Here is a 288358-nt window from a genome sequence, read left to right as displayed (position 1 = left end):
TTCCTGTGAGAAAGTAAGCTCTGTACATTCGGTCGTAAACCGCAGTGCAGACCGCAGAATTACGTAGTGTAGTATATAGCTTGTTGATCAGCCCTGCGAGTCCGACCAGCTTGTCAACGTTAGACCAGTGTGCCTACTGCTGAACTGCTGCTGCATCTGCCGTCTGTATTCCCCCTAACTTCCGCACCCCACCCCCTTGTGTATGCGGGCTAGAGACGGCAAAGGATGGTGCCAGAACAACACACGTTGATGGAAAAAGACGGCCTGGGACTGTCAAACCCTCTGCAGATTGTTAAAGAAGAAGAAGAGGACGAAAGTAAGGACAAGCGAGGCAGAAAGAGACCGTATGCAAAGAGAAGTCAGTCGCTGCCTAACCAGATGATGTCGTCAGACCAGGAGCAGTCCCCAGCCGGCCTGGCTCTGTCCGAGGGGTCGGGGGAAGAGTTAGAGATGCACTCCCCAACAGACCCGGGGGGACCGGCGAGAAAAATCCGGCGGAAATCCCCTCAAACTTACGAAGACATTCAGAACCAAAGAGTGTTAGCGAACGTCCGCGAAAGGCAACGGACTCAATCATTAAACGAAGCCTTTACGCAACTTCGCAAAATCATCCCGACCCTTCCCTCGGATAAACTAAGCAAAATCCAGACATTAAAGCTGGCCTCTCGTTACATTGACTTTCTCTATCAGGTGCTAAGGAGCGACGAGTCTGATAACAAGATGGCATCTTCGTGCAGTTATGTGGCCCACGAGCGACTTAGTTACGCCTTCTCCGTGTGGCGCATGGAAGGTGCCTGGTCAATGTCAGGCCACTAAGTCATTCTCGTGAATATATCCACCCTTCAACATATTAAATCATGGTAAGTTTATACTTTCATTTCACTTTCAGTTTGCCAACAAATGATTAGCTTCTCAAAGCACAATAATTACGTTGACAAAATATTTTGCCAGGTGTTACGAGTGCGTACTACACTAACAGTACGGATAACACACATCGAAGCGGAGGTGAATCCATAGGCGATTGAACGTGTATAGATTGATTACTGTAGTTAAAACTAATTTTTCATGGTGTATTTTAAGTTTTTCATTAAGATTTCTGCTTGAAAAAAAGCAATATGATTTAAAATGATACGCCGATTAACTGGAAATTTTGATCTATTTCCGATTCTCTTCAGAATATGTATAGCTACTGTTTTTTTTCCAAATTAAATAACATTCACCACAGTCATTGTTTGGCTCACAAGCAGGTCAGATAAACTATCGTGGATGTTCAAAGATAGTTGTGTTGGTAGAAGACTGAGAGAAAGAAGAACAGAAAAATTATGTTTACTGCGATATCAATATTTTAAACAGAAAGCTGATTCGGACCCCATCGACTACTATATTTTATTGTACACAGAGGTTAGTTCTCCCTCAGTGGGACCCAGAAACATCCTGTAAACCTCTTTGGTATCCTGCGTTATTTCATAAATAATGATTAATATGTCGAATTTGACGTTGTTGACCTTGATAGGGTAGATTGAGATGCTTTCAAAAAAAACCCCTGCTAAAATGGCGTCTGGGTTCCAGAAGGCATTTTAACAGATGTTTGTTACATTGCCATTAAGTGTGATGAGTTTCCCAAAGGCAAAGAAAAATATGAAAACTGTAAACGCAAGATATGGTTCTTTTTTCAATCCTGTGTTTAACAATTAACCGGAAAAATATGGATGCATGGCAACTAACTGATGGCGTAAGTTTAGGAGAAACTTTATTTTTGCCGTGCGAAATTTAGATAATATTTTTCATTAACGGAGAGAAGGCTAAGTGTACATAACAGTTCAGTTTTTCATACTTTCGCCCGCACATAAACCTGAATTTGTTCTCTTCAACAGACTTAAAGTGTTAACTTTGGTTAATTATTCATACAAGTACACCGATAAGCACGTAATGAAAGGATCACTAGCTTAATCAGCATATTTGAATCACTATACAACTGCATGCGATGGAGGGTGTGGTTCTTATATTCCAAATATATTAAGCCACAAAAAAATTTTTATATTGAAGTTGTGTTAAACTGCGTTATGAGTCAGTAAATATGCAATGCAGTTAAAACGTCTGAAAACTATGTGCTGACACCTTCTGAACATTGATGTTTAAAACATTAAATCGGTTCGAAGCTCCGCCTATCAAATATGCATATACTGACGAATTTTTTGACACAAATACACACAGAGACTAAGTGAGATGTCTTGTCAAAAGACTGGATTCTTTTGACAATCAACAATCTCCAACTTTTTTTTTGTTCGATGTGATAAACATTATGTTGTAATAATAATAGTAATAATAATAATGTAAAAATACAAACAAAATGCCGAATTTCCTTTTTGTAATGGTGAAGTGTGTATTTTGTGAAGTGTACATGTGATATATCTGGCCAATACATAGAGATGTCAATTATTTGGGCTATTCTGGGCAATAAACTCATATGATGAAAGACATAGCGAACTGACATGCCGTCATCTGACACATAACGTGTACACGCTTGGGTTCTGTCTTCTCTAAGGAACCACAACAAATATTGTCCTCTACCCAGACTGGATTCATGCAGAATTTCTGGGCTACACCATTGTCCAAACTGTCCCCTTTACCAAAGCCTAACTACTGTACAGCCATGTTTGTTACGTATATGGGATTTGTGGTTGTAGGGAGGAAAGGATCAGCCCATCTAAGTATTTATTTCAGTAATTTACTGAAAGGCTGTCGACAAATTTGGGAACTTATGAATCTGTGTTTTACATTTGTACATCGGACATTTAAACACAGGACAGGATAACAGTCCGGAGACATATAATGATCGTACTTGTGTAAATGGAAGCCACATTTCATGATAGTAAATATTAAAAAGTTTAAATCGCTTTTGGGTTTTATCTAAATTGTACTGAATTTGAACTCTGAGCCAAGACATATTAACCAATAGGTTTCCAAATATTTATTTTCTCACAATGGCGAAAATAGACTAGTGAATAATAATATATCCACCAACATGATGGTTTTTCTTGTATATATATATATATATATTAAACTGGGTAAATATTCTACCCAAACATAATGGAAATTGGCCGTTTTGTGTCCAGCAGCACTATGTTGTGTGTGAGGGGAAGTGTTACAGGAAGGGTATCCCGCGGGTTTGAGGTGGACACATAATATCTGTACCACAGGAGGGTGTTAACGACATCGCATTAAGCCCCATTACGTCGTAAAACAGATCTATGTATTTTGATTCGTGATGTAAGGAGTACACTTTTAGAGAGACAATGACAGCCATTAGGAGTTCACCTAATCCCGCCCCTCGGCATGAATGGGCTGTTGGGTGTGTTGTGCGAGGCACCCCGGAGATTTCTATGTTTACCAAAGAAGATCCCCAACGATGCAGATCCAAAGCACGTGCCTGTTGTGTCCGAACCACAACTTAAATCTGTGTTAATTAGTGGATCGCATGTTTTCGTTGTCTTCTTATATGTCATACATGTATATGGAAAAAAAATGAACGGATTTACCTCTTCAATGGAACTAGCTAAGGTATTTTTAGTTGGAATACAACAACAATCGTACGAACAATCCAGAATTTCATCCTGTGTATAGACCACGCTTTGTCTGCTTGGGGTAGATCTCAGGAAGTAGTTCACTTTGGTGAAATTCATTATTATGCCGGGAATACAAAGTCATTCCATTTGCTTTAACATAGGCTGTGCTAAAGGCGTAGCAACACCCATCAGATTAACTCTGTAAAACAAGCATCAAACTAAGGTACATATATAAACTTGACTCGGAGCATTTGACTCAGTTTTATACTAATTAATCGATGAAATGACCCAGTCTGTACATGTAATAACGTGTGACTAATCTCACGGTGCCGGTAAAATGAGAAGCTTAGAGAAAGATCGTGAACCGTCTAGTGTTATGAAACCCTATTTTCTGATTAGTAATTAAACTACTGGATTTCAATGAGCAATATGTTAAAAGGCACATTTGCAGTTTTCTTATGGGACATTTGAGATACTTCTTGCGCCATATGTCTCCTAAGAATTTCTACCTTTAGGCCGTGTGTATTATTGACAAGAATTAGATATTACACAGCCCCTGAATCCCCCTCATATACACTAGCGTTATTACAGTGGTGAAATAAATAAAATGAAAATGAAATCAGATAAAATTAGAATTACTGTTATAACTGTTAATGTACACTTAAACTGTTTGTCTCTATAAGGACTGTGGGAACGACCTATAATTACAACTGTATATTTTCACACATCTAGGGCGGACGTATTTCGACTATAGCAACCATCATAGTTATACTTGCGGTAGTACATCGGGGGTCGCCTTCCGATAGGGCTTCAGACTGAAGGGTTAGGGTTTCCGATTTTCACATAAATACCTCGACCGTATTGCAAAGTCGTCGGTAGTCAAGTAAGTGAAATATGTAATCACTTCCTAATAGTGAACTAAGTTCTCGCGTACTCAGTAAGTGGGCTGTACAAACTGGTGTTTTGTGAGTGGTTTCTAATAAGGGTCGAAGGCAGTCTACAGTATACCCAGTCCAAGCTGAGATACTCATCATTTTACGCCATAAACATTGGACAGTTCCCTCCTGTTCACTGTGTCTTTGGCTGTGTATGCGTGTAAAGACGACACAGAAAGGGTTAAACCTGGCAAATTTTCTCATTTAAGGCCCTAACCTTCAGGACAGGCTTGTAACAGACAGGGTTATACATTCAGCAACATAGCTTAAGTTGTTTAGCACTATATATCAAGATAGTGAGAACATGATATATGTTTATGTCGTATAAGTGAAGTATTCTTGAGTATGGCGTAAAACACAAATCAAATTAATAAATTACATATGTATGTATATATGAGTCATCAATCAACAATATTTTGCTTTACACTGAGGTTGAAACGAAAGAAATCTGAAGTTAATTAATTAATTTATTTATTTGATTTCTGTTTACGCCGAAAGAATATTTCACTTATACGACCGCGGCCAGCATTATGGTGGGAGGAAACCGGGCAGAGCCCGGGGTGAACTCACGACCATGCGCAGGTAGCTGTCATACCTTCCCACGTACGGCCGGAGAGGAAGCCAGCATGAGGTGGACTTGAAGTCACAGCGACCGCAAATGTGAAGTTAAGAACACTGTCTTCATAATTAAGCCTGATAGACTGAAATAAATAAAAGTGAATGAAATATATTTAACAGAAACCGTAATGAAATTAAATGAGAGAAAACACAAATTGGAGAAAATAAAACAATTCGACAATAAAATTCACACAATTCATGAATAAATATTAATTAGGGGGATTTTTGGATAGGGGCATTTAAGAGATGTCAGCGTGTTTATAACTCCATCGTTTATACATGGGGAAAGTGATAGTCTTTCAGTATAAAAATGCTTTTGTTGATTAGCAGCTGTTGCATCGCATAAACAAGCACCTAAATAGACAGGTGTAGCATGGGAACACGTCTTGGCAAAGTTGGTAAAACTCAAAAGTATATTAGGGTAAAATCCTGTAGTTGTGTTGACGAAAGTTACGCGGCTTGTCGATGTTGTAATCGTATCTGGGTAAATTGCTGTTATGCCATTTGTCTTCTCCAAAAGCAGGTGTTGAGAGCTTAGCAATCTGTATTTCTTTAGCAAGAACTTAGTCGTGGATTAAGACCTAAGCTTCTTCCTTACTAGCTCTGTCCTTCAAAAGCTCCAAACGCCCGATCCCTTAGCCCCAACCACGTGTTTCGGATTTTCTGTGATTGCACCGGCACGTGGCAAGGTGAAATAAACCAGACGTCAATCAAATGAACCATTCCTACCTCCTTTCACTGAAAAGCTCTTAACTTTGTATATAATGTTCCCTGCTTGTCTGCATGTAAATACTGTCACCGATAAAAATTCGTTCTGTTTTTTGATTACGTGATAAGAACGTTGATGTTAGAAACATACGAACGGCTTTTCATGATATAAGCAGAAATCCCATGGTGTAGTTCTTCTTTACTCTTGATGTATGCAAGATCGCGGCCACCGAAATGTGAATTTTTCTAGCATGTCATTTTTATCTAGTAACAATTCTGTTTATTCCATGCATTTTTCCATTTAAATAAATTTAAACTATTGGATAGGAGAAAACTGCACATCCGCCGGGTGAAACATAACGCCATTGGTGTGATGTCCGTTTTGGCAATTAGCGATAGACGTACGCTGGACACATAAATTTGGCGTCTGGTATTCCATTTAAGCCTTTGTAAGATTGATGGAAATGGAGGCTACATCTAACTTCATGTCTTCTGAAATAAATTCCCCTTACTTCCGCCAGCCGCACAGCGAATGAGAAAGCCAGATCAGTGAATTAGTTGACCAAACCCTGATGGCGTTACTGGGCCACAGCAAGCTTCTAGGACCGTTGAAGGCACGAGGCGATATGTTGCCTGTAGGACTAATTTTTCAATTGAAGTAATCTTTAAAACCAACAGTGTATACGAATATGGCCCATTCACAATGATTTGTGTATCCGTGAATGTTTTACACAAACGACATACACAAACGATGCTGGTACACAAATTTGTATGTTTTTGAAACGACACTGTGTATAACTCATACACAAGTATTACAAATATTAATCTGTTCACCCTTCTTTTGAAATTTAACTAACCCATGCATTTAATGAAATTTTTAAAACGGGCTACGATTTGCCTGATGCGAAGAATTGATTTGAATACAATTTCTGTATGTCATACGAGTTCTGTCTTTGCATTAAAATCGATTGTCAGTTCACACGATTTGATTTTTATTGAATTCTGCCAGTCGATACGACAAATCAGATAATGTTTTAGCTTTAATCACTGGGCCGCGGCAATTCTATTTTGTCACCAACGAATAATGCTTTTGTCTCACACACTTGTACTAACTAGATCCCTTCTTTTCTGCTTCTTTCTCTACCGAAGAAGTTACATCAAGTGAGAGATAAACATTCAGTCCATGAAGTATTTTCAGATGCCCAAGTGTATTATTTGACCATTAACAGAAAATCTACAAAAGTCGTCTACTCTTAATGGCCACGCTTGACCTTGGAGCCGTCGTAAAATTTCAGGTTTCGAGTTTTAGCGCCACAGCACCAAGAGACAAGTCGTTTCATATTCCCCCTCCCCCAGTTTAATTGAATCTCTCCCCTGTTTGAGTGATGGAGGCTTGTGATCACATCCGCAGCTGTCGTCCTGGTAACACGAGATTTCACCTTCCCTGCTGCTTTTCTGGAATCGCCAGAGCTTGGGATTATATAAAATATATAGGACATGAGATCAGAGGCGAAAACATGTTCTGCTTTTCTAGGGCCTGATATGTACCATGAAATAATCAGCTAATGGGATACAGTTTTGTTTACTATTCCATATATACTGTATATATGCCACGATTCTTGTTGATAGATACAATTACCGGTGAAGTGCATACGTATAAGGTTGGGTTTCAGTTCTTTCATTTCAAATTTCCTAATCAAATGCTATGTAGGTTCTAACTAAAACGTTTAAATTCTTGGCAAATATTCATATTTGATTTTCATGTTTACTATCTTTTATATTTGTCGACGTCAAGTACTATAATAACTTATATGGACTGAAGTCACAAGTAAGCCATTGCTAGTCTAATACGCCCATGAGGATTTTCTTGATCGAATTATGTACACAGGTGTCATGTTATTTCGAATTAAAGCCTGTATGTACTAGCCAATTCATGCTTCTCCATACTACCAAAAAAATTTGTTCAAACTGAAAAAGAGCGGCCATTTATTGGATAACAGCATTATTTGTTTATTTGTTTTATTTATTTTCTTTTGCCGCTTTTTTGCCTAACCCTGTTTGAAGGAGTTAGGGTGGAACAGCTCCAGCGGAAGGCTATTTATTACCAAGCAGGTAAAGAAACAAACGCGGCAAACCTTGGAACAAAGCCAGATGAATCACTCTATTAGATAGTAGTGAGTTTGTAGTTTTCTTTCCCTTAGAATAACACGCCGTTTAACTAACTATCTGCTATTTAACGCGAGCAGAGGCTCCGCTAACGGTTTTGCCAGTGCGCTGATCTTCCTGAACGAAGCATTCCGCCATGTCAGGTTGGAGAAGTACGAGTTCTCTGTTAGCAAAAGTCATCTCTTGACGATGCGGAGCGGAATAGCTCGAAACAAACACGATATTAAATCTTTGTACTTCATGAGCAATTATCATTCAGTGTACTCAGCTAGATTCGTCATGGTAGATTGAAAGCTGAAAACTCAAATCCGAACTTTGGTGCTGCCAACAGTTTCGTTCAGGATTGTCTAAAAAATTTACTGTACATTTTACGCTATATTATGTCATAAACATTTTCATGAACACAAAGATATGAGTCAAACTTAAAAAGTGATCTTACGGCTAGATCTGACCAAATTATACTTAACGTTTCAACTTCACAACAGTTGCTTTCTGGAATTAAATATTTTATATTATAAAACGAGTTATTTATTTACGATGACAAATAAAATGTTGGCTTTGTTGGTCGAAGCGAAAGTCTTGGAAATTCAGCGATTTGAGTCAACTAATATTTAATCATTTTGTTTTGCTTCAGCGTGTCACATCACACTTTGCTTCTATCTGAATCACAAAGTACATGCCCAAACACTTAACTGGGATGACTTTTACAGAAACTGTATTTTTCCTTTTTTTATCCTTTTTTAGGCTCATAGTTTCGTTAACAAACGAAGTTTTACTCTCTCCAAATTGATATCCTTCTGGCGTCATTAAACTACCCACGGTGTCTTAGCCAGCCTGTGCTTCACTTTCGTCTTTGTGGGACACGTCGAGCAAGGATAATAGTCGGAAGTTAGACTTAAGAGTGACTTCTTGTTAAACCCTCAGCCCAGCTGTCTAAGCCTGTCATCGACTGTTACGGTAGCTCCTGTAGCCACACATCAAACGGCGCAGGGTGTAGCACCCAACTATAGCTCATCAACATCCACAGCCCTGTTCCCCAGCATCGCTCTCCGCAAACCAAGTCGCTCCGTCTCCCAGGGTCCTGCCGCGTCCGTCCCGTGCAATGAACTCGGTCGGCATCACAAGGCCGGATGCTGGGGCGCCGCCGTAAGCACTAGACTTTCTCAGGCGTAATGGCTTGTAAAAGAAAATTCCAAGAGGTTATAATTTAATAAGTCATTCCGATAAAGCCGGGGTTCTTTCTTCTCTTCCCAAGTGCCTTTAGTCACGGCACCAAGTCCTCTTGACCCGCCTAACGGTCCAGGAGAACTTGTGTAACGCACCGGGCGTAAGAGCTTTTCTAGCCGTGTCACGTGATGGCTTTGTAAACAACGGAACTCTTGTATACATCACATTTGATTGCTTTTGATCATCTTGCTTTTCTTAATTTCCTCTTCCGATATCTCGAATTTCTCGATCGTCTTTGCACCTAGCTTACCCCTCTCACCTTACCACCTTCTGCAAAGTCATGACCGCGCGTGCATTTCTGTAAGAAGCAAGCGTATCTTGATGAAGCACCCCCACCTGTTTGGTCACGTGGAATGAGAAAAGAGGATATTTCACGTGGTCCCCTTAGTCATTTTTGTCTGATGGAAAGGAACGATTTAACTGATTCGTCCGTACTACCCCTTTTAAGCAAAAACTGGACACATTTGCCATTTATCTCACAAAAGTTGTAGCATTTACCTCGGGCTAAACTGTATTGTTATTTATCCTTATACCAACGGAATCTTTGTACTGACTGCAAATTTTTCTACAAAGGCATGCCTCGTTTCATCAAAGAGTAATGGGGAAATACCACAGGAGATCTGTTCTCCTTTAGGTACAGGATAAATGGACAATATACAGTTCCATTGTTGTTTATTTATTTGATTGAATTTTGACGGCATATCCAAGAATATTCACCTTATACCACGGTACCCAGTATTATGCTGAAAGGAAACCGGGCAAAAGCCGGGGGAAAACCAACGACTATGCGCATTTTGCTGGCAGACATTCCCATGTATGACCGAAGAGGAAGTAACTTGCCAAGGCGCTATTTGGGGTGGGGGGAAGGGGGCTCCTTGGTCATTGCGGTAACAACTAGGCCCCAATTTCATTGTATAGTAGGCCTACCACTCCAACGGACATGCTTGAATTATGAATCACTGTTTTCAAATTATTTAGGGGCATTGAAAGAAGTCTAGCATCATACAACGAACGTTACATAGGCATTAACATATTTTACTGAATTTTTTAATGAGCCTGACAAAACCATTAACATTTATTTCTGCTGTGTTTTACAGAATATCCTCGATGGTAGTGCAAGGCCAATGGATGGAGAACTGCTTTGGTGTTTACAGTCCCAGTGCACTGATTAGCTTGGAGGACTCCGAACACGTCCCGGAAATCGAGGGTATAACTTTTGATACCGGAACTGAGCTTATCCTCTTAGTGAACTGCACGCTACAGGGGTCCAGCGTCGACGGCCCCAGACATCAACTGTCAGTAGAAGCGAAGTGCAGCAGGTCTCCTGTTCCGGGCCCGATCTGCAGCCTGCACAGGATGGGGTCACTTTTCTATCGCAACGTTAACGTTTGGATCATGTGACTGTGCGCTGAGATTCGAAAACTTTCCTGTTACAAATTCCTTCCGAATATATCAAGCTGTGTCACCTAGATCGTGTGTGTGGTGTGTGTGCACTGTTAACATTTGCCGGCATGTTACTGTCATTGAGTATATGACAGAAAAAGTGGGCGTGACTTAGATCAACTATACGTCAGAAGCACCACCCATGTGCCACGTGACATCCCAGGTGCGAACCACTGTTGCAATATTTTATATGTGTACAAAACTATCACTTCCTCTTTCGCGGTTTGTGAATCTTACGAAAAACGTTATATTTATTGTTTTATAAATGCAATCTATCAGTTTTCATTTTACATTTTGCAGTAGATGTGTCAGAGGTGATTTACACGGCGGGATATCAACGATTTTTTTTATCGTGATTTGTTATGACTTGTTATGAAGGTGACTTTACAACACAACCCAATGAGGGGTGATGCTTTCTATAGCAAACAGTCCGTGGAAAAGTTTCCTATTTCCATTGTAATTCAAACGTCCATAACTGGATATGTTCATACATCATTGTGATCTCTGTTGTATATGCAAGATAGTTTATGTAAGCCATTTTATCTGTGTCTTCACAGTTTATGCACTTAATGAATGAGTAATAGGGCCTGATGATTCATCGTCACGAAAATACTTACCCAACATTTTTGTAGTTAATCAGTGTATGTAAGGTCATTTGCTGTTTTCGATCGTATCTTGTATCATGTATAGCACTTATTATAGTCTAAATAAGTAAGTGTTAAATAATCTAAAATCATATCTCATGTATAATGACGATGAATGCATTCATTGCTTGCCTTAATTCCCCTTCTACAACTTACTCTGTATGATACCAACAGCTTTGTTTTATTTAAAGATTTTGTTCAAGTCAAACTATCATTTGACGAAGGTAGTTTGTCAGTTTGTAAATATCTGCATGATGAAATGAGTGAGCGATTTTTATGTAAATAATTTTAATGTTGTATGTGTCACCTGCATTTAGTGTTAAAACACGCCCGTCAGTTCTTAGTATATACATGAAACAACCAAGTATGGTTTATTGTTAAAACTTTCCCGGAATGGATTTTACCCTTCCGGTAAGTTAAACGTTAAAACCTCTCAAGTAAACGTTAGGTCGTCATGAAGGCCTTTTAATAAAGGCTGTCTACAGGCGTATGAAGGATGGGTGGTGGCTGATCCCTTTCAACAAGGTAAACAACATGACCGTCATGGATAAGTTGACACATGTGTCTTTATTGTACTGTGTCTTAAGATTCCCAATTCGTGTGAACCTTTGCTAATGTTTTTTATATGGGCCCAAACTTTTGGATACATCGATACATTTATTTTGTGTGCACGACTGACATGCATTCAAACCTCCTGAAGTCTATATTGAAGAAAATAAATTTTATATGAAATACACAATTACTCAAGCGGGTTTTGTTCTTCCGTCGTTTCTTTGAAGACCACTTTGGCCTTAAGTTTCTGTATTCGCGTATTGTATCTACTTAGGGCGTATACAAACGGGACATCTTATAAGGTTGAGTAGGGTGTAAAGGGTTTTGCTGGTAGACTAAGCATCATGGGTGCCTGGTCCCTCTACGCCGTGTTAAAGCGTATGTTGATTGTGATGATAAGACAGCATTTTGAGTAATTCTAGATCAGCGACGTCTAATGTATTGCAATTAATATCAATGCGTACTTTTCATGACTTAATTCTGCTTTAGCTATGGCGCTTTGATACGTGTAATATTTTATTGTTTAAGCATTTAAATAAACAGTTAGAATAAAAGCCAAAGTGAGGTAAATTAACAAGAGACCCTGTACCACTTGTTGCCTGTGACCATTTGCGAATTATCACTCTGTCATCGCTGCTCTGGTTTTACTCTCTGTGCTGTCGTCTTTTTACATTTTTATCAGAAACAACACAAAAATGTGAACACCAATCTAAACGTTGGTTGCAAACTGTTGTCTCGTTTATAACATAAGCAACATACAGATAAGTGTAATGATCTCTTACTCAGCATCCCCCACCCTAAATCTCCCAAACCGACCCCATCCCACCCCACAGCACTCCACTCCCACGCCACAAGTCCCATTTCCTCCATGTTTGTTTACTTATTTTGGATTGGTGTGTGACATTCGTCACAAATGACGAAAAACTTGTCCCGCACAATGGCACTTCGGGACCAAGCTGGATTGAACATTATCTCGTTGCAATGCACCAATAATGCGTTACCAGTTTCCCTAGTGCCCACTAAACGTCAATGCAATGGCAGGAACAAAGAATATGTTCAAAAGGGCTCGACCTGTCTTATGGTGGTAAGTATGGAGGTATACTTTTTCACTTTTAAAAGAAAAGCCAACACAAGTCCAAATGTGTTCATATGCATCGATAAAGTATTGCACTAGAGGTGTAAAAAAGCACAGTTTTTTTTTTAATTTGGTGATGTTGCATAACCAAGATATCGAATATCATTTCAAAGTAAACAAAATCGCGCACATTGAGACACCCGAAAGCTTCACCATGTTATTAGATTTGGCCAATCAGACACGAGTTATTTCTATAACCCGAGGACGCCGCTGCTTCCGCTTACGTCACCCAAACCTTGGTTTTGCCCTTTAACCGTATGTAAAGACACCTATCGGATTTGATCTCTGTTCGCCAGAAAACACTCATCGATTGCATCGATAACTGTTCATTTATGTAACATCTTTGCATACTATGGCTTCACAGTATAGGGCGTAAAAAAGTTAACATTTGTTACAGATATCGTAGTTCTGTATATTCACGAACATACATTCATTTGCCTTTTTCTGTAATAAACAGAATCCAGCCAATACAAGAACTGCTGCGGTATTCTTCTACACAGCACACAGGATATGATGCAGCATTCAGTTGCACGTGTAACAATGCCATACAAACTTGTATAGACATGATCGTTCTGGCTAACTCCGAAATCGTGGGCTGAGACATCAAACCCAAACATCCAACAGACGACAGCTGAGACAGAAGTCGTGAGAGATGAATATAGGCTACAGAACAGGCAACACCCTGTTTCGTTCGATGACAAACAAGTTTCATTCCGAACGTTACTTTATTTCATACTTATGCGTTTAATAGTATATCTATGCATATATCATATAACAAGACGTTCCAAATTGCAGTCGGAATACAAAGACATTCACTTTATTACTCTGTCATCCCTACCCTATTTTATGCCTATATATATATATATATATATATATATATATATATATATATATATATATATATATATATATATATATACTTCTACCCGAGAAGTATAGTGCTGTGATCAAATGCATGTTCTCAGCATTCATCAGTTTATTTTTCAATGAAATATTGTACAATGTAGGCTACAGATGTATGTGATACACAGAATAAATAAGGTAACCAAATATCACCAGGATAACCGCTTACACAAAATAAATATACGTGCATAGGGTGATTATACCTAGGTAACCAAATTCCAACAGGGTAACCACAAAACATACAAATATTATACCCACGGCTTTCGTGACGCATGCAGTTGTGTTTTCCGCCTATGTGATCATCTGTCAGTTGCTTTGGCCTGTCGATTTTCTTGTGGGGTTGTGTACATCGACTGCTGAAATTTGTGACACTGAACATCTAAAAGAAGTGAAATAGCCTGACCGAACCACCCACAGATTCGTAGGCTGAGCTAAAATAATGCTCCCTTTGTTTTAATGTGTTTTTATATTAAATGTGATGACAGCAAAGCTTTCTGATCGATTCATGGCCTGTAACGTCGAATGCATAACGTTTTATTGTCATTAACGTCAATGTATATTTATTTTACCTAATTCCACTTAAGCCGCTTGGTGCATGCTCAGTTAGGACAAACCCTAACTGAGGTAAATTGACAAGAGGCTGCGTTTACCAACTGTCACACTCTCGTCGCTGCTTTGGTTTCACTCTCTGTGCTGTAGTCTTTCAAAATACAATGCACCTGTCCTGATTGGAGATACCAAAAGTCAACACGAACTGCTGTCTTTGCTTCACGGGATTATAAATATGTGCTACATATGTAATTTCTTGGCTCCACAATTACTAAATAACACGGACAGGAGAGCTATCTGCGTATTGCACGTGTTCTGTACCAATGCCGATAGCCGCTGGATGCAGACAGCTGAACCGGTCCTGTGGTCTGTCGGTATTTTACACGGAAGGGAAACTCATCGAAATCAAATAGCTGGAGTTGTACATTCAGCAAGAGCTGGGTGCTTTAATTATGTTGATGCCTAAACGCCTGTTTTCCCTTGCATCTGCCCCGCCATAATTTGTTGATGACTTGGATGCGTTTTTCGCTCTAGCCTCTTCCGGCCTCTCGGCAGCTGTCTTTTCCCCTCTAAAGTGTTGGTAAAGTGGCTAGCCCGGGGGTGCGTTCCCCATGAGAAGTCGCCGCGGACTGATGCTCCCAAAGAATCACGCAAAACAGTGACTGATAGACCTGAGGGGTCAACATAACACACAACCCACTTGGGCATTTTCCCTATTTTATGACAAATTCATTAATTCATTTATTTCATATTGAACAATTAGTAACTTATATGATGACAATCAGTAGAAGACGGGAGTCAAGAAATCGGAGTGTCCGGGCAAATTACTGGGAAACTGTCCCATGTTTGGTGTAGAGGTATGCTCAGCTGGAAGATAAGGAGAGCCCTTGACCGTCTATTCTGACTAATTAGACACCGCGAACAGAGAGTGTGGTAAAATTCTCAAATTCTCTAATTCACACGACCCCCTCCCCACCGCATCCCCACCCCTTCACAAAAAACATCATTGATTTATCTTGCGCGACAGTATTTTTGTTTTTGGCGATACAAAAAAAAGATGAAGAATTATGAAAGAACCACTAAAACTTGACTTGTACCTGCCAAATTATAAACCAGATTATGCCGCAGTATATCGAAGAACGTGAACAATACTCACGATGTGGCTGGTAAATTTCGTGATGTATAAAGCGATAATACCTTGAAGAAACCACCAAACTCACAGAATAGCTGGCAAATTCCTTGAGCTATGAAGCCGTAGTACCCGGGGGAAGCCACCAACACGAACGTTATACCTGGCACATTTCATGAGGTATGAAACTGTTGTGCTCAGAAGAGTGAGTGAGTGAGTGAGTAAGAGAGTGCTTGGGTTTAACGTCGTAAAAATTTTTCATTTGACGACCGAGTCCTTAACGTGCATGTACGTTTAATGTGTCTCCATATTGCAGGTCGGATTTCTACCGCTCTTTAATCTTGTGCTGCTTCACTGAGACAACTTGCGGAAGGCAAGTAAGCTGCCTAACCCGAGCCATTATACTAATACTAGCCGTTGCACTATCCCCTTAATGCTAAACGCCAAGCGAGGAAGCTACAAGTGACCAGACCCAGAACTGACCCTGGATTTACCGTTCCCGAAGAGGATACTCTACCAACTGAGCCATCGGGGCCGGTCTGAACCCAGAAGAACCCCCCCCAAAACTAGCAACGTACCTTGTAATGATCATGAGGTATGCAGCCTCAGCGCCCACTGGAAACTTGAAACCGCTCAAAGTAGCTGTTTAAATTCCTTGAAATAAAGCGAGAGCACAGTCGGCAGATGTTGGATTTGAACCTCCAAGAATGAATAAGGGTCCAAAGTGTAAGTTATTTAGTTCACATTTTCTGCTCAGTATGGAAAATCGTATTTTCCGGCTGATTTTAAGGCAGTTATTAAAACAGCCCAACTCTACTTGGGTTGTTTCTACGTTTTAGAGTGAGAACTTTGATAAGTGGATGCTTTAAAATATTTGGCTTCATCATTCTCCTGCCATTTCCTCAACGCAGATCCGGGCAAACTGTCTAACTTGATTGCACCACAAAACCCATTTAAGTCTGTCTGTCTGTGTTTGTTTGTTTGTTTCTTTGTATGTAGATCGATCAAATTTTTGACATCCTCTAGTTTAGCATGGACCACTGACATAACGATGACCGCCAGACGACATCGACCTTTTGTGGCATTCACTTAGAAGTGTACCTTCATATATCCTAACCGTATAAGTTAATCCTAGTCGTATAAGTTAAACATTCTTAAATACGGCGTAATACGGCATCAGTGAAATAAATAAATCAAATTACCATCGTTCGTCGACTCAAACTTTACAGATACACATTATCCATTGCATCCATCGACCGCACTGTTGTCCCGGTGGCTCAGATGAGTAAACAGCTAGCTCAATGCAGCCATCAAGCCCTTGACCAAATTCATGACACTGCCAGCTGGAATCCAGCTCTCCTCGCTGCGGCTGTGGCTTTTAGTCAAAATGTCTGTAAGTTTTCTGGCGGGTTCTCCGGTTTTCTCCACTGTCCATAAACTTGACTGCCGTTGTATACGTGAAAATTCCAGAATGTGGAGTTGAATTTATTTATTTATTTATTATTGGTGTTTTACGCCATGTTCAAGAATATCTCGACAGCACTGCGGTGCGAGGAAATCAGGGGAAATTCACAACTATTCGCAGGTTGCTGGAAGACTTTCCCACGTACTCGACAGAAGAGGAAAACAACATGAATTGGAAATAAACTCACAGTGTCTGCATTGGTGAAAGGCTTCTGAGTCAATGTGCTGCGCTAGCACCCTACACATTTTGCCAAGGCTTCAGTAAGGCGTTAACCAGCAATCAAATAACCGCGATCAAATTATATAGATAGCATTTATGATAAGAAAACGTTTTAACTGTACTTCTTTCTGTTTTGATTTTGATGTATTGGCAGCTTTGTATCGAGGGCTCATTGCATAAAAAATGTTGTCTATATAATCAACAAGAAAAATTTCTTAATCTCGGAAGTTATATTTCGGAATTCTTAACTGGTATACACTTTATGTTCCCATTAGTATTCTTGTGTAAAGTATAAGTTTCATTAGTTTCACTGCGAAAAAGCCTGTCAAGCTTGGGAAGCAGAAATGTTGTAATTAGCCGCTGAAGACCCACAAGAGTCGGGTCCCTGTAGGAAATACGGAAGGTACAGTTAATTGCTTTTGCGATTCATAGAGGCATGTTTTCTTGTCGCTGTTCTAATGACAAGAGAGGACGCCACCCACAGCCATCCATCACCTCCCCCTACCCTCATTCTCCCGGACCTACAGACTCCCTCTTTAAGTTATACCCGGGGTAATGTGTACCCATGGTACTCTTAATAGACCTACACATCTTCCACCTCACGAGATCGACTAGCCCCCCCCCCCCCCCTACCCCCCATCAAAAGTCAGTATTACCTCCACACCACTATAAAACCACTCGAACTCAAGTTCTTTGAACAAAACTTGGCCACGAAACCCCATCGGCTCTTCATTGAAGGAGACTAGCTTCAAACAAGCAAGCTAATAAAGTCGGAGCACAAGTGCCTGTGGCATAACTCATATATATGAAGCTCAAGTACATATTTCGCAAAGGGATCGTTGTCGGTTGGCATTGTTCAACACAGAACCTGTACGTGAAAGACGTCGAAATGCCGTCCAGACATATGTACAGTATATACATCCTGTATATACATGTTTACCGTGTATACAAATACCACAGCATACAGAGTAAACCACAGCATGGACGACAGTGTGGTAGTTATACGGCCTTACTCGAAATACGGACTCTTTTTAACTGATTTTAGTTATGATCTTATTGTAACTGTTCATATTAATGCTTAAATGACAGTAAATTACACGCCTCCTTGTTAACGCCATAGCTTCAGCAAAGTTGGGTAAAAAGAAAGAATGTCGTGATATTGTTTGCAATATATTAAACGTCACTGGTCTAGAATTACTCAAAATACTGTATTGTCATCACACTGAATATACAAACAAATTTAAACAAAACACGGGTTTCCACCCCATTCATAAGTGAAGGCCATAAAGCTATCTGTCGACTTTAATATTGCTTATTTTTTAATTCAGTTAAAGTTTTAATTACCATAAAATTATTTTAATCAAGACAAGTAGTAAGTCCATCCCAAACAATTGAAATTTTGATTCTTCTTGTTGGTATTTTTTCTTAAGTTACCAAACCCACTACTACATTCTCAGTTTCGATCATTAAGTTAGTTCCAAACTCTGACTGTGGAATGACATTGAGTTGTTCTATTGTTAACACAGGGTGACCACTACATTTTCCGTACAAAGATGTATAATGTACATGCGCCTCTGGGTGGTCATCAACAATCTTACATATGCGTGGTTGAAATTCCGGAAGTGATTATTCAACCAACTGTCTGATCGTGTAGTAGGGGCTAACTGATCCTACTGCCGTCTAACCGTCAACCTTTCTAAACCCCCTTTGAATTTTCCGTGCAGTGGTCTGTGAACTCTCCTTGCAGGGGTCTTCTACTCATTACGAAATCGGCCTTTTCCTGCAACTCCCCAACAACTATCTGACACTTTTCGTCTGCGCCTTGAAAAGCCTCTTTTGTTTTCTGGACATCATCAAGCTGCGTCTGTGTTCTCTGAGAGAATTAGCATTTTCGACAACCAGGCACATTTTAGACTAAAACCATCCCAGCCTATCCAGGAAGCGATGTAATCTGTAAACGCCATGTTATCCCTCAAGGAATTATCTATTTGCTAACCTCACGTTCTGGATGCAAGAAACATCACCATCCTGTGTACATGCTTGTGTACTTCACATGTTTTTGTGTACTTCCTCAACTGCATTCCATGTGTGTGAGTTAACTTCCTATAACGAAGCAGTTTAATTAGTGAAGACAGGAATGTGTGTAAATTGTCAGTTAAAATTTACAGCACAAACTTGCCAAACTGTAGCGTGGCGTGGACAGGTTAGGGTGATATCACGTGTATACCACGTGACCTTATCCCATTGTAATGTATAGCATGTACATTCACACCGTTTTCCCAAGGCCTCGCGGATAACCATTATCTATAGCTCGGATTGGGGCATACATTTTCGCGGGCAATGAGGATTCGTGTTTAAGCTTAATTGACATTTTTTCTCTTGTTCAAAAGGAGGAGTAATACGTCATCAATCTACTCGTAAAACGTCATCGCAAATGCAGGGCAGAACCATAGATCATATCGATTAGGCCCAAGTGACTTTCAAAAACTGGAAAGATTACCATTTGAGGGGGAATGGTTGCTGTAATTTACTATCTTTTGACTGTTATCTACGCTGATGCTTTCCGAAATGCGATGTTCGGAGCAAAACTATCAAAACTGTCGCTGTTCCCTTTCATCCACCCATAACACTGCACAATCTCTTGGGTATAAACGGCTGGCAAGTGGTGAAACATACCAGATAAATTCCCACACTTCGCCTGCGCCTGATTGACCATTAATAACCCGATGGTGTCTCTTGGGAATCTTTGTAGTGAGCTTCGGCTTTTACTGAAAACCTGAGACTTATCACTGAGGATGTCGTCTGGTATTTACCAAATTTATTCACACTAATTTCTCTGTATTTCTTCCCGCGTTGATTATAAGTGACATGGTAACTACTTCATTCGGCTTTCCCAAGTGACGCCGGGGACTTAACGCAGCGTGGACAGCGCACGGAATTGGCATGCCTTTTAAACTAAACCGACAAGCCTTTTTTTTTCTCAATGACGAAGACGACCATTGGACGGATTGTCACGTGTCACCCGCGAAAAGTAGGTCACGACCGAGGAATCGGGTCACGCCGTCACCTGTCACGTCGATTGTAATTTCCTCCCACCCCTGCGGCTACTGATCTTGATAAGCAAACTAAGTATACAGCTACAAGGCACTTGAGAGTTGACCGAGGAAGAGGGAAATTAACAACGAAAAGAAACTCACACACGTCAAAGTAAAATGCAAGCTGATTTACTACTATTAGTGAAGGGTCACGTGATTTTTTAGCATATTTTTTAGAAAAATAAAGTGAAACCCAACAAAGTGTACTTATGCGCTTTAACTTGGCCGTCTTTTGAGACGACAATACTTCACGGAACACCGTTAATGTCTGCAGAAATGATGACAGAAATACGCCAGTTCCATCGAGTTCGCGGGTGCAGTCGTAAGTTTTAAGATTACAGCTTTTCCTTCTCTGTATTCGATCCAAACATCATTGGTGTCACAGAATGTAAAATACATTTGAAATGCATGGTCGGTAGAACATCGACATTTTGCTTTTTACCTGGGTCGCGGGTTAATCCTGGCCTTGGGCGGGGATGTTGTAGCAATCCCGCTCCCATTGTATGACAGTCTTGATGACATTAAGCGGTGGTCTAAACGTACACCGCGAGTACTTGGTTTCCGACAACACGGCGTGCATGACTAACTTGCCTCAACCCACTCGTGAGGTAAGCTCTCCACTCACCCATGGGCACTGAAAATCACTGTGGCTGATCTCAGGTTTTACTCACTGTGTGAGTTCAGATTATATCCTATGGGTGAGGACATTTCATCGTTAAACTGAGATTAAGTTGAGATTCTACCCCGTTGGTGTGTTAAGATTTTACCTGTTGGTTGAGTTGAGATTTTATCTTAATGGTGAACTCAGAGTATATCCCAAAGGAGAGTTGAGGTTTTAGCCCATGGATGAGTTAAGATTTTACCCTATGGTTGAGTTGAGATTATTCCCCGTAAGTGAGTTGAACTTTACACCATGGGTGAGTTGAGACTCTACACCATGGGTGAGTTCAAACTTTACACCATGGGTGAGTTAACATTTTGCGCCATGGGTAATTGAGACTTTACACCATCGGTAAGTTCAGATTTTACTCTGAGGTGAATTGAGATATTATACGCTATAATCTCATTCAGACCGTTTCCGTAGATAAAATTTCCGTTGTTTCTTCGCGATTCACATTTTTGCATTCAGTGTATATAGCTTTTTACCAAAGCATCCTGTCCACCTGTGCCAAATGGACAGGGTCATGCGCTCAGGCAGGAGCTGCTTGAGTATTTTCCTGACATCGTATTATAAATTTAAGGTAACGCAGGACAAAATAAAACAAACTTGAAATGAAACAAAGTCCTATGAAATTCTGGTTAAATTTTTACCATTGACAATGAATATTCTGCTCACTATGTCCTCATTTATTAATGATTAAGGTCTCGTGCAGGAGTGGTAGATATTGGCACTTAGATGTAAGAATGATGAAATGGACAGAGGTCGTCATCGGCAGATAGTAGGCAGGTTGCTGATGGTGTCCGCGATAAAACAACACGTGTTGTCTCTGAGGTTAAAGTGGAAAAATGCCTCAGTACTATCTTATTCGTCTTCTAAACTGGTCAACAGGCTGCTCGAGTTACCCCTTAAATACGGGCCCCAGGGATTATAAAACTCCATAAATCAACTATCTAGCGGTTTAGTAGGATGTCTGGTGTCGGAAGTGGTCATGCGCAAGTGTGAGTCTCGTCACAGAAATGACGGTATTCGGTGACGGAGACACGAAATTAAATAGTTTTTATGCATCCACATAGTATGATAACATGTGAATGACAAAACAAGAAAGGAAACATGCGATGAATACCTAAATAAATATTTAAAAACGAAACATTTTCATACTAGATGGTTTATTTTATTGCTTTTTCTGAACTTACGCCTTGGCAAAGAGACTTGGATTCGGTGGGCCAAATTTGCCATCATTACCGTCAAAACCTGAAGAGTGTTTTTTTTTTTTTGCGGGTTGTCCAAGTCAGAGAGTGGGTGAAATCCCTAAAGAAACTAGCGGACCAAACTAGCGGATTGTTCGAAAACATAAACAATAATGGATTGATTCATTTATTGATTGACTGATTGCGAGATCTGGTGATTGTTTGACCGGCTCATCATATAATCTAACATAGATATAGTTATTAATTCAATCGTTTACTAATTTCCCTAAATCATTGATTATCTCAAACATTACAAGCAAAACCGAATAGCCTACTTCTACTTTATTACATCAAAATTATTTCATGACACAACTAAGGGCCTTCGCTGACTCATTCATCATTCATCCAGCTCCAGCCTCTGGACGAGCCATCTGTCGTTATGATTTGGCTGCGACTTTACGTCAGCAGGCCTCTCAGGTACGGCGAAAGGCGGTGGATCGTTCCGTGCTCTCTGGTTTCTTCAACCCATAAACCTGATCGCTGTTGTATGAGTTAAGCAACAATTCGGAATAAGGCGTAAAATGTATGCACTAATATAGAGTACATCCAACGGATTAGTTAGTTGCAGGTCTTTACTGTTTGTAGAAACGCAGGTTAGCACCCGATCACCAAAATGATTCTGACCGATATAAAACCTACATATCGTATACAACCAGAATTTTTGCTTACACTATGCAATGAGTCTCAACGTACCACACTATATTGACTCTTGGTCGGCTCGAGCTACTGTTCTGTTCTAAGAAGGTTCCGCTTCACGTGGAGACCTCTGTAAACAACGTTAATCAACATCCGGTCATTCGACACAAAAACTCTCTGATTGGCGGATATTAAACGGGCTGATTTTAGATTAAGTCATTTCTGGCTTATATACCAGTTACATATTTGTCTTTCAAATTCTGACATTTCATTTATGATGACTATCACAAGCTTCCGGCATTTAATTCCACTAAAGAGTTTTCTTTTATTTTTTTATCACCGCAATGTATGATAGAATTAGCAGAAACTTATGAGCAGCTGTCTATGCTGGTAGCTCTGGAGAACTGTACACTAACAGCAGCAGTTCGTGTTAGAGCTAACTCTGACACATCAACCTTAAAATGTCACATGCTGTTTTAGGAATCTAATAAAATGAAAAAAGAAACTTGGAGTGAAAGAGTACGACTGCGTATCTCTATCTCGACTTAACAGAAATCCCCGAACGTGTAGCAGAGATTCCGGAGAATACGTCAGGACGATGGTTGGACCATCATCGTACTGTTGCGCTAGATTCTGTCGAACCTCGTTCTTACTAACCTCATCTTGTTATCATTGTAATGTATTTATTATGGCTTTTCTCTGATGGACACCCCCATCCACCTCACCCCTAGTCTTTTCTTGCCTGTCATACACATGGTCGTGATTGAAAGGTATAGTAGTGATCGAACTGCAACGTTATTGAAAGAATCACCCTAATAAATTCTGTAATCAGACTTTATGCAATATATGCGACGCAGCAGAAAGGAGTATAGCCCAACGATTAAAACGAGACCAGCGAAGACAGTGTGGTAGTTGGTACAAGTCCGCTTTTCTTTTTTTTTTTTTAGAAGGCCCGACACAAGTACGTGGCAGCGAACTTTCAAAACCAGTTACAACCTGGAATGACCACAGAAGGCGCAAGCCCAAGGGCTGGGGTGGATGGGGTGGGTGGGGTAAAGGAGGGGGAGGGTGGCTGATAAGGGAAGTAAGCTGGTTGTCCGGGGGTGGAGGTGGGGGGGGGGTGGAGACAAACACCCCGCCTCCCTATGATTTATCGCCAGTAATCAGACCTGATGAGGAATCTCATTTATTGTCCATACTTCTCGACAAGTTACGTCTCCTGGAGTCCAGTCCAGATAAGCTCGCGCATGTCAGTTCTCGGATATACATCCAACTTCCTAGCATATCTCCAAGTGTATGATCATTAACAACACACCAAGTCGTGAATTCGAGTCCCACTCAAGCCAGTATTGTCATATTGGTCATGGTCCGAAATGCAATATATTTATTTATTTATTTGATGTTTTACGCCGTGCTCAAGAATATTTCACTAATTCGACGGCTACTAGAGAAATGCAATATAAACCGATGTATGATTAATGTGCCAACAAGAGCTATACTACATGTATTAAATTGTAATTTCGATTCACAATGGAGACACAGAGATATTCTTGCAGCCTGCAGTGCAATGTTGGATCCACGTCCCGCCTCAAAAAACACTTTTTTATTCCAGCTACCGCCTTTGGTATATGGTAAGGGTCATTAATCTGGCCTTTTTCGGGACAAACGAATATTCCTCAGTTTGAAGTTAAGCGCTAAGTTTACAGATTGTAATGAAAGTCCAAGACAACTCTCAGTCATAAGACGAAACTTTTGAGGGTAAGTCAAAGTTTTTGTGCCGTAAACCATATTGAAGTTAAGACTGCGTCTTACTTAATTCTAAGACAGATTCTTGATCCTGTGGCGGTCTGGACTTAGGACTCTCTCGTGTATAAAAAGTTACCCCTCTCCAATTCTCAGTTTGTTGAAAATTTGACTGATATGTGTAATGTAAGAGAATATTTCCTTAATTAATACTTAACTGACAAACGTTTATGCCAATAGAGAAGCGCGTCAGCCTGTTTATTTATTTTACTGGTATTTTAGGCCGTACACAAGAATATACACTTATACGACGACTGCCAGCATTATGGTGAGAGGAAACTGGACAGAACCCAAGGGAATCACACGACTATCCGCAGCTTGCTGCAAAACCTTCTGGACAGGAAGCCAATATGAGATGGACTTGAACTCACAACGGCCGCAATGGTCATTGCACCCAGCTGGCTGGCTAAGCGCCTCAGCCAAGGAGGCCTCGCTTGGATCTTGAGTATTTGCCACCGTTATATTTTCGCTGTTGAAAGTACAAATAATACTGTTAACGAGTTATTTGTGAAGGCCATGGCGGAGTTCCAATATGTGTCTAGTCCCAACAATTTGTCACAGAGTTGAGTCTCTCTCATTTTTGCACATGTACAGATTTTGTCTGGTCAGTGAGCTATTAAAATAACAGATAGAAATTAAACAACTGCGTATAAACATAAGAAAACAAGATGTTTTAAATTGACTTTAAATCGGTTGTTGACATAACATTTATTTTCTAGTTTCCAAATGAATTATTTGCAAAACCCTTGAGCGTATATGTAGTCTACTCGTCACCCCGGGATCACGTGGCAATCTTAGACTTGAGTCAAATTTCAAATCGCTTTAAAATTGCTATCTCTGATATAATAGGGTCAAAACATTGCTTGACAACGTAAATCATGGGTAAGTCTTGGTAGAACAAACTTCATCTAAAATAAGGGAAAGAAACATACCCAATTCTAAAATTTTTACTAAAGCCCTAGAGCGCTTCGTGATCCCGCGGCATCATTCTTAAGTTTCCTGGCCATGCTGAAATTGAGTCGTCTACTCTTGACCCTCCTTAACTTCAGGCTCCCCTGGGCTAATAGTACCATTCCCGTAGCTGTAAGCTCGATGATTGACCGGTAGTTAAACTTACTCACAGGATGTGTTCTGAACGTAAAGGACCTGAGTTCGTGGACAATTTTACGATCGTTGCCTGGCGGTTTGTCGTTTGAAGCCCTCGACACATAGAACTGTAGCCAGCACTAGTAAACCTCAGCTAATTTCTAACGACGGCGATAAACCTGGCAAAAGCTGCATGATAACAGCTCTACTGACAACGGGACCAGGTGGTGCGAATCGTGTATTTTAAAGGGCCCAGTTTCACAAAGTCAGTTTTCCTACGGTGTCACCTTTGAAAAACTCAGTTTTAGCTCGATAGTTTTTGGATCGTAGCAGCCTATAGTGTGAACAACTTAGAATTTATTTATTAAATTGATTTAACAAAACTGCTATCTGTACTGTCACTGGATATTTGAGGGCCGTTGATCTATGTCATAAAAATAATCATTTTTATGGTTAGCATACCAGCACGGCGACCAATTGTTCTAGATCATATGTTATAAAATATTGTGCTTTTCGAGATTTAATTAAAGTTGTTCTTTTAACTGGTTTTAAACGTCAGTCTATTTTTATTCTGTTTTGCATGTTTTCATGATAATATCAAAAACAAGTTCTCTGCACGATATGGCTGAAATATAATTGCCCATGCGGCGCGAAGCCATTCCTTTGATCGGAGCTTTACGCCGTACTCAAAAATATTTTTCTTATATGACGGCGGCCACCATTATGTTGGGAGGATGAACGAGTTAGAAATGCTACTTCTAGCTCTGGCACAACTTTTTAATTTAAAATAATGACACAGGAACTGTTATGTTTCTAGGAACTGAGGGGCCTCCGTGGCTCAGTCGGTCAGCGCGCTAGCGCAGCGCAATGACCCTGGAGTCTCCCACCAATGCGGTCGCTGTGAGTTCAAGTCCAGCTCATGCTGGCTTCCTCTCCGGCCGTACGTTGGAAGGTCTGTCAGCAACCTGCGGATGGTCGTGGGTTTCCCCCGGGCTGTGCCCGGTTTCCTCCCACCATAATGCTGGCCGCCGTCGTATAAGTGACATATTCTTGAGTACAGCGTAAAACACCAATCAAATAAATAAATAAATAAATTCTAGGAACTGATCTCCGTAAAGGCAATTCAATGCTGTATCGTCTGATGCTGCATGTTAAAATATGTCTGTGTATTTGTATTTAACATAATATCGCGCTAAAAAAGCAATAGAAGGTGTAAAAGTGTCCCATGTTCTCAATGTATCGTCATGTGTAAGTTTGTATATGCTGGCACTTATCTATAGGGTTAAAATGATATGAACCGGACGAGCCCCTTTTGGTACGCTCTTTGTTTCGCCTTTCGGTTACCAAAGCAACAATAGGCAATAATAACAAGTTTATTGTATTTAACTACCATGGTAACGTTTTATCCAAAACGTGTAGCTTGGCACTCAGTATTGAGATATTAGAGTAAGCAAACAGGATTGGTTGACTCGGTGTCAGCATACTGCCACTGGATGGGGTGTCATGTCTGATGTCTTGGGCATGTGGCAACTTCAGTGGCAACAGCACTTTGAACTCGCCGTGCAAAAACATTTATTTATTTATTTGATTGGTGTTTTGCGCCATTCTCTAGAATATTTCACTTTATTCCAGCACTATGGTGGGAGGAAACCGAACAGAGCCTGGGGGAAACCCACGACCATCCGCAGGTTTCCTGCCAAAGGAAGGCACAGAATATATACACACATTTAACGACTCCTCGTCTTCATATGACTAAAAACTTGCTAAGTCCGACGTAAAACCCAAAGTATACATACATACATACATACATACATACATACGTAGACGCAAGAAGCCCACAACCATTCGCACGCTGCTGGAAAGCCTTTCCACATACGTCAGGAAAGGAAGCCAGCATGAACACACAGCGACCGCATTGGAGAGAGGCTCTTGGGTCATAGCGCTGTGCTGGTATGCTAACCACCTCGACCACGAGGGCCCCGAGAGTCTATTGTACATAATGCACAGGTAAGCTTAAGTACTTGCAATCAGGCTTGTAAATCCTTTCATACGGCGTGACATGTCTGTAGCGCTACATAACATTCATCAAAGCTTGTACTGGCAACATGCCCATCATGCCCCGTACTCTGTGCCTTGATCTTTCCGTGTATTACAGTAAGCTTTTATAACCGCCCGCACTGAATTGAGAATAATAATGCAGTACTTATGATTTATTTATTTTTTTATTTGATTGGTATGTTACGCCATACTAAAAATACTTCACTTATATGCTTGCGGCCAGCATTATGGTGGGGGGAACCCGGGCAGAACCCGGGGGAAAGCCACGGCCATCCGCAGGTTGCTGACAGACCTTCCAACTATGTTTAGAGAGGACAGCAGGAGCTGGACTTGAACTCACAGCGACCGCACTGGTGAGAGGCTCTTGGGTCATTGCGCCGCACTGGCACGCTAAACCCCTCGGCCACAAACATGGCAGTGGTCGAATGTGAGCAAGTGAAATGACTGACGAATTTCTGTGCATGTATACAATCCCCCTCTCGCCACTACCACATCCCCACATCCTTCAAACTCACATTCAGCAAGCCAATTGTATAAGGGTGTTTCTGTATATCGCGATGTCTCCAGCCCTTGAAGTCCGTCATTCTGTATGTAGGATCAAACGCTACGTTCCTTGATCGGGAGAATGTCCTCGGGCCTTTGCAAAACTTTGGTTTATTTCTTTACCAAACAGGTCGGTCCCAGCTCTGACATTTTGCCTGGGGGCTCGGTGTGGGTATCAGCACAGTGATTTACACTACAAGCCTGTGTATGTGGGGGGTACGCATGGTCCTAACTAGGTAGAACCTAGAGAACAGAGTAGGATTGTTGAGTTTGGTCTGCTTTTTCCGACAAACGCTACCAAACCCCCTGTGATTGAGGAAAAGCGGCACTTGAAGCTTTCGATGAATATGGCAAGCTAGCACGGGCGGCAGCTGCCACTTTAAGTGGTCAGTTTGGCTGCGCTCACAGGGCTCCCAGAGCACGAAGACCACTAACTGTCAGCTTTAAGTGGTCATTTTGGGTGCGCTCCCAGAGCACGAAGATCTACACCGAGCAGTTGTTACACGAACTATTTTTTTTTTCGTTAGGGCTGCAAGATTTGTCAGAGTGCAGTCGTTGGGGGTGGGGGGTGTGGGGGGGGGGGGTGGCGGGGGAGAGATTCCTGCATTTTTAAGCAATTCCGTCCACGCAGTTGTAACTACGGCGGAAATTTGAACTCAAGAAAAAATGAAGCGGAAGTGCAAGCGTTGAAGCCATGTAAGCGTGATGAATGACTTTACTTGTAATGAATTCTTCTCTTTCTACACGTGTGAAGAAAGGTGCAAAGTTCATAATATTCAGCAATGAGCGATATACATGCATAAAAGCGTACATGTATATGCGCATCCAACTGAGAACCAGAAAAAGCCGGAAACTCAACGAGAAGAAGGAATATTAAAAAAAAATGGTTGAGTTATTTTAAAAGAATTGTGTATTATACCCAGTAACTGTAAAATATTTCACATACGTCGATGTTCTCTGAATTGATTTATAAAAAGTGTCTAAACCAGCATGCACGCATGTGTGTATTTGGTGAAGTTAAAATTTTGCCACAGACAAGTAATGGCAGCACTATACATATGCGTTTCGTGCTTTTCATTTTTTGATTTTGAAGAAAAAATTTAACGTCACAATTTTCAAATTATTCCCTTTAAAAACGCCATGTAAAAGATGTAGAAATGGTGCATTTAATTGATCTTTTTGAACTCCTTCAGACACAGTGTCTTTTCTCATGATTTAATATTTGGAATGCAACACGCTTTCGGCTTGACGTTATGTTTACGCTTTTGGTTAAACATTTTCTTGCAATTCTCCAATCGCCATGATTTGGCCGAAATACTGACGACATATAGTTATGCATCAAATATCCAAGAGTTAAAAATGAAATGACCCAGACCAACTTTACATGGTCAGAAAGTTGACTCTTTTCACGGTATGTTACCGGGTTAAACGATTATATATATATATATATATATATATATATATATATATATATATATATGTGTGTGTGTGTTCATTGTGTAGGATGAATATTCAGTGCTTGTCGCATAACTTCAGAGCTCAGAATCTTGACGTTAAACAAAAAGCCTGTATGAAAAATGTCAGTAATATTATTTCAGACCGGAAGAACAATGGATATGGTTAGACAGCAGACATGAGAGCTTACAACATGGTGACGAAAAGTCGGGGAAAATTGCCGAGTCAGGAAACAGAAATTTCCGCAACACCCATGGGACTTATGAATCACCTAGGACAACAACAACGGCGCTTATTCAGTGGGGCTACTCGGAAGTGAATGCGTGGGGGTGTACAGAGCTATAGCCATAGGGCGTCACTCTCAAAACTATCAACTCCATTTACTGTTTCAAAGAACAATTCGTGTATCTATGGTAACGGGGTGCTTGTGAGTCACATTCATTTTGTTTGCGGCGCTTTGTTTTAGGACAGAGTTGAGGAAATTTACAAGTGTCCGTGCTTCTGGTAACAACTTCCAAGATTTGTCCAAATGCATGCCGTGAGTTGGGTAGTACACTAGTAATTCACACTCGAATATATTTTTGCCAATTTTGCTTATATATTTTAGAGGGATGCTCCCTGTAATGTAGATTAATGTGAATTGTACCCACGCCCCTTTGGACAAATACTCTGGCAAAAACATATTATTTGAATTGTTGTACACCTGAATGTGTAAGCAAACCCTTTAAAAGACTGGGAAACAGTATTAATTTGTTTATATGATTCATTATTTAAATCCGTAGTTCACTAAATAAACATAACAACCCTCACCACCCACCCCACCCCGTCGATCACACCCCATCGCATCCTTGCTTTATGTGCTTGACAGAATTCCACAGGCACGAAAAAGCAAGTACCTAACTTCTTGGTAAAAATACTTAATGCTAAAGACCACAGCATGAGGCTGAGTAAAACCAGAGGAGCGATACCACTGTGATCTAGTTGAAAAACGATCAGGTGTATTTCAATCAGGAAAAAGTAAGTACCACAGACAGACTTTCCGAAATGAGACAAGGAAGAAGCTGGTAAATTTCCATACAGGAAAAAAGATATATCTGACATAACTCTCCAACATGGAAATAAATATTTGGCAACACAACAATGGCAATGGTAATTTCCAGTAAAGAAAAGCACGTGACATGGACAAAGTTTACCTGTGAGTCTGATACTGACTTCCAGTAAGAACAAAGACTGAATGTGACAGAAATTCCGACACACAAAAAAGAAAGAATCAGACAGGCTTTCTCATATGAAAAAATAAAATTACCTTAACAAGCTTGTAGACATGTTAAAGGAAGCACTGACTGGAAACATTTTCGGCATGCGGAGAAAGTACTTGACATCAACAAGCTGATAAATATTCATTGTGAATGTGTCTATAGGAAGTGTCCCCAAAATAAGGACAAATATCTTTTCCCTCTTAAGCATGTTGTGTGGCCAAATTCACGTTTGTGCGTATTCAGTTTATGTATAGACTACATGATTGCTTAGACTTCAAACGTTAAGCAGATTTGTTGCTATATTAATCCTGTACTTTCATCAACGACCTTCCACGACATTTTGCTACTCAGCACTTTCTTGGTTACAACAAGCGTTCAGCGACACTTGTCTTGGCTGTTTGAGCAATCCAACGTTCTTTGAAGAATCTGTACGTCACTTGCACGTTGGAAAATTAGCCATGTAGTATCTTGCCAAAGGTCGGTGGTTTCCTCGTAGAATCTCGATTCATCCACCCACGAAACTGACCGCCAAACATTCTTGAGTATGGCATTACATAGCAATCAAATAAATAAAATAAATACGTTGACAGATCTATGATTCTACTGGGCAGGTCGTTACATGTTACCTACATTATCACTCAGCATGTATATCCGCAGGTAGAGTCGGTTTCCTCCCACCATAACGCTCACCGCCGTCGTATTCGTGAAATATTCTTGAGTATGGCGTGAAACACCATTCAAATACATAAAATAAATTTACCTGAAGAGCAGAGTTTCTGTTCTCGTCATGCTGAGACACATTGCACATAGGTCTAACCACATGCTGCTGATCTGCTATGTAGGCTCTCACTTTTTGGCCGCACACTGCTTGTCACTTGAACTCATCTCCAGGAATTATCAGCAAGTTTTCGTGGAAAACCTTCATTTGTGTACGAAGTCAAAAGATTTAGGGAACAAAGACAAGCAAAAATCCTCCTGCATAAATAAATCCTATAATGTGAATAAATAATCAAATGAATAATGGAATAAAAATGCTCCAAAAGTTAAGCTATGCTCTTGTACAGCTATCTGTTTCCATCCTGTCTCTTTGATTGACATGCCAAGGCGCTGTTTTCAGCTTTTGCAATTTTTTGATCGTGGAGTCAGTGGTAATTCCTACCCTTCCATGCTAATGCTAATTAGGAAGATGATGTGTGCTGGTGAATGGACCATATGTTAAAATGTTTAGCCTTATCTTAAGCGATTGTGTCAGGAATCTTACATAATTCAGCTGGCTATGTATTTTAATCTGTCAGACCATGAACCACGGTCATTAATGTATCTAGTACAGTATATTTGTAAACATCAACACTTTTAAAGCTATTATTTTATCACTGTTACCCAAACACCCCTGGAAGGCATTTTTTTCTTCTTTTTTTTTCGGTGGCTGTTTCTTATCATTTGGTGTAAAGTAACAGCCAAACCTGTGTCAGAGTCGGAGAAGACAGCTATACACATTCTGTGGAACTAATAACCCAGCGCCATGACAGAAGCGGACAGAGGATCAGATGTTATCGGCGAGCACACAAGTTATAAACGACCTGCAGAATTCATACGCGGACAGGTCAACACAGCGAATGACTCTGACCTTTCAACCCTACGTATAAATTTAGGATATATATACGCGCGTAGAAAAGAGTTCGCTTGACAGTCACTCTTTAAAATTTAGTTTATGTCTGCCACGTTAATTGAAGCTTAGCTAGAGTTAGCATATATTCCGCTTTCTTGTCAAAACGTTAAATTCTAAAACTGTGTAATACGTATAATAATTTACCGAAAATAAATGCGTTCGTTTTAGCGTAGATAATGTAAGATAAATTAATTCAACATAAAGATTGTCAGACAACAGTTTTTCTCTTAAAATCAACATGTTATCTTTTGAGTGTATGGTGTAAAACACCAGTCCCTTAACTAAAAAGATATGTAAATAAACAAATAAACATATAAATATATGAATAAATAAAATGAATACATCACATCGTGAATAATGGATCTCCCCAAACCAGACACATATCAGCATGCAAGTAGGCCAAAATCAAAATTTTCCTATTTCCTATATAATATGACAAATCCTGCGCAGCTTACACGGGAAAGATACATCATAAAATGACACATGAAGTCATGACCCTGGAAACTGAGCATTCTAAAACCCAGCTTCAAAATCAAAAGTTCCTAGTTTTTCGGTTTCTGAAGACGGACATGTAGGCCCGCGTGTCAAGCATGCATACATAAATAAGTTTACCTGGCTTTCCATTCCACGCGCGTGAAAAACTGAGTACAAATACATGCAGATGACTATAAGTAAAATCAGTTCTTAGATGATGGAGACGGCGTCACCGTCAAAACCGGACCTACGGGAGCCCACTAATCGCCTTTTATCCTCAATCACCAGATAAAAAGTAAAGCTATTTGCTCGAGTAAGAGCCGCGGGTTAGTTAATGTAATCTGCTTTAGGCTTTACCACAGATGAGTACTGTCGGTACTTCAAAGCACAAATAGATAAATTTGGAGTGCATGTACACTCTAATCAATAATCTGTTAAATGGACAACAATATGCCAGTACTATGTTTTGTGAGTGATGTTAGAATAGACCATGTTATTCAAACAAATTGTTTTCTTATATATTTCCTCCAAAAACAAAACTTGTAGGAAGCACATTATGGTGTCACCATGGTGATGAGCAGATAAACACCCATGCTCTCGTGACGTGCTTGGTGTCAGTTCTGTTGCTTATTTTATGGTTTTTAAGAACATTCTATTAAATTAATTACGCGACTTTGAACCATGGCAGATTTGTAAGATGAAATCGCATGGGCCTACATGCTTTTCTATTTGGCTACCATACTTTTTTCTCACATACTTTCTTTGTTTCTCAAACAGAATACGTTTGTTGGTGTAACAGCTAAATGTTGTCCAGAACATAATATTATGACACAGTAACATAATCTAGTTTGAGATCAATTAGAAAACATAATATTAAGTTAAAATAAACACATTATTTTTATAGTGTAATGCCTACACCATCTTTCATTTCTGATGCCGTTCTCGTATTTGACACGAACATACGTCGGTTGCTGCCTTGTCAGATATCTCATTTTCTTTCATGCCCCAAGTTCTTTTTACAGCATGAATCATCTCCCTTTTTTCATTTTGTCGTTTTTGTAGCAGGCTATCCGTACCATGCCGGATGTGAGGCATAAGTGAGGCATACCGTATATCAAATGCATACATTTTTTTTCTGTTTGAGCGATAATGACATCAGCCGGAACAATGAAAAGCTCGTCTCAAAAATAAGCTCCATCACGATGGGGTTTATATAGCATTCTGAATTAGAAAAGGTATTCTAACCGTACTTTGTTTGCACCAATACAGACGTCCAACATATCAATGTGTAGAGCTCGAAGTGTTCCGTGTCAGTGATGAAGAACATTTTAGTACCGAGTATGACTGATTTTACAGACAGTTGAATATATTTATTTATTTATTTGATTGGTGTTATACGCCGTACTCAAGAATATTTCACTTATATGACGGCGACCAGCATTATGGTGGGAGGAAACTGAGCAGAGCCCGGTGGAAACCACGACCATCCGCAGGTTGTTGAAAGACCTTACCACGTACGGCAGTTGAATATAAGCGACGGGTTTAAAGAAGTAGGAGCTTTGCCAGCTATTTTAACCATTGTCCAGGCTCCTGGCTAAATTCAGTGCAGACTAACGTTGATGCCCGGTTTCACAGCTAATAGATTCTGAACAACTGGACCTGCATGTGCAGTAGCTGTGTGTGTGTGTGTGTTTTTTTTTATTTACATTTAAAGGAAAATATCAGCTGAAAATGTGTTATCCCTGAACAAATATATGTATGAAAATGCAGTTTTGGGTTAGAACTGGAATAAAAGCATTTATACATACATATATACCTTTGTCCGAACTGTGTTCAAAGCACAAGATTCTCTACCCACTTTATATATACTTTCTTATTTTTTTTATTTATTATTTGTTTACTTCATTGATGTTTACGTCGTACTCAAGGATACTTCACTATTACGGTGGTGGGAGGAAACTGGACAGAGACTGGGTGAAAGGTATCAAATATTGTCAGTAGTACTATTATTAATTGCTTCTTGCCAGAGGTTCTTGGTGTAATCTGTCTGCCTGCCTGTCTGCGTGTACAAGATACTGGACCTACCTCCGTGTACGTATAGCTTGGGGGCTGTGATTGACAATTGTATTTCGGGTGAGACGAAGACTGAAACAATTAGCAGGTGTATGTATATACAGTGGCCATTAGACTAGGTCATTGATGCCGGTAAGTGCCGAGGCGGGCCGAATGTTTACAGCGACATCTGGTGGCCAAATGAGAACCATGTGACATAACCTGCGAAATAGTGCAGCTGTGTTTGTTTGAGTTAGAGCTTATTGACTGACACCGTTTTCTTGTTTATTTCTTGACTTTCCACGTGCTGTAGCACGGGAGCTGTGATCCGATCGAGGAACCGAAGCCTTTATAAAAACCACCTTTCTGTATGAATTAAATCTGTCCTCCGTGCCGATATATAGTGAGAGGACCCAAGTTTCCGCGTGAGGGAAGACCTCGGCACCGCGTGATTTCACTTATCACAAAATTGATTCAACGTGGCGGAGAAACTGAACCCAGCAAAACTTCATAGAGCAAAAGCGGAACAGGGAATGCAGATTTATTGTTCCTTTGTCGGCAACATTTGTTTTAGATTTTCAACGGTATATCGGGTTATTTAGATGTGGCGGGGTCAGCGATGCCATTTCACACCTTATAGCGCTTGGTAAAATAGGGGGAAATGGTTCGAATCTTATGGACATAAACTTCGCTATATGCATAACACTGTATGTCTCACAATTCTCTCAGATATGGTCAGAATCTGGACAGAAATATCTCCACCTTAGTCGCCAACAGAAGATTACTTATTACTGTGCATAACTGTTACAGGCGACTACACTCTAAAAAAAGTAATCAAGTAAACTGACAGAATATTTGGTTTTCTGAGTGATGGCAGAATAGATTATGTTATTGCTAGAAAATTTTGGTCCTGTATATGACAGATTTGTTCGGCTATACTAACCGAATATTTTTGTTAGTGTAATGGGATGTTTTATTGTCGATAAAAAAGGCGATTTAAAAATATGAAACGCATTTTTACGAAAGTACCCGCTCTACACATTTAACTTGTAGGGGTGGTTTTAGGTTGACATAAATATATTCATAAGAACCAACTTTTTAAAAGTGTGGATTCAAATATGTTCTTGAATTTTGTTCTGTCTCATTATATACAACGCTCGGGACAGAATCACTTCAAATATAAATGTTTATTTACACGTGTAGCGAAAAAACCCACGACAGCGTTTGTCATTTATAATATACATTTATGACGTATGCTATTCCTCAGGGAGCTATACACAGACGAACACGTATTTACAATCTCGTATCTTCAGTTACGCGTAGATATATCTGTATTAGCGATCGTCTGCGTTTTCCAATTCATAGGGTTCGAGGGGGCGCTGCGAGCGAACTACCAAAGTTGATATGTCAGTGTGTATTTACATGCTGACTGATGAGCCGATAAAATGGTTTACATACAAAATACGGAGCCAGCCGATTTTGTTTTCCTTCGTGACAATCAAATCTTCGACCGGTGCTCCCTTGCCCTATGATCTTTGCAACTGGGAGACACTGACATTTCATCCAGCAAGCACAGAGGAATCTTTTGCATTTTGGCATCTTCGCAATCGTTGGTCTCTTTATATCTTTGCTGCAGAATCACGACCGCCAATTATTGCCACTTCCACCTCTTTTTTCAACAGTTTGGTCTTTTGGCATTTTGAGGTCTGAGAATACAAAATGATGCTGGGTTCTCCACACATCCATATATAAGCCCCTCTATGTAATCAACTGGGAAAAGTTCTGGAAGAATACGACACTTTGATGTCTCATTTGCACATTTTTTCCCAAGGAGGACACACTGTAACAAATCCATCTTTAATGTCAGTAAATATTTAATGGTGAATTAATTAATTATTAGAATCACTTATTTCCAATGTTTTCTTCAATTTTCGGCAAGATAGTTAAAGGGAACATCATACATTTCAATACAATTTGATTGTGAATAAAAAATGCTTTACCTATTGATGCATGGGCGGAATATCCATCGAATATATTACTTTAAGTTGGCAAAATCTCATAATAGAGGAAAAAGAAAATTTTGATGCTCACTAAAATATTTACACGGAATAATTGGTATTTAAATCGTTCAAAATATAGGTTCTACACTGCGATATGAATTTTCATTACATTTTGGAAAAACGCATATAGGTAAATTTCGAAATAACCATCGCGTTAACCACGACATTCCAAGCCGAAATTGAAATCTTTACATAAATATTGTATAGTGCAGTCAAATTTGCCAACCTTTCCTGTTACAGGTTACTAGTATATATTCACGCCGGATCGTTCATTACTACGGTTTATTCTAATTTTGTCGATCAAATGATATTTACCCGTTCTTTTTCATACCAACACTGACAGTAGCGTTTGACATTAATAGGACAGATTTGTAGTATATTCCAAGAACAACATTCATGTCAAACGATTTTGATTGTTTGGCTGTACCAAGTTTATTTCAAGTCACTATACATTGACATTCTCGTAAAATCTCACGGGAAAACGAGATCGTTTGATGTGGCAAAATGGAATCATGAAAGAGCTGGCTTTGTGCTGTCATAATGAAGCCCACATGTTAGACCTAAAAGTTTGTAAAGCTATTGTTTATTCAAGCCTTACCTTTCGCGGTCATTCGCCACACACGGAAATAGTTGCCGTCCTCCAGTATAAAGCTCACTGGATTCACGACAGGGAGGAAAATATTAGCCCAAAAGCTTTATACTTTCCAGATTCTAGCTTACATGCAGAGATTGAAATCTTCGACCAGTTCTGTCGTTTTGACCTGTATACTGATTTGAGAGATTATCAGTCTTGAAATCAGGACACAGATGATCAGTGAAGGCTATGAATACCTTCACTTAACTTGGTCAGAATGAGATAAAACCTGTAAGTCTAGTACATGATTGGCGCTGAGATAAAACCTGTAAGTCTAGTACATGATTGGCGATGAGCGAAAATGCGCAACATTATTGTGCGAAGTTTGGTGAAAGTAACCTAAGAGTTTGTTTTATTCGGGCTTTCCTTCTGTGAATTCTTTTTTTGTATTCACATGAAATTCAGCATGGAAAATAGACCGAGTATCATGACCGGTAACAGCAGCACATTTCATTCATACATAACAATCTTACACTGATTACATACAGTACGTAAATAGACCAAGATTACATTTCACAATTCCGCAATGTACATAATACAGTTTTAAACACTGAAGTACTTGGATGTGAGTCACATGCCGTCAATACCCCAGTGCCTCAAAACGTTAGAATACCAACGGCTTTTTACAGTGACGTTGGACTTATTAACCTCAGTAACTGTATTGGTATTAAGACCCTGTGGAGAACAGTGAAATAACTATACGCTCTAACGCGGATACTGTTTATGGGAATATTAATTCGGCTCGCCATAGGGAAAAGAAAGTGTTCTGTCTTGTACTTTGTACAGGAACATAGTATGAGGCAACCCTTGTTAGATAAGTGCAATTAAAAAAGCTATTGCCAATTTTTGTTAAGATAAATTAAGGGTCTTTTGGTAATTGCTTTTTGATTTTGAAGATATATGCACTGTAAACACACACGCACACACACACACATATATATATGCGCACTCCTCCTTAAGAATTACAAAAAGAGTTCTAAAACTTGTAATTGAATTATTTCTGTCAATCCATTTTGTCTTATTTTTTAATTCACCGACTTAAACATTTTTTTCTACAGGATGAAAGTTACATTATAACTTGTCGGACCCGTCCTGAAACACTTAAATATGAGCAAACCGTTGTTTTCCAAACTATAAAACAGTACGCTATCATACTGGTAAATTAAATTGATATTCTGTTTATCTTTTATTTCTGTTTTGAACCGTGCTTAACTTTATCAGTATTATCAAAGTGCACAGTGATGTTAATGGTACCCTTCACTACATACAGCATATGGTCATGTTATAGCTATTCTGGATCCCCAGCTCTCGGCATACGCCACAAGGAGAGCTCGGTTCTAGTCATAGGTGATCAGGGGTTGAGTGTACCCAGGCCTCACTACCTAACAATGCCTCCTGGATGTTTTGTTTTCTATATTTGTCCTCGAGTTTGATTCCACAGGAAGTAGTGCGCTGCGGTGAGTTTCCCACATGTGCTCCCCATGTGCATCTTAATTGACCGCTAAAATAACACAGGGAATTAATTCCAAATTGTATGGAAGCGCGGTCAAACATCTTGCCGATACTGTTAACTTTGCCAAATGTATTTATCATGGTCATACGTTTGGGATGTTGACCTAGAAGGCTACACGGTCCATGTCTACACCGACAGGACTCTTCTTAACCTCGATAACTGGCGAACAGCAGTTGGTATCATAACACACATGGCAGTCATACAAAAGGCCACCATCGGATTGACAGGAGTCCTATCCAGGGCATGTTGCCGTATATATCTCCCTGACGAAGCCATCCACGTGCAGCTTGTCCAGTGATACCATCGACAAGTGTTCACCATGCACGCAATCGCGAATATGAAAGTTAAAGAACATTACAGCTTTGTATCCGAAAATTGAACTCTATTATATCAACAGGAATTCGTTTTTGATCATTTTTGTTTACGGTGCGACAACAACCTAATGACTTCATCAGAATCAGTTTATGGTAACAATGATGAAAGAAACTTCAGTTACGTACAAGGAAGAAACCTTTATTGTGTACAAAATAGAAATTCTGTTATGTACAAAGAAGAAACTGATATTCTGTACTAGGAAGAAACCTCTATTATGCACAAAGAAGAAACCTCTATTATGCACAAAGAAGAAGCTTCTGTTTTGCACAAAGAATAAACTTCTACTATGCTCAAAGAATATACTTCTGTTATGTACAAAGAAGAATATTCTATCATATACAAAAAAGAAACCTCTATAATATACAAAGAAAAAACCTCTATTATTCAGGGGGCCTCCGTGACTCAGTTGGTTAGCGTGCTATCGCAGGGTAATGACCCAGGAGCCTCTTACCAATGCGGTCGCTCTCAGTTCAAGTCCAGCTCATGCTGGCTTCCTCTCCGGCGGTGGGAAGGTCTCCCAGCAACCTGCGGATTGTCGTGGGTTTCCCCGGGCACTGGCCGGTTTTCTCCCACCATGGCCGCAGTCGTATAAGTGAAATATTCTTGAGTATGGCGTAAAACACGAATCAAAGAAATAAATAAATGAATAAATCTATTATTCACAAAGAATGCACTTCTATTATGCACAAAGAATGCACTTCTATTATGCACAAACAAGAAACTTGTATGATTCACAAACAATACACTTCTATTATGCACAAACTTTAATAGAATAAACTTCTATTATGCACAAAGAATAAACTTCTGTTATGCACAAAGAAGAAACTTCTATTATTTACAAGGAAAAAACCTCTATTACACACAGAGAATAAACGTGTATTATGTACAGTGCAAGGACTGGTTGACCTGTATCAGTATAATGGCTCGGGCTGTGCGGCTTACTTGCCTTCGGTAAGGCGTCTCAGTGAAGCAGCACTAGATAAAAGAGCGGTGGAAATCCATCCTGCAACAAGGAGACACATTACATGCACTCTAAGGATTCTTTCGTCGTCATATGACTGGAAAATTGTTAAGTACGACGTTAAACCCGAAGCACTCACTATTATGTACAAAGAAGAAACCTCTGTTATTTAAAACGAATAAACTTCTATTATGCACAAGGAATAAACTTCTATTATGCACAAGAAATAAACTTCTATGAAGTACAAAGAATAAAGCTCAACTAAGGAAAAAGAAGAACCTCCTATTACGTAAAAGGAAGAAACTTCTAGTATGCACAAGGAATAAACTTCTATTATGCACAAAGAATAGAGAAGAATTTATTTGGTGAAATTCAACACGATACCATGATCTCCTGGTTCATATAACCATATAGCCACTGTTTTTGTTACAATAATAACGTGTTACATATGTTCAATTTAATTAGAAAATGTGAACACTCGTACATCCGAAAATGATCTGGATGATAAAAAGTTTCCAACTGAGAGAAAGGAAACAATTTACCTGTATACATTGCATTATATTGATTATACATATGCAATATATTTCTGATTTTGTGGAGTTCACCAAAATTCCGCCCACAGAATTCTAGGGAACAAAGGGGGAAATGTTCCCAATATAAATGTATTTACTGTTTCCGTACTGAAGCTATAACGGGCTTCGGTGTACACGTAAGCTGTTTATAACGTTAGAAATACGTGTATAAAATACAATAAAGCCAGAATAGCTGTCCTTGGAGGCTCGTTAACTGTCACTGTCCATAATATATTCATATATTTTGTGGCTTTCAGTTTGGATCCTGACTTTAACATTAACATCGATATTATACATGAGAAATGTCCATTCTATATACACACAACTGATTATCTTAAAATAACTGCATTATCGTTTCTCAATGGCATCATTTGTTTTTGTTATATTTTGTTATGTAGTGCATGTAGTACATATCAGTCTGCATGAATCTGAGTGGATCTTTGTTATAGATATCGTGTGAAATGAAAACATCAGGCGTGTAACACCATGTCACACAACAACCAGTAAGGTCCGTCCAGTCTTGGATCTTCACTCACCATAGGCCTCGGAAGTGCTCTTTTGTAGTTTTCAGGTTTTATTTGCCACGTATGGGATATTTCTGTTTCAGTGCACCCCTCTTTACGAACTACCAATAGGAAAAACGAAATGTCAGTTTCGTTTTTTTCTTCTTTGGCGAACATTTTTGGTCTTCTTTATTTGAATATTTCTACATCCTCTCTCTAACAGTATAGCTGCCGGCACTTCATAATTTATTCGAATTTCTATTCTAATTTATTGTGGCTAATATGTTTTATTATTTAATATACTTTAATTTAATCGACCTAAACGTAACTTACTTCCTGGATTTAAGTTACAGCTGTTCTATAAGGCACGACAATCGTTGTATACGATTAATACATTATTAACTGTTTTCTATATCAGGAAAGGTCGCGATGTTTCTTCAGCTATAAGTATCCTTCTTTTGTGGATAGATGGCGAGTTACCAAAAACATGCAGTATTGTTTGATGATATGATCAGAGATAAATTTGAATTTTCAAAACATCTTTTGAAGCACTGTAATTTCATTTATGGATTATATAAAAATGCTATATGTTGAAGCCGTAATATGATATATCCGCTGTAACACTATTTTTGGAGAGATAAAAAAAAATTATTGCACATATCTCTGCCATGAAGAAATTTCTAAAGACTCAAATAGTATAAATTTTACTGCATGTGTATTTAACATGTATATCAGTCGTGACACTTAGTGGCTGGGACGAGACACCGCCTTAGGGGATTATAGCCAAGTAAAGCTCGACATGTCTCCAGAATAATTCAGTCAGATGCTAGAGGACGACGCGCAGTCGATGTTTTCATCCCCGCCAGACGTCTATAAGTGATTTGAACAGCGCCGTGGAATTAGCCAGGGTTCCCTTTTGTCTCCGCCTTCATTTAGAAGTGAATTTTAGATTATGCTTCTCAGAATGTTGGGAGGCTTGAGGGCGTGGGATCTCGGCTATCCAAATTCCCTCACAGATATACTCCTATCTTGTCATTCCTTGAGCATTTTGAATCAATTTTGTAAAAATATTCTGTCTACACAGATTTATTTATATAACTTAAATTGGGTTTTTCTATGCAATGTAGTTTCTATGTTCATTTTACTCCATTAACTCCATGCAGTTCAATGCACCTATTGCACACTGAAAGCATGAAACATCGGGGTATTTAAGTGGATGTAGCGTAACTTGTTGGAGGCCATGGTGAGACTGACAACCTTCCATGCGAGGAGATTTATGTCACATCCGATTTATCCTGGACGAAGGAAAATCAGCGTGGCTGACCACCCCAGCTCATAAGACGGGAGGAGTCAGAGGGCGTGGTAATGTCTTCTCACCTCTATAGCACAGATGTACAGCCGTGTCAGTATGATCCCTCCCACCATACTGCTCTTCATTCCCGTGACTGGTATATTGTATTCGACGTCGAATAATGAAGCACATAGCCTATGTTTCGGTTAAAGAGTGATATGGGAATTTTAACTTAATTCATTCTACCTTTCCCCCGGGCTCTGCCCGGTATCCTCCCATCATAATGCTGACCGCCGTTGTATGAAATATTCTCGAGTATGGCGCATAACACCAGTCAAGCAAATAAATAAATTCTACTTGAAGTGAAGCTCCGGCATGATGATATCCAGCGGAAAAAAGATCATCCAAATCTGACCGTCTTTGAATTAACGGAAAAGTTAGATAAGAATTGTCTCGAGTTTATTTATTAGTTTAAGTGACTTTTGTTCAAAATCAACCCAACTATACGCATTCTGTCATAATTAGAGAACATCATTCGTAGTTTGACATATTAACATATGGGTAAAGGTTTAACAGAGGCCGGTTTTCAACGGTTACGTCTGGCCATTTCGAGCTACACACTGAAGTCGCTGCTCTGGTTTTAAAGTCTCTCGACGTCTACAGTTTTGGAATTAATAAGTTCATCTTATGAATCAAAAGTTATCTCCAATGGCCGCGTATCGGGCATATACCACGGTTTCGATGAATGTGAGAGAATGTAAATCGTGAATCAATGCACCAAGAGATTTATATATACGGTTAATGTTGTTAGAGAGTCTCCACACAACATCTGTTGTTCATAAAAGCGTAATTATCTATAAATTCGAAGCATGGAGTGGAAGAGGCCTAGCAGTTAACGACGGCCTCTTCCTTCCTTGAATCGAAAATTAATTCTGCGAGACCGTTAGAGTTTCAGAGAGGAGTATAGTGGGTTGGGAATTTCTGCACGCCGAATATGTATATAAAATCACTTAATGGGAAAACGACTGACTCCGTGTTCGTTAATCTTCTACACTCGGCAATTACAAGCCACCATGACACGTGCCCGCAGGATGCAGTAATGAAGTTTTCCGAGTCGTTTAAAAGCGACATTACAACTTTCTTAATTCACCAATTCGATGTCAGCGACATTTTTATTAAAACCACATTAAGACAAAATGAGGAATGAGAGTGAATGCATTTTTAGCCGCTTAAAATGTACGACCGATGTCTCGTTTGTAATTTCGGTACGTCAAAAACACCACGGCTTCCTGTTTTGGCTACTACGAAATTAATTTTGCTATTGTATGACGTTATACTGTATAGTCTTGGATTATATGCACATACAGTGTTTTCATGTAATTTTTTGCGGTAAATATTTTGTTATAATGTATATAGGTGTGAATATATTTGTAATGGTGATTTATTTACGGTTTCGCTCTTGCGTGTGTGTGTGTTTTTTTCAGATGCCATCTTTTTTACGGTCATACAACTCTGTGGTGTTTTATTCAGTGAATCTCTTACATGTATATGTATGGCAACGTGATATCAACATGTTTATAAGTTTTCGATTATTCATTAGAAAACCTGTGAAGACTTTAGACCTATTCACAAAACGCCATTTTCTAAGAAAGAATACCATAATGATATAGAATTTCATTAACTTTGGAGGGCAGGGGTGCTTTTGCCTTGGATTATTTTCATAACTCGACAAACACATTTGTTAAGAAACAAAGAATCTTTGCCTTAAATGTTTCAAGTTATTAGCAACGTGAATACATACGGTTTGATGGATCTTCGAAATGATATATTTTCAGCTACATTTAACGGCCAACAAATTCGGGTATTATATACTGTTCGAAACTTAATAAAATTTGCTTGTTTGTCGTTAAACGTAATGAGAACAATTTTATCAGTCTTTATGCTTACCCTTGGTAGATCATACATGTGATAATGGAGAAATCTGACTATTCTGCAAGCTTTGGCAGAGTATGGTCGGCTGGCCTTGACTCTGACACGAAATGTCTACATATCCATTAACTATCACCTGTGGTTAATCACATCGATAAAAGGAGGAAAATCATATTTGGAGAGATTTGATGAGTCCGCGTGGCAGGGATGTTAGTGATTGCCGGCAGGCTTTAGAAACCAGTCTCGTTACGTCCAATTAGACTAATTGTCCTCTATAACCCTAGGGACCGTAATCAAAAACACACGGCCATTCACAGTCTAATGACTCCCATATTTCCTCAATTTCTCCGGATTTCTCCCCCATGATTGAGATTACGTCATTTTGACGTTCGGGGATCTAGCAAGGCGGTCGTGGCTGTCAGGTCGGGCTGTCCAGCAGCGACGGATTTTGGCAGCAGGTGTTCGCGGAACCAACCGGATAACGGACTTTTGAAAATATACAGACGGATTTAGATCCAGGTTTTGTATACAAACACACGCATGCAGGTGTGTCCTGGCATTCCGTAGGGAGTGCACATAAAACTTGTGAAGAATCAAAAACAAATATCAGCGATTGGTGTGTCCAATGAAAATTAACTTAAAGTGTCGTAAATTTACCAGTCATTTTTTGACCTTCAATCAAGATTTGCGAAGGAGACAGTATACAAATGATCGACAAATCAATATGACGTATCATGATGAAACACTGTGATATATTTAAATAGATATGAGGTCAAATCCACGAGGAAAGTAATAATAAAGTCAATATTTGTTCTAAATTTTTACACATATATTGTCTAAAAATAAGATAGCTATTAAAATATTTTTCATATCTTCGATTAGGTCGGAATTTTCTTTGTGGTAACGGCAGTAATTTATACCAAATTGTTCAAAAAATTTCCCAGGTCTAACAGAAAAAAAAATGGCGTGTGTTATGCTGAGGACCATTTTGAACGAGCAATATATACCGAGGTACATACCAGTTACGTTTGAAATACGATCTTAACGCTTATTTTTCGGGTTTATACAAATTTAAGTTTTGTCTACCTTATCAGTGTTATCTTAAGAAAATGTGTCCAAATTTCAACTTTCAGTACCAAAAACTAAGCGTTGTAAAAAGATTTTAAATTTTGACCTAACTCAGAAATTGTTTTATTGAATCGGCCCCTGCATGTGGCGTGTAAATATCTCGCCTTGTAGCATTTGTTAGATCCTGTGTCTTATGCGATGATTTCTATCAACGTCACAGTAATATAAGAGTATAATAGTATAATTCTCTTGTGAGTGAATATGGACAGAGCGTCCAGAATCTCTGGCATGCTGCTTCATGCGTGATAGTGTCTGATTCGGCTTAATCCAGGGCTAGGGGCAGTATTTTCATTGTGTTGAATTAGATCGCTACGTTGGATATACGTGTATGAACAGCTGCAATCAAAGCGCAACTGAGATGCGTATCTTATCATCGACAACTTATATTCTAGCATGGTACACGATTTTGAATACGACTTGACTCATTCGTCAACAGCATTCCTTGCTTCTTTCTAACATTATTGAAAACTACTGACAGTTTCTGCTTTCATGATGCCGTTCTAGTTTCGTATTGAATTTATTTTCTGAGTTCTTTGGTGGTTTGTGTTAAACGTCGTTTTGAAATATTGATCTGGCTTTTGGCTGACAGCAGGTATATACGAATGTTTGTTTCGACGCAGAGATTGGAATGACTATCTTGTGTCCATCTCGATAACCTTCATTGTTGTGTAGATACGTTTGAACCAATTTGCACCAAGATCTGTGGCGAGATAAAGAAATAGGCCTATTGTCAATGAGCGAGAAGATTTTATGAACACGTAAACAACATTTATGGTTCATAAGATGTCTTCATTGGTTAAAATACAGGTGGCTTCCGTCAGTTGCTTATGTTAGAATGTGGTCAGTTGGTCCATATCAGGATGGCCGGGCTACATTCCAGGAATTATTAAATATTAAATGTACATATGGAAGCCTAATTATTGTTATTGTTATTATTATTATTGTTGTTGTTATCATTATTTATGTTATTATTGTTATTATTACTTATTGTTATTATTTGAAATGCAGCAGAGTACAACAAAACACATTGCATCAGATACATACATAAATTAAGAGGACATTGGTATAGAAAGTGTATATGTTACCATGATATGCCGCTCCCTGGCGGAAACAGAAACCCCAGAGGGCTTGTTTTATCCCGTTTAGGAGCTGACGTGAGGCGGTACAGTTTATCAAAATATGAGCTGAGGGTAATATATGGGTATTTGATAAATATCAGACTAGAGAAAATGGTAAACAGAACAATCGGAATTCATGATACAACATTTTAGTAAGACGAGCTAGAAGCAAAAATTGTATGGGTATTGATATGTTTATATAAGATACTGGAGCTAAGAGTGACAATATTTACAAGGTGAATCTACATAAACGTATATACATTTGAATGGAAGCGATTAAAGGACACTTAGTCTGGCTGACAGTAAGCAATGAATTAGCACTTTAACCTGGATTTAAAAAGAGAAACAGAATCACGGTATTTTAAGTCAGAGAGGAACTTATTCCATTCTATGGCATCTTTTATCTAACAAGTATAGAAACTGAGATTGGTTTTATGGAAAGGCCTCTGTAAGTTGACTGACGAGGATCGTGTGGGGAAATAATGAACCGATGATTGTTTGATAAAACTGAAGCTGGAGGGGACAAGATCAGGACTGTGTAAGCACTTAACAATTAACTGGTTTATTTGAAATACGTTAATAGATTCAATCGACAATAGTTTGTTATGCTTAAACAATGGGCCGGTATGATCATGTTTTTGGGAAAAATTTATTGGTCGAACAGCACGTTTTTGAAGGCGTATCAGGGTGAGGAGGTGGGTTGTGTAAGTATTACCCCACACTACCTTGCAATATGTAAGTAAGAGATAAATAAGGGCATAATAAAGAATATATAATGTATTCTTCTTCAGAAAATATCTAATATGAGAGAGAGCACCTAGATTACGTGAAATTTTCTTACAAATTTCGCTGATATGTGTCGTCCATATCAATTTATGCTAATAGTTACTCCAAGAAAATTGGAAGGTGTTCCAGATTCGATTTCTTGTTGCTTTACATTAATATGAGGTTGGAAATGCGTGTTATTTCTTCTGTTTGGTGTTATAAACAGATATTTGGTTTTCTTAATATTGAAAGATAATAAGAGACATTTAATGGTTAAGGTCTTAGGTGTGACCTTAGACCAGAATTGACCCTTGATATACGGTCCCTGACGCGGACGCTGTACCAACTGAGCCATCGGGGCCGGTCATTTCCCTATGTAGAATAAATAAACAAATTGCGTTTAACTTGAAATCTGTAGAATATTTAAACCGCCATTTCGCTTTTCAGGGCTATTTTAGAAATTCTGTCCCGGTGGTTAGCATGCCAGGAGCCTCACACCAATGTGTTCAAGTCCAGCTCATGCTAGCTCGATTCCTTTCCGGCCACACGCGGGAAAGTCTGCCTCCGGGCTGCCCGGTTTCCTTCCACCACAATGCTGTATGCCGTCATATAAGTGAAATATTTTTAGTACGACGTAAAACTCCAATCAAATTTTCGTTATCAGCTTAACTTGTTTTTCTTTTTTATACAATTGTACTAAAAGTTGAGCATTAATACACAACACACTTGCGTGTAGCACTCTTTTGGCGAAAAGTTATAAAAGCAAAGTTACATGAGAAGCGGCAGCCAATCAATGTCCTCAACATATCTAGGCTTGGGAGGGCGGTGAGTGCACGTGTGGGAGCAGTCATTAATCTTCAGTCATTAAGGAGCAGAAATCAGTGAACATATTTCACAGCCGGTCGGGCTAAGATAATGGAAAAGGTCTTAGGTATCACGCTTTGCTGCGATCATTGCCCTTGACAGTAGCTCTCTGGTTGCCTTTCCACGAGCTGGCCAGACATAAATCATGGACTACATCCAGGAAACAGCGACATTTACTCTCCAAATCTCCGACTACCGAGAGGAGAGACGAACGGGCATGGTGAAAACCGAGCCAGTCGTATCGCCATATTTGTCAGCGAACGATATCAAAGAACTGAAACTCTGCACTAAAACGGAAGGCCAGTGTAACGCGTTTACACTAGAGGTTCAAGGTTCACCGCCTCGTTTTTGCTAGATGATCCCTCCAATCAGCAGAGGCCTGACATTTTTCCGGATTCTGAAGGAAACTACTGACACTGATACAGCTACTGTTTGTTTCGGTTTTAATCATTGTCATCCACCATAACAATTCAGGGACATTACCGGTGGTCACATTCCATCAGACATGTATCGTGTTTCGCTATATTTGCCAACCGCAATTGTATACAGGTCTCCAGCAACCTGCGGATGGTCGTGGGTTTCCCACGGGCTCTGCCCGGTTTCCTCCTACCATAAGGACCTCCTGATCCGCCCTCGTATCAGTGAAATATTCTTGAGTACTGCGTAAAACATTAATCAAACAAATAAATAAACCAATTGTGTGCAAAACAGACACACGTTGTGTACTACAGGTATACAGAATAAATGTACATGAATAATGCATATATGTGGACCTACGCAAATGTAGGAGCGACATACAGGCTAAAACATTTTACATTGTCTGTGCAGCAAACAGACAAATCATAACCCTCAAATTTTCAAAGTGGTTTCCTGCACATGGAAGCAAACTTGGTGATGTCGGTGAATCTCTATATGTAGTCTCTTTCTGTAAAACTAAAATCAGTCATACTCGCTGTCATAATTACCCTTTGTTGGGGACCCGCAACACCACAAGCTCTACTCATTTATTTACTTATTTATTTGTTTGAGAGTTACTACTCATCATCAAATGTGTATCATCCATGCAACTGATCATCAAATGTACATGGAGATGAGCATCAGTCGCGCATACAAATGATCATCAAATGTACATGCAGATAAGCAACACGCACGCATACAAATGATTATCAAATGTGCATGCAGATGAGCATAACGCGTGCATGCAAATGATTAAGCTTATACAATTGAGTTTAGTGAATAAACAGATCACCAGAAAAGTAAAACACTGAACGAATAAACTTTATGTATTGCAGCATTAACTGAGCAAGATTAATTTGTTTGCAATTCCCAGTGAAATAGAGCGATTTATTTACTTCTTTTAAATCACAATTAATCTTAACTGACTGAAACAAGTCCTCTTGTCAATTTACCTCTGTCAGGTTTTTCTTTACCTATGTAAATGCTTAAATAATAGCAAGGTCCCTATAGCAGAAAAACGATTAAAAATTCATCGATATTAATTGTATTGTCTTTCTCAATAGTTTTTAGTTTATCAAAAGTTTAGTGTTGCGGATTAAAGCAATGGTCATCAGAGACCAGGACGGCCTAAGCGATTACGACAAGACAAACACTTTGTCGATAGGGAACTTACTGAACGGTTATTTATTTATCTTGTTTAGTTTATTTATTTATTTTGTGATGGCGAGCAGAATTATAGTCCTCGGAAATGTGACATATAGCCCGAGGGAAACCCATGACCATCCGCGGGCTGTTGGCTATTGAACGGTTATAATTTTTACCAAATAACTCAGTGTTGGACAACAACGTCATAACGATCGTATAAGTCACGGGTGAGTTTTACCCACAGCACCAGTGAGGCAAATCCCAATAATAGTCCTATTTAAGTCACTATTAAGGTTTCATTCAAACCTTGATTATGGTTTTGAATGAAAATGAAACACATCTAAATGGCATGATTCATTGCTCGCCTGTATGATTTATTTATTTATTTGATTGATGTTTTACGCCGTACTCAAGAATATTGCACTTATACGACGGCGGTCAGCATTATGGAAATCAGCATGAAATGGACTTATACTCACAGCGACAGCATTGGTGAGAGACTCCTGGGTCATTACGCTGCGCTAGCGCGCTAACCAACTGAGCCACAGAGGCCCAGTGCTCCCTTGTATGAAGCACATGACTTAGTGGATATTGTGTATTATAATCAATTCATGTTAAGGAAAATGTTAGGGGTGGTATCACAAAAACCACTGCATACAGTATATTGGCCGGAAATTTTACATGCATATAAAGCACAATGACACGTCGGGAATGATCCATCGCTTACTCTTTGTGTGCTTATTAATTACCGTAAATTACCAAGTTCGCGGCTTCAATATTCAAGTTTCGTATTGATCATGTCCCCTATACAGGTGAGCTCTTTGACAGAAATTAGGAATTACCTCGGTGGTGTTCTTTATGTTATAACCTATTTTTGTTCACTAACCTTAAGACTAAAAGTTCGTAAAAGCACAAGTACTTGAATGATAGTGGTAGCGTACGTATGTTTATACGTCTATGTATGTATAGCTTGGGGGTAACTCAGGGTGTATAGGTATCAGGGGAGACGGGTAAACAATAGGAGGGCAAAGGTCGCGTCACTCACACGAAATCGGCTCTGAATGCCTGCTATATTGTTTTCTGACATGTGGAAGTTCCTGCCAAGCGGACCAGTATAGCGGCTTGACATTTCCATTGGTGGCTGAGCGGCGTTTTTTCTCCAGTCTTCTAAGCGGTCCCTGTGGGTTAGCGAATGGAAGCGTCGACGCCAACCTGCAGGTGTTAAATTCTTGCTAGTCTGTATATAAACCAACCCAGCCTATCGCCAAGCCGCTTGCTGGGAATCCCACCCCTAATACTTTTCTCTACACAACTTTTTTTGTCACTTCTCACCGAGGGCATGGTGTAGATAATCATAAAAATAGACTCGGCAAAACAATACGAACTCACGATCAGTGATTTTAGGATCAACAACCGCTGCAGGGCGTATCCCTCCTTCTCATTTACGTCAGCGCGAACGTTTTGACGTCATTTTTATACAATACCTGTTGTGTGTGTATATTATTTGCCTCTTAAAATGCACTTTTGTGGGCGAAATTTTAGGTCAGTTAGGGTATATATATATATATATATATATATAAATGTCACAAAATATTATTTTTGTTGCTAGAACTTAAATATCCCCGTAGAATATCCTCCCATGTTCCAGGCAACCTCAAAACGCCTTTCTATAATCAGTAGAACTCTTAGAATCAGGAAAATTGGGCAAGTTAGTAATTTATGGTCATTTAGGGTATGTATAAAAATTAATCATGGTGTGGGTTTTGCTAAAATTAATTCTGTTAAAACTCCAAGTTACAGAACTCACCGATGCCTCAGAACCAGTCCTTGTTTCATGTGCTAAGAGATTCAGTCAGAAGGGACAACTCTTGTACAATTAAAAATACATATAATTAAAAATAGTACATTACGTTAAAATCAATCTTTTTGTGTGTTTTGCTATTCTTGTATGTTTGAAAAGCACAGAAGCTGAACAACAGTTACCCTGTACGCATGATATCTCTTTTTTAAAAATCCAATAGTTTTACTGGTTAATTTATTATTCCATCGGTCGCAAGCAACCCGTGTTATTAAACTTTGTTACGAACTATTTACGTTAATATTCTCACGTAAATGGCTTTATAACGCCACAGAAAATATCGAGTATTATTAAAGTACAAAATGCGCGATCCTTAACCATTTATAACACACATGATGGTCGTACATTAAAATGCTATATTGTGTGCAAACGGCTCCATTTTTTGAAAATGATACTATCTTACTGAACTGTACTGATCCAAATAACTTAAATTCCTAAATATATTTACAAAAGTCGGTAATAATGTTACCATTGACTCGGGGATCTGCGATAGTGCAGTAGCATCAAGCCTCAAATATAATGTTCTAAAGGAGATTGATGGGTCCTCCGTGGCCGAGAGGGTTAGCCATTACGGCGCAACGACCCATGCAGGAGCCTCCCACCAATGCGGTCGCTGTCAGTTCAAGTCCAGCTCATGCTGGCTTCCTCTCCAGCCGTACATGGAAAGGTCTCTCAGCAACCTGCGGATGGCCGTGGATTTCCCTCGCGCTCTGCCCGGTTTCCTTCCACCATAATGCTGGCCGCCGACGTATAAGTGAAATATTAAGCGAGTATATAAGGATAAGCGAATGCGACGTAAAACACCAATCAAAGAAACAAATAAAAGGCCTCAGTTTAAATATCCTTCGTTTCATGTGCTAAGAAATTTCAGCAAAGGGCCCAAGGCCTGCAAAAAGAATAGTAACTCTTTATACACATCTGCAATGTGCACTGACATTTTTAATTGAGACTAAATGTAGATTTTCAGCATGAAAAAAATAGTTTGCATTACATTTTATAAATAAAACATTGTATGGGGAAAAATCAATAACTATGACACAAGCGAGAGTTAATACATCAAATTCAAGCTGCATGTGGCAGAATTTTGTTGCGTTAGAGTTAAATTGTTTTTGATATATTCATTTATTTGATAGGTGTTTTACGCCGTACTCAAGAATATTTTACTTATAGGGCAAAGTGATTTTGAGTTTGGTTGCCTTATAGAAAATTTAGTTGCTAACTTAATAACAAATGATGAAAACGCTGACGTACGATTAAATATTTAATCGTTTCTAATTAAAGTATCAGCGACCATTTCGGATCATCCCATATACTGATAAAGATCTGGAAAAAAATCGAGAAATCATATACGCATTTAGTATATTCTTCAAATTAATTAATTAATTTGACTACCCCCTAAAAAGTAATCTATTACAATGGCAGAATTTTCAACTTTGTGAGTAATGGCAAAACAGATTATGTTATATTTTTACAGAATTATTATGTTATGGTGTACGAAAGAGTTTTATTCCAACAGAATGTTTTTGTTGGTGTAACGGGGTATTCGTGTTGTCCATAACCTAGCATATATGTGATTCAGGAAACACACCCCTTCTATAGCATCACTCATTAAACATAAAAGTTTTTCGATGCGTAAGATCGACATTCTGGAGGCGCTCTAGAACCTAAAATTCTGTATACCTGGAATATCTGAAATTCTTATGGACTTAAGACACTGTGTCAAGTTTGAAGTTTGGAAAAATTTTCATCAGGACGATATATAATCCGTAGTGGGCATGAAATGAGTTCGATTTTAAAAATACGCACTTAGCAATGATATTTAGATATCAAAACATTACCTCTTATGTTAATTCGCTTTTTCCAAAGCAGTCGAGTCATGACTCAGTTATGAAAGACACTTGAGTTTTAATTGTTACGACACAAGTGGTGAGGGTTCAATCCCGGTTCTGGAGAATTTGTAGGTTTCTTGTTTTCACTTTTCTTGAGATCTTGGTGACAATAAGCGCTCGTGTGGCCGTGTGTGCTGTCTCTGTTGAAGATCATTCGTTTTTTATCAATGTTTATGTTGTACATACCCTGCACAAGCACAATGCCAGGGAAGTTTGTCAATAACTGCCAAACATCGGTGGTTTAACCCAGGTCTTCCGGTTTTCTCCATCCATAAAGCTGAGCACCATCCTATAAGTAGAAACTTTTCAGGCTTGAGTATGTGGATAAGCAGCCATCAAATCAGTAAATAATATTTTTGGTGATGCATGCATCTGAATGCAATTGTACAAATTGTGCGTGTAATAAAGGCACATGTACACAGAGATTGCTTTTGACATCGTTCGTATAGTTAAAGACGTACGGAATAGACAGCAATATTAGAGCAGCCACGACAGTGTGGTAAGTGGTAAATGTACTCGTAACCGGTGAAATACGGTTTCTTATCAATTTACATCAGTTAAAAGTCTTATTCTAATTGTTCACGTAAATGTTTAAATAGTACAAAATTGCACGCCCGCTAAGAGCATGACTTACACAGTTTTGGGTAAAAAACAAAGGATGCGGTGATATTAATCGTAACACATTAAACGTTACTGATCTATAAATACTCAAAAGCAATGTAGTCGTCACATTTAACATACAATAACATTTAAACAATGTATTGGGGCCTTAAGGCACCAGCAGAATCCTGGTGTATGCAGGAATGCAATATAATTAAAGATGTATAGCACAGGGAGTAAAACCAAAGCAAACGATCAGGTGGAAAAGAAAACTGTTATTTGTATTTTTTGGTGGTAAAATGACTGTTAAGAACCAAGAATAAGTGCTGGTTTTCAATTCAACTTTCTTTATCTGCTTTCAGACATCAACACAATAAAAAGGTGTGTAAGTATAATGGTACACTAAACCATGACGAAAAAAAATCAAACAACTATGTATAAATGGTCAAAATGATCAGAAAACCAGAATATCTCAATATCAATTGCAAATATCCATAAAAAAAGGAAAGAGAAACATTTTCCCCTGACTAATGAATCGTAGCGGATTTTACGTTCTGATCTTATTTGTATCGAATTTATAAACATGGCCGTCATTACATTACCGATAGTGTAACTCAAAAGATTAATTGCAAAATTTTGTTGTCTATCAAATAATAATATCACTGTACGACGAAAAATATCCCTTCGTGCGAATGAACTCATAGTTTCTTTAAATGAACATCAAACAAATCCAGTTGTTCTGTCTGAATACATATGGGTGAACATCCATGTCGTCTGTAAGAGAGACTTGGAGCGACAAATAATATGAGACAAAAAATAATAAAAACTGTGGAAAAACTGTGGAACCTTCTTGGAACGGAGGGGTGTTTATAGCATTTGTTGATGTATTCAGAGACATTCGCGGACCCCGGGGGCGATTGCAATATTGGCAGGTTCTCCCGCGAGATTCCAATCCCGAGCTCTTCACACGTTTTTGCCTGGATGAAAAATGTCGGCGTCTTGAAGAAATCTTAGCAAGGTGCATACCTCTGGTGGATCATAGCGAGGCCCTTTAGCATTGGTTCCAGCTGTCCAAACAGGACGGCCCCTCATACCGGACTGCGGCCTGGCCACGACTGGGCTCAATCCGCGCCCTACATCGGTACCCGCTTCCAGCAAGAAACCCTGGTTTTGAAGAATTGTGTTGGTGGTGTCTGCGTAGGTATAACTCATGCAGCATCTGTTCACGCTCAACCGTCCATGCGTGTTTTATACCATTCATAACCAGTAGCCAGTCAGCAGGATAAGCGTGTGGTTCGTAACCAGTAGCCAGTCAGCAGGATAAGCGTGTGGTTCGTAACCAGTAGCCAGTCAGCAGGATAAGCGTGTGGTTCGTAACCAGCAACCAGTCAGCCTGATAAGCGTGTGGTTCGTAATCAGCAAATAGTCAGCAGGATAAGCGTGTGGTTCGTAATCAGCAACCAATCAGCAGGATAAGCGTGTGGTTCATAACCAGCAACCAGTCAGCACGATAAGCGTGTGGTTCGTAATCAGCAACCAGTCAGCAGGATAAGCGTGTGGTTCGTAACCAGTAGCCAGTCAGCAGGATAAGCGTGTGGTTCATAACCAGCAACCAGTCAGCACGATAAGCGTGTGGTTCGTAATCAGCAAACAAACAGCAGGATAGGCGAGTGGTTCATAACCAGCAACCAGTCAGCACGATAAGCGGGTAGTTCGTAATCAGCAACCAGTCAGCAGGATAAGCGTGTGGTTCGTAATCAGCAACCAATCAGCAGGATAGGCGAGTGGTTCATAACCAGCTGCAAGTCAGCAGGATAAGCGTGAGGTTCATAACCAGCAGCCAGTCAGCAGGATAAGCGTGTGGTTCATAACCAGCATCCAGTTAATAGGATAATCTAGTGGCTCAAACCAGCAACCAGTTAGTAGGATAATCTAGTGGCTCATAACCAGCAACCAGTTAGTAGGAGAATCTAGTGGCTAATAACCAGCAACCAGTTAGTAGGATAAGCTAGTGACTCATGTCTGACAACCAGGACGTAGAAATGATACTGTCCATAACCAGCAAACAGTTAAAGCGAGTACTGTTATTTGTTCATAATGAGCAACCAGTTGTTGAAACGAGATTTGAAGGCGTATTTATTTATTTGCATTTTTATTTGATTGAAGTTTGACGCCATATTCAAGAATATTTCACTTATAGGACGGGAGGAAGCCGGATGAAACCCTTGACCCTCTGCAGGTTGCTAGGACACCTTACGACGTATGACTGGGCACGAAGCCAGCATGAGCTGGACTTAAAATCACAGCGACTGCGTTAGTGAGAGGCTTCTGGGTCATTCTTCTGCGCTATCACGCTAACCACTTGGTAACAGATGCTCCTTTTCATGTGTAATAAATCACCCAAAATTCACACGTTTAAAGTATGGCTAAACATAACTAATTAGGCCTATACATGGAGGGACATCTGTCTTTGTACTGTATCTATGCGTCAAAGCTCCGTCAACCATTATGGACGTTCCAGGTGAATGACCGCAAGGCCAATTCCCTAAACGTCTCTTTACACAAACCACCAAAGAGCTAACAAATATATAAAGTACGAAATTTGGACGAATTCATGCAACTCGAAGCAGTCAACTGTTTTCAATGATGTTGGAAAAACTCAAGGTATGTTGTAGGCGAATGAGTGAAATCAGTATTCAATTTGTGTATAATAAGTAGTCCATACTAACATATGTACCCGTATCTCAGTTGTGCTTTGTTTATACAAATTGCAACAGTTCATATATCCAATGTGGCGATTTAATTCAAAACGACGAATATACAGCCTTTGCTATGACCTCCGATTTTCTGCACGTTCAGTCTGGCGATGGACTGGCCAGGTGCGCTACTAAGCACCCATGAAACAGGATAGTCCAGATCGAAAAATTCCGTACAGTGTATGCAAATTAGGCAGCTATGGCACTGTTGTAGTGTATCAGAGATTACATTCATCTATCTGTATAAGGTGTATAGGTTACACCACCTCCATGATTTTCCTATTTATGTAGTTCTTGTTTAGTCTACTTCAGATCAAACATATGTATCACCAAACAAGTAGATCTACGTGGCACTATGCCAGTCCACGCGGCCTAAAGATTACTCTTTTCTCCACAACTCATCAAAAATTAAAACCAACACGACCACAATTTTCTTCAAACTGTCTGTGCTAAAAGTGAGTATAGGCCTTTAACATTCTGTCGCTAAGGTATAGGTATGTAGTTACCTGGGCGAAAAAAAAAAGTCCTTCAAAGACTCATATTTCCTTCTGCATACCAGTCCGTGTGGCAGTATTATCTTCAGTCGGTGCTCGAGCATGTGTAGCCATACAACAGACAGATACATCTATATCCTTCATGACAAACAGGAAATTAAATTTGTGGTGCACAACTGTCCAAGGGAAATAACTCTCAACAGGATACTTTAACGAGGCATTTTATACATTTATCTCCCTTAAAATCTATGCCATTAAATACAAGCCGTAGTCACAAATTTAACCATAGTCGATTTGTTTATTTATTTATTTGATTGGTATTCTACGCCGTACTCAAGAATATTTCACTTATACGACGGCGGCTAGTATTATGGTGGGAGGAAACCGGGCACAGCCCGGGGAAAACCCACGACCATCCGTAGGTTGCTGGAAGACCTTCCCACTTACGGTCGGAGAGGAAGCTAGCACGCTAACCGACTGAGCCACAGAGGCCCCGATTGTCGATTTGAGTAGTCGAATGAAAATAGTGTATGTAAATGACACTGCTACAGTACTGGAAGCAGTTTTCTGCACTCCAATTGAGTGCATGGACATTAATTCCAGTTTTCCCCTTAAGGTTATGACCATTTTGTCTGCCAAAAACGTTTCACTCAAAATTTAGAACAACTCAGCGATTTTGTTGGCACCGTTATTAAAAGTATTAGGCAATAATTCAGTCTCACTGGGCCTGATAGACGCATATGCATTTGGTTGATGTACTTCCTACTTACAGAAATAATATGTAGTAACAGATAATAATATGTAGTAACAGATAATAATATGTAGTAACAGATAATAATATGTAGTAACAGACAATAATATGCATACATAATAACAGCCAAATATGTAAGTCTTTTCATTCGGTAAAATAACAAGTACCGGTAAACCTTTTAAGTAAACCGTTGCCATTTTTCAAATCCTGTCACCGAAAATGTAGATCTTGGTACATGCACAATCATCATATTCAATATATACACTGACATATAGCTATAAACCTATATACCTATTTACATATACACACACAAAAAATTTACCTGTTAAATTTATCAGAAAGTCTGTTGTCTGAGTGATGCTAGAATGTATTCTGTTATTATAACACAATATTCTATCATTCAACATAATATCCTGTTAGTGTCATATAACATTTATGTCGAATTAACAGAATATGTGTGTTATATTTAACAGAATAATCTGCTACAGTAACGGAATATATTCTAGCATCATTCAGATAAGACTTTCGGTTAAATTTAACAGATTATTTGTATGTATGTATGTATTAGCTGTTGTCTGCAAATAACATTATATCAGCTAAAAATACAGCTAAAGATCATTTTACTGCATCAGACAGGAAGCATTTAACATTTTGAATGTACAAGGCAATCCTTATATTATTTGGTTTTGGTATTAAATAGTAACCTCAAAAGTATAAATGAAACATTATCACATCTGCATCTGTGTAAATAAAACTGCATATGGAAAACACCAGGAGATATAGCCTGGACACAAATAGTGTCGAACAAAATGTGAGTACCGACACACCGTCACCTCCACATCTACATCCGTCAAGAATAAAAACTGAATATGGAAAACAACTGGAGTTGTAGTCTGAACACGAAATGATATCTATTTATATAGCATATATAGGGAAAGTGGCTATCTTTTTACCATGACCACCTCGAAAATGGATGAAGTGACTCGCGACCCATCATCACTACATTCGATAGCGCCGATACTTTATCAGATTAATCCGATTTATTTTCTGTTCGGTTTTCTGTCATTAATGTCACATAATAATACTTCTTTGAGCATTCGATCGCCTTCTAAAGTTGATCCCTTATGTGTTGAAATGCTTTTACTACATATGCTACTTGACTGGCACATCTGATGATGTCTACAAAAATAAATCCAGTGGGAATTTCAGCAGATAAGTATCTGACTGGATAACGATGGGGTGTATTAAATCCAGACAGGAAGACTTCAGCCTATAGCCGACGGAAAACAGCAGTAAACGGAGAGATATTTTGATTGTATTACGCCGTCCTCAAGAATATTTCACTTATATGACGGCGCCCAGCATTATGGTGGAAGGAAACCGGGCAGAGCCCGGCGGAAACTCACGACCGTCATAGAGCTTGCGGGCAGACCTTCCCACGTATGGCCAGCGGAATAATATAAAAGTGTAGGGAAATATGTAGTATCTAGTTTGGTCCGGTGAAGACTTTGGCTGATATATCTACATGTGTGACGACACGATGGTGACAGAGATAATGACACATCTACATGCGTGACGACATGATGCTGACAGAGATAATGACACATCTACATGCGTGACACGATGGTGACAGATGACATATCTACATGAATGACGACACGGTGGTAACAGAGATAATGACACATCTACATGTGTGACGACACAATGTTGACAGAGATAATGACACATCTACATGCGTGACGACACGACGATGACAGAGATAATGACACATCTACAGGCGTGACGACACGATGTTGAAAGAGAAAATGATACATCTACGTGTGACGATACGGTGGTGAGAGATGATACATTTACACGCATGACGACATAATGGTGACAGAGATAATGGCACATCTACATGCGTGACGACACGACGATGACAGAGATAATAACACATCTACAGGCATGACGACACAATGGCGCAGAGATAATGACAATTTCGCAACACAGTCAACTTCTTTGTCATGTCATTTATTTTTTGTACTTTTTGCTTCGAAATTTGCATATTTTCACATACAAGTACAGAACTGTAACATTGTTTGACGGGCACACATATGATTGTACACATACGTGATACAAAGCTATTCCGTACCGGCTATAGCAAAACAGCAGACAACTCTAAAACTTTAGTACAAGGTATATTATTTATATGTAAAACCAACTGAGATTCATTCCAGTTATTCAGACCATTCCACGTAATTAGTTTGTACACTATCAAGAGCAGTCTACAGCGCTCAAACCATTACGATACTTATATAACATGAAGTTTCTACAAGGGGAAATGTACAAAATATGTTTTAAACACGGCATTGAGAAAGGGTATCAGGCATGGAAAAAAACCTCTAGTCTTCGGCAGTTAACTTAGAGTGATCTCCCTTTGACCACAGTCCAAATGGCCACGTATCGGTAGTAGTGTTCTTTACCGCTTAGATCAGCATATATAGACTACATGGGGAACCCACGCTCATGTAAGTATTGCACAAAATGTTTAGATGAGATATAAAAACAGCATCGGTTATTATAACAGAGAACATTTCACACATATATAGTAAGTACTGAATTGAACAGAAGCCCACGTTATAAATGATGGAACATCGTGATTTAGCTGCATACATTCCGATCAAACACCTGTATAAGGGGAATCCATGATTGCTCTCGTTACTCTAATTAGCAAACACTATGATTAATTTCGTGAACCAGCTTTACCGTTGCTGTGTCTTAATCTAGGGGCCTTCAAGAATTTCACAAATAGACACAGATGGCAGTGACTTCGATTTTATACTGGATTTGGCATTCGTACACAAATAAATCGTGGAAGTGTTGAGCAATAAATATAGCTTGTAAATGTTATACCAGTAACGCAAGTCGCAAATTTCCTGACCCCTACGGTGTCCATTTCTACACGGTGAATTAGCGGTATAGCCCAGATCGTAGTCCAGCACTGAGAGTCATACACAGATGACTAAAACTATCCAAATATTCTATTTGGAACACAGCCATCTTCGATTTCATCTCTGTACTTGCCACGATCTTGTTCAACTAATAATCACCCTAAAATAAAGCATCAAAACCCTTCCTTAACTTAGAAGTCGCATGCTTGAAAAGGATTTTCTCCTTCTTTCTGAATCCAAAACAGATGTGGTTTTTACTCAGCTTTAATTCTGTACAAATGCCATGTACTGCTGATTCCTATCAACACGACCACTGGCAGTTACTTATTGTCTTCCGACAGAAAACGAAGGCATAGCGATGGACTTCAGTTGGGCATCTGCCATCATGAGTTTTCGTCATATGTCTTGCCCAAGACATCAACTTCAGATATACTTTTAAAGCCAATACCAGGGTAAAGAATTAGTCTAACAGCAGTATCATGATAAAAGAAAAAATCTTACTTTTAAGATATATTACCATGGCAATAAATATTTTCGCCACATCAACGAAAAAGGATGTTATCAAAATCTTATACCAAACCAGCATACTCGCGATATAGCAGCTCTTCTCGTCTTGGTTAACTGTATTTTATGGTAGGCAAAACACATTTAGCACATTACCAATTCCATAATACGCAATAAAGTTCAATTTGGCCGACTTCCAATCCAATCAGTGTAGCAGATTTCAAATTTTGAAGTAGACAATGATGCTCAAAGTAACAGTTTAACAAATCTAAAGCAGGCAATAACACCTAGTGTACTGTACATGTAGCAGTTGTGAAATTCTAAAGTCGACAATGATCGATGTTCAATATTGCAGATTTACATCTACTAGTATATAATACATGTGCCATCAATGATGTTGTTGTTTCATTTATTACCAGAAAGAAAACAGCACGGTTGTCATACGGTTGATCGGCATCTTTCAGGGACAAGGTTATCAATGGGAAAATGTCCCTACATCTATCTCTAATAAACAGACTAGAATATATACAACAGACAACTCATGAAAATATATACAACAAAGGTTCAGCAGAAATGTCAGGAAGAAATAAATAATATAAACAGGGGAAAACACAGTATACAGGGCAAGAGTAGTGAGCTAGACATAACAACAGTACACAATCCTGTAAGGTCAAAAGGTAACCTTCGTCATAATTTATACCGAGGAAACTTTAGGGCTATATAAGTATATTCACAGTATTAGCATATGTAAGACGCTTAACCTTTGTACATCGCTGTTCAGCTCTAAAGACTGGACAAACTGTTAAGGATGCGTTTATCTATCTGGAACCTGCTTAGCTTTTTACATCGCATGGGGCATTTGCTGCATCACTTGAAGGCTTTACAGACTTACCGTACGAAGCATGAAGTGTACGATGATACTGGCATACCATTACTATTAGCTGGTATATCAGTTAAACTTCAAACTGCCTGAGAAAAGCAGCTGATGCAAATTCCTTATACATTGTACATAGCACTTAAGTCAGTCATTAACTGTTTTTCACTTATTCACATATTACAGGTAATCCATGGAAAATCGGGACTTCACAATTTCAAAATCTTTGAATCGTTCTTCAAACTTTTGAAGACATTTTTTGAAATGCATTGCATCAGTTTAGCTTCCAATGGTATTTTTTTCTATGTGGCAGACTAACAAAGTACAGTAAGTAACTGTTTGAATGGCTATAGCGACAACTGACACAAATTCAATACAGTACGTGTAGCTAATGCCCTTGGCACACATTCATGAAACCTAAAATCTCTCTCCAGCTTGCCCAGTGTGACAAAACTTGAACCGTCATAAAAACACGTGTGTACACAGACAGTTATTAGCTAGACAAAGGTAAGTACTGATCAGTGTGACTAGAATTATACACGTAACATATTCACAAAACTAAACAGGCATTGGCAGAGCACCGTAACACTAACTTGATACAAAAACAAAACAAATAACAACTGTGTGAAGAATACGGAACTACGTAAACATCAGCCAGAAGCAAACATGGAGCAGTTTGTATAGTACAGCAAATTCAAAATACACGGCTGCTCAAAATGCATGGCAAAAAAGTTTTACACCATAAATTCTCAGGGCATATCTAAAATATGGGCGGGTGGGGAGGGAAGGGGAAAAAGTCAACCATCAAAGGCTTAAGAGGCACATATCGTGTACTGCTGATGGACACTCTGCAGTTTTAGTTAGATTCTACAGGTACATGTACTGATATGCAAAGGTCATGATAAATTCGAACATGTACCTCAAGGAAGAGCTTACAAACAGTTGGAAAATGTAGTTACACTACGGCCTCCCAGAATTCTTTGATTAGCACCATCAGATCTCTACTTCCTACAGCGATGGAAGATGTTTTATAGAAGCAATGAAAGTATCCTACTGACGACGATGCAAAATTTTGGCTAGACTAAAAGCAGCAAAATATACTTTACTGTATACACATGGAAGTTTCATACCAAACATACCGTTTAATATACAAAAAAAAAAAACAAGTTGATAAATAGACGATCCAAATTATGCGCAATGGAAACTGATTCAAAACCGTAAAAATTTTGGACATTTTGTTTTCTGTTGTTTTTGGTCAGCTTTTGTCCCCAGTGGCCCACTATGCAAATGAGTATAATAAATGACAAATGGCATAGCAAATCTGAGCTTATGATAAAAAAAAGATAAATTAAAGAATAAAATATTAAATGGCCACTCAATAAGAAAATATTTTGTAAAGGAAGCCATACATGTATGTATTACAATCAAATTTACCAATCTGGGATTTTACATTTTTGTTTTTCTTTTATACAAAAAGATGACCAAGTTATAATAAAGAAAGGGTCAATATTATGGCCAAACCATGCTCAACATGGTAAAAAGAGAGGTATGTGTGTGTTACAGAAAACTAAAGTTGAGTTGACCTCAATGATGGGTACACGTGTTAAAAATGTAATGTTAAAAATACACAAAGAAACAATGAGAGAAAATGGACATGTGAGTGTGGTGCAAAATCAATCAACTGGTTATACACATGTATATAAATAAGATGATCAGTTTACTGAAGTACACAGGAGTATTATGTCATACACATACCCGTCTGAATCGGGTAAAAATAAACAAAAGGTGAAAAAGAAGAAAAAAACAATGGCACCATAACAGAGCTGTCCAGTCCAGAAGCTCAAGAAGTTCGTCTACCTTCTTGAAAAGGTATGGGGATAAATATTCTGTGAGATAACAGTCTCCTTCCTTTCCGCAATTAGAATGCCGACATAAATCACGCACGCCAATGATGGCAATTCAGCACACCGATAGCAAGAAGTACAACGACGGCAGATCAGTCCACTCCAACTATTGTCACGTGAAAAACAACAACAACAACACCAACGTTTCAGAGTTTAAATAGAGCCCCTCCACTACAAAGGAGACTAGGAGTTAGTCAGCTGGGTGTCTTTATTCCTCTTTGGCGGGGGTGGGGGAGGTTTAGGTTTCTTGTTGGGTACAGAGGAGCCAGGACTTGATGGCAGCCCCTCTAGGAGTTCCGGCGGAGGAAGAGGTAAATCCTCTATAGGTAGGATGCCCTCTAGTTGAGGGGACTGCCCTGGGCGGGGAGGGCCCTGCTGCAGCCTTTGTAAGGCAGCATCTGCAGGCTGCGAGTCCAGGCTTTTTGAGAGAACCTCCTGGGGCGGGCACTCAGTAGTAGGGCTCTCCTGCTGTGATAGACTCTTCCCTTTTGGGCCACGTGTTGAAAGACGTGTGCTTTCGCTCCTCCTCGGGGGTGGGGGTGGATTGACGACTTTAGAGTCTGACCGTAACACAGGTTTACTGTGCACTGATGGGGATGGATGAGCGGCACCGGGGACTGAGGGGGGCACAGGTTTGCTGGGAGAGCAGTTTATGCTCGGTTCACCAGGGCCTCTTTGAGCTTCAAAATGCTTGGCAATGCCTGCTCTGATTTGTGCATAATGAGAGGTGTCCTGCGCAGAAGTGGGTGAGTCTCCATCCTGAGACTGTCCCTGGTGGAGAGGGGCCCTCTGCTCAATGGAGCCGTTACTAATGACTTTTGGCTGTTTGGATTTTTGAGCAAGTTCAGTGAGAAACGGAAGTCCTGATCCTGAGGGACTGACAGGAGTGTTGTCATCTTGTGGGGTGCGGACGCAGCCAGGGGCCGGCGGCGGGATCTGAGGGGGAGGACATTTAGGCACAGCATACTGCGATGGTCGACTGGAAGAGGGTTTCTTGGCCACAGCGGGCGGACCCTGAGGTTTGGCTGCCACAGGGGGAGGCAGAGTTGCTGCGTTTGTCACGGGCTTGTTGGTTGGAGGTGGAGGAGGTGGCGGCTTCTCCACCACATTTGGTCCGCAAGCTGGTGGAGGAGGAGGAGGAGGGTTGGTAGAGTTGATCAGATGAGGAGCCACTGGAGGAGCGCTCTGATGATTAGGTGGTGGCAGTGGTGGTGCCACAGAGGACTGAACACGATGTGGAGACTGGGCCGGTGGTGCAGCATGGATAGCACCATGGGCCCGATACGGCGGAGAGGGCATGCCGCCTGAAATCTGGCCTGGTGATGGCGGAACACCACCGGACATTTGGCTGGGGGAAGGCGGGATGCCACCGGAAATCTGACTAGGGGAAGGTGGAATCACGCTGTAAATTGGACTCTGTGCGACATTTCCGGAGGGCACCTGACCATACATGGACATGACGCTGGGTGGAGGTGGGATGGACTCATCTACCACGCACACCTTCGAATTTGGTGGTGGGGGTGGTGGTACCCCACAGGCAGCACGTGATGGTGATCCCACAGCACAGTCTGGCCGTGTAGTTCCATTCACCCTCTGCTGATGGGGCATCGGTGGAGCACTGACCATGGGCGCTGTTGGAGGTGGAACTGGGACTGGTACTGGCACAGGTCCACCTCCTGACGTTCTCCTTATGTGGCTCTTTGGTGGTGTGGGTGGAGCGTGCGGTGTGGAGGAAGCTCGTGGTGGAGTCGATGCCCTTGGAGGTGTTTTTATAGGTGGGCACGACATGACATTGACACCCGCCTGCATCTTCTTGGTGGGTACCCCAGGCAAAGTCGCTGGGGGTATAGGAGGGGCCACAGCTACCGGGGATCGTGGTGGACTGTTCCGCAAGTCACCTTGTAGACTGGAGAGTGACGGTCGTTTCTGGTGCGTGGGTGTTCCTGGAGATCTTGAGGCAGTGCCCGCCCTGTCATCCTGAAGCACTACACTGTGGGAGACTGGGTTAGAAATTGTCACAGCCGATGGTGGAGCCTGGGGGGCTGCAGGAGATGAAGACTGATGAATTAAGGGGGAGTTATGATGAATCGGTGAACTAACTTTGCCTTCTGTGCGTGCTTCTCGGTGGCTCGGCGAATGAAGTTGAGGCGCAGACTTCCTCCTCTGTATAGTCGAACGTTCAATGTTATAACCATGTCCTGATCCACAACTGGACACAGAGGACTTCCTTTCCATGACAGCTCCTTCCATGGAGTTCACGCTTGAGTTTTCCATAGCTAGCTGAACCATGCCCGATATCTGTCGCGTGGTTTCTGTGGTGACTGGTATTTTGGCTCTCATTTTGCTGCGGGGATGAGGTGACCTCCCTTCCCCACTCGACGTGGATTCATCGCTAGTATCCGTCGAGGCACTTGTAATGGAGTCTCTGTGATGCATATGAGCCAGTTCTTCACAGGAATCAGCATTAATGATGCAGTGGGTTGTGCTGAAAGAAACTCGCTTGACAGGGGTCTTTTGAGGGGATTCTGTCCCATTCTGATGATAGTGCGGAGATCTCTGTATGGTGTTTGTTCCATCCATCATGAAGACTCCGTCATCAAAGTCTGTATTAGCACTGACGGGTCGCGGAGAGTTACTGGCTGTACTACAGTTCGTTACAGTTATAATGGAGTGTCGATCAACATCAGGCACTGACAACCTGCTGTCTGACAAATCCTCACGGTTAAACGCTGGTTGGCCATTCGTCTCAGTCTCTCCGTCCAGAAGCTGATTGGTCCAGGGCTCTCGTCTGTCCCAGGAAATAATATCATTACGCACACCCTCGTAATTCTCCAGCAGTTGTCTACCACACTGTTAAAACAAAAATACACTGTCTTAACATCACGGGGTTCCTACAGTGAAACAGATTCAAAACATCATTCAGCATAAGAAATCTATTTAAAACCGGTATTTATACACTTTTGCGCAGATCAGATTTCTAGTTTTAACAGTCTTGTGAAATGATTCCATGTTAGCTGTAATAAACCATTTGGTAAGTCTGCTTGGTTTTGGTCTTGCGAAGTGTAAGATGGCAATGGCTTTAGCATGATGTTGTGGCTATGGTGAACTTGCATTCATTCAGCTGTATCTATCCTATGCATTTCAGCATAATGACAAAAACCGTTGACAATTTGGCCAGAAGTACTGTTGACAATTCAGCCAAATTTACTGTGACAATTCAGCCAGAAGTACTGTTGACAATTCAGCCAGAAGTACCGTTGACAATTATTCAGCCAGAAGTACTGTTGACAATTCAGCCAAATTTACTATTGACAATTCAGCCAGAAGTACACAATTTACACGGACCTCATCATACACTTTAGTCTCCTTCCTTGAATCATCACTCTGTCTCTGGAATTAATTGACTGATATTTTGAGAAGACATTCTGAATGAAGTAGTGTGACCTTGTTATGCAAACTATGAGAAAGGTTACTTATAAGGTAAGTCAAGTTTTATACAGTGCATTATGGACATTGAGGACTTTTCCACTTTCCCTGTACTGTTTTTCAGAAACGTTCCGCATCTGTGTTCAGGTGTGCACTTACTTTAGCTATCCTTATTCCCATCATCCAGGCTTCCATCGAGGATTTATTCTCCGCACAGAGGTATCGCATGTATTTTGAGGTCTTTTTCTGAACCTGAGGATGCTGATAGGGAGAGAGAAAAAGAGAGACATGGAATGAAAAGGTGACATGTTAACATAAGAAAAACTACACAGCTAATTTATTATTAGTATTATAGTAATTCCACCAATTCATCCTTTACAAGTCTGCATGATTTAGGCTGGTGCATTTTCAGCTTGTAACAACACCACCTTGTTCTAATTTTGGTACTATATATGTGTAAAATGAATCTGGTCAAATCTTGTTAAAAGTTACCTCCCCTTAACAAATAAGACCGTAGTTTGATTTGGTCAAGATCCAGAGAGCACAAAACATGACAGTTGAAGCCGAGGACAAACTAGGTGGATTTTTTTGTCCGTACAGGTGTATTTTGTGAACTTCTAAATATCTGCCTCATGTGTCCGCGCTGCCATGTTTCACTGGTGGTCTTGTCCACTCCGAAATTCGCTTGTGTCAAACATGTCAGATACCAGAAAAAACAAAATACGCCGGCAATTCCACTCTGCTTGCGTAGTGCGTCCACTCCAGCAAATTTTGATGATTGAGCCGACCAATCAAACAACACGATACTGCACTGACTTGTGACATTTTGTTTGAGTCACATGATTTACTGTGTCACAGGACACATTTTACTGACCCCAACTGTGGGAAAGAATGAGCCTAGTGTCATGGGAAGACCTCAGCTATCAATCTTAGACAAAACACCTGTTAACATGGCAGAAGACTGACTTACTTTTAGAGCAAAGCAGTAGTCAGTAGGTGCACTATATTTCTTCTTCCAGCCGAGGCCTCTGTAAACCTCCACCAGATCAAATTGGATTAGGCAGCTCAAATCTTTGGAAGACTACAAAACAAGAGCGCAGCCGTCAGAAAAAAGCCTTAACAGATTTGCCAAATCTTTGCTGAACTACAAAATGAGAAAGCAACAGAGGAAACAACTATATTATATTTGTGTACATTCAACACTAAAAATCCAAAAACAGAATAAAAATAGAATTTATAATTCAATTTATCCATGATTTTCTGGTTTTTCAAGGCTTTCTGATCCTGCAAATATATGCCACAATATATTCATCACAAGATTCCTAAGACAGTCCACATTTCGAACAAGTTAAATGATGTATGTTTCATTTTTACTTTATATCCTCCAACAACATTCAAGTGAGATTCATCCTGCCCATAAAACAAAAATTTAAATTAGTGTGGCCACACAACAGAAAGAAAAAAATGTAAGTTCAAATATTACTCATTTTTATTACACGCAAGAAAAAAAAAATACTTTAGAGGAAATCCAAAGCTCAGTATCATACATTATGTAACATTAATTATTGTCTGGAAATTAATAAAAAAGGAATTTAAAAAAAAACTTTGCTATGAACAAACCTAATCTTATCCTCCACACTTAAATACAATTAAATGAATGTGCATCTTATACCATTTCAGAGAATTTCAAAAACTCTCTGAGCAGAAATATTTAACTTAAATAAGACAAAACACAAAGATAGTCTTAAAATTCTTTGTTTCATGGAGAGATATCAAGTAAGTCCTTTCAAAATGATTCAACACATAAAATTTCGTGAGTGAAAATCGGTAAAGTCGCAATAGAGTGTAACTGACGTGTACAAGCTGTCCATACCAGGGTTGATCTCAATCCTCACCTTACTCATTTTCCCTTTAGGATTATAATACAGTCCAGAGCCCCGTAAAACAAAGAAGAATTTTTTCCAGGCTTTTTTGCCGTCTGACTTCAGGTAAAGAACACCCTCCACTTCCGGGATCTGAACACCAACTCCAGAGAAAAACTCCTGCAATCAAGTTTCAAACATGACACTGTTTTGCCAAACTTATGGTTTACAAGCCCAAGACAAAACTGAATTTATACCTTTCTAGTCACTGTAATTTAAAAAAAAAAAGACAACACTGGATGAAATGTATATAACATAGGCTACCTGTGTACTGAGCAGGGCATATGGTGATGTAAGCCCTGGGTGTGAAATTTTAACCCATTAAAACTCATGGCAAAATGACATTGGGTAGGTCTACTTGCTTATCTGTTTACAGGGCAGTATTCATGTTTACATCAAACTATCTTTGCAACACGGAGAACCCAAACCCAACTAAGAACAAACATGTAAATCAGAAGAACAAATTACAATTCTTTTAAATTGTTTTTCTGTATTCTATAAACCTCCCCATGTTAAAATTGGCAGACTGGCCTTACTGTGCCAAAAAGCAACAACATCATGTCTCAAAGGGACATCACTCTGTTGATGTAACTGATATTGTATCTCGTTACCTGAAGCAGTCTGTGTCGTTTTGAAGGGTCTAATGAGCTGCCCTTTTCTGAAGAGGATCCCAACAATAAGTATTTCTGAAAACAAAATGTTACACCAAATGTAACCCAAGCAATATCAAAAACTGCTCCAAATTATTGCAAAAGTGACTTCAGTGAAATAAATTTTGGGAAGTAAAAATGTACCCTAGTTATGTATTAAAATGGAGTTTCACGTTCTTGACCTCTTGTGAAGCCATTGGGTTAGTCTTCGACTTAGAATTCTTGTGAAACCATGAACATGGTTCAGAAAGTAACTTTGATAAACCAAATCTGGGAATTTCTCCTTCCATGCCTGTCCTAACTGTGATTTTGGCCATTATTGGCCTCAACAAATAAATCAAACAAAGTTTTCCAGAATAATTACACAAGCAATGATTACCTCTGGGTTCCTAAAGAGATCATATTTTTCCATCCTCTCTTCGTAGAGGATTTTGTTTTTGGAGTCTCGTGTCCACATGACCATGTTCTCAACCAGTGAATCATGATCCTCCAAGACACGCTCTGTAACACACAATATCATTGGTTAGTCGACACCCAGTTGTTTGTAATCTAACTTGTCATTGGTTAGCAGACTTCATCTCATTGTGAAACAAGATGTTTGTATCAGAACTAACATTTGCTACTGGCCAAACATAAATTTCTTGACAAAATTAGCAAAAATGTCAACACAGGTGATACACAAAAGCTATTGGTATGTAAATCAGAAGTATATTTTACAGCTTTTTGTGTGTGTGTGTGTGTGTGTGTGTGTGTGTGTGCACGTGCGTGTGTGTGTGCATGTGTTTCTTGCACTCATGTGTTCACACGGAGCCTCCCAAGACCACTCACCCATATACAGTTCAGGTAGATGTTCCACCACGGCCATCCTATCGTTCAGACGGATATGGTTTTTCTCAGCCAGTACATTACACACCAACCCTACGGTCATTTTCTCATCCACAAGGATACTCTTACTGCTGCCATCCTGAGTAAATGCTCGCACAAACAGCTGAAAATATACACCAATTTTTTAAAAACAAAATGAAAAACGAAAAAAACAAATGCCAATAATTTAAAAGCCCACAACAAGAGCTAAAAAAGGCCATAACAACTTGACACAATTGAAAACCCAGAACAACTATTTTGAAATTATTGAAAACTGAAAGTAACAATTTGCTAAAACATACATGCACTGCTACAACATGATAAAAAAAATTCTCACACATCAATTTATTCACTTGGACCTTTGAATTAAAAATTGTTCGCTAATACTGTTCATAATTTACATGTCAATGTACATCATTTGCTGTCAAAAAACATTGGTTATTATATATTCGAGGCTTTCACTACAGTGCGACTAAGATACTGTATATACATGTATTTGATGTTTCCTTCCTTTTTTCTCCAGTCTGCATTAATTAACACAGTTAATTTCTAAATATAACAACCCTAAAATATAAGGGGTCTCCTTAGCTCAGTTGGTTAGCGCGCTAGCGCAGCGTAGTGACCCAGGAGCCTCTCACCAATGCGGTTGCTGTGAGTTCAAGTCCAGCTCGTGCTGGCTTCCTCTCCGGCCGTAAGTGGGAAGGTCTGCCAGCAACCTGCAGATGGTTGTGGGTTTCCCCTGGGCTCTGCCTGTTTTCCACCCACCATAATGCTGGCGGCCGTCCTATAAGTGAAATGTTCTTGAATACGGCGTAAAGCACCAATCAAATAAATAAATAAATCTAAATATAATCCAAAGCAAATGCATCCCAAGAAAACGGTTGTGCAAGTGAGGAATATCAGAGTTGTCTCCCTGTAATCAGTCCACACACACACCGATCGGGCACTTCAGACAGAGCACGAGTCTGGGGGTTACCCCAATTGAATTGCTACAATAAACGCTTTCAACACCGTCAACCATCAAACTCATTTCATAACACTAAAGCGTCGGCATCTGTGCTCTACCGGCTACAGCTGACAGCCAAAGAAAACAACACAAAGCTTTCCTTATAGCTATCGAAAATATTATAATAAAATGCATATCTGCATACCTGACATCATAATTTGATGTAGTTATATATGCATGTTATGTTCAGACTGGGTGTATGTGTTGTACTCAAAAATTCTACAAATGGCCACATAAATTACACAACTTTGTTTTGGACAAATTTGTAGACAATTTCACTTACCTTTCTTATTTTAGCTTCTTTAATCTTCTCCAGAGCTATTCGGATTTTTTCAGCTTTTAACCTGGCTTTTTGTTCCTCCTGCAAACAAAACCAATGCATCATTGAAAAACTTTTCTCTGCTGACACAAGAAACTAATCAACCTATTCTGGCCTGACAACAATTTGTTTGAATGTCAATGTCTATCATTCTGGTTGTGAGTAGGCACTAGTGGCTATAATCTAGTGGGTCTTAAACTTTTACCAGACAGATTGACTTCCTGTTCTGTAGATTTCCTCTGCATACGGTAAACAGCTGTTATCTACGCTAGGTCTCTGAACCTAAAACACGAACTAACCACAGGGGTGATGTAAAAATAACTGTAAAAAGCCACAAATTTGGCCTTTCCTTTGACTAACATGCTTTTGTTATCATTGAGGGTGGGGGTATGAATCACACCTTGTCATCCACTCCTAACATTTCCTTGATTACGGTATGGAAAATATCAAGTACCAGGGGAAAGTGTCCGCATGTTCGTGTCAATGCGTATGCTCAAACCAAGTGTGAGAAAAATTACGAAAATGTAAACATACGCAAAGTTTTCCTCCAGCTGTTGAGATTTAAAAACACTATTTGTGGCAATCACACCAAACACTGTAATGCGTTTTATCGCACATGATGCGCAGAATTTCCAGAGCTAGAATAACAATGTCTGCAGCAGGGCAAGAATCATGCAAAAGGATGAGTTCAGTACTTATAAATTCTTTATCACACCTTGGTTGTATTTATTTATTTATATAGGATTGGTGTTATATGACACTGCACTTTTCCATGGCGGGCAGCATTATGGAGGGGGAACAACATGTACACGTGATATGTACATGTACACGTGATACATACATGTACACGTGATATGTACATGTACATGTGATATGTACATGTATGGTATGGTAAGATCAGAAACAATTTTCTTGCAGCCAGTAAATTTTTAATGGGTTCAGACAGGCATTCCTTTTGACCAAATCTGCCCACATGATATAGATCTGTGTTCCTCTGTTTGATTGGGAACAAAAAAATTCCTTCCTGAAAGTCTAGTACATGAAAAAATTTAATTACACAGTGAAAAGATGAAAACCGATTTGGATTGCCAGCCAAAAAGCTCTAAAGAAAGACAAGATTAGGATGCTTTGCTGGTTTATAAGGTGACATTAAACAGCTGTAAATGGTTGTGATGACAATACAACATTTTGAGTAATTTTAGACTAGCGATGCTCAATAAATTTCGACCAAATATTGCATTTTTGCACCGAATTCTGCTTCAACCATTGTCCTAGGGGCAGGTACGCTACTACTATTTTACCATACACATGAACAGTCACAATTAAAACTCTGACTGAGGTAAATTGACTAGAGGCCAGATTTTGTGGGCAATACGTCACCAATTGCCAACAATACAACTGTCATCGCTGATCTGGTTTATCTCCCTTTGCTACTGTAAGTCTTCAACCTTTTTCGCATGCTGGCATGGTGTTTATGTAAGCATATTCTGAAGGCATTATTCTGCGTAGACTGATGAAATTATACTTTTTGTTATGCCCTGCAAATGGCCAACATATCCATTAAGAACTGGCTTCCTTTCCCACCCAGGTTATCTGTAACAAACCCTTAAGGAACTGTTGAGCTGAGAAACAATACACAGTATGCTTGAATATTAATACATTACAATGCTCTACTCTCTCAGAATGTATGTACGTATGAATATATTCATGCCCACAAACATAACACAAAGCAAAGCTGTGTCCCTATCTTACCAATACGACCATAAACACCACACAAAAACTAAACACATAGCCTTTGACAATCCCTGTAGACATTTTCCTCCTGGCCTAAAACATGCTCTGGCATTTTACCATCGTCACCACAAAGCTGTCTAATTGGCAACGAGTGCCTAAGGCCAGAATGCACATCAAGGCTAGAGAACATTGTGACATTAATGCTACGCTAACAAAAATCCAGTTATATACAAACTGCCTTACATACTGTGTTACATATACACAGAACTATGAGCAACTAGCTGGTTAATGGACAAAATAAAACATAACGGGAATTGTTAAGGGTCGAGCTACGTACAGTGTACTTCACCTGAAGTTTGGTACATAAAAATGAACTCTCAGAAGAACCTGAAGGCCTTAAAATGACACCTTTCATCAGCGACACATAAATTCTTCTAGTAAGAGATTACGATAAAGATACCAACTTTCAAGATATCAACTTGTACAAAACATTCTTAAGTGGCCCTATAGTCTGGATGGGTCACTCGGAAACAAGCAAAATGTGCAGGTCAATTGAAAAGTTAAAACTAATCTTTAGGTCAAATGGAGTAATTACTATCACCAGTTGTACACCCTAGCCTGTGAATATGTACATATGTGGAGTAATTGCCATCACCAGTTGTACACCCTAGCCTGTGAATATGTACATATGTGGAGTAATTACCATCACCAGTTGTACACCCTAGCCTGTGAATATGTACATATGTGGAGTAATTACCATCACCAGTTGTACACCCTAGCCTGTGAATATGTACATATGTGGAGTAATTACCATCACCAGTTGTACACCCTAGCCTGTGAATATGTACATATGTGGAGTAATTACCATCACCAGTTGTACACCCTAGCCTGTGAATATGTACATATGTGGAGTAATTACCATCACCAGTTGTACACCCTAGCCTGTGAATATGTACATATGTGGAGTAATTACCATCACCAGTTGTACACCCTAGCCTGTGAATATGTACATATGTGGAGTAATTACCATCACCAGTTGTACACCCTAGCCTGTGAATATGTACATATATGGAGTAACTACCATCACCAGTTGTACACCCTAGCCTGTGAATATGTACATATATGGAGTAATTACCATCACCAGTTGTACACCCTAGCCTGTGAATATGCACATATATGGATACGAATTTTCAATACATGCAGTCAAGCACTCTGCTTTTCATACAACTGAATTGGTCAAATGATTAAGTCATACAACAATCTGAAACTAAAGCTCGCAGTTTAACCAATTAAACATTAAAATAAGGTGAACATTACATAAAACCTATATCTGTTGTTGTTATACATGTAATGTATATTAGTGTCTGTCTTCTTAGAATTCGGCAGAATCCATATTAAACTGTGCACACTAAATTCTGATTTATTTATTGTTTTTTTATTCATCTGCTCAGGAATGCAAAGAAATGCGTCTTGTGCAAGGTTTGCATGCCATTCTCAGTGTGCAACGCAAGGAAACTAATTTTAGCAAGGGAACAAAAAACAAGTGGTGCAATTTCAAAAGAGCGGATTGTTTCTGATAAAACAATTACAACTGGTTCTTGTTTGACAATGTGGCAGCTGAAGTCGGAGATAGCAGCTGGAAGCATAACTGCTGCGCCTGCATACTTCTGCACCAGCTGGCTAATAATAGAAACGCAACTGTTCGTTTCTGCCAAGAATGTAACCATCTAAATTCATGAAGCGCCAGCGGTAAGAGCCCATTACGCGTTGATTACTCCATGGGTAATTATCATTTGGGGAGATAATCCCTTAACTGCAACTGCTGCCTTCGGTTCGTGCACTGGTCATGCTAGTCAGATTAATACTATGATCGCCCCTCCCCCTCTCCCCCCCCCCCCCCCTCCACCAATTGCTATAGCTCCATCCCCTCCCTCACCATGTTCATATACACACACACACACACACACAGACAGGCATCACCCCTCGAATACCCTACTGGCCTACACTCCATACCACCGATTTACAGGCGTGGGTGGTTGCTATGGCAATGATGAATGAAGGCTATGCCACCCTTAACACATCAATATTTCTAAGGTTTCTGGTGACAATTGGGACTCAACAGATGACTGCGGCAGGGAAGTGTATGGCCATGTCAGATTAGGGCTTCTGTCTGAGTCCAAATCCTGACAGAACAATTCTACAATTGCAACCCGCCATTGGCTGGTATGACTCATACATGAGGGGCAAAAGTGGGCCCATCGAATGTCTACAAAACAGGAAATATACCATCTTGCATTTCTAAACTTGCCATTCATGTAATATACAATGTAAGTCCTTGATATTTATCGCTAACATCTCAACATTTGCAGAATTCTAAGCACATGTTCTAAATATGTTTGTAAAATCTAACTGATGACTGGCACTACGACTGTATATCTTGGCTGCCAATATGCCAAATGTTTATCTTAGGACAAAAAAAAGAGAACAATCTAAAATATAATCTTAAATTTGATCAAGAACACATTCTGTCCACGAGTACCAAGATCCACACGATCAGATTTGACCCACCAATAAGTTGGTAACCACTGTGACATCCAACAAAGCCAGGCTTCATAGAATAGAGCTCATCCCACATTCACAGATGCTTTCATTTCACAAATTAATGTTCTGTCTGTACATGTGTCTGTTGAAACACGATTTTGGGGCATGGTGAGATACTAAATGCAGCGGCATGGCAAACAGCTGTGGAAAACAGTTAACTGTACATGTACTGGACAGAAATAACAGCGCCTACGGACAAGACAGATATGCACGTAAACCTGTGCTCACGATTTTCCTCGCAGCGTGTGGGCACCACCACACTTATATAGTTTTAGTCTGAAATCAAACTCTGCTTTTGCAAGTACATATACCTTTCTATAGAGTTTTTTAACTGTGTCACTGTGTGTAGCAGAATCTTTAGTAAGATGTTTATATGCCGCTATATGTACCTCCCTCCTTCAACCCACACTCGAGACCCTCCTCATTCATCTTGCTAATCTGGGAGACGTTGGCATTCTACTCATCAAGACATTTGATAGTAACTTTTAGTATCAGACCATGGCCATGATTGCTGACTGCTATATCAGAAGGCGCCCCTGTCAGATGTAAGAACAGGTTTCAGTTTCTCGCAGATAACCTTCAATTTCATCAGCCAATTGGTCACGGTTATGATTCAGACTGGACGAATGATTGACTTCCATATCGTATCAGTGGTTTCACACCCGACTATCTGGAAACTGGATCTTCTTGATTTTTGTGGAGACTTGAGGAAAATTATAGTGACTGTGTCAGAAGTGGAAATAACACCATAACATGTTCATGGCGGAAGCTCCCTAAACCTTTGTCTAAAAACTGACACCTTTCTTCACATATGCAAGCATATTTGACTGCATGTATTTAACTGCTGAACTAGAAAGGTGAAAATACACACTAAAATCAAAATGGGCAATGGGCAAAAGGTACACATACATTCCAAAAATAAACACACCAAAAAGTGTGCAGTGTGCAGCATTTTTTGTTAGCCTCCAGCTATAGTGGTATGAATAAAAACACACATGCTGCAAAACTTGAATACATAAGTATATACTGACGTAAAATAGACTACACTGCCTCTAACAGTTTATTTATACTGGGTATATGTGGTGACAGAAATCAATTAATCTAAAAATTAATTCATGCCAGATACTGTTGCCATTTGCATAATTTGTACACTTAATCATCCAAAGTTAAATTTCTTTAATATCTTTCCATTAATATTTCTCTTTTTGTACAATTACTGTGTTATGCATAAAACACACACACAAACAGAAGACAAAAATGAATGGCAGTGCTTGGATTTGAACCCTAACCATCATGCAGCTCTCCACAGCTAAACATTAAAAAAAAAGCTCCAGGCATTTGGAATTGATGTGTTAGATTGCTTCCTGAAATTTGTTTACAACCCTTCTCCAAGGCCAGACACATCATCAAGAAACCAGTTGGATTGTCCAAGATGAGGCAATTGTTCCAGAGAAAAACGATCATTCAAGGCCAAACACATCCTGTGTGGCCCATCAGAGAAATTCAATCCCTAACTACCACAATCCACACAGACCTACATCTGATGTTCACACAGGACTGATGTACAGGTCATCTAGTCTAGACCCTGTCCACCCATTCCGTTGCTTCGTATCCCTACAATTTACATATGTCACTGTTGTTTATGAACATCAAACCCAAAATTTTTTCCCACTTATATGATGGCAATCAATCTTATGGGTGGAGAAAATGGGAGGGGCAAGGGAAAACTACAGCTCTTGGACAAGTTACTTTCCTATCTGTGATAAACAGATACATAGTATGCAAGCTCCATTCAGTGGAAGATAATTAGTGACATGTAATAAATGTTAAGGTTGCGCCAATGGAATAGCAACCTGACTGTCCTTTACAGCTTATTGTCATCAAGGCACCACAAGCAGTGACAGCGAGGAATTTGCAACTTCCATGTCCAAGGCCAGTTTTGAAACTGTCTATCACAGTGTACACGCAATGTTAACAAATTTGCCTATTACAAATCATTAACAACAAAAAAAATGTTATCCTCAAATAAAGTGTCAGAGAAACTAAAGAAATGAATATGCATATGACATTCACCAATTTACAGTAGGACACACTCAGATTTTGGTTGACAGTTCGCAACAGCCTACTATCATTCTGATGGGAAAATTTGTAAGCTATAGAACTAAATGTGAAGATATAATCGCATGGGTCAAATGAACATATCACAGTTGACAGATTGGACAGGAGTACGATTATCGTACTAATATCTGACCACTAGATATATTCATCAGCTGGACCTCAAAGCAGAAGTGTCTGAGTATAGGATTATGTTGCCCGCTGAAACAAGGATCCAATTATAATTGGTGTGCAGAGTAACGAGATCAATACAGGTAATATAATGGCAAAACACCTGTATAAGAGGGAAGCTGACTTCAAGTCACTTAGTGACTTAGTAACTTGTATAATGGCAAAACACCTGTATAAGAGGGAAGCTGACTTCAAGTCAATCTGACTTAGTAACTTGTATAATGGCAAAACACCTGTATAAGAGGGAAGCTGACTTCAAGTCACTTAGTGACTTAGTAACTTGTATAATGGCAAAACACCTGTATAAGAGGGAAGCTGACTTCAAGTCACTTAGTGACTTAGTAACTTGTATAATGGCAAAACACCTGTATAAGAGGGAAGCTGACTTCAAGTCACTTAGTGACTTAGTAACTTGTATAATGGCAAAACACCTGTATAAGAGGGAAGCTGACTTCAAGTCAATCTGACTTAGTAACTTGTATAATGGCAAAACACCTGTATAAAATGGAAGCTGACCAAGTCAATCTGACTTAGTAACTTGTATAATGGCAAAACACCTGTATAAGAGGGAAGCTGACTTCAAGTCAATCTGACTTAGTAACTTGTATAATGGCAAAACACCTGTATAAGAGGGAAGCTGACTTCAAGTCAATCTGACTTAGTAACTTGTATAATGGCAAAACACCTGTATAAGAGGGAAGCTGACTTCAAGTCAATCTGACTTAGTAACTTGTATAATGGCAAAACACCTGTATAAGAGGGAAGCTGACTTCAAGTCAATCTGACTTAGTAACTTGTATAATGGCAAAACACCTGTATAAGAGGGAAGCTGACTTCAAGTCAATCTGACTGAGTAACATGTATAATGGCAAAACACCTGTATAAGAGGGAAGCTGACTTCAAGTCAATCTGACTTAGTAACTTGTATAATGGCAAAACACCTGTATAAGAGGGAAGCTGACTTCAAGTCAATCTGACTTAGTAACTTGTATAATGGCAAAACACCTGTATAAGAGGGAAGCTGACTTCAAGTCACTTAGTGACTTAGTAACTTGTATAATGGCAAAACACCTGTATAAAATGGAAGCTGACCAAGTCAATCTGACTTAGTAACTTGTATAATGGCAAAACACCTGTATAAGAGGGAAGCTGACTTCAAGTCACTTAGTGACTTAGTAACTTGTATAATGGCAAAACACCTGTATAAAATGGAAGCTGACCAAGTCAATCTGACTTAGTAACTTGTATAATGGCAAAACACCTGTATAAGAGGGAAGCTGACTTCAAGTCAATCTGACTTAGTAACTTGTATAATGGCAAAACACCTGTATAAGAGGGAAGCTGACTTCAAGTCAATCTGACTTAGTAACTTGTATAATGGCAAAACACCTGTATAAGAGGGAAGCTGACTTCAAGTCAATCTGACTTAGTAACTTGTATAATGGCAAAACACCTGTATAAGAGGGAAGCTGACTTCAAGTCAATCTGACTTAGTAACTTGTATAATGGCAAAACACCTGTATAAGAGGGAAGCTGACCAAGTCAATCTGACTTAGTAACTTGTATAATGGCAAAACACCTGTATAAGAGGGAAGCTGACTTCAAGTCAATCTGACTTAGTAACTTGTATAATGGCAAAACACCTGTATAAGAGGGAAGCTGACTTCAAGTCAATCTGACTTAGTAACTTATATAATGGCAAAACACCTGTATAAGAGGGAAGCTGACTTCAAGTAACTTGAGTGACACATCAGATTTGTCACCAACAATTTCATAAAAGAACCAAAGAACACTAATTGTTGTCTTGGCAATTGGTAGAATATCACCTTAAAACAAACTGACACTGATTCGGGATTTATTTCATCAAATAAACAGCACTTTTTCTAACTATTCTAGATATGTATAACATTAAAATGGCGTCCCTAAATAACAATTTTAAGATGAATAGAAATAATCAGTTTACCCTAAATCATCTTTTAAAAGAAAAAAAAGGAAAAGCTTCTGAAAAAGTTTGCAGTACCATTTAATTTTAACCAGTACACATGAGAGTGTATCGGAGAGGATTTCAACAGAGCGAGCCCATTACCAAAATGACCTCTAGATCAAAGTGTTTTTACCGATTACAAACACATGTCATTATCTTCTGCAATGCACCAAGAGAAAAGACAGAGAGACAGCTCACACTGACTTAAAACATCAAGACACCTGTTGTTAAAGAGCCTAGCTGCACCATCACTTTCATGGTGTAACGTAAGTATAAGTGCAATAGTTTTTAACAACTACTTTCACTTGGTGTGCTGTTCAATATATGCAGAAGTTGATCAATACTGGTACTAGGCAGAAGAAAACTGGAATACGTGTCAAATTCATCCCGCCACCTATCATAGAAACATCAACATAATCTTCAGCTAGTTGGATTCTCCACGGACACTAAATACAGTGGATTAAGATACACTGACCAGCACTAACGAAATACAACAGCCAAAAGTCAACCACTAGGTTAAGCGTATTCCCTAAGGTTTAGGGATTCGAGAACACAGAATATTCGAGATCAATACCCTTTGTAAGCAGAACATGCTAGTGAAGTGGGTAAGAATCTCAGCTACCAGGCGTAAAACAAAGCCATTATTGACGAGGGAAATGAAGAATCAATGTCGTTATACAGCACAGAAAAGCCTGAAAGGTCTTAGCGTACAGAGTTTGCAGAGAGAAAAAAAATGTGATAATGGCAAAAGGGTTTACAAGGATTATGACCAGGAAATCTGCATTCATATATACTCCACAACCCTAACTACATGTAGGCTTTGGGCTCATGGGGTGTGCCGGATATACCCAAAAAACTTCTGAAAATATCATACCTTAGAGGGTTAACATTCTACACCTAGCTAGTTTTGCAAGATATCAGATAAATAGGTATAGTAGGTTAAAAACCTTGCGCATAACTACTCCTAGCTCTTTCTCCTCAAAATTATTTATCTGATTGGTGTCTTACGCTGTTCTTCAGAATATTTCAATTGCGTGATGCATGCATAACCAATACAATGTACAAACAGCAGTCTGGACTGATGCACAAAACTACTTATGGTACAACTAAGCCATCACAAGAGATTTGTGTCTGGAAACACAAACAAATATTGGCAACACCTGTGGCAGAAAACACCTTTCTACCAGAGTCATATATGTGCATATACATGCACACAGTATCTCACCTTTGGCCCCAGGTCAAGCGTGACTTATCGAACAGTCACAATTAGCCCTATACATACTCCTGTCTGTCCAGAACAGATGGCTATGTGAACAATGAAATCGAGCCCTTTATAACTCTAACTTCCTGTTCATGTCCGGAAAAAACACCAATTTATCACCTGTCAATTCCGAAAACTTAATACTCCTGAAGATGATATATTAGTTTCTGTCTAAGGTATGTTCGGCAAGGAGAAACTTAAAAATCATGAAAATACCCAACACAGCTGTGGACGCAAACAAGGAAATAGTACCCGCGTGTTAACCTATCAATCATATAAATTACCACAGAGCCACCAGGAACACATTGTGAAAAACTGTATGTGAACAGTGCAATATATATATGTATATATGAGTATTTTAGACAAAAGTTAGCTGTCAGCATTTTAAGAGCTGTATTGGTTCACTATGATTTGGTCTTGTGGTTTCAGGTATTCCGTTTATGAGCTGTATTGGTTCACTATGATTTGGCCTCCTGGTCTCAGGTATTCCGTTCATGAGCTGTATTGGTTCACTATGATTTGGTCTCCTGGTTTCAGGTAATCCGTTTATGAGCTGTACTGGTTCATTAAGATTTGGCCTCCTGGTTTCAGGTATTCCGTTTATGAGCTGTATTGGTTCACTAAGATTTGGCCTCCTGGTCTCAGGTATTCCGTTCACGAGCTGTATTGGTTCACTATGATTTGGCCTCCTGGTCTCAGGTATTCCATTCATGAGGTGGCTGATGTTTGGACCACTATTAACTTACACGTGTATGCCAAATGGTGTAGAATCAAAATTTTACCCGTGTGTAGTACACTGAAAAAGCAATCTGAGAGTCTAAAATTGCACACAGCAAAACACTTTGAACAATATACAGGTAGGGCATATAGTAAATATGTATTTGCAATCTGCCCTTTAGCCACACTGTTGTGTATATTTCACTTAAATACAATAGATTATATGTTTACATACCAGTGAATGTATGATACAAACACATGAAGAAGGTATAAATTACTGACAGCATGCATATATCTTTACTATAATGTTTAAAGCAAACTGCAGAAATAAAATGAATTGAAAAATCTGAAGTTCCTGCAGAAACACATGATCCAAAATGTGCCACTATTAGTAAACACAAGCACGGGGACATAAAACTCTGAATTATTCGAATCTTAGGCATCTTAGTCACATAGATTTTGATTATTTCATGTTTGTCCAAATCACTGCTTACTACAAACTCATACCTGCCGCGTTCGGTTCCAGCTCAAGGTAAGTTGCCAGGTTGTGTTGTACAGGGCTCTGTTTTTTTTTTTTGCAGTTCACACATGCATGTGCAGGTTTGCTTGTTTATGTCTTATTGATTGGTGTTGTACATCGTACTTAAGAATACTGTACTTACACAATGGCAACCAGCATTGTGGTCAGAGGAAAACCATGACCATTCGCAGGTTGCTGGAAGGTCTTTCCATGTACGGCAGCATGAGCTGGACTTGAACTCATCGCGACCGCATTAGTTAGAAGCTCCTGGGTCATTGTGCATCCAATAGCACACTAACCTCTAGGCAATGTAGGCCCAGTACATATGCCTCATGTCTGAATTAAAATTCCATGGTTGGCAAATACAGGAATGTGATAGGTGCATTCTTGATTTATAATGTTGCTTAAGCTCAGTTGCGAGTTATGACCTTTAGTTATGGCATTGTCAGTAGTTTGACGCAGAAAAAAGATGGCCCCCAGCAAGTTCTATACATAAGCGGAACTTTGTATACTAACATGTACATGTTGTAATATGTTCTTATATACTTACATGTACATGTTGTTAAAGATTAACACAACAAAGAATGCCATTATTGGTGGACTTCAAACCTTGAATTATATATATATATATACATTAAATATATAAATAAAGTACATGCAATATTGAGGGCAGCAAACACCAGATATAGCAAGATCATTCCCATTCTTTGCCGGATGTTTCATATGATATATGGATAGTTATGGGAGCTTCCTTTTTTTGCTCATATACAAGGGATTAAATCTGTAAATCGACAACAGCTACTGCAACCATTTCTGCGAAGTTGCAGTCATGGTGGATATCATCACCAGTAGATTGCTGTTTATAATAACATTAAAACTAAGCTCCTAAGTACCAGCTTTGTAATAATGCTTTGGTACCAAGCAACCGTTAACCCTTTGCTGAAGACAGAATAAACTCAAATTATAATGTGAAATTCCCCAAGACAAATCCTTCTATGGCCCCTAAATGTCTTCATGCGATCTTTATAAGCCTGACAAATGGTAGGGATGCAATGAGCATACTGGAATGTGGATATAGATTACATTAATTCATATTGGCTCCCGACAGATGTACTGTGTATCAAAGTGATGGATAGACAAAGACAATTTATCTCTTGTTACAGAAATAATGTACATGCATGTACAAAACTGCTCTATCAGGATAACCATTTCAGGGTTGTGCTATAGTTCTCAGTAGAGCCATAAGCAATTAAGACCTCTGAACGCCATGAGCGTTATTCAAATCTATTTATTTATTTGACTGGTGCTTTATGCCGTACTCAAGAATACTGCACTTATACGACAGTGGCCATCATTATGGTGGGATTAAACTCACAACCATTTGCAGGTTGCTGACAGATATTCAAATCAAAGGTGAAAACTAAGCAACATGTGGCTTAATACATTTCATCCAATTTTCCTCAGAATACCGCTAAGTTATGCATTTTGTGCTTGCACGAACACTTGATCCAGCTTTTCAGTTCTTTGTTTTCTGTGAAACAGCATAAGGATTGTTCTACTCCGACCCTGTAAATGGGGTAAGTTCCTGTAGGTTATCTTTTTAAGAAAATACATAATTTACATATTGTCTGTTCAAAGAGATACACGTCTGTATTCAGACAAGTGCAATTTGTACTCTGTCGGACTCAATAAAACACAATTTGAGAATGGAAGGATGCAGTGAATATGTATAGCTGAACCAGACATCAGTAAACTGACAATGCAGGCAGGCACCATGAGAATGTTATTGGTCGGATGCTAATGAACTGTATGAATATGCAAAAGCTCCATTACCCTATTCCTACATGCCTAATACTGAAGACCTACCTGAGGAGACTGGACATTGTCTATGGTATTTAACCACTGTTTTTCTCGCTGAAAGTAATCCATGGTCACACAGGTTAATACTGAGTACAGTCCAGAGGTGGGCTGTTGAGGCTTGAGTCAGTACATGTACATGAATGTGTTCTTTACCCTCATACAGTGTATAGGTATACAGGCAGTTCTAAGAAAAGTATCTCTTCAATGAAGCGAAAATAGCTTATCACAGCACATAAAACAGAATGTCACATACACTCACAAAAGTACATCTTTCCACATGTTTTACAGCTAGCATAGTTACATTCAAGTGAAGTACAGTGTCCATTACTGGTTTGAAAACGAAGCATTAAGTACACAAACAGAACACAATCCCTGCGATGACCTAGCAATCAGTGTTTCTACAGAAGCTTAAGCATTTGTCATGTCGTACGTTATAAACCCTTGTCGTACAGACAGCTAAGAAATATAAAACCCCTTCATTATCTAAACAGCTGATCACCATATTCACATACATATACGTATAAGATCAGTTTGAAAATGCTAATAGGTGGATTATTGTCATTAAATACAATACAGCCAAACACAGAATTAACACCTCTACCGGTACAGATAAAGAATGAAGGCAAAAACACTACGAGAGATAAGTGCCATACCAGCAAAGTATTAAAGAAACCCAATAACCAATGTTTTAAGATATTTTCTTAACTTTCTCAACTACTCATTTGCACAACTAGATGTGTGAAAGCAGTTAAAGATACATGTAATAGCAGTTCAACTTACCTTTATGATTACACCTACATATACAAACGTATATTCACTGAGCAAAAGTCTTAACTACTTTGTTCAACTTCTGAGTCTTTCCCACAGCAGTTCAACAAAGGATTGTAACAAATGTTAGGGTACGCAGCCAAACTAGGCTAGCAAACAAAGACTCAAAACAAGTGGTAACAAAAAAACTCCACCTCCATCGTAATGCTAGGCATGTGTCGGAATTTTCCTGGGACCAGTGGCTTGTTCTTTGTTTGCAACGATCATGTTCTACTTTACTGAGTTCATCATTATACGAAATGGCGTGTGTCTGATGCATACATTTGCATGATAATTCATATACCGCTCAGGTGTTTGTCGACAACGTTAATTAGAAATGCATCACAGGCAGTACCACTAAGCAGCCAGCCGTGAGCAGCTAGCTTTTGTCTGTAGATCAAAGACATGTATTATAATATTTTCATGTGTCATGGATTTAGACAACTGAGGGACACATTGACACCACAGAACAGTTAAACAGAGAGAACTGAATTTTGATTTACCAAAGAAGATACTAAACAAAAACTGCCACAAGGGGAGTGATTAGGCTCCGGTACTAGATGGATAATCATAAGTGTGTATGCGTACCTTGACTCCTTAGTAAGAATAAAGCAACCATGAGCAATCTGTAAAGAATTACCCGTGTACGAAATACCAAGGCACCGGGGTAACTGTGGTGGGGAGATGTAACACCACCAGTACTGTTCTTCCGTCCACTTCATGCAGGTATAAATGAAATCTTACAAAATTGCTCCCAAAACTTTCTATATGATAACGTATATACAAGTAGCTCAAGGACATATAAGTTGTCCTACGCAAACCCACATCACCTTTCTTTGGGTGCTTATTTCATTCTTATACATGCATATATGTACCAGTAAACCGTAATACACAGGTGCTACCAACACCACACACATCTCAGGGGGCCAATCAGCAGTTAAGATATTAAATCAAGCTTTTACAAAACAAATCCTGGAAATTATGTCTCTCTCTGTAAAATCCACGCGCTGCATCACATCTTACTCTTCAACACCTCACCAATATCAGGTAAATCCAAATGTGCAAGCCAATGGCCGTCTTGATTAAATGATATAACATTTTGAGCTAAAAAGTGAATTTAAGATTTTCCAATGTCATTCTACCTTCCAAATGGACCTCAAAAAACCTACCTAAGGCCTACACAGACCAATAAGGAACACTGATATGCTAAAAAAAATGCGCAACTTGAAGTTGTTGTCAAAATATTAGGTTGTTTACCACATAAAACTGAAATAAAACAATCCATGTTTAATCGCACATTTTCTCAAGCAGCTGCAGCGTAAACCTGTAGAACGCCATCATTATCATAACATATTATTATATAGAGATTAATTCACAATTCCGATCCATTAAGAAGTATTATCAGCGAGTCTGGTCTGGATTAGAAACCCTACAGCAGGATCATCCTGTAATCATACCGTGATATCAGACAGCAAACTGCCATGCATCTACCATCATCATCATCACCATCATCCAGACTGGCATGCGTAATCAGAATATTCATGAATATCCTACAACTGTCCATCAGTATAATCATACAACCCATGACAACCCTTATGTATTCACGGTAGACACATGCTATGTACCAGAAAACAAGTCAGGCACCTATTAAAATAGCCAGGCTGTTGTGGCCTTCCTCTTCCTTCCAACACTCTTATACCTCTAATTTATTTATTTGATCGATGTTTTACACAGTACTCAAGAATATTTCACTTATACAAAGGCGGCCAGCATTATGATGGGAAGAAACCGGGCAGAGCCTGGCGACAACCCACGACTATTTGCAGGCTGCTGAAATATCTTCCCCCAATCTCTAATTTATATAGAAAACATATTATGTATCTATGTTTTGATTTATTTATTTGATTGGAGTTTTATGCCGTACTAAAAAATGTTTCACTTATAGGATGGCGGCCAGCATTACTGTGGGAGGAAACCGTGCAAAGCCCAGGGGAACCCTCGTATTACAGTGTACATCAATACCCATGTTATCAATATGTCTAGATTTCCATTTGTCACAGTTTTAACATTGAGACCCTTATGAACCAAATAGGGGCCTCTGTGGCCGAGGGGCTTAGCATGCCAGCGCGGCACAATGACTCAGGAGCCTCTCACCAATGCAGTCGCTGTATTTTCACCTCGTGCTGGCTTCCCCTCCTGCCATATATGGGAAGGACTGCCAGCAAACTGCGGATGGTTGTGGATGGTCCTCCCATCATAATGCTGGCCGCTGTCGTATGCGTGAAATATTCTTGAGTGAAGCATAAAACACCAATCAAATAAATAAAATAAATAAATGAACCAAATATATCAGAAGCTATTAGAAATGTCAATTTTTCCTCCATACAATATCAATGCACATTTTAAAATGTTTTTTAACATGCTTATTAATTCTGTTACACTGTTAATAGATAAGCATGGTTATGAATGATGTGCACAAGATGGAGTCCAAGCTGTGAATACTGATCCACTAACACTGAAGCTACAGATATATAACACACATGTATTTGGTGACAATGACTATTCAGAATGGTACACGTAGGATACACACCTGCATGCTTTAATGTTGTCTCATGTTTCGGGTTTTTCATCATGCTAAATACATGTTATAGTTACTAGTTATAGTACTACTCACAAGGGAGACAACTCACATAGATAAGCAAGCTAATTTGAATGCCTAATTATGTCTGGACAAGCCACTAGCCGTATACATGTCATGGAACGCTCTGTATAAGCTCACAACCCTTCATACAGTACTTCTTTAAAATACTTTTCATTACACACATATCTGCACGTGCATATGAGGTTTGATTTGAGAGGCATTATGCACTTAGGACAGATAAGTAGTAAATGGGCTTGAATGATTGCGGCTCGTTTTTTTATAATAAAAATCTATACGTTGGCTTCTACACATATAAATCCCAGATCGCCTTAATAATCAACAGGCAGCATGTGTTACTAATTCAACGTAAAATTTCAATTAAGCCAAGTGTTTGTAACTCCAAGGATCAGTTTGCTAAGAGTGAGTGAGTTGAGTGAGTGAGTTGAGTGAGTGAGTGAGTACTTGGGGTTTAACGTCGTACTTAACAATTTTTCTATCATATGATGATGAAGGAATCCTTAGAGTGCATGTAATGTGCCTCCTTGTCGCAGGACAGATTTCGACCGCTCTTTTATCTAGTGCTTTTTCACTGAGACACCTTACCAAAAGCAAGTAAGCCGCCCCTCCCGAGCCATTACACTGTACGGGTCAACCAGTTGTTGCACTAGACTGTTAGGAAGACATTATTACTCTTGTTCAATTGTAGAGAGAGATAAATGTACAGTATATTGCCATTGTATATAATGTGTAGGTTGCTGTTTTCTTCACACATGCTATTCCCTTCATGCATGATGTTTTCACACATGCTGTTTTCTTAACACATGCTGTTTTCTTCACTTGCTCTATTCTACACAGACTATCAGTTGTCATCAGAGTCCATATTTCTGTTCATCTTGAAAGGTATAAGACATCTGATTTCTAAATCTGCAATGCTTTGTCAGAGCCCTGGGTTACTGACCGGATCAACAACATGGAGGTCCATATTTTAGCCCTCCCATGGGGAGATTCAGGAGGGTAGACAAACACCCTAACATCAAATATAAAACCAGGGAAATATCTGATCACCGGAAATGATTCTGATGATGGTTATCTGTAAGCAAATTGTGGTCAGCCAGTCCCGACACATGATGGTATGGTATATCACCATGCACATAGGTAACCGAGGATTAAGTATGCGCATGGGCTAATCAGTCTGTCTGACGTTAGTGTCTGGTCAAACGTCCCTTTGTCATCCCACTGGGAGTCTAGACAAGAAAATGAGATGAGTCTGTGCAGTTTGCTGTGACTCTGATAAAGGTATGGCTTCATAAAGTAGAGGAAAGACTTTCGCCATACAGTCCTAATGTTGTGGTTCAAATCTTACAAATGTGAGTATTTGGTAAAACCTTTTTTTTTTTTTACCTTATTGGAACGACTATAGAAACCACCACACTGTTTGTTTGTTTTGCTAAAAAGTCCAACGGAATTTCATCTGACAGAATGTTCTAAATCTTACACGGGCCTGGTTTTAAATCGTTTTCCGAAAGAATAAGAAAATGTAATTAACAACAGCTCTGTTTCAATGTCTACCCCACAAGTAAGACATCACAATCAATCATATCTGAGTCTGCAACTACAAACTGGGTCAACATGTAGAGTATAAAAACATGCACATGTGTTATTGAAGTCTTACACTGACTGTGAATGATATGAACGTTCGTGCATATTGATTCAAAGTACATGTATATACATGTATGCACTAGCTAAGAGCAGTTGTACCCATTCACTGGTCAGTGCATGCGAAGGGGTTTTCCAGTCATGTACACCAAATCACCTGTGATCTATGATCAATTAGAGTGACATTAAAACAGATACATGCAGCTGTGATCGATCTTTGGCCTATTGTGTCTCACTGTTTATTCTTGTGAGTAGCGCGCCATGTTACAGGCTTTATTTATAATAACGAGAGTGAAGTGATAAACATATATAATTGTTACAGCATGCAATAATAGACATGACAAAACAGGAAGTTTCAAGCCTAAAAGCTCATAATAATAATAATACCACAGTGATGAAAGTGAAAGTAAAAAAACGAAAGTGGTAGGATGATAATGAAAGTGAAAGTAATAGTGGTGAAGAGGATGAAAGTGAAAGCTCAATGTATATGTGTAGCTGACTACACTGCTACATAGATAGTGAAAGTGAAAGTGCCATATCCAGCAGCATGCAGTATAGCTGAATGTCCCATAACCACTCACTGGGGAGAGGTGCTCTCGGATTAGGTCCTCTCTCACACTGTCTAGCCTAGCTCTAACTGCTCATGCACCTGGGAGAAAAGTAAACAAACAGGTAACGAATGGGTAAACAACACAAAACGCAGGGAAATAAACAAAGAGCCAAACACCGATCAGAATGACAAACAGAATTGAAGAGCTACTCCAGTTAATAAGCCATTTTGTGTTTTAAACGAAGGAATAAATGACATCAAAGAATGAAGATAATGCGATTTACTTTCCCAAATTCCAACCAATTTACAAAGAATCAATGTCTGTTTTGCAAGTATATGTAGCACAGAAGCAAACTCGTTTGTACATGTACAAATATGTTTGGTGCAATTCCAGTAGTATGATCTTGCCTGATATCATATCAATCAACATAACCGGTTCACATATTTAACAAGACAAACACTACAGAACCACTGATTAACTGACATTTTTCTTTTGAGGTCATTTGCACTAAATGACCTAAAAAATGTTCCTATGGCTGAGTGGTAGATTATAACTGCTCCTGGAAGTAATAGGTGTTTGCGAGGTAAGATGACATCCTACTGGATATACATGCCTGCAAGTCAGCAGTGCACCAGAAATAATATTTCAAGCAACTTTTCTTTTGAGACAATGCTTGATCATTTTACTGTGTGTTCATGAAATGTTTTTTATCTAGCATAAATCTTTCTCGAGCCATTTTGGCAGTTCTGTCTTGTAAGTTACCTTCAAATAATATTTTTTTTAAAAATTAGAAATCTTTGGAACTGGAGTAGCTCTTAAACTGCTAAAAACATACACATTCTGTTTCACTTTTTTTTTTTAACCTCTCCTTTCTCGAGCTTCATGAACCGCTTGAGAAAGCAGATCTTTCTTTTGATGACGATAATTGTGACAAAATATTGGTAATATGGCTTGATGTAGGGATGGCAATACAATAAAATAATAGCCTTAATGCCAATATTACCAGAAAGATTCTGATTTTTGTCCTTGTTGGTAATAGTCAAGGTAATTAATCCGTATGTAATCTGTGCACAGTCTATACGTAAAAGCAACACAGAATCAAAACAGTGAAACCAGGAAGACATTTGTAATCTGCTATGGGCAAATGTAATCAACGTGTGGAAAACAGAACATCTACAAATGAAACTATTTAGAGATTTACAAAAAAGCAGAAAATAATTAGAGTTCAAACAGAACATGAAGCACATAGAAACAAACATTTACAGGATTGTAAAGAGTAAAAAGAAACCTTTGAGAACAAAAATCACAGAAACACCTGAGAGTACAAAATTGTTAGATGAAATTCTCAAATGGTTGTAAGTATATTTTAACTGAATCTGACGTTTAGAAATTTTTAAACAGCAATTTCATTTTTAAAAAAAAAACTGAACAGTTTTCTTTCTAGGCATAAATATACTTGAGCCTTTACTTTCCAAATAAATGAAAGTGGACAAGACTGAGTAAGAATTAACTCTCAAAACATTTACACAGAATTGTGAACAAATAAATGTTAAGAAGCAAACAATGAAGACAACAATAATCAAAAAAAAGCAAGACTGATGATGACAAATGAGGAGTGCAGTGACAGCATAGAACAAAGATGCAAAGAGATTTTGACAAAACAAAGAAATGCGATGAATATCAGCTGCACGATCGTGAAAAAAAATTATTGATTCATTTGACTGGTATTCGTCTACAAGTATGTATTAAGGTCTGACTCAAACCGTATCTGAGACTAATGAGCATGGTTAAAATACAAGATGACGTCATCATTATTCAAATTCTTCTAATTTTTAGGACAGATATAGTAGTGCTGAAAGCAAGAAATTACATTTCTGGGCACTTGATTTTGAAAAGTAAAGATATGAATGTACTGATCACTAGATGAACTAACCATGTGAGAAAAGAGAAACCAAATATTCCTGCTACAATTACATGTAAACTGGCAAAAAGAGCTGGGCCAAGTGACACAAAACTTAGGTACCTAATTAGGTATTTATGAAAGACAAATTCATGCTGCCAAAAGACCTAGCACGTATGACTATGCTTGGGGGCACGTGATTTGCTACATTTGAAGCGTTTAATCACACTCTCGCCGCTGCTCTGGTGTCACTCTCTATGCTGTATGGTCATTATATTATACAAATGTATACGTCATAGCTTTGCCGGTGTCCTCATGAGGATAACTCTGAAGCGAGGACTGCAATCCTCAGCGAGGATCAACGCCGCCCACAGTCTGAGGACACAGGCTGTAATACGGGCATTCTGGAACCAGGCCACATCAATATGACCCGCGACACCATCCAGTCTGCCTTAAGCCAGCTAACAGGGCAAAAAAATCCATATTTCTTATCGGCTGGTCACCGACTAAGCGAATAATCAACAGCGGGAAATCTCCAGAAAGCAATATCCACAAAAACAACATTTTCCTGAATGACTCTGCACATAGCTGTGCAATAAGATGCAGGGGGCGAGCTGCAAAAATGGGTCAGAGAAATGACTCAGGTCAGTGGATGGGTATATCACAGGATAATTATCATCATCATCATCACCATCCTCATCATCGATGTTGTTAACCAAGATGAATGTCTCACGTCTGAGTCAAACAATTTTGACCTCATGATAGTTTAGTAGATTTATGTTAGTGTGTGACTATCGAACGGATAATTTGAAGAAATATTGGAATGGCTTGGTCACCAATGGTAGGACAGTTTGTAACAGAAGACTAAGACTGATAACCTGTTATTCCTCGTACACTAAATCTACCCTTTTTTGGGGGGGTTTATGTTTTTTTGCCGTTCAAAGAGCTAACATCCTTTTAGAAACCTAACAAAGGTACACTTCGGGACATTAACAGTGCAAAAGTTTTAACTAATTTTTCTTTACATCCACTTTAAAACCATTTCTAGTTCATGAAGAATGAGAAAGCATGTGTAAGCATTTGATGAAAAAGACACAATAATCAACCCTGCGGACGTTCAAGATACACATTGATTTTGTATGATCAATCAGACGGCTCTGCCAAGTTAGAGAGAAATGTCAACAACAGTGCAAAATTACTCGGAGTGCTTTCAAATGTTGAGTATCTTACAGACTCTGACGTAAACGCTATCACGAGGGGCGTCTGAATGAATTGGCACCGACACAAGCAATAACAGGCAAGGCCATTTTATCAGGAAATTCCTACAGATCAGTTTGGGAATGTTCCAAACATTTATAAAGTTTAATGTCAATAGTAAGGTTGAAAATTCAAGATTTGCTTACAGGTAAGATGTGTCTGAATCTGTAGATCTCTTGGGCAAGGTTTACATGTATATACATGGGTGTGTGCTTTAGAATAATATACTAGAATATTATTCTTTCCTTGCTTCTCATTGGCACAATCTCACAAGCGTTCCAAGTGCATGTACGTGATTCCAGGACAGGCATCTCATTCCTTGAAATTAACAGTATTAAGAGAATCTTTATGGCGTTCTTCTAGACAAATGTATGCATGAAAGTGTAAGGCACCCTGTGAATTAGTTCTCTTGATCATTTGGTTCATTTACAATCTTATAACTATTATCTCAAGTCCAACTTATGCTGGTTTCCTCTCTGTCCATACGTGGGAAGACCTGGCAGCAACCTGTGGATGGTCGTAAGTTTCCGCCGGGCTTCGCCCAGTTTCCTCCCACCATAATGCTGGCCCTCGTTGTATAACTAAAATATTCTTGACTGCGGCGTAAAACACCAATCAAATAAATAAATAAATAAATAAATAAATAAATATAACTATTATCAGTTATCTTTTAACCTTTGTGTAAGGAAATCATTTAACTGTTCAACAAGGGGTCACCATTTTACTCTAGATGATTACTACATGTGCATGTATCTATGCACACGTATTTAGACCACATTATGCATGTGATGAAAGAAAACCATTAAACTGAATGCAAAGGGTGCATGTGTACTGACACGAGTACCAACGAGTCAAGGTCGTCAAGGTTTTTGTATGTCACACTATTAAATTGCGACTGAAACATACTGGGGTAAAATATAAGTTTGTGAATTCATATGCCCTGTAAAACACTGTAACCCCACTTCTGAAAACTTTTTTTTTTCAGAAGTTTGCCAGGAAGTTGAAAACTTGCAATCCCTAAGTATTCCAGATTAAATGAGGGAGTACAACATTGGGCTGACTGAATCACTGAACTAAACACTGTAAATACCTGCATAGTTATAAAACATATGTTTCATACAGGAATGTTTTGTTTTGAAAGTCTGCCCCAATTAACTGAGTTGGCTTCAAGAAAAAATAAACAAAGATCATGACTCAAGAAGAAAACATTTTGTTATACAATATCAGGTTTTCATGAAGAGAAAACTGGTCTGATCACAGGTCATACATGTACATGTCAGTCTGGCTAATTAACTTTTGTCTACTGTTTCTTCTAATGCCTGTTTACAACGAGACCAAGTGAAGGACACAATGTCTGTACGATCTACTGATCCTCTACACAGAGTTGGTGCAAAAATCAAGGACAATAATGCCAAGTGAAGGACACAATGTCTGTACAATCTACTGATCCTCTACACAGAGTTGATGCAAAAATCAAGGACAATAATGGACTTGTTCCTTATGTATTAGCGGTAATTTTATCCACCTTTACCAAAATTTTGATTATCATGAAATATTTTAGCAAATAAATCTGTCCAACAGACTTTAAGATGTGCACAACTTTCATAATGACCAGGAATTACTTCCCATAAATTAACATCTAGGCTAGAACAAGTTTGTTTTTTTCCATATTCATTTACTTTCATCATATTCCATTACTTGTTGTTGTCAAGAAAATGTCAACCATCAATATATCAAAGCGAGAAAGCACATGAAAGTGAGTACAGTAAGAACCAGATGAAAATGCAGTGAAAAATGATGAGTGCAATAACGTTTTGGCATGTGACAATATGTGACACAATCAACATGCCAAAGATATGTGAATTCATCTTAACAAAGGCACATAACTATAGACCTGGGGATGAGTGGTGGTGAAAGCATTACGTATAATATCTGCAAAAGTAGACAAGGTCTGGATGTACATATAAGTCTTCCAGGCTACCTACAATGTCGTTATGACAAAGATATGATACGGAAACATTCATGAAAATGTATAATTTTTATCCTGAAATATGTGCATGTTCAAATTCAGTAATACAAGACTTAACATAAAAGCACATTTAACCCTGTTTGAGGCTCTCTATTAGTGTGCCAGCAGTGTGTTTAGCTGCAACCTGTTGGATTTCAACCTAAACATTCAGGAATCTTTCTTGAACTGGAGCAAATGCAGTTGATACAGCTGTATTCAGCAGGTAGACATGTCACAAAGAGGCAACTTACCTCTGACTGCGGCTGAAGCGAAGCTGCCGTCAACGTACTGGTACTATTTGTACTCGCCGTCTCCCCGCTAGCACTACTCGATGTGTCTGCTGATGACGACACTGTCACCATCGATGTAAAAGATTCTGATGATGGCAACGACGTATTGTCTGAAAACGCAGAGTCGGCCTCGCCAACATCGCAGCTGATGTCACCGACAGTCAGAAAGTGAGGCTTCGTGGCCGACTGGATTTCTGCGGCCAGAGCATCGAGCTCTGCCTGCACAAAGTCATTGCCGCTATCGCGGTTGTCGTCCTTGACCTGCTGGATTGTGGCATTTCTGCCCAGGGTCTGCGAGAGTTCTGACTGGGTTGTTGTCAACTGATTCTCCAGTTCGCACAATTCACCCAAAATGGCATCCAGATTTACATCTTGAGGCTCTGAGATGATGAAAAAACACGACAAACGTCAAGACAAATGATAGGAATGTCACGAGGATTGTTTTATGGTAAATCATTCATTTATTTATTTATTTATTTGATTGATGTTTTACGCCGTACTCAAGAATATTTCACTTATATGACGGTGGCCAGCATTATGGTGGGAGGAAACCGGGCAGAGCCCGGGGGAAACCCACGACCATCCACAGGTTGCTGACAGGCCTTCCCACGTACAGCCGGAGAGGAAGCCAGCATGAGCTGGACTTGAACTCACAGCGACCGCATTGGTGAGAGACTCCAGGGTCATTGTGCTGCTGTAGCGTGCTAACCGACTGAGCCACGGAGGCCCCTAAATCATTCAAATCTGGCCCCAAAACGTGCACTTCTAGATTCAACTTAATATTTCAACACATTACTTTTCGTGCGAAAACTTGCATTTGCCGAGTAAGATATCATTGCACCTTGCAAAAAAACCTCAAAATATCTTTTTAAGGATAATGGGTTGCTCGGAATCAAGAAAAATGTGCAAAAAGCAAAACACAAGGTTATTTATCACATTTGGTTATTTATCCATGAGTTCAAGTCCAGCTCATGGTGGCTTTTTCTTCGGCAGTACGTAGGAAGATCTGCCAGCAACCTGTAGATGGTTGTGAATTTCCCGAGCCCGGTTTCCTCCCACCATAATGCTGGCCACCCTCGTGTAAGTGAAATATTCTTGAGTACGGTGTAAAACACCAATCAAATAAATGAATAAATCACATTTGACTGCTACTGTATTACGCTAATTAAGAATTTTTCACTAATAAGGCAGTGCTCAGTTTTATGTAAGTAAAAAATGTGAGGTCACTGCAATTTTTTTAATTCAATAGTAGTTTTGACAGGTAAAGATGACCAAACTACAAACTATTAGAGTCCAAGAGCTTACGTACATGGTGAATATATGTAAAAGAACTACAATGCTGTAAATGGCTCATCCCTTCACCAAGAGATAAAACAACACAAGATTCTATATATTCTATTTGGAAATAACACCTTTTAGAAAGGGATACAGAATCAACACTGATTGGTGGACAGTGGAGATAAGATTTCATGAGTTAAAGCCTGAATCCTGATTATCAGGCTTGGATCACTGCACATTTCCCAAAATTCAGCTTATCCGAGGCTTAGTCTGGATTTGTATAAACCTCTCAAACTAGCCAACCAGAAATGATGGTGTATTCCTTACTCTGGGCTTTGAGGAAAACTGTTGAGGCCATAGCAAACTTTATTTTGTGTTTTACGTGGGAGTTGATAAAAAAAATCCAAAAATGGAATAAAAACAAAACTGAAAATCTACCTTATTACTCTTGACTTTTTTAGGGTCTTTTGATCAAAATTTTCCATTCATGTAAATATATCTTTACCAAGATAACACTTCCTGAAACAGTCCGCATTTCCTACAGATTAGAAGCTTTTGACATTTTGCTTTTATACTGTGCTCCAAGATTAGAAAAACTTTTATTCTGCCCACAAAACAACAACAATTTAAATCGGTATCGCCTGAAATATGTGAATGCAAAACGTGTCACTTGAAACTATAAAGTCTTACCATCGGCGTTGAGGAAGGAGTAGCGGAAACTCTCCATGGCCATTTTGGGTGTGACCACCGTCTTGTTTCGCCTCTTGACTGTCCCTGTGTCCTCAGAGTCTAGACCCTGAAAATACAACAATCCATCAGTCCATTAATTATCAATGACACCAAGTCCTCAGAGTCTAGACCCTGAAAATACAACAATCCATCAGTCCATTAATTATCAATCACACCAAGTCCTCAGAGTCTAGACCCTGAAAACACAACAATCCATCAGTCCATTAATTATCAATCACACCAAGTCCTCAGAGTCTAGACCCTGAAAATACAACAATCCATCAGTCCATTAATTATCAATGACACCAAGTCCTCAGAGTCTAGACCCTGAAAACACAACAATCCATCAGTCCATTAATTATCAATCACACCAAGTCCTCAGAGTCTAGACCCTGAAAATACAACAATCCATCAGTCCATTAATTATCAATGACACCAAGTCCTCAGAGTCTAGACCCTGAAAACACAACAATCCATCAGTCCATTAATTATCAATGACACCAAGTCCTCAGAGTCTAGACCCTGAAAATACAACAATCCATCAGTCCATTAATTATCAATGACACCAAGTCCTCAGAGTCTAGACCCTGAAAACACAACAATCCATCAGTCCATTAATTATCAATGACACCAAGTCCTCAGAGTCTAGACCCTGAAAATACAACAATCCATCAGTCCATTAATTATCAATGACACCAAGTCCTCAGAGTCTAGACCCTGAAAACACAACAATCCATCAGTCCATTAATTATCAATCACACCAAGTCCTCAGAGTCTAGACCCTGAAAATACAACAATCCATCAGTCCATTAATTATCAATGACACCAAGTCCTCAGAGTCTAGACCCTGAAAATACAACAATCCATCAGTCCATTAGTTATCAATGACACCAAGTCCTCAGTCTAGACCCTGAAAACACAACAATCCATCAATCATCAATCATACCAACAATTGTTTACTCGTGTAAAATACGTACAAAGAAAGTGAGAAGAATACATCATCATCATCTGTAGGTGCTTTGATTCCAGAGCGGCCACCCTTTAAGATACGTTATACCACATTTCATCTCAAATGTCAACCTTAAGGCCACCCGTGCCTGATTTTTAGAGTTATTCTGACCTTATAAAGATGTTTCATCGTTACATTGTTCTAGGATACCTGTAAGGTTATAAGCACCTGAAAAAAGGCAATATTTCCTGATCCCTATTTTTTCCCTAAAAAAGTATATATCTTATGGTATATATATGTTCTTGTCACGATATGGCTGCAAATATTGCCATGATCAGTCTAAACCATGATCAGTCATTCCTGCAGGGCTTGATCCATGGCATTTCGGCAACGGGGTTTCAATCCCGTTGACGTCAATGTTATTTGCATATGCAGAAAACGTAAAATTGAGACCACAGCAAATCAAAAGGGTGCTTCAATTATTCAGCTAGATCAAGCACTGTCATGCCAAAAAAGCATTTTGTGGATTTTCAGGGCAACTTCACATCCTCATTTTCAGATAATATATACGCAGATCTCTGCTGAAGTGCCACTAGGATGCATGTGACTTGTTGTTCTTACCAGCACTTCATATATAATCATCTTACTCTCTCTATTACAGGCACATGTAGCTGTTCACCAGAGAAAGCTTTTACATGTGGGTACTCAATCATGTCAAAAGAAACTAATTTTTTTTGCTTTTTTTGGTTTTTCCAGAAAAAGCTTTCCCAAACTCTTTATGACTGTCTTCAATCATTTTCAGAAGAAAAAATATTTCAGAGAAAATGGTTTTTAAACTCTTAAATCATTTCAAGTTTTCATTCTGATTCATAACCGGCCTTTCAACATAAAACTGAATTTATGTGCAGGCATTATTGATTCAGTTGATTGCATTTTACTGCTGAATTTTTCACTTTTCACCATGGAAATTCTCCAATTCACAATAGATGCTACATCCTACAAATGTTGATGTATTGTACTCAGGCTTCTTGTCAACATGACATGCTGACTGACTGACTGACTGATCGACATGAGACAAAGTCATTAATAAAGCTGCATTACCTAACTATAGCTACCTGCCATTACCTAACTACCTGTCATTACCTAACTATAGCTACATGTCATTACCTAACTACCTGTCATTACCTAACTATAGCTACCTATCATTACCTAACTACAGTTACCTGCCATTACCTAACTACCTGTCATTACCTAACTACCTGTCATTACCTAACTATAGCTACATGTCATTACCTAACTATAGCTACCTATCATTACCTAACTACATGTCATTACTAACTATAACTACATGTCATTACCTAACTATAGCTACCTGTCATTACCGAACTACCTGTCATTACTTTAGGTGGAAATATGAGGACATACTTAATAATAACTAATTAATGATGTCAATGGGGTTTGCCTGTACAAGCCGAGCAACTACAGGCAGGTGATTGCAAGGGTCATTTTGTCATCATTAATGAAAGGTTCTCCAAATAATAACATCGCTCTTACACATACATGTACATCTAACTAAACCAGGGGGCCTCCGTGGCTCAGTCGGTTAGCGCGCTAGCACAGCGTAATGACCCAGGAGCCTCTCACCAATGCAGTCGCTGTGAGTTCAAGTCCAGCTCATGCTGGCTTCCTCTCCGGCCGTAAGTGGGAAGGTCTGGCAGCAACCTGCGGATGGTCGTGGGTTTCCACCGGGCTGTGCCCGGTTTCCACCCACCATAATGCTGGCCGCCGTCGTATAAGTGAAATATTCTTGAGTACCGCGTAAAACACCAATCAAAAAAAAAAAAAAAAAAAAAAAAACTAAACCAGCTAACAATGTACTTAGATATCAGAATATCAATGATCTTTTGGGGCACTCCTGTACAATAAAAATATATAGTGTCTAGGTACATGATTAGTCCGATGGGCATGTGAATACCCGTATCTGATATCTCTGGTAAATCAACCATCAAAGAAGCCTGATCTGTCCTAGGTGACATTTTACATGACACTTTATTGCAATTATTATACTTTTCCTTCAATCCTTGTTTTCATTCTCAAGCTATACAACTTCCTGATGCGGCACAGAACTACTGGTTAATTAAGGCACGATCCCTTCGTTACTGCCAGAGTTTGCAGGAGAAAGCATCCTTTCTCAATCTAATTGGATTGACGTAAATTCGACAATTAAAGGTGTCAATAACAGTCATCGTCAAAGTATCCATTAACTTGAAGGTATCAAAACAGTGTGTGTTGACAAACACCACCACCTGGTCTGAAATTAGCACACCTGTGCCAGTCAATCAAAAGACAAGAGTCTGAGCAGGTGGGCTGTCACAGATACTGCAGATGGAATTGGATAATGACAGCAGTACCTTACATCCAGTCTGACAGGCAACGTGCTCTCTATTATCATACCCCAGGTAGTCATCAGCATCCTTGTCAATATCATGCTGGCTGCCACACTCCAGTGCTTGTCTGACTTAATTCAGACACTGGCTGACACTGTCTCCCCTTGCTCAGTAGACCATGAACAACTGACCACATAAATAAAGGCAGCTAACGAGTTTAGGTACATGTACATCAGTACAGCAGGTAATAAATTAGCTCTCATGGACACTACAAGTGTTGTACTTGAGGAACAAAGACGTGATACGAACAAGAAATGAACATGATGAAAGAAAACATATCTGCATACACGATACCATCACAAATCACATACTTGTATGACCTATAATCAGCAAATGAACATGGCCATCATGAACATCGATGACCAATCATCTGATCAGCAAACGACCACACATCTGTACAGCCTAGCCAGTATAAGAACACACAACTGTACAGCCTAGCCAGTATAAGAACACACAACTGTACAGCCTACCCAGTATAAGAACACACAACTGTATAAGAACACACAACTGTACAGCCTACCCAGTATAAGAACACACATCTGTACAGCCTAATCAGCAAATGACCACACATCTGTACAGCCTACCCAGTATAAGAACGCACATCTGTACAGCCTACCCAGTATAAGAACACACAACTGTACAGCCTACCCAGTATAAGAACACACAACTGTACAGCCTACCCAGTATAAGAACACACAACTGTACAGCCTACCCAGTATAAGAACACACAACTGTACAGCCTACCCAGTATAAGAACACTCAACTGTACAGCCTACCCAGTATAAGAACACTCAACTGTACAGCCTACCCTGTATAAGAACACACATCTGTACAGCCTGCCCAGTATAGGAACACAAATCTGTACAACCTACCCAGTATAAGAACACACATCTGTACAGCCTACCCAGCAAAAGAACATACACTTGTACAGCCTACACAGTATAAGAACACACATCTGTAGAGCCTAATCAGCAAACGATCACACATCTGTACAGCCTACCCAGTATAAGAACACATATCTGTAAAGGGCTGCCAGCAAATGAACACGATCCTAAAGGTACATAACTTTTTAACGAAATCTGTGCATTGAAATTTCAAACCAAATGAATACCTGTTTCCTGAGAGTATATTACTATAATGAGCTTGGGCAAGAAGGGACACCCCGACATGCTACGTGCTACGTGTGCACTTGCAGGTAGCAGTGCCACACTGTACCTGTACTTGTGTATGCATATAGAACATGTAGATATATGCTGTAGGTAAATGTACAGCCAGGAAACATTTGGGTATTAACATGAAAATGGTGAGTGTGTTTCACCTAATGGAACTCATGGAATCTCATGGAGGAAATGCCATAATGACAGGTATTACTCAAGCCATAGAGATCAAGGTAATTCAGGTGTGTACTGATTACAGGTGACTTATTCCCTGTCATACAGCTGTATTCTGTCCCATTCTACCCAGGTATTGTGGGGTAATTCTCTGTAAACACCACTCCCGCGTACAGTATTCACCTGGGGGACATTCCGTCTGCGTAACAGAGCAAACGTTTACCCATGAGATCTGTGTCAGCTGTATGTCATGACATGCACACATCTCCCATCACCTCAGAAAAAAACCTGCAGTGTTGATCTAACAGGGGGATTAAATAACAGAGCTGTGGGGCTACAGGCGGAAAGGTGATCACAGTAACAGCGCTGGGACAAGAGCTGAACACAACAGTGGTATTCAAGGTGGAGGGGGGAGTCAGTAGTCTTTGTACAAGTATAAGTGGTACATTTTACGGTACAAACAGATAAGGTGTGAAGTAATACTATACAGTGGGGGGTCATCAGGTGGGGCTGGGGGTGGGACTCACACAGGAAGTCAATATCATAAAAGTGGATAAAGATGTGAGTCCTTTCATAAGTGTACATAAACGTCCAAAAACACACAAAATCTGACACAAATATAGGCACTTGCCAGAGTCTTATCTACCTGTATCAATAGGTGAATCTACTATTGTCTTAATTCACACGCTGGCAGACTTTTATTTGTTTATCTAATGTCAAATTATTTGTGTAGTTGACACAAAAGGCACAAATCTCAGCAATGGTTTGTATTAATTAGATACATGTACTATCTCACACAGACAAATTAACAGATAAAACAACCGAAAAATGAAAACTTTCACAGCAAGAAAAAGTCAATATTGGATTCTGTCTAAATGTGAAGTATTTTATAATTGTAATGTTTACAATGTAGGTCACACCAATTTTAGTTGTTGTTTTATGGGTAGAACAAATCTTTCTCTTAAAAAAAATAAATAATAAAAAGTCTTCTATTTTATGGGAAATCCTGGCAATTTTTCCACTTGAAGACATGTACATGTATTTCCATGATCAGAAAACCTTAAGTAAACAGGAAAATCAAAATATTGGTATCAGACAAAATAGAAAGGTTGATTTTTTACCGCGCCGGTCAAACCGAAGACAAAACTGGTGTCACTTGAGATCATTTTATACAACATGATTTATTTTTGGTGCACGTCACAGAACTAGGATTAAAGCAATTTAGAAGATGTCCATAAACTCAGTACTGCATGGTACCTGTGTGCTATTATCCCAGAGTGCAGGTTTTAAATGTTGATGCAATGCCACCATTTATCCACTAAAGATCAGGGATGTATTGATTCATGAACTGAAGAGTCAGAGGGGTAGTGTGCAGAGAGATAAGGACAGATCGGGTGGGGGGGGGGTGGGGTATATTGGCCATGAAATCATAGAGAGAAGACCACATTCCACCCCTTCAGACTGTAACAGTGAGGAATTCTATGCTTTGGAGAGAGAAAAAACCTTGGCACGCTGCCAATGTTTACTCTCTAAACACCAGACATTCACAGCTCAGCTCTGGCCAGACAGCTGGTCAGGTACTCATCAATGAGCATGGCAGGAGACATCTGTGAAGGCCTATGATGATCACACAGTAAACCGGTCCACTGAGAGACACTGGACATGTCAGCTGTCCAATTACCCCACCACTGCAGGCAGGCACTGACCAATACCGGACAATGTTTAACCTTCACTGGTCATCAGATTGTAATTCCTGGACAACACTTTTCCTCAAAGACAGCTAAAACTCAGTGATCTGGGGACTATACCCTGCTATGTACAAAACAATCACTGAACCACCTCACAATCTGGTTAATTGTGCATTTCTAGTCTGCACCAAAGAAAAAATAAATTTGGCAATTTTCCTGGCCCTTTGATCAGGCTGGTCATTCAGGAACCCTTTATCACTACCATGACAAAGCTGAAGCAAGACTGATTCTGATTATAAAATTAGATTTTTCACTGAATGACAAACAATACAACATATTTGGCAAAAAAAAAAAAAATCTTTGTTATCTCATTTACAAGCATTTTAGCTGGGAATGCTACTACTTTTATTTGAGGACAAACGGTCTTTAGATCAGAGAGAAAGAAAAAGAACCAAAACAAAAAAATACAGAAAAAAAAATGAAGGTGTACTTGGCAGCTATAGTTCAATCAAATGTTAACAAAAACAAGACATACAATAAATAAAACAGATTTCCATCTTGTATTTTACCATGGCTCTTTCCTAATGTCACGGCAAGGATATGTTTCATATGGCTATTGAATATAATATAATATAATATAATATAAGATAAGATAATATAATATAATATAATAGTCCAACTGAGCATTGGCTTTAGAGTTAATTGCACAATAAACATCCGCATGCAAACAACTGTGTATGAAAATCATACTTGTGTTTTTCATAAAAAAAAAAAAATCTCTACCAACTGAAAATAAGACATAACCAAAGCTGCTTTGTTTATTCACAGCTTCTAGACAGTTATTAATAATGACCTCTCATCAAGGCATCCTCAAGGCCATTGTTGCCTAGCTTACATCCTGTGTGCATATGTACAGACACATTTGGCAAGTTCCAACAGTACAGGCCTCTGATGTTCACAGAAGCTGGTGAATGAATGCCAATGTTCATTTGACACATCACCGCAATCAAGCTCCCAGGCCTGCAAAGAGACCTATAGTTAGTCAGGTTAATCTAAGGATGTTGAGAATTTGAAATATCCTCAGAAACTCTCCTATGTATTTGGCCTTCTTGCACCTTGGAGCGGAAATGAATATCATTTGGCACCTTGATCAAATCTCAGCGTCCCATCTGAAGAGGTCGTTTAATTCCCCCCGCAGGAGTGTGCCACCAGAGGGCCGCACAGTCTAAATAGACATTCCCTGCCAGACAGTTTATGGGTGGAATTCCAATTGAGAACTGAAGCAGAGCCTAACAGGTACGCTTTAGTCTGGCTGGAAAGAGTGAGCCTGCTCAGACAGTGGCCTTGATGCTCGGATGAGCAACCAACCCCAGCCTTACAGCCATCTACCTTGTAAATGGGAAGGTCGGCCAGCAACCAGCAGACGGCTTTGCCCAATTTCCACCTACCATAATGCTGGTTGTCGTTGTATTAGTGAAATAACTCCAATCAAATAAATAAATAAATATTGCCATCTACTTTGAATGGCTCAATATTATATATGGGTAAGCATTTTCCAGTCATCACTGCATTAACACTTGGCTGCTTCTCTTGGCATGAACCCACCTGAATTTTTCCCCAGGTACCTGTATATACTTTTTACTTCTTTTTGTCATTTGTTTTGAACACTGTTTTTAAAAACATGGTCGTGCAAACAGGTAACTGTTGTTGAGAGCTGGTAAACGAGTATCTGTTTCTACAGGGTAGATGAACCAATCAGAATCAAGCAAAATGTGTCACTTCAAAATGTTAAACTTTAGTTGAAACACGGTACCTCGATCAAACAGATCTACTCTCCAGACATATAAATGTGTACATGTATTACAGAACAAAAGATACAATTATTAAGTCATTGTGGAAGTTAAATGATCTGAGTATACTAATGGCACTGATAATCTTTTCATCAAATTTATGTCAAGCCAGGCAGAAGAATTAATATAGCAACAGTATGTACATACAGTGGCGTGATGTCTACATTATCCAAAACACGAGATCAAAAACATGAGAAATGTTTTTATCATACAGTGATATTTTTTTATGTGTGTAGAAAATCAATACTGTCTTATCAAGTACATGATCAACAGGCAACACAATGTGAACACGTTTGCGTTTTTCTTTTCCCAAGGATTTCCCAAGCTTTAATCACAGCCGACTTCCTTGGGATGCCTACCTTGGAATACAATCTACATATCTGCAGCTTTCCACTCCTCTTTTTCTTTTCTCTTCACCCTTGTGTATTAAGGCTCACAAACAACGCCGTTTCAGCTTTTGCATAATTTACGCTACATAGGATTGAATACTTGACAAAGAAACATACTGTATTCTCCACATTAGCAGAAAACAAAAACGTCAGCAGAGCATCAACCAGGATTTCTCATAGACAATGTTATTGTGAATTGTCTGACAATTTCCTGATGAAAAAGATGGAAGATAAGCACATGAAAGCATTCACTCCATGTCCATGTGCTTAAATGTCACTAATACACTGACATCAAGTATATGTCAAGTGAAACACCCCTACAGACTGTCCACGAAAGTACTTGCAGTTCAAATTATTTTTAGTATACTCTTCAATCTGGTAAATTGTGTTTGCATCTTTGGATTCTACGATGACCTTTCCTAAGCATACTGGGGCAAGGTCAGGTTTTTGCCCCTTACCTCACACCCAGGGTGCTAGATATCATCACTCAAATAAATAAGTGACATTTGCACTTCATGATGTGTGCCACTGGCACTACACTGGCCACAACACATCAGCCGTGGTCATATTGGCACCCTGTGGCGGACAGTGGCCTTTGAAGTTTGAGGCTGCAGCTGCTTTTCACGGCTAATAAAACAGCAACATTACATTTTCAATTTCTAATTTCTTCACTGTTCTTACTATAAGTTTATGCTGTGAATGGGAGATCTTGCTATTAAAAAAAGTGATGTCCATCTGAAATTATATGCAGAGCAAGCTATGAAAGTCTTCACCAAATGGACCCTGAAAAGAACCATTTAAAGCTAAATACGGAGCGGTGTCTCTGGTGCATGCAGTCTGGGTCCATACAGACCATTATAGTATCCATTATAGTTTTAAAAACATTTTACTTGGTTAGAAAAATTCTCAACTTTCATGTTCATGTACTTCAGTTTAGTGTTTTTTCTGTTCCCTTCCTGGAAGGTTTTTCATGTACTTCAGTTTAGTGTTTTTTCTGTGCCTTCCTGGAAGGTTTTTCATGTACTTCGGTTTAGTGTTTTTTTCTGTTCCCTTCCTGGAGGGTTTTTCATGTACTTCAGTTTAGTGTTTTTTCTGTTCCCTCCCTGGAGGGTTTTTCATGTACTTCAGTTTAGTGTTTTTTCTATTCCCTTCCTGGAGGGTTTTTCAAGTACTTCAGTTTAGTGTTTTTCCTGTTCCCTTCCTGGAGGGTTTTTCAAGTACTTCAGTTTAGTGTTTTTTCTGTTCCCTTCCTGGAAGGTTTTTCATGTACTTCAGTTTAGTGTTTTTTCCTGTGCCCTTCCTGGAAGGTTTTTCATGTACTTCAGTTTAGTGTTTTTTTTCTGTTCCCTTCCTGGAGGGTTTTTCATGTACTTCAGTTTAGTGTTTTTTCTGTTCCCTTCCTGTGGGGATGGGGGGGTGGTCATGTACTTCAGTTTAGTGATTTTTCTGTTCCCTTCCTGGAAGGTTTTTCATGTACTTCAGTTTAGTCGTTTTTCTGTTCCCTTCCTGGAAGGTTTTTCAAGTACTTCAGTTTAGTGTTTTTTTCTGTTCCCTTCCTGGGGGGGTGGTCATGTACTTCAGTTTAGTGATTTTTCTGTGCCTTCTTGGAAGGTTTTTCATGTACTTCAGTTTAGTGTTTTCTGTGCCCTTCCTGGAGGGTTTTCATGTACTTCAGTTTAGTGTTTTTTCTGTTCCCTCCCTGGAGGGTTTTTCATGTACTTCAGTTTAGTGTTTTTTCTGTTCCCTTCCTGGAGGGTTTTTCATGTACTTCAGTTTAGTGTTTTTTCTGTTCCCTTCCTGGAGGGTTTTTCATGTACTTCAGTTTAGTGTTTTTTCTGTTCCCTTCCTGGAGGGTTTTTCATGTACTTCAGTTTAGTGTTTTTTCTGTTCCCTCCCTGGAGGGTTTTTCATGTACTTCAGTTTAGTGTTTTTTCTGTTCCCTTCCTGGAGGGTTTTTCATGTACTTCAGTTTAGTGTTTTTTCTGTTCCCTTCCTGGAGGGTTTTTCAAGTACTTCAGTTTAGTGTTTTTTCTGTTCCCTTCCTGGAGGGTTTTTCATGTACTTCAGTTTAGTGTTTTTTCTGTGCCCTTCCTGGAGGGTTTTTCATGTACTTCAGTTTAGTGTTTTTTCTGTTCCCTTCCTGGAGGGTTTTTCATGTACTTCAGTTTAGTGTTTTTTCTGTTCCCTTCCTGGAGGGTTTTTCATGTACTTCAGTTTAGTGTTTTTTCTGTTCCCTTCCTGGAGGGTTTTTCATGTATTTCAGTTTAATGCATATGTACGTTGTACATTTAAGTAAACAAAACTAGGATGTTGTGCAAAACTACTTCAGCTCTGTAACAATATTGAGCCTGGATTAAATATTTTGTTCCAATATATTTCGGACAAAATCCATTCCAAGTGCTATGACCAGCATGTAGAGTGTATGTGTACTGTAGATAAGCAGGCATGGACAAGTGCCCTGGTACATAAAGGCTCTATGTGCTTCTTCAGACAATAGCCTGGCTCTTCAGAAATCCAATGTTATGGGCACTGTGAGGGACAACCAGGGGTATTAACAAGGGCCAGACTGCCTAAAGGGATAATGGTGAGGATGGAGAGAGAGACAGAGAAGGGACTAGAGAAGTATAGATTTGCAGACGAGGACAGAATCTGGCAAGGGGTTAGGTGAACAGGATATGTGATCATGCAATCTCTCGGTCAATCAGACAGGTAATCCTGAATATGTTTAATCAGCGATGTAGACAAATGTGATAAGGTTGTGTCTGGATGGGGTCAAATTACATTGTAGATGTAGGGTAGCATACTATGTCTAGCTCCTGGTATGTATACCCTATAGGCGTCTCCATGTCACAGACAGATGCTACATAATATAATATATCTGTAATTTGATAAAATTACACACCTAGGTATCAATACATGTACATGAAGTGACATTACTCATATACACGAAGAGTTATTGATAAAAACATAATTAATATACTTGCTGCACCGATATCTGCCTTAGTAACACATGTACATATATACATAATGTCCTGTATCCACCACTACAAATGGCTTCCATGGCATGCCAGTAGCTCACTGTTAGCACACTCTTAACAGGCTACTAGCACTCCACTTCTGTTCCTGCCTTGATCTGCAGAGGGTGTAGAATTACTGCACTGGTCTAATATGAGGTCAACTGTCACTTCTCCAGCCAGATAACCATTACAATTCCCCAACAGAGAGGCACACAACGGCCATTCAACATCACTTAATTCATAGTATAGTATACACTAAAATATACCTGAGATTATCACTGGCAGATGTCCTTGATTCACCTTCTTACAAGTACAGAAAACAAAAAATATAACCTGAGTTATTAAGTTATTTGGAAACAGACCAAATCTGATGTAATTGGTTACTCAATCAATCAATTTTTGTGTAATTTAAATGTGTAATCCTTTCGAGGCCACTGGATGTGCCATTCTAAAATAACCTGAATCCTGATGTCGCATGTCACAATCCCCCGCGATGCATCATCACAAAGACGAAGGTTTTGCTCTGTGGGGTCCTTTAAACATTTGATGTCTTCACTTCAAGACATTGCAAAAATCCAGTATTTACAGAACCATGTTATTTATTGACTGACAGCTGACATTCCTAGACAAAGTTAATGTTCCCATTGTAGTACAATCGCATCTCTCCCTCTTCAAATTCTTTCCTATTTTTCAAACTTCCTCTTTTGAAATATTTTTAGGATAACTAAACCTTCTTACAACAATGCCCATTTTGCATTAAACAAATAATTTTAAAATTTGCACAAAAAAAAAAAAGGATACCAAGAAATTTTAATTGTCTGTGCAAAGTGTATATGTATAAATGTACATATACACTACAGGTATGCTCCTTTACAAATAACCATCTATATTTCACACTTGCTTTGTCGATTCAGTTGAGCTGTACAAAAGTGCTATGCTAGTCACCAAAATATGCATGTTACACTTGTTCTTGTTACTGTAATGTTCTTGTTAGAGCTACATGTACTAGAGCCCTACCCCCCACATTGTTCTTCTAACGCAGAAATTTGACACCGACAGGCCTGGAATTGCTGGGGGGTCTGTCAGCTAAAAACCAAACTTCCCATCCCTCTGAACCTGACAGTCTGAGGGTCAGTCTTGAGGCCTGATGGCCCCCCCTCCGCCCCCCCACCCCCCCAGGGCTTGAAGGAGGTTGAGGGTAGAGAGAGACCTCAGGTACCCTCAAACGATGTTAAGTACCCAATATTGCTGCTCCTATCAGCCAAAGTCTTTCCAGCTACATAACTGTTGTAAAACAACATACAAATTGACATAAAATGACACCTTGCTTATAGGCAGAATTCAATCTTGCACAAGTGATATTAAGTCAAGTTCACCTCACAAACACATGTATATCAAATGATCGCAGTTATTTTCCCTCTCCTTTCTTACTTTGTCATCGTTAATAACCACACGGTACATGTAGCGGATTCTTTTAGACATTTTAACTTTTGTAGTGGTATGATCATTTAGATCTTTTTTAATGTACCTGGAACTACGACCAGCACGATCTGTCTGGTGGTTGGGGTGACAGTGGGTCAAATTTTTATGGGCCATTAAATTAACGAGGGGCCTGAACTGAAAACATTAACTTTTTGAGGGAGGACAAAGTTAATGTGAATATGGGCATACATGTTTTTTTGTTTTTCTTACATATTTCTACAATAGAAGAACTTACTTCGCTAAAACATACTCATGCACATGTACAAGTAAATGAAGACAATTAGTGAATGGTGTAATTTCAACACATTTTATGATACATACTACAGGTATACTGATCAAGTAAAACAAGTACATGTACACTTTCCTACATGTCTGGAATAGGAACCTATCAAACTGGACCAGCCAGGTTAAGCTGGAGTTGAACGTTCTGATTGAGAACAAACCCTTGCCTGTGGCAACAATTAACACTGGCAAAACAACATGCATACAAAAAGAGACAGAGAGAAAGAAAAAAACAAAACAAAACCCTCCAAAAAAACATCTTCAGCAAATATTTACCCCTCAGAGAAGAAGAGAAAAAGTCTCCGCCGTTGGTGAGGCATTGTCACAAATATGCGAAGAAGACCCCGAAGTGAACGTGTCAGTATCGCCCTTGTGTCCTGAACAACGGAGGGGCAGCAAGTATTTTTAACAAGGAATGCATCTGATGAAGCGAGAAGAGGCAGGGTAAACATGGTACATGGTATTTTAGTCACCTGACCAGCAGCTGACCAGTGTGAGGTGGTTCAGCAAGGTTTAAGGGCCTGTCCACTTCTTCCCCCCCCCCTCCCCCACACCTATCTTTATGCTATATCCATGTATATGCACAAGTACTCCTCAAGTAACAGGGGTTAGAAGATAGACCTCTCACACTCATCATATTTCACATGCTCCTTTTGACAGCTGGGGAGTGAAAACAGGGATGCTGAGAGATGTGCTTGGGTGGGGGTGGGTGGGGCTGGGCGGTGATGGTGTTCACGTATACTGTAATATGTACATGTGTACGATAAGCATTTGCATTCTGCCCATTTTCCCCAAGACATTGACATCTTGGACTGAAAACTCACAACTTACAGAATCGATGTGCATGTTGTCCACAATACGCTCACTACAAACGAACGTTAGAAATAACGTAAAACGTTTCGCACATGCATGTTTACAACTTAACAAAATGGGTCTATCTTGACCATCATTGCCAAAACCACAAGCGAACAAACTCCAGTGTTCAGGTAACATATGTGACCTTACATCTACCTGTAGCATCACTACATTACAGGTATATTGATTAATACAAACGATGTATCCACACCTGTCAAATATGTGGAATCCAAGGCTGTAAGTCAGTTTCATCACTTCTCTATTCCATCCGCCACTTCCTTTTTTTAGTGTCCTGAGGTAACAAAGGGAGCAGTGTTAAGGACCTGCCATTGTCAGACAAAGCGAGAAGCACTGGGTAGATCTTGTGGGTGTAATCCTGTTCGACGTCTTTCTGACCTGACCATCTACCCGTAATTAAAAATCCATTGCCCCCAGAAGCCAGTACATGCACACATCACATCCAGAAATTAGGTCAGACAGCTTATGAACAGTGAAGTGTGAGTTCCCCATGCAGCTTAATGCCTTAAACATTAATTGTTTTAACTAAAATTAAATTAAATGCAAAGGCTGTAAAGCAAACCCACATTCATCATCTTTTTGAAATGCTTTCTTTGGCTCTTTTGCCATACTTTACCAGACAACATATAATGTCCTAGTAGAAGAATACATGCAAATATAGGTGACATTTACGAAATTAAAATACCCATAAAGCACAAGCAGTAGTTATTTGAAGAACAAAATCATCTTGTACTCAACATACTTCAGCGTATTTCTGGACATTTCATGCTGAAATATTGACTGTAAAAGACGTTTAGTAATTGGGTTAGCGCTAAAAGTAGTCTTCACGAAAAGTCTTGGTGACTTTTTAAAGATTTTTAAAAAAGTTTTTCGAAGTGCATTAAAACCTAAGTCAGGTTAAAAATTTATTGCCAGATTGGTCCTAATGCAGTACAGTATATATATATATATATATATATATATAGAACTGTAGTCCTGTCTAGGAATTTAATACAAGGCTTAATTTACCCTCAAGACACTTAATATTAAACAACCACAGTCAGGTGTATAATAGATAATGTCCATGCATGCATTTGCCCACACAAATGTAGTGTGATGTCTATTTATATATAGATTTTTGCCACGACTACACAAATTGTTCTTTCAAACTGAAGTTTGTGGTGTAAAATGGAGCTCGGTGCATACTACTGCGGGGCATGTGGAGAGGCGAGATACTAAATAAACTATGACTTAATGCTAACAGGACCTAAATAGTGAACACACCTTTCAGTTTTTCACCTGTATGAAGTTCCGGTGCGAGTAACCGGTGGTGTTATTGTTGTCTGCCCTACCTATAAGGGGGGGGGGGGGGGTGCAGGGGGGCTTATACATCTAGCTGTTGACCAAATGAGTTGCACTGGGCCCCCTCACTGAACTTTAACTACCTACATTGTATACACGGTATACCAACATTTATACATTGTAACCTGACTGTACTCCATCAATCCCAGCAATCAACAAATATGCAGATTTTATTGATAGTGTTATTATACATGTACACCTGTCGGGAGAGGACATCAAAATGTATTTAGAGACTTAATTACATTTCGATTTTAAAACATGAACTTTAATCACAACAGTTTAAGGTGCAGATAAATGCAGGTATAGTTATATGATATCTGTTTCAAAAGGACATCACAATTTCAGTGGGGATCTAACTGCTAAAATAAGAAACTGGGACGTCCATTATATTGGCACTGCCCAAAGCTACTGACCACTTTATAGATGTTAACTTGCCAAAGTTGATCAGAAACTGTCGAAGCATGAAAACAATTTCAGTGTCACCTTAATTCACCTGCTTGCGTTATATACTGATGTTCCAGTGACCTAGCTCAGCTCTTCTCCCTCCCCTCTCTCCCAGCAAATACATTTTTATCTTAGGTGATACTGACAGAAGCACTATTCACTTAATTATTCATATGCTAGCAATACACATACTTCTAACACGAAATTTAATACATTGTCCAAGCTACCTGTACATATGGTGAAAAATAGTCAATCCATGCAGTTTTTTTTTAAGAAAACAGTAACTACCATGAATCCACTACGATATGAAAAGTTTTTTACTGGTATGAATTATTAATCTTGAAGACCCTCACACCGTAAAATCAATCTTCAGGACTTCCTTATTTCCATACAAAAATTGCCTTTTACATACATGTATGTGTATTACTTGAAAATGTTATAAATGTACATGTGACACTCTACAAATTTGGATGAGTAAAATACCTTGGCATGAAATGTTTATTAACGCTTTATGAAAATATTCTTTTCATTTTTTTTTTCTTCAAAAAATAACATGAAATTTAGGTAAACATCATCTGATTTTCAGTAATGAGCCAAGGAAACTAAATGAAAGATTATCTGATTTAAGTAGGAAAAAAATTATAAAGGTTAACATCATCCTAGAATGAAACCACATTTAGACGATTTTACAATTAAGCCCAACAAGGCAACTGAAAAATGAATCCATAGTATGACATTTAAAGAGTAAATATTAAATTACAGTAGATATGAAAAGATCAAACGTTAAATGTCACATACCTGTACCATACAAATCAGACGAGATGAACTATAGTATATATACCTGATGTGCTTAAGCAAGGTAATCCTTTTGAAGTAAAATCCACAATGAATGACTCGCAAGTAAAACAGGACACATTTTCACAGCCCACTTCAGAAAAAACTCAGAGATTCTGAGTTGCATGTACATGTAAAACCCAGCGAATCAAATTAACTGTCTACATGTAACTTGGAGGTGCTGCTTGTTGGTACACAATCCAGGTAAACACTCTTTCACCTGCCTGACGTAAATCTCATTAACACAGGTAGATCACAGGTGTAAAAACTGACAGGGAAAGCCAAGGCACTGTGAGGTCTTCAACTTAACAACACTGCAGACCTACATGTAACTGAATTTCAGCTTACAATTCGGATAGCTAGCGAACAAGAGAAACTCTGAATTAAGGCCACGCAATTTCAAAACTGGTACTGGTCTACTCAGGATGAATCATTCCCAGCTTGAATTCAAATTCCCAGCCAGCAGGTTGAAAAGCCCGCTAGCTACTGCCTGCTCAACTCGCTCACATGTGCGACTGGACTGGGACAGGCTTGGGGAGAAATTCATCAACTCTATATCTATTTATATCTACCTAGCATACTTGTGTAGTCTGTCTGTTTTAGAAGCAGATAGACCCAGCTATAACAGAATCTCCAGGCCTAAGCTCATGGCTGCATGCTGGTAAAAAAAACAAAGAACGGAGGGTACTTCTACTCTTGACACATAGTGAAAAAAACTGTCAAACACAACGGGAAAATTAATAACTGCAGGATGTATGCTTCTGACTGTAAACAGGCACCCAAGCGACAAAAGCATATTTCACCTACAGCAAGAGCGAATCCACCCCCCACCCCCCACCGGCTTCCCCGGGCTAACACCAACACTTTAGTACTTAATACTCATCAACAAAATCACTTCTTTCCACGCTCACCTGTGTACAACTGCACGCCAATTGATCAAGACTTTCTTTTTTTGGCCTTTGTTAACCACACACAGACAAAAACAACCCACATTAACCCAGTTAAGGTAATAACTACCCCTTAATTACCATTACATGTGTATATGCATCTGTTTTATTCATTAGTCTTTCAGCAATTTCTTAATTATAACTATTAATGTGTGTCCAGTCTGCAGTACAGCTGCTCCGGTCCTGATGTTAATACAAGCCTACAGTCTTGGTTCACCATTTTGGGAAGCAATTCTGTCCATGCTAGATGTACATGTACTTTACTTATCTGCATGTGTAAAAGGCATAGGTCCAGCCAGGGAATAGTCTCAGTGTCTTTGAGACGCCCTATTCTGACTAAGTTAACATGGGAGAGACAGGAAAAGTGAGAAAGACTGGAAAAGTAGGAGAAAACTGGAAATGAGACAGCCTGATTTCAAATTCTGGCTAAATCTACTTGTATGTTAAAAGGTAAACTATTAGAGGAGTAAAAGCACTCATCAGAGCACAGTATTATTTATTTATTTATTTAGATGTTACAGCCGGAGCAACCCTGGAAACAACAATTTTAAGCTGTGCAGGACATACTGTTCATTTCTTCTTGCAATTCACATTACTGTAAAATAGTTGGTGATTTTACATGGCACGTTTGTCCAGTAGTGAACAGCCAGCCCTTATTAAAATACTATGTGGTGAAGGATGTTGTCATTGTCCTGCTGCCTACATGCATTTCCAGACCTGATGTGCTACGTGAATTAGTTTGATCTGTACATAACCTCTTAATGTTGCACTAAAACAAAATTTTTAACTCATACCCCGGTCTTCAGGAACACTACATGACTGGAGTAAACTAGGCTGGGGAAGCACCACCCTTAGCGACACAGCATACATATACTTGTAAACTGCCTGACTAGAAGCTGCAGCTGAATCACCCGACACCTAGGTTACTATACATGCATTTTCATCAGTCAAGGGTTAAGAAGTTTTCAGAAGATGATATTAGCACTCAATTTTGACATAAGACACCAGAACATGGTAACAAGGGGGCCTCCGTGGCTCAGTCGGTTAACGTGCTAGCGCAGTGTAATGACCCAGGAGTCTCTCATCAATGCGATCACTGTGAGTTCAAGTCCAGCTCATGCTGGCTTCCTCTCCGGCCGTAAGTGGGTAGGTCTGGCAGCAACCTACGGATGGTCGTGGGTTTCCCTCGGGCTGTGCCCTGTTTCCACCCACCATAATGCTGGCCGCTGTCGTATAAGTGAAATATTCTTGAGCACAGCGTAAAACATAAATCAATTAAATAAATAAATAAATCAAATAAATAAGACGGTAACAATAAACCATGTTTTAGGGAGGATTCCTCACCACCACCACCCCACCCCACCCGATATATACCCCTTATCCTTTCTGTACATACTGTTCACAGTACTCCCGTTTCTCCAATGATTTCACCCATTCCAACAGCACAGGACGAGAAATGCTAATAGTCTTACACCATAATTCTACGCACATAGTTCACAGTGAGTACATGTACATGAATGGTCACAACTAATACACCAACAACCGACAAGCCTTTCCTTCGTGTACTATACATGTACATGTCCATCCCCTTACAGCTTCTACATGTACATGTCCATCCTCTTACAGCTTCTACATGTACTTGTCCATCCTATAACAGCTTCTACATGTACATGTCCATCCCCTTACAGCTTCAACATGTACGTGTCCATCCTCTTACAGCTTCTACATGTACGTGTCCATCCTATAACAGCTTCTACATGTACATGTCCATCCTCTTACAGCTTCTACATGTACGTGTCTATCCTCTTATAGCTTCTACATGTACGTGTCCATCCTATAATAGCTTCTACATGTACGTGTCCATCCTCTTACAGTTTCTACATGTACGTGTCCACCCTCTTACAGCTTCTACATGTACATGTCCATCCTATAACAGCTTCTACATGTACATGTCCATCCTCTTACAGCTTCTACATGTACGTGTCCATCCTCTTATAGCTTCTACATGTACGTGTCCATCCTATAATAGCTTCTACATGTACGTGTCCATCCTCTTACAGTTTCTACATGTACGTGTCCATCCTCTTACAGCTTCTACATGTACATGTCCATCCTCTTACAGCTTCTACATGTACGTGTCCATCCTCTTACAGTTTCTACATGTACGTGTCCATCCTCTTACAGTTTCTACATGTACTTGTCCATCCTCTTACAGCTTCTACATGTACGTGTCCATCCTCTTATAGCTTCTACATGTACGTGTCCATCCTATAACAGCTTCTACATGTACATGTCCATCCCCTTACAGCTTCTACATGTACGTGTCCATCCTCTTACAGCTTCTACATGTACGTGTCCATCCTATAACAGCTTCTACATGTACGTGTCCATCCTCTTATAGCTTCTACATGTACATGTCCATCCTATAACAGCTTCTACATGTGCGTGTCCATCCTCTTACAGCTTCTACATGTACGTGTCCATCCTCTTACAGCTTCTACATGTACGTGTCCATCCTCTTACAGCTTCTACATGTACGTGTCCATCCTCTTACAGCTTCTACATGTACATGTCCATCCTATAACAGCTTCTACATGTACGTGTCCATCCTCTTACAGCTTCTACATGAACGCCCATGTCATACCTGTGCATCACCTTCCACCTGCATCATGATGCCCATACCCCATTTACATTTCCACATACACGTATATGATGGCCACAGGAAATAATGACAAAGTCTTTGATGCGATTAACCACACTGACCTGCTTCTACATGTACATACAAAAAGGGATAGGCTACTGACTTGATACCCATACAAAAATTGTAGAATACATGTGTATATGTGTAGAGGGACTGGGCCGTTGTCTAGCCTTTAGATCAATATGACACTGAAGGTGTGGGTTCAATACCAACCATGGCCAGGGGATTTATAGATTCACCCCCTATCACTGCTTATGGGCCCTGGTCACCATGTAGGGCTTTTTTTTTTTTTTTGGGATTGTTTGTATTGTCTATACTGTTGGCTGACCATCACTTGTCTACCACAAATTGTATCGCCATGTTGCACGCAGAGATTCTATATGTAAGTGCAATTAAATGAGTCATAATTACCAGTATTCAGTATATGTTTAATTAAACACACAGACATAACGAGGAATGACGGCAACTACATAGACACATAGACAAGTTTAATATGTGATTAAATCAGTCCTAGGTATGGATCCGACAGAATGCAAATTTCAAAATGCACCCCAGCCAGATTCATATGCACATTATGCCAAACACCTGCACAATACTGGTATGTGTGGATGCACTGAAGGGCAGGACTGATTGACACATGGATCAACCTACACTCCTAGAGGTAGGATTCTAGGATCTAGGATCTACTAGGATTCTAGGATAAACCTGAGCTACAGTGTACTAGGATAAACCTGAGTTACTAGGATTCTAGGATAAACCTGAGTTACTAGGATTCTAGGATAAACCTGAGCTACAGTGTACTAGGATAAACCTGAGCTACTAGGATTCTAGGATAAACCTGAGTTACTAGGATTCTAGGAGAAACCTGAGTTACTAGGATTCTAGGATAAACCTGAGCTACAGTGTCCTAAGATAAACCTGAGTTACTAGGATTCTAGGATAAACCTAAGTTACTAGGATTCTAGGATAAACCTGAGTTACCAGGATTCTAGGATAAACCTGAGCTACAGTGTATTAAGATAAACCTGAGTTACCAGGATTCTAGGATAAACCTGAGCTACAGTGTCCTAAGATAAACCTGAGTTACTAGGATTCTAGGATAAACCTGAGCTACTAGGATTCTAGGATAAACCTGAGCTACAGTGTACTAAGATAAACCTGAGTTACTAGGATTCTAGGATAAACCTAAGTTACTAGGATTCTAGGATAAACCTGAGCTACAGTGTACTAAGATAAACCTGAGTTACTAGGATTCTAGGATAAACCTGAGCTACAGTGTACTAAGATAAACCTAAGTTACCAGGATTCTAGGATAAACCTGAGCTACATGTACACCTAAACAACTTTTTAACTAGATTTAATTTTATAACTTCATGGCACAATTCACATATTACAAAGTAAAAACCTTTTTATTTGTACAGTGTGGCCAGTTAAGATGATTAAGGTGGAAGATGACAGCCAATTCAATCAGCACTGGAAATCACCTGTGCCTAGATTTCATATTTCACAGCATCCTCAAAGAAGAAGTGGTTATTTCTGGGAAATCAAATTTTTTAACTCACCATAAATCTGTATTTGCCAGACTTCTTCACTCCTAGGCAACAACACCATAACAGTAATTCCTTGTTAGTCGACATTCTCACAAAACTAAGTGCAAATTAGATGATGATAGAAGTAATGAGGAGAGCTTTTCAGTGCATGCCTTCTCTCTTGGGAGCCCGGTAAAGAAGTAAAGTTAACATCTAACCAAGTCACTGGTTGGTCAGATCAAAGGAGGTCTCGCTTACAGGTGCTCTCAGATGGCACTAAGAATTACAAACAAGCCTCTGCAATGACAACGCCGGACAAAGGACAAAGGGCCGCGGCATGCATATCCTCTCATAAAAAGCCACGTGTCTAACTCGGATTCCAATAAACACGGGTAAAGCGGTACCGATCTATTACCAAGAACAAAGGACAGAGCTACAGGTTGATACCAGACACAGTCCCGTTCCACAATGGCTGCTGAAAGAACCTGGCCAAACAACGGGCACAAGACCAGCAGGTGCCTAGCCTCGGGGCTGCATACTACACAAAGGGTAATCAAGCTGTGTATACCCTCAACACTTTTGTTGATGAGCCGATCAAGGGAAATAAAAAAAAAATCACTAAAGTTTTGTCCCGTTGGTGCCCAGTAGAGCATGACCTTAAGAGGGTATTCATCCCACCCATGGAGAAATGGGTGAGGATAACAGGGCCCCCAAAGCAACAATTTGTAAGTTAGAGATCACTGGGACAGATTTACTGAAATCTATTTACATGTACATGTAGATGTAAAACTGAAACACATGAAAAACCCCAGGGATGCAAAGTGTAAAATCGTATCCAATGCGGAAAACTAACTGTTTTTGAAATTTACAACAATTTCGTGAATCTCAAAAATATAGCTTCATTTCCCAAACAGACCATTATCTCAACTTTCATAATAGCTTCTCATTTAGGACCTAAATATCCTTGTATGCATATCCAAAAATATTTTGCCACTAAAAGTCCGACTCTTGAAACAAACAGTACATAAAATGTGTTTTTATGAATAAAAGGGCTAAACCTTGGTATTTTCAGTGGCCTGCTCTTTCCTCTCTAGCTAAGAGTGAGGGTTCCATATAAAAGTGAAGTGTTTGCACAAAAGTGCTGCTGTCAAAGAATAAAGTACATAAACAAACACAAACATCAACACTATGTCAACCTTCACACCACACACGGTGTACATTTACATGTATACTACATTTATCATCTACCGCCTTACAGAATGTCTTTCAAATCCACATATTACATGTACATGTGTGGTCGTTTAACAAAGCAATTTCTGGCTTTAGGGTGAGCTGTAATAAAAATTTACCTCTTAAATATATGTATCAAATCGTAAACATTTATACTGCTCATTCTGTGCATGCCGACTGGTACATAAATTCAGTTTGATTAAGCATCAAGCTTTCAATATTTCGTTTTTCAAGAACGATTGAAGTTTAATCACCAAAGTTTTCACTGCCCATGCATTCAGTGCTACATAGTTCACACATTCAGCAAAGTTTGAGTATTGAGCTTTAAAAAATTGTTTTGTAACGCAGACAATTAAAACTTGTAACCCAACATGGCTTTGAAACACAGCCCTGGGCAAAGGAGAATGCATGCAGCTCTAGAAGTCCCACATGAATACCATCCACGTGAAGTGGAGAGTCTGCAGTTCATTAATGCGTTCAGGTCAGCCTGAGTTATTTACCAGCCTAAACCAAACTTACAAGTACATGCAACTGTACCTCCTCTTACTAACCCAGTGACTCACGTCCTACACATACATGACATATGTTACAGCAGTCCACATGCTAGCTCTTTCTTTACTTGCTAACTGTGTAAGGTCTTTTCATCTACATCTACTTAAAGTATTAGCATCGTACTCTTAAACTCTGTATTCATAGCTCAGGTATAATGCCCTGGCAACTTCATTTCTTCTTTGAAACAGGCATAATTTCCATGAACTTTTCTTTTTTCCAGAGAGTACCACATCATTTTTTATCAATTTTAAATGCAAATGGTATATCTATTTATACTCAGGTTGCCCATATTTTGATTTACATGTATTCACATGTACATTCACCAAATCAATTTGTTTCATCTTTTTTTTTAACGGGAAAATGTAGTAAATGGGAGACAGGAACAAGAAAAAACATGTGTATAGCCTACATGTATGTGTACTTATAATGATGTACAAGTAACTGTAAACCAAAACCATCAAACATCCATGTTTTTAAGGACTAATCCTGGCCCTCTACTAAATTAGTCGTCTCCCTCCAGAGACTCCTGGAAAACAAAATGAGGAAGGAGAAGTGAAAACATTACAACTACTGGAGGTCAGAACCTCCAAATGTTGTGCATATCAAGTTTCAGAGCTGTAATACATACACTCCTTCCTGTCTGACCCCATAAACCATGGACTGAAAACCCAAGGTTGCAATGTAGAGTAGAGATAAAATACCAGTACATGGCGGCTCATTCTCATTAACTACCTGGGGGGTGGGGGAGTGGAGGTGGAGGATAGCAAAGTCTGAGAACAATGATGAAAGCAAAAGTTACATTATCAAACACAAAACTACTGAAAGCAAATATGTAACACCATCTGGCATCAGGGAAGAGCCAACTAAAAAAACTTTAGTAAACGGCAAGCAATGGAAAAAAGGCAATTCCATAAATGTCCTGTGTGTCATATTGGTCGCATTGTCTAAACTCTCAGCTTTTCTGAGTAACTCTGTTGGGAATGAAAGGCTTCTGAGACCATTTGACCACATAAGCAAAAACCTGTTTACTTGACGCTAGCCGTGTTGGGGTGTCCAAATCTACAACCTATACACATACATGTACAACTAGAGTATTGAACCACGAGTTAAGGCTGAATATCTGGTTGTACAACTAGAGTATTGAACCATGAGTTAAGGCTGAATATCTGGTTGTACAACTAGAGTACTGAACCGTGAGTTAAGGCTGAATATCTGGTTGTACAACTAGAGTATTGAACCGTGAGTTAAGGCTGAATATCTGGTTGTACAACTAGAGTATTGAACTGCGAGTTAAGGCTGAATATCTGGTTGTACAACTAGAGTATTGAACTGCGAGTTAAGGCTGAATATCTGGTTGTACAACTAGAGTACTGAACCGTGAGTTAAGGCTGAATATCTGGTTGTACAACTAGAGTATTGAACTGCGAGTTAAGGCTGAATATCTGGTTGTACAACTAGAGTACTGAACCGTGAGTTAAGGCTGAATATCTGGTTTTATTGTGTGAGTAATTAGTCCCAATGAAGGTTCCTTGTTAACTTACTCTTAATCTGCACATGGCCATAGGTTTTCCCCTGGGCTCTGCCCGATTTCCTTCCAATCAATGAGCAAAAAAACAAGAGAAAAACTTGCTGGAAGACACATACCAGATTGACCTTCAAATTCCAAACACTATCAACTTACATATTCCAGGTGATGGTAATGATGCTGATGAGTTATCTGGTTTGATTGATGGCCACGAAGTTCTACATGTGTCATCTATCCTGATACATACACTGCCAGAGAAACATCATTTACTCCAGGTAAAACTCTGAGAATTAGCCAGATGTGCCCTTAGACCAGCCTCCTTTTCAATGTCATACAAAAACGTCACCTGTCATCACATTCCTCTTAATCCTGGGGTACTTATTTGTCTGCATCCTCTCGCGCACTGCTTGGGTAATTACAATGAACAGATAACTGTCTCTGTTCAAAGACAATTGATACTTTTTACTTTTGTCAGCATTATCTCACTGCTTTGAGAAAACTATTAACACAAAGGAACAGTTAACCCTGTTTAAATAGAATTATCACTTATTCAAATCCAAGGAACAAGGCTTGCCTTATGCTAAAAGGTATGCAAGGGCAGTAACGTCAATATGTCATAACCTGAAACATGGGTCACTCTATGACATTATGGTATTTAACAGAAGGTGGAATCCACAGCAATGCAGTTGTCCTGAACAGAATGTTTCTCTTCAGGAAATATGCACTATAATGAGCACGGGCAAAATGTCCATGTTCGTTAGCAAAGTCGTTTATCACGCAGCGTATCCAAACCAGATTCAGACGTTCGATCAAAATGTAATGGCAGGTAAAATCCAACAAGTGTAATATTGTTACGTATCACTCCATTACAATCAGGTAAATATCTGCATCTGTATTGCGTCACACTGATCAATTTCAACCAGCATAATTAGTAAGTAATTTTCAGTTCGTAATATTACAATGTAGGTAGTGTTAAGGTGGTCAGAGGGTGAAAAATGCAGGTGTAACTGATTAAATGTACCTCAGACGCACAAGTATGTGCTTAGTCCAAGATGGTCATGGGACGATAGTGTAAAATACAAATGGGCCTCTCCTCCCAAGGTCATATCATATCTACAATCTTGTCAGTCAGGACTCAAGGTATAAAATCCAGTTAACTGATCATGCATCTGTAATGGTGTAGCCAAACATACATGTATGTGAATAATATGTTCACTGAATCTTTGAACAATCCAATTGTACACATACAGGTATTAAAAGTGCCTGCATCAGATCAGGTAAGGTTACTGGGCTGTTCACAGAATGTCCACAACGGTGTAAAATCCACGCACACGTAAATCAGGTCCTCGAATCTCACCTGTCATTTGCTGCAAATTTCACTTGTAATATGCAAATCTAGCATAATAGTCTGCGCTAACTGTTCCTGTTTGGATGAGTGAACACTTCCCTTGCCTGTCATCAGCTCACCTGTGACAGTCCACGACAGCTGCTTTGTGGCGGATATCTTTAAGATTTATAGCCCTTTTCTCTCTATCACAGGGCACCACAGCCGTTTTCACAATCCAGCATCTATAGTTCTGATCCTTATTTCCATATGCACAACTGCACAAGGCATAATGGTGACAATGGACCAGGCTTTCAATTCATACTGTAGACGTTGTGCTCAAGCCTCAGATGAGGACTTGATGCTGCTCTGTACTGTAACCCTCACACCCTCAGACATTTTGGAATACAAGACAACACACAGGGCTAGAGTACATGTATATATATATATACTGTATATTCCTCACTGTGGAGTCCTAAAACACTACCTAAAACTGTGCATACATGTAGGTTTGAGTAAAGGAAACCCGGGTAAGGCATTGGCAGTGACCCCTGGTCTGTGAGAGGAGAGAGAGAGAGAGGGGTATGCATGGAAAAGGGAGCACATGCCTTCAGCCTGTCACTCCTCCATCTCACCCCAGAAGGCATGCACTTCAGGGAGAGTCCATGTGGATGTAGAGGGTAAAGGCATGGGCAGGGAATTTGGGGGTGAATTACAAAGCCAGAAGCAATTGGATGTGCACACACACACACATGCATCCCCTCACTACAGGCTGTGACAGCTAGCTAGGGCAGGTGGAATGGTCTGGTGGCCCCTCAGGGGGGTAAGCATGGAGGTTTTGGAGTTGGGCTTATCACCGCCCCCCCCCCCACACACACACACCCCTTAACCATTAACACATTCTGTCTGTCCAGGGAGTGCAATTCTTCAGCCCTGGTTCACCACTGGCTTGCCTGCCTCACGTGCGCAGCATGGCACATGCAGCAGCGTGGCGCATACGCATGCAGCGAAGATGCGGCCTGGTGATAAATAATTGATCAGTCTGGGTGATCAGCATGCCGCCGTCATAGCCGGCCGCTTGCTGTCCACGACCCCACATGCAGATTGAAACGCTACCCTTATGAAGCTGTAACCTTCATCCCCGCTACATGTAACTGAATGAAGGAAGTAATATGGGGTTGTCATTAAAACCATCCATAACTCATCTCGGCACTCTGCGAGACCAGTTTTCTGAGCCTAAACATATGCAAGAGAGATATACATGTACAAAATTAACAAATTCATCACAACACTGAAAACTACGCAATTATCAACTATTCTGTGATACGTGTACAAACCAAGGAGGTACATGTAACAGCTACCATTATGTCACATGCAAGTTCACTTAACTGAACACTGAGTTTAAGTTTCAACGAAAAAACAGAGCTACAGTACATGTACAAGTACTTTGTCTTGTTTAGAGTAAGAAGAACACATGCACAGTGTATTTCCTGTCACTGCTTAGACATATAAACATGCAACACTTGAAAATGCTATAAACGTGAGCTTTCTGCAAAGCCACGATTCAAGTGAGCTAGTATCAAGTTGTGAAAACACAGAAAATGCCGACACCCAGGGAGCTGATATAGTTCACTGATGATATACAGGGGCTGACAATACTATTATATAAAGCCCTTATCTCAAGAGTCAAAAAATTCCAGATGTTTCCAAAGACTCAATTTATTTCTGTTTATTATCCACATTTGTAAAATCCTGTGATTTAGAGTTACACTTCAAGCAAAACAAAAATAAGCCTTAACATAAAAAGAACACTTTGAAAGCTGTTACTTGATTGTTGTTTCAAATTTCATTTGTATCAATGATATGTTATGATTCCTCCTCCTTTATAGGAGAGTGATTGTTTAGAAATCATAAATGTACCAGTACTTAGATATCTCATTTCAAAAGATACCTGCAAATTCACAGATGTGAGGTAATGTTTTGCACCTGAGGACGTAACAATACCTAAACAAAATTATCAATTGTCCGTAAATAAGAGATCAACATCAGATATTAGAGACCCACATGAAGCCCTCAAAATGATGAAATAGCAGGGGGCGGACGTTAACAGATGTTGAGAGCTGGTTCTTGTTCTCTTTTATTTTTCCACGAAATGATCTTTTGCTTAGAGCTATGAAGGCGATGGCATTTTTTCACAACCCATGTTATGATAACAAACAAGAGCTGCAGGATGGTTCTATGACGCAAGCCCCATATCAGATTGCCCAGCACGCATCAGATGCAACAGGCCGGATAGCAGTTGCAGATGTCACCCCAGACTTGCTGAGAAGTTCTCTTCATGACGAGTAAACAAAACTCCAGTAGGTTAACCCAGACACAGCTTGGTTCGGCTCCGTGCAATCCACGTTCTTTACAAACATTTTTTTCCCTCCTTCCACTTTTTTCTTGCTTGCTCTAAAAGACTATGTAATGTCAATCTCCGACTCGCTGGCAGTTTGCCAGATAATATACTAAAGACTGTGAGAGTAATCTTCCTGGATGGCCGGACTTTGCTGGAAATGCTTGTTCTTTTTTCTCATATCTGTGTCAAACAATGTTGCCTTCAGTACAACTCATAAATTTGTACACATATATATATATAAATGTATATACATTCGCGGATCTTAACAGAATTTTTGGACAACTGATAAATGAAAATCAAAATCTCAATACGGAAAGGTCATGTAGACAACCCAAGCATTCAAGTAACAATGTTATCATTTAAACTTGTTTGTACCTGTAAGGTGTGACAAAAATTTTATGCAATACAGTAACTTGATTAGACAAAGGAAGTTAATCCTCCTAAGCCTTTAATCTTTTGAAGACTGTTAATGTTTATAAGACGAAGCCCTTACCTTCTGTGTTGATAGGAAATATTCATGCCACTCACTCTGGGAGACGACCGTCATTTATGTCATTTATATATTAAATGATATAAACAAATCCCACTGTTTAATTCTCATGCATCAGCAGTGTGAGTGAAACTTTTAATGAATTGTGACAGATATGAGTAAATTTCTCAGAAATCATCAAAAAAATCACTCTGTCAATTTGTTGGCTTAAATTTTGACATCCTATCTTTCAATATCGGCCCTTCACTAACATGCAGCCTGAATGTAATACAATATCAATTTTTTTATTTATTTATTTATTTGTTTGGCCTTTGTCTCCATATTTGGCCAGAATTTGGTTAGGAGGAAAACACACAGAGCCCAGGGGAAACCCAAATATCACCAAGTTGCTGGCAGCCCTCCCTCTTCCCATGAACTTATCGGCTGGAGACGAAGCCAGCATGAGTTGGAGTTGAACTCACAGTGATTGCATTGGTCAGAGGCTCCTGGGTCATTGTGTGCTGCAATAACACACTAACCACTTGGCCAGAGAGGCTGCCTACATGTATTTCTTCTGCAGTTTAGCCCGAAAGAACGCACTTTCAGAAACATATAAAGGAAATCTCTCCATAACTTTTTCCACCAGACAGACCAGTACATGTCAACACTGGCTAAACCATAACCTCCTTACCAACGGGTTAATCAGATGACACCAATCATGCAAAGGAAAGCGAAAGCTGGTCTGAGAACAATACAATGTACATGTTCTAGAAAGGTCAGTTTGTCTGTGTCAATCAACTCTCTACCTCACCTCACAAGGTCCAACTACAATGTTGGTGGAGTGCTAAAGGTCAGTGGAGTGGTGGCCAGTGTCTGCAGGGCATGGTCAGTCTAGCCAGGTTAACTTACCACAGCTGGGCAGGGTGTCACTGGATTAAGGGCTTTATAGTTGTATACTACATGTAGGTCACTAGAGGGACAAAATTTTACAGAACTCTTATATGTAGCTCTGAACAATTTAGTGGTACATGTATCTAACATAAAGTATGCAAAACTGCTGTCCAAAATCCTAAGCCTTTGGTTTGACAATGTCTTCAATGCCAGACAAGTACATGTAGTGTATGTACATGTAACACCCTGAAGTCCATGTATATATACAAACATACACCGTACATGTACATGTATTCAGTTGAAGTGGATGATTCAAAGTCATTTTCCGCCATTTAGCTCCAGCTATATTTCATGTCATTAAGTCTTCAAGAAGTAGGTCAGATGTATCCAATTCCCTCCCTTGATTACCACTCTCTAGTTCTTAAGAGTAGAAAAAACAACTGGTACTGCGCTGCACTTATGCTTGCATGTGTATGTCCATCAACAGCTACAAGGTGATCAACATTTCCACTGCAGATTTTTTCATGTTTTTTTGCACAAAAAGGACAGAACCTAACCTGTAATTTAATTTAGTTTTTGCACACTCATGTGCTACGTTTGTGTTGTTTGATTTCAGCAGTCTCTAACAACAAAATCACACCGGTTTAGTTGCATTGGTGAGAGGCCTCCGGGTCATTACACTGCGCTAGCGTGCTAACCAACTTAGCCACAGAGGCCCCTTGGAAAAAATACATGCAGACATAACATTGGATTCAAAGTAAGTGGTAACGATACCATATACTTCGTCAACAAAGACTAAAGGGTCGTGTATACATAACGTAGCTCTATAATGGCAGTAAAGATGTATATAACATGAACATATAGACATATATCAGTACAAAAAGTTATGACGATTTTAATAACATCCATGGCGGCGAATCAACAAGAATCTACAGACATTTACCACAACGCAGACCTTTTATAATAGCCTAGAGTTGGATCACATGAATCAAAACCTAATGTGGGAGAAAAAATTCTGCGAAATGGAGAAGGGAAATGATGCAGGACATCTGGCTTACAAACACGTTTTAACCAAATAACCGGAAACTTCCCACAAGGAACAAAGCAAAAAAACAGAAAGGCCTTGCTTGTTTGACACCACATCTGTAGCTCATAAAGATAACTGCCATTGGGTTCATCTGTGCTTGGCAAGGTGCTAAGGGAGGAAACTCTGTCAGCTCTACATTTCACCACACATGATGTATGTGTATACACAATGTATACAAACACACAAAATAACTTCAATGCAAACCCAACTTTTATACAGATGCGGTCTAAAGTCAAAAAAAGCATACCTTTAAAAAAGCACTTAGAAGTGAGATTCAACCGTCAAATTTTCAGACATATATTTGTGAAGAGAATGAAAGATGTACACTATCCAAGCAGTTCAGTCTTTCCATGAAATCTTTCGTTCAAAGAAAAAACTCTGTAGAATGCCCTTAATTTGAGGACTCATTTTCATGTGTATATGTACCTGTACCGTACCCATGTGGTAGCCATGTATGTGTACTGTACCCATGTGGTAAACAAGCACATGTATTGTACCTGTGTGGTAACCATGCACTTGTATTGTACCCATGTGGTAACCATCTACGTGTATTGTACTTATGTGGTGACCATGTATGTGTATCATACCCATGTGGTAACCATGTACGTGTACTATACCCATGCATGTGTACTGTACCTATGTGGTAACCATGCACGTGTATCGTACCCATGTGGTAACCATGTACGTGTATTGTACCCATGTGGTAACCATGTACGTGTACCGTACCCATGTGGTAATCATATACGTGTACTGTACCCATGTGGTAACCATGTATGCATATTGTACCCATGTGGTAACCATGCACGTGTATTGTACCCATGTGGTAACCATGCACGTGTACCGTACCCATGTGGTAATCATATACGTGCGCTGTACTCATGTGGTAACCATGCACGTGTATTGTACCCACGTGGTAACCATGTACGCGTATTGTAACCATGTACGTGTACCGTACCCATGTGGTAATCATATACGTGTACTGTACTCATGTGGTAACCATGCACGTGTATTGTACCCACGTGGTAACCATGTACGCGTATTGTACCCATGTGGTAACCATGTACGTGTACCGTACCCATGTGGTAATCATATACATGTACTGTACCCATGTGGTAACCATGCACGTGTGCTGTACCCACGTGGTAACCATGTACGCGTATTGTACCCATCTGGTAACCATGCACGTGTATTGTACCCACGTGGTAACCATGTACGCGTATTGTACCCATGTGGTAACCATGTACGTGTACCGTACCCATGTGGTAATCATATACGTGTACTGTACCCATGTGGTAACCATGTACGTGTATCGTAACCATGTGGTAATCATGTAAGTGTATCATACACCACTGTACACACAGTGTACTTGTGTACCTAGTCCAGATACAGGACCTGGATGAGTCCTAACTCTGATAGTAACCGGGCCATGAAGCTGTATAGCTAAACCTCAATGCATGTAAACCCTTATCTATCCACAAACAGATGGGGTAGATCAATTAAAGGCAGATAAGAGGAGTAGGGCAGCCAGCCTCAGGGTCTTGGCATACTGCACCCAACCTGGTCTCAGCTCAGGGGGCAGACCACAAACACCCAGGGGAACAGGGGCACTAAGACAACAAACCTTAGTAGCTACTTACTGTATTTATGCCAGAAATTTTTGGCTACTACTCTTCTCTTCCCATACAGACTTTGTGATGCTTTGATGTGTTCTCAGTGAGAAATTTACTGCAGACATGGCAGTTCACATGTAGCCTATCTGCACATGTATACATGACACAGCCAGACTTGATCAAATCAGCACTACACATACATGTACACGGAACTAAAATATAATCCCTACTGGCGGATCCTTTTGTACATGGACCTAAAATGTAATCCCCACTAGGGGATCCTTTTGTACATGGACCTAAAATTGAATCCCTGGCGACTGATCCTTTTGCACATGGACCTAAAATTGGACCTAAAATTGAATCCCTGCCGACTGATCCTTTTGCACTTGGACCTAAAACTGAATCCCTGCTGACAGATCCTTTGGTACATTGACCTAGAACTGAATCCCTGCTGACAGATCCTTTTGTACATGGACCTAAAATATAATCCCTGTTGACAGATCCTTTTGCACCTGGACCTAAAATATAATCCCTGCTGACAGATCCTTTTGCACCTGGACCTAAAATGTAATCCCTGCTGACTGATCCTCTTAAACATGTACCTGTAGACGACAGATCTAGAATGTACCTACACACACTGATCATTAAATCATGCATTATTAAACTAAGTTTTCCAAATAAAAAAAAAACATGAATATTTGATTATGTTAAGTTATAGTGTAGCACAGTTACATGTACATGTATGAAATATAACAAACAATACTGTACAATGTACAATGTATACATGTCTTATGCACGGCTTATTTTTGCATTACATGACAAGAATGCAAAACTGATCACAGAGTCCATTAATTAAATTATTTTGCATGTTTCTTTAGTTCTCTGGGTTAAAACTGACTCTTAACTTTCGTGTAGGACAGGTCAACTTAATGCGCGAATAACAAACACTTACAATCCTTTCATTGTTTAAGGCCGTTTTGAGGTAAAATCAAATATTTCATAGCAGTCAATTATGACTGACAGAGTGTACCGAGTTCATTACAGGCTTTACTTTTCCGTAATATCCTGTTCTTCTCATTTCAACTAAATCCCTGAGCAAAATTTCTGTTGTTCATATTTCTGATGACAGTCAGAAACAAAATTTGCATGGCAAATGACTTCTACATGCATACATGTATGTACACTGTACGTAAGATGCTGGTCTTCACATTGCCAGGAATACTTATCTGGAAATTTACGTCCTTAACATTTCAAGTGCAATCCATGAGTATTAGTCCTTGTTTTTCACATCGTTTTTCAGATACATGTATAATGTCACATCTCCACATATGTACAGGGCCAATGTATACTACATTTTCATATCAATTGCATTCATTCACAGACAACAAAAGCTCTCAGAAAGCATTATTTTGGGTTGCATTTAATTAAATTTCTCCTTTAACGTTTGAGATCAGAACCTTCATTTTTATATCTAACTATGGGTCTGTATAAAATAGTTCTAAACCACAGATAAAATATATATTTCAAAAAAAATGTTGCTATGAGATTAAAATGCACATTGAAAGTATTAAACTGCGTTAAACAGGTGTGTTTTGTGTTGTATATCATCATGCAATGATGACGATTTTCATCCTGCGGTCTTGTTAACTATTCATAAGAAAATAGCATTAAAACAGATGCCTGTTTGAATATGTGATACTTGATACTTGTAACGATAAATAGCATTAATTCATTGTATAATAAATGTACAGGTAAGTTGATTTAAGAAATAAAAATTTCCTCCTTGACAGTTACATGTAATTACTGCACGTAAATGCAATCCTGTGATTATGGAAAACAAGTGCACTCAAAATCCAGAAATGGAATAAAAACACACCTGAAAATCCACTTTACTAACCCATCTTTATGTGAGTTTCCTATTTTTTGTGTTTTGTTTTTTTTTGGTGAAGGTTTTTATTCCTTTATTCCTTTTATTTTAAAAAAACAATTGCAGCAGCAATCCCCCTTAGATTATTTTTAAATTTCAGTGTTAGTTTTACACTCCAGACATTATATTCCTGCCATAAAACAATTTAAATTGGTATGCCCTAGTTACAGCTGTTCCCGTCCCTACCATCACAGTATACAGACACAGGGGGCAACCTATACATTGTCTACACCCTTATCCCGAGTGCCAACAAAAGCCACTATATCTCCATGTAGCTGTTACCATTTTAAATGAATTAAGTTAATGTGTAAAATGCATCAAACAAACTTGACTTGGAGTGGATTTTGACACTTCATTCAAAGACTGGTTTGTAAAGCTATTGTCAGCAGGAGTAGATCACTCTCTTAGCCTCCTTCAGTAGCGAAAGTCATTCACACACTACAATGTTATCCAAACTTCAGTCTCCGCCTCTACCATCTGACCTTTGACCTTCCATTCACATAAACAGTTGGCACAGTTTCACTTGTCAAGCCCCCTCAACAAGAACCTATGACCTAAAAGCCTACCAACACCCTGTATACAGAAAGGGGGTGATAAAAATACCCTGTGGAATGCCAATGTAAATGTGATACGACCTGCAGCCTATATGGTTAGGCATCAAATATATAAACATGGCCTTCAATTACCTTCCATAATGCACAGGCATCAGAGGCTGATAGTATCAACATGCTGCCACTGAATCGGTTAGTTCTGGCATTTTCTGTTTAAACCGTGTCAGCCCAGTACCTGCGTCTTCTCCCATGCACATACATGGAAATATGCCTGCATTACAACACAGATCAAGAGTCTGACTTACACATCTCTGTTTAAATCAAAACTAAAATTTGAATTTACTGCCAAATCAGTAGTATATGGATCATGCACATTTTTTTTTTTCATATTTCTTTAATAATAAAAAAAAAACAAAAAAAAGTCATCTGTACTATGTGATTTGCCATTATCGTCATTAGCATTAGTTAATAACAACGTTGGGATAGAGCAAGTTCTGTGGATCTTTATTCCCGTCAATTTTGTCCTATATCGGCGCGACTCTGTATGATGCATATGATACACTACTGGTCTACAAAAAATCGATGTGCACATTTGTTTATTTGCTAAAGCTTGCAAGAATTTATCATTGAGTTAGTCGAAAAGGCGATACTGAATTGTTTTTTTTTCTGAAGAAAACCAAGGTACCCCTTATATGGGTATACATGTAGATTCACAAAATATATGTCGCACTGAACATTATTTTCATTATCAATGTGTGACAAGGAGTCATTAGGGGTGTTTTTTGCTAATTAGGAGCAAAAAAATATTTTTTACAACTGACTTTTCAGATTATACATCCTAAGAATTAATAGACAGCAAAATAAAAACTCAATAAAATCAACTGACAAACATATTTCACTAATCCGCACGTTCACAATGTAGGCACAGTACATCAGCACTTATACCCGAGCATACATTCTGGACCATACACATGTACAGTCATTCATTTCCATCTTTTCGCTATGCAATCATTAATCTTTCCGTCCCTTGATCATAACGCACAAATCTTGAGTCAATACTGGTTGATGGAGACTGGAATGTGGTACTAGATCCATTGACCTATAATCTAATTGCACCAATAAACTCAATGAAGCGTAGCACATAAATTGTGTTACATGGCTCAGTACATGCAGACTGTTAGTCATCAAACAAATCTGTGCTGCCACATCGAAATGCCAAGTCTATTGGAACTGATTTCATGAGGTTTTCCTTTGACAAGCAACAATCACCAAAACTTACAAGAAACACACTTTACAAGAAACACTTAAAAAGTATACATCATATGATTCCTTTTGTTCTACAAGCCAACCCATGATTTGAGCATACTGATCATGCAACCTTTGTATTTGATTTCCTGGATTCATTCTTTAGGAAACTGCCTTTGACATCTTTCAAACTACCCTGAATGACCATAAATTTAATTAATGACTCACTTGTCCATTCTTCCAGATTCTGAGAGTTCTACTGATTTTTGAAAGGTGTTTTGAGGTTTGCTTGGAACATGTGATGATATTCTACTAGAAAATTGTATGTTTCAGCACCAAAAATAATGTTTTGTGACATTCATTTGTCTGTAAAAATGACTTTTGTGGGCGAAAGTTTAGGTTATTTAGGGTAATTTATAATTGTATTCAGTCCACTAATTCTCAACAAGAAACAATTCTGTCAGCAATAGTTATGTTTTCTCTTATCATATTCACTTTTCTTAAACAGAATTAAAACCTTTGTAGTACATGTACATGTACAGTACATAGCCCAGGGGAAATTAACCCATGACCATCTGCAGGCTGCTACATTTTGCAAATCTTCCCAATGAATGACCAGTGAAGGTTAGCCAGCAAGAGCTAAATGTTGAAATCCATGTAATATACATGTACAAACTGAAGCTTCATTGCAGTATTTAATCTATTCATGACACAGTGCAAGAAGTTTGAAGAGTTCAAATTAGTACATGTAAGTATTTATATATCTGATTGGGGCATAATCATGTATTCAAGAATATAGGCCATAAACTTCATGTAAGCCCACTTAAACAGTCCTAGAGTACGTGAGCAGTCTCCAAGAAGTGTGGTCAATGGACAATCTTGAAGACTTTCCTTTCACTTCAAAGACAAGCATCTTAATAGCCACTCAATCATAACATGCTTTTTTTTTTAATGTTAATTCAGATTCAATGTCGAGGGTTAAATTTGCTCTGTTTTACCACCAGTACTCTGGTCATGTGACCAAACAGTGCACTGATGATTGGCTCAGAGCAGCTATGCACATCACTGCAAAACTATAAGGGAGACTGCTGCTGGTGTACGCGTACAGTGTTTAGACTGCAGATGTGACAGGTAAAGGTACAGTTGCAGGTAACTCACCATCTTGAGAGTTTCTAACTGGCCCAGCCAGTCTCCCAGCTGCTTCTCTGCATCCTGATCGTCATGGTCACTGTCCACCTCCACATCGCTGGCGCACGGGTAAAACTCCACCTCCTCCTCCATCCTGAAACACACACACAACTGACGCTCAGTTTGGATTTACGACACTGTTGCTTAATGTCATACCGTTTTATGGGTGGACGAAATCGTCAGGTCACCAGGTAAACCACCGACATTTGGCAAGATATGGATGAACTTTTCCACGTGTGACTCACAGATACACACACAACTGTACTGGTTAGTTTTACGACACTGTTGTATTATAATGTCATTCCGTTTTGTGAGTGGAGGAAACCATCAGGTCACCATGTAAACCACCGACATTTGGCAAGTTATGGATGAACTTTTCCATGTGTGACACACAGATACACCCACACACAACTACAGGGTGGGATTACAACACTGTTGTATTATAATGTCATACAGTTTTGTGAGTGGAGGAAACCATCAGGTCACCATGTAAACCACCAACATTTGGCAAGTTATGGATGAACTTTTCCATGTGTGACACACAGATACACCCACACACAACTACAGGGTAGGATTACAACACTGTTGTATTATAATGTCATACCGTTTTGTGAGTGGAGAAAACCATCAAGTCACCATGTAAACCACCAACATTTGGCAAGTTATAGATGAACTTGTCGCAGACACACACACAACTATAAACTCAGGTAGGATTTATTTTACAGTTCTTTAACACCATACCACACATATAAGAATTCCCCCCCGCCAGGGTTTATACATTTTAAAGATCTCAAATTCCAGACTTTATCAAGGTTTTCCAGGCCTGAACAAACGGTCATGCAAAGGTCGCCAAGCGCTTACTGTCACCACTTAAGTCTACACAACAGTGAGATCAGGAGAAAGTCTAAAAATAACCTGTCCAAGGTGAGGTTTGAACCTACAGATGTCAGGAGGAGGAGATAATGCCAAAATGTGAGCCTGTCTGTGGGTTTTTCTGGGCGGTAAGTACTCACATATAATATACAAGTAACCACAGCTGAAGATGTCCCTTTTATTCCAAGTAATCATATAAACATTATCCTGATTTATTGCCACATAGGGATGGACATTCCCTGTCCAGGATAATGGCTTACAGCTACATGGATGTGTATATGTACCCAGCTATGGATAAGGGAGCCCCCCCCCCCCCCTCCCCTACACCGGGAGGGGGCTGATGTTATTACGTCCCTGACATCAATGGTACACAGCATGAAGGGGATAGTGCAACGACTGGTTGACCCGTATCAGTATAATGGCTCGGGCGGGGCAGCTTGCTTGCCTTCGGTAAGTCGTCTCAGTGAGGCAGCACTAAATAAAAAACAGCGATGGAAATCCGCCCTGCTACAAGGAGGCACATTACACATACATGCACCCTAAAGATTCCTTCGTCGTCATATGACTGAAAAATTGTTGAGTACGACGTTAAACCCCAAGCACTCACTCACTCACTCACTCACTCAATGGTACATGTAACTACAAAATTAATTTCATTATGACTTTGATTGGTGTTTAACGCCGCTATACACAAGAATAATTCACTTACACAACGGTGTCCAGCATTATGGTGGGAGAAAACTAGACAGACACCTGGGGAAACGCACGACCATCGTCAGGTTGCTGGCTGACTTTCCCACATATTTGTATCCACAAAAAGAGCACAACTTTTATTCTATGTTCAGCATTTTGGGAGCATGTTACCATAATGCTCTCAACTTCTGCTGGACTTTTGTTAAGTACTGGTTTATTTGTCATCATCAAACCGACATATCTTTGTTCTTATTTCCAAAATTTTTGTCTTCAAAGCTAGCTGCATCAGGCAGTATCTATAAATATATTCACTGAATGATCGCACAATGCAAGTCTTCCAAGAACAGGGCCTTTGTCATCATAATATCTGGCTTACGCATTTGCAAATTTCCAAGGTTTTAATATCGTAGCTATCACCAAGTACTCGGTGACAGACAGTAGAGTGTGGTGCACAATGCATCTCTTACACAAATCAGCATTTCCACCAGACCTGGGACACGCACCACGGTAGCAAAGACCCGCTGCAACACTACTGCCCCAATAGCCATGCTTATACTGCGACAAAAATCAATTCTTCTTCCGAAAGAAGTATTCAAGATGAAAAAAATAATCTAAGTGCTGCGGAAATGTCTTGGGGAAAGCAGACAGCATGTTCCGAGGAGAGGAATAAGAGCATTGCTGAATCCCGGATACGCTGGACATGTACATGGCCAGCAGCATGAGAAAGATTTGGGTGCACCATCATCATTCATTGAACATGCATAAAAAAAAAGAGAGATTCTAAATGGAACAAAGTTTAACATTTGTGTTACATTTATAGTACGGGTAACAACTACTTCCACCTACATATGGGTACACGTAGATCCAGGTAGTCACATCTGCAGATGGTCATCTAGACGCGTTTCAAATCCTACAGCCAGGTGGGTGAAATTCAAGATCAAATGAATGCAAACTTGCTAATTCTGTGACATCCCCCGAGACACCTATGTGCCCATGTATGTCATCTGGCATTATGACCCGCCCCCCCCCCCCCCACCACCCCCTGAAGTGAATGTGTGAATGACCCACTTTCAAGATTAAATCTATACCATATATTATGTTCAAAAGAAGGCCATCAGACCAATAAATTCTGAGTCAAACAGAGACTGAGGGCTGACTGTCACACCTATACTCCACATGTCCATGTAGACAAGACCTGCAGGGTACATGTACAAGCATTTGATAATCACCTTTATAAGCTAATGTCCAAAACACATGTACGTGTGCCACATTACAGAAGGCCATGAATGTGTACATGTATCAAATGTACCTAAAATGTGTACATGTATCAAATGTACCTAAAATGTGTACATGTATCAAATGTACCTAAAATTTCCTCCATGACAAAGTTGCTTATTTTCCCAGAATCTGGGAATTTTATGGATTTTTAGAAAGGTGCTTTGAGAGTAGGATGATATCCTACTGGGAAAATGTATATTTTAGCACCAGAAGTAATATCTCATGACCTTTACTGGCCTCCAAAAATGATTTTTGTGGTCGAATTTTAGGTAGTTTAGGGTAGGTGTGGACACACGTACACTTAAATTCATAAATGACATGTATGTACATATACTATTGTATGTATTGTCATGTATGACGTGCTGTACAACTCTATTCAACAATGTCATGGGTATACATCTGTCTTGTATGTACTGGTACACGTATTGTCATGTTCGACATTGTGCTGCACAGCTCTATTCAACAATGTCATGTGTATACATCTGTCTTGTATGTACTGGTACACGTATTGTCATGTTCGACATTGTGCTGCACAGCTCTATTCAACAATGTCATGTGTATACATCTCACTGTCTTGTATGTACTGGTATACATGTTGTCATGTATGACATTGTGCTGCACAACTCTATTCAACAATGTCATGTGTATACATCTAACTGTCTTGCATGTACTGGTATACATGTTGTCATGTATGACATTGTGCTGAACAACTCTATTCAACAATGTCATGTGTATACATCTCACTGTCTTGTATGTACTGGTATACATGTTGTCATGTATGACATTGTGCTGCACAACTCTATTCAACAATGTCATGTGTATACATCTCACTGTCTTGTATGTACTGGTATACATGTTGTCATGTATGACATTGTGCTGCACAACTCTATTCAACAATGTCATGTGTATACATCTAACTGTCTTGTATGTACTGGTATACCTATTGTCATGTATGACATTGTGCTGTACAACTCTATTCAACAATGTCATGTGTATACATCTAACTATCTTGCATGTACTGGTATACGTATTGTCATGTTCGACATTGTGCTGCACAACTCTATTCAACAATGTCATGTGTATACATCTCACTGTCTTGTATGTACTGACACACGTATTGTCATGTACGACATTGTGCTGCACAACTCTATTCAACAATGCCACGTGTATACATCTAACTGTCTTGCATGTACTGGTATACATGTTGTCATGTATGACATTGTGCTGCATAACTCTATTCAACAATGTCATGTGTATACATCTCACTGTCTTGTATGTACTGGTATACATGTTGTCATGTATGACATTGTGCTGCACAACTCTATTCAACAATGTCATGTGTATACATCTAACTATCTTGCATGTACTGGTATACATGTTGTCATGTATGACATTGTGCTGTACAACTCTATTCAACAATGTCATGTGTATACATCTAACTGTCTTGTATGTACTGGTATACATGTTGTCATGTATGACATTGTGCTGTACAACTCTATTCAACAATGTCATGTGTATACATCTAACTGTCTTGTATGTACTGGTATACGTATTGTCATGTATGACATTGTGCTGCACAACTCTATTCAACAATGTCATGTGTATACATCTAACTATCTTGCATGTACTGGTATACGTATTGTCATGTTCGACATTGTGCTGCACAACTCTATTCAACAATGTCATGTGTATACATCTCACTGTCTTGTATGTACTGGCACACGTATTGTCATGTACGACATTGTGCTGCACAACTCTATTCAACAATGCCACGTGTATACATCTAACTGTCTTGCATGTACTGGTATACATGTTGTCATGTATGACATTGTGCTGCACAACTCTATTCAACAATGTCATGTGTATACATCTAACTATCTTGCATGTACTGGTATACATGTTGTCATGTATGACATTGTGCTGTACAACTCTATTCAACAATGTCATGTGTATACATCTAACTATCTTGCATGTACTGGTATACGTATTGTCATGTTCGACATTGTGCTGCACAACTCTATTCAACAATGTCATGTGTATACATCTCACTGTCTTGTATGTACTGGTACACGTATTGTCATGTATGACATTGTGCTGTACAACTCTATTCAACAATGTCATGTGTATACATCTAACTGTCTTGCATGTACTGGTATACATGTTGTCATGTATGACATTGTGCTGCACAACTCTATTCAACAATGTCATGTGTATACATCTAACTATCTTGCATGTACTGGTATACGTATTGTCATGTATGACATTGTGCTGCACAACTCTATTCAACAATGTCATGTGTATACATCTCACTGTCTTGTATGTACTGGTGTACGTATTGTCACGTATGAGCTTGTGCTGTATAGAACCTATTACACTTATATGAATGCACATGCAATGGGGCAGCAGGATATTCAGTTCATATTTAATATACTGTTACGCAATTATTTTGGGGCTAAGTACTTGGATTAAGATTTGGATTAAGGTTAAAACTGGTATTAAGTCAACTGGGCAATGAACAGTGGTAAATTACATATGTTGCTGAACATCAAAACATTGCAAAATGCTAACTGTATTAAGCATACAAATATCTGCAGACTAACCCTGGCTGTCACAAAGCCATTATGAATTCTTTGGAACCAAGATCTGCTAACTGCTGGTCCAATATTCCCCCATGATACATGCCAAGTCTCCCAGTCCGTGCCAAGCTGATTACCACAGCTGGCTACAGTAGGGATGGGATTTCATCAAATAGCTGCACAAGCTACCATCTAATCCATACCATCCAAAATCCAATAAAACATGTTGCTTTCTCATGCCATGCTGTTCAAAGGACATGCACATATCCACTGCGCCTGTTATACCGGCGAGTGGAGCGCCGACACGCACTGGCCCTGCATCACTGCACCGGCTGCAGCTGGCTGTGGTACTGTAGCTAGGACTGATTTTGCTGCCGCTGAGGCCAGTATCGCCAGGAGTTGCATGTCAGTGTCTGCTGGTGTGTTAAGATGTACAGCTGTCTTTGTGTGCCGCGCTGCACTTTGCTGGGCCATACTCGAGACCAGCTGATTCTACACTATAACACTACGCGTAGTGTCCTACTGCAGTTTGAATGTAGATAAAACCAGATGCTCAAACATCGCTGTACACACCTCACATATAGAGCTAAACACAGCCAATGTTCTGATCAATGTGAAAACATCCCAGATACATGTGTACACTGCATCGTCTGTACACATTCTACAGAATGTACACATCATATGTAAGCCTTGTGTACACGTACATGTATCAGCCAGGGCTCAAACTTATGAACAGTCGCTGTAATTTCAAGTCCAGCTCATGCTGGCTTCCTCTCCGGCCGTACATGGGAAGGTCTGCCAGCAACCTGCAGATGGTCGTGGGTTTCCCCCGGGCCCTGCCCGTTTTCCCCCCACCATAATGCTGGCCGCCATCGTATAAGTGAAATATTCTGGAGTACGGCATAAAACACCAATCAAATAAATAAATAAATAAACTTATGAAAATAATTCTGAAAGCGCCTTTCTAATGGCTGAATAGTGTGCTTTGCCATAATCCTTATAAAAATACCTTTGTTAAATTCACACGTACAACATTAAATGTGCCTCCATGCAGGCACAGAACAATTGTGAATGTACGTACATGTACACACTGTAAGAAGGATTTTTCCTGTACATGTACATGGGCCAAATCATGTTTAATTCAACTGCACATTTTTACTCTTTAAAGAGAAGTCTGAAAAGGGTAGTATGACTAAATTACATTGGCAGGCCTTGCGAACATATACAACAGCAATTACACTCAGAGATATCGATTAATTTCTCTAGTTGATACAAAATATATACCTGTACAGGTAAGTCAAATATAATTACTGCATGTAGATGTAGATAAACACAACACATGATGGCCAGCGCAGGTCACCAGATCATAATACAGGGCGCGTAGACCACTGATGTACATGTACATGTAAGTGAGTGAGTGCTTGGGGCTTAATGTCGTAAATAACAATTTTTCAGTCATATGACGACAAAGAAATCCTTAGAATGCATGTAATGTGCCTCCTTTACACAGGACGGATTTCCACCACTCTTTTATTTAGTGCTGCTTCACTGAAACGCCTTATAGAAGGCTAGTAAGCTGCCCTGCCCGAACCATTATACTGATACAGGTCAACCAGTCGTTGCACTATCCTTTTCATGCTGAACTTCATGTACAAGTTCATGTAAAAGTTGTAAATGTGTAGCAGTTGGTTAATGGTATGCTCTATGTTCACACTGATTCTCTGTACATAGGCATAGCAGCTGGTTAATGGTATGCTCTATGTTTACACCAATTCTCTGTACATAGGCGCAGCAGTTGGTTAATGGTATGCTCTATGTTCACACTGATTCTCTGTACATAGCCATAGCAGCTGGTTAATGGTACATGTATGCTCTATGTTTACACTGATTCTCTGTACATAGGCGCAGCAGTTGGTTAATGTTATGCTGTATGTTTACACCAATTCTTTGTACATAGGCGTAGCAGTTGGTTAATGGCATGCTGTATGTTTGCAATGATTCTCTGTACATAGGCATAGCAGTTGGTTAATGGTATGCTCTATGTTTGCAATGATTCTCTGTACATAGGCGTAGCAGTTGGCTAATGGTATGCTGTATGTTTACACCGATTCTCTGTACATAGGCGTAGCAGTTGGTTAATGGTGTGCTCTATGTTTACACCAATTATTTGTACATAGGCGTAGCAGTTGGTTAATGGTATGCTGTATGTTTACACCAATTCTTTGTACATAGGCGTAGCAGTTGGTTAATGGCATGCTGTATGTTTGCACCGATTCTCTGTACATAGGCGTAGCAGTTGGCTAATGGTATGCTTGCACCGATTCTCTGTACATAGGCATAGCAGTTGGTTAATGGTATGCTGTATGTTTGCACTGATTCTCTGTACATAGGCGTAGCAGTTGGCTAATGGTATGCTGTATGTTTACACCGATTCTCTGTACATAGGCATAGCAGTTGGTTAATGGCATGCTGTATGTTTGCACCGATTCTCTGTACATAGGCGTAGCAGTTGGCTAATGGTATGCTGTATGTTTACACCGATTCTCTGTACATAGGCATAGCAGTTGGTTAATGGCATGCTGTATGTTTGCACCGATTCTCTGTACATAGGCATAGCAGTTGGTTAATGGTATGCTGTATGTTTGCACCGATTCTCTGTACATAGGCGTAGCAGTTTGTTAATGGTATGCTGTATGTTTACACTGATTCTCTGTACATAGGCGTAGCAGTTGGCTAATGGTATGCTGTATGTTTACACCGATTCTCTGTACGTAGGCGTAGCAATTGGTTAACGGTATGCTGTATGTTTACACTGATTCTCTGTACATAGGTGTAGTAGTTGGTTAACGGTATGCTGTATGTTTACACTGATTCTCTGTACATAGGTGTAGTAGTTGGTTAATGGTATGCTCTATGTTTACACTGATTCTCTGTACATAGGTGTAGCAGTTGGTTAATGGTATGCTCTATGTTTACACTGATTCTCTGTACGTAGGCGTAGCAATTGGTTAATGGTATGCTCTATGTTTACACTGATTCTCTGTACATAGGCCTAGCAGTTGGTTAATTTTATGCTCTATGTTTACACCTATTCTCTATACAGAGGCTGTGGGTCCAGTATCATCATCTGGGGTATATACACAGAGCAGCCTTAGGGACTTCCTGCACCCAGTAAAACACTGCCAGCTGTTGGGGATACAATATATGATGTACAATTGTACCTCTATCCCTGGGTTAGCTAAAGGCTTCTCCACAAACTGACCATATACCTTTCTACAGCATTTCAGACTGAACAATAAAATGTCTCCTAATGTATCAAATGAAAAAATGAATGTTTGTATTAATCTTATAATTAAAGGTGCATGGAGTGTGTACATATATCTGAGCCTAGAAAAATGCTCATAAATAATATACACTGTAACATACATACCTTAATTCCGTGCTTTTTCGCATGAATATACAAATGAACATCTAGGAAAAAGCAACCTTCAGCTCCATTTATGCACTTTTTTTAATTTCATTTTGGAGACAAAACTACATGTACATTGGTTGGGTTCAGAAAACTGCATAACTTTATCAGATAGACTACAGAGCTTATAAGTGACCTCAGAATATATGTGCATGAGTGGCTATCTTCCTAACAGGCAAAAGGTTTCAGAATTACAGCAGATGTACACACAGGGAAGTGCTTCCTCACTGGCTACTGGCTGCAGCCTACTGGCAGTCCAGGTCATGTGGTCAGTAGACAAATGACCTCAACTGTCCCTTCGACATTTCAATTCCATAAATGTCAGCTGGAGCAATCCACAATCTGATCTTGCTGTCAGAGGAAATCTGGTCAACAGTGGACAGAAAACAAATTACCAAAACAGAAGCCAGCTAAAACAGCCATGGACAGATGGAAAGTCATGGCTGATGTTAGAAGGCCTTCCTACTTCATCGGGGTGCATAGGGGAACCTTAGATCAGCCCCGGAAATGGAGGGACAGGAGACCAGGAGAGGAATGGGAGGTTAGGGGAGGGGAAATTGTGGGGGTATACTTGAACACACAAAAACTGACCCAGAAACACACTGCCCTCCTGATGTACAGTCATACTTATAAGTGCTCCATATGACTGAAATTAGACAGCATTACTCCATCCTTGTTTGAAACCACAACTACAGTACTCAGAAATAATACACTTGAAGTACTCCACTGTAGTACATGTACATGGTTATATAGTATATGTATATACACTAGATGAATGTACAATGTATGTTACAGATTACGGGCTGCATGATTTTCTGTCACTTCCGTCCTCCGGAATTATGGCGCATGACACCACAAGGGCATGTAAAAGTGTAATGTACACATAAAAAACAGAACGCACCCACAGCCGCGCATACCCATGTAATCTGCTCTTAAGACATCATTATTAGTCAGTTAACTGACAAATTATCCTCATTAAGTCTACATACAAGCTATTATCATGCTGTGCACACACATATACATGTATATATACACTAATAAGTTTTACATACATGTACATACATACATACAAGTACACATGTAGTTTACATACAGAAAGACATGGGCTGCAGATGACAATCGGTTTCCCCTCAGATCTGCCCGGCTTCCTCCCACCATAATGCTGGCTGTCGTTGTATAAGTGAAATATTCTTAAGCACAGCCTAAAACACCAATGAAAGAAATAAATAAAAAAATAACTAAAACCATGAAACCCACAGTTTACTATAGTCGTGATACAGCGCCTATTTCTAGCCCACCACAGATACATGTATGCATCGCAATAAAGTGTAATAATGGATTGGAAGTTTGACTGAAACAGGGAGACTCCAGCCCTCAGTATGTATTTTTTTGAGGGGGGAGCAGTTAGGGGGGGGGCAGTTAGGGGGGAGGGGCAGTCGGGGGGAGGGGCAGTCGGGGGGGGGGGTTGGCAGGGGGGTAATCAGGGGGGTAGTTAGGGGAGAGGGGGGCAGTCAGGGGTGAAGTCCTGCTGAGCACTGACACTTGCACACTACAAACAAAGACTCTATCAAAATTCCAGTTCCAACACAATCGTAAACTCCCCTCTTTGTTATCAGAGTTATTATTTACATAAAATTCGGTGCATCCTGAGGAAATCTTCAGAATGTTACATGTAGATGTATATGCAGAAAGGCCCATTTGATCCAAGATGTAAAACTACAATTTTAACTGTAACCCTACTGTTTCTACAGTATGCATACATGTGTACATGTATTTGTTTCCTGACTATATGTTCAGATCCCGCCTTAGACAGGTAACTGTGGATTGCTCTCACAGCTTGCGGTACCTTAGGGACAATAACACATTGATGACACTCATGTGGCCCCCTAAATTCCAATGTTTTACGTTCACAGAAGACACTTCCTCTTCCACCAACACGGTGTAGTATGGGCCACATGTAAGAAATCGGTAACCTGTCAAAGTCTGTTGGTTTACCCCAAGCACTCCGGTTTTCTCATCCCATAAAACTGACCCCCATCATATACATGTACCTGTAAGTTAGAAATTCTAAGGTACGGCATTAAGCATGATCAAATAAATGCTGTTTTCGTCAAGCTGACCCGGGTAGTAGGCACGCAATCCCCTATGTCATCTAGTAGCCAATCAGTTGCTATTCTCTTTGAACTGTATTCATCTTCATAATCACACGTCTGTCAGGCTGTACGTCTGACTTGTCATGCCTCTGACCAAAGCCAGGCCACCGGCCATACCGCATTTCACCGGTCAATTGTGCCCGATCTTGTCAAGTCAAGATGTCATGTCCAGCACTAGTGACCAATTATTGGGATGAATTTAGTGAGTTCTGCAAACATGCTGTCTGTTTGTCCACTGTGCACAACTGCCATGATCTGCCTCATCTAATTGAATCTCTTTGCTGATCGCATGAAGCCCATCGAGAAAACTGACCCCTGGAGAAATTAAGCCCGCGTGTACAATGGTCACGGATCAACTGAAGCCTCTGTTAACACACCTACAACGTACCATGGGTACACATTCATGTTTGCGACACAAAAGCATTAGGCTAAACTCTGCACTCAAGTCAGCTAGAAATGTTTGATGTACATGTACGGTAGAAACTGGGGCTATTCTAGGTCCAAAGTTTGGGCACCCTTGGGCCGAGCGTAGCGAGGCGTTGCCTATTAGCCGGGGGTCTGGTGGCCGCAGGCCCCCAGCCGCTAGATTTTTTCGACGCCCAGAAATGCATTCTAGGCCATATTAAGCACTTTGATAGATGTTATGAAAAGCACTCTCAGGTATTTTAAACAGCTTAAAATATTAGTTAATACTATCCACACATTTATATTTTACATCTATATATATATGTTTTAATAATATAACGATATACGTCTCTGTTGTAGGCCTACGAACTGGGACTGACCCTGAGTTTTAGATGTGACATACATACATGTGACAAATAATGAAACAGTGCATTTTGTCGCAGACCCTCGGGTTTTAATTTATAACACATACCATCACATATATGTCAGCAGGTTTGTTGTTGTAAATAAACAAGTGCATGCACAATGTACCTTGACTTTCACCCAAGCACTGCTTTGAGTTCATTTACTTGCTCATTATAGTAAACATTCTATTTCTTATGTATTGACTTGATAACTATCAGTATGTCAGACATGCACATAATAGATACATTCAGAACCATAATGTGCAAAAAGTCTCAAACAAATTGTGTATTAACTCACCAAGTTCATCTTTTCAAATGAAAATTAGCACATTATGATTCAGCAAGGCAGGATCCTACGATCTTTCACTGAAGCCCATTTCTCCGCTCGTTATCTGCTGTGTTATATTTCCCTTGGAAACCATGGCTTGTATAGCTCTTTTCTGAGTAATGGCATTCTGGTGTTTACTGCCACGGCTGTGATTTTCTAAAACCCTTTTTGGATGGCCTTCTAGTTTAACTGCTTTATTTTTCCATGTCTCGTCACCTGTTACAGCATATTCCTCACATAATTTGCACTTCCAACCTTGTTGGTCATGACTGTAATAAATCCAAGAAAACATTTTTTCCCACAGGGCCCGTGATTGACCGTCCCTGTTTGTTCGTCCGTCAAATCTTTTGCCCTCCGTTGTGCTATAGTCTAAAGGCTCGGTTTGTTCTGGTGTTGAAGGCCTATCGCTGTCGACATTTTCCTGTATATTTTCCAAGTTTTCTTGGGTGTGAAGTTTAGAAGTGCTTGGTGTTTCGCTGGTGCTTGCCGACGCCGGTTCGGGGCTAGGGGATATCAGCACGCCCGACTCCGGCACCTCTGGCTCTGCAGCACTTCCCTCACTATCGATGCCGTCACGTGTTTCATTTGCTTCTGAAATCCTTGCCTTATTTCGACCACTACCGCCAAAAAAATCTGTTATTTTTTGTGGATTTTTCAGGTCCTCTGTGCTGTTTAATCGGCCGGATCTATACGTTGACGCTTTTTTGTTATGGCTAACTCTAGTCGTCTTTGGACGCGGCATTTTGGCATCAATCAACCGGTACGTCTCGCTATCACCTCGCCTGCCATTTCTTGCCTAGTGCACGATTTCGGGGTCACCGCGCACGTTCAGTTGCATTGGCTTTGTATGCGCGATGTCCTTCAACCTGTCTGAGGTCACTGTCTTGCACGTGTGACCTGATTATCCTAACATTTATTGGGAGAAGAGTTCCACTCTCCGCGCAGATTCAAACAGCATGTGACAATGCATATTCTGTATCCTCTTTGCAGAGATTTAAACAATACATCACGCTAGCTACCGATTGTGATTGTAATGGCCTATTTAAGGGTGTTTTGATGTCGTTTTGTTTCCTACTGTTTAGACCGATCCATACAAGCAGTGAAGTTCATTTTTCCGCGAATATTGTTTTTCTTTGTCACTCGTTTGGGCGCCCAAACTGGCCACGCCCAAACCCGTTATATCGGGTTCAAAATCGGCCTAGATCAGCTCTAGGTAGAAATAAGGCCAGTAGACAAGCTTTTTTCTCCCACATCTAGGTCTGTCAAATTTGCTGTTTTCATCAATGTTTCAACAATAAAATAATCAAACAAAACCTATATCTACTCTAGACAATAAATGTAAGCTGTCAGAAATGAATGAGGCAAAACATTAACAACTGTTTGTTGCGACTAACCCAACCAAAACTCCAAACAGGGCCCGTAAAGTTTTTCTTTCATTTTTCTCTTAATGTTTATGTCTTAAAAGTTCACATCTTTTTTAACAGCCAGAATAAAAAAAAAATAAATAGATCAAATAATCTCGTACACCTTATTTTTCCTGATAGGGTTGTGTTCTACACAAGAAAGGGTTTTTTAAGGATGACACATCACTTGATTGTTCACTGTCCACATATGATATTAAGACAACACATGTAATATCAAAAACAAATAGGCTAAACAACTTTCTGCCCGATTTCCTCCCACAATAATGCAAGCTGCCGTCATATTAGTGAAATATTCTTGAGTACAACGCAATACACTAACCAGTAAATAAATACACAAAAAAAAACTTTCTGAAAGTCAATGCTTAAAGATTTTCACTCAAGCAAATAAATATGTGCTACACGTAGCTGGTGAATGAAGACACCATATGTACGAGTAATATCTAAAACAAAGAACAACTTGACTAGACAACTCTTCTGACAGTTAAAGCCACAAGATTTTTATAGCCAGTATATGTAGATGTCCCATTATCACAAGTAATACACATGTAGATGCTGTGCTCAATCATTTGATTTATTTATTTGATTGGTGTTTTACGCCGTACTCAAGAATATTTCACTGATACGACGGCAGCCAACATTATGGTGGGAGGAAACGGGGCAGAGCCCAGGGGAAACCCACAACCATCCGCAGGTTGCTGGCAGACCTTACTGCTGGAGAGGAAGCCAGCATGAGCTGGACTTGAACTCACAGCGACCACATTGGTGAGAGGCTTCTGGGTCATTATGCTGCGCTAGCCCGCTAACCGACTGAGCCATGGAGGCCCCTCAATCATTTGATTTATTTATTTCATTGATGTCTTAGGCTATACAGAAGAATATTTCACCTACACGACGACAGCCAACATGATGGAGGGAAACGCACAACCAGGTTCCACAAGCTGATGTACTTCCATGAAGGCCAATCTGGTGTGAACACCTACATGTATGTGCTGCATATGAGAAAGTTTGTCAGTAACTTGCCAAAGACTGGTGGTTTACTCCTTTTTCCTCCATATCTGCAAAGTTTGCTCGATCAGAAGTCCATGTGCATTTATCTCCACAAGTTCCTATGTTCGGAGATGTATGCAACTTCATAAATGAGTTTGTACATGTAAATATACACTGTATAAGTAAAAATAAATCAATTTACAGATGCTCTGTGGATTGCTCTCCTCCAAAGTCAGGTTTACAGGACACTACAAAAACAAAAATCCCCATGTATTTCCCTTTTACAAGTTTGTGCATATCTTAACACAGCTGTAACAGTGTATGTATCTATTTTAAACACATCCATATCCCAATGCTTCCAGTGTGGCATCAGCAAACAGCTCCATGTGTAGGCTGGACTCTCCCGCACATTCAGACTACACCATCTTACATGGCATGTAGTAATACAGTGGTAAAAGTGTCCAGAGGTCAATTAGGCACCCCTCTGAAACAGGCTGATTTGGCTGGAGTCCCATCTAGGGTGATTATCACCTTGGTGACCACAAGTACTGTTATCTGACCCCAGCTGACCAGGGGCCAAGTCCTGAAAATTAATCCTAGTTTGTAATAGCCACATCATTTGACCACTGGTACCCAGGAGGGTGTCACTATCAGGGCAACAGGGTATGACCCTACATTTCACAACACTATCTGTGTCTCCACCCCCAGGAGGTTTATCCCCCCCTACCACCAGCCGGGACTACCCCATCCCTATCTAGGTTTACATACATGTATATAATGCACTCCTGAGTTGCATTTCACTTCTCTCATCATCAGGGATATACATATATCCATTTCTCCATGAGGTCTGCAACACAGGCCAGAAGCAATAAGCCACTGTTTGGATGTACATGTACATTGTATTTCTGATGACAAAATGAGGTGCACATACTATTTATTTATTTACTTGAGTGCCACTCTGAAATATTTAACTTGTACAACAGTCAGCCAGCCTCTTGGTGGGTGGAAACCAACCACATCTCGCAGGAAACCCACGACCACCTGCAGGTCGCTGACAGACCTTTCCACTTACACCCAGACAGAAAGCCAGCAGGAGCTGGACTTGAACTCACAATGGCCACATTCGGTCATGAGTAATGGTGCAATGCTAGCACGCTAACCACTCAGCCACGGAGACCCCCATACTCTACTGAGAACATTATTTGTACCTGTACTTCACTAATCACATATGGTAGATATGCACATTGTCACAGGACATCTCTTCAGTCGTTTGTGTTGTTAGCAGATAGCCACTCTTCACTCACCCCACTTCAGCACATTGTTCAGATAGCAGGTGTAGTCATTGAGGACATTGTTTACATCATGTAACAACTACCTTGCAATATCACAGCCCTGCAGTACCCACATTGATATGCACCTAAATGTAATTTGAAGGACTTTAATTAGAATTTAAACCCATTTTAATGAAGCAACAATATGAATGTAATGAAAGCGTGAGTAATGTAGAGCTTGCAGCAGCGTGTCAATGACAAATCCAGCAGGGATCCTTTGTTTACGGACAACTGAGACTACTGACATATGGCTATCTGGGTCAATCTGAACATGGAGTATAATTAGGTGTTCAAAGTGAGACAGGGCACAGTGCTGTAATGATTACATTGACTGCCTGGGGGTTGAGGAAATGGACATACCGAGGACAGCATAGAATATAAAGAGGGAGGGAGGGGGCAAATGGAAGGGGGATGCCTAAAGGGGATAGGGATGCTTATAATATGTAGTAAAGGGTACAGAGGCAAAAATACTGTGCAGAATTTGAGACAAGGCCAAGGATGTGGCGCATAGCTGGTAAAATCACAGACTTATCCGGTGGGGGGAGAGGCCTTGAAGTAACAGATGTTCATGTACAGGTTGCCCCAGGGTAGGAGATTGGGTCAGGAGGGAGAGAAGTAGAAGTAAAAGAGAAAGAGGGGTTTAGACGATCAATGCTGGCCTACAGGTGCTGTGTTATAGCAGACAGACAGTTGCCATCATCCGTGACCAATTGTAATTGATTGCGCACAGACGCACTTACGTCCATTCCAATCAATTATCTTGGCCCCTGTTACAACAACGCTTGATTGATCACCTGACTGGGCTGTGCACATACATTCAGCTCCCATCAACTGACAGCCGCGAATCAGAGAGTTCGATGATTCTCTTACTGTATCAATAAGTCTCAGTTTTTCATAAATACATAGCCTTCTGTAACAGGTCAGCGAATGAATAAGCCATTTACCTAAGCTACTAAAACCAAAGAGAGGTACAGTACATTGTTTTCACCGCAGAGGTTTGATTTATTTATTTGACACCCAAGAATATTTCACTTATTTCCAACATTATGGTGGGAGAAAACCATGCAGAGCCTAGGTTCCACAAGGATTAAGGAGAAAGAAGAAGTGGAGGGAGAAAACCATGCAGAGCCTAGGTTCCACAAGGATTAAGGAGAAAGAAGAAGTGGAGGGAGAAAACCATGCAGAGCCTAGGTTCCTAAGTTGTTGGCCAAACCCTGATATTATAGGGAGCATTGACAAGCCTACATGATTTGCAGCTTGAATGACTAAGTCTGTAGGCCTCATGTACATGCTTTGTGCTTGATAGGTTTCATGTTGGATACGAGTGGCTCGCCCGCTTGTATTGCTTTACAGTGTGAGTTTTTCTCCTATAACCTGGCTTCATATTCTGGTTGGTTCTTTCACCCAGAACCCTGATACAGTGTATTTATTTATTTATTTAATTGGTGTTTTATGCCGTACTCAAGAATATTTCACTTATACATGTACAACGGCAGTCAGCATTATGGTGTGAGGAAACTGGGTAGAGCCCTCAGCAAACCCATGTCCATCCACAGGTTGCTGGCAGACCCTCCCATGTATGCTGATACAGTGTATGGCATACAGATCACATAAAAACAGGTACAAAATCCCAATCTCTAACACATCTTTTCTTTTTAATTTGAAATGTGTTGTTTTTTTCATTCAAATTAATGACAAACTAATATTGGTCATTAATGACAAATACATGTATTGGCTACAAATAAATGAACAATACTCGTTGGTAATTAAAGGATTCCATATTAATGACAAGAATTGGTAATTAATGGCAGGTGTTGGAGATTAATGGCAGGTATTGGTGATTAATAACAATCGTTGAAAATAATAATATATAATAATAGTAATAATAATAATAAAACTGAAAATAGTACAGGATTAAGCAAGAAATCTCTCAAGGATATGAGATGGCAAGTACCTGACATACTGTACATAAAGACTGACTCAACATTGAAGTTTACACCCTAATCTGTATGAAGTTTAATAATATGTACATATGTGCATGTAGTGGTATACACTGTATAGTTAGTCCTCCTGACACTGGCATCTCACCGCTACAATGTACAGATCTGTGGGAAAATAGATATAATCAGAACTTAAGGGCTTGTATGCAAGCTTCCTGGGATGGGTCAAGCAGTGCCAGTGGATTAGCTCATAACAGCCATTAACACATACTGACCAATGGTCAATGTGCTCTGGACTTTTGGCCACCAATGCTAATTTATTTAGAGCGTGACAGGATGACTCACACTGGTCAGCTCCTGACAAACACCTGAGTCAGTGGGGGAAGACTGCCCATATTGGCTTATTTCCAATACTAGAGTCTTATTATTTAAGAATCCGCCTTCTGGAATGACGAGTAGGGTGACCGGTGCTAGACCATGAATTATTTACAAGTATCTGTGGTGAGAATTAGCTGTGTGAGTCAGGTGGAGTGGGCGGCTTGATATCACAAAAGTATCACCATAACGCTGCTATAAACTGGTGAAAGCCTGACAGCCTGTCTACATGTGCATGGTTGGCCTGTGATGTTGAGGCAATATGTCTACCGCCGTTTTCGTTGTGGAAAACATTTGGGCTGGTTACATGTATCTACATGTACATATACCCACACGTAACCAATAAACTGACAAGTCATCTACATGAAAGCATCGCTTATTTATTTATTAGATTATTGTTTAATGCCACAAACATTTTTTCCACAATTATGATAGCTCTCAGTTTTATGAGTGGATCGAGGAAGGCCATGTGCCTGGTGTAAACCACCGACCTTTATCAAATGACTGACAACCTTTCCCTAATAAACACACCATACTAGTAGAAGACAAGCTGTCTTCAGCAAACATTACACTGCGCAAATAGTCAAGCCAGTGTTGATGGCAGCTTATGGCACCAGCGGCCAACAAACAGTGAGAGTGAGGACTTCACAAATTGTCTGTACCTCTGGCTGACATGACGACGACCAACACAAAATCACGTTAACGATCAACAGCAATAACAACAACAACAACGCATGTCACACTGTTTTGCCACAAAATATTGCCCTAAAGTTTTTATTAATATACTTTCAGTGGTATAAAATGCATCTGATCAAAAAGTATCTCCCATTTATCAAACAGTATCTCCAATTTACTCATTAAACCTTGAAGAGTCACATGTACCTCCTTGTTTCTGCGCACTTACATGTAAGTAATATCAGTTTCTCTTCCAAGAATTACTACTCAGATTTAACATGGAAAACATGTTCCCACTTGACTAAAAACAGTAGAGAAAAATTCTTCATGCATGTGCGATTGAAGTTGCGTTCACATGCTCTGATTGTCAAGCTGTACAATAGTGCACATCAACACATGCATCACTGATGTCACGTTTTTGACACAAGTCCCACGTTTCTCACATCATGGGGGCTTCCCCTGAACGCCAACCAGGAATTTTCCATGGATGAGAGCAAGGGTCTGCAGCCCCTTGAACCCCCTGTTTGGGTCTCTTACTTCTTTGGTCCTATCTGGGTTGAGAGCTAAGGTATGCACATACACAAAGATCACGTCATCTGACAGGACTGACAGCTTCTTGGGGTCAGGGTGGTATTATAACATCACAGGTACTGAGTGCCTGTAAGTACACTTGGGGTCAGGGTGGTTTTATAACATCACAGGTACTGAGTGCCTGTACGTACGCTGGGGGTAAGGGTGGTTTTACAACATCACAGGCACAGAGTGCCTGTACGTACACTGGGGGTCAGGGTGGTATTATAACATCACAGGTACTGAGTACCTGTACATACACTGACAAGAGAACAACAAGTTTAGAGGAGAATCCCTGGGGTTATGAATGGACCGCTTTATCGCCTACCCCCAGCTGTGTCTTATTTCCCCTCCATCTCTTTGTTAGCACCAGTTATATCTATTGTACCAGAGAACTGTTCAATACTGGCAAATGGTGTGTATCACTGGCACAGGCTGTACAACTACAAGTAGCCTCCATACATGCATTCACCTCACCTAGTTTTAGTCATGATCAATAATATTATAATCAAGGTAAACAAGCTGCTGTATTGCCAATAAATGGCTTAAATAGCAAGTGCAAATTTGCATTAGTTGGTTTGCAATAGCAGCCATCTTTGATGTAAGATTGAGTATTGCTGGCTGGGTGTCTACTGTTACAGGTCATAAGCTGGGCAGAGAGGGCACACAATGGGCAGTATACACAAACATACCTCAAAGACGGCTGCCATTGCAAACCATCTATTTCCTAAACAAATGACCACTGAAATATACACGGATAAAGTAAAAGACGTATTTATTTATTTGCCTGGCTCGTCAGAGAGCGCAGAATTTCGTGTTGCGTTGTACTCAGGCTCCTCAATAAGTTAATGTCCTATATTAAAAGAAAAAAAATTTGAGACTGACCTTTCTTCATTGAGTCTATGATAATTATGATATGACAATGACCATTCCAGCTTAAACAATAAGCACTACATTGAAATCTTAAAGTTTTATTTTGAAGAGTTAAACTTTTATCCAGAGAAATTAGGGCCATATCGAGAAAAAGTTGAAGGTTCTGATCTCAAATATACACGTAATTATCACTGTGCATAAAGAAAATTCAGGGGGCCTCTGTGGCTCAGTCGGTTAGCGCGCTAGCGCAGCAAAATGACCCAGAAGCCTCTCACCAATGCGGTCGCTGTGAGTTCAAGTCGCGCTCATGCTGGCTTCCTCTCCGGCCGTAAGTGGGAAGGTCTGCCAGCAACCTGCGGATGGTCATGGGTTTCCCCCGGGCTCTGCCCGGTTTCCTCTCACCATAATGCTGACCGCTGTCATATAAGTGAAATATTCTTGAGTACGGCGTAAAACACCAATCAATCAAAGAGAATTCATAAAACACAATTCAAAATGATGCTTTCTGAGAGTCAATTAGTATGAAAACTTAACTTTCTATTGATAAACCTTAATCTTTTTTTTTTTCAATTTTATTGTAGGTTTTAACACACCTTGATTACATGTTGTTTAGGTACTTAAATATTTTCTGGAACTAAAATGACTTTAGATATGCGATGCTAGTGAAGGGTGAGCCATACAACTCTGCATAGACACCCAAACTATTAAAGTGGACAATTCCAACTCAGAGCTTCCCTAATGTTGGGAAGAGGGTTCCACGCAGGTGAAACCAGTAAAATCCATCCTTTATATAGGACTTGACAAGGTAACAGTAAGCTCCATAAGTGTAATCTCACTTAGAACCAATCGACTCTGTACACCTGCCAATATGCTACTGATATAATGATACATACACGCAGGGTGTGTATGTACCATTCAGCACACCTGACATTAATTAGTGACACTGGGAAAGGTACATACATCTATGACATATCTGTACCTGTACATCTGGTTGATGAAGCCTTAGGTATGGCTCCTGTGGACCTTCGTGTAGGCTATATACCAGATGCCTGTACATTGGGGCATGCAGCATCTGGGAAAGCAATCTCCTAAGCTGTGTTTACTGTGTACATGTACATGTGGGATGGGTCAGAAAAACTGTCCACAGACATGAATACCAGCTGGGTCTGTGCAAGTACACCTTAGCAATTACAAATTTCCAGGCTTTTCCAAGTTCTGAAGAACTAAAATTCGCATTTTCCAGTTTTGCCATTTTTATCTGAATGCAGATGTCTTATCCATAAGTATGTGTATGGTGGGACTAGAAAGCTGTCTCCCAAAAATTGGTGTTTTATAGACAACTGGAGTGGTCAAACAGATGTGTTTATTTTAATATGCACGTATATGCATACCAGTTTTTGCTGCGTAAAAAGAGTCAGTTTGTTGCATACAGTCAAAACTCAGGTAGGTTCTGTAGTCTGTCTACATGCACTTGTAAATAGGTAAGTACATGTACTTGTAAATAGGTAAGTACATGCACTTGCAAATAGGTAAGTACATGTACCTGAGGCAAGTTCGTTTCCCAATTTCCAGAACTTCCAAGGCCCTGGAACTCTGATACCTACAGTGCATACCTGCAAAGCTTATTTGCAAGTTACATGTACATCTGCTTGCAACCAAGCAGTATGGTATGGCCCTGCATCCAAAGAAAACAGACCAACAAGACTGTGCATCCAAACAGATGGTGCTTGCCTACTGCAGATGCCAGCAGCAGAAGTCAATTGGGATATTCTTGTATTGAGGAACACAAAGATTGGTATGAGTCAGAGACTGAGTTTGCCTCCCCTGATGGGGTTGTCATGAGCCTTGGCAACGAAGTGAGAGCTGTGGGGTTTTGGGGGGCAGGGGGGAGGGGGGGGGCTTTCTATACACCTGAGTGACTAAGCCCCATCAATCTACCTTTAATCAAGTGACCTGTCACCTGGTATTGTCCCACTATCTTCAGCAACTGTCAGGCTGATATTCTCACCAACTCCCACATCTCATCCACCTAAGCAGGCTAACATCACCATTTAGGAGCCAAAATATTTCACTCTTTTTTTTTTGTCTGTTTTTACGTGTACATAAATACAATTACTTACATAATACACAGTAATTATAATAATCTTGTACATGCTGACGACTACATAGCTAATCAATGCCACAGGCAAGAACTGGGCATTATCACTTATACAGGTGATCAAATGTATATTCATGCAGTTTAAGGACAGGTGTTAATAATATTTTCAGGTGTGTAACAAAACAATGGATGTTACAGAATGTCCAGCAACCACATTAAAATACTGCGTATAAATGTGCATACCACATAAATATGAATATCAGATTGCAATCAATTTGCAAACAGCGGAGAAGCTGCTTTCTCAGCCTAGGCTACTTGTATAATTCTACCTGTACATATCTCCACAGGTATCCCAGTGTATACCTCATAGCTATTATTCTCAGAACATGAACATTTTGTACTCCACACTTTGTTTTGTTTTAGATGCCTAAAGTTGCAGCTGTGTGGTATATCTACACACAGGGCCAGAAAAATAAATGAAGGCTCAAACTTTAATTTTATAAAAAGCAAACCCAAAATGATTTTAAGTCTTTGAATAAAAGAAATTTGTATGAAAACTTAACTGTTCATTGGTAAACCATTATATTTTTGTTCCAGTTACTTATTACTTTTAATACAACTTGATAAGTTTGGCTGCCAAAGAGTCTGGGAGGCCAAGCATTTTCCGGCACTAAAATGGCTACAGATAAAGCATGGCCCCGAGTACCACGCATAACACTGTGCTAAATATACAACAAAACTGTCACATAATAGTTCAGATACATAATAAAGGGTTCAGGCGCAAAAACGTATAAACGCAATTCATGACAAGACATTAAAAAAAATCGAATTCTTGAAATTTCTACACGTAACACTATCGACAAATTTGCATTTGCTCTCCCAACAATGATTCACTTTTTTACACCTACATGTACCTTTGTGTGCAATCATTCCTAAAAACAGAAGGAAAATACAAAATTTGATTTAGAATGAAAGATTGAAATGGATTAATCTGTTTTTGCTCCTGAACTATACATGTATAAAGTGTAAGAGGATCATCACTAGGCCAAGGAATGCAAATCATCAACAAACTTAACCTGGAGGTTTTAGGTCAAATGCAAGCAATGCGTGGAACGAGAAACAAGAAACGGCCATGCTAGCCGACAAAACCAAGATAAACGCATAATTTACCAGCAGCATCTGGAGCAAGTTTAAATAAACACAAGCCCTGCAGCAGTTGCACATAGTGCAGAGCTGTAATGGTTACACATACGTGTATGTATGCAGTACAGGAAGAAATCCAAGCTCTTCCTACAACCTCCTAGGAGTCAGGTCTGACAGCACAGACTCCTAACTAGATTCTCAGCTGCTCCAGCTAACCAGCGGTTTAACAGTAACATTTCTTAACCATCCTACCAGATTTACACAGTCATGCACATATGCGCCCCTAAATATCTATGTCTCCAGCAATTTTATGAAAATGGAGCGCACAGCAGCAAAAAAATACCCATCAGTTGAAATCAAGGCCACATACATACATGTAGCTGTCAGCTTTTCACATATTCATTCTCTTCAAATGAAATCCCGTTTGTCACACCTTGATATTGCTGGCACAGTGCACATGTACACTTTATACTGTACATGCACATTTGGTATACTGCAACTTCATAAAATTGCAGCATATATACTGGAGGCAAAAATCTCCATGAATTTGAACTGTGCAAGTACAATGTAGTTGTCAGCTTTTTATCTCAGTCTCGAGGTAAATTCAAATGTGAAATATCAGTCTGTATTGTCAGCTTCTGTATTTATTCACAAATTTCTAACTTTTCCCTCATGTCGCCCTTGTTATTATCACTGTGTGCCCATCCTGTACAAGTCTGTACACTTAATGGCCAGACTCTGCCTAAATACCCTACAAAGTGTGCGACGTGGGGAAAAGGGAACATATAGATATATATACTATAAATATGCATGAGTTTATGGGTGCTGCATCCTGATTATGCACTCCCTATAATTGTTGTTACACAACAGAAACAAAGAGGCCTCACTACATGCATGTTCCACAAAGACAGGACTTTGGGGTAACCATAGCGACCACAATAATGATGGTAATCTGCCTGGTGTACATGCCAGCTGTTAAGGGTATTACCATTAAAAGCCTGTTACAGGCTTATTGGGTAACACCGCCTGTAGTCAGGAAGCAGTTTATACAATCATGCAGCTCAGCCCAAGGCTTTGATATCAGGATATTTAATAATACAGATGTTCATGGTGACAGAGACGTATTCATAAGTAGAATTAATTAAAATTTATCATTTGTGTGTGAGTTTGACAGAGCTCTACTGCGACAGTCCAGTTTTTTTTTTTGTGTTTTTTTTTTAAGTATTATGTTGAATACACATGTGCACGTTATGTATTTTTTTTTCAATTAGTACAGGGTGATGGTGACCAAGTACATGTACATTATACATACATGCATAATCAGTTGAATGCAAATAGAATAAAGTTTTCATAACAATAAACCATAAATCCTAAACACAAACAGATGCAGTGTACATTCAGGGCTTGAAATTAACACTGGCCTGCTAGTCAAAAGGCCGATGAAATTTTGGTCCCCCCAGTAGAATTAAACAGGGACCGGTTCTACTGGCCTGTGAGTTATCAATGTTTAATTTAGATTACCAACTCTACATTCATGATTAAACAATCACTTTATAATATGACATCTATTTACATACAATGTACATGTACATTTAGACTGAAAATATAAGAGTTTGATCAGGTTTTCCTACATTTAACTGAAGGACCAGCTAATACTGAGGCGGCTCAATATACAATGTATCTTGAGAGACAAGTCCTATTTGTTACTACCATTTTGTCGTTAATGTCAACCCCTGACACCTACAGATCCATAGTCTTTATTACTTCACATTCCTGTGCTTTATGCCAGCTTGATAATACGCTGGCTGTGGTTAAAAATGCTCCACACATACATGTAAATCTATCCACAAACCTTTTGTCTGTACTAACAGTCAATCCAGGGGACATAGTAGCGAATAATATACCTATATATACATATATATTCCAGGGGCCGGCATTTGGCTGCATTCCCCCTGGTCTGCTTCCTTGTTTATAACCACAAATACTTGTATCTCAATTACATCCACAAGGACTGATTGCACCAAGAATACACTCTTTTCAGATTTATGTATGCACAGTTCTCTTTTATTGTTTGAACATGCAGTACAGTCAAATTTGAGAAGGGAAGATTTTGATTGATTTATTTATTTATTTAATTGGTGTTCTTTGCGGTTCTCATGAATATTTCACTGATACGACGGCGGGAAGATTTTTGAAGAATACAATGTATTGTTCAGGTGAATAACCTGTCCAGTTCAGGGAACATTCTTCTAATATGGTTAAAACATGCATCACTTCTCTGGTCGAATTTGTGGAGGATCTAGCATATTGCCATTACAATGTTTGTAGAAGATTTACATGTTTATCTATGTATATCTATCCTTATATAAGCAATATGTAGGTATACATGTATATATAACGTTTACATGTATTTAACAGATGTTTACATCATACGTAACCTGCATGATAATAGAAAGCAGCAGAAACATTAACAAATAATTTACATTGATTATACTGACGATAATTTTTTTTTTTTTTTTTTTTTACATTTATTAGAATTTCAATGAAGCACTGACCCATGAATATTTCCACAGGCCTACATAAACATGTATATGCATGAATCATAATAAATATAATCAACAGTTGGGGACACATTTGTGCAAGCTGTGTCAAAGCATCACCTTAATTTGATTTCTGGCCCAACATTTATTAATCAAAAATTATAGTAGTGGCTGATTATATTGTAAACTTTGATAGTTGAACCTGTATATTCATAATATATAATATGTTAGAATGAGAGTATGCATTTATACATACATGTATATTCAATAATATATGTAAGCCAGTTATGACTGGACTAGCAATAATGACAAAGTACAAGGACATGCAGTCAAAAAAAAAAACAGGAAACATTTTAATGTCCCTCTCTCCCCAGAAATCGGCAAAGGGAAGTATTTCTACAGAGAACTACATCTCGGCCTACCATGGTTGTGAATGAGGATAAATTTTCAGTTTTCTCTGCTGACAGTTTCTTAAAAATTGTTTATAGCGTACGTCTTATGTGAGTTTATTCCAGCTGTGAAGCAGGGGTAGGGACAATACTCGCTTTGCTTTTCCTTCACTACTTTCATTTTCTTTTTATGGAGAAAGGGGAAAAGTATTTTGTTGTTGTTCACCTAACTGTTCTGGAAATGTGACATATTTTGGGATTGCGCTGAATAAGCCCGGGACATCGGTCTAAGGATGGCTAAGGATGTATACTGAAAAGCGGGGACCACTGGCCACCCTTAGCCCGAGAGTTATGGGAACTCAGCTTACAAAGAGCTACTCTCTCGTTCAACTCCTATGCATGCACATTAGATTCATCCTGAGTACACACATAGCACGGCAACTGTGCACATCTTGCCACAATCGCTACATGCCGTTACATCACAATTCTCCTGTAAATCTTAGCCGAGGTCAAAAATAGGCTCTCATTGAGCAGGTTGCCGCGCGCTTCCATGTTTTTAAAATTTGGGTCAGTGAGGCGCGCATACGCAGCAGCAGTTGGCCTTTCCCTGAAATTCAGAATGGAATGGTTGCCGAAGACACCCCCCACCCCTTTTTTTTTGCAAATGCAAACTTAATTTGGAATTTCGCACCAACTGTGGGGTGCACGATTCTGCTCTATAGCCTTCAGACAATTGCAAATTCATTCTTCTGCAGTAACATGGCTTTCTGTCTGTCAGAACTGACAGCCAGCTGATCAAAACATAGAGACGTATGTTTCTATACATACGCAAGCATGTCGAGCAACAACCCGATTTATTAGGTCACAATGTCAACACAGCGTGTGAGCGTACGTCACAACTGTGAATTATCTTGGATTTACCAGCCTTAAAGGCAACAGAATGTGGCAAAAATTGGCAGAGGAACAGAGAATGTCTTGGTGAACATAATTTATTGGAGTTTTGCCTGGTAAATGCATGTATTGGTTCATTTTGCACGGATTTTTGCAACGCGGAGTTTCTAGACGCAAAGCTGTTTTTAAAGACCACTATTTTAACTAGGATGACTCCTCGGCCGTGATCTACGCCTAGTTCCATATTAAAAGATCAGAGCCGAGACTCTTGGCTAGGCACTTAAACGCCTGGTCATGGCTTTCTATTCTGTAGTATGTACCAATGCATCATGGATGAAATCGGGTCCAACACTTGATACAATTTATATATATATATATATATATACTTAATGTAGGCACTAGTCATTTTAATATCGACAACACTGAGCTGTCAAACACAAGCCATTGCCAGGCGCCGCAGGCCTACAACAATAGAAGCATTCTATACAGTGTACAACTTACGTGTACAATTTGTGTAGTAGCCTACAAGTATGTGGCTGGCAAGGCATACTGCCTACAAATTAAACTGTTAAACTGCTAGCACCTAAAAATACGGTCATTAAACTTCGATCAGATCAAGTAGCTGACACTTGAGCAGTGCTGAGAGCAGTGGTAAGGTTGGAGGTTAGCATGGTTCTGGTCGTCTTAGGCAGACACATTATGCTAGTCGGTATTACAGAGCGTCTGGGTTAGGCCTACTCGGGTCTATAAGGACACAATGAAAATGACAGCCGCCAGTTCCCGGCGCCTCGCACGTGTCCACTTCAACGGGCCTTCTCGAGCTTTTACGACAGAAAAAGCTTCCAAATGTATACTCACATGAAAAGCTCAGTGGCAGGGGTACAATCCAACGGCTTCTCTTCGCGTCAGAATCCGTCTGAAATCGCCGAATTTCGGTAAAATCCAATCCCGATGGCTGTACTTGCTCCGCCACCCTACCATTATCGGCGCGCTACACTCGTCTGTCATCGGAGAGGAGAACGCTCGCGCAGGTGCCCGGATGCTCCATCGCTCTATGCTTCATTTCACCGCTGTAGATCGACAGCTCATTCTGAATAATTTATTCGCTTATTTTCCCTTCACTTATTGCGGATATATGTAATGCTCATAAATGATTAGATCAATCTATGACAATGTGCTTAAATCGCTAGATTGACGGTCTCCAATAGTGTTCAAAATTTTAAGCTCTAACAATGTTAATATTACACAAAAACAGAGTGTGACAATTTTATGATTTTTTTTTTCATTCATGTTTTTTTTTATGTACATGTGTATGCAGATCTCTTCCGTTTTTCTTTTCCAGGTACATATTATCTTGTTCATACCAAGTCCTCATGATTAAAACTATTGAAGTAAAATTTTTAAAAAAGCCCCAAAATATGTGAACATCAGTGGAAAGACCACTGAAAGTATATCCATACCGTACTTAAAGTTTGAGCATCCAGGTTGAAACTAGAATTTATGCAGACGATTAAAAATTTGTATCTTGGCCCGAAATGACAACCGTGGAAGGTGATATCAAATAAGATGGCAGTCATGTGAAACTAAGTTGTTGTACTGTTCTTTTATCTTTGGATAAAATCATTATGACTTTATCTACAGGATTATGTACGTCTAGTTATACACCAAAACGAGCTAATCCAACAATCAATGCAGTTTTTTGTATCAAAATAAATTCTTAATAGCATTTGGAGCAATACAGGATGCTATCTAGAATAGCATAAAAATAAATTCTAAATAGCATTTAGAGCAATACAGGAAAACTTTAACATTATATTGTTTGTTTTTTTTTTTGGTTTTTGTTTTTTGGGGTGTTTTTCACTGTTCTAACTAGCAATCGAATCTCTCTCTATCCAACCACCCACCACCCCCTCCCATTTTTTTCTCTTTTTTGTTTTTTTTTTTTTTGTTTGTTTTTCTTTTTTTTTTTTTTGGTAGAATAAGTGTCGCTTTCTTCAATCAAACCCAATCTGTGGAAAGGATAAAATTTAGTTGCCATTTCGCCCAGGTTTTCCAGAATCGCTGAGACCCGCAGCTCTGGCACAGACTATGACACCAATAGACCAAGTGCGGCTTAGCGACAGCTTATTTCCCAGACGACAAAAGGCGGCAGACACAGAATGGCGATCGGGTTACAGTGGGAACGGTCGCCCCCACTTTCACGGTCGTTTGTCAGCTTTGGGGCAAAATTTAAGCGATATGTCACGTGCTCTTATGTCCTGAGTGTATATCTATTCACACCTCCAACACAACAGTTGCCATTCTCCGCCTTTTAAGCAAGGCGTGGTGCTGGCCTGTTTCTCTTCACCTTCATGTCGACAAGCTCCATATATTTACCGTTATATGGCCTTTCTTATTTTCTTTTCCTGTTTCATTTTATGTATACTTCTACTTCACAGTCAATTGGGAGGTGACCATATGCCTTCACGGCGCAGAGGTGAGACTAATCATTTAGCTTTTATCTTTTCTTCTTGAAGAGAGGACCTAGACCGATAAAAGTCACATGTTTTCTGTTTCCACCAAAATACATTGTAGATTTCCCATTGATTTTCCGTCTTTTCACATACTTGTGTTAATTGTTACTGTCATAACCAATGCAGGTTTTACTGAAGACTCGGGTGTGACCCATGAAGAAATCTAGTCTAATTTAATTGTCAAAAGATCACCGACTGGAATCTTACATATAATGAGTTGCCGTATAGCCAGCCGATCGGCCCATATATAACCTCTGTGGTTTCCGGATATTAAAAGAGCATATTTTTGCCACAAAATATAGGGACTAACTAAAACAAACTGGTCAAGTAAAACAAAACTCCACAATTTAGCTATTTTCATGTCAGATTAACTTATTTCCTAACGGAGTACATGCGCCATATGCCTTATGTCAGTTTAACAATAATTTATTTATTTATTTAATTGGTGTTTTACGCCGTACTCAAATATTTCACTCATACGACGGCGGCCCGCATTATGGTGGGAGGAAACCGTGCAAAGCCCGGGGGAGAAGCACGACCATCCGCAGGTTGCTGGGAGACCTTCCCTCGAGTTTAACAATGAAGACCAGGGCCTCCGTGGGTCAGTTGGTTAGCGCGCTAGCGCAGCGTAATGACCCAGTAGTCTCTCACCAATGCGGCCGCTGTGAGTTCAAGTCCAGCTCATGCTGGCTTCCTCTCCGGCCGTACGTGGGAAGGTCTGCCGACAACCTGCGGATGGTCGTGGGTTTCCCCTGTGCTCTGCCCGGTTTCCACCCACCTTAATGCTGGCCGCCGTCGTAAAAGTGAAATGTTCTTGAGTACGGCGTGATACAACAATCAAAAAATAAAAAACAAAAAAAAAAATGCATTTTTCTTACCTTATTGTGCTTCAGCCATGGTTCAAAGGGGCGTCTATACGTTGTTATACTTTTTAAGCATATAGGCCAATGCATAAACAGCTAGATTTATTTATTTATTTATCTAGACCCATATTTGCTTGAAGCTTTACGCCGTGCCCAACAATATTTCACTTCTACGACGTCAGCCAGACATATACATGTCGCTGTGATATAGACATTCGTAAAAACAAAATATTTTGAATTTTAGTAATTTTCTAATACCGTAAATAATAATATCAAATGCTCCCCTGATATGCCTTTGCTATAAACAGTGGATGCGTTCGAGTACGGGCTATATTGTTGAATCATTATGTATTAAGACCATGTTTTCTACACATTAATGAAACAGCTGATAGGGGCCTCCGTGGCTCAGTTGGTTAGCGCGCTAGCACAGCGTAATGACCCAGGAGTCTCTCACCAATGCGGTTGCTGTGAGTTCAAGTCCCACTCATGCTGGCTTCCTCTCCGGCCGTATGTGGGAAGGTCTGCCAGCAACCTGCGGATGGTCGTAGGTTTCCCCCGGGCTCAGCCCGGTTTCCTCCCACCATAATGCTGGCAGTCGTCGTATAAGTGAAATATTCTTGAGTGCGGCGTAAAATACCAATCAAATAAATAAATAAATAAAAAGCTGCTAGAGCTGTTTAAAGAAAACAACCATTATTTATTTATTTATTTCGTTTATTTATTTGATCGACTTTTAACCTGTATATAAACTGAAGAATAAAACAAGCATTCTTGAAGTATTGCTTTTACAATTTACGTGTCCCCTATATATACCGGTTTGAGCTGGCCAAATAAAAGCTGTATATACAGATACTTAACAAAAGTATGAACGCACGAGGCAATTTTACATTGTTTTCTCTCGGTATTAACGCGCTCACTCAATAGCTATAGGGTAAGTGTTCATCATCAACTTTCACCAGATAATCACATTTTAGGGCAATGATCCAGGAGCTTTGGCATCGTGAAAACAGAGTGGACCGTCAATGATCACAAGTTCAGTCTTCGTGATGCTGACGTTGGACACACTCGGCACTGAGTGCTGTGTGAACTGTGGTTACCGACCGCTCTGTTTTCACGCTGTTATAGCTCCTTGATTATTGCCCTTCAATGTAAAAACATGGTGGAAATTAAAATTGAACTATAAATGTTGAAACGTTATTTAGTACTGAGAGAAAACAACAAAATTGCTTCGTGCGTTTATATTTAAGTATTCATTATCAGTTGTAGCTTCAATTTCCACCAGATTTTCACGTGACAGTTGTTGTAGCAATATTTACATGCCCTACAAAACTTGATTGTAATAAGTCAGGCAGACAACTAAAATATAATATATAAAATGTGTGAATACAGAGTGATAGGTGATCACAATTCACGCTTTTAGTGATGCATGCTAACGGTGGACACACTTGGTGCTGAGTGCTGTGAACTGTGATCACCGACCACTATGTTTTCACACATTTTATATCTTATATTTTATTTGTCTGCCAGACTTATTACAATCAATTTTTGTCGGGCATGTAAATATTGCTACAACAGCTGCCGCGACGTCAACGTATTCTAAAACGAAGTGCAATTTGGGGGAACAATTTTAAAAACATCAATGGTTTCTCAAAAGAAGGATTTTATCTGTACCTTTCCGTCGCACGGATATGTACTACAACTTTACAGGATTCCAAAAAATTCAAATATCCCATAAAAGCTAGCAATATTGCGTGGTCAAGAAGCTGTACAAGCAAACTTGTATCTGCTGTCTTAGCGAAGACACTACAAGAAGTAATCAGTTTGGAAAAAATACACTCTTGCAAAAACACTTGCAAAAAACTCAGGCGTTAACTAAATTCTTTAAAACTCGAAACGTCTCGGTGAAGAACTATAGGTGCAGTGTACGCGTACCGTGTAAGTCCTTATCCAACTGGGGTTTCTCTATATTCTGTACTGCTATTCCTCAAAAAGACTTAAATGATAAAATTTCCATCTCAGTTGTTTCGGGGGTTTAATAAAACAGGTCACACCTACATTACCGTCAAATCCACCATGCACACAAATGTTACTGTTTATGGAATGTCTCGTTGTTCATCAACTAAATACCATCTATGTTAAATTCGTTGAAACCTTTAAAAAATCAAGTGTATAGGTATATTCCGATGGGTATAAATTGTGCTTCCTTTTGGCTAACTTATACTTGTTTTCCTATGGATACGATTAAATGTGCAGAAATTATTAGAAAGTCAAGCACGAGATTTGTCCTCTTTTTGAAGGAATTCGTCTTTGTTTATACAAAAAGGTCACCAGAAAAATGTTAAGAATTTAATTCAGAAATGCTAAAATTGCCAAAGTTATAAATATGATGTATAGTTTCTTCTTTTTCATCACAATGTCTGTCTCATCCCTGATTATTGATCTTCATCAAGCTCCATTTCGCTCATTCACTAAACGGAATATTGGTCTGCTAGCCTTTAAACAACACCTATAGCAAGGCGGTCAAATCTATATACCAACCTTTGAAGGAAACCGAACAAATCTTACCTGGGCTTAAGTTTCAATTTTGGCACCGTAAGTTATCCTTATGTGGGTAGCAATATACCGAAGGGTCCTTGTAGCTTTTGAAGGTTCATGTATGTCAAGGTTATTCCACCAAACATCATCACCCTTTTAAGCTTTACAAAAAGTGTAATACTACTGTAAGTAAATACTGACAGACGGCCCAGAATCCATGGCTGCCTGCTTCATAACTGTGTCTAATTTCGAATAACCAACGCAGGGTTAGTTGGCGCATATTTGTTGTGTTGAATTAGATCACCACGCTGGATATATGAACAGCTGCTATCAAAGCACAACTGAGATACATGCTCTGATTAGAGAAAAGCCACATACTATTTCATGATACACGATTTGAATACTGAATTCACTCACTCGTCTAGAAGATTCCTTTGCGCCTTTCCAGGGGCCTCCGTGGCTCAGTTGGTTAGAGCGTTAGCGCAGCGTAATGACCCAGGAGTCTCTCACCAATGCGGTCGCTGTGAGTTCAAGTCCAGCTCATTACTGGCTTCATCTCCGACAGCGACCCGCTGGTTTCCCCCCTGGCTCTGTCCGGTTTCCACCCACCATAATACTGGCCGCCGTCGTATAAGTGACATATTCTTGAGTAGGCCTACGGCGTAAAACACCAATCAAATAAATAAATAAAATAAATAACCTTTGCGCCTTTCCAACGTCATTGAAAACTATTGAGTGCTTCTCTTTGTATGAATCCTAACTAATTCCGTACATTGTATATTCTTTCTTATTTTTTTAATGAGTGGTTTGTGTTGAACGTTGTTTTGGGAATTGACCTTGCGATCATTGAAAAGGGACGTCCGTTTGGTTGGTGGCTGCTATGCGCATGTCTGTTTTGACTGAAGCGGGAAGTGTTCGTCATCAGTTTTGTTTTAATTGGTATTTGAACGATGTCTGATTTTACAGCAGGCTAACATCTCATTTCACTTCTACCAATCTATAGCATATATATGTATAGAGCGAATTTCAATCAACGTTTGGTACCACCAAGTTAAACTGCACTTTCAAAAGCACGTAAATGCTTTAAAATGATAATTCTGTGATGCCAATCCTTGAAGGATTGTTGTCCAGAACTAATATAGCCACGGATGCCTCGGTCTAATTATAAAAATTATAACCTGTTTAAACAGTATGTAACCGGGAGGGCTTCTACGTAATAATGACCTTAAATCCACCAAAAACAATAGATTTACTGCCCTAGCCGATCTCCAGTCGGCCGCCCGGTAGCCTACTGCTCAGCGGATGACGTCATGGCCAACCCAAGCGTAGCTGGCCTAAATGACCTGGGGATTCGCATCATCAGGATTTCTTCCGTCTTGTGCCACGAATCCACGCTCTCCTTAGAGCAAAATCGTGCGCAAACTTGAAAAAACTAACTACAGGGTTGTTCGACGTCATTCGGCGGAGACTACCGGTATTGGCGAAAAAAAATCCATGAAACCAGCCTCCTTATCTAGTGATTTTAAATGCCATATTACTCAGGTTAATGTACCCTTTTTCAATACACTCAGTTTAACAATATATACAGGTGTAGCTATTTATTAATAAATACTGAATCTGTACACTAATCCTATAAGTTTTCTGACAAGTAATTCATTAATACTTCACAAAATACAGTGGATGAATAAGTCAAAATCAAGTAAAATGTATCACTTAAAAAACCTGTATTTTTAGTGAAATAAAGAATGTTTATGCATGTTTTCCTCAACTTAAATAGTGGCCAATAACAGGACCCCGTTCAGCGGACTGACACATGCATCTACATGTTAGAATTACATATCTTTACATTTTGTAATGTTACGGCGACATCATCCAAATGAATAAATAAATAAATAAGTAAATAAATAAATAAAATAAATATTGGTTTTATCATTAGCACTAATCAGCGTGTGAACAGAGAAATAATATCTGTTTGCAATGAGTTCCCTTAAAAGAAGATATGTAGCAGATATTGCCGATATGGCGTTTAACCATATTTATTTATTCATTTTTAAAGAACTGTTGCTCTGTGTACAAACATTGCCCCGATCCTACCCCTCTGATAAATGTTCCATGCTCTCTTCTCTTCCCCCTTCATCTCCCCGTCCTGTAGATTGCCCCGCCCTCATTATTTCTAAGGCCTTCATGACAATACGTGGTCGACGAAAGGTTGTTGAAGGCCACTTGTCTTCTATCAATGTATCAAACGTCCATGGGTACACTTTCTTCTGTATAACTTGCCGGTGGCTTATCTGAGTGATGTAAAATATATGTAGATTGTTCTGACAAATATAACACACATATTCTGTTAATTCAACATTCTGTTAGTCTAAAAGGATATTATGTGGATTATGACAGAATATTACGTTATAAATACAGAACACATTCTAGCATCCCTCAGACAAAAGACTTCCTGGTAAAGGATCTGGTATATGTTAAGGCGGGGAATCGCCCCAGTGCAAGAAACTGTGAACCCCAAGAAGAGAAAATGAGTAAAGGTGTGAGTGATAGCTGTTGACACACTCGAAAGGCCACCTTTTTCAATTTTGCTTTATTCTTCTTTTCCTGTTATATGGCAAGCCTACGACTTGTACAGCTTCAAACATTCACTGAGGCGATGTATAGCTCATAACATCGACTTGTGAAAATCACTGCACCACAAATGTAACTTTCTGAAAAATTCTTGAACACACAGTTATGCACCATTCCATTGAGTGAGTGAGTGCTTGGGGTTTAACGTCGTACTTTACAATTCCAGTCAGTCGAATAAATATCAAGGAAATGTAGCTTTCAGCCTTATAGTGTTCTCTCAAGCAGGAGTCACATGTGATTTTGGTATAGTTGCCACGTGTTATGTGTACCACACCTTAACAATTATCCGTTCTAATCTATAATAGTAAGTGGGAAGGTCTGGCAGTAACCTGCGGATGGTCTTGGGTTTCCTCCGGGCGGTGCCCGGTTTCCACCCACCATAATGCGGGCCGCCGTCGTATAAATGAAATATTCATGAGTACGGCGTAAAACACCAATCAAATAAATAAATAAATAGTCTATAATAACGCTTATTTCATTTTATTTAAGATGGCCGATATCATTACTCACACAAAAGCATGTTTCCAGAGAAAGAAGACAAAGAAAGCATCCAAGGTTTGAGTTAGGGTAAAGATATTTTTCTGGTTAACATTGATCTTCATACTGTAAATTAAAAGCACAGAACCTCGTTTGAACGAAAAATTCTCGTTTTTGATCGAGAATGCATTTTCGGCGGGTTATTACAAAGCAACCATCTTTTTTATGGCCATATAACATTTATAAGTGCTTCGATCAAGTGTTACACTTCTGATACGGAAATTTACAGAACTGTGCTTGGATTTTGAAATTTGCACTTTCTTACCGTACCTCTCTGGGGCCCATTCTCCGCCTTGACGTACCAGGTCCTTTAACACATTCATTTTTTTAATGTATCACTGGGACTCCTGTTTCCTCTACGCACATACATGTAACTGACTTCGTAGTTAACAAAGGGGCCTCCGTGGCTCAGTTGGTTAGAGCGCTAGCGCAGCGTAATGACCCAGGAGTCTCTCACCAATGCGGTCGCTGTGAGTTCAAGTCCAGCTCATGCTGGCTTCCTCTCCGGCCGTACGTGGGAAGGTCTGCCAGCAACCAGCGGATGGTGAGTACGGCGTAAAACACCAAGCAAATAAATAAATAAATCGTAGTTAACATGACGACGAGGTGTCATTAGGTGTCTTCTCGTGGCCATCTCTATGTCCATGCCGCCAAAGTGGCACTCATATGTCATGTCGAAGACGTCAGATCAGCTACATCGAACAGACATCAGGCTAACCAGCCCTCTTTCGTTTCTCTAACTTCTCAGTAATGAACGCCAGCAACCATAGCTGGCTATTATTTTAAGAGTTTGGTGTGACCCGACCAGCGTTTGAAAATAAATTAAAGTCTTAATGTGACATTAAGAAATTGTTAAATAATAACACTGGAATTTATTTTAGCATTTTCGTACAGTGTGGAATTTTTAACACTTCAGAAAGTGCTCGACTGACATTATGAATGTATTCCCACCTTCATCACTGCCTACAGTGTTAGTCTTAAAGTTATTAGAGTTGTATACAACACTATCCGAAATAATGCTGGCCGCCGTCGTACAGGTGAAATATTTTTGAGTATGGCTTTAAACACAAATCAAATAAATAAGTATCATAACACGCCCCAAACAATGTGAACGGAACGCTAGGATGGAATTATCAAAGTTGTCTCCCTTAAATCGTTGGTGTCGAAGAGTTATCGCCCAATACATTGCTGATTTTACTATCAATTTCACCTAAGCAGTTGGAATCCCACCCTTTGTTTGACAATGGCTAATAAATAATACAGTAACGCCATAGACTTAAATGTAACAGAAAATATCCGGACTAATCTTATGTTTCGTAAGTTCGCACATGTGTTGAGCTGCTAAAAATGCGCCATTGTTTTATTCAGACAAATTAAGAGTGAGGCTGGGCAGAGGAAACCGAGCAGAGCCCGACGGAAACACACGGCCATCGGCAGGCTGCTGGAGGACTTTCCCATGAGGACCGGAGAGGAAGGCTGCATGAACTGGGCTTACATTGACCTCATTGGTGAGTAGCTCAATTCTAGGGATAGTTTTAAAAGACAGAGCAACACTACAGCAAGTGTATATGTGAAGTTTAAAAAAGCATACCTTCTGACTTTGTGATGTTGCAAAACTGAGATATTGCAGGTTAAAGTAAGCAAAATTGCGCACACTGAGAGAATTAAAATTTAAACCAATAGCGCGCGAGTTATTTCTCTGCTGACATCACCCGACTTCTGTTTTGCCTATTAGCCTTTAATTAGCTTGGGGGAAGAACGTCGTGCTTCCGTTTTTCATTAAGATGGAGTATCTCTGACTTCGTAAGAATTCAGGGTCAAAAGTTGATTTATAGAGTTAGCAAGCGCGCCAGAAAAAAATCGCTATTGTCCTTTGGGTCTTTTTCCACAAATAAGGGAAAATTATTTGTTGTCCGTTCTTTAACAATCTAGCCCTCCTGCTCCGTACGGCGCATGTGCCGCTCCCTTCCATCATTTCCACCACTAGATACGACTGACCTGTGCGACTGGCACATAATTTTAATCCGCATTCAGCGATGAAGTTGTTCCAGGTGATGGTTAGAATCATGTTGTGCATACTTTTGATAAAAAGAATGAATATGTATAAGATATATGAAGGGCCTAATATGAGGAACAAAGGTGGAGACAGAGTGTTCGTATTTTCTGACATCACTTCCTGCCTTATCGCAGTGTCCTCGATATTGTTAAAGATTTCTGTACGAAGTTTGCTAGTTGTGGCAAACGTAAGAGAGTGACGCACACGCTGTAAAGAGTGTGTCTAGCCCTACCAACTCGCTGTTCTTTTACCTTCAAGGTGAAATCGCAGTGAATTAAATATCGCACAGCGAGAATTAAAGTTAGGATAATGAGACAATGTGTTACATCCTCATTTGTAATATTATTACGCAATATATACCAAGGTGGTCCCAAATACTCACCATACAAAAGTTATTTTGACGTGTCTCTTTCTCTATGAAGATAAACTGAAAAATATTAAACACCACATTTACAACAAATTTAAAATGTTTTGCACTCTTTCATCTGAACTTTAAGTAATTTTCATGTCATCTCCGTCCTTAAAGTCAACCCTTGAATTTAGTCCAGTACCTCGACCCTTCTTACCTCCCCTGTCCTAACAACATGTAGGATCCAGCACTGACTACCGCCATGGCCTATCTTGCCGCTGTTTCATTGAGTGAGACATTCTCGGGGCAGTGGAGCTGAATTCAAAGTTTGAAAACTGCCATGGAGATACTCTCCTTATGCAGAGGACCGCTGCCGTAAGTCTACTACGATAACCGGTAGGGTACCGTTAGGTTAGGACGGCCTGGTATAGAGAGACTACCATGGGCAGTGTAAGCGCTTTAGAATTCTCCGGTCAGAAGCATTGCTGTGCTGTGATAGAACCTATGTTGAACAGTGCGCCACGTTAATGCCACATGGGAATCCCTTCTAGGTTTGACACATGTGAAGGATACAGGCCTATGTGAACATAGTGTAATCGTGGCAGTTTTTCCATCTTCAGGTATAGCAATAATTTCGAAAAAGAAGTATTTTCCATATCCCGTTGGTCAAAACAGCAGTGTTGTCCAAACACACTTTCAAACAATCCGCCTGTTTGGGTTGAAGAAAAATAAATTCTGCTTTTCTTACTTTGGTTGTGTACGACAGATTTGTTTCCGCTTTGTAGACAAATTAAGGTAACAATTAGATAAATTTGATAATGATGATACCGATACCTGTACGTTGTATATGGCCATGTCAGTGAGGGATTCCCCACAGCCTTGATTTATAAATAGCTGACCTGTTTGGGAAAACGAGGCTGTCATGATTTAAAGAGAGATTTGCCAACAGCCAATGAGAAGCTTGGAAGCAGTGGCGATGACGTTTGCAGGACTTCATAAACCTACTCCTTAATAGCCCATGCGCACTGTCTACGTTCGTTTAATTACATCACTGCCACCAGTAGCCAACTTTGTACAGAAATCTTGAACAACGCCGTGGTGACTAGGCTCACGGTGATGGGACAGGAATTGATTTCATCATTCGTTGATGAAGGCACCACTATGCAAATGGAGCAGCAAATATATTCATTGTTTTGATGATGACTCTGAACCCTTGATATCGCCAGAAGAATAGGTTCGCGGAACATTCTACAATGAAGGGTGGACATCAGACAACAGGACTTGAACATGGACAGATTTCAAAAATGCAACATGACTTCTAGTTCCGTAGTATATTCAGTATGGCCAAAACCTGACTGTAGTATCCAAAGGTGCTTGTGATTAACCTGTAACTAACAGTTGTAGATTTTCTAGGGATACTTACAGTGCGTTCCACTCAAAGCGTTGTTTGACAGATCTCAAGATATTCGATCTTTCGAGATGAAATCGTGGGTCTACTCTCTCCCAGCAGCAAAGCACACAAAGATGGTTAAAGAATTATCACGCAGATGCAGTTGCTCTCTACTGGACGAAATCAAATGAGCCTCCTGTCCAGTTTGTTTAGCTTGGTGCAGATGGCAGCACACTTAGAAGAGCAATCAAAAAACTTGACCAAAGAATCTTTGCCTTACACAAGATGAACCTCGATGCTGCAGTCGTGCATTAGGAGCTCTAGATTGTACACAAACAGGAGTCTTCCTCCAGAAATAGCAGTGTTAATCCACAATCATTCATTTATTCATTTATTCTTCCAGAAGTAATGCTTGGAGAGGAACAGAAAATAACTGTAAAGGTGATGAAACCTTAATGAAAAGGTGCAAAGAAATACTCTTCTTATAAGGAATGTTCTTCCAAATCAAAAAGTGTTACGCTTGACAGACATCCACCGGGCAAAACGTCCACAAACAATCATGATTCGGAGTGAGGGTGAGGAGAGAAATCTGTTCCTTTATCCAGACAGCTTGACCACACAACTCACCAATGACTGCCAACATCCAGAGTTCTGCAATTAAAGCCGCCGTAGAATTAAGAAGTCAAATCAAAGAGCAAGATGTTGATTAAATTTCCCTGACAGTCCCTGACAGATAAATGAGAGTGTGAAAGTCTCTCTGAAAGAATCAGAAGTCTTGCAGTTTCCTTTGGTGTTGGAGGTCAAAGGCCCCTAGTATGTGTCATTTGGAATTTACCGTTTGGATATTGAGAACTGTAGTCAACACTTATTTGTTAACACAGCCACGATAGAATGCCCTAAAATGTTACAAAACATAAACCTCGTGTCTTCTGTCGTTTTCTGCCTGCAAAGAAAACTTCTGATGCAGTCATTCTCGCCCATGTAACTCACCCCTCTCCCAACCCAGAGAAGGCTAAAATGTCATCTTTAGTCAACAAATCTGCCATTACGTTTGAAAAGATTAGTTTGAATTGGTTAAGGAAATATACCCAAAAGTAAACACTCTGTTCCTGAGTTCAGTGGGGGTTCAAATTGCACTGTTATTGTTAGCACTGTTATAGCACTGTATGACTGTTGACAATATTTGATTTAGCACATTCAACACTAAATGTGTTTATAAAAGGGGGCATAACCCATACAAAGATACCCATCATACAAAGCTAGCGAGGTCTATCATAGCAAAACGAGAGCTTTAAGACATCTACAAACTACCACTACACAGGATACATCTGATATTGTGCGTGTTTTACATTTACATTTAGATATCTCTTTTGATGTCGTTTATAACTGTTGTCAAGTCGAAAAATTCAGTTAAATTACAAGAAAGCACCTGGTTTATGTTTATTTTCAATGAAAGACTAGTATTCAAAGTATCTTAAACCCACATTTTTGGGGTATTTTTACAACGCAATAAAAGTTTAGTTAAACTGGCTTTTGACAACACTTCAACTCGTCCACATTATGGAGAGAAAAGTGAAGCAATCTTTACTCGAGCTCTTTACGTCGGAGGTATTTTCCGTGTTATCGGCATAACTGTTGCTATACAGTAGGTCTACCATCATTTACAAGGATCGTCGGCTCAGTATCGGCGGATTCGCCGCGGGCGGTATAACCTCGGTTGTGCTGTGCTGTATAGAATGTACATGGCCAGTGTGAAAGGGTTGACCTGTGATCCAGTTGAAATCTCTTGTAGATGCAGTGGGAATCTTGCCGATCTGGTTATCATGCGCGGATGCCAGAGAAAAGAGCATTCTCTGATCTACAAATGAGCCAAATTAAAACTCTTCAATCATATCATTTGTGATAGGGCCTATATTTAGAGAAAAACAATTTACATCAGAACATATAATTTTAAACGTTATCCGATGAAATGTCTTCTTTTAGTTCAAATAAACCATCGGCATCCGGAAGATTTATTTTTCATCAACTCTGATATTTGTTATTTACAAACTGCCTGCTAAACACTAAAATGAACACTGTACACGGTAGGCCTGCATAGATATGTATATCTTGAACATATGTATATCTTTTACAACATGACTAATGCATGGCCGAGACAGTATGCTGTACTGTCCAACATTGTTTATTTAAAGTTGAATATTACACGGCTCGTAAAGCATCTGGTTTTACATCAGTGGTGGTCAGTAAATGGCACACCTGTGGCAAACGCCTGTGCCACAACACTGTGTGAGAATAATCCCTTATCCACGACAATGTACCCTTAACTAAATGATTTAAAACGATCTCAAAGTGATGTCTTATGTAGTAGTTAGGTGTTAGCTATCACTTCGTAGAGTGAATGGGTGAAGACAACGTCACATCTTAGACCGCGCAGCCAAGGTGCAAAAAGCGCTTGATTGGATAAAACTCACAAGATGGCTATCTCGATTAACGCCAGCCATTAGTTCATGTATTGTCATTTGGTTTCACCTCTTATTAGGCGAAATCACGTCGGAAAAATAAAGCATGATACTTTTTACAAAGATTGAGCATTCTGCTTGTGGAATACATTGTCCAACCATTTCCACAGGGTACAACGTACTGAGTATTTTCATCTATAAGACTGGCCCTATAGGACTGTCAATCTCTATATACTGTCCAACCTTTTCTGTAAGAAGTATGACTTGACCCTACATGTCAGTCGGGTCAACCGTCTAGGCTTGATAACTGATAACTGATGAGAGACACCTTTGTCCCAGTGCTAACCACTAGACCACGGATCGCGCCCCCTTGAAACACGGAGATGAAGAAAAATCTCAACAGGTTGCCGATCAGCTGAAAGTGCCAAAACAGAGAGCTGACATATCGAGTTCGAAAATGGTTTCACAAAATCTCACCCCATTTATGTCCACTGAAGTAGTAATTCAGTTGTCTGTACTATGTTTTCCCTCTCAAAACATCATCTTGACAGACTTTGTTTTGTGGTTTGTGGCATTTATTTTGCACTTGTTCTGAGTATGACGTTTTTTGTGAAGCACAACAACGACACACGTACCCGTCGATTTTCCTGCTGTAGAGGCTTTATTGAATATACAACACTTATTCATGTATAGGCGATATCTGAATATGTAATGTTAACAAGTTGCATGAGTACCAAACCAGCTGTGTGAATTAAACTGGTAGTTTCAAACATTTCGGATTTCCTGCATTTTTTGTCGGATACATCTGGGAAAAGTTATATTAGTCCCAGGATACATGAATAGTATACAAATCTCTGGTACTGTAATGCACGCCTGAGATCAGTAGCGGAATGGTTTGGGCAGCTTTATGTGGGAACGTGCTCCGCCACACCTTAATGCCTAATCCTGTTAGTGTACGCTCATTATGTCGATAAACCAGATTTATCCACACTTTGCTCTATGTGGGCATATTTGGAACAGAAAGTAACACATACGAGGTTTCTTTTTTTTGTTCAGTATATTTATTTATTTGATTATTCGAATATTTCACTTTTTCCACGTTTATGGTGGGAGGAAACCGGGCACAACCTGCGAAGACTCACGATCATCCGCAGGTTGATGACAGGCCTTCCCACGAACGACCTGACAGGAAGCCACTACGAGCTAGATTTGAACTCATAGCGACCCCATTGCTTAGATGCTCATTGTGCTGCTAACCATTCGTCCACGGACGGCTCCCATGGTTGGACGAGTAATGCACCTTCCGTAAGATCGCAGGAATCAATGGGTCGAAACAAACATTCGCATACCAGCCGGCGTCCAAAACAGACGTTCCGGGTCAGTAATCGCAATGCTATAAAAGACGCACAGCACAGAAAGTAAATCCAGAGCAACGATGACAATGTGATAGTGCAAGGCCAATTCGCAAAAACGACGTTTAACACTAACCATCGAAGAACTAAGGGAGTATGTAAAGTATAAAATTGGGTTAGGAATCATGCAAAGTGAAGCCCCCAATAGTTATCATTGATGTTTGACGGAGGCAAGGAGTGAAGTACTCAAACCATGTACCATGCTAGTACATGTATGTAAGTTGTCGATTATCAAAATGTGTATCTCAGTTGCGCTTTGATTGCAGCTGTTCATATAGACAACGTGGTGATCTAATTCAGCACGATGAATATACACTCACTAGTCCCAGAGACACGCAGCTATTGGTTGGTTGGTTCGAGCAAATCAAAATTTCAATAAACTCTTCAATGGGCCAATTTAAAGATTTTTCCAGGCGTAGACCAAAATAAAGTTTCAACAATACCGTAATTAGTATTGGCCAGGTTATCATCTATATATGTAGACTAGACCACGTCTTGCACATCACTAGCTTCCGTTATCCATGTTTTATGTTCCGAAACATTCTTTAGTGACAGAAATAATTGGGGGTAAAAGCGCTAATGAGGCAAAACTTAAGAAGTATATTGCCCATAGTAAAATATGTAGAGGAAATCAGTAAAGACCGAGCAGGATGCGTCAACGTGAGTTTCAAATTTCATAATTAGCAAATTTTAGCGCTTTATCTATATCCGTAGCCGAGTGGTTAGCGCGCCAGCGCGGCGCAATAACTCTTGAACCTCTCACCAATGCGGTTTGTGTGAATTCATGTAGACCTCATGCTGGCTTCCTCTCGAGTCTTATGTGGGAAGGTTTGTTCATCAACTTGTACATGGTAATGGTTTTTCCCCAGGCTCTGCCCGTTTTCGTCCCACCATAATGCTTCCGTCGTCGCATAAGTGAAATATCCTTGAGTACGACTTAAAGTTTGTCTGTGGACTTTCCAAGGGAAGAATCCTTTTACAAAGAAAATGAGAATAGGTATTTTTGACTCAGAAAAAGAACTGTTTTTATAAAACGTCATCAATTTTTACATAGGAAATTTTATATTAAACATGGAATTTCTATTTTCATACGAGAAATATTTCAACCGAGGTCTCATTACCTCGCTACCTCATTACCTTGCTTCGCCACCTCCCTTCCTCGCTTCACTTCCGTGTTACCTCGCTGCCTGGTCCTGTATTAGAAAGGTCGAGGTAGCGAGATGTCCTCTATCGGCTTCCATAGTATGAGGTGGTAAAATTCTGGAATTATTTCAGCGGATAGAGGACATCTCGCTACCTCGACCTTTCTAATACAGGGCGAGGTAGCGAGCAGCGAGGCAGCGAGGTAATGAGGTAGCAAGGTAACGATGCTGCCTTGCTGCCTCGTTGCCTCGTTACCATGCATCGCTACCTCGCTTCCTCGCTTCCTTTTCAGAGAAAATTGTGCGGCACTGATTAAGCCTGGTACGAATGACTTCAAATTTGGCCTCAAAACTGCATTTTTATACGAAAATAATTGTCATAATGTACATTTCAACCAAACCTCAAAACACGTTTCTAAAATCAAGAGAACTCTTAGATTCAAGTGATGGTAAGGGTTTTGACCATGTATCTGGTAGTTTTACCTTAACGTTATTCATTATACAAAATGAAAATCTGGAGACCAGAGCCCGTATTTATCAAGCAACTTAAGACTTAGGTCATAAATTGTAAGTCCTTACGTTGTTCTGCAGTAAGGTATCTGGGTACTAAACGTTCTAGACGTAAATATTTTAGTTATAGCAGTGTTTGACTTAAGTCTCAAGACGTTCGGTAAATACGGGTCCGTGCAAGGATTAAACCCAGGTCGGGTTGGCACACGACGTTAAGAACGACTTATGGGAACCTGCGAACGCGAATTCATCATCATAAAACAAACTTGTTAAGTCGTGTGGAATCATGGCAGATGTGAGTCTGAAGGAATCGTCCGTGATCGTCCTTGTACAAACACCAGCTGTGATCAGTTGCGATCTTAAACAAATCCTGACTACCCTAATAGGATGCTCAACCTTTTCGCATATGAAACAGATATGTTCACGGCAATTTATGCACATTTTGCATTTGGTTTTGGAGATAAAAATACATTGGTTGGATTGGTCAACTTCAGGGCTTCACAAAAAAGTATAATATTATTAGTCTACATGGAATAATGCCTTCAGGGTATGCTTAAATAAACACCTTGCAAATATGCGAAAGGGTAGAAGAATTACAGTAATGTTAATTGGTCCGCCCTTACTTCATGAGCCACTTACGAGCTTCGCTGACGGTCTTCATGATATGTCTGCACATTTGTCACGGTGTACCTTTGATTTCATCTGATCACAAAAATAACCCTGGATAAATTGTATCATTGCGTCGAAACAGACATCCGTATACCAGCTGTCAATCAATATAGATGTTCCAGGTCAATAATCAGAAGGCTATCAGAATTTCCAAAACAGTGTTTAACACAGACCACCAAAGAACCATGAAAGTATACAAAGTGCGACGGAATCATGATGGAATCGACGGAATACAACAGGGAATCATACAAAGAGAAACAGTCAACACCTTTAGTGGTGTTGACCATGCTAGTATATAAATTGTCGATAACAAAATATGTATCTCCCAATCCTGCATGGTCGATGGTACAGTTAACCCCAATGCTTGGGTTTCAACTGGAGTAAATCTGCCAGGATTGAGCATAGTCAAATTGTCGGTTAGTCGCAACTCTGCTGTGACTGGATCGTACATTTTTTCTTGCCGAAGATCAGTGTTTTGTCTTGGGCACTGTTTCCTCCACCTAAGGAAAAACCTAAAACGTATAAACCTAAATTTTTTTCCCGCAAACTACATACGTGGGAGTATATCGTTCTCGGTCACTCAATAGAGCGGCCGCCGTGAGTTCAATTAATGCTGGCCTCCTCTCCGGCTGTACATGGGAAGGTCTGCAGCAACATGCGGATGGTCGTGGGTTTCTCCCGGACGGAGCTAAGTTAAACAAGCCTACTTTTGGACCCTATTCAGTTAAAATTTTGAACACCTCATAATTGTTACATTATGACAAAACTGTCAGAATTTAATCTTCCAGTATCCAACTCGAAGCACTGTGACGAGATATGTAACTTTGAGGTAAGGTAGACAGGGCATTGTGGAATCATTCCCAGTGCCTGAAACAGAGTACAGTCAATAGTGTTGCGCGGGCGCCTCGTTGTGTCGTGATGTCATACCTTATGTCCGCTGTCTCTAACCAACCAAATGGCTTCGCCTGGCACCTGTCATATCCAGTTACATGTTGTATAACTCCAAATCGTGTAGCACCTTCTTCTATAGCTACAACTCAGGTTCGCAACTCCGGTATAAACTAGATGCCGCTCACGGCAACGACACTCTCAGAATCTTCCTTTCATAATAACCTTGTCTTACCCTCTGGGAATCCCAGGAGTCATTGGGGGAATACAGACAGAAACAGGACATTCTTTTTCCGCTGCATGTGAGACTTGGGCATGGGTGAAGACTGATTAGACTGTTATGTTCATGTTAATTCGATTCTTTGGAAGCCAGGTAAGACTGACGCTAGCAGAGGTGATCATCTCGAACATCCCCCTGGAAGTTCCATATGCTCTAACTCTTGTATTCACAGCACCTTATCTGCTGTATATATACTCTATATTGTTGGAGATTCGACTCTAACATTGTTGGAGAAGTGAGCATGCAGTATAACAGTAGCCATATGAAACCCTCGATGGCATGGAATAATATCACGAGACACTCGACCGATGGGACTGTGCCCGTGGCGATGTCGTTCAGGAATATATTCGCAGGGTGCCTGGGCCTACTCGTCATCACCGGCAGCATCGGCAATGGTTTGGTTATCATTGTCACAGCAATAGATAGAAAACTGCGAACGCTTTCGCACAACTTAATCGCTGCTCTCTCCATTACAGACTTAATAATCTGCGGCTTCTTTTTGCCGATGTGTGTGATTCGCATCCTGGACATCGATAAAAACAGGCGCGTGTGCTTTCTGACATCATTCCTTTCTCCCATATTGACCATTCTGTCGACACAGATACAGGCCATTCTCAGCGTGGCTCGTTACAAGATCACGACGTCTCGAAGAAAAATGTCGCCGACGTTCCACAAAGTGGTTTATGGAGCCCTGGGACTCTGTGTCATTTTCGATGCGGGGTTGTATTGCACCTTTGTGGTTCCAGGAGGAAACATTAAATATAACCCTTACCTGGGACTGTGCACTCGGGAGAAGCCAGTGTTTCCTGGTCAGCCCATCAGTTTCGTTGTGCTATTTTACCTAGCTGCTGTTATTGCCATCATATTTTACATTAAAATCAGACAATTTGTCGCCAAGTATTCCTTTTCCCTCAACAGAAAGCAGCAACGTCAAAACAGACTCACCAGACTTCTCTTTCGTTTATTCATCGCCTGGACAACCGGATACAGTTTTGTCATCCTTATTCGCTTTTTGGACCGACAGGTCAGCTTTTCACCGCTTATGTACCAAGCAGCTTATTTCATTCTCTGGGCAAATTCCTGCGCCAACCCCATCATGTACAACTCGAACAACGAGGAATTCTCCACGGCGTTCAGAAATCTCATGGGAAAGAGAGAGCCTGGTGAACAGTTTAAGGGTCAGCTGCTATCTACCAGTTCTTCTATGTTGACACGAAGCAAAAGTGAGACCAAGAGCATAAACAAGACTAAAAACGAAATTTGAGGTACTGAAGGGAACATTTCGTCGGGGGTTCAAGTGATCAAGATCAAAATCAACGGTTGTGATGAAACAGACTCCATTGCAGTAACTAACATCTGCGACAAAATAAAAATTATCACTTCATAGTGACGTACACATTTAACAATTATTTTGATGGGTACGACAAGAAAGCATATCGGGACATAGATTGAGATGGTTTTTTTAAAGTGCATACTGTTTATTTTTCAGTGTATACTGTAAAAAAAGGTGGTAACTTTACCAATATATAAACAGTAAATACGGCTAACATTTGCGTGATTTCCATTTACGATGGATTTCATTGTACATGTGACAGTCATGTGAGCCGGAACAATAAAACTACATCTACTTTCACTTTACAGCTGAAACGTTAGCGGAGATCACTGTAAAACTGTACTGCACAGTTCTACATTGTACAGTGTTAACTCGCGTGCCAAACCCCAATTATGCGTGTGTGTACTGTAAAGTTACAGTGTGTGTGCTATAAGGTTACAGTGTGTATACTATGAGGTTATAGTGTGTGCATTATAAGATTACAGTGTGTGTACTGTAAGATTACAGTGTGCGTAGTGTAAGACTGCAGTAATGCCGGATGCTGGTTTATGATGATTAATGTCGTAAAACTAAATAGAAGATATTAAATATATTTATTCCTATATATTACTTTGGAAATGTAATAATTTAGATATATTACATGACATTCTGTTTCTATTGTCAAGCGTATAATAACTGAAATAAGCGATCGAAATCAGAAAAGATGTGACGTTAAAGCGGCGAAGAACACTTTACGTGCAGTGTGATGTTTACGGGTCTGTGATGTTTACGGGTCTGTGAGGCGAAGAGGTCCGCATCAGTCGGAATTAATCCAAGCCACCCAATATAATCAGGGGACTTCACCGAGGAAAACTTCCGTCTGAACAAGTCTACATTCCGTGATGGAGAAGGCCGTTAAGTTAGGTAAAAGTCTCAACTTCACGGACGGGAGGCTTTACACTGACGGACGACTTCATCGAACCTCTCTAAACAACGCTGATGAAGGACAAGAGGTTGGACTTTCTATTAAACAGAAATGCAGATCATCTCGTCGACTGCAAGTCTAGTTTTCTTAAATAACAGCCTTGATTGCACCTAAATTCGCAAACTTTATCAGGAGGCCCATACCGCAAGTAACACCCCACCCCCCACCCCCCAAACTTCAAATCACCTTTTCTTGATCCCTGAATAGATTAACAGATATATCGATGAACTATCGACGGTGTAGCAGGTGTGTTGCCAGTTTGTATTTTTTACATATATCCTGTATGGTCACTTACATGATAAGTAATAATATATGTATTAGAGATAGTGCCAAGAACGATGTTCAGTGGTTGACATTCATATTCATGCGGTTGGCAAATTTTAATAGTAAACACACTGTCTATCTGCTGACTAAATTATCGATATTTGTGTCTCTGCGCGTAAGCGAGATACACTGTTACGTCCCATAGTTATAACTCATTTGACGAAAACTGCTGTATACCAGTTGGCCTGATTAACGTGGACTAGATACATGTATAGGCCCTCAAATCTGATGACCACTGGATCAACTGACTGCTGTTAGACAGGAGCGCAGTTTATAAATGTCCGAATGTAAAGGAATCGATTAACCGGTTCTGGTCAATTTACATACTTCAATGATTTCATTCTTTTGTTTTTATTTGCATGTATATCCAGTCCGCCAGTGTACGAAAACGAAAAGTATGCAGTCTAAAATTTGTTTTTGGAAGATAATTAGGCCTATATAACTGCACTTGCACTCCCTAGAGTTCAATACTCTTGTAGCTTTTAGTAATAAATGCTGTACTCTGACACAAAAGTCTGCTCCGTCGACTTGATAATGTATTATCCAATCGTAGCAAGCTATTTACTTCAGAGCGTGACAACTTTTAGCCGCATCTGTCAATCATCCAGCAAGTAGTCTTGCAACAATGTATTATTTTGAGCATATAGCTACACAACCTGTAACATTGTTCGAGATGGCACCAATTGCCCAAAAAACTGTCTGTATTAGCTCCTGAGTGGACTTATGTCCCTTTCATATATATTCTATTGCTATAGGGAATACATCGCAAGCGGCTTTGCGATTATACTTGTTTTTTTTTTTTTTGCGGGGTCTCCGTGGCTCAGTTGGTTAGTTCGCTAGCACAGCGTAATGACCCAGGAGCCTCTCACCAATGCGGTCGCTGTGAGTTCAAGTCCAGCTCATGTTGGGATCCTCTCTGGTCGTACGTGGGAAGCTTTGCCAGCTAGCTGCGGATGGTCGTGGTTTTCCACCGGGCTCTGCCATAATGCTGGCCGCCGTCACATAAGTGAAATATTCTTGAGTACGGCGTAAAACACCAATCAAATAAATAAATTTATTTTTTGCTGAATAGTGTTTTATATTTGTGTTAGTGTAAATTGATTTTCATGTTGGAGTAATTGTTCCAGTTTTATGTATGAAATTGTCTTCGCTTGACGTAGAGGGATAACAGGTAAATATAAACGTTGAGTCCTTTTTTGTATTTAAAGAATTTAAAACCGGACATTTTCACTTCCGATTTATTGCTGTGGAAGCCGAAGTTAATTACAGGAAGCTTACAATAACCAATATTTATGCTCCAAATGATAAGTCAGAAAGAGAACTGTTCTTATCTGCCGGGACAAAACCAATAAACAGTAGGTGTGGGTATTCATATTGACATATATCTTAAAAGTTTATGAAAGAACCTCTCTTTCTCGTCAGTAGCCATACATGATCTACCAGTTGTGGCAAACCTTGTTGATATTTGGAAGGAGTTAAATCGTCGCAAGTAAACTTTTACGTGGAGAAAAATAACGATTTTTTTATTGATTTTTGGTTACCCCTCCCCACTTTAAAAGAATCACTAAATCAACAATTATACAACCACGCAATAAATCTGACCATAAAACTGTGTCTTTAGAAATTGACTTCGGAGAGTGCATATTTAAGCTCAATTTTTGGAAACTAAATAACCAGTTATTAAATAACGAGGAATACTTTTCTAAACTAAAAGATCTTGTCTATGTGAAACAGCTTGGAACCACAAAGATATTGGGAATGGTTGAAATTTAGTTTAATGAACTTTTCCATACCATTGATGACTCGACCCAAGCCGCTGTTTTAGAAAAACGTCTGGTTGAATCTTTATCAATGTTACACAAACATGCAGCTGCAAGAAATCTTCACCTACTACAGATTTACAGAATGAATTCATATGGTTCAACATGATCTTGACAAGTTATATGAATTAACGAAAATCACATGGTGTGTGCCATGGTCAGATGAGCCGAAGAGAGTGGACAAAGCACTAAATATTCTTTGAACCTAAACCGTATGAGATGGTTCAAAAACACATTACCACGCTACTAGACGATAGAGGATACGAGCTTACCAGCCAAACGGAAATAATTAACCACATGCAGGATTTCTATTCCGAATTATACAAATCAAAACAACCTGCACGTTTGGTGCTGCATGCAGGCAGAGCATTTAGGGACACATTTAAAGATGTTACGTAGAATTATCAGATCATGACAGATATTTCCTTGATTCTCCAGCATACAAGAATAATTCTCTATAAGATGACACGAGAAGGTCTGCCAGCAACATGCGTATGGTCGTAGGTTTCTCGCGGGCTTTGCCAGGTTTCCACTGACCATAACGGTGAACGGTGCGTAAAACACCAATGAAATCAATAAATCAATGAATAAAACACTAGCTGATATATTCAGTGGTTTGATTTTTTGTTTAACGTCATATAAGAATTTTCACTTACAGGTATGGATGTGATGCGGGTCAGTTTTGTGGAGGGTGGAAAACGGATTCCCGGGCTTAAACTATCGACCGTTACAAGTTACTGATGAACTTTGCACAGGGTGCATATTTGTGGCGGATAGGTGCTCTTCTACGAATGTTAGACCACACAAACAGCCACACTAACGTTGCGACCGCTCACTGTCTGCAAGGCCATAAGAAGAGTGAGTGAGAGAGAATTTATTAAAATTCTCATGACCTCTTTTGAGCCCACACCTCTTATGCAAACTCCTTACAGTGTATGCATCGATCTTTGCTTGTCATCACTGCCACCACTAGCCAATTTTGTACAGAAATCTTTAACAGCGCCGAGGTCATTGGGATCACAGTAATGAGACGGGAATTGATGTCAGAAAACACAAAAACTCTGGCTCAATCTTTGGCTATAATAATACAAAAAACACATGCAGTCCCTTCATCTAAAGTATTCGCAAGATCCCTCTAACCAATACTTGAACCATTTTAAAGATGAATGACACCAGTGGTGGGGCTAAGTTAAACAAGCCTACTTTTGGACCCTATTCAGTTAAAATTTTGAAGACCTCATAAATGGTGCCTTGTGACAAAAGTGTCAGAATTTAAACTTTAAACCAGTATCAAACTCGAAGCACTGTGACGAGATATGTAACTTTGAGGTAAGGTAGACAGGGCATTGTGGAATCATTCTCAGTGCCTGAAACAGTGTACAGTCAATAGTGTTGCGCGGGCGCCTCGCTGTGTCGTGATGTCATACCTTATGTCCGCTGTCTCTAACCAACCAAATGGCTTCGCCTGGCACCTGTCGTATCCAGTTACATGTTGTATAACTCCAAATCGTGTAGCACCTTCTTCTATAGCTTATAGCTACAACTCAGGTTCGCAACTCCGGTATAAACTAGATGCCGCTCACGGCAACGACACTCTCAGAATCTTCCTTTCATAATAACCTTGTCTTACCCTCTGGGAATCCCAGGAGTCATTGGGGGAATTCAGACAGAAACCGGACAATCTTTTCTCGCTGCATGGGAGATTTGTGCATGGGGTGTTAGCCTCCAAATGGCCAATTGCTATCGCCCTGTCCGTGTTGTATAATCGAGGCATGGTATACCACAGTCACAAAACGTGCAACATTGATAGTCCAAGACTTGTGGACAGTAATGTGGGCGATTCATGTCCGAGAATCTTTTACTGACCATCTCAGACCTGATGCAGGTCATGTTTAACTGCATGAATTTCTTGTGGTGTGTGTCACGTCCTTAATGCCCACCCGCACGAATATTTTAGGACTGGTAACACGAATTCTCATATGAAATCAAAGATTTGGCGGTGAAATATCTGGTCGACTCCTTTTGTGAAATTTTCAGAATCGACCGATTTTCAGTTTGCTCATGCCCATTGACGCACAACTGCACCTGCACGTTAATCCTTGATATACAACGTCAGCCGGATTACTGGGATGGTGTGTGCAAAATTTCATTGCGATCTGGTACATATCAAGGGAGATATCAAACTGCGTTTTGGGGGAAACTTACTTTTGTTGCACTGTTTATATTTACCCATCCATTTTTTCTCAAAGTAGATTACACCGGTTTTAACAATTTCATGAACATTCTTGGACAACATCCTAGTCCATTAGGAAGGCAGGTATATTGGAAACGATCTCCTTTCCATGGGAATCGCAGGTATTTTCTGTGTTTTGATACAGCGACTAAATAGTAGGCGTCTTTTAGGTCAACGGACGCCATAAAGCAGTCAGGCTTCATCAGTTTCACTGCAGATTGCAGAATTTCCATTTTAAAATGGTGATAGACAACCATTGTATTCAGTGGTTTCAAATTGAGAATAAGCTGGTATGACCCATCCTTTTGGGGCCTGACAAATATATTCGATATGTATTGCCCTCACAGGGCTGCATTTGTTTAATGACCCCTATATAAAGCAATTTGGATAGTTCTGTCTGAATATTATTTTCTTCTCGGTTATTAAATTGTATTTATTTCGGAGTAAAACCTTGCCCTTTGTTTATATTACCAGTGAAATCAATACATGCGCATAAAACAGTGTCAAGTATCTGATCGTCTGAGGTTAACGACTCTTCCCATTCAGAAAAGAAATTTTTTGATCTACCCGGCATCAATTCTGAAACTGATATGAGTGCAACATGTGCAGACACTTCTTACTTAGGGCATCATCATTATACTGGTCAAGTTTATCTAGGCCGGGGTCTTGTTTTTGTCCGTTTTGCCGCGACCTCTCGGGCTGTAATTATGGACACAGAGAAGGCTAGAAGAGCCGAGTACTCAGACTTTCAGTCGAATTTCATGCTGTCGCGTCTTGTCATATTTATTCCATAGTTTCCATAGGCAGCCAGCTCGATGAAATCTACTGCTGAATGTATCAGTTCATCTAAGGTTTCACGGATGACAGTTTCGGGATTCTCCCCGAGTACCAGGAGTCGATCAGTTCTGCTTTTGAAAACTGTCACCGCCTTAACAACACATAAATGAGCTCTTTGGAAACGAAAGTCGACAGGCTGGGTTGTGGCACACAACATGTTCCAAATTATCTCACCAACCTTTGGTCCGACTCCCGAGGTAAAATTCCCAGGCCTGTGGATTTTTTCCATTTTTTGTATTTTATTATCGCCAGGTTTGTTACCTTGATCATTAAGACATTAAAAATTATTTCAGCCCGTTTGTGCTTTCATTTCCAGCTGTTTGGCAATAACTGATAAACTGCTTTTGTCCTTTGATGTAGAGGAAATGTAACCATTTCAGTATACGTGGCCAGACGGGTTTTACCTGACCGGATGGCTCATATGGTAGAGCGTCCGCTTCAGGGGCGGTAGATCCTTAAAAGTTGAAGTTGTAGCTTTCTCGCTCGGGGGTCACATCGTCAAGGGGATAGTGCAACAACTGGTTAACCCGTATCTGTATAATGGCAGCTTGGGGCATGGATCAGCTTACTTGCCTTCGGTAAGTCGTCTCCATGAAGCCGCACTAGCATGACTAGATAACAGAGCGGTGGAAATCCGTCCAGCAACAAGGAGGCACACTGCACGTACATGCACTCTAAGGACTCCTTCGTCGTTATGTGACAGGGTTTAACCTCGTACTTAACAATTTCTCAAAGCACTCACTCACTCACTCGATGGGTTTCTGTTTTTTTTTTTTTTTTTTTTTTGTTTTATTTGAAAAGGGGAGAACTGTCTGTGTCAGCGACCTCGCCATACTCAGGCATATTGTCCTCCCCCTTCATCATAATCATACACCTCACCACTCTCATAATCTCTGGCCTGAAAATCCATTACTGGAGACTTCAATGACGAAAATCCGCACATTTGGGAAATCGCTTTCTCAAGCGACTTTTCACTCTGTTCGCACCAGCAGGCTGGCAAGCGGCAACAATTTATCGAATAGACCTACGCCTATCTGCTCCGTAGAAGCTCCTCTCGTTGCAACAGGAGATCAGGATTTGTTTGTTATTTCGCCTTTGTACGAAAATTACATATTTTTGTTTTTACCGGACGTTTTCCATTTTTTATCGGTATTCTCTTCAGCGCCAGATTGTACGGACTCTGTAAAGAGGGAGCAGGTAAAATCATTTACTTGATAACTTTGTATATGATAAATCGCTGGACAAAGAAATTGTTGGAGTTTCAGGACAGAGTGATAAATTACGGTGGTGTTCAGTCTCTTGCATTCAAGTTTTCAAGTCATATCCCTTGCAACATGGATAATTACAGCGCATTCAATGTGCTAAATATGACTGAATATGATACCATTGAGACGTAGAGCGCGGGGAGAAGAATCGGATCAGCGACGACAGTGTGATAACTGGCGAATGATCCAACATAACCGCTGAAATACGGCTTCCTGGCAATCGTCTTCAGATTTAGAGCGTTATTCGAACCGTATATGCAAATGCCCAAAAAGCTGTACCCCATTATTCATGTTTTCCTGTTAACGGACGTCAGTTGAAATCTGTGCGCGCTCGAGTTATTTAAAATAATACTTGGCCCTAACTTTCGTTGTAGATTGATTTGCGTTATGTACAGCTTGTGTTCCTCTGTATAAAGTATCGTCAAAGGTATTACCTAAAAAATTTTATGTACATTTTTTTGGTCAATATTTTATAAAATCCCTGATTGAGTAAATGTACGTCGACACGGGTTAGTATGCCTTTGGTTTGATGCTCATCACGTACACGTTAGATAACAAATCGAACCATGATATATGACCACAGTTTTACCGCCACACTGACAAAAGACAATCAACAATATCACTGATTTACCAGTAACTTGTACTGTATTTTACTGACCTCTTGTATGTTTACAATTAAAGTATAGGTGAATGTGGAGCATTTAAAACTGAAACAGTACATGTTGTTCGTGCTGTGGGAACTAGCCGGTATAGTAACAAACACGCCATAGACTGTGTGTGTTATACCTGAAACGTTGAAATACAGTGTGTGTGTTAAACGTGAAATGTTTGTGCTGTGGAAACTAGCCGGTACAGTAACAAACGTGCAATACACTATGTGTGTTATACATGAAATGTTGTTTGTGCTGTGGAAACCAGCCGGTAAATTAACAAACGTCCAATACACTAATTTGTGTTAAACGTGAAATGTTGGTGGTGCTGTGGAAACTAGCCGGTACAGTAACAAACATGCCATACACTGTGTGTGTTGAGCGTGAAGTGTTGTTGGTGCTGTGGAAACTAGCCGGTACAGTAACAAACACACAATACACTGTGTGTGTTAAACGTGAAATGTTGTTGGTGAGGTGGAAACTAGCCGGTACAGTAACAAACGTGTCATACACTGTGTGTGTTATACGTGAAATGTTGTTGGTGAGGTGGAAATTAGTCGGTATAGTAACAAACACGCAATACAGTGTGTGTGTTGAGCGTGAAGTGTTGTTGGTACTGTGGAAACTAGCCGGTATAGTAACAAACGTGTAATACACTGTGTGTGTTCATCGTGAAGTGTTGTTGGTGCCGTGGCAACTAGCCGGTATAGTAACAAACACGCAATACAGTGTGTGTGTGTTGTGCGTGAAATGTTGTTGGTGCTGTGGAAACTAGCCGGTATAGTAACAATCGTGCAGTACACTGTGTTATACGTGAAATGTTGTTGGTGCTGTGGAAACTAGCCGGTACAGTAACAAACGTGCAATACACTGTGTGTGTTATACGTGAAATGTTCGTGAAGTGGAAACTAGTCGGTATAGTAACAAATGTGCAATACACTGTGTGTTGATCGTGAAGTATTGTTTGTACTGTGGAAACTAGCCGGTACAGTAACAAACGTGCCATACACTGTGTGTGTTATACGTGAAATGTTGTTTGTGCTGTGGAAACTAGCCGGTACAGTAATAAACGTGCCATACACTGTGTGTGTTATACGTGAAATGTTGTTGGTGCTGTGGAAACTAGTCGGTATAGTAACAAACATGCCATACACTGTGTGTTGATCGTGAAGTATTGTTTGTACTGTGGAAACTAGCCGGTACAGTAACAAACGTGCCATACACTGTGTGTGTTATACGTGAAATGTTGTTGGTGCTGTGGAAACTAGTCGGTATAGTAACAAACATGCCATACACTGTGTGTTGATCGTGAAGTATTGTTTGTACTGTGGAAACTAGCCGGTACAGTAATAAACGTGCCATACACTGTGTGTGTTATACGTGAAATGTTGTTGGTGCTGTGGAAACTAGTCGGTATAGTAACAAACATGCCATACACTGTGTGTTGATCGTGAAGTATTGTTTGTACTGTGGAAACTAGCCGGTCTAGTAACAAACACGCAATACACTGTGTGTGTTGAGCGTGAAGTGTTGTTGGTACTGTGGAAACTTAACCCCCTGGTTACATAGCCGGTACAGTAACAAAGGTGCAATACACTGTGTGTGTTATACGTGAAATGTTCGTGAGGTGGAAACTAGTCGGTATAGTAACAAATGTGCAATACACTGTGTGTTGATCGTGAAGTATTGTTTGTACTGTGGAAACTAGCCGGTCTAGTAACAAACACGCAATACACTGTGTGTGTTCAACATTACTTAATTGCAACCTAGTCTTCCAGCCACAGCGCGGTTATGGTGGTGTCAACCCTGTCTGTGTGCACTATATAAGGACAGAAGACGTCACAACTACTGTCGTTAACTGGGATTTGGCGGATGACTTTCTACTCCTTTTGCCTGATTTCATTTAATCAGGAAAGCAGCAAGATATTGTGTTGGTCTTCATATGTACCAGTGGCCAGAACATGAATGATGGGCTTCTATGAAAGCGTAATTGAGATAGATGTACGTGGGACTTTAATTTGGAGAGTGTGGAAAAACTACACTAGTGAGGCGGTAAAACATGCAGTATTTTTCGGGGTACAACCCCTAACATTTGTTAACATCCCTTTCCCTGTTGTTGGACGCCGACGCGGGCGTACAGTCTATATGACATAAGCTTTACGCCAGCTCTGTACTTTGTACATGCGACCTAATAACGAACATTACTCCTGGTTACATTGTTCCCAATGCCTTTTCATACAAACACTGAATTTAAAACAGCAGTGTATTGGTATTTTAAAGTTGCTTCTCCACTGACATTATTTATATTATTTATTTCTTTTGCTTGATGTTGTTTTCACAACATACTTCTGAATTTTTCACTTATACAACAGCGGCCAGTTTTACGGGTGGAGGAAACCGGAGTGACCAGCATAAACCACCAACCTCTGGAAACTTACTTACAAACTTTGCCACATGTGACGTACTGATACGCACGCCATACTAACGGAAGACAAGCGGTCTTTAACGACTGTTTGGGTGAGCAAACGGCCATATGAGCGTCACCAAATCATCGTATCTCTGCAAACAATGAAATCTGGAGTCTGCAAATTCCTTGCCCAAGGACACGTGTCTGAAAGGCAAACACATTCAGCACTGGGCCACACAACTTGCTCAGTATTTACCTATCTATTTGACTGGTGTTTCATGCCGTACTTAAGAATATTTCACTCATACAGCACCGGGCAGCATTACGATGGGAGGAAACCGGACAGTGCTCGAAAGAAACTCACGATCATCTGCAGGTTGCTAGCAGATCAGCAGATGAAGAAGTCAACATGAGCTGGACTTCCTAAAAAAAGATCGATATTACATGGCACAAATATACAGAGGAAAACTAAAAATATACTGACGTCAAATTATTTACACAGCCCTTTAATGGCAACTACATGTACGGTGTACTATACATACATGTATACAATCAAACGTAAAGATTTCAAACCTGTACCGAGCACTTCTAGCAATGCTCTTCCACATCATATCTATACAGAATGTGACAAAATTACATGGAATCATACGTCGATTAATAAGAAATGGACAACAGCTCGTCAAGCCTGGCACTGGCGCATTTTCAAGCCATTTAACACTTCACGTGACGTAGGACACTTCGGCTAATATTAGTCAAATACACTTAGATTATAGAAGTAGCATATTTCGCGAAATGGCGACTAGGTTCCAAATTGACTTGACCATATTTTTGTAGCAATGAATGAGTAATACGTTGTCAGTTTGTCCAGAAAATGTCATTGCCAAGAGAGGAATGGCCAATAAACTACACAGCTTATGTCTTAAGGCGGCAATAGGTTTCCTATTACAAAAAATAACTGTAACATGGCCTCTACGGAAAGTACAGTCCACTAAAATACAGTTCATTCACATTAGATCTGGGATTACAGAGCCATTCATTTATTACAGGCTATTTGTGTGATAATGAGATACTTTTATCTATGAAATGGCGACTCAGGCCCACGCCAGACTGACCACTGTCATCCAGTAATACATGAGTACGACCCTACATGAAACACAACACAGCTTTGGCTCCTGGGCCCAGTTGCTCGAAAGTGTATTACGACCCTACATGAAACACAACACAGCTTTGGCTCCTGGGCCCAGTTACTCGAAAGTGTATTACCAGTTAAGTCGGGTATTAACTTTAGTATGGACTAAAGTTCATTGTTTCGTATTAGGGGAATACAGGTCTTAAGGTTTCAGCCCGGTGCCAGGGCCCAGTTGTTCAAAACTGTTTTAAGACCAGATTTAACTTTGAGCCAAATCTTGCAGTTTTATTCCCTGTCCAAACATAATTGTTTGACAGTATAATTAAATATGAACTAAATCTGCTGCTATTGCAACTCTATTGGTTACTGGGTTTTGTTTAAGTCGTGAATACGTAATATGACTTATTGTAATTCTCCACCCTTTTCGCATGTTAGCAAGGTGTTTATTCAAGCATATTTTGAAGGTATTATTCTGTGCTGAATGATAAAGACATACTTTTGTGAAGCCTTGAAATTGGCCAACCTAAGTAATATCGTTTTGTATCCAAAATCTAATTATTAATGTGCATAAATCGCAATGAAAGTTGCTCTTTTATATTGGCTAATACACTTTAGAACAATGGGGCCCAGTGACTTCAGGCCAGAAATGCTCCCCACTGTTCAATTCCACACACAGAGGTGCTACTATTTAGATGTTATATCATTGCAACAACCCCTGTGTCTTTTCCAGAAACCATTAAGAAACTGTGTCAATGTTGTGGACGTGGACGTGACGTAATGACCTGTTACATATTTCTGGTTAATGGCTATCTGTTGTACATAATACAATGTGTATACACTTTGATTCAACAGGAAATCAGCAACAACTGCTCAATTGTCTCCAGTCATGGCAAACAAACAAGTACGATATAGTCACTGCAAACAACTCACTGAAGTAGCAACTCACCAAAAACAGTTTCTCCTTTCAACCATCTGTATGAGTAAAATTACAAACCTTTTTTGATTCTCATTTCCAGAAAAGAAATTCTTCTAAAATAAAAGAACCTGTCCCCCATCAAACTGTAGCTAAAATTTACAACATGTACAAATCTATTAGAAGTCCCCTCATCCCTCCCCAATTCCCACCCAGCATGGACAGAGACGATCAGATCATGTACTGCAGTTCTTTTCATCACATTAAAACACATATACTACAGCTTCAAAGGTAACCATCGACAAAAGAATATCTCTGGCTGAATGATGGCTGACTGGACAGCTTGATCAAGAGTTTATCAAATATGGGCAAAAAGCTAGGTTTTACCATTGATAATATATGCTTGGTACAATTAAAGAGGCTTTGATTGAGATTTTTGCCAAAAAAAAAAAGTCCATATATGTTACCAGCAGCCTAATCAAATTTTCTGTATTTACCAAGAATAGCTCAAAATATTCCTTTTTTATAAATGTCAGATTTGCACCTGTACTTTTTATATTGATTCTTAAGTTTGAACAAGTTACAATGTGACCTGCTTTATAAATTTTAAGAACCTTATTACCAAATCTGAATGGTAACAAGTGCACAGAGGACGTAAATATGTTGTGCAAGGTAATTACTTGGACTATTCTAAAACACTCAACTGGACTTTTCATGACATGATTTTTTGCCAAACATTTCCGGTAAGGTATAGTCTCTTTCAGCCACATCTTTTGGACAACCAGATTTGAACTTCCAGTCACAGAGTACCACCAGTTATGCTTAGGCTAACAAAGACGCAGACCGTTGCGACACCGCCTCCACATCAGCTGCTGTTGATAAGCACACATGACCTTGACATATTAACAACTGCACACCTGTTCACAACAGTTGCTGTTGGCAGCTCATCTCACAAGGGTTAGAGACGGTCCTGGTGCCAGATCCAGCGCTTACAGGCATGATCAAAGGTGTGAGAGAGCCACTGTGTCTCCAGTAGGTGGTATCTGTCTTCGCTCAGGTACAGAGGCTTGCCACGCCTGAAACAAACAAACAAAGAAACAAACAAACAGGCACCCATTTACTACTTACAGTAAATGACCTAAAATTTCACCCCAATACGTCCACTAAAAGAGGTAAATAAATGTGACCATAAAATATTAGTTTTGGTGCTGAAACCTTTAGTACATTAGATCGGTATATTATCATACTACCTCCAAAACAAACCTCAAAACACTTTTTTAAGATTAATAGAACTCAGGGAAAATATACCACTTAGTCATGGGTGAAAGTTTGGCTTTATTGTGTGGTCAGTGATTCACTGCACACTCAGTATTCTGTGAACAGCTGTACACGATCAATGCACTTCATACATGTATTTATTTTACATGCACCTGTATTTGGTCAAGATGCCACAATCTGCAATCATGAAACTATTGTATTATGATTTCTGCGCCACAATTTGCGACTGTATTTCTCTGGGTGTCACTTTTGATTTTTCCCGAATTCGGCATTTCGCTATATATGATTTTTATTATCAGAATTTTAACTCAATTTTACTGACCGAAGCACAAGTAAAAGTAGAAGAATAGTTTCCATACAATTCTTGCCAGAATAATATTAGTTACAGGATTACTCACTGACAGGATATGAAGATTAGTGACGCCAAATATTTCCCTATACTGACACTGAATATAAAATGTGAAGGTACATGTGATAAATTCATTATGCAAATTAATTCAGTGCAGAAGACTGATGTACATCTGAATCACTTCACGGCATTGTCTAGTCAAGAGACACGCATGTCATTGGATGCAGGATACAGGAATATACAGGTCACCAGATCTGCAGTACTCACTTTAGATCCCTGTCCTCCTCTCCATGCTCGTCCAGGTAGACTGAGCCCCACAGGGTGGCCCTGGGGCCACGCACCACCACGATCACACTCGAGTTGACCAGCAAGAAAATACCTGTGCCTGCCCCACACTCGATGGAGTGCTGCAAAAAGAGCACAGTCAACCAGTTTGTTACACTCTTTAAAAGGAAGCAACCACCTTTAAAGGCAAAGGCCACTCTAAAAGGAAGATATATCAGATGAAAAAGCATTAAAAACTGTCCAAGAAAATAGTTGGACTTATTTTTTTTTTAGAATTTTTCTAACCGAGTAAAATTGTGTTCAAGAACTATGTTTCTTTTCAGGTCAAATCGGCGAATGCATTCATAGGTCTATATGTAGATGCATTCTGAATGATGAAACATAGCAGTCTAATGTGTGCTAATTAGCAAAAACCTTATGTGACGTCAATGATCCCACTGTGGCCAGAACAGGCCGACACAGAATAAAATATTCAAACTGCATTTTACTACGTCAAGCAAATCATAAAAAAAAAATAAAAAATCGAACGACTTTCATCTCATACATACTTCATTTTAGTGTTTTGTTTGCCTTTAAAAGTAGTATGCATCATCAGAATGAAAATCTCACGGTAATTCCATGTAAACGTTTTTCAAGATTTTTCGCAAATTAGTTTTACGGTGGTTTTGAGCCATACTGAACAATGTGAAGCAGTGATGTCCCCGATCTTTTGTAAACGTAGCACCTAAACATGGTGTGTGTCATTGTCTCTTCATTCAAGATAAATACATGTATACATGTACACGTAACATTACATGTCAATCTATATCTGGACAACTTAGGTGGAAATATAAGAGTTATAAAGCATTGTCTATAGACTAAAAAGAATGTGACCACACACATCTGAAAACCATACATGCATTTACAATCTGCATGTTATGGCCTTTAAATCTTGTGTACTTCATTTAATGGTGGTCTTCTGCTTCAATAGTTAATACATAAATAGCTCCACTTTGGAGCTGGCTTTTCTTCTGTGAAACGTTTACATTTGTGTACTGCATACGATGGCTGTACATTTTCAAGTACAACACATTATTCATTTGACTGGGATATTTAAAGTCAAACTCAAGAATTTTCACTCATATGTACTTTACGGTATCCTGGTTTGTGTTCCTGCAGTCTTAAGAATCACATCAGCATGGCACGATCTCAAAATTAGTAGATTGAAATCAATTCTGGGGACATCAGATTATCCGTCCACAGTTTGGCAGAATCCCTGTTCTGGGGATCTAATATAGAATTTAGGTTGTGCAAATAGCCATACAAGCATCGTCAACCGTTCACTGTCAACAAGGCCACACAAGCAATGAGAGTGTAAGAATCTACAATTCCACAGTATGGAGCTAGCACAAGTTAGATAAATACATAACAGCTTTCATATTCTTCACAGACATCCCTTAGTTCTCAAATAGTTTGATGGTTTGAGCCGTCAGAGATACAGCTATGTTCACTAAGTCAACAACAAAACAAATCATTTTGTCCCAAATGTATCGGACTATTTTGTATTTGATTCACGTTTTAGGCTGTACTGAAGAATATTTCACTCATATGATGGTGGCCAGCATTATAGTGGGAAGAAATGGGACAGAGCCTGGGGGAAGCCTACTACCATCTGCAGGCTGCTGGTAGGCATTCCTACGTATGGCCGGAGAGGAAGCCAGCATGAGCTGGACTTAAACTTACACCAACCACATTGGTGAGAAGCTCCTGGATCATTGTGCGATGCTGGCAAGCTATGACCACCTCAGCCAAAGAGGCTCCTTTTTCATTCGATACAATTCGCTGCTATTAGAAAAAAAACACACTCACAAAAATCTGCCAAAATTCACAACAGAGCAAAAATGCCCATTCTTCTGTCAAAATCAGATGCCACACCTGGCGCTCAAACTTGATCTGTAACTGTCTGACTTTAAGTCATCTTCCAGGTTCAAATTCAGACTAATGAACCATTCTGAAATGTTCGGTAAACTGTTTTGTGGGGACTGACTGACAGATAAATGGGATCTACACCCATAGTGCCCCATGAGGAATGGCTAAGGAGACCAATGAAGTCACCACTACATACATTATCATGAAACCAGTATACATACATATTCCATAAAGTTGCGGGTGTTTTTTTTTCCCCCTTTGGCCAAAGTATCCCATGATTTCTCGTTGAATGAATGAATGATTACAGCCTAAAATGCCACATAAGCAATATTACTTACCTCAACACATTCGAAGATGCGCTGTTGCTGGGAACTACAGCAAGCCTGTTTGAAGCAGAGGTAGCGTCCACACACCAGACATATAGCAGGGTCCTTAGGGACGTTGCTGCAACCCCCACACTGCTTATTACGGTAGTGCTGGAAGATCTTGTAGTACTGGTGAGGCAAAGCCATGAGACGGGGGCCATGCCACACAGGGTTTGTGGACAAGAGGCTCTGAAGCAAGAAAAAACACAGACTTGAGTTTGAAACAGGAAATAATAACAATGAGACATCAGAAATGGGAAATAATAAAGATGTGACCCAAAATGAGACATGACAACAATGGAGTTAGAAATGGGAAATAATAACAATGGGGTCAGAAATGACAAATAACAACAATGGGGTCAGAAATGACAAAATAACAACAATGGAGTTAAAAATGGGAAATAATACCACTGGGGTCAGAAATGGGGAAAAAAACAATGATAAGAGAAGAAAACAAGAATGGAATGGAATGGGATCACAAATGGGGAAAAACAACAATGTGATGAGAAATGGAAATGACAAGAGCATGCAACTGAATGACAGATGAGAAATAACAACAATAGGATCAGAAATGGGAAATAACTACAATGAGATGAAAAATGGGAGATAACTACTCTGATATACGAAAATCCATAGGCAATCTGTGAACCAAAGATTTGAGAGATAACGAGAGATGGACTCCGAGCATGGAAACAACAAAGACAAGCTATGAATGGGGAAGTAAATGAGACTGATTATATAACCTGGACTTACATGTAAGGTGATAAACTAATTGAGACAGGCTCTTTGCTACAGCATAGGCATCATATAGGCTTTGACAGTTGGAAATTTAGGCTCTGAAGTGATACACGGATCCATCAGTGGGATATATTGATTTATTTATTTATTTATTTGATTGGTGTTTCAATTATACGAGGGCGGCCAGCATTATGGTGGGTGGAAACCAGGCAGAGCCCAGCAGAAACCCACGACCATAAGCAGGTTGCTGACAGACCTTCCCACGTACGGCCGGAGAGGAAGCCAGCATGAACAGGACCTGAACTCACAGCGACGGCATTGGTGAGAGGCTCCTGGGTCATTACGCTGTGCTAGCGTGCTAACCGGCTGAGCCACGGAGGCCCCCTTAGTGGGATATAAATGTAGGCTCTGAGACAGCAGGCTTTCACTGATCGCGTAATGATCAGGTTTCTGAAATCATGGAAAGAACCTGGGCACCTCTTGGCTGGAAAGTAAGACTCCATTTCTAACAAAATCACCAGAAACGAATACAGTGTTTATATTAGGTCTCTGGTCCGCGCAAACTTAATGGTTTATGATACGTTTCTGTTGACTAGAAACCGAACAAGCATTAATGTTACATTTTCGTGGTCAGAAACTCACTCAGGGATTAAGTGAATGAGTGAGTCAGTGAGTGCTTGGGGATTAATGTCGCACTTGACATTTTTTCAAGTCATGTGCAGGGATTAAGTGAATTTTCTGCATCTCTGTGTAAAGTGCACTGCATGGTAATGCACTTGTGAACCTAGATGTCAGAATGGTTACATATGGTTCCTTGTGAATCTGGTTCATATGTATTTATTCAAATTCTTCAACCTTTTCAACCACCCTAGACTAATATTCTGACACATTCCTGGAGTACTGTGGGGTGCAGAGAAATAATTGCACTGTTTTATAAAACTTGCATCTAGATCTTTGGTAGCACAATAACAAATAATTCTTGTCATCATTTTTATACTAATTTTACCCATAAATTGCACTGAAAAAAGGTGTTTGAGGTGGAAAATATTGAAGATTTACAGTATGTTGGGTATCAGGCATTTGTGTAGTTCAATGAACTTGAGAAGTCCACACATCTGATCACAATTGCTTTATCACTTATCACTTCACAGGCATGACAATGAGCTGTCTTAGTGTAAAGTGTTAGATAATTGGTGTAAGAACTACAGGTATTCATATAGGCTCTATCTGATAAAAGGCTGCAAGGTACCCTCCTCCTTTCACTGTTTGTAAAACTTTCAAAATCCATCTGATAACGTGTTTGTGCATGCTCATTTGACAACATCTGTATCTACAGGATAATCCTTGCTTCAGCGTGGTTCAGACTTGATTACTGAGCTGCTGTGTGCAAAATTTCACAGCGACTGGGCAAATATCTTGGTAAAGGTCAAACATTTGTTTGGGGAGATCTTACTTTTTATGTTTAGATCTACGCATGTGCTTGCTGAATGGGCCTTGAAACAAACTATTGTAAGCAAAAAATTACATCAAACTATTCTCCTTGACACTGTATAATGGTCTCCCATTGGATACATACATATACTTCATTCTAGTCTTTTCTTTGCCTTTTATGATTAAGAAAAATGCAATTAACAGACATGAAGATCCCTGTTTTAGTAACCCTAGATGGAAGAAATCCATTTATCTAATGTTTTGGGTTTTACTCTCCTTTCTAATTCTTCAAATCTTTTTTTTACATAAAAATGCAGGCAAAGGAGAGACATTTTATGTGTCATAAATTAGATTTGAGAAATTCTATTCAACTTCCATGGACGAGTTGAACAAGTGCAAATTCGCAGTAGCAGTGTAAGATTTCATATTGTTCATATCAACTCTGGCCTCTCATTAAGCCAATGAAACATACATGTATATATCAAAAACATAACCTACTGGTCTAAAGACGGACTTCTTTCCCAGCTACAAAAGAGGATGTACATGCTCTCATATTTCACTTATATGATGGCGACCATGTAAGAGGAGGCGTCTCATGAACTTAAAGGACAGGGTGTACACTAATTCAGAATTTACCACCAATTCTTACATGTACAGTCTGCCTACTTTTGCTGAGTGACCTTTATACATGTATACAAACATACGGACAATTATAATCCCACTAAAGGCTGTACACCAATTCAGAATATTTGTGATCACACCAGAGCCCAATCACCCCCCGCTGTGCATGTTGTGTATTATGTCACACTGACTGGATTAAATGGTGGTTAAAGCATGAGTCTTCACACTAATGGCGGTGGATTTTAGTATCACATACATCTGCAGCTGTGTTATGTAATTCATCAGCATCATGCCGCATGACTACACTAATGACTACCTGTATATAATTACAAACGGCCTGCTACTGACAAATCCAGAGCCCAAATTTCATTAAAGTTACCATGTATTTAATCACAGTCAAATACGTCAGAGCTGAAACTTTGGCAATGATCTGTCTCTAATATATTCAGCCGAAAATAGTCCAGCTCCTAGTAAATTCAAAATATATGACAATGTAGTTAATAGTGATCAATGCACATATGAAGATGACACAGTATTGCTAATATATACACTCAACAAAAATGTAAATGCACGCAGCCACTTTTGTATTGCTTTCTCTTGGTATGTAATGACTTGTTAACTCAACAACTGGGGAAAGTATTCATTATCAATTGTGGCTTTTCAAGTTCAACCAATCTTTTTTTCATCTTTACAAAACTGTAAGGGAAATAATCCCTGAGCTTTGGCAGAATGATAACAGAGTGGTCAGCTGAATCACATTTCACAGACACTCAGTAAGTTTGTCCACTGTTAGTGTCACGAGGAGCCGCACATCTCCTGTGCATAGACGTCACCAAATTGTCAATGGTGGCCTGTGGGATGTTGTCTCACTCCTTCCGCACTGGCACACACAGCTGGCCAACATTCTCTGGAACTGGAACATGTTGTATACACTGATCCAGAATGTCCCAAAGGTGTTTGATGGGTGACATGTCAAGGGAATATGGGGGCCACTTGAGGACAAGAATGTCAGTGGGGCCCCTCAGGCAGTTTTCTACTGTCTGGGCTGCAGACTGTCCCAAAGGTGTTTGATGGGTGACATGTCAAGGGAATATGGGGGCCACTAGAAGACAAGAATGTCAGTGGGGCCCCTCAGGCAGTTTTCTACTGTCTGGGCTGCAGAATGTCCCAGAGGTGTTTGATGGGTGACATGTCAAGGGAATATGGGGGCCACTTGAGGACAAGAATGTCAGTGGGGCCCCTCAGGCAGTTTTCTACTGTCTGGGCTGCAGAATGTCCCAAAGGTGTTTGATGGGTGACATGTCAAGGGAATATGGGGGCCACTTGAGGACAAGAATGTCAGTGGGGCCCCTCAGGCAGTTTTCTACTATCTGGGCTGCAGAATGTCTCAAAGGTGTTTGATGGGTGACATGTCAAGGGAATATGGGGGCCACTTGAGGACAAGAATGTCAGTGGGGCCCCTCAGGCAATTTTCTACTGTCTGGGCTGAAATCCGCCAGTTTTGCAGCCCAACAGTTTCATCAGCAGTCCTGCTGGTCAGAGCTGATCTCGGAGGTGCTGGAGGTGCATGTGACAATCATGAGTGGTTGTGGTCGTCAGCCATGTGGGCGGATTACACTGCTCCAAGTCTCTCAGAAACATGTTCTTAGGCGCCTCATGGTGGAATGACTCACGTTCAAGTGTGCCACCACCAGGACGTCTGTGGCATATTGACATTTTTGGGTGCCCTTTCATTGTCCCAACTGTAGGAAGTGTCCTTGTGCTGGTCAGGCTGACTGTCTAAACATTATGCTGAATAAAACATCTTGCACACATGCGAAAATGTTGAAGAATTACAGTGAGTGACTTCTGTGTTCACTAAATACTACAAGCCTTTTGACTGCAGTGGTTAGGGTGCTCTTTCTATTGTAACTTTTGCTGTATTAATAAATACATGTATGTCTATAAAATAAAAAACACAACATTCTATGCTTTCAGGAAAGTATATTCTTGACCTTTTTCACATGGCCTCCGGCCTATCGGGATGACAGTGCATATCCTTATCATGCGGTCAACTGGCACATGATCATTGAAAGACTCAGTTTTGGGCCCATACCCTATTATACAGGTTGACCCAGAAGTCGCGCACTATCCAGAGTGGTGTGTTGCTCCATCTCTTCCAAACATAAAAACAAATTCAACTCTTTCTTGTACTGTTAGTTTATTAGCCATAATTAACTCTGAAAGACGGAAAAAAAATCAGTATTAAATCTGAAACACAGAAAAAAAAAATTAAAATCAGGATGGTACGCAACTTCTGGGAGACCCTATATAAACACAATCAACTTTCTTCTCTTGCCTCTTTAATGCTAATTTGAAGCTGCTGGCAGTCACTAAGGGTGGGTGTAATACATACACAAGTAGGGTGGGTGTGACCTTCGATTCTCAAAGAATCCTTTGAGATGCTGGGATGAGAAGCAAAGATTTTTCAATTTTTCAATGTGTCATACAAGTAAATTAATACTCGCTGCTTTAGAGACCTGTTTACGATTTCTCAGGTAGTTAACAATCGCAATTAACTTAAAATGACATATGTTGGCTGTAACGATGTAGTTCATTAATAACTGGTATTGGTATGATCAGGGACATGCATTGGTAGTCACACCACAGATCAGAATCCAACTCCATCACACACATTCAATTAATACTGTGTTAAATATAGTACCAGGGAGCACTGTAATTCTTCAACCTGTTTACAAGGTGTTTATTCAAGCATACTCTGAAGGCATTATTCTGTGTAGACTAATAAAATCATACTTTTTGTGAAGCACTGCAATTGGCCAATCCAATCAACGCAGTCTTGTCTTTAAAATCAAATTAAAAATGTGCATAAATTGCCCTAAAATTTGCCCTTTCATATGTAAAAACGTTGAGGAAATAGGGTACACGTTTCATTTATGGATTTATTTAATTGATTGTTGTTTAATATCACACACAAGAATTTTCCATTGATACAGTGGCAGTCGCAGTGTCCATTTTAGGGCTTAGGCCAAACGCAACATAATGAAAGAAATCCAGTAAAATAAGTTGAAGTACTCGTTTTGTAATTATTATTCCATAAATTGGATAAGATGGGTCACTCATTGTATATCATCTATGTATTAACAGCAGATGACTTTAACATGTATATGATCTCCTGTCCGGAAAGAAGTCAATGGTGAGAAAGCCTGTAGGTCAACATAAGTCATTATTTATGTGGCAATGCTACTTCGTTGTCCCGTGCTGTTTACAGGAATTCAAATATCAAATGGATGTTTAAAAAAAAAATTAAAGACAACACCCAAATGTATAAACGCATTGATAAAGTATCCAACATGAAGTTTAAACGGCGTAACTTTTTATTTTAATGTGTTATGTTGCACAAGATATCACAGTAAGCAAAATCATGCACATGGAGACAAATAAAAGCACTTCCACCAGTGATCAGTTTTATCCAATCAGGCATGAGTTATTTCTATAAGCTGAGGATGCTTCTGTGATCAGTTTTATCCAATCAGGCATGAGTTATTTCTATAAGCTGAGGATGCTTCTGTGATCAGTTTTATCCAATCAGGCATGAGTTATTTCTATAAGCTGAAGATGCTTCTGCATCTGCATACAACAAACAAACCTTGTATTACATTTAAATTATGTGCATGGAGCATGACAGATGCGATTGTTGTGTCTCCGGATGGTCTAACATGGCACATCCTACGACCACATTTCACATATTACGTGTGCCAATTTGTCAACAATAACACTGTCGTCGCTGCTCTGGTATTTCCCTCTGCTGTGCTGTACGTCTTAATTAAAGTACCAGGTATGTCAGAAAAAAATTGTTAGTGTCCATTTGAGCCTCTTTTTACCCCTTCTTCCAATAAAATAATAAAGGTCATGTTATTTGCTGTTTTTTCTTTTAATGAATATATCATCTGGTAACCAGCCAGGCTTCGGTGGTATAAAACTGAAGTAATACCTTGCCATCACTGGGGTGATTGTTGACAAAGTTGACCAGGTCAGTGGTCCAGGCTCTTGTCAATGTGAGGGGCTCGTTCACCGCCCAGTGCACACAGTCTGAGGTAGTTCACTTCTGATCCTCGGGGGCCACTCAGGTCTTGTCTGACCAGATGCAGGTAAGAGGTTAGCAGCTGAAACTCTGTCTGCTTGGGCTGTCAAACAATAGGGGTAAAACTGTTTAACAGAAGTGACATGGATGTTGCTTGCTTGACTATTCTATTATATTTACTGAACTACAAATTATGGATAACAACAAAGTCAGGAATCAGATTTCTCAGATATCAGAAAGTGTTATACATATATGAATCAGAAATTGAACCTGTGATATCTGCGCTGACATATGATTGCTGTACCCAACCTGTGATATCTGCGCTGACATATGATTGCTGTACCCAACCTGTGATAACTGTACTAACTTGTGATAATCACACTCACTTTTGCTGTTGATAGATCCTCTGAGAAGAGATGGGTCTGCAGCAGAGAGGCAAGTCTCAGGAAAGGCAGACAATTCTCCTGCAAACTGGATTCAACACACTGAGGGGACCACACACTCTGGCAAATCTGGCCAAAAGAAAACACATGACCTGAATACACATGTATATTGTATGTCCAGCCCTGATTTACCATATGCCTTATATTTATTTATTTGATTGGTGTTTTACGCCGGACTCAAGAATATTTCACTTATACGACGGCGGCCAGCATTATGGTGGGAGGAAACAGGGCAGAGCCCGGGGGAAACCCACGACCATCCACAGGTTGCTGGCAGACCTTCCCACTTACGGCCGGAGAGGAAGCCAGCATGAGCTGAACTTGAACTCACAGCGACCGCATTGGTGAGAGGCTTCTGGGTCATTACGCTGCACTAACCGACTGAGCCACGGAGGCCCCCCCATATGCCTTATAAACTGTGATACTAATGTAACAGCCTGATGGGTTGTCTTGTTTCAGAGTTCTTTGTATCTAAAAATGACACATCATCACACTCACTTCGAATTTTCTCAATTTTCAAGAACCTGTAAGGAAATCACTCTTGCGTGTCTCCAGTTTTAAGGCATAGCCTATCTCTTACACTGGCCAATCAGAAACCATTTTTTATCCCTTCAAGTACATTCAGAATTTCAACTATATGATTGAATGATTATGACTTAACTGCACATTGGCAATTTTCCAGCCATATCGGGGCGATCGACCATTTGATAGGTCAAAATATAAGCATTCACCAACCATAAGTGACTTACATGACATGTACACAGTTTAACACAAGGTTTTCAAGATACCAACATGGTTTTGATGAAATCTTTCATACAGCAAGTTCATAAATTTTTTTATACTTGACTATTTGACCACCATTGTTTGCTGTTACTACATGTACTGGAGTTTAAGCTGGTCTGAATATGGAGCAGTTTGAGTTACCCGTTATGTTGACGTTGTGCACGGACATACAGTAATTATTATTGTCCATAATCAATGAATTTTTTTTACCTGAAATGTTTATTTTATAGATCTGGTAAGGTAAGACAGGTAACTGAAGCCACGTTTTGTGGATGACATTAATTACTGTATATACTGTACATGTACCCATGTTTAAATGCAGTCATTTACCCCACCGTAAAGCAACAAATCCATATCACAAAGGGACATCACTCTTCATGGCTTTGTAGTAACATTACAGCTCGAAGCCCTCATACTGGCTCCAATTCCTCATTCGCCCCTCATACCACCCCACAGGCTCTGCCCGGTTTGCTCCCACTATAATGCCGGCCACAATCGCACACGTATATGTGAAATATTCTTGAGTACTTGGTAAAACACCAATCAAATAAATAAATATTGGTTCCAATCCAAGCAGCATGAGTACGATACACACGCTTGACCTCATTTATTTTCTTCACAGACAGCCTCGCCATCACCTAGCCAGAATGACCTGTACTTACAGCAGGTATTTTATGTTCCATTTCCATGTCAGCATCATCGTACAGCCTGCTACACTCTAGGCGTGTGATCACATGACTCAGAAGGCTTTCCAGCTGAGAGCTCTTTGCCTGTGAATAGCAATGCAAGAAGTTGGAACCGTCCCCACAGAAAGAAAAACCTTTCTTAAAACAGCAGGTACACACACATGTAATAATTAAAAGAAATCTTATGACAGGGTTCACAATGAGGAAAGTTAATGAGATTAAAGACATTGATTTGTATGATTAATTGATGCTTTCTTTTAATGTTTTACATCTATAAAAATCTGTTTTTCCCACATTCCAAAAAAGCAATGATGTGAACATGAATGTTTCACTCCACACACACTGGGAATTTTCAACGTAATTCAAGAGTTTTTTCTCTTTCACACTTTTTAAGTGTTTGAAAATGAGGTTGTGATTTTCCAGGTGTTTCCAGGGCTGTGTGATTGCACTAAAGCATCATTAAAAACTCAGTATAATTATTGCTACCTCCACAATCCAAATCACAACCCTTTTCTCCACCCAGCCCCACTACACTTAATCTCCTCATGTACATGAACCCACCCTGACTACTCACATTTTTGCCCTTGGTGCGAAATGCGGCTTTCTCCTCATCTGTATATCCCTACCTCTCACCCACGATCTCTCTGTGTATGTGTATGTCCACACCCACCCTGACAACTTACACTTCTGCCCTTTGTGCCCCACACGGCTCTCTTCTCATCTGTATATCCCTACCTCTCACCCATGATCTCTCTGTGTATGTGTATGTCCACACCCACCCTGACAACTCACACTTCTGCCCTTTGTGCCCCACACGGCTCTCTTCTCATCTGTATATCCCTACCTCTCACCCACGATCTCTCTGTGTATGTGTATGTCCGCACCCACCCTGACAACTCACACTTCTGCCCTTGGTGTACCACGCGGCTCTCTGCTCGCCTGTATATCCCCTACCCCCCATTCCAAATCTCCCAGTGTATGTATTTGTCAGAACCCACCCTGACTACTAGCATTTCTGCAATTGGTAAACCACACGGCTCTCTTCTCATCTGTACATCCTCTACCCCTCACTCCCGATCTCTCTGTGTGTGTATATGTCCACACCCACCCTGACTACTCACATTTCTGCCCTTGGTGCACCACACAGCTCTCTCCTTGTCTGCATGCCCCCTTCCTATCCCCGCAATCTCCCCGTGTATGTATATGTCCGAACCCACCCTGACTACTCACATTTCTGCCCTTGGTGCACCACGCAGCTCTCTCCTTGTCTGTATACCCCCTTCCCATCACCCGCAATCTCCCCGTGTATGTATATGTCCGAACCCACCATGACTACTAGCATTTCTGCCCTTGGTGCACCACGCAGCTCTCTCCTTGTCTGTATACCCCCTTCCCATCACCCGCAATCTCCTTGTGTATGTATATGTCCGAACCCACCCTGACTACTCACATTTCTGCCCTTGGTGCACCATGTGGCTCTCTCCTTGTCTGTATACCCCCTTCCCATCACCCGCAATCTCCCCATGTATGTATACGGCCGCACCCACCCTGACTACTCACATTTCTGCCCTTGGTGCACCACACGGCTCTCTCCTTGTCTGTATACCCCTTTCCCATCACCCGCAATCTCCCTGTGTATGTATATGTCCGAACCCACCATGACTACTCACATTTCTGCCCTTGGTGCACCATGTGGCTCTCTCCTTGTTTGTATACCCCTTTCCCATCACCCGCAATCTCCCCGTGTATGTATATGTCCGAACCCACCCTGACTACTCACATTTCTGCCCTTGGTGCACCATGTGGCTCTCTCCTTGTCTGTATACCCCTTTCCCATCACCCGCAATCTCCCTGTGTATGTATATGTCCGAACCCACCATGACTACTCACATTTCTGCCCTTGGTGCCCCAAACGGCTCTCTCCTTGTCTGTATACCCCCTTCTCATCACCTGCAATCTCCCTGTGTATGTATATGTCCGAACCCACCCTGACTACTCACATTTCTGCCCTTGGTGCACCACACAGCTCTCTCCTTGTCTGTATACCCCTTTCCCATCACCCGCAATCTCCCTGTGTATGTATATGTCCGAACCCACCATGACTACTCACATTTCTGCCCTTGGTGCCCCAAACGGCTCTCTCCTTGTCTGTATACCCCTTTCCCATCACCCGCAATCTCCCTGTGTATGTATATGTCCGAACCCACCCTGACTACTCACATTTCTGCCCTTGGTGCACCATGTGGCTCTCTCCTTGTCTGTATACCCCCTTCCCATCACCCGCAATCTCCCCATGTATGTATACGGCCGCACCCACCCTGACTACTCACATTTCTGCCCTTGGTGCACCACACGGCTCTCTCCTTGTCTGTATACCCCTTTCCCATCACCCGCAATCTCCCTGTGTATGTATATGTCCGAACCCACCATGACTACTCACATTTCTGCCCTTGGTGCCCCAAACGGCTCTCTCCTTGTCTGTATACCCCCTTCTCATCACCTGCAATCTCCCTGTGTATGTATATGTCCGAACCCACCCTGACTACTCACATTTCTGCCCTTGGTGCACCACACAGCTCTCTCCTTGTCTGTATACCCCTTTCCCATCACCCGCAATCTCCCTGTGTATGTATATGTCCGAACCCACCATGACTACTCACATTTCTGCCCTTGGTGCCCCAAACGGCTCTCTCCTTGTCTGTATACCCCTTTCCCATCACCCGCAATCTCCCTGTGTATGTATATGTCCGAACCCACCCTGACTACTCACATTTCTGCCCTTGGTGCACCATGTGGCTCTCTCCTTGTCTGTATACCCCCTTCTCATCACCTGCAATCTCCCTGTGTATGTATATGTCCGAACCCACCCTGACTACTCACATTTCTGCCCTTGGTGCCCCCACACGGCTCTCTTCTCGTCTGTATACCCCCTATCCCTGACCCCGGATTTCCCCATATATGTGTACGTCCACATCTACCCTGACTACTCACATTTCTGCCCTTGGTACGCCATGCGGCTCTCTCTTCGTCTGTAAACTTACAGGTGAGGGCAGCCAGAGATTGAACAAACACAGCGTTGTAAAGCATCTGAACCAGGCAGCTGTAGTGTTCTACAACCATGGATGTGATTAACATGAAGAAAAACAATCTGAGTTTCCACTATGCTTAAAATATCACATGGGGAGGCAGATTATGTCTCTTAATATAAAAAACACATTTATTTATTTATTTATTTCCGTTGTCACAAATCTTGAAATACCACATAATTCAAAGAGATGATTGAGCGAAATACAATGGTTATAAAACGTATCCAAATAGACAATTCTAACCCATAAAGCATAAAAAATCTTTTTGTTTTTCTTTCTTTCCACTTAACACTGTCGTTGTTAAAATACTGATGGATTTACCCCCCACCCCCAAAAAAATTAAAATCCCAAAAATTCATTGCCACAGCACATGCCTGTTCATTAAAAGTATCACAAAACTGATGTACTCACCATCCCAAAAATTTCACATCTATGAATCAATGATGATCAATTTTGGGGGTTCATAACATTTAGAAGGTTATTGCCAAACATATCTATAACGTGATGCACATCGTACCTTCTCAATAATTACTGAGATTATTTTAATCTCGCTAATTAAAATAATTTTAACTCGCTAATTGAGACACAGTGAAAGTAAGCGGGCAGATCAGAGCAGTCTCCCGTGAAGGGATCACTATGTGTGATATTGATGTGCTAGGTGTGGCCCAGCTATAGTATAGGCCTGCCCTGGTCTAGACAGCCAGCCTTCTTTGACAGTTTGTAAATGGCAACTCAAGATGTCATTTTTCAGTATACAAGATTGTTTAAAAAAAACTCAAAAGACAGAAAAACTGATACTGGAACATGAACGTAGTGAAAATATCTCTTTGCCAATTCCCTACCCAAAACACTCACCATGCTGCTGGACCTAGTGTTTTTCTTATGATTTTTTTATTTTACATTCTGACATTCATCACAACACTGCGTCCATCCCAGCCACTGACAGCCGTTCAATGGATAAAAAGTGAAAAAGTGTCTCTCCTTGTCTTGCCAAGCTGGTGAGGCTCACAGACATGTGACAGAGGGATGGACTACTGTCACCGATCAACTACAGCTAATCCATACTCCCCACAGAGAGTTTACAACTTAAGACAACAGCCCTCGCAAGGCACTATAGTATACAGTTTCTGAAAATGTGTCTGTAACTAATGAGAAGGCACGGTATAAAGTGTTGGTTGCAGACAACTGGTGCTTATCTGAATTTAGACTGCATGCACATTACCACAACAGCTTATTGTTTGTAGGCCTGACAAAACAGTGAGTGCATGCCACTGACAAAAGTTCCTAAATGACAAGTACAGATATATTAGTTTCCGCACATCATATCTGTGACTGACAAGTTGTCTTCAATGAAAGTTACACTGCACATATCACCACATCAGCATCACCAACCCCTTTATATTGTCACTCACGCACAATGCGCATAAGGAGGAATCCAAATATTTCCTGTCCAAGAATGGGTTCGAACTGGCACACTACAAATCCCAGCAATTACTTCAGAGTATATGGCAAGTTAAAATAGCTGGTAGTGTTACAGCGGAAAAAACTTACCCTTTTCTATGGTAGCTGGCAGTGTAAGGACCAGCTGAATGAGTAGTGATGTCATGTCTTTCAAGAGTAAGTAAGGGAACCCCCACACGGTACGGCTGAACACTGTTACCACAGAAGAAATACAAATACAATAGCTTGGGTCAGCCGGCAGGGTAACAACAACAATGTAAATAGTTTTGTGTTTTGACCAGAATATAGGATTTTCAAAGTTTACGGAAGCAAAAAAATAAATAAATACATAAAAACATGGATGAGACAGACACACACACTTCTGTCTGGTTAACAACTTTAGGACATGTTACTTTCCAAGGAATCCAGTTAAAAAATGGTCAAACTGAAACATCCCTTTAATACTTTCAATGGACTGCTTGAAAACTGAAAACTTTGGTTCACCCCAGTTTCAGCTGGATGGCTAAATAATCCCAGCACAGCGTACAAAATAACCTCTGTGCAATATCTGGAAGCCCTTTGTTGCACTGTGTCATTTTTATTATGTTCAAAAACACATCATTCAAAATTCCCCTTTAAGGTCACCAACATTTTTAGGAAACAGCCCCATTTTACATGGCAACCTGCTTCAACTCAATATGAATCTGCACACCACATATGGCATCCTCATCGGAAGCAGTTTGATCTACACAGATTTCTATCAATGTCTTCTTGTTTGTCTTGTTGAAACTTTTTATTTCCAGACTGGTGCAGAAATTTGACACAATTATCCTCAGTTTATCGAAAAAACTAAATGCTGCACTGTGTGTTCATGAAACTTATGATGGTTTTTGTGCAAATTACAAATGTACATAATCACTTACAAGACGGCCAGATGTTTCCTGAATGTAAACTGGCCTTACTACAAAATCTGTACAATGAATAAAAATATTGTTCTTTCCTCGGAGAGGAGTATATGAATATGTCTACCAAATTTGCTTGTTTTTTTTTTTGTAAGACAAGGTGTTAACAAATTAACCTTGAACAGACACCCATGCACCTACACGTTATACACAGATATACAGGTGTAAATCAAGACGTGTGCGTAGCATTCGTGAGGTGTCATAAAATTATCTTAACACCTCAATTTCACCTTGAAGATCAAATTTCAAATCTCTTTGGGAAACAGGCTTTAATTGCGTTCATTTCCTTTAAACCTGCAATTTTCTAGTCAGCTGTCATGGAAATCAGAAATTAGTTTAAAAGAGCCAATTTAAAGGAACTCAGCTCAACAATAATCTGCATACCAAATACGATTTCTTTATCTGAGTCAGTTTCATGGGGTGATCACATTGTTAAAACTTGCCATTTCCAGCAATAACTTTCTGCACAAAACCCCAAAATTATATTAAATCTAGAAACTCAACAACAGTCCACACCTCAAAGAATGTTAACATGATTGTCTCACCTGCTAGAGGCCTGCTCATTAAGTATAACACCGGTCAGGTGTGACCACAATTCTGTGTACGGTCCACTGATCAGAATCTTACTGTGCATTCCCAAGACATGCACAAGTGGCACTGCAAAAGATACACAGGACAAAGTTATCTTTAGTTATAGTAAAGTATTATTTACATGAAGTTGAAATATCAGGATTTCCTTCACTGATACAAGTGACATTTCACTCAGCTATCACCTTTGTTAATGTTACATGTTGACATTTCACTCAGATATCACCTTTGTTAATGTTACATGTTGACATTTCACTCAGATATCACTTTTGTTAATGTTACATGTTGACATTTCACTCAGATATCACCTTTGTTAATGTTACATGTTGACATTTCACTCAGATATCACCTTTGTTAATGTTACATGTTGACATTTCACTCAGCTATCACCTTTGTTAATGTTACATGTTGACATTTCACTCAGATATCACCTTTGTTCATGTTACATGTTGACATTTCACAAGCATGACTTCACAAAAGACACATTTGTTTTATGACATTCCAATCCGAGTTCAGCAGGATGATGTCATCATGCATGTTTACTCAACATTAGTGTTCCTACGTCATGCATCAAGACACGAACAACACACTGTTTACAAGTCTGTGAACGTCTGCATTTCAAATATTCAGTATAAAAATGTTCAAATACACAAAATTATCATATTATCAAAACATAAATTAAAACTGATATCCAACAGCGCTGATGGGGTCCACACTACTAGTCTTATTTTTCTCATAGCTTTATTTCTATAAAGTTCATGGAGATAATATAAAAGAAAAAACTTAGAGAGAGTTCCCATTGAGGACAGAAGACATATATTTACAAAAGTTACCCTGAAGCAGTCAGTTTCATGCATTTCGGGGAGGGCGGTTATAGTATTTGAAAAAACAAACTTGGGGGACTTGAAGGCTATACGCAGCAACTTTCATTTGAAAGCGTACATTCTAGCCATCAATTCAGGTAGATACACTACATGTGTACAACTTGTATGGGCTAATTGTTCTAATTTGGCCATTACAAAGTTCTCAAACCCTACAAGTCTAGAATTTACTAACACAGTTCAAGGAATTTAAGCATACATATAGTACATATACAGTGCTTTGCAGTCAGTGATTTTCAGCTTTACAGCTGTAACAGTTTTGTGTCACCTGACCTCCAAATATCTTGAAAATTGCACTTTTTCGCAATATGATTGCAAATTTGCGACAAAACTATATATTGCATAAAAAAAAACATTGAGTATTATACTCACAATATTTGTAAATTCATCCGACAAATGAATGCATTGCGCACGCATTTAAATAGCATATGGACTCCTAAAGTGCCAAATATAATAAATTAGACTATGGTTAATTTTCCAAGCACTGCAAGTCCTGCATTTATTAAAACGTCTCACTGATTTTCAGCACACATACAATAAATATATAGCACTTTGCACTCAGCCATTTTCAGCTTTACAGCTATATCAGTTTTCTGTCATGTGACTTCCGAATACATTACTGTACATTACAGAGAAGAAAAAAGTCCAGATTCCTGATCTGAACATCAAACTGCATGGACATCAGGTATCATACCTAAACCATAACAATTCAATTTTGGTCACTGGACAAATTTGGTAATCACTGCCTATCCACAGTCTTAAAGATATATAACTGAGTTTTGTATGCTTCACTCGCCCCAGCATGTCCCATCTGCATTCTAAATTTAGGCTCAATGACATCAACCTTTTCTCAAGAAAAAAAGACGTAAACGCTTTCTGTCAACTGCAATATGGCAGCAAATATAGGCCATGCTGAAGATTAAATAATTGGTAGAAAAAAAATGTCATGTCCAAATTCAATTGGATTTCAACCTCAAAGTGCTAAATATTGTGTGCACCCAAAAATGTAAGACTGATGAGGAATAGACTGGACTTGAAACAAAGACTGCTAGGACTGGCGTCTATGACCATTAGTTTCATGAGAATGGGATAAAAGAGAATACAGATTGGCAGGAATTAACTAGATTTGAACCTCAGACAGCTAGATACAATGTCTATCCTTCTGCGAAGACAGGTGAAAATAAAACACTGCTCTCAGACAGCAGTGCTGAGCCACATGTATAGAGACAGAGCTTGACTTTGATCAAGAAATTTTTCCTTTGATCTACTGTCGCTGGCCGTAGACAGAATTAGAATACACACTCTGTAGACAGCAAAACTACAGTGAATGGGTTTCATGAAGTCTAGCATGAAGCTCCCTTGTAAGTCGTTATTTACATGAGAAGGTGTTGTCAAGGAAGGAAAATAGGAAGGAAAAGAATGGGTGTCTGACCTACAGGCTGAGGTAGGTTACCTGCACCACATGTATAGTAATACAGTTACCTCCAAAGTCAAATGCATAGGCTTACATTTCTATTTCTGAAGTACGGTGGTGTCATTTAAATATATCTAGCGGGAAAACTATAGATTGTAGATTAACAAGTCTTGAGCTACAATTTGGTGCAAGTCTCAGATTTGTAGCTTTCGTAGTTCTCGAGTTACAGGCCACTGAAATTACGTGACAGAAAAAAAGTTTTTGACCATATCTCAATAAGTTATAAAGGTAGGTAAAATCCGAAACAGGCTGCTTGGCTGGTATGAGATATAGTCCAGTCTAAGTTAAACTCTAGGTATGGCAGATTTATTCAAGCGTGACCAAAACTGCAGGGTCTAACCCAGAGGATTCGGATCGTATCTCCAGTGATTCTATACTGAATTCCAAAAGAAACGGGAATTTTTCCAATGTCAAATTGGAAGTACATTTTGAGTAATCAAAAGTGTGTAGATATGTAATGGATGTTCCAGAGAGTGTTTTTCAATTTTAAAGATGAGTATCTTCCGCAAACACAGCAACCGTGATGTCAGGCGGCACCGACTTGTACTGATTTTAATTTTCATATTCCTCGTGAAGTGTTTGCTAGTTGAGTTGAATGCGCTTCCTTTTCATGAGATTCTTTGTCTGAGAACGCGTCTTAAGCAACATAAATCGCACAACTGTTGCATTCGCATTTTGATGCAACAGTGACCATGCCACGTCTGAGTGCTGATGAACGTCAAAGAGCTATCGGCAACATTGAGGCACGTTAGAACTTCTCACGTGTCACCAGGCATTATGGTATTGATCAGTCCACCATACACAGACTGCTTGACTGCTACTAACAACGTTAATGACCATGATAAGAGCAGACAACTTCGTGTGACATCAAACCGTCAAGACCACTTCATTATCATTCCCCACTGTCGGAATGGGTCCCTGCAAGCAGCCACTTCAACTCGAAGCACAGTTGGAACAATGAACCGGCCCATCAGCACCAATACAGTATGTCGCCGACTCAACGACATGGGTTTGCGTGGCCGTCGACCTTATGTTGGGTCACGTTTGACTCCACGTCACAGACACGGTCAACTTAACTGAGCCGCAGGTTATCGGAACTGGCGCAATGGGCAATGGCAGAATATCATCTTTTTGAATAACAGTTGATATTGAATTGCAACAGCGGACAGCCGAGTGAGGGTATGGCAACGTAGAGGTGATAGGTTCAGTGATCCATGTGTATTGGAGAATGACCATTGGGGAGGGCCTTCTGTCATGCTTTGGGGGACAATCAGCTGGGGATGTCATGTTCCGTCTGTGATCTTCCAAAACAATGGACAGGGACATGGTAGAGGCCTCACGAAGCAGCGCCATGTTGATGAAGTGTTGAGGCCTATAGTTATTGGAATTTTTATTCCATCAGAAAAAAAATTCCTGAAAGGCATGGCTGTTAAGCCAAATTAAATGAGTTATCCCAATTCCATTCATTCAGAAGAATCATATATGAGCTTTTAATTGAGTTATTGTCTTGTTACGTTTTAATAAAGTCAACCAGCTCTTACTCACTTGCAGTTTATACTATTTCTCCCAGTCCCGTTTCTTTTGGAATTCAGTACAGATCCTTGTTACAACATGCTATTTGTATTTAAATTCAATTTATTTATTTATCTGATGGGTGTTTTATGCGGTACTCAAGAATATTTCACCTCAACAACGTTGGCCAGCACTGTGGTAGAAGGGAAACAGACAGAGCACGGGGGAAACCCACGACCATCGACTTGGACTTGTGACATGTTTGGATTCAAACATACAATTCCTTCATCATGAACTTGAGTGGCGCCAAAAAAGACAACAACCTTATGTCACTGACACAAACGTTTACACAGAGTCTTCTTGTACCTGACCTGATGGTTCAGGCTGACACGGAGAGTGAAGTGAACACCAAAAGCAATAAAGCAATATTACAATACCACATGTACCTCCAGACACTGAAGAGTTCACGGTCCGATTAGCCAAACACTGAGGCATACAAGTATCTGTATATGTGCCCTGTTTGGTGTACCAAGGAAGGAGAAATAAACCTGCACAACCTAGCTATACAGGAAATAATCTTCATCCAGGTCTTCCTCGTTACAACGACATTATTCCTCAATATAGCATGGTCACAAATTTTCCACACCCTTGTTGTTGCACACATGGGTACACAGAAGAAAATGTTCAGATTTTGTAAATTCTTAGCACTAGGAAGCTTGGTTATCATTGAATACTGAATGAAAATCATAAAATTATGTTGATGTGTTAACATCAAGCATCACCCACACCAAGTTTCTGGGTTATATATGTCATAGGGCATCAATCCTGTCAGTAGCTAACAAACATATAATGTGCATCACTTCATAACATAACACAGCAGGCAGATTAGTACCTGCACCCTAATAACAGAGACGTCATGAGAGAGAGAGGGATGTTGGTTAGATTATGCAGGGTTTTGCCTGTCATTCAATATTCTCCACAAAAGTTCTTTGGATGGCCTTCATATTTGTTTGGTATATTGCTGAAGCCTCAAGGAAGTTCAGTATCCAGTGTCCAAAAAATTGCATACCCATGTAAGCTACAGGGAGTGATGACTTGATAAATCGTCTGAACCAACACTGTATTTTACATGCTGTGTTTAGATATGAAAATGTCCATTCCCCGGATCACCAAAAGTGGCTTAGAGACAGTAAAACAGTTTCTCATCAAATCTTTTCAACGATCATTACGCTAGTTATTGTAAATACGTGCAAAGACAGAGACAACTACCAAGTCGCCAACATTTTGTACTTACAAAAACTGGCTTTCCTGGAAACCGAGGATGACAGCATCAAGTTACCTCCCCTTACCAACAGTTCCAGCTCGAGATTTGTCCTGGGAAAAGGATGTCATAAAGCCACTTATTAATCATTCGTTTTTAGGCAAGGTGTCAGCAGATTCCACTTTCAATTCATTTATTCTGATGGCCCTTGGGAGAGTAGCTACATGTACACGTAAGAGTCTACATACTTCATTATGTCTTCACTGTTTTTTTCATTTTTCTTTCATCATGTATACTCAGGCTTAGGGTTTCAGGTCATACTCAACAACTTAGAAGGTCTATATGTATGTATGTATGTATGTATGTATGTATGCAGTCGTGGGTTTCACATCGTACTCAACAACTTAGAAGGTCTATATGTATGTATGTATGTATGTATGTATGCAGTCGTGGGTTTCACATCGTACTCAACAACTTAGAAGGTCTATATGTATGTATGTATGTATGTATGTATGCAGTCTTGGGGTTTCACATCATACTCAACAACGTAGAAGGTCTATATGTATGTATGTATGTATGTATGTATGTATGTATGTATGTATGCAGTCTTGGGGTTTCACATCGTACTCAACAACTTAGAAAGTCTATATGTATGTATGCAGTCTTGGGGTTTCAGGTCATACTCAACAACTTAGAAGGTCTATATGTATGTATGCAGTCTTGGGGTTTCACATCGTACTCAACAACTTAGAAGGTCTATATGTATGTATGCAGTCTTGGGGTTTCACATCATGCTCAACAACTTAGGTCTTTATGCATGTATGTAGGCTTGGGGTTTCACATCATACTCAACAATTTAGAAGGTCCTCAGACAATTTATATGTTCTTCTCTTTAACACAGGAACAAGGTTCTCTAATGACAGAAGACTGATTCATTCGTTCACAATTTAACACTGTAGTCAAAAATCTAGTTTTAAATTGACAACATTCAGGCTTATTCGACTTATTCGATTTGACTTAGTCGCAGTCAAATCAGTGAGAGCTGGATATAAAAGATTTCATATAAAAACATTTACCTAGAACTAAAGATGTACCTTGCCGAATCAGTTTATATACAATATTTCTCAGAAATCAGGTTCCCTTACTATGACCAAAGAGAGCAGACATGATTTATATAAAAAATAGGAAAATAAACAGGAAAATTGATTAACACCAGTTATGAAATTAATCCCAAAAGAATATGGTGAAGGACTTCAAATTTTGCCCTATAAAGTACATTTTAAGAGACAAATAAATATCAGAAAACATAACCTTTGGTTCTGACATTTTTCCAGAAGGACATCATCTTATATGTTACTTCCAGCAAGAAAACCACAAGCACCAGTTCAACAGAAATCTCAAAATCAGGCAAAATGAACAACTTCAGTCATGGACGAAATTTTAGGTCATTTATCGTATTTAGGAACATAGTCAATGTTTTACTCTTTCCACCTGAAGCTGCCTTACCTTGCCACAGAGCAGACAAACAATAAGACACTCTCTGAAGTGGGTGACTTGGTGTAAGTTTTGAAGATAGAGTACGTGGTGTTTGTCAGGTCTTCCATCATGCTACCCATCGACTTTGTCAGCCTGGATGAACCCTGTCAGGTGTAACACAAAGAACATAGTATTTTTTTCCCCATATTTCACAAACTTCTCAATATTGTTTTAACAATATTGAGTTATGGCCCTGAGGACCAAGACAGATTTATCACCAAGTGGACTTTGGATTTTGTCTAAAAAGGGGAGATAACTTTGTGATATTGACTAAGCTATCTGGGTTTTGTTTATAAAGCGGAGATAACTTCGTGATATAGGCTAAGCCATCTGGGTTTTCTTTACAAAGGGGAGATAACTTGGTGATATGGACTAAGCCACTTGGAGCTTGTCTATGTAGGGAAGACAGCGCAAAGTCTCTTTTGGTCCAGGACCATACACTTAGTATTACTTCTGATATAATGGCGGTCAACTAAATTTGTACATGTAAGGAGTTGGGGACTCCAGAAGCCATTTCACAAAAGTTTGAAAAGAAATTTACAGTAACTTTTTTGCTCCAGGCCCTACCATTATTCTCTGATATTCGTAAGTCGACATCTTTGACTGGCAACAGGTTCAGAAATTAGTTTTCAGATTTTGAGAAAAACCCAACAATTGCATGCATGTAGTATTATCCTGCATCAGACAAAAATACTCCGCTTTCATTGGACAACAATGGTCATGTGGGGTACAAATATATTCGCGAACTCTTGGGGAATTTTTGGGGACAAGTCAGTAATAAACACAGCAATACAAGAGTTAAATGCTGTCGACTGCTCACTGTCACCAAGGTATGTCATACATGTAGTGGGAGAGTCCACAAATACCTTGTCCAAGGTATGTCATGCATGTAGTGAGAGAGTCCACAAATACCTTGTCCAAGGTATGTCATGCATGTTGTGGGAGAGTCCACAAATACCTTGTCCAAGGTATGTCATGCATGTAGTCGGAGAGTCCACAAATACCTTGTCCAAGGTATGTCATGCATGCAGTGGGAGAGTCCACAAATACCTTGTCCCAGGTATGTCATGCATGTAGTGGGCGAGTCCACAAATACCTTGTCCAAGGTATGTCATGCACGTAGTGGGAGAGTCCACAAATACCTTGTCCCAGGTATGTCATGCATATAGTGGGAGAGTCCACAAATACCTTGTCCCAGGTATGTCATGCATGTAGTGGGAGATTCCACAAATACCTTGTCCCAAGTATGTCATGCATGTAGTGGGAGAGTCCACAAATACCTTGTCCCAGGTATGTCATGCATGTAGCGGGAGAGTCCACAAATACCTTGTCCCAGGTATGTCATGCACGTAGTGGGAGAGTCCACAAATACCTTGTCCAAGGTATGTCATGCATGTAGTGGGAGAGTCCACAAATACCTTGTCCAAGGTATGTCATGCATGTAGTGGGAGAGTCCACAAATACCTTGTCCCAGGTATGTAATGCACGTAGTGGGAGAGTCCACAAATACCTTGTCCCAGGTATGTCATACATGTAGTGGGAGAATCCACAAATAGTACTTAATATTCACTGGAATTTATTTTCGCAGATTTTTCCAAAAATATGCTCGCAGGAATTAATTTTCCCATATTTAAGAGAATACTGAACATCAGATCTAAAAATCTTAAAATTTTCCAAGATATAACATGGCTGAAATTTCAAGCACGTCAAGCAGGTATCATGATGGGTGGCTTTAATCCTCCTTTGTTTCCTGCTGTCTCACTAATCCTCATCATATGGATCAGAGATTAAAACATTGGGGATGGATTATCACTACGTGAGAAGATTACCTTCGCACCTACCGTGAGCAGTACTCAAACAGGTGTCTCTTCTTTTCGAATCATTGATCAGCACTTTTAAACACCTGGCAAAGTGAACTGTCACTTTTTGAGCAGTTCAACATAAAACATATGAATTCACCATTATCCGCACCAGTCACTCCTTCTTTATCAAGCAACACAGAAAGTTTTCCATTGTTTTCAGTTTTAATCGTCCTCTGTAGCAGATCAGAAACCGCAAACAATGCCGTAGCTGTCAAGCAGCCATAGCGTTGCATGTATCAGAGCGACATTCATTTGAAACCACCACAGGCTGGTATTTACTTTTGTTTCACTTTACGGGCACAGCGAACATTGATCAAACTAAAGACAAAAAAAACTCTCACATTGTTTTATACCCGCCACACCTTAGCACCAGCGTTTGTATATATTTAAACCATAATTTTCCTTCCCTGCTGGCCCGTTTCACTTCATTATTACTACTACCTGCAGTATATGATTTAATATTGGATATTATTTTGGCTGCAATTATTTTTCATGGTAAGTTATTGACCATGAAATCCGCGAAAATTTGTTCCACACGAAAATTAAGTACTTCACAGTACCTTGTCCAAGGTATGTCATATGTAGCTGGAGAAACCACAAATACCTTGTCCATGGCAGGGATTGAACCCACACTGTCACTGAAGGAGAAGCGTCTTAACTTCTCAACAACAACTTGTTCCCAGTTGACAATGAAGAGAATAATTTCTAAGCTGAATTGGCATTCCAGGGCCAGCTGTTGTAAACTAAAAGTTGAACCTGACTTATACTCTAATAACTCACTCATTTTCTAATATCAACCAAATTACACTTTGGTGAGGACTTATGTCTGTACTATTGTTACCAACACCAACCCACACCCACCCCACCCCCCACCCCCTAAGTCCTAATTCACTTTTGAACAACTAGCCCTGGGAGTCTTCAGAGTTCACGCAGGACAAGGTATGGGCTTCTGTTGTTTTTTTCTTCAAACTGACGTGGCTTACACACAATTTTACAGTACCCCAATTCCTCAACCTTTTCTGCATATGAAAGAGCAGCTTTCAGAGCCATTTATGCACACTTATAATTTGATTTTGGAAACAGAAATATACTGGTTGGATTTGCCAAGTTCAGGGCTTCACAAAAAGTAGAATTTTATCAGTCTTCACAGAATAATGCCTTCACGATATTCTTGAATAAACACCTTGCAAACAAGGTTGAAAAATTACAGCAGTTGTTGTACATCTTGTACTACAAGGCCTTTCAGCTCAGTGGTGCCCTTTCATATCTATTATCACAAAATCACACCTTTTAGCCCTGTTTGTTCTGTCTGAACCCCACCTTGTCTCACCTAAACCCGTCAAACATTCACATACAGGTGTGTGCACACTACCTCAAGGTCAAACCATGTGTAGCTGTCAAGAATTTGCTACACTCAATCATCCCGGAAAGGCGATACTTACAGGTGTGATGGGTCGTTTTGCCATCAAGTGTCCCAGGTCAAGGACCATTTGATGAGGGTCATGTGACACAGGTCTGACCAATGAGCTGAGTTCTTGTGGCACAATTGAGATGACAGAATTTGCTAGTTGTCGACACAGAGGACAGCCGTACTCTCCCTTGGCCACATTTAGGTTCTGTGAAAAGTGTTGAGACTACAACAACAACAATAGTTCATTTGAAATTCTGTCCGATCTACAAAACAACCGTTATTTTGATGAAAAAACAAATGAGACACTCTGGTAAAATTAAGTATACACTTCATTATATGAAAAAGGCTTTTGCATCTGACTAAAATTTCCACAATGCAGAAGCAATTTTCACAATGCAGAAACTGATTTTTAAATATTTATTTATTAGGTTAGTATTTTGATTGGTACTGGAGCATTTCACATATACGACGGCAACCAGTATAATGGTGTGAGGAAGCTGGGTTAAGTCCAGGGGAAACCCACTATCATCTGCAGGTTGCTGCAGACCTTCCCAAGTATGGCTGGAGAGGAAGGCAGCAGGAGCTGGACTTGAATTCGCAGCAACCGCATTGGTGAGCCCTGGGTCATGGTGCCGTTCTGGCAGGCTAACCGCCTTGGCCATGGAGGACCCTTTGATTTTTAAGACGGGCCCTACGATTATTAGGTAATTTAAAATGAAAACTACTGGGATATTATTACTATCACAAAGAAAATGACATCAGTACAACTGCTCCATCTTGGAAAGGTTGCAATTATTTACAAACATGAGGTGATTCATACCCTCCATAGAGTTGTGGCTTACAGCTCTGATAAGTAAATGTCCACATTGAAACACTTCTCTTAAATTAGCCAATGGCAATTGAGAACCAAAGATGATGTATGGACAAACAAATTCTCATCTGAACAGCCAGTCGTGTTGATCATTTATTACCTGCCAAACAGACCCGTTTGATTCCCTGGTAGGAGCCAGAGAATGCACTAACACCTTGTTTGTCTTAAACAGCCATTAAAACACAAGCCATGATCTGCCAGCACTTACCTTAAGAGACTCCACATAAGAACTGTGACAGTCTAGATGTAGGTAATGTCCACAGCTTTGAACGTGTACCCCTCCCTCCCAGCCGATGTTCACGGACATCTGACAGTGAGCCTAGAAAAGAGAACAATCAGTGATGACAATTTCCAACATCACTGAAAACTGAATACTTTTTCCCTTTGCATGAGTCTTAATTTCCAACTTTCTCAGTTCTTTGGCTTAAATGTCGATCAGGTAATTGCTTTGGCAATCACTGACCAGCAATGTCCATTCTGGTTGTATACAAATGAAGAACAGATTCTTGGGGCTTTCCAGGGAACAGTTAAGTCAGGTACATTCGGGAACATGTTTTGCATATCCTATTGAGTTTACAACTTTTATTCCGTTAACACAATGCATTTTTGTCGTAAGTAAAAACTACCACTCTGAGCGTGCAACATATACTTGTGGTTTATCTCCACAGCATCCATTATGGTTGACGTTTTGTATGCAAATGCCCGTTTTGACACCTAGGTACAGATATGCACACCATACTGGTGCAAGACATAGGGTCTTCCATGAACAATGGAAGCGAGGAGCTGTTATAAAAAGCTTTTTCCATCATTTTGATGTGAACAATGTAGATGACGAAGGTAATGTGGCTGCATCTTAGATGAAAAGACAACAACAGGCCAAATGTCAATACATGGATTGATAAGTTTTCCAATGGGAGTTTTAGAAGAAAAACTCTATGTCAGTGTGTGTACATTTTTTACCTGTTTTCATTGAAGAGTTCCAGTTCTTTTCCAGAACTAGGTCGCTGATAAAAGTGAAAGTTACGACCACTGAAAAATTTAAGGCATGCTTTGAGAAACTGACGTAGTAAAAAAAACGTTTTTTTTTTAAAACAGCCCCCTGATTTGTTTTCACTCCACTTCCTAAATAACAGCATATATTATCTGTTGTCATTTCTTTTAAAACATGTACCTCTTCAAAGTGCTCCAGCATCTTGTCGAGCCTGTTGTTAAACACCTCAGAGCAATGCGTGTGGCGAGGGGCTGTTCTCCTTCCCTCCCCTACAGGCAGCGTCTTGGGCTGTGGTAACTGCAGGCGGTGACCCAAAACTGTTCAATACAAAGAGAGATAACTCTCAAGGGCAAGGCTACAATGCTTAAGGGAAACATGAAAAACACTCGTGTTTTGTCTTCTTAATAAATGGAATTTAGGCTGTGGCATAACATATAAAAGTACAACTCAGCTTTCCTATTGAAGGCCCCAGCGATCAATGGTGACAGTTGTTCCTAGTCATTTCTGAATATTCCCAACCACTAATGGAAAATTTGCATAAAATAGAGGAGTTATTAAAAAAATATGAAAACAAGCTTTTTTTTGGCATGTATTTTCTTTATATCCCATAACTTTCACTTCATGTCACAGAGCTTGTATGTATAGGGCCTAGTGACAAGATCTGTGTTTTCATATAGATGGGTAACCCCTTTAGAACCTCAACATACCCATACAAGGTCTGTTGTATTTTCTCTCTCATGTCAGTGTTTCCCTCAAACTTCAGAGTTGTTTGGTAAAGTTGTTCAAACAGTTTGTGCAACATCATGGAATGCTGAATGGTAATATGACCAAGCTCAGCTCACCAGCAAGCCTTTTTTTCTGCCCGATGCATTGGGTAACCCAGTATTTACAGAAGACTGTTTTTTGAAACAAGGTGACGAATACCACATTGGTATGACGGTAAACCCATAACTTATAAAAAATGTTAAAGACTGCCTTCTGTGACCTCAATCAAAGGTCCCCCTAAAGAATGGTACGAAATATTTGCTTTGCTCGCAAACAGGTTGTATTTTGTCTCAGAGGTGTTAGAAAAGATCTGACCAATAAAAACATACTACTTGTGGCCTGAAGTAAGACGACTAATCCCATTGGACGCTCATTTGTGGAAGGCGAGCTCTGGTTACAGATTACACAGTCATACGTCTTCTCCTCGTACTTGGGCTCCTGGGAACTACTGTCTGCTGCATCTTCGCTCAAGTCTGCTAAAATACAACACAATACCTAGCTTTTGCATGTACATGTTCACCGCTAAGCTTAAGAGAAAAGCTAACATTAGAGCAGTTTGTTGCATAACCACGATATCGCAGTTCAAAGTAAGCAAAACCATGCACGTTGAGAAAACCTGCGTGAACTATCTAAGTGCTCTAACAGCACATCTCTATCATGGTGCCTTACTACAGCTGAAGGAAGAATCTCAGATTAAAAGTTGATGTACAAAATTGTTGTGTCCATTTAGGTCTTTCACCGATCTTCCAAAATAACTAGGGTTGAATTATTTGCTGCCTTTTAACACAGAGAAAAGTATACATGTTCCAGATAGACTGAATCAAAAGTCAATGACTAATACTTTGGCAAACATTTTTTTCCGGCTTTTAATATTATTCATTCTGGAGACAAATTCCTGACAAGATACTTTTTATTACACATGAACAATTTCTTTGTTTGAAGGTCATCTTTCTAAATGAGACTTGCATGTCCAATTTTAAATTTAAGGTATACAGCTATGATATCTGAGGTATAGCTGGACTAAAGTATAGCTGAGGTGTATAGCTGATTCGTAACTCATTTGCTACACCTTGTTTTCACCTTTATTTTGAAAGAAAACAAGCCAACAATATTAGACATTGGCTGTATAGATTATATATCAAGTGCAATTCTTTGTTTTCTGTATCTGTAAATCTCAGCTGGTTTACAAGCACTACAGAGACATATATCTACAACAGGCTTCCAAGCTGCTGGATCAAAATTTAGATCTATTCCTATATATGCCTGCCATTTAGGTTTTTTCTTGTGCCTTAACCCATTTCACAAAGCATACAAGGATTGAAGATTGGTTCATTCGTCTATTTGATGGTAGGTGCCTTCTTCTAGTCAAGTAACATAAACCTCAAGTAGAATTAAGATTCCCTTTGTGGAGTCACGGTAACAAAAAACAAAATATCTCACCCTCAGTGTCCATGTTTTGTTCCATAAACGCTTTCTGTTTGGATGCAAACTGCTCCATTAACTTCTGCTGGCGCTGCCGGGCTTTCCGCCTCCTAAACATGAACATCAGACTTGCAACATATCAACTATACATTAGCCATATAGTTCTAATCTCTTAAAATTTCTTAATATTTTAAGGATCAAGAAATATTTTTTTTCTTTTTCTTTTTTTTTGTGTGAGAACATGGGTGTGGGAGGGAAATCACTTTAAACTAGTTTTCCTAAGACCTCTGTAATCAGTGAAGTAGCCTCAGTCAGTAAGTTCACAGTAGATTCCATTTCTGACCATTGATGGAAAATAACTTAGATGTGCTGTATAGGTATGTAAAACCTCAGCTCAGTACATGCAGTACTTCTTAAGATATAGCCTCCAACATTTTACTACCTTGCTCTACATGTTATTCAACGTTTATGCTGATACTTGCGGTATGACATCAGCTATGCCTCTACTGGCGAGCTATAGACAACTGTTGATACAATTAGATTTTCAGACTATAGCCTTGCCTGAAGTGGCCCTTGCAGTAACCGTACTCACTTTTCTTCAGGGTCTGTTGGACTCTTCCCAGTTGCAGGTTTACTGGCCTCTGCCTTAGGACACATCTTTGTATACACTTCCTCCAAGTGTTTATTACATTCCGTGCTTAGTCCTCCTATCTTATCCAACACACACTCTATAAAATATGCGGCGTCACCGACCCGACTGTGCCCCTCTGAGGGGGCACCCCTGTCCGTCGCACTTCCCGCTGTGTCACCAACGTTGCGTTTCTTCTGTTGCTTCCCAGGGACATACAAGCACTTCTTCTCCGAGAACTTGGCATGAAGTTTCATCAGAAGAGAGACGATGCTCTCATTTATAGTCACAGGGGTGAGGTTGCTCTCCAGCGAGTCTGTTGACACTCCTTTACTCTCATATTTTATAGGCTCTGGCTGTTTTAGTGTGGCCAAATGCAGACTGCCACTACCAGGGGGCGCCACTATCAGGGGCGCCATTGCTGGGGATATTGAAGGCATGACACCTGTGTATGCAGAGGTCAGAGGGCCAGCACTACCTGCAAAATTTATAAGACAACAGTTTTCGAAATAAGTAAGAAACCAGAATCTACATGCCCGCAATACTCACCTTCAGACCCCCACCTCCCCACTCGCCTCCTACCAACATTTCCAAAAATAAAAGACAGAAAACTAAGAAAACCTTACAAGAATGACAGGATGTCAAGTGGTATAGTTTGCCTTCCTATAACAGTGCTCCATGGACTGCGTGTGGTGTGCATTCATTGCACTATTGATACAGCCAAGAGAGTACAGTGTGTTGTTCAAACCAAACAGGGGATTGGACAATATAAAATAAATAAAAACGGCATTTACCAAAAGCTGTCGAATATATGTAGCATGCCATGTGTTTTAGGTCAGCATTTTTCTCGCCAGTTCAACCAAACTGTTGTATGCTGTTGTGTTGATATTAAACATATCAGCAGTGAAAGAGGATACCGAACACGATTAAGTGAACGCCCTAAAAACCACTCACTAAAAAATTATCTGGGCAATAAGTTAGCATCAATCACAATTAGTAGTTTGTCAGAAGTTAAACTGTTGCCCCTTCCCCTCCCCCACCTCCCTTCTCAAAAAAATTAGGTCAGCATTTTAAGTGCCATGGCAAATTTTCCAAATTAGGGCAACTGTTAATGCACATCACTGTTCATGTACATCTCTGCTAATGCACATGACAAACTTACTTGAGATCACACTGGGAGTCAAGTGAAACATTTCCTCAAGACTCGACGTTTCCATGTCAACGGTTGCCGAGGTGGAGCCCTCTGCGTCGGCTGTGGGTGTGGCTACCAAGACTTCCTTGACAACGTGTCTGACATTATAACTGATGGAGTTGGAGGGGAACCATTCTATATACTGGCAGTCATGGACCTGGTCTGGTACAGTGGTAGTCTAAGAGCATGGAGAAAGAAAGGCAGATTTTCTTTTCAGAAATAAGATTAGCACACATGTTTTATAATGATGGAGTAAGTGGGAAGATCTGCCAGGAACCTGCGGATAGTTGTGGGTTTTCCATGGGCCCTGCCCGGTTTCCTCCCACCATAATGCTGACCGCTGTCATAAAAGTGAAATATTCTTGAGTATGGCATAAAACACCAATCATATAAAAAAAAAAATACACAGATGGAAGCCTTTTTAATTCTTTACAAAATGTTCACTTTCAAGCAGATGACAGGTACATGTATATGAGTTTGTTTATTCATTTATCTGAATATTGTATTAAATTTACTTATTTATTTGATTGTTGCAGCCAGCATTATGAAGGAACGAAACTGAGCATGGAGCATGGAGCATAGAGGAAATCCAGGTTGCTGGCAAACTTTCCCACACAAGGCCAAAGAGGAAGCCAGCAAAACCTGGACTTGACCTTGCAGTGATCGCATTAGTGCGAGGCTTTGGAATCACTGTGCTTTGCTAGCACACTAACCTATCTGCCATGGAGGTCTCACCATTGTACTGAAGGGTAGCAGCTAGGAGAGGGAAGACAGTAGGCCCACTCACCCGTTTTGTGGCATCTACAGGAGGAAGTGTGACTGCTAACTCCAGCAGGTAAATACAGAAATACAGGATACTCTCTGTACAGGTTGGCTCTTTCAGGGCCTGCAAATAAAAGAGGAGTGATTTCTACATGGTTTCAAAAACAAGAAACTGATAAGAGATCAAAGCTTGTAATTACCACATCAAAAATTGTTTCCTGTAGAAAACTTTTTCTTTTTCCTCCTGAAATCTCTATCTTAATGGCAATTATGGCTATACCCAGGTCATACATGTATATATGTATACTCTACAATAAATTTGGCACCCGAAAGGTGGCCTGTACGAGAAACAAGAATCAATACTTAAACAGCTACCTTGACAAGGATTCTAACACACAAAAAGAGACTGTCTTGAATATGTAATTTAGGATAATTAACATGTGCACATCACAAACGACGTAACATCCCCCTCATGTTAAGTGCATGTACATATATGCAAAACTTAGGCTCAATTCATGACCCAGGAGCCTCCAACAATGCGGTCGCTGTGAGTTCAAGTCCAGCTCATGCTGGCTTCCTCCAGGGCCATAAGTAGGAAGGTCTCCCAGCAACCTGCGGATGGTTGTGGGTTTCTCGTGGACTCTGCCTGGTTTCCTCCCACCAAAATGCATAATATTCTTGAGTAAGGCAGAAAACACTAATCAAATAAATAAATAAATTCATGTAGTGCTTAAGATGCCACTCTTAAAATTTACATCTCCCTACCCGGCTGAACATGGGAAGGTCTGCCAACAACCTGTGGATTTTTTGTGGGTTTCCTCCCAACATAATGCCAGCAGCCGTCATATAAGTGAAATATTCTTGAGTGTGGCACAAAACATTAAATCAAATAAATAAAACAAATAAAATTTACCTTTCACACTGTTTTATCTATGACAGTTATTGATGCCAATGTCTGAGGTATGACATAAACTCTTGTGCTTTGTACAGACAAGCCAAAATAGACAGAAACTGTTATGGCCTTATACACTGGGGTGGCCCGTTTTATGGCCAGAGGAAACTGGATTGTACACAGTACATTACTGATATCCCGCAAGTCACTAGTGAACTCTACCAAGTATGACGCAAAAGTAGCACACCATTTCAGTGGTGGTCTTAAAAACCTAAGACTGTCCAAACTACCCTCAGACCCCTTAACGTCACCATACGGTCTAAAAAGGCCAGCTTAAAATCCAAAGGTTCAAATGCAGTTTAACTTGGTTGAACAAAAAATCTGAAAAAAATAAATCAAACTATTTTGCGACATATATTTGACATATATTTGACATATGTTTCACAGTAGTGTTTCCTTGCCTTCAACTATTTTGAGCCACCAGCCAATGTACCTAGACACATCAGTGTGGCAGTGACAATCTGCCATTTATCTCCAAGGCTCCTAATAGTTTGTCTCATACTGTACCTTGAGTAAGACGGTGAATATGAAACCGTGTAGAGTTTTACAGTGAAGGAATCTTCGCAGGCCCGCATACTGGCTCAGGATAGGGCCAGGCATTCGGAAAGGCGGCCAGGGTGAACTCTTGCCTTTGTACAGGTCATGCTGACGTAAACTGAAAACCATAATCAGTCACATCGTATTAATACACGGTTACTCAGTGATAGGATATGGATATACATGGTGTGAGTAATCTTCACACTGGGCTTGGCTGGTGTCTCATCTCATATGTACAAAGGTTACTGACGGCATATCATTCCATATCCTGTCGTTGAGTAACCATGTAATAAATCTATTCAACAAAACACCCATCAATTCAGAAGACGGATGCGTTGGTGAATCGCTTCAGGCATGTGACAATTGTTTTCACCAGCCAACAAAGGGAGATAACCTAGCCAAAAGACATATATGATATCGGCTGCAGGATACGGGAATATAAACATCCCTGAGGGACCAATTCTGTCCAATGAAAAGCAGAACATTTTGTCTGATGCGAGATAAATGTGGGTACATGAGCTAACATACAATACCACAGATTTCATTTACAAAAATAGTGTACTACACCAAATTTAATTATTTAATTGGTGTTTTATGCTGTACAAGAATATTTTACCTTTTTTTAAAACAGCAGTGAATTACAACTAAAGTTTGTTATGTAAAAATACACTTTCAACAGTACACAACGGCATTAAAATGATACTTTTGATGCTGACTTATGTTTTTATCTGACATAAAATGAATCAAACTTCACAGAAACTTCACTTTGTTTGAGTGGTAAGCTGTGCTCAAGAATATTTCACTTATGTGATGGTGGCCAGCATCATAGTGGGAGGAAACCGGGCAGAGCATGGGGGCAACCTATGAGCGGAGAGGAAGTCAGCATGAGCAAGACTTGAATGCACAGCAGCCTCATTGTTGGGAGGCTCCTGAGTCATTGCGCCGTGCTGGCAATTGATCACTTTCACTCACGGAGTCCCTCCAAAATACGGTACAGAATGTATTCATAGACAGACAAAAAGGCTGCACACTTTCTTCCCAGACCTTCAATATTAAGTTATTAAATATTAAACAAAAAAAAAAAATTCTGTGTCGTGCGCCATTTAAACATGGAAGGCTATATACAGCATTGAAAATTAAAACTTTAAATACTTAATTCACCTCATTACTTAATAAATACTAATCATTTCAAAAAACATAGTCATTTATTATGGATAATGTTAATTACATATCGTGCTAGCGAAGCGTAATGACCCAGGAGCCTCTCGCCAATGCTGGGTTCCTCTTTGTCCGTACGTGGGAAGGTCTGACAGCAACCTGCGGATGGTCGTGGGTTTCCCCCAGGCTTTGCCCAGTTTCCACCCACCATAATGCTGGCCGTCGTCGTATAAGTGAAATATTCTTGAGTACGGTGTAAAACACCAATCAAATAAATAAATAAATAAATAAATTACGTACAGGGTAGTGTCTGAGTAACACTCCAATCCCTAAAATTAACGAAGCAGAGTCCCTAAAGGAGGCGTTAAAACCCGCCCTGTTAACAACTGTGTGTTTACATGGCTAAAAAACATTTCTGCCGTTAGGTCTGCATGCTAAACGACACAGATTTGTTACTGCGTGGCACCTGTGCCAATCAAGCCATTCCTTAAGAGTAATGTAACAATAGTTTGACATCATAAGTGGGTTTTAATGTGAATACCTGACCATGTTAAAATGCCCACCTCTGTCACAAGCAACAACATCATGGCACAGCTAATGTTGAATAATGCCCAGTTGCTGTGAGTTCAAGTCCAGCTCATGTTGGCTTCCTTTCCGGCTGTATGTGGGAAGCAACCTGTGGATTGTTTCCCCTGGGCTCTGCCTGGTTTCCTCCCACCATAATGCTGGCCGCCGTCGTATAAGTGAAATATTCTTGAGTACGGTGTAAAAAAAAACCAATCAAATAAATAAATAAATTGAATAATGTCTACACGGATATTCAATAATAAAGTAGATGGAAACAAGTCACTCACTAGTCAGTGTATCTGTCCATGGCAGACTGGAAGTCTTTCCTGTGGACAGATCGCAGAAACACATGGAGTGGGTCGAAGTCAGATTTCCAGAGATAATCTGCAAATCATAATCAAAATCATGTTCCCTATGTTAAAATCTGATTAGGTATGTGTACTAATTTACATTATCACATTTAAGATAGCCTAATTCTTTACCTTCTCAACCACCACTACGACCAATATTTTGAAACATTCTGAGAGACCTATGGGGTGTAGAAAAATAATCTGCACTGTTTAATTAAGCTTAGTGTATCTCGCAGACACAAACATATTAGTTTTAGGTGTCACTTTCATGATAATTACATATATAAATTCCACTGAAAAAGCTACTTTCAGAGGTCCAAAAGGTTGAAGATTCACAGTACATTCAGTAATATCAGCAAGCAGGGCAGGACTACATTCACATTCATAAAATCAATATTTTGGGTCCATGATGAAGGCAAGAGGGCATGGCTTTTTTTTCTTTTCAACCAAAAACAATACACTGCATGTCCTATATACATCACAAACTGTTATGGTTTATTCTTCCATAATATTACAATGTTTAGTAACAATACTGTCCGGTTTTAATGTCTATCAACATTGTCACTACTGACGCTGGAGTCACGGAAAACTCGTTTTGTTTTTATTTAGCACTGGATGAGCCAGAACTTGTTCTGTGGCTGTGCTGACTGGCTACTGCTTTATTTCCCTTCATTTTGCTGAGCAGCACACAAGAAAATTACCTAGCTTGCCAAGTTTAGGGTCTTTCATTTATGAAGTTTAACAATATTGATTTGAAAATTTGAATGTGAACAGCCCATAGATAATTTACACAGGTGTTTGAGTACTAGTGTCCAACACAAAATATCCTTGATAAAGTATGCATGAAATGTATCATTTTCAGTTTTTCTAACATGGCCGGACTTTAGGATAAGTCGTTTTCAGTTTTTTGTAACATGGCCGAACTTTAGGATAAGTCGTTTTCAGTTTTTTGTAACATGGCCGAACTTTAGCATAAGTCGTTTTCAGTTTTTTGAAACATGGCCGAACTTTAGGATGAGTTCTTTTAATTTTTTTTTAAGATGACGACACTTCAGGGTGAGTCCTAACACGTTAAAGTACGAAAAAAAGTTAGCTTTTGTTTTTTTTTTTTTTTTTTTGGGGGGGGGGGGGTAAAAATGGGGCAAATTTCACTATGCGAATGCAGATTTAGTACTAACATATGGTACACCCAGCTCCTGTCACACTTCAATGAAAAAAGGAACTAAGCATACATCGATGAAGCCTTGACCAAGGTCACTGCATTCTCTTGCCTTAATCTGAACCATTTCACATGCTTCTGTACACGTTTACCTTGACATGTTAATGAGGGACATGTGTATTTTACCTTTAGGGACATACGTTCCCTGCTGCATACCACCTCCTGCCTCAAAGTTGGGAGCTTTGTACGTTGAAATCTGGAGATAAAAACTTAACCTTGAAAATATCGTTTATAATATTTGAAAGATACCCTGTATTTGTCAAAATTTGTACATCTTACAAACTTAAAGGTTTACACATCTCCCAGACTGTTTGATATAGATACATATATTCTACAGTTATACAGGGTAAACCGATGTGAAAAGACATGCGTACAGAAGTCCATCAGGCTTCAAATTTTCATTTACTTATTTATTTCATTATTGCTAAACACAACACTACTTTGCTTTCACTCTATTTTGAAGTGATAGCTTGGTCTGATTCACAGAGCAAGTTTAACATTACATGTACATAAACTAATATACACACTGTAGCTGCGAGGTACTACACTGCTTCAGTATTTATCTATGCTGGTACATACTGGCAATGCTATGTGCCCTTTATGAAATGGGCCCCCAGAGTAATGAAGGTACAGGTATTACATTGCATGTAAGTAATTACATGTATGCAATATACTGTGCCCTTTATGAAATGGGGCCCTAGAGTACTGAAGGTACAGGTATTAGATTGCTTGTAAGTAATTACATGTATGCAATATACTGTGCCCTTTATGAAATGGGGCCCTAGAGTACTGAAAGTACAGGTATTACATTGCACGTAAGCAAATACATGTATGCAATAAATGGGGCCAAAGAGTACTAAACTGGTGAAGTATTTATTTTTAATATGTAATGTTACATGTATGTGCCCTTCATGAAAATGGGCCTCAGAAAGTATTTAAAGTTCAATTCTGATTACAGTATATAATGTCCAGCATTTCAGGTCACTGTATTTTCAGAAGTACTCTTCTGGTCCATTTTAACAGAATTTAAAACAATTAATAATCATTATTTTCAGAACAGAAACCACATCCACAATGTTTCTTTTTCCCTGTTTACACATCAACAGGCTACAAGCTGCTTTAGGGGCCTCCGTGGCTCAGTCGGTTAGCGCGCTAGCGCAGCGTAATGACCCAGGAGCCTCTCACCAATGCGGTCACTGTGAGTTCAAGTCCAGCTCATGCTGGCTTCCTCTCCGGCCGTAAGTGGGAAGGTCTGCCAGCAACCTGCGGATGGTCGTGGGTTTCCCCTGGGCTCTGCCCGGTTTCCACCCACCATAATGCTGGCCGTCGTCGTATAAGTGAAATATTCTTGAGTACGGCGTAAAACACCAATCAAATAAAATAAATACAAGCTGCCTTACCTCTTTAAGCGTGGGTTCAAACAGTTCCTTGCCTAGCCCAGACATCCCAGACTTTTCTGGCATGAGGTCAGACAGCTGGCTGTGAGTTCTGTCCCCTACACAAAGTAAGGTGGCCATCTCCAGCCTCACCAGCTCCCTCTCATCCATCCCTATACACAGAGAACACAAAACACATAACACTCACATTTACTTATTTGATTGTTGTTTAGCACACTCCAGAATGTTTCACTCCATATACATGTACAATAGGGTCATTATTATGGGTGGATACTCATGTATAAAGTCTGTGAGGCAGTTTCACAATACTCTTTTATTGAAATCTTCTCAATGATTTCTTACAGGCCATCTACAAAATCTGGGGGTGAGTGGGTAGCATATACATGTAAGTGCAGGTCAATGACCCAGGAGCCTCTCACTCATGCCGTCGCTGCGAGTTCCAGTGCAGCACATGCTGACTTCCTCTCAGCCCGCATGTGGAAAGGAATTTTAAAATTACCTCCAACTGTATTTAAAAAAAAAAAAAATGTTTATCAAGTGCTCTCTGAATAAACTTGCAAAATTAAAATCTGTCATAAAGTTAGGTCTTCAACTAGCTTATGTTGCTTTAACTCTGAAATTTGCCATTAACAATTTTCTCGGAGGAACACCTCACCACAGCTTACTCCTACACACCTTTTAAGCGAGAGAGTAACCTCAAGGGAGGTAATTTGGTGTCGCCCTATTCACAATAAGATTTATACCTGTGCAGTAAACCACTGACCTTTTGAATGTTATACTGGTGAATCTTCCACATGGTGGCAGACAAGTGGTTCAACTGAGTAATGGAAATCTTGAAAATTCCCTGCCTGGTATAAACGGGACTGAAGCCACATCACATGCTGAGTCACATGATAAGTCCTATTAACTGAAAGGCAAGTGCCTTAACCGCTCGGTCATCATCAGCACCCTTCAAACCTACATGTACAGAATAAAATGGTATGTTTGACAGGAAGCTTAAACTCACCCAGGTTTGTCCTGACGGACTGCAGCATACACAGTGTACAAAGAGCTCCCTCTACCATGGACAACTGATGCTCCTCATTCAGCTTGTAGCGAGACTTCCCGCCACTGGGTGTCAGCGTCAACCAGTCCTGCAGGTGGAATCTACACCAACAACAACATCAAAATTAGCAGCAATTCATCATACTCCTTACAGCACCATGTGTAGCTCTCTAGTTCGCTTTACTTTACTGCCGCCACTAGCAAATTCTGTACAGAAATCTTGACAAACGCTGAGGTCACAGGGGTCACAGTAATGAGGCAGTAAATGATGTCAAAAAGCACTTTTTCAACCTTTGTTCCTAATAATAATTTACACACATGCATTTTCTTTGTCTGAAGTATGTACAACATGATTCTCACCAACATATGAATCAATTTTATTGATGAAGACACCAGTGGTGATCCATGCTAAGCCTAAGCAAGCCTACATTGTTCATGTTCATTGTACAGGCTAAAAAGGTCAAGCTGGCACGAAGTACATGTGTGGCACTGGGCTAGTTTGTTTTACCTGTCTAATACAGTCTGTACAAAGTAATCTGGATCAAGGCGTGAGGCACACACCTGCAAGGTAAAAATAACAACAATAATCAGGTGACAAGAAAGTTTATGTTCAAATGTAAAAATCAAGCTCCTGTAATGTCTTAACAACACTCTGTGGCGGACACAAAAAAAGTGATGTATAGTGTATGTGACCCCAAAATACACTCAAGATCATAAATTTATTGATTTTGCCTGATCCTTTGTTAGAAAGATGTTTTGAGATTTTGTTTGGGTGGTGAGGTGACATCTATCTGTATCAGAAAAAAGTTTCAGAATCAAATGTAATATTTCATGACCGTTATACGCCTCTACAAATGCAAAATTTGGGGGCAAATTTTAGTAGCAGATGAAAACAGGCCTCAAAATGTTAGCATAAACTGCTTGCGTCAAAAACAAATTTCATGTGGCACAGTTTTACATCAGTACTTGTACCGCAGTGCTATAAAATCTCAGTCAGAATGCAAAGGTTTCCACTTTTGTAAACATGCTGCCTACAGGCATATTTTCCTGCCATGGTATTAGAAGTTGGAAGTTTTCAACAATTTTGAAAATAATTCTTTTATATATATATCAAAAGTTGCATTTTGCATATAATGTCTAGAAAACGTACATTTACTGCCAATCTTACTGACTTTTGCGGGAAAAGAATTAAAGCTCGCAGACGTGCATTTTTTGTCATTATTGAAGGTCATGTGAAAGTTGGTCTGCACATATACCAACTACTGAAAACAACACTGAAAGTGATCATTTTGTCACAAAATGTATTTAAAAACTTGGTATATTCAGTGCTTTTTCACATGAAATAGTTATACTTGGGTGCAGTATGGTGTAAACATGTAGCCAGTATACAGGCAGTTTGCCGATCTGTTGCCGATCAGGCAGACTGCAGTTATCTTTCTGTCTTTCTGTTTTAACATACCAACACCCCTGTATCATGACTACTTGTATTACTGTGCAGACTAGTTATAGTTTATTTGTGGGCAATCGTGACTCCAAGTATTACTGAAGTAGTGTTGTGGGCAATCGTGACTCCAAGTATTGCTGAAGCAGTGTTGTGGGCAATCGTGACTCCAAGTATTGCTGAAGTAGTGTTGTGGGCAATCGTGACTCCAAGTATTGCTGAAGTAGTGCTGTGGGCAATCGTGACTCCAAGTATTGCTGAGGTAGTGTTGTGGGCAATCATGACTCCAAGTATTGCTGAGGTAGTGTTGTGGGCAATTGTGACTCCAAGTATTGCTGAAGTAGTGTTGTGGGCAATCGGGACTCCAAGTATTGCTGAAGTAGTGTTGTGGGCAATCGTGACTCCAAGTATTACTGAAGTAGTGTTGTGGGCAATCGTGACTCCAAGTGTTACTGAAGTAGTGTTGTGGGCAATCGTGACTCCAAGTATTGCTGAAGTAGTGTTGTGGGTAATCGTGACTCCAAGTATTGCTGAAGTAGTGTTGTGGGGAATCGTGACTCCAAGCATTGCTGAAGTTATCGTTGGAAAAGAGACTTGGTAGTCAGCACGCTGCCTCTGTGTTAGTTATGTGAATATTAATGAAGAGAAAACTCCACTTTGACAAATAAAAATTGTTACTCATTGGCCAAAGTATTTTATTCATTGTATTACACTGATTACGTCATGTCAGAAAAGCTGGCGTCTTTTGACGGAGCATAAAATCAATTGTCGTGGACAGAGTATGAAACAGAATTGCTCTAAATCAAACACTAAAACCAACCGTACAGGCCGTTTAGCATGCTAACCGACACTGCCCGACAGGGCTGGGTCTGAACATGCAACCTTACTGGTCAAGACTTTACAATCTATATGTACCATCACTTCAAGTATCAGGGTTCAGTTGTTCAAAACTGTTTTAAGACTTAAGGCCAGATTTAAGTTTAACCTGAGTCTTCAGTTTTGTAGTCCAGAAATAATTGTGTAACACTATATTAAATAGGAATATGAACTGATGCTTTTACACTCTGATGCTGGACAACTGCACTGGCTGCTGAATTTGGCTAAAAAAACCAGTATTAGCTCAAACACTTTCAAACAACTGGGCCAGAGAGGAATACTTTTTCTTCATTCAGTTTTCACACAATTCAGCAGTTTGCCTAAGAACAGATCATATATACATGACTCAGGACAGATATATAATGTACATAATTGATGCAAACCCTAAACTACATGCAGTTCTCCCACAGGTATACCGTGATTATATTGCTTACCTGTAGCAGGTAGATGTCAGCGTCAACCATGGAGTAGCAGAAATGACACTGTACATAGGTCATCGCTTGCCCTTTGATCTGTAGGCCATTCCTCACCCACATCCCGCTGTAGATCTCTGTCACCCCCACCTGACATAACAATACAAACATGTACAATGTACAAATCTCATACGGGTCGTTAAGGTTTTTGCTTTTCAATATCCCAGGTCACGCAAGACACCAGATCCCAGTTTATACTTATGAATGGCATGGACCAGCAATACAACCCTCAGCCTGTGAATTCACCTGTATCTGTAGAGGGTGGATCATGATGGTTTTAAACAAAGGGTACGATAATCACCTATTCCTGAATGGCACGGGCCAGCAATACAGTCATCAGGTTGTGAACTCACCTGTATCTGTAGAGGATGGATCATGATGGTTTTCAGCATTCTCTCAGACGGTAGAACACTCTCAGGGGGCACATCCTGGTACTGAATGGCATGGACCAGAAAAATGGCTAGATGTCGATGGAGTGGCAGATGGAAAGTCAACTGGTACGGCTTTGCCTGTAAGTGAGAGAGAACACTAAGCTGCACATACTTTATTTGGAAAGAAAAACTTACATATTTATGTATTTAGAACAATTATACTGCAACAATTTAAAATCTTCCAACTGATACTGTATGTTACCAGTATAGCACTTTTATTATCCTTCAGTGTTACTTAGGAGTTCTGACCTACTGACAACAACCACTGGACAAAAATTTACTGATTTATTCATCTCATATTTGTTTAAGAATATTTTTCACTGAATATGATGGCAGTCCGTTTTACAGGTGGAGGAAACCTGAGTGTCCATGATAAACCACCAACCTCTGGTAAGTTACTGACAAACTTCTGACATACAGATACATGAGCTTGAATGTACACCTTACTGGTGGCAGACAAATGGTCGTCAGCGAACCACTCATTATCATCAGGCCTCACACATGGGGGAAATCAGGGGAAATCTACAAACATCTCGTCCATGGTTTAATAATCTGATTGCTCAAGGGAACTTACGATTCTGCAGAAACACTGATGTTGCCAGCCTATAGAAACCAATCACATAAGGACAATAATGGCGAATAATGTCAAGTACATGTAACTGATTACACTAAGATGACGACACCAGTGTTTCCGCATAATTGCAAGTGCCCTAAATCGGTTTGATTGTTACAATTATTAAAACAGTTTTGGTGGTAGAAACTATTCCCAATGACATCAGCTCATACTACCATTTCTTCCAACTCCAGTGTATACGAAGCAAAGTGTGGAACCCCCTGTACTAATTGACCTAAAATTTTGCACATTTTGCCAGATACTGAGAGTTCCATTGATCTTAGAAAGGTGTTATAAGGTTTGTTTGGAAGGTACGACAATATCCTACAAGATAAAAGTAAATTCCAACAACAAAGTCAAAATTTATGACATTTATTTGCCTCAAAAATTACAATTTTTGAGGAGAAAATTTAAGTCATTTACCATGCATGTTCTAATAATGTCATACCTTGGTAGAGTCCTTACAGTTGATAGCATCAAACCAGTCCTGAAGAGCTTCAATGCATGTCCTGATGATTTGCTTAGTCTGCCCTGCAGTAGACTGAACACACAGAGAAGAGCATGTACACTATTTTTCACTAAGTCATAGGTTATCGACATTAGAATGTAATGATGGAGCAACATCATGCTGGCACTGAATACACACTGAGGATGGAGTAACAGCCTGTTTGACACCGGATACAGACTAAAGATGGAACAACAGCTTGTTGGCACAGAAAATACACCGAGGATGGAGCAACAGCCTGCTGACCCCAGATACAGACTAAAGATGGAACAACAGCTTGTTGGCACTGAATACACACTGAGGATGGAGTAACAGCCTGTTGACACAGAATACAGACTAAAGATAGAACAACAGCCTGTTGGCACAGAATATACACCGAGGATGGAACAACAGCCTGTTGACACTGAATACAGACTAAAGACAGAACAACAGCCTGTTGACACAGAGTACAGACTAAGGATGGAGTAACAGCCTGTTGACACAGAATACAAACCAAGCATGGAACAAGAGCCTGTTGGTACAGAATACAGACCAAGGATGGAGTAACAACCTGTTGACACAGAGTACATACTAAGGATGGAACAACAGCCTGTTGGCACTGAATAAACACTAAGGATGGAGTAACAACCTGGTGACACAGAATACAGACTAAGGATGGAACAACAGCCTGTTGGTACAGAATACACACCGAAGATGGAGCGAAAGCCTGTTGACCCAGAATACACACTGATGATGGAATAACAGCCTGTTGGCACAGAATATACACCAAAGATGGAGTAACAGCCTGTTGACACTGAATACAGACAAAAGATGGAACAACAGCCTGTTGGTACAGAATACAGGCTAAGGTTGGTATAATAGCCAGAATACAGATTAAAGATGGAACAACAGCTTGTTGGCACTGAATACACACTGAGGATGGAGTAATAGCCTATTGACACAGAATACAGACTAAAGACAGAGCAACAGCTTATTGGCACAGAATATACACCGAGGACAGAACAACAGCCTGTTGGCACAGAATACACACTGAGGATGGAACAACAGCTTGTTGGTACAGAATACAGACTACGGGTGGAATAACAGCCTGCTGGCACATAATACAGACTAAACTCCTAAAATGGAATAAAACTTAAATTAAAAATCCATCTTTTTATTTCCGTCATCTTCACGTTTTCTTGTTTTCTTTCATATGATTTTCAGGGTTATTTTTAGGCTTTGTGATGAATCATCATGTAAACGTGTTTGAACATCAACGGAAAGGCCATATTACCCACAAATTAGATGATTCAGTTTTTATTTTTTAAACCCTCTTCTGACATTGCAAAAAGCTTCATTCTGCTGGTAAAACAAAAATTTTAATTGGTGAGCCCTCCACATGTATAGAAGAAATCTTGAACTGACAATTCCATAACACAGGGGAGATAACCCAGTCAATTTTGCCCACCTTATCTTTACAGTGGCTGGCTAATGCCCACATAGGAGAGGAGGCAATCTCCAGCTCCGCTGAGAATGCAGCATAGTAGGTGTCAGGCTCAAACTCCACATGCTGAGTTAGCTCCCTTTGATTCAAGTTCATTCCTGCAAAGAGAGGATTATACACACTTATAAATGCATACATGCATGATAACATATATACGTACATACTTTAATACATCCTAGCCTTATGGGTTAGTTATTGATAAGACGCCCTTTCCAAAATGCTGCGTATTTTGCAAACAGCATTTAGGGCCTCCATAGCCTTTTCTACCCGACATTTCCTCAATTAGGAATCCCTAGCAGTGAGTGTCGCACTTTTGTTGGACCAAAATTGGCTTCTGTTCCGCTCAAATCTGCCATTTAAAGACAAAAAGCAGCCAGAAAAATCCAAGTCATAGAGAACAGTCTGCTCCACACCATGTTCGTGCGCACAAGGTTTACAGATGGCAAACATGGCTGTCTCTTTGAAGTTTTTGCTGGGAAATGCTTGATATGATAGTAACCGAAGCCCATTGTGGCCCAATTAAGGTGCGATCCTCTCGGCTAAAGATCGATGATAGGGAAGGTGCCAGGTAAGAAATGCTAGGGATGTTTTAAGTGCGGACAGGAAAATACCCAGGGTTTTGAGAAAGGACCGCTGTTAGATGTTAGCACACAATGTCTTATTCATTAAGCTACATATCTATGTACGAGTATCATGGCTCCAGCTTTAACAGGTTGGTCTAAGACTGTACCACAATAATGTGTGTAACAACACTTCACTGCCAGCACACATTTCATATGTCTCCAAACTGCCGGAGCAAGGAGACCAATGTTGAAACGTGGAGAAAACATACGACTGATAAACTTCAGAAGAATGTGAAAAGTTATTTGTAAACATGGATTTCGATTTTTTTTTTTTTTTTTTTGATTTATCTTTCAATAAGGAGAGAAAGATTAAAAAACGTCTAAACCAGAATTTTAATTATATTTGTATATACCTAAATTCTATCATACCTTAGATTTAACACGTGTTTATATATAAACAGCATGCTGTCATATGGCGTATTGTTATATAAAAACGATATATGCCAAGAGCATATTTACAAGTAACTTTCCACATCTTTTCATCTAAAGATTAAATACCTTGGAAATATGTGACAGTTTCAAGCCAGAGTTTTATCAGCCGTTCATCTAACATAAAGCTCTCTGCAATACTCTTGTGTGTGAGGAGGTTGATAAGGTCACTGACAATTGGCCAATAGCAGTGGTCCTTCATTGCAGCTTGGCCACAGTCAACCACCATGTGGAAATTATGGTCTGGATCTACAACAACAAAAACAACCTGGTGCATTTATAGTACATAGGGATGGGCAAGTTTTTGTGACTGTACTAAAAGGGTATCCTACGTCTGCACCTTAGATAAAGCATGAACCGTCTGAAAGGTCATTTCACATGAATTCCAAATAAGGTCTTCACTATAAATATCTTTTTACATCCTTTACAGGGAATAAAATAAAAACCAGTAAGATACTGTGGAGGGAATTTTGGACCATAATTGAACAAGGTAATACCAAACATTCTTTATAATCTTTAAACATACTCTGTCATATTTTCACATTACATATGTAAATACATATGTAACACTACATGCATATTTATACTGAACTTCATAATTAAGCTATCAAAGAGCTTGCATGTACTTAATCATTCTTCGTCCTTTTAAACTCAGATATCTTCTCAAAAGAGAATAAAAGGTAAAATCACCAAAGTGCTTTTTTAGAATCATATAAATGCTAAAAAATATAACTGGAACATTTTGTCAGTAGGATATCATGCTACCTTGTGAACAAACCTCAAAACACTGTTGTATTGTATCAAGAACAGTACCTTGTAAGCAGCTGTCAGACAACATGTACTCTATCATTCTTGTCAGGCTAAGTACCAGGATGTACACCAAGTTCAATTCATCAGCCATTTTCTTTGACAACAGTTCGTTACTGAAGAGCTGGACGCTGATGTGGACAACTCTGTTAGCCACGGATAGACGGTCATTCGCGCTGACCAGGACTAGGGAGATCCGGCTATAATGGCTGACGAAGGAACGCGTGAAAGCTTCCTACATACCAAAATAAACAAGAAAGTGTTACAGGTGTGATTACACTAGCCTTCAGTCCGCACGCTGGGCTCTTTCATCTTTATGCACGTATCTACCACATAAGATAAGAAAAACTTCAACATGCAGCTCTCAGCATATTTGAGACACTGGTACACACGTATGTAGTACTTCTTGATTGTCTAATAAATTTGCTAAACTGAAAATTTTGTATAATATGGAAGCTTAGCTCAAAAAAGCAAAACTTATTTGTTTGTTTAATTGACTGTTTGGAGTTTTACTCTATACTCAGAAATATTTCACTTTATACACAACTTCGGCCAGCACTGTGATGGGAAGAAACCAGACAGAGCCTGGAGAAAAATCATAACCATGTTAAAAGCAAAACTATAATTTGCAGCTTCCAGACAAGTAATAAATTACAGGCCACAAAAACAGCGGGACTATACTATCAGCTGCCGTTCTAGAATGGTCAAGAATCATTTTTAAAAAATCCTGCATGTAGATTTGGATTCAGATCCAGACCACCAAAATTTCATAAAAAATCCATCCACTACTCTTTTCTGTAAAATTGCTGTTAAACAGATGTACTGGTGGACAGGCTCACAGACAGACAGACAAATATGTATGCATGCTTGGGGTTCTACATGGCATTTAACATTTGTTCAGTCATGTGACGATGAAGAGGAGTCATTAGGTGTGTCTACATATACTGTGTCTTCTTGTGCCATAGTGAGTCCATGCCACCAAAGTGCTGTCTCCATATCATATAGAAGTATCACACTGAAAACACCCCAGACATGACACCCCACCCAGTCACATTATACTGAAACCGGGCCAACCAGTCCTGTTTCCATGCTGTACCCTCTCAGTGATCAGCGCCGAGTGAGGCAACAAAATGTACCATTTTTAAAATCTTCCGTATTACCCGATCCAGATTTGATTACGGGTCTCATGACGAGGACATGATCACTCTAACCACTAAGCCAGCGAAGCGGTCAGATAAATACGGGCAGCAACTCACCTTGTAGCGGTCATCAGGCAGGAGGCTGAGTAAGAGAGTGACAATCTTCTGTGGGAACTCATACTTGACCATCCAGAACACTAACTCATCCAGTAAACAGTTGTGTTGTAGGTGCTGACTCAGACCTGGCACATCTGAAATCAGATATCAAAATCATACATAACTGTATATTAAAACTTCCAAAAAAAAACAATACATGCAAATTACTGCAAACTTCGGCATTTTCAGGAGTTCCATCACAATGACTCTAACCTTCATACACCTCCAGCCTCTTCAGGTGTTTCATCACACTGACCCTTACTTTCATACTCCTCTAGCCCCTCCAGGAGTTTCATCACACTGACCCTTACCTTCATGCTCCTAAAGACTCTCCAAGTGTTCATCGCAATGACCCTTACTTTTGTACTCCTCCAACCTCTTCGGGTGTTTCACCACACTGACCCTTACTTTCATACTCCCCCAGCCCCTCCGGGTGTTTCATCACACTGACCCTTACCTTCATACTCCCCCAGCCTTTCCCGGGTGTTTCACCACACTGACCCTTACCTTCATACTCCCCCAGCCCCTCCGGGTGTTTCATCACACTGACCCTTACCTTCATACTCCCCCAGCCTTTCCCGGGTGTTTCACCACACTGATCCTTACCTTCATACTCCCCCAGCCCCTCCGGGTGTTTCATCACACTGACCCTTACCTTCATACTCCCCCAGCCTTTCCCGGGTGTTTCACCACACTGACCCTTACCTTCATACTCCTCCAGCCTCTCCGGGTGTTTCATCATACTGACCCTTACCTTCATACTCCTCCAGCCTCTCCGGGTGTTCACCACACTGACCCGAACCTTCATACTCCTTCAGCCTCTCTGGGTGTTTCATCATGCTGATCCTTACCTTCATACTCCTCCAGCCTCTCCGGGTGTTACACCACACTGACCCTTACCTTCATATTCCTTCAGCCTCTCCGGGTGTTTCATCACACTGACCCTTACCTTCATACTCCTTCAGCTTCTCTGGGTGTTTCATCATGCTGATCCTTACCTTCATACTCCTGCAGCCTCTCCGGGTGTTTCATCACACTGACCCTTACCTTCATACTCCTCCAGCCTCTCCGGGTGTTTCACCACACTGACCTGTACCTTCATACTCCTTCAGCCTCTCTGGGTGTTTCATCATGCTGATCCTTACCTTCATACTCCTGCAGCCCCTCCGGGTGTTTCACCACACTGACCCTTACCTTCATACTCCTCCAGCCTTTCCGGGTGTTTCATCATACTGACCCTTACCTTCATACTCCTCCAGCCTCTCCGGGTGTTCACCACACTGGCCCGAACCTTCATACTCCTTCAGCCTCTCCGGGTGTTTCATCATGCTGATCCTTACCTTCATACTCCTCCAGCCTCTCCGGGTGTTTCATCACACTGACCCTTACCTTCATACTCCTCCAGCCTCTCAGGGTGTTTCACCACACTGACCTGTACCTTCATACTCCTTCAGCCTCTCTGGGTGTTTCATCATGCTGATCCTTACCTTCATACTCCTGCAGCCTCTCCGGGTGTTTCACCACACTGACCCGAACCTTCATACTCCTTCAGCCTCTCCGGGTGTTTCATCATGCTGATCCTTACTTTCATACTCCTCCAGCCTCTCCGGATGTTTCATCACACTGACCCTTACCTTCATACTCCTCCAGCCTCTCCGGGTGTTTCACCACACTGACCTGTACCTTCATACTCCTTCAGCCTCTCTGGGTGTTTCATCATGCTGATCCTTACCTTCATACTCCTAAAGACTCTCCGGGTGTTTCATCATGCTGATCCTTACCTTCATACTCCTCCAGCCTCTCCGGGTGTTTCATCATGCTGACCCTTACCTTCATACTCCTTCAGCCTCTCCGGGTGTTTCACCACACTGACCTGTACCTTCATACTCCTTCAGCCTCTCTGGGTGTTTCATCATGCTGATCCTTACCTTCATACTCCTAAAGACTCTCCGGGTGTTTCATCATGCTGATCCTTACCTTCATACTCCTCCAGCCTCTCCGGGTGTTTCATCATGCTGACCCTTACCTTCATACTCCTTCAGCCTCCCCGGGTGTTTCACCACACTGACCCTTACCTTCATACTCCTCCAGCCTCTCCGGGTGTTTCATCATGCTGATCCTTACTTTCATACTCCTCCAGCCTCTCCGGGTGTTTCATCACACTGACCCTTACCTTCATACTCCTCCAGCCTCTCCGGGTGTTTCACAACACTGACCTGTACCTTCATACTCCTTCAGCCTCTCTGGGTGTTTCATCATGCTGATCCTTACCTTCATACTCCTAAAGACTCTCCGGGTGTTTCATCATGCTGATCCTTACCTTCATACTCCTCCAGCCTCTCTGGGTGTTTCATCATGCTGACCCTTACCTTCATACTCCTCCAGCCTTTCCGGGTGTTTCATCATACTGACCCTTACCTTCATACTCCTCCAGCCTCTCCGGGTGTTCACCACACTGGCCCGAACCTTCATACTCCTTCAGCCTCTCCGGGTGTTTCATCATGCTGATCCTTACCTTCATACTCCTCCAGCCTCTCTGGGTGTTTCATCACACTGACCCTTACCTTCATACTCCTCCAGCCTCTCAGGGTGTTTCACCACACTTACCTGTACCTTCATACTCCTCCAGCCTCTCTGGGTGTTTCATCATGCTGATCCTTACCTTCATACTCCTGCAGCCTCTCCGGGTGTTTCACCACACTGACCCGAACCTTCATACTCCTTCAGCCTCTCCGGGTGTTTCATCATGCTGATCCTTACTTTCATACTCCTCCAGCCTCTCCGGGTGTTTCATCACACTGACCCTTACCTTCATACTCCTCCAGCCTCTCCGGGTGTTTCACCACACTGACCTGTACCTTCATACTCCTTCAGCCTCTCTGGGTGTTTCATCATGCTGATCCTTACCTTCATACTCCTAAAGACTCTCCGGGTGTTTCATCATGCTGATCCTTACCTTCATACTCCTCCAGCCTCTCCGGGTGTTTCATCATGCTGACCCTTACCTTCATACTCCTTCAGCCTCCCCGGGTGTTTCACCACACTGACCCTTACCTTCATACTCCTCCAGCCTCTCTGGGTGTTTCACCACACTGACCCTTACCTTCATACTCCTTCAGCCTCTCCGGGTGTTTCATCATACTGACCCTTACCTTCATACTCCTCCATCCTCTCCGGGTGTTCACCACACTGACCCTAACCTTCATACTCCTTCAGCCTCTCTGGGTGTTTCATCATGCTGATCCTTACTTTCATACTCCTCCAGCCTCTCCGGGTGTTTCACCACACTGACCCTTACTTTCATACTCCCCCAGCCTCTCCGGGTGTTTCATCACACTGACCTGTACCTTCATACTCCTTCAGCCTCTCTGGGTGTTTCATCATGCTCATCCTAACCTTCATACTCCTCCAGCCTCTCGGGGTGTTTCACCACACTGACCCTTACCTTCATACTCCTCCAGCCTCTACGGGTGTTTCACCACACTGACCCTAACCTTCATACTTCTCCAGCCTCTCTGGGTGTTTCACCACACTGACCTGTACCTTCATACTCCTTCAGCCTCTCTGGGTGTTTCATCATACTGACCCTAACCTTCATACTCCTCCAGCCTCTCCGGGTGTTTCACCACACTGACCCTTACCTTCATACTCCTTCAGCCTCTCCGGGTGTTTCACCACACTGACCCTTACCTTCATACTCCTTCAGCCTCTCCGGGTGTTTCACCACACTGACCCTTACCTTCAGACTCCTTCAGCCTCTCCGGGTGTTTCACCACACTGACCCTAACCTTCATACTCCTCCAGCCTCTCTGGGTGTTTCACCACACTGACCCTTACTTTCATACTCCCCCAGCCTCTCTGGGTGTTTCACCACACTGACCCTTACCTTCATACTCCTTCAGCCTCTCCGGGTGTTTCATCATACTGACCCTAACCTTCATACTCCTCCAGCCTCTCCGGGTGTTTCACCACACTGACCCTTACTTTCATACTCCTTCAGCCCCTCCGGGTGTTTCACCACACTGACCCTTACCTTCATACTCCTCCAGCCTCTCCGGGTGTTTCACCACACTGACCCTAACCTTCATACTCCTCCAGCCTCTCTGGGTGTTTTCACCACACTGACCCTTACTTTCATACTCCCCCAGCCTCTCTGGGTGTTTCACCACACTGACCCTAACCTTCATACTCCTTCAGCCTCTCCGGGTGTTTCATCATGCTGACCCTAACCTTCATACTCCTCCAGCCTCTCCGGGTGTTTCACCACACTGACCCTTACTTTCATACTCCTTCAGCCCCTCCGGGTGTTTCACCACACTGACCCTTACCTTCATACTCCTTCAGCCTCCCCGGGTGTTTCGCCACACTGACCCTTACCTTCATACTCCTCCAGCCTTCCGGGTGTTTCATCATGCTGACAGCTGTCTGGTAGTTATTCTGGCTGCTCACATAGTACATGTTAGAGCCATCCTCTTTCTCCTCCACTAGAGGAAAAACAACACATGGGTTAGATACATGATATCACAGGCAAAGCAAGACTTTATATTTACTGGTCAGTAGTAACTCTGTAAGGGTATCTATCTAGAAGAAAATTCTTATCCCAAACTTTATAGGTCCACATGGTCGTAATACATAAATTTTGTTTGTATGAAATGCAACTCAAAAATGATGCTTTCGGAGAGATTTAAAATCTGTGAAGAAAGAAATTTGTATGAAAACATAACTTTTTATTGATACACAGTCACACTTTTGTACATTTACTTGTTAGTTTCAATACAGCTGGATCAGTTTGGGAGCCCAGATGTTTTAAAGAAGTAAAATGTCAGTAAATTGACTTTTTAGCAACTTACTGACAAAATTTTTGGAAAGACATAATTAAACAGTGGTGGAATTACAAGACGTCTTCAGCAAAACATCAGATTTCACAAACAACCACTCAATTCTCCACGAGCAATGAGAGCAGGGAATTCACAATTCCATGTTAAATTTATTATTTACTTATTTGATTGGTGTTTTACACTGTACTCAAGAATATTTCACTAATACGGTTGCAACCAGCATTATGGGGTGTAGAAACTGTGCAGAGTCCGGGGGAAACCCACAACCATCCACAGGTTGCTGGCAAACATTCCCACATACGGCCAGAGAGGAAGCCAGCATGAGCAGGACTTGAACTCACAGCGACTGCATTAGTGGGAGGCTCCTGGGTCAGTGAGCTGTGCTGGTGTACTAATCCCCTCTGCCATGAAAGCCCCTATTCCATGTTCAAGGCTGGGATTGAACCAATACAAACTGAAAGACAAGCTCTTTGCCATACACTGTAGCTCACTCCCATAAAGCAAACTGAGGTATAAGGATGCTATGCCATATTGTCACCATACAGTGAGTGAGTCGGTGCCAATGTCGTACTTAACAATTTTTCAATCATATGATGACCGAGTCCTTAGAGTTCATGTGATGTGCCTCCTTGTTGCAGGATGGATTTCCACCACTCCTTTATCTAGTGCTGCTTCACTGAGATGAATTATCGAAGGCAAGTAAGCTGACCCACCAGAGTCATCATACTGATACGTGTCAAGCAGTCTTTGCACTTCCCCTTAGTACTGAACGCCAAGCGAGAAAGGTACAACTTCCTCGTTTAATGTCTTAGGTGGAACCCCACAAGGATTGACCCTGAATCTACCGCCCCAGAAGCGGAAGCTCTACCAACTGAGCCATCAAGGTTGGTTGTGTCACAACAGAAGCCAACAGCCTGTACCTTGCGTGAATGTCTTGTATTGTCCCTCGTCAGTGAGGGCCTGAGTAATCACCTTCCTCATGGCAGCGCCCATGTCACTCAGACTGTGCAGGAAGGCTAGAAAACGCCTCGGCCTCCTGCATCACAATCTGATACGTGCCCATCATCTCTGCAAACAATCAATGTATGTGTTTAATTTACAGTTTAAGCTGACAATGCGCTGAACCAGGAGAAAATGTTGGTTTTGATAACGTCAGTTTGTGAAAACAATAACAACAAAAACAAAATTGTTACAGGAATAAACTAAATGGTGCTCCTTGGTTCGTAAATGTAATAATGAATAATGTTCGGAATGAAAATAATGTTCATTATTAAAGTGTTTTATTTCATTAGATTTAAATGTAAGATCAAATTTACAATTAAGAGCAAATAAATACAAAAACAGTGGGCAACATGTGCGCACGTCATTTAACCATTGGTTAGGACAAAAAATGGGGGAAAAAATATGTTCAAAGCAATTGAAACTCCAGTACATTAATCATATCCTGACTTGCCTAGATTTGTCACAGCTGTGGCTTAACTATTTGAAGTTATGTAATTAATCAAAATTGCATTTTTGAGAATGGATTTATTGTCTAATGGAACTAGCTATTCAGATTATCTTTCTCTGCTAATAAATCTTGTAAATCCATCAATGATTGACACTAAAGCCCTGAGAACAGTGGAGACTGGTATACGGTGAATGTGGGCACACTTCCAGCCTATACAACAGGTGAGTTCCACATTGTGCAGAAATACACCATTCTCTGTCGTTATGCTGCGGTGACTATGAACTAAGTCTTTGCATTATGAGTATAACCATAAAAAACAAGGTATTCAGAGAATACCCATAGCTCGCCTGATTGAGCAGTCCGTAAAACTGCAGAATGTTCAAGTCATGTCATGCATTTAAATATTGACCTCTACCACCAAAATAAAGTAGAGCGATTGACACTGCCATGCACAGATATTATTCTCTAGTTATATAGTGCTTAGATCTTGACATTAAATCAACAAGAAAAGCCATAAGTATCATACCATCACAATTATGACTGTTTATCGTACGCATAAGAATTGCAGGGCAGTGGCTTTATGGAGTTGCAAATTTATTCATCGCAGTGGTAAAAACACTGTGTGGAGTTCATGCACAAATTTACTGCAGAGGTCTTTGATATGCAAATCGTGAACTGCATTTGGCAATCTATGTACTATCGATGGCAACTGCAACCCTCTGAATGGCTGAGGAAATGTTGAGTTATAAGGTACAAAACTCCACTGCTCTTTGATAGGCAAATTGCTACTGACGGTTGACTATCTGTGACACCACCACTGCCACTGACAGCATCTGACCTCCCTCTCATAATACCTCTACTTACTTTGTACAGGCGAGCTAAAAAGTGATCTCTTAGAGAGAAGAACAAAATAGCACACCTTTTAGACTCAGTTTTAGGCAGGTTATGTTCCCCGTGGGTATATGCATTGACAAATCATAACACGTCACATAAAAGTAGGGCTGACCTGGTTTACTGTTGTCTCTGAGGTGATGTACCAGACGTAGGAACACCTTGGGAAGCATGACTTCTGCCACAGCGAGCAGATCATCAGGGCAGTGGGTGTGTTTGGGTACTCGATCAGGTCCGTGACGGGGGCAAAATCTGCAGCAACCAATATAAATGTACATTTATGCTACAGGGTGAAATACTGAACACTGGGGTTTATAGGAGGTAAATGAACTAAAATTTCACCCCTAAACAAGTTTCTATAAATTGTTTTATAGGCAAAATAAATGTCAATATGAATTATAAATATTACGATGGTTTGTGCTGAAATGTACATTTTCCCACTAGAATATTATGCTACCATCTGAAGAAATCTCGATGAACACCAAGATCAATGCAACTCAAGACAAATCAGACAATATGAGCAAGTTGGTCATAGAGAAAATCGTAGGTCATTTATAATTATCGTAAACTCATAGTCTGTAAGGATGTCTAGGCCATGACTGCGTGCAGAGTGGTGTCCCTTTGTTGCGTAACATTAATTGTTGTAGTAAGGAGCAGAAGAGACAATGAAGATGGACACAAGCCACTATTACATGTATTTAGTATTCTTCCTCTAACAGCCGACTTCAAAGGAAAAAGACGACCCCTGACCAAGACCTAAATACTGTATATATTGTATTGTGAAAGCATGTTATGCAAAATTTAATATAAGGTTTTTTTTTTTGTTTTTTTTTTTGGGGGGGGGGGGGTTCTTTGTATTAATGTTGTTCAGCCAACATTACACAGCAAAAACACTCACACACAGAAACTTAAAAGTGCTATCATGTCATCACTTTTAACCAAACAATCATTAATTAATTATAATTCATTTTCATCACCCGGGAACTCAACAGTTTGCACTGTGACATCAAGTAATGCCTTTTTGCCATATAGATGGACGTGGGCTTGAGAGATGCTACATCAAGTTCTTAGTTTTACTATGGCACATCCCATGGCCAAGAATTCTATGGCGTAAGAATTAATATTTCACTTCTAGGTTTACCATGCACATCAGAACAAAATGGATCTGGCCCTTTGGTCTGTTTCCACCTCTCATTTGAAATAATTAGGGTTATATTTATTTGTTACATTGTATTCTGCAATTTTAGTACTTATGTATTATCCAGTGTGACCTTAACTACATAAGTTATCCAGCTCATGCTAGTTCCTTCTCTGGCCGTACATGGGAATGCCTGCTAGCACTATGCCGATGGTTGTAGATTTCCCCTGGGCTCTGCCAGGCTTCCTCCCACCATAGTGCTGGCTGCCATTAAATAAGTGAAATATTCTTGGAAATGGTAAAAGACCACCCATCTAAGTTTGTTCAACATGAATGCTTACTTGTAATTCCATTCTCGGTGAAAGCAATTGTGACATCATGATGAAACAGACATACAGAGCATGTGTAAGCAATGGAGCATTCAGTTGACCTAGTTTTGAGTTTGATTTTACAATAATTTTGATTCTGACTGGTTACATGCTTGCTCATGGTCCGCCCTAAGTTTAAAATCCACGTACAATGTTGCCATAGCATGCCATCCGCCTATGTGTACATCATAGGCATGATTTCAGAGTTATAAAAGGATAAGACCTATTAATAAATGAAAACCATCATAATAAATATAATATAATAAATTCCCATCTGACTTGTCTATTAACTTACCCATCGGGATTCATGACACTAACATCGCCACAGTCACAGGCTCCACCTGCCTGGCTACGGAACATGTTGTAGTCATGGCCTACGTGATTGCCTGCCTGGAAGCAGTCTGAGCACAGGGACATACATGGAGAGACACCACACGTCCTGCACCGGTACGCCACAAAATTGGCTGTCCAGACCAAGCCGCAGGTGGCAGCGTTGTCATACTGTCGCACTGTGAATAATGATAAGGTCAGTATAATGTTCTGTGGTCTATGCTTATAATGATACAAAAGATTATACCTATATTGATAATAAAATAATAAAATATATTTCAGACCTGGAGTTTCCATATATGCAAAAATTAGATGTGAAGGCATGGGAAGAAACTGAGTTTCCATGGGTCATTGTTCAATACAGTTAAGAATGTAACCTCAGACCATCTTGGATTTACAAAGAAAGACAAAAGGAAAACAACTGACAGCCAACACCAATCACAACATAAATGTTAATTTCACATCTTGCTATTTAAATCTGAGGTATACGACTTAAGCCATGAAACTGAAAGGGATTTACTCATGAAGACCTTTATAACGGGTTGATTGATTCATAGTTTTGGAGCGTCCTAGCTGCTCTGAACCAATCATCAGCACACTCTTTGCTCACATGACTAAAGTACCTGAGGTGAAAACAAAACTAATCTAACCCAGGTGAGATGGGCATTGAAGAAGATTTTAGCAAGAAAAATAAAGAAAACTATATCTTTCACGAAAGAAATGTTAGCAGAAAAAGTAATCAGAATGTATATAACCTTTAGATGTGATATTTTCAATGTCCTATAGTTCTTCAAACTTTAGGAATAGGCAAAAATCACCATTTTGCCCACTTAGCTCAATGGTATTTATCACTTCGTGTTTCTTGCAAGGAACCCAGGTGCACAAAACTATGAATTGATGTTTAATTTGATACTCAAGAATTTTATGGGCTTGTTAATCAGTTTTATGGGTGGGGGAATTAAGACACATGCAGCACCCAGGGAAAACCTTCTATGTGACGGGTGAAGTACACCATATTGGTGGGAGACAACGACCAATCATAAATGGACATTGCACAACTTTTTGTTCATTTTGATTTGTGTTTTACCCCGTACACAACGGCGGTCAGCTGTGGGAGGAAACGAAGCAGAGCCCCAGGGTGAGAAATCCACGAGCATCCACAGACTGCTGACAGACCTTCCCATCGGCTGGAGAGGAAGCCAGCATGAGCTGCTGGGAGGCTTCTGGGTCACTGTGCCACACTGGCATGCTAACTCCACTCGGCCATGGAGGCCCCCAACATTGTACAACTGAACAACTCCCCTCGGCCATGGAGGCCCCTAACATTGTACAACTGAACAACTCGCTTTAGGCTACTTGTGTTACATAACTTACACTTGTAGGTCTCAATTTATGGTACTAAAAAAAATGTCACAAAATCACAATCATAACAAAGTGTTCTAACATCGATCTAAGTAATTAATGCGGCGATCACAACTGTTAAAGCACATGCAGTTATCAGCAGTGAATAGCAGTTCTCTAATAGTGAAAGATGTTTGTTTTGTTGTTGTTGTAGAGGCTGCAAACTGTCATCAAACCATTTTCATTCAACACAGCCTTGACATCGGCTTCATAGTTACAAACACTGTAAGCGACACAAATACAAGTGCAATCAGAATCTCACATTTTCTCACATATAATTAAGTAAACTAGTTTTCTTAACCAGAAAAAGGAAGTAGCCTATTTCAGAATTTGACACCTGTTTTGGAGAATTCGTCGAACGTGTGTCCACCAGCTATTAGCCATCTGCACCAATCCAACGTCTCAAAATCATCTATTTGCCGCGAGGGAGCCAGGAGAAAGTCTAACAATTCCTTTAACTGTTGTCCATTTTGTCGACAGCACTCTACTTTGATTTGTGTTGCTAAAGTCCTCTTCCCCCTTTTCATCAGAACCTGTGCCGCCATTTCTGATGTTACTAAGGAGAATTTAGACAGAGTTAACTCCCTTTTATATTTCTCCACTTACACAGAGTGCGCTGCACATAAAAATTTTACTGTCCTAATAAATATATATTTCTTTAAAAGGTCACAATTTTTATCGTCAAACGTAATGGTTTCGAAAACATTTGTCTTCATCATAATTAATGCGCATCAAATATGTATTATGTGAAGAAATAAAGTCACAAATTAGCATTAAATCTTCCACAAAGTCAGTTCACACATATTTCATTTTTGGCGAACTCTCCTGTCGCAGAGGTACAAATGTTATATACGAAATCGTCTGCTTGAAAATTTGTCGATTTAGAAAAGACGGCAGTTTTGACGAGTGAGGGATAAAAACAAATAAGTAACTTTAAATAAGGTATGTTAACGCCGTGGCCTCTATCTATTGGACTGGTCGTTTTATGTAGTTGTTAAAAACAAGCATATTGGTTTAATTTGTAATCAGGAATAAATCCATCAGATTATTTGATTTATTTAGCCTATTTACTTGTGTGATTTGCGTTTAGCGCCGCACTCAGGAATATTTTTTACTGATACAACGGCGGTGAGGATTAGTCTGGATACGGGGGGTTAAAACATAGATTTCATCTATACATTTTTTTCTCTTCCAAATTTGTTTCACCGTGTATCTTTCGCTGTTCCATCAAAGAGCATTAAATTAGACCGACAGAAATAAATGAATTTCATCGTTCTCATGGTAGGCCTATATTTGCGTGAGCATTTTCTTGCTTCACGTTATTTGTGAAAACCAAAGAGAATAGGCCAGTTGTCTTGCTCTGAACTGTATAACCACGGTTTTCTGTGGCCATGCACGCTTACAAATAAATACGAATGAAATTCGCCCTACAAGTAAACATTGGGGTGGGCATGGGGGCACAAATGCTAACAACAAAAGTCTGTATTGTTTTTACATGCACCGTACTCAAACACTTTTCACTTACAGTATTAAAAATATTACCTATATATAGCCTATATGACGGATGTCAGTTTAATGGGTGTCAGAAGGAATCCTTATATCTTTATAGGTGCAACAGATGGCATCTGGCGAATCTCCCCCTTACCGTGAGAAATATGTAGAGTTATTTCAAATCTGGCAAGATCAGGAAAAGTACATTGAAAAAAAATGCCTAGATATTGAGTATCAAGACAAGTACGTATACTTATGTTCATTAGTTAGTCTCATCTGTTAACACATTGTATAAAATAATTAATTAAATGTCAAATAAAAAATAATTATAATGAAAACTGGATTATTCGATGATCTTAAGTAAACCTATTTCAAAATGTTGGGTGATAATTGCTGTGGAATAAAAATACATCCATTCATTGTGTTTGAGGAAGTATAGTCAGAATGTGTGCATGCAGCCGTCAACTCTTACCAGAGGTAAATTAATTTTCGTACTGTGGTGCTGGTCTGCTACCTGTAGTTTAAGCTACTAAATTTAATTTAAATGTGTAAATCACATTATACAGAGACAGAAAGATGTATTCACTTATAGTGTCCCAGTAGCAAGCTTATAATTCATGGTAACTTGTTTCAGATATATCGAGTTTTTGATGGAACAGTATGAAATCCACGCCTCTGAGATAATCGCATTAAAGAAAAGTGTGGGGGAGCTGAAAACAGAAGTGAACATTCTTAGAGAGGAAATCATACAGCTGAAGGTAAATAGCGCCAACTGCCATAAAAGGTGTGACTACCTGGAGAATTTGTGCTGTAAACTACGCGATAAAAACCGACAGCTGTCGGATTTGGTTCAGTCCCTGACGGGCGATAGCCATGATTCGACATTAAACTCAACCTTTACCATTGACGACGCATATGATGAGGTGAGTTTGACAACACCTCCACGTCGACGTGAAAGAAGAGCGGACTCAGGCATGTCCGGGGATTTTAGGGATGATTTGTTCGATCTGATGCAGTCGACACCGGCCAATGAGAGCATCGACCGGACCGACACGCCCATCCAAGACTTTCCTGTTTTATTTGACGCGGAAATCTTCACTAAAGACGGATCAAGCTTGTCATATGAAGATTCAGACGGGTCTTTTTGTTCAGCCGACGAGAACTCGGATCGATGTGAAAAGTCTGTTCAGCCTTCCTCTTCAAAACCATCTCGTCTAAACTGGATTAGAAAAAAGATACGTAGTAACAAAATAATGCCGTCTCCAAACACAATGGTGTGACACAAAAAAGAGACGTTTTTAGATGTTTGTCGGTGCTTTTCAGTTTTCAAGTCAGTCATGTACTGATGTTCTCCTGCTTTCTTGAAAAGACCATATTAAATGTATACTTGCGCGCACATCTACACTGCGATACACGTGAAATGTGAAATAAACGAAGCGTTTGTTGCTGTTCGAAGTTGTCGCTTTTGCTTTTTAATTAGTCTGTGGTTTAAAGTAATGGTATATTTTATGTATATAAAACGGCTTAGTTATATTTGCGTTGATCAGTACGCACTCTGTTTTATTTATAATTCGTCGATCTAAAAAAAAGCCTGTTGAAGAGCATTTGATTTTGTTCGATGCGGAAAATAAAAGCTTTTTTCACTGCCAATAATCGCAGTTTGAAACTGATAAGTGGTGAATCTGAAAAGTTTCTATTAGGTCTAATTAAGACGTACAACTCACAGAAAAAAGCAGAGCAGCGACGACAGTGTGATAGCTGGCAAATGGTCACACGTAGCCGGTGAAATACGGCCTCTGGTCAATTTACCTCGGGGTTTTATTCTCACGGTTCATGTAAATGTATAAATAGTAACACATTGCTCGCCCCATAGCACTATGGATTAAGCACGATTAGGTTTTAAAAAATGCAGTAATTTTAAATCAGGTGACTCCTTCTAACGCAAGATGAGCGGTAAAGTGAAGAAATTAAACATTATTTCCGTATTACATGTATATAGTGAATGATGGGTCAGTTACGCAGGAGAATGGTAAGGCCTATAACACTTTTGTCAGGTTTCTGGACGTGGAGATAGTCCTCAACCTTGCTGTGTTTAAACTCCAACCACGATTGTATATCTTATATGTGCGTGTTACATTTAATTGCTATATATTGTCTACAATCAGGATTATCTTTGTGTTTTCAATATTTGATTGATATGAAGAATCTATGTGACTTCAGTTAAGTTTTCTAAGTCATAGGAAACACCAAATTTAAGAAATTTTCCCTGGGTATACCACTGGAAACACTCCCTTTCTATTTTGTTTATACTCAGAACGTAAAAAGGTGAAGATTTCAATGAAAGGTGAGTCACCCCGACTTTATTTAGGTGTGCGCGTGAAACTGCTTTCTTGCATTATGGTACACGTAGATCCTGCAATGAGATAACAAATGGGGAATAGTGTCTTTCACTAACAGGTATCATATGAACCTGAGGCATGCTGATGGAATCTATGTAAGTATGAGTTAACTGGAATGCCATCCCGGTGTGTAACATGAAGGATATGCATGGCGATCTACATATCTGCCTGTCCGTCCAATAGTGCGTCCGTCAGCCCGTACGTGTGTCGGCATAAATCCGTCTAGCTATTAATAATCATTTTTTTAGCAAACAGATCTACAATTTTCGAAATATCTTTTCTTGAGTACAGCGTAAAACACCAATCAAATAATAAATAAAAATAGTTTTCGGCGGATTTTCACCAAACTCCTAAGATGTTTTGGAGAAACGCGTAGGAAGATGGACTTGTTGATTTGTATATAGGGATAACTGTGCAAACATATCTCGTTAACATCTACATTGGACTGAAACTTAACCTAAAATATTGTGGTCACTTTCTAAAGATGGCCATGTGCCTTTCTGAGTATTTTGGCTATATTTGGAAGCTATTGTCGTTGGAAACATGGAATCAAAAAAAAAGCTTTTTTTTTGAGCTTGTCACACTATCTCTGTAGCGTTCAACAGAGTTTCCGGAAACTGTGCAGATACGTGTATTGAATATGATATGTGCATGTAAATTGACATGTGCCTTTCTTTTGGTGTCATTCCCTGGTTTTTACACTTAATTGGCTATAAATCTGAGCTTTAAAAAGCTGAGTGCTTTTCAACGAAACTTCTCTAGACAGATATTTCAGTGTGACCAGATTGTAGGCTACCATTTTTGATTATATGACCTATAAATAATAAACCCCCTCTGCATACATATGCGCATGTCAGTGCAAATCGATACTGTGACGAAGATTACAGTGCATGCAGTGTATAAGTTTTCAAGAAAATCGATCAACGATTTTACCACCGTCAGCCTATCACGCTGTACACACACCTGTTACTGTCGAGTACAAGATCAAACATATAAATGTACTCCTGTAAATTCGACAGTGTGCATGCAAGTGAAAGTAGGAATTTTACTCCTCCTTGGATGTATTTTTTTTATTGCAGGTCTATGTGCACCTTAAGATTTCCCACCTGCACAAGATACACGTGCTACAAAACTTGTGCCAAGAATGAACTTGTTGCTTCTGTCTATCACAACTACAGAAATACCGACACATGTGCTTTCTCTTTGTCACAGTCCCATACAGGAAATCATTCAAACTCATACCTACGCTGAAAAGTTAACGTGTGTATTCAATCAGCCTTTCCTTTCAAACTGATGAAGAATGTACCTTATTCACTGTGGACACTTACGGTAAGCAAACGTTGTCTTGTAATACATATACAAAAACGTGGTACACGTATATATTTATTTGGTGGTGAAAGTACGCGGATGCAAGACTCAGCCTTATTCCCCAACAACAGTAAAATTAGATACCATAATGAATTGACTAAATCTACCATTAAATTACCAGGGGCGTAGGAATAAAATGAACCTGGAAAGGGCACTGCCTCAAACAATGAGGCGAGGGACCAGGGACCACCAAGGCTCCCGAAACTCTTGGATCCTAGGCCCATACAGCCGTCGATGCGTTTGAGCGTGCTCTAAGAGAAAGAAATAACCATCATCACGGTTGTGACTAAGTATTCTGAATTTCTATCCAACATAATGATATTTCTTTGTGATAGAAAACATAAGCTTGTGAAGTATTGTTGCCTTGCTGAAAATATGCCATAAAATAGGGCAAATGCCCCAAATAGTTTTGCTGGCGGCGGATAAATAATAGGCCTTTAGGGGGAATAGACGTACATGTTTTCACTCCGTTTGAATGCTGAGTTATGTCGTCCGATGTCGCCCCCCACCCCTTTCTAATCCACAGCTTACATACTTACATAGGGTATATCAGTCATCTAATGTGGTCCACACTAACATTTAACGATCCGCGATAAGGCTTTATAACCTCTATAGGCGTGACTGCTGGATGCATGACACAGGGGGAACACCTGGTCCAAAGCGTACAAATATACTGAATGACGTGGAGGTGTGCATCGGTTAGGTTTGTGTGAGCCTCTGTCATCCCAAACGGCTGTGACTGTCCTGCAGGCCTACAGCTGTAGTACCATCGAGAAAGGATATTCGTGAAAAGATGCTTACCTTTTGTACTACAGTATATGGCACCTGGTGAAAAGGAAATCAACAGTTCGGAGCTCATTGTTCTAAGTAATCAGAAACGAAGGTGAGAACGTTTTAGCAAAGTGCCAAGGCAAAATGATGGCGAAGTGGATGACAGCGTGGAGGTGCGTATACTTCATATATATTTGTCTCCAGTTTAGCGAGTCGAAACATTTGGTGAAACGCCAAGAAATAGACAATCCACTTCCCGTGTCGACAACAAACGCGCTGGATAGTCCTCTGCAAACGACACAGACGTTTGACCAGTTCCTGGAAGAAATGTTTAAAGATTTGGGCATCGACTTCAATAAAAACGACACGGATACCGTTAATAACCAAAGCGTGGCTAATGTCACACAAGGAGAATCGCTAACATCTTTGTCTCCGTCCACAGAAAGTCAGAACAGGACAGTTATGGCTACCGTTACCTTTAATCCCAGCGGTGCCACACAGCTTCCAAACGAGGAAAACATATCGTCCATACCGCCTGAAGATTTGGAGTCCATGACAACGACAGCAACAACAGCTTCTAGAAATACTGACTTGTTCAACAACCATGTTACCTTGACAACGTGGTTCACTGACACAACGGATGGGCCTACCGACACCAGTCTGAACAACGAAAATTGTCGCGTCAATCCGACTCTGACCGATTTTTGCATACTTCCTGTGGAGATCACAAATTTCCTCGGACCGTCAGCGACTCTCCACGACTTGTCGGATTACCTCGTGTCGATGGAGGTCGTGCACATGCTCACGAAGGAATGTTCTCCGGGGAGCTGGTGTCTCGATTCGCTTCACGCTTTCCACCATTTGGAAGAGAAAATCGCGTTTTGGTCGAATTCCTCGGATTTCATGAACCTATGCTGGCAGCCAATTGACGGCTGTCTGCGATCCGTCGTGGACTATTTCACCGGATGTGATGTTTATCAGGTGAGAGAACTCTCGATATTTCAGAATTGTTTGCTTGCCTTCTGGATTCGGTTTAATTAATAACGTCGCTTTCAGCACGAGTTGTTGACTAGTTCAGGGTATGTGATATATTCATGTGTCTGGGGGTGATATAGGGCGATATCCATGACTTGTGTGCTTGACAAACACACCTCACATGACAAGCCCACCACACATGACAAACCCACCACACATGGCAAACACACCAGACACGACAACCCGCCATACACGACAAGCACACCAGACACGACAGCCCCCCCCCCCCCCCGACACAACAAACACTCCAGACACGACAAACCCACCACACATGACAACCCCACCAGACACGACTAATCCACCAGACACAACAAACACACCACACATGACAAACCCACCAGACACGACAAATCCACCAGACACAACAAACACACCAGACACGACAAACCCACCGACAAACCCACCACACATGACAAACCCACCACACATGACAAACCCACAAGACACGACAAAGATACCTCACATGACAAACCTACCAGACACGACAAACACACCATATATGGCAATATACCATACACGACAAACCCACCAGACACGACAAACACACCACATATGGCAATATACCATACACGACAAACACACCAGACATGACAACCCGCTAAACACGACAAACACACCAGACACGACAACTCGCCATACACGACAAACACACCACACACGACAACCCACCACACACGACAAAACCCACCAGACATGACAAACCCGCCCGACACGACAAAACACACCACACACGACAAACACACCGCGCATGACAAAACACACCTCACACGACAAACACACCACACACAACAAACACACCAGACTAATGCTTACTAAGTAGTAACGTACACACACACACCTAGCACCATAACTTTCTAGGAATTGTAAAAACGTGCAGTGATGTTAATTTTAATATATTTTTATGTGACTGGTCTAGAAATACTAAAATTTCTGTCTTGACATTAGAGTTAGTATACAATCACGTTAGAACAATGCAAAGATTCCATCCAGGCCTAGGTGATGGTAGGTCCACCAGCAGAAGTTTGTTGTGAGTAGGAATACATTATAATATACTACGACATAGATGATAAAACCAGACACGATGGATAACATTCTCTCCTTTATGATTAAGGGCGAAGAAAAGATACGATATAATTAAAGGCGTACAGCACAGAGAGTAAAAACTCAACACCAACCACAGCGTGATGATTGACAACTGGTCAGACGTAAACGTGGAAATTCGGCCTCTTGACGGTTTATCTCAGTTAGGAGTTTATTCCAACTGTTCATCTAAATGCTTAAAAGGTACATGTAGCCACTTACACGACAAGTCCCGAGAAAACGGTTAAACACGAGAAACGCCACGGTAAAATCTTTACTGGGTGAATCACGCGGATCTGCTCGTCAAAACAAACTAATCTTGCCTTTGTTACTGAAGATATGCAATGAATGAGTGGAGATTCAACCCTCGGAACACTTGAACACTTTGAATTATTTCCCATAATTAATCAGCATAGCGTTTATTTTATTTTTAATCAGACTGGACTGACATACAGACATGCAAACTACCATATAAAGCAGTGGCGCTAAGAGCGCGTTCAAAACCGGTCTTCGACAGGGAATTTTTGGACAACAGCTCACTCCCTTGGTCTGGGGCCTTTTTGGCAATAAGCAATCGACAACGCCCACCTGGTGATTTGCGCAGTCTACTCTTCATTGAAGCCTGACTGTCTCCCGTCAATATGGTGTACATACCTTTACGTCACATGTGGTAATATTTGTCTGTAACTTTCCAAAGGTCTGTGGTTTACAGGGAGAACTCCAGTTTCCTTCCCCTGCAAAGCTGACTGCAATCATATAAATGAAAAATTCTTGAGCACGGCGTAAAAACCAATTACACAATACGTAGCATTATATATACCATTTTCTGCCCATTGTGGGATACCATTTATTTGCTTCTACAATAATATATTGTATAAACAAAATTTTGCTGACATAAAATTTTCTCAAGGTAGAATGACGTGAGGTTATATGTTAGGTGTAGATCGGGCTCTCGCTGGCACAGTGATCTAAGGTGTTGGTCGTTGACCTCCATGAAGATCATCGTCTCTTGACCAGTGCCGTCTCGGATTCAAATCAAGCTGCCACTCATTAGTTTCCTCAGTGCTAAGAGCAATTTTCCTCAACCAAATATTTCTCGGAAATAAAAGGGGATTATGTACGTCTTGCAGTATGTATCTGGGAGCCTGCTACTGCTTTGTTACTGCATATGGTCTTGAAATTGGAAATTCCTTATACTTAAGTGGGTATCGACTAGATTGTTTGATTCTGATCAACTTTCGGGTTTACAGCCTTTGAAAATTTCTTTTCCATAATAAGATATACAAGTGATAGGAATAATGCTTTATGGAATAAGGTCAGTTGCTATTAACTTTTAACTCTTTCTAATTCTGATTAATCCATGGTGATTTGATTCGTCCAACTTGCTCTGCTCTATAACCATTTACACGAACAGCCAAGAATACTGCTCTGGTTTTTCACTCCATCACTCGGACATTACGATGTGATGTTCAAAATCATGCATGGGTCAGACACACCCAAAGTGTAGTAGCACATATTGCATAATGGGTCAATGTTATATCCATAATGTGATGATTATTACACAGTGGGTGGCAAGCATTACGCACTAGATTATGTTGTTACACTATGGGTGGCACTTGCTACAAGACAACATATATACAGTGAGAGAGTGAGTGGTGTCAACAACTGGCAACAATGTAACATAGATAATAACTTGAGGGTAATGGCTTCAGGGTTTAAGGCGGTCACTGTCTAATCTGATGAGGTCATTGTAGGCGCTCGGTAGGTGGTACCCGCTGTCTCGGTTAAGCTGTGGATTGTGTCGTCGGATCATGATGGCTTCCAGCAGTTTCCTTCTTTTATAGTCTGACTGGTTGTTTTGTAGGGTAAAAACTGTGTTCCATTGGAGATGATGTTCTGGATGGGCTCTGATGTGGTCACTGAGGGCTGATTTTCCATCTAATTTTTCTACTGAGGCCTTGTGCTCTGCAATTCTGATATTGAGTGGTCTACCGGTTTCTCCAATGTATTGCTGTTGACAATCACAATTAATGCAGTACACAGATCCTTTGGGTTCTTCCCTATAGGTTGGCTGTTTTTTTTCCATTGGCTTTGAGTAGGGTTTTAAGGTTAGAGGGGGAGGTAAACGTTGTTTGTATGTTCAGTTTGTCATGCAGGAGTCTTCTTATCTGGTAGCTTGGGGTGCCTGTATACGGAATGAGGGTTTTGCTGATCGTTCTCTCCACTAATTGTGGGGGGTATCGGTTTTGGGTGGTGAAGGCTGTTTTGAGGTGATTTATTTCTTCTTGGAGGTTGATGCTGGATATCTGTAGGGCTCGTTTTGTTAGGGTAGATATTATTCCTCTCTTGATCCGATTAGGTTGGTTAGATTGGTAATTTACGTATTGGTCTGAGTGTGTGGGTTTGCGGTATACTGAAGTGAGGAGTTTATCGTGCGTCTTGCTAATAAGTACATCCAGAAACGGTATGGTTTTGTTGCATTCTTGTTCCATGGTGAACTGTATCCTGTTGTTCTGGGTATTGAGGTGGTCAAGTAGGGACTGGGGGTTGTCAGTCTTGTTTAGTGCTACGAATGTGTCATCTACCTTACGGAACCAACACAACGGTTTGATGGGGCTTGCAGCTAAGGCTTTGTTCTCAAATTCTGTCATGTATATTTCGGAGATAAGTGGTGATAGGGGGGATCCCATCGGTAAACCGTGGAGTTGTTCATATATGTCATCCCCCCACGTGAAATAGGTGGAATGCATACACGAGTCCAGGAGGCTGATTATGCTGTCAGGTTTCATGGATGTGTTGAGAGGGTGTTGTCCGCTGTTCAGCTTCTGTCGTATGATGTCTAGGGATTCTTCTCTAGGGATATTGGTGAATAGGTCGATGACGTCGTAACTGATCAGTTGGGCTGTGCCTGGAATGTCTTTAATTTTGTTACAAAATTCTGCTGAGTCTTTGATGTAAGATTTGGAAGTTTTGCCCAGAGGTGTTGGGAGTTTAGTGAGGTACTGTGCCGTGTCATAGTGGACGGTGCCTCTGGAGCAGATCAGGAGTCGGGCTTTGATTGGGTTCTTATGAACTTTGATGGTTGCCCTGGCGTAAGGTGCTCTGGGGTGTGTTGTGTTGAGCTTTCGGTACAGTTGGATGTCGATTTCATTGCTGTTCTGCAGAGCTTTGAGTTTTGCTCTAAATTCTCTTTCTAGTTTCGGTGTGGGGTCTTTGGTTATTTGCCTGTATGTCGTTGTGTCGCTGAGCATGTCGTTGACTAGTTGGTTGAATTTGTTCTTGTCAAGTATAACTGTGGCTCTTCCTTTGTCCGCAGGGGCGATGGTGATGGTATTATCGGAGCGTAGGTTCTCGATGGCCGTTCTTTCTTCTCGGGTGATATTTGGTTTTTACTTGGGTGCTTTGATGAGAATGTCGCTGATTTGGTGTCGGATGTAATCAACATTACCTCCAGGGGCGAGTTGTGGAAGACCTTTTTCTATAGCTGACACAAAATCATCTCTGGGAATTTTGTCCTGGGTAGGAATATAGTTCAAACCTTTAGCCGGTAATGTCGCTTCATTGGGTGTGAGGGTCCGACTGCTTAGATTGATGACGGTTTTGCTATTGTGACTCGTGGGCCGTTGAGTACTCTCTCTGTTAGTGTGCTTAGACAGAAGTTCAAACTTTCTTTTTTGAGATCCTTCAATTTTCTTGTCAAGCCGTTGGTTGCTGTTTGTTTGTGCCTGTCGCAATGATTTGTAATGATGATCACTTAGGGTCGACTTTTGGTTTTGACATAGTTTTTCTCTGATTTGTTGAGCTTGTTGATGTCCGCAATTGCCGCATCTCCATGTTGATGACGTATGGCTTCTGTATATATGTTGTCTTGTATCTGTATGTTCATATGGTTTGATAACGATGTAAGAACCTACATCGAAACGTCACCAACACAATAAATCCAGGAATTGTTATCCATAAATAATGCCTCTGTCAATCTATACCATCCCAATTCCTAAATGCCTCTGAAAGAAGAAAACAAGACTGCTTGCCGTGTCTGGTATCGTTAGCTTGATACTTTCAGTGGCGACAGCACTTTTGTAGCATGGACTTTCCCTGCCGCAAGAGCAGACAGTACTTTTACACACACCTCTAATGACTCCTCTAATGTTACATTATTACATAATGCTGTCCATAGTGTAATTGTAACCATTAAGTTACGGGATATTATTACACTGTACGAATGTCTACACAGTGCCATACTTCCCTCTATTTAAGTACTTCTCATAATACATCGTCATACATACCTGACTCACTCTTGGCGTCTAAGATGCCTTAATTGTTGAGCGACCCCTTAACTCAAGTTCCACTGATCTACAGGAGGTAACTGCTGAAAGCCATCGATGCTTATATTAACACATATGTGGCGTATATAATATGGCTTGGTGTACATGTACATGTCAGATTAGGTTTCAACACAACACGATGCACGTGGTTAATTGTAACGGGATCTATGGATCAATTTCTCAGTTATGGCCATATTATAAAAAGCTATTATATGTAATATCGTATAATAAATGTGATGACAACACTGCCTTTTTAGTAACTGTACACCAGTGACGTCATATAAATTACAGCTAACCTTAATGGATTTTTCAACCTAATTCTGCTTAAGCCGTGGTGGTAGGGGCGTGTACTTCGCTACTATTTAAGCGTTTACATGAACAATTAGAATAAGACCCTAACTGAGCTAAATGGTCGAGACCCTATTTCACCGGTTACTTGTGACGATTTTCCATCCATTACACTGTTGCCACTCCTCAGGTTTTACAGTCTATGCTGTACGTCTTTTATATTATGTTTTGGTCGTTCATAACAGTACCTACTTGTATAGCAACATTCAAACAAATACACATGAGCGTAAACCAAGGCGTGTTACATTTAAAAACAGTAATCAGTTCGTTTTCCATGATGTAAGTAAACATGATCGATATACCATGCATCAGGTCCTGTTAAAATGTTAACTGTAGGGTCAAAGGTTAACCCTCATTTGACAAAACCACGTATTGTAGACTGAGCTGATATGATGGTAGTTACGAATAATTAAGTCTAAGATTTTGGGACCAGTTCATTTCAGAATAGATGAACTGCAGTAGAATACAATCTACAGTAGATTTGTTGAATAGTAATGTACGGTATGGAGCAGTTTTGTGGAACGGAGTCCTGGTGAATTGAAAACAAATGATATATAAGGCTACAGTACACTAAAACAATAAAATGAAAATCTGTTAGTTTCAACAGAAAGTCTGTTGCCTGCATGATGCTAGAATGTATTCTGTTATTATAACATAATACTGTGTTATATTCAACACAATATCCTGTTAATGGAACAGACTAGCTCCATAGAATCCTGATGTTGAATTAGCAGAATATTTGTGCTGTATTTAATGGAATAATCTGTTACAGTAACAGAATACATTCTAGCTTGATTCAGACAACAGACTTTCTTTTAAATTCAACAGATTATTTTTTGAGAGTGTACAGAGAGCAAAGCCAGATCAGCGACGACAGTGTGATAATTGGTTAATGGTCACACCTTATTAAACCATGTTAACGGTGACATACAGGCCTCTCGTTAATTTACCTCTGTGTTTTATTGTTCATTTAACTGTTCATTTAAATGTTCATCTTAAAAACTGCAGTGATGTTAACTGCAATTTGTTTGACTTTACTGGTCTACAGTTACTCCAAATGATGTATTGTCATCACGTTTAACATATAAATACATTGAGTCTCAGAATAATCACTGTCTGGGATATATATTTGTGGGACGTCATTCTAACGGGGAATTACAAAACGGCGAAGCTCATATCCCAACGGACTGGGGGCTTCCGTGGCCGAGGTGATTAGCGTGCCAGCGCCGAGCAATTACCCAGGGGCCTCTCAACAATACGGTCGCTGTGAGCTAAGTCCAGCTCATACTCTCCTGTCGTACATGGGAAGATCACTACCCGGTTTCCTCCCACCATAATGCTGGCCGCCGTCGTATAAGTGAATAAGTATAAGTATGCTTGTATACGGCGTGAAAACACCAATCAAACAAACAAACAACAAACAAACAAACACAATGGTCTGTAGAGAAGCTGGGTCCAGAAAAAAAAGATAAATTCAAAATACATGATCTATCAGAAGAATGGTCTAGGGTAGATTTGTTAAATGTTGTTCAGTTTAAGTCAATGGGTCTAACCCATAGTTACGTCACTGCTTATTCACCCTGGTGCGTTCTGGGAAAAATCTGTGTTTGAAGGCCATATTTGTGTTTGTTATTTGGGTTTTATAACATGGGCGGTTTTCTCTTAATTTGCACTGTTAACATGCCGTATGTCAACTGTTGTGTGCCAGTTAGTGTATCGACAACTCAACGGAATCCTTCGTTAACATAATAATGTGGCATGAACTCAGGTTTTACCAGCTATATGCAGTAGTTATGTTTTGGCCTTCTAAAATTACAAGAATCTCAGTAGAACGCTCAAGGAAAGTCCATCTTTTACAAAGTAAATTCTTTTATTCTTTTTTGGGAAATTCTTTGTACTAGAATACAAAGAAAAATGTCGACATTAAGTACGACTACCAATCAATCCTTTTCGTTTTACTTCCACCAGATGTACGATTTGATCGCGGAGACAAAGAAATTATTGTGCGAGATGAAGGAGGAGCCATTAGCGTCACGTGACTGCATGGAGCAGACGCTGAAAGCCCTGCACGTGTCAATGGCGGACTTTCACCGCGAGGACACTGTAAGCATTGGTAAAATACGGCACCCCCGGCTATCAGTAGACAGTTCAATTCCAAACTGAAGCTACAATATTGTTCACAAATCTATAAAGATGCACTGATTATGAATTACAGTAGGGGGGTTTAAGTTTGAATTCTTTTATCGTACTGTATCATGTGACCTGTTAAATGTGTTTTTGATCTATTTTTGCTCACATTTACATTGACCTCTAAAAAAATGTTTCAAAGATAGTCAGTCATACAGGAACAGTGGAGAAATTTGGGGAGCTGAACGTTTGTGAACTTTAAAAGTTTCTAAAGGATAGAGGTGTCATATGTGCCTCTCTGTAACACGTTGAGACAGGTGATCGGTAAATTAAGGTCGACAAAGGTTGCCTAACATTTTTCCCCAAGTCACATGATACAGTAGGACTGTTTTTATACCTTTAGTGACAGAAAGCGTTCGAACTCGAAACTACCCTATTCAATAAAGTGCAGACAATGAGGTATATCAGACAAAGAAAGTGCAGAAGGTAAACATTACCGACAGGAGGGAATACTTATTATTCCAGTTTGATTTCATTTCCACTAAGATTCACAATATATTCATTTTTAAGAAATTATTTTTGGTTGTGTTATGAATGCCACTGATTGTTTTGTCCTAGTTTTATGTTTGGTTTTATATTTACATTTCTTTTGTTTGATAATGTAGTGGGGTAATATGGACCCCTTGAGCTTTAGGCTAGTTTTGTCCACGGAGCAAAATTTACCCCTGTATGTACCTTGGGGCAATAGGTATCTGTACTGCATCAGAGGACAACACGTAATGACCCAGGAGCCTTTCAGTAATGCGGTCGCTGTGAGTTCAAGTCCAGCTATGCTGGCTTCCTCTCCGGCCGTACATGGGGAGGTCTGTCAACAACCTGTGGATGGTCGTGGGTTTCCCCCAGGCTCAGCCCGGTTTCCTCCCACCATAAGGCTGGTTGCCGTCGTGTAAATGAAATATTCTTGAGTACGGCGTAAATCATCGATCAAATAAATCAATAAATCAGAGGACAACTAAATTTCAAAGTGGCTTTGTGTAAAACGACATGAAAATTTTGCCAGAGGTGTCCATATTCCCCCCAGGTATGGGTAATATGGACTCCCTGTGTCCATATTATCGCAAATGAAAAAGTACTGTAATAATTACTAAAAAGGAACACCTTTTAATTCAGCAAATGTTAAAATACAGAGATACTAAAGATTTAGTTCAGGTGATGTGCCAAAACCTTCTCCGAGAAGTGTGGACCTCAGCATGGGTAAAGTGCTGAATGTCAAATGTGAAGATCCAAGTTCAAATCCTGGTGAAGACTTATATACACGGTATAATGCCTTAAACCACTACAGGCCTATATCTAGAGATAATCTATTTCTCCATACATACATCTAGGATGAAGAAAACAACTGCGTACATGGAAATGTAATTTTATAATGCTCAAAATAAATGAGCATAAGGCGTATGACAGCGTGGGTAACATGGCCATGCCACTGTGGGTGGCCATGATCTACCAGGTGCATACTATTAGTTCGGCTGACCAGGGCGAATACAACAACGAAAACCGTTACTCCCCACAGCTATGTCGGGAGATTGTTACCTGTACTATAACATAACACGGTAATATGGATTAATAATAACGTACTCACAGTTTACAGATCTGGAAGAATGCCGCTAACCTCATAAGAAAATGGGTCATGTCTTTTAGATTAGTATATATATCTTAGTTTTCTTGGTAAATGAGCACGAGTGGGTGTTTTGACGGTGTAGTAGTTTTGACAGCAGCATAGATGGCAGCACTGACAAATACTTTAAGCTGAAATATCCAGGGTGTTTCTTATCACCCGAGGGTCCATATAACCTCTCTCAACCCTATATAAAGAGATGGTCAAGAAAACCTCTTTATTCTGGCCATCATCAATTGATAGGAGAACGATACTGACTATAACATTCACACAGATTATACCAGCTTACTGTTGACTAATTGACAAAAGGAAGATTTCTAAAATTATTGGTTGTGATTTCAGAGTGTGTCAGACGATAATACAGAGCTCTGTGAAACCAGAAAGGCATTGGTAAGTGAAATAACTTGGTGTTTCACGAATCGTTTTTTCTACTGTAAAAATTTTGACAACGCGTATAATCGGATTTCTTTGTTTGAAAGCTGGTCATATGACAGTGATATAGTTGGTCAGCAAAATAGATAAATGAATAAATGAATAAATAAATAACTTCTCCCTCTCACTGTCGCCAAATAAGACATGTCAGTAGGCCTACGTGGCACCTTATTTGGATGCAAACGAAAGCCCTAGAGCTCTGTCTCTTTTTTTTTTCGGTGTGAACATCCCAAAGCACAGCAGTTAGCTGGCTTAATGTTGTTCTACCTATAGTATCTTGGAAAATAAAAACGGTTATGGCGCCGGCCTAGCTGCAAACATGTAACTTTGATTCAAGTGACGCTGCCACGAGATTTATACGATGCGAACCGAGATCAAGTGTGCCGTATAGAATATGTTACTCCGTATCTGCGCAGAAGAGTTGAAGCTTAGTGTGGTACCTTGCCTAAAATGAAACCTTTTTTGGTAGCCAGGCAGGGGAGTCTTGGATAAATAAAACTGTATCTGCGCAGATGAGTTAAAGTTTATTCTAGTACCTTGCCTAAAATGAAACCTTTTTTGGTAGCCAGGCAGGGGAGTCTTGGATAAATAAAACTGTATCTGCGCAGATGAGTTAAAGTTTAGTCTAGTACCTTGCCAAAATTGAACTCTTTTGAGATAGCTGATAATAAATATCTTGGATAATAAATAGCGTGTAAATTTTCAAAACAAGGATATAACGCAAACATGGATGTCGTTTGGATTTCTCTTATCGGTAAGTATGCCAACACAAAGTACCAAGGACTGTTGAGGATTCAGGCTTTGTTTTTATTTGACGAAAACGCACGAAAAATATGCTTCTTCCGACCTACCACGCATCGTGACTCTCGTGGCTGCGTCACGAGACAGGCGGAAGTTACTTTTGCCTTCCGACTGCGCACGCATGTTGTTTACAAAGGAATTCTAAAATCCACACCTCTTCAGATTTACATGTCTCCACCTTCTCTGCCCGAAGATTAAATATCCAGAAATAATGTACATCGTCTTCATACAAGTGATTCTTCTTAAGCTCAGTGAAGGGAAATACATAAGCAAATAAATAAATAAGTAAATAAATAAACAGCTCACTGTTTTTTTTTATACAGATGACTGCTAACTACCTCTGTGCCCAAGGTGTGTGTGGGGAATATGGTGATCTACTCTATCAGTAAGTTGGCCACCTGGCGGTGATTTGAAGTAGGTCTAGAAAACTCTGAAGTAATATTAAAATTATTAATATTAAAATAGTAAAATTCTGAGAAATTCTAAACCAATTAGATAAATTGTAAGGATTTTCCAAATTTCCTCCATACATCTACCCCATAATATAAGTGAAATATTTTTGAGCATGAATTAGCACCTAACTGCAGTGCGACTGATCAGCTTTACTTAGGGTACAAATTGTGTAACTCCGAAATCATAGTGAATAATTCCGTCATCGTCTCCTGAAAACGGCGTAATAAAGTGCCGAAATATACGGAATCAGAACTGAGCCTTCGTCTTTCTGTTACACTATTTGTACATTAAGATATGCATTACATACTCTAGATGAAATGCTATATTTGAACAGGTTCAAGCCCTGGATCTGGTTTGCGGACGACGTTCCCACCCTGCAGGGCTTGTGTGTGTACGACAACGCGAAATGTACGACGCGCAAAGAGGTAGAGGAGAATCAGGAGGAGGAATTGAAGGAGGAAGCAGAGCAGACGTCGGGAGGAGTGAGCAATGACGTCGTGTGGGGGACGGAACCTCCTGAGGTCATCACAGAGGGCGCAGAAATCAATGGCGGCGGCAATCCAGAAGAAATGAAGAACGATGAAAGTGTAAGTGAATGGGAAAGCCGAGTAGGTCTTCATAAAGATCGAATGTATGAATGCATGGGTTTACAAGTCGTATTTACTAGTTTTTCAGTCATGTGATCACGAAGAGTCATTAGGTGTTTGTATATATACTGTGTCATCTTGCGACATGGCGAGTCCTCGTCGACAGAGTGCTGCTGCTACTGAATTATCATGCCAAAAACACCACACATGACACCCTTCCCTGTCACATGTCACATATGCTGATACCAGGTCAACCAATCATGATTCCTTGCTCTGACCTGTCAACGCTGAGCGCCAAGCGACGAGTACGATTTAAAAAAAACTTCCTGGTCCTCAGTTATTAGATAATAATAACAACAGACCACACTAAAGAAAACAAAATGTGGTTTTCGTTTTTCATTAGAATTCTATCTTTGAGCGTTTATGAATGTTCTTCTTACCAAGAACTTCACGCAAACGCCGTCATTAAAAAAAGGTGTTATCAGGATGATTACCGCAGCGAATGTTAAGTTATGGTTCTCGCCCCTTTAAAGTGGATGGAATATTAAAACATCGCCTAAATGAGTGAGAGTAAGTTTGACAGTGGCGCGTCTTTGAAATGCAAAACTGAGGGCAGGAGAAAGTATAGATGAAACTAAATGTAATCTTAATATTTGATTTTAGTAGCGGTCTTCAACAAAGTTAGGGGTCTCTGTGGCTCAGATGGTCAAAGCCCTCGATCACGGGGACATACAGGCCCTTGGCCAATCTTTTAATCTTGAGCCCGCGTGTTTGAATCGAACAGTACTTGTTTCGGTTGCGGTCAGGAGGTTTGTAAGTTACGTGGCGAAGGTCGGTGGTTTAGTTCGAGTTAGTTCCTGAGCTAAACACCTATCAATCAGTAAGTCAATTAACTGGCTTGGAAAAAGACCCCGGGAATATAGACCTGCACTTTTTTTTTGTTTACCAAAATTTGGCTTCTGGTGTAGGCGAGCTTCATTTTAATTCATTTCGTTTCTCTCTTTGACCTTTTATCAGGCGTACACCTTGTGGGTGACAGAAGAGATTGACGTGTCCACTGTTCTGATAGTGGCAGCTATCTCCGTGGCTGCCCTCGGATTTTTCTTCTTGGTGGGGCTGGTCTGGTGTCTGAAGAGAAGGCGGTCCCGCCACCGCGTGAGGGAGGGCGTCGAGTACATGGAGATACTACCGGACATGGATGACTGATGAATGAACTCATCAGTCAAATATTAACACAAAATACTACATCACCGCAGAGCCACGATGCATTAGTGGGTGTAAAGCTCTTAGTTTTGGTGAATCAGGTCTATCAGGGCGTGCCAAGCAAGAGGATCCAGGGCCCACCAAGACTTACCATTAAACATTTTAAAATAAAGGCATTTATGGTTTGTTTTGAATCCTAAATGAGATGTTTGGAAAAACGACACGGCCTTTAGTTGAAATTATGCGTTCAGCGAACCGCTTCTTTGCCGACATAACTGTCTGTCCTGATGTAACAAAGTATCTGTGTCCATATGATAAAATACATGAGGCCATATCCAACATTATTGTACAGGGTGATTTAGCTAACGTTGTTGTTGTTGTTTTTTTTTAGTTTGTTTTTTTTTTTGAAAAGGTACAGGCGTGGTTCTAACAGATGTTTAGTTGTGCCGTTGTACACGGCAAATATAGAATTTTAAATTGAGTTTTGTTGGAGGATAAGCTTAAATATGTAAGTGATGATGATTGTCAGACGGTGCTACGCGGTCTTTCGGAGATAATAGTTTTCACTTCGATTGAATGCTGTGTTACATGGAACGCTATTTCTAATTACAGCATTACCGATAGCCCATTTCAATTGACCTTTCAGTGTCGTTTTACCGACATTAAAATATTGACCCCATAATATTGCAGTTCGTTATTTTTTTTTTTGAACAAATTCTAGAAAACATTTGATTCCGATCAGTTCCACAACAGTGAGGCCAGAATTGATTGCTTTGTGTAGTGTATATTTTTAATGTGCTTTGGTTGTACATTAGGGGGTAGGGGGCATAACAAGAGCGTGGCAACGACACAATGACCATATTTCTCACTGCATTTCTTCCTAAAATCACCGAAAATGGCAGAGTGGTCCCTGGAGCGACTTTGTCATAGGAGGCTAATGGATGTACAAACCCGTTCTGTGTGGACATGTGCACTCTTGGTACAAACAATGTTGACATGTACATAAATATATACATTTATATGCAAATGTTTGATGAACAAAGTTCAAGCGGTTAATACTTAAACGAACTTCGAACTTAAAACAGGAGAAAGATGGTGGATTACTCTAGGCACACTGATTTTCAAGCATCTATTAAACTGACCGTCCTCGTAAAATTAGAGTACAGTGTTAATCGCCAATCAGCCGAGCATATATATGAAACAGGGCCTACATTAAAGCTATGTGGAGGTGCAACGTAAAATATCCCCTGTGTGTTTATTTACATATACGAAGATGATCCATACAAGGCTGAGTACTAAAACAAAACCAAAAGGAACAAAAGACGTCTTCATGAAGTAACTCTACTTCATCATACATGTGTAGTACGGCCTATCACAGCTTCCGATGTCTTCCGATGAGTTTATTTAGTATTAGTGAGTATAATTCTTGTATCTAATTTTATGGCACATTTAATACTTGAACTATTCGCGCACCACAATCTTTTTAGAGCAATAATATAAAATATATCATTGACATTTAACTTGGCTTGGACAATTACTGTGATAATGTTCTCTAATTATGCAAATCATGAGGAATATGGCATTCCCTTTCTCTATGATAAACTGTATACTGGTCATAAATGTGGTGGCAGCTGTGTTGTTTTTGTAAAAGAGCTGTTTTGAACAATGCTGGAAATTCAGTTTGAGTCTAAAATTGAATATGTTGGGTAAAAAATCGTCTTCTGTAAGTCGACAAATCTCTGTACACGCAGATTGCACATTCATATATAAATAAAATTTATAAATAAAATGAAGTGCTTTAAACCCAGGGTCTTTCGCTGATTGTTTTGTAAACCACTGTGGGTAAGCATGTAATTGTCATTATTACCATTAGGCTAGTAACCATGGATTGGTTTGCTTTTGATTGTTATTTAAAGGCATTCTTATTGCATGTGGATGCCCGTTGCGTATATGTACGATCCACAACCTTTGTGTGCTTTGAGTTTTACGTCGTACTTTATAATTGTTCAGTCATATGACTGCGAGGAGTCAGTAGGTGTGTGTACACACACTGAACAAAAAAAGAAACTTCACATGTGTTACTTTGTTAAGTGTTTTGCTAGTGGATAAATCGGGTTATGGACTTAATGGGAGTACTTTAAACAGGAATAGGCTATAAGGCTCACTTGGCACACCCTCCAGGGTCAACTGTAGCATGATGGGGTCACTTCTGGATTTCACTTGGACTAGCCATCTATATTAGATCTTGTTCCGTACCGCGTATGTCCCCTTCTCCCATTCACAACATCAAGGCAACGTTTTTTCACTGACTGTCAAACACTCATGAACACAGCACTAGGGAACCTGCGCCTGTTGTGCCTGCTGTGCCAGCATGGCGCCCAGATATTGAATATTCAAAGATTGGCGTCTCAAGGCGTGAAGAATTCCCCCAAGAACATCCCATACGTCTTCAATGGGATTGAGGTCAGGTGATATCTGTGGCCACTCCATGACGTCAATACCTGAATTTTTCAGAAAATTTCGTGTCAAAATAGCTGTGTGTCCTATCGCATTGTTACGTGATCCCTAAACAGTATTATGCCGAAGACACCAGACATGAAACCTCATCCAGTCACATTATACTGTATCCCTGAGATCGGATGGCCATATTCCCAAGTTAGCTTATACATTAACCGCTCTGAATCGTTACAATGACTAACCTAGAACTCGGTCCTGTCGCCTGCGCTGTCGTCAGACTCGCTATCTTGTAGTCCGCAAAAAGAGGTTTCCCCGTGATATTCAAGTAATTTGAAATTCATATCACCTCATTATGAGGGAATAATAAACACCATAACATGGCAAATATCACAAATGTAACCCATGTATCCCCACTTGGACAGCATCAGAACCGCCATTTTCGAATCACGTGACTCCATTGCTATGGTGGACTCGGCTGCTTTTCCCAACTTTCAGATCATCTCCTTTTTGCACAACAGTTGATTATAGTTCCTTTCTGTGCACTATTAACTCGCAAATTAAAGGTAAGACTTCCAAACAATTTGTCAATCGCACTTTAGATAGGATATAGCTCAGTGGTTTCAATCAAATCATTTCATGAGTTTATCCGTTTCGGGACGTTGCCGAGGGCGACCTACTCCAATTGGAAATGGCGGTTAGCGAAGTCTGCCTTGATGCCACGGATACATTTGTGTCACTTGTGACGCTACAGTCTACATCATTCACGAATAATTAGGTGACATGAAGTAAGAACTGCTGAAGGATTCCGGGAAACATGTTTCTGTCGTGTACAGCTTCGACATGTTGAACACAGCACAAGCGAAAGGGCCGAGTCCCAGGATAGTAAATTGAAGAGTACGGATTTGTATTTCTAAAAGCTAAGCTGGGAAGACCTGCTCTCCGCACCCACCGCACCACTACCATACCACCCTACTCTATTTAGAATGGATTTATTACAGCCATGAAGGCTTCCATCGTATACGCTCCTCTTGCAACGTCTTGGGTGCACCATGGGTTAGTTCTCTAGACCAACTGGCAAGAGCCCACAGCTGAGTGACTGGCTGACTGGCGTTTAACGCCGCGCTTAAGAATTTGTCTTTTGTTGCGTCTCCAAAAGTTCCGTAAATACATCCTTAGCAAATAAATACTTTTTTTCACTCAAAATTTCGGTACGTACAGTAAGATTTTTTAAAAATAGAATATCAACAGGCTGGTTGCGTTGTTCAATAATTGACTGTGCTAAACATTTATATGCTTTTTTCGCCGTGAGTTCAAGTCCAGTTCATGTCGGCTGCCTATCCGGTTTACCAGAAACCTGGATGGTCGTGGGTTTCCGCTCTGCCCAGTTTCTTCACCCTTTATTGCTGGTTGCCGGTGTTCAAGAGAAATATACTTGAGTACGGCATAAGACGTCAATCAAATAAATAAATAAATAAATAAATAAATAAATAAATAAATAAATAAATATTTGGTGTGTGAATTATTCCATTCATTGCATAAAAATTCCCGGGTTTACAAAAGTGTAATACAATGCATCCAGATCAACTTCCCACACTTCCATGCTTCGTAATTACCAGGTCTCGTTTAATTTCTGGCGCACAAAATGTCAGATAAACAAAAATATTTGGGGAACATGTTTACTAAAGTTTTGAGACAATGGGCTGAAGTAAATTAACAACAAAACAAAGTTTCGTCATTCCACGTGATTTCCGGATAATGCCGAAGTCTGCCGAGTTTACGTGCTCGTCCACCATGTGTAGATCCATATGTCACGGGAGAATGAGTAGACTGTGTTCATTTATTGTGGAAAATTCTACAGTGTTCACTGAATGTCACACACGTGGGTTTCACAAGTAATTCTTATTCCCCTTATAATGTGTGAAGGTAACAGTTGCTGTGTATCGACTAGGCGCGTTTGGGCGTATTTGGGGCTGAGGGAGGATATCGATTTTGAACCATGCAGCTGACACGTATATATACGTTTACAAGCAGTCTCGGCTCACATGAAAAGAGCTGTGTAATGGTAGAATTTCCAGTCCTGTTTGGAACTTTTTAAAATTTGTTGAATAATCCCAGGCAACAATGTAAGTACTGAAGTCGATAGCAAAGGATAGGTAGCCATTAACAGACCAGTTATATACTGTGTGAAAACTACGTAACTGGTCACAAGATGTGTAGAACTGACACATGCTTTTCGGGTGGCCATATTGTACAAAATTAGAAAACAGTTATATTAACAACAACTTACATTTAATACTTTGTAAACTTACTTTTTAAAATTTTGTTCTTAAAACTAAGACATACAAATTATCATACAAAGTTAGCAAGTTTAAAAGGCACGTTGATGTTATGACTTTCAATTATGTTTGAATTATGAATATTAGAACATTTAACATGCCGATAGACACCGACGCGAATATCATAGATACAGTTTTATTTTAAAATTTAATTTCAAAATATTGATCAGAGTGTTTGTCTGTGTAAGGTATTGATTTGTTAGTGTAATGAAGATCAATAGCGTGCCCCAAGTTCGGGTAGCATATGGTGGTCCCTCAGTTCTCATGACGTTAACCCAACTTGAAGAAAAAACAGACCCTGCTATAATTCGGCGCCATACGTCTAATGTTCTGATAAATCTATAGCCTACATGTATCTTTATCATTAACAGGAGTTACTCCCCCTTGCTGCGAGTTTGTCAAATATGGCTTCCATTCCCATAAGAGACGTTATCTCTCGATGTGTTGGTGTGTCAACTACTAACACACTGTTGAGTATTTTGGACTGTGCTGTGCGTATGACGATTAGTTAATCAACCATCTGATGTCCGCTAGAGTCTCTTGGTGAAAAAAACCAGGACATTTAACAAAAGAGAACACATCCGGAGCAGTTAAGCAGGTATTCATCTTTACTTTGCTGCTGATGGAATTCGCTGTTAACTTAAGGACACAAAACTCTTGGTGGGTTGAACCATTATTGAAACTGCCACTATTATTGATCTGCTGAAAGTTTACGGAGAACTTTGTACTCGTGGTACAGACATTTTTCAAAGATGGCGTCGCTATTAGTGACACTAGTTAGTTTGGCGCAGGCCGGCTTACTAGTAACGGCGCAAGATGGTGTTAACACTGCACCAATCACTACGTTTCGTACGACAACGCCAGCAAGACAGAGTACCCATTATTATGGTACGACAACAACGATTAAAACAGATCCGGGTACCTATCAATACACAACGGCCATGCAACCGCCTCAAACAGGAACAGGCAATGGGTTTGCGGAGACTACAAGGACTCCCACTGAGGATAATCCAGAAGAAATCTTTAACGAAAAATGCTCTCAGCAAGCCACCATCTCTCAGTACTGCGTGCTTCCCCAAGAACTGAAGGACTTTCTTAGCCCAGATGCGACCCTGACAGACATTGGTGCGTATATGTTCTCAGAGGACATCGTCGGCAGCTTGATATCCGAATGTAAAGCAGGAGAATACTGTCTCAATTCGGAAACCTCCGAGGCTCTGCTCGAGGAAAAGCTCACCTTCTGGACAAATGCTTCCGACTTTGATATGTTGTGTTGGCCAGATCTCTCTATTTGCTTGGATTATATTTCTGATTTCTACTTCGACTGTGAAATTTACGAGGTAAGGGTCAGAAAAACAACTTCCATGCTGGTAACGTAGTTTGCTGTACAATGTATAAGGGCAGAAGAAACAAAAAGTGCATGATTGGAAACCATGAACGAGTGTTCTGATGGGTTCTCAAAAAATAAAAACCGCCGGCACTTGGCAAGATGAGATGATATGTTCAAATCTAACATTTTGTTTTCTTTATATTTGGAAAGGCTCGGTGGTTTTGTCGTTTTTGATTTCCCATTTTCTTCTGGGCTCTGCTTCCTGTGAGTCGACTAGATTCCTCTCGGCTCTGTCCGATCTCTTTCCTTTTTTCTCTAGGCTGAATCTAATTTCCTCTGGGTTCGTCTGGTTTCATCACGACTCGTGCGGTCTCCTATGGACTGTGTTCGGTTTCCTCTGGGCTCTGTCCGGCCTCCTTTGTGCTGTGCCCGGTCTCCTCTGGGTTTTATTACGTCTCCTCTGGACTGAGTTTGGTTTCTCTGTGTCTTGTCTGCTTTCCTTTCGACTATGTCCGGTCTCCCCAGTGTCTTGTCTGCTTTCCTTTGGGCTGTGCCCGGTCTCCTCTAGGTTCTATCCGGTCTCCTCTGCGCTGTGTTTGGTTTCTCTGTGTCTTTGCTGCTTTCCTTTGGACTATGTCCGTTTCCCCGGTGTCTTGTATGCTTTTCTTTGTGCTTAGTCCGATTTCCTCTGTCTCTCTCAGCTTTGTCCACCCATAAACCCTCCAACCGTGTTCCAGCCGTGTTCAATATCAATATAAAAATAAAAGTCGCCTACACAGTGACTAAACAAGTGGTATTATTTAGAAACTAGCTGAATATTTCCGTGAATTTAACATGCTGTA

General features: G+C 40.0%; 8 protein-coding genes and 1 long non-coding RNA gene across 10 annotated transcripts in view; 6 read left to right on the top strand and 3 right to left on the bottom strand.

The window, feature by feature from the left end:
- LOC135477626 (twist-related protein 2-like) overlaps nt 1–12049 on the top strand; it is a 12238-nt gene extending 189 nt beyond the window's left edge. The window contains exons 1-2 of the mRNA XM_064757792.1: nt 1–860; nt 10318–12049. The exon at nt 1–860 is cut by the window's left edge and continues 189 nt beyond it. Coding sequence (XP_064613862.1) covers nt 226–816 — 591 coding nt within the window. The 5' untranslated portion in view covers nt 1–225 and the 3' untranslated portion in view covers nt 817–860; nt 10318–12049. The remainder of the gene's footprint in view (nt 861–10317) is intronic.
- A 41354-nt stretch (nt 12050–53403) lies between these two features.
- LOC135478046 (uncharacterized) lies at nt 53404–56087 on the bottom strand. Its single transcript, XR_010445250.1, has 3 exons — nt 55986–56087; nt 54309–54648; nt 53404–53793 (listed from the first exon to the last, which is right to left on the bottom strand). It is a non-coding gene; the product is annotated as an uncharacterized LOC135478046 (long non-coding RNA).
- Nucleotides 56088–60962: 4875 nt separating this feature from the next.
- On the bottom strand, nt 60963–165925 carry LOC135477476 (uncharacterized). 2 transcript variants are annotated; one of them, XM_064757593.1, is made up of 12 exons: nt 165817–165925; nt 137514–137637; nt 99401–99506; nt 97394–97812; nt 73324–73401; nt 71999–72158; nt 71550–71671; nt 71132–71206; nt 70494–70640; nt 69569–69679; nt 68758–68859; nt 60963–68022 (listed from the first exon to the last, which is right to left on the bottom strand). In XM_064757593.1, coding segments are annotated over exons 1-12 (4113 nt in total). In that variant the 5' UTR covers nt 165819–165925; the 3' UTR covers nt 60963–65355. The 2 variants fall into 2 exon arrangements, with proteins under 2 accessions (XP_064613663.1, XP_064613664.1); XM_064757594.1 differs by lacking the exons at nt 137514–137637; nt 165817–165925 and adding an exon at nt 116374–116690.
- Nucleotides 165926–185520: 19595 nt separating this feature from the next.
- Nucleotides 185521–186456, top strand: LOC135477766 (histamine H2 receptor-like). The gene has a single exon (XM_064757969.1). It carries the CDS (start codon nt 185521–185523, stop codon nt 186454–186456), a length of 936 nt encoding a protein of 311 aa, XP_064614039.1.
- An 11773-nt stretch (nt 186457–198229) lies between these two features.
- LOC135477765 (E3 ubiquitin-protein ligase ubr3-like) lies at nt 198230–262751 on the bottom strand. Its single transcript, XM_064757967.1, is given in 43 exon segments — nt 198230–200143; nt 200962–201101; nt 203226–203441; nt 208236–208261; nt 210091–210229; nt 210513–210638; nt 212015–212122; nt 215030–215148; nt 216676–216751; nt 216753–216777; nt 218072–218183; nt 223276–223355; nt 224749–224882; nt 228083–228274; nt 229131–229241; nt 230094–230230; nt 231008–231154; nt 232119–232210; nt 232693–233206; nt 233891–234098; nt 234708–234806; nt 236142–236289; nt 238184–238280; nt 239592–239661; nt 240866–241014; nt 241869–242008; nt 242415–242467; nt 244658–244786; nt 245050–245205; nt 246189–246281; nt 247693–247826; nt 248850–249029; nt 249594–249822; nt 250844–250977; nt 251637–251705; nt 253301–253418; nt 255260–255366; nt 256641–256746; nt 256748–256788; nt 258177–258313; nt 259863–260076; nt 261636–261854; nt 262730–262751. Coding segments are annotated over 43 exon segments (5664 nt in total). The 3' UTR covers nt 198230–200025.
- On the top strand, nt 262150–264240 carry LOC135478007 (uncharacterized). Its single transcript, XM_064758257.1, has 3 exons — nt 262150–262240; nt 262908–263032; nt 263424–264240. The coding sequence occupies exons 2-3, from the start codon at nt 262917–262919 to the stop codon at nt 264067–264069; spliced, it is 762 nt and encodes a 253-aa protein (XP_064614327.1). The 5' UTR covers nt 262150–262240; nt 262908–262916; the 3' UTR covers nt 264070–264240.
- A 2128-nt stretch (nt 264241–266368) lies between these two features.
- On the top strand, nt 266369–276278 carry LOC135477764 (uncharacterized). Its single transcript, XM_064757966.1, has 3 exons — nt 266369–266517; nt 267083–268308; nt 276084–276278. Exons 2-3 carry the CDS (start codon nt 267472–267474, stop codon nt 276276–276278), a joined length of 1032 nt encoding a protein of 343 aa, XP_064614036.1. The 5' UTR covers nt 266369–266517; nt 267083–267471.
- Nucleotides 276279–278237: 1959 nt separating this feature from the next.
- Nucleotides 278238–281774, top strand: LOC135477870 (uncharacterized). The gene is made up of 4 exons (XM_064758076.1): nt 278238–278307; nt 279474–279535; nt 279938–280190; nt 281208–281774. Exons 2-4 carry the CDS (start codon nt 279474–279476, stop codon nt 281394–281396), a joined length of 504 nt encoding a protein of 167 aa, XP_064614146.1. The 5' UTR covers nt 278238–278307; the 3' UTR covers nt 281397–281774.
- A 4789-nt stretch (nt 281775–286563) lies between these two features.
- The window catches only part of LOC135477619 (uncharacterized), a 6540-nt gene continuing 4745 nt past the window's right edge, over nt 286564–288358 (top strand). Inside the window, exon 1 of the mRNA XM_064757783.1 lies at nt 286564–287526. Coding sequence (XP_064613853.1) covers nt 286939–287526 — 588 coding nt within the window. The 5' untranslated portion in view covers nt 286564–286938. The remainder of the gene's footprint in view (nt 287527–288358) is intronic.

The sequence above is a fragment of the Liolophura sinensis genome, chromosome 11 (assembly GCF_032854445.1).
Source record: "Liolophura sinensis isolate JHLJ2023 chromosome 11, CUHK_Ljap_v2, whole genome shotgun sequence".
Lineage (NCBI taxonomy): Eukaryota > Metazoa > Mollusca > Polyplacophora > Chitonida > Chitonidae > Liolophura > Liolophura sinensis.
This window is presented reverse-complemented; position numbering and strand designations above follow the sequence as displayed.

Excerpts from the sequence above, each read along its gene's own strand:
- LOC135477476 (XM_064757593.1), bottom strand. Across the intron at positions 71,672-71,998 it reads TCTACCTGAACTGTATATGG|AGCGTGTCTTGGAGGATCAT; the intron begins GTGAGTGGTCTT and ends TGTGTGTTACAG. Across the intron at positions 69,680-70,493 it reads CTAAAGGGAAAATGAGTAAG|TCTTCCAAAGATTTGAGCTG; the intron begins GTGAGGATTGAG and ends CTTGTTTTGTAG.
- LOC135478007 (XM_064758257.1), top strand. The coding sequence starts at position 262,917 with ATGGCATCTGGCGAATCTCCCCCTTACCGTGAGAAATATGTAGAGTTA. Across the intron at positions 263,033-263,423 it reads GATATTGAGTATCAAGACAA|ATATATCGAGTTTTTGATGG; the intron begins GTACGTATACTT and ends AACTTGTTTCAG.
- LOC135477870 (XM_064758076.1), top strand. The coding sequence starts at position 279,474 with ATGACTGCTAACTACCTCTGTGCCCAAGGTGTGTGTGGGGAATATGGT. Across the intron at positions 279,536-279,937 it reads TATGGTGATCTACTCTATCA|GTTCAAGCCCTGGATCTGGT; the intron begins GTAAGTTGGCCA and ends ATATTTGAACAG. Across the intron at positions 280,191-281,207 it reads AAATGAAGAACGATGAAAGT|GCGTACACCTTGTGGGTGAC; the intron begins GTAAGTGAATGG and ends ACCTTTTATCAG.
- LOC135477764 (XM_064757966.1), top strand. The coding sequence starts at position 267,472 with ATGATGGCGAAGTGGATGACAGCGTGGAGGTGCGTATACTTCATATAT. Across the intron at positions 268,309-276,083 it reads CCGGATGTGATGTTTATCAG|ATGTACGATTTGATCGCGGA; the intron begins GTGAGAGAACTC and ends TACTTCCACCAG.
- LOC135477766 (XM_064757969.1), top strand. The coding sequence starts at position 185,521 with ATGTCGTTCAGGAATATATTCGCAGGGTGCCTGGGCCTACTCGTCATC.